This window comes from Caloenas nicobarica, chromosome 10 (assembly GCF_036013445.1).
Source record: "Caloenas nicobarica isolate bCalNic1 chromosome 10, bCalNic1.hap1, whole genome shotgun sequence".
Taxonomy (NCBI): Eukaryota; Metazoa; Chordata; class Aves; order Columbiformes; family Columbidae; genus Caloenas; species Caloenas nicobarica.
In genome coordinates, this window is record NC_088254.1 from 21554253 (window position 1) to 21836994 (window position 282742).

General features: G+C 43.9%; 7 protein-coding genes and 6 non-coding genes across 16 annotated transcripts; 3 read left to right on the forward strand and 10 right to left on the reverse strand.

Moving 5' to 3' along the window:
* The first annotated feature begins 274 nt into the window (after positions 1 to 274).
* On the forward strand, positions 275 to 16470 carry DIS3L (DIS3 like exosome 3'-5' exoribonuclease). 2 transcript variants are annotated; one of them, XM_065641980.1, is made up of 17 exons: positions 275 to 480; positions 2980 to 3133; positions 3745 to 3873; positions 4532 to 4667; positions 5686 to 5862; positions 6771 to 6849; positions 7353 to 7532; positions 8540 to 8709; positions 9486 to 9647; positions 10359 to 10606; positions 11236 to 11328; positions 12018 to 12551; positions 13376 to 13530; positions 13642 to 13820; positions 14185 to 14330; positions 15712 to 15886; positions 15962 to 16470. In XM_065641980.1, the coding sequence occupies exons 1-17, from the start codon at positions 351 to 353 to the stop codon at positions 16271 to 16273; spliced, it is 3159 nt and encodes a 1052-aa protein (XP_065498052.1). In that variant the 5' UTR covers positions 275 to 350; the 3' UTR covers positions 16274 to 16470. The 2 variants fall into 2 exon arrangements, with proteins under 2 accessions (XP_065498052.1, XP_065498053.1); XM_065641981.1 differs by having other exon boundaries at positions 7389 to 7532.
* Positions 16471 to 17171: 701 nt separating this feature from the next.
* Positions 17172 to 24197, reverse strand: TIPIN (TIMELESS interacting protein). Its single transcript, XM_065641874.1, has 8 exons — positions 23686 to 24197; positions 23185 to 23342; positions 21827 to 21920; positions 20845 to 20920; positions 20121 to 20243; positions 19509 to 19572; positions 18015 to 18212; positions 17172 to 17667 (listed from the first exon to the last, which is right to left on the reverse strand). Exons 2-8 carry the CDS (start codon positions 23315 to 23317, stop codon positions 17504 to 17506), a joined length of 852 nt encoding a protein of 283 aa, XP_065497946.1. The 5' UTR covers positions 23318 to 23342; positions 23686 to 24197; the 3' UTR covers positions 17172 to 17503.
* Positions 19008 to 19144, reverse strand: LOC135992796 (small Cajal body-specific RNA 14). The gene has a single exon (XR_010606775.1). It is a non-coding gene; the product is annotated as a small Cajal body-specific RNA 14 (non-coding RNA).
* A 6655-nt stretch (positions 24198 to 30852) lies between the features above and the next one.
* Positions 30853 to 65951, forward strand: MAP2K1 (mitogen-activated protein kinase kinase 1). 2 transcript variants are annotated; one of them, XM_065641498.1, is made up of 12 exons: positions 30853 to 31184; positions 45007 to 45217; positions 47982 to 48128; positions 52178 to 52255; positions 52792 to 52843; positions 58085 to 58209; positions 60722 to 60929; positions 61338 to 61402; positions 63060 to 63121; positions 64041 to 64086; positions 65036 to 65179; positions 65509 to 65951. In XM_065641498.1, the coding sequence occupies exons 1-11, from the start codon at positions 31105 to 31107 to the stop codon at positions 65147 to 65149; spliced, it is 1188 nt and encodes a 395-aa protein (XP_065497570.1). In that variant the 5' UTR covers positions 30853 to 31104; the 3' UTR covers positions 65150 to 65179; positions 65509 to 65951. The 2 variants fall into 2 exon arrangements, with proteins under 2 accessions (XP_065497570.1, XP_065497568.1); XM_065641496.1 differs by having other exon boundaries at positions 65036 to 65951.
* Positions 65952 to 66743: 792 nt separating this feature from the next.
* Positions 66744 to 69916, reverse strand: SNAPC5 (small nuclear RNA activating complex polypeptide 5). 2 transcript variants are annotated; one of them, XM_065641779.1, is made up of 3 exons: positions 69778 to 69916; positions 69160 to 69249; positions 66744 to 68653 (listed from the first exon to the last, which is right to left on the reverse strand). In XM_065641779.1, the coding sequence occupies exons 1-3, from the start codon at positions 69865 to 69867 to the stop codon at positions 68552 to 68554; spliced, it is 282 nt and encodes a 93-aa protein (XP_065497851.1). In that variant the 5' UTR covers positions 69868 to 69916; the 3' UTR covers positions 66744 to 68551. The 2 variants fall into 2 exon arrangements, with proteins under 2 accessions (XP_065497851.1, XP_065497850.1); XM_065641778.1 differs by having other exon boundaries at positions 66744 to 68656.
* A 270-nt stretch (positions 69917 to 70186) lies between these two features.
* Positions 70187 to 75871, reverse strand: RPL4 (ribosomal protein L4). The gene is made up of 10 exons (XM_065641889.1): positions 75773 to 75871; positions 74186 to 74357; positions 73253 to 73359; positions 72773 to 72911; positions 72114 to 72238; positions 71613 to 71742; positions 71021 to 71177; positions 70780 to 70863; positions 70450 to 70570; positions 70187 to 70362 (listed from the first exon to the last, which is right to left on the reverse strand). The coding sequence occupies exons 1-10, from the start codon at positions 75869 to 75871 to the stop codon at positions 70267 to 70269; spliced, it is 1230 nt and encodes a 409-aa protein (XP_065497961.1). The 3' UTR covers positions 70187 to 70266.
* Positions 71497 to 71567, reverse strand: LOC135992798 (small nucleolar RNA SNORD18). The gene has a single exon (XR_010606777.1). It is a non-coding gene; the product is annotated as a small nucleolar RNA SNORD18 (small nucleolar RNA).
* Positions 71813 to 71880, reverse strand: LOC135992799 (small nucleolar RNA SNORD18). The gene has a single exon (XR_010606778.1). It is a non-coding gene; the product is annotated as a small nucleolar RNA SNORD18 (small nucleolar RNA).
* Positions 72979 to 73078, reverse strand: LOC135992800 (small nucleolar RNA SNORD16). The gene has a single exon (XR_010606779.1). It is a non-coding gene; the product is annotated as a small nucleolar RNA SNORD16 (small nucleolar RNA).
* LOC135992797 (small nucleolar RNA SNORD18) lies at positions 73440 to 73511 on the reverse strand. The gene has a single exon (XR_010606776.1). It is a non-coding gene; the product is annotated as a small nucleolar RNA SNORD18 (small nucleolar RNA).
* Positions 74425 to 74525, reverse strand: LOC135992794 (small nucleolar RNA SNORD16). The gene has a single exon (XR_010606773.1). It is a non-coding gene; the product is annotated as a small nucleolar RNA SNORD16 (small nucleolar RNA).
* A 217-nt stretch (positions 75872 to 76088) lies between the features above and the next one.
* Positions 76089 to 85915, forward strand: ZWILCH (zwilch kinetochore protein). Its single transcript, XM_065641888.1, has 18 exons — positions 76089 to 76185; positions 76451 to 76499; positions 76748 to 76843; positions 76956 to 77074; positions 77757 to 77953; positions 78485 to 78564; positions 78852 to 79007; positions 79244 to 79315; positions 79644 to 79737; positions 80599 to 80654; positions 81388 to 81490; positions 82505 to 82584; positions 82803 to 82959; positions 83774 to 83802; positions 84203 to 84339; positions 84645 to 84740; positions 84830 to 84948; positions 85537 to 85915. The coding sequence occupies exons 1-18, from the start codon at positions 76133 to 76135 to the stop codon at positions 85626 to 85628; spliced, it is 1785 nt and encodes a 594-aa protein (XP_065497960.1). The 5' UTR covers positions 76089 to 76132; the 3' UTR covers positions 85629 to 85915.
* A 2382-nt stretch (positions 85916 to 88297) lies between these two features.
* On the reverse strand, positions 88298 to 217785 carry LCTL (lactase like). The gene is made up of 14 exons (XM_065641338.1): positions 217726 to 217785; positions 96842 to 97010; positions 95598 to 95758; positions 94659 to 94746; positions 94277 to 94383; positions 93860 to 93988; positions 93336 to 93431; positions 92636 to 92690; positions 92381 to 92542; positions 91418 to 91692; positions 90920 to 91046; positions 90280 to 90479; positions 89689 to 89752; positions 88298 to 88413 (listed from the first exon to the last, which is right to left on the reverse strand). Exons 1-14 carry the CDS (start codon positions 217783 to 217785, stop codon positions 88298 to 88300), a joined length of 1809 nt encoding a protein of 602 aa, XP_065497410.1.
* Positions 217786 to 282742: the final 64957 nt, after the last annotated feature.

Sequence of the window (282742 nt, forward strand, 5' to 3'; positions counted from 1 at the left end):
AGCTCACTCCCCCTGCCCCTCAGCCTACTCCCCCTGCCCCTCAGCTCACTCCCGCCTGCCCCTCAGCTCACTCCCGCCTGCTCCTCGCAGCCGCCCTTCAGCTGCCGCCTCTCTTCCCTCAGCTCCTCCCCTCAGCTGCTGCCCCTGTTCCCTCAGCTCGATCCCGCCCATCCCTCAGAGCCGCCCCTCCCCTGCCGCCCCGGCTCCCCCGCCTCCGCCGCCACCAGCACCAACCCGTTCTTTTCCCGCCCCTCCACCGAGGCCCTGCCCCGTACGCTCGCACCGCTCTCCCGCACCACACGCAAGCGCCCCGGGAGCCGCGGGCCTGGCCGCGGGGCCGCCGGTTCCCGATGCTCCGCACGGAGAAGGTGCTGCAGCTGCGGGGCCAGCACGGCCGCTCAGTGCGTGTGGTGCGGGAGCACTACCTGCGGCCCGACGTGCCGTGCCGGAGCGGCCTGTGCCCGGCCGCCTGCCCGCGCGGTGAGGGGGCTGACGGCGGGAGGCGGGAAGAGGCAGCGGGATCCGGGCTGCCAGAGCCGGCAGCGCCCGGGGGCGAGCTGGAGCGGTGCGCCAGCGCCTAGGCCGGAGCTGGGTGCAGGGCGGGGATCCCTGGGCAGGGCGATCCACACGGCCTTGGCGGCCGGAGTGCCGGGGAGGCCTGACAGGAACCGGGTGTGGGGGCAGCGAGCGGGAATAAAGCGGTGAATAAAAGAGGAGAAACAGCGGGAGGGAGCTGGGGGCCGGTGGGGGCGCGGGCTGCCGAGGCTGGGCCCGGAGCGCTCCGCAGCCCGCCCGAGCCGGCTGCGGGCGGTGCCGAACAACAGCTTGTAATAAAAGTCGTGAAGAAGCCAAACGGTTCCAAATCATGCGTATAGCAAAAGCACTTCAAAGCAAAACCGTTCGGAAATAAACGAGGTGTTAAGAAGAGAGAAAAAGGAATGGAGAAATTGATTGTCACAGGATTTAACTGTGGAGCGTTTACAGCCTGATAAAAGGATTACACAAGTTTCATACTTCCCTTTATTAAAAGATCTTTTAAAATGCGTTAATTTCTGCAGGGTAGTGGTTTATAGCATGGATTAAGTTCTATATGAACCTGTGAAGTGTTCTTACAATGGGGCAAAGCCGTTATCTTGGCGTTCTGCATCAGCAGTCATTTCTGTTCAGTAATTAAATGTATTTGCCTGTGTTATATCTGGCCATTTCGGGCATGCCAGCCTCTACGATATCTAAATTTGTTGTTGTTTTTACATCCTTTGGTGCTATTATGGGCATCAGAGACCATCATGTCACCTTTTGTTGCTATATTTCTGGTGGGGGTTTTTTGTGGTTAAATAGTGCAATTTATTTGGTGCAGGAAACTGACAACTAAGATAATATCCAACCTATTTAAATTGACGAAATTATTTGCTTGCCTAAAAGAAAAGGTTGAGAATTTTAACACTTTTTTTTTCCTTTTTCTTCTGAATGGTACTTGGTACAAATGTCGCAGTTGCTTTTAGTGCCTGTTGCAGTTGAGGGCAGAAGTAGAACAGTCTTACTGCTCTCTGGAAAGTCAGGACGCGTGCTCCTTGCTGCTCCCTAATGTATTGCATTTGGTTATGAATTCCTTAAAGATAAGTTACAGACTTGTACCATAAAAAGGTCTTACCTCTCCTGCTGTGCCCAGCTTCCCCTCTTCTGGACTTACATGTAAGTTGTGCTGTAGAGAAGTGGCAGAATATGCCCATTTTAATAATTCCAGGTAACTGAGAGGTGAGCTGAACATTTGTTTTCTGCACAGTGTGCCGGGCAAACTTATTTCATGCCCTGTGAGTGACTGTGTGCATTAATCAGATTACACATCCTTGTGATAGTGTGCTGTGCCTGCTTAGAAGCTGTTCCTATCTGGATGTGTAGGTTAGGCAAGGATAGCTTGAAATGGGCAGACTACATAAATCTTCAAGTGACATTTCACTTCCAATGCGCTTCTGAATTATTAATAAATATTAGCTTTCTTGGATGCGTTCTGCCATCATCCATTATGTGCCTCAGTGCGACATGTAGCCATGGAACTGTACACAGAATTGTGCCTATTGGATTCACACTTCTAGCGATCACAGTTAATAGACAGATTGTCCTGTGTCATCTTCTAAGAAATACATGAAAATAACCTGACTTGTCAAGATCTATATGCTTTTATTATATATAATTTGCCTGCACTATGATAGGTTCAGCAGTTCAGTATTTATAATATCATAAGGGACACATAGGCATTGAGAGAAAATACAGTGATCACCCCTGCCTGAAAGTTTATTGGGTAATCTTTGAAAGATCTAAAGCAATTAAACTCATTAATTTTGAGCTGCATTTTAAAATGCCGGCTGTGACGTGTTGTTGTGGTATTTTGACAGCGTGTTCCTGAGAGATGGAGTCTCTTTAGAGAGATGAGCAATTATGGTTGATAGTTTAGGTTCGAGAATATCTTCTCTCTGCAGTAGCTGTTCTCCACGTATACCCTTACCTGTATTCTGTTATGTAAAAATATAGAAAAAGAGCCTGCTGTAAATGGATAGTGTTGAATAGAGAGGTCTGTGGAAGCAGTGTGACAGAAGTACCCATAATTCTAGACACTTTGAAAATTCTATGAAAAGATTTTCTGTGGCAGATATATACTTTCTTTTATTCATATGGAAGTAGAGAAAAAAGGACTGTTACCTGCACTTTTTAAGTTACATCCTTTTCATAATGAAAGTGGATCTTTTTTACCCGTTTGGATAGAATTTGCAGTAAATTTTGGCGTCGGTGGATGCAAAAGTGTGCTGTCACAAATCTTACAGAATGTACCACATAATTGTAGTCATAATTCTGTTCATCAGAAAAACAGATATCTTTACCTTTGAGGATACGCAACTCTCATTTCCCGGCATGTGAAAGTATTTTTAAGGAACCAATATTGCAACTGAAGGCTAAACCTTTAAACTCTGAATTATATTTTAGATGGCAAATTGTTATCGGATGATGTTACACATTATGTTGTCCCTGACTGCAAGGTCGTTCAAGATTACCTTGAGATTCTCGAGTTTCCGGAGCTGAAAGGGATTATTTTCATGCAAACAGCATGTCAAGCTGTGCAACATCAAAAAGGACGCAGGTACTTATCCTATAAGAACTTATTTTTAATTTAGATTGAAGACACTAACTTTGTGAAATGTATATTTAAGCACGGTAACCCATAGTCAGCAAATGCACTGGGCTTAATTTGGTTTAAGGTCTTTCCTTAATCTAATTTTAGAGAAGGGAAAGAACCGTGATCTTTTGTGATCCATAGACTTCAATGCCTGTCATAGTTGTCACTTGATAGGAGCGATATTAAACCTGTAGCATTATTAACTAATTAGGTGGTTTGTGACAGGGATTAAGGGGACTTTGCAGTAATGATATATGATGTGCCACAGCCAGATTATGGACATATTTTTGGTTTGCTGTATTGAAGACTGAGCACTTGTATTAACACTGTTGTGTGGTACTTAAGTTACCAGACATTAACCTATGTATTGCCATAACTTAGGTTTAAATATCAGAAGTGTTCATTAGAAAGGCTTGCTTACAGATCATGTTTTAGGTTTTATCATCAACGGTGTAATTGTGTGAATGCATTTCTTTGTATTTTTCCTTGAGTTTTTCAGCTGTATTTTCATCTGGAGTTAAAACAGCATTATCAAAAGAAAGCACAAGATTATACGTATATTTTTTGTGTTCCAGACAATACAACAAGTTACGAAATCTAGTAAAGGATGCCCGTCATGACTGTATTGTGTTTGCTAATGAATTCCACCAGCATTCTTATTTGCCAAGAGAGAAGGGAGAATCCATGGAGAAGTGGCAGACCAGGTTTGTTTTCCCTTGCGTAGTATTATGGTGGACAACATCATGACATTGTATTTAGGAATATTAACGTGCACTGGATGTGTTAGAGTTGATACTCCTGCTCTGCGTAGCTCTGGAACAGTTCGCAATAACTGAGAGTCCAGATTGTCCTTTTGTGATTAAGAGACCATCAGCATTGTTGTCTGAGGAAAACAGACAAAAATGTACTTAATTAAAAGCAATAATGCTACCAAAAAAAAAAAGCTGGATCATTTTAAAGTTACACAGCCATTTTAAAGAATGTTTTTGCATAGTAAATAGATCACACACACCTTGCTGGAATGTTAGATGCAGATTTTGATGGCCTGCAAACACCGTAGCCTTGGTGTCCTGGCACTTCCAACTTGCATTTACAAACTTTCACTCAGAGGAACAATACGTTATGTTGCAGTAGGGCACAAGTCGATGTATTGGAGAGGAAACATTTTATTTTCCTCTGTTCTTTTGGTGCTTATGTATGGCACGTAAAAATTTTTTGAGATACCAGATTTATGTAGCTTGGTGTATATATCTCCAAACTATGTGTGTTAAACTGAAGTCTCATTTATACAAAGTCTGCAAATGTCTTGCAAGTGGCAAATGAGGTATGCCAGAAATCTTATTTCAGACTTTGCTTTCCTAGGAGTATTTACAATGCAGCAGTCTGGTATTATAATCACTGCTTGGGTCAGATGCCAGTTGTTATGGTAACAGAAGATGAAGATGCTATCGGGCAGTACGGAAATGAAACGGAAGGAGTGTTTGTGATTTCCTTCAAGGTAACGTGCCAGAAAAATAGAAGCAGCTTTCCTTTATGCGGCATAAAAATGGTGAAGCAAGTACAATAAAGCCCAATGTATAATGCATTGAAAGAAAAGAAAACTATGATGTTAACTCATGTCTTCATTTATCGAAGAAAGCAAAGATGTCAGTCATGGGAATGTCATAAAAAATGGTGGCAGTGAGCAAACTAGAGAGCTGAAAAGAAAACCAGCAGCATGAAAGATAGGGGTCATCTTTCTTATGAGGTCTTTTCATTGTTTTCCTTGTTTTTCAAGAATTTGGCATTGATGAACAATAATCAGTTACCTCAGCCAGCTGTCTAAACCTGTAGTGCAAGCAGTCCATAAAGAGCTGTAGCCTGAATATCCATCAGCATTATTCTACCCGTTTACTTCAGCCTTGACTATGTAGGGTACAGTGATGCATGAGAAGACGATTCATTTTTCATTTAGTTGTTGATCTCTGATACCACTTGTATTCAGCGGGATATGTGGATGGGATTTTTATGTTTAGCTGTGAAAGGATGTTGAGTAAAACGAGGACCAAATAGATTTACCTTAAAGCTATATAAAAATGATGGTTCTTGTTTGTTTTGTTTTTTTTTTAAATTGCTATGAGGCAATGGAAAGTGGCCCAAATGCAGCAAACAAAATCACATTAAAAGTGTAAATAATAAAAAATAATAGTGGGTTGTCAGTTTGCTTTTTCTGCTGCGGCACTTTACAAGAAGCACGTAGCCTGGATGGGGTATATTGGTAGTAAAAGTTTGTGAATCTCCAGTCTAGGATGCCGTCTTAACAGTCATGCCTCTGTTGTATTAGATTTAGCAAATTAGCTTGGTTGAATCTGGAACAAATCTGTGGTGTTTAGAGCAGAAACATCATTACCACTTGGAAATGCTGTTTGAGTGCAGCATATGAGACGGTTCGTGTCCATTATGGGCTTTCCAAAGGAAGTATTGGCAGAACTGTGTCCTCTAAATATTTTCATGTTTGTTTCTATATGCGCACACAGAATTACTTGGATAACTTTTGGCCTGACTTAAAGGCTGCCCATGAACTCTTTGACTCTATACTTCAAGCTCGGCGTGAACGGGAGAGTGAAAGCCAAGAAAACAGTGGAAAAGAGTATCCTGAGCATTTACCTGGGGAAATAGTGGAGGCTGGGATCAAATCTGGAAGATACATACAGGTAATTCGCTATATCAAGAGTATGCACAGAACAGTGCAGTCTTGTGCTTGGTCCTTTTAGTTGCCTGAATTGACTGATTAGATAAAGAAATATCGCTATAGTGGGAACAGGGAAAGAAAATAAACAAGAGTTAGAGGATGGAGGGGACTGGGATTATAAAAATACTTCCCTTCATCTTGTGAACATGTGGGGTTTTTTTCTCTCGGAAGAGTTAAGATGAGAATTGCTATTGAGGATCTTAAATTTGCTCTGGATTTGTCTTCAGGTTGATATGTGATATACCTGTAAATTGAGAAACTAGGCATGATATGAAGCAGCCAGATCTCATTCTTAAACATAAATAATGCTGCACAAGGGCAGCATTTCTTACTTCGTTTGCACCGAGATCTCTCAGTCAGTGAAATTAATTTATGGTTTTATGGCTGTTCAGGGCCTTAATATGGATTGTTGCTGGACAAGTGTCCTGCTCTTAAAAATATTTTAAAGAATCAGAGGTAGTAATTTGTTCCTTTCTTGACAATTTCAGGAGTGAGGCAGGAATAGAATATGAACAAAAAGACTGAGGGTTTTCTTTCTTGTAAGAATAACTCCAGGTTCCATATCAAGGCAGGTAGCAAAAGTAATCTTGCACTGTCTGTGCTTTGAATAAAAGGACCTTTACCGTCTTACAATTAAATTGAGCATTTAAAAGAACTTACCATTCTTTTCTAGAAGTGAGTACTTAAGGTTCTGCATTGTACATTCCTCCCCTATAGAGAGAACAGTTGTGTTTAAAATATCCTACATATCAATAAAAACTACTAATTTATGTAAAAATAATTGTAAACCCAGAAATTTTTTACTTTAAAGTTGGCTGTTTAGAGGTGTGACTGTTTCATTCTGTTCATTGGTTTGTTATTTCCTTGTAGGGAACGCTGAATGTCAATAAGCACAGAGCACAACTGGAAGCTTTTGTTCGACTTCAGGGATTTGGCAGCAAAGAAACAGGTGAAAAGACACCAGTATTGTCTTTCTGGTATGAGTTAGTAATAAATCCCTTTGAAGGAACAGCCCCTTATCCTTGCGCAGATATTTTGTCCCAGCTTTCACTCATTAGTACATTCAAATGTTCCTGTGACAAACCCTGCAGTCAAACCACTGTTCAATGTACTTATATTTTTTTTTAAACTTGTTTTCTTCTGGACCCTGCCCAGAATCCTGTGGCAGTGGTTTCTGCAGTTTAACTGTGTTGTGTGGTTTTAAAGCTGCTGCCTAAGAACAATGAACTCAGCCTATGCTGCTTTTTATCCAAGAATTTACTAAATATCTCCTTTTAAGGAAAAAAAAAAAAGAGGAAAAGGTGTAAATTTTTTTTCAGTATTAATTACTTGCCAGTAGTCCTTTTTGGAAGAAATCATACTGCAGATGTCATTTTCTGTTATTTCAGCAGAATGCTGCCAAGAGTGGAGGGATTTGGATTTTTTAGCAGTTTATAGTTCTCTTAATTTTAGAACTTCAAAGTGACATCCTCATTTACGGGGCCAAAGCTCGAAATCGTGCAATCCATGGTGATGTGGTAGCTGTTGAGTTACTGCCTGTGCAGGAATGGAAAGGACGGACCGTTGCCCTTTGTGAAAATGAGACCGAGGACAAAGCACCTGCAGACACCACTGGTGACCCAATGCCCACAGGTAAAACAGTGTGAGGCAACGGTTTGTTAACATCACCTCACTCCTGTGGTCCAGGCTCTGTTGTACATACATTACATTAATTATATTCATTACATAATCCCTACCCTCGATTTCTGTCATTGTCACATTTTTTTTCAGCACAGTAAATTTGATGTGATTATCCCAAATTAAAGCATTCTAACATATCCCAACAAGATTATTTCTCTATGCAACCCCCCCCTTTTTCTTCTCTTTAATTTTCTTTTCAATTTATTTCTCAGAAATAACTATTATTTTCGTTATCTTCCTGAAATACTGAGTTTGGAATACTTTGCTACCCAAATGCATGCTGTCATTCTTCACAACTCTATAAGACCTGAACTGCCCTGCTATTACAGACCAATTTACCAGGGTCCCCCACTATCGCTGGTGATTATACAGAAGGCTAACAGCATCCTTTTAATTCCTTGATGACAAATAATGTTCAAGATGAACATTTTTTTTGTTAGGTGAAGAAGTATCCAGCTTCCATTACAATGTGACATGCCTGTGCGCCATGGGAACTTAGAGGCTTATTTGAAAATATTACTCTGCAGATATAGCTACATCTTAATAGTTTGCTGAGGTCAGAGTTAAAAGTTTTAGGAGGTTGATTCTCTTCCTGCAAGAAAATGATGTTTGATTTTGATCTTTGCTGTTAAAAATTTTCTGTATTTTTTACTAGAATTGGCCACATTGCAGTAGTAGTAGGAATCTCTGAATAATTTACGTACCATTGATTAAAATCTATACATTGAAGATAGTTTCCGTATAAATAAAAGCTCATTGAAATCTGTCTGTGCCAACAACAATTTACAACAAACTTGTATTGTTGGCTGCATACCATATGTCGTTAGCAGTTGTTATGCACATTTCTGGACACGTTAATTCATATTACAAAGCACTGAATCTCTATACCTCCCACATATTTGCTTTCGTGTTCCTGTTTAACTCTTTAATGTACAGCCAAAAATATTCCTTATTAAAAGGTAAAGTTGTTGGAATCATTCAGAAGAACTGGAGGGATTACGTGGTCACTTTCCCCTCTAAAGAAGAGAGCCAGTCCCAGGGCAGGAACGCTCAGAAAGTCCTTGTTACACCCTGGGACTACCGAATTCCCAAAATCCGCATCAGTACTCAGCAGGCTGAAGCATTACAGGTAATTTGAAAGCCGTGTTTCTCTAGTCTATGTTCCTACAAAATTGTGCTCTAATGATGATTATTTTGGCAAAAACATGGGTAAAACTATTAATAAAGTTACGTCTGTGAGAGAAGTTCAATTTCTGCCTTGAAGGAATGTGTTCAGTTCCCGTCAAAACTGCGTCACCTTCTGGCAATAAAGCTTATTTGAGTTCTGAATTTGGGCCACAGTCCAGGTACCCTGAACATTTATATACTACTTGCCGCCTTTTTTTTTTTTCTGATAAATTAAAGGTCATATTAGGGGTATCAATTGTAACAGCCCTTGTGGCTTTGTTGGGTCTATGACTAAGTATGAGTTTGATGAAAGCAGTAAGAGCTTTTCAACAAATAATGAATTGTGATGATTAGCCTGCCATTGCTGGAGAAAGAAGAAATGTGATTTTGTTAATTTCTAGCTGTTTTTACCTGCAATGTTAAGTACTTCTTCACAGCCAGGAAGTAAATTCCAGTTGTGTTTCTTCTGGTATATTTGTGTACATCTTGGTTTAGCTTTTGTTTTTTACGCTTTAAGACAGAGATTCTCTGTATAATGACCCCGAATGGGTCTTGGATCGGGAAATAAATATTAATTCTCAGTATTTGTTTGGATGCTTCTCTTTGTGGGTTTCTTTTTCCTTTCTCTCCAGTTTTTAGAGGTGCAGTCTGGATAGCGTTGTTTGCCCCTGCAGGAGGATTTCTGCTGATGGCTGGTCGGAGGCAGGTTGCTGTTCTAACAGAGTTGTCTTGCTGCAGGATTACAGGGTTGTCGTGCGCATTGATTCTTGGGAATCAACGTCTGTATATCCCAACGGACACTTTGTAAGAGTTCTAGGAAAAATCGGAGATCTCGAGGGGGAAATTGCAGCAATTCTGGTGGAGAACAGCATTTGTGTTGCCCCTTTCTCAGAAATCCAGGTTAGTCTTTGTGATTCTTTTCTGTTGATTTCCAGGGTCTTGTTTCTCGAAGAGAGGGACCCTTTTGCAGCTGAACGTCTTGGTTACCAACAGGTTTTTAAAAGCTGAAAACTATTTATAGATTATTTTTCTGGAATTACATTTGGATCCGCGGTTCTTTACATACAACAAATTCTCAAGTCCAGAGTGTTTTTAAGGTAATCTGTCTGCTATGAGGAGATAATTACAAACTCTTAATTCTAATTTGAGGTAGATTTTTAAGATATTACTGACTTTAATGTGTGTTTATGGTACTGATCCGAAAGGCCCAGACCTACTGAAATCTTTTGATTAAATCCTTTTGTCTTCAAACAGGAGAGCAACCAGCTCTCATAGATAAGTATTTTGATTATACCTACAATTAATTGAAAGAAAAAGAATGTAAAAAAAAAAAACAACAGTGGTGATGTTTGCCAGAGCTGCATTATCACCACAATAATACCAGTTGTTAATATCGTGTGTAACATTCTTTTCAATTCTGTTTCATACTTTTTGTGAAGTAGATGTGGTAGACTGACTTGGAAAACGCAAGAAAGGAACAATTTGTCTTGGATAAAAAGCACACAAAATAATCAACAGAGTAGAAAAGGAAAAGCTAATTAAATCTAATTTGTTTACTTCTTTTTGTAGAAAAGTTATAATTGTTTGTTCATCAATAATGTTTGTGTACAGATGAGTGAAATGCCTGTGAGTTCTTCAAAGAATCCATGGAAAGTGAATCCAGAGGAGGAAAAAAAGCGTCTCGACTTGAGAGATACGCACTTGATCTTCAGCATTGACCCCAAGGGCTGCGAGGACGTGGATGACGCGCTCTCTGTTAGATCTCTGCCTAGCGGGAACCTCGAGCTGGGTGTCCACATTGCCGATGTCACCCAGTTCGTGGCAGCAAATTCCTACACTGATGTTGAGGCCAGAGCAAGGTAAATAATTTTTAAAAGACTAGAAAATCTATAGAGCTTAGAAGTTTGTAGTGCTGCCCTAAGGAAACACCACTTGTTTGCATTCCAAGGGAGCTGGATCTTCACACAGAACGTAGAACACCCACAAAATGGAATTAAATCTTACATGAATTTAATTCCAGGAGTATTTGGCAGGCTTATGCTTTAATATTCAATCTTGTGTTTTAATATGCCAAATATTCTGTTCCTTTTTTTCCATTGTTGCCACTGTTTTGAATTTGAACTGCTGAATCACTTTATGAAATGTATTCTTTGTAGATGCAAAGAAATGTAAACTGTAAAGCCAGCAGAGGTGTTTAGTACACCCATTAAATGTCCTCTTCTTAGTTGAGCATATTTTGTACTGCCCTAGTTCTGGCCTTAATGGCAGCTGGAGATCCCAATGAAGGCAAAACTGGGCTTATACTGTGCAAACAGTTACTTAAATAATTTGACTTCAGTATTGCACGTGTGGGTTCTGTAAGAATAACCTTTTAAAATCACGCTATGTGTCTTGGTTTGCTGAAGTTACGTTTATACCGCAAACTGCTTGGGAGATACACAGCAGTGAGTCCTTGCGAGAAGAACAGTAAATGTATTTTATTCCTCAGGGCAACAACTTATTATTTAGCGGATCGTCGTTATGACATGCTGCCCTCCGTCCTGAGCGCTGACATCTGTTCTCTTCTCAGTGGACTTGATAGGTAAGATTTGGTGTAGTAACTGCTTATGCATTTGCTCTTTGAATTAATTGTTACTATTTGTAAGCAAAGTAGTAGAGAGTCACAAAAACCTGAAATACATTATACAGTGACTGTTTCATCCTTCAATAATGTCTACCCATACCTTGAGCAATTTGCTTTGTATTTAAACAGCAGCCTAAAGGTGAAGGCATCTTTGTTTTTCACGCATTTTTTCAGACAGGTTTCAGTCTGCAGTGCCTGCACCCATGTGAGTGGTCACTGGTTTCACTATTGTCCTGTTCCTCAAACATGCTGTTACCCCATTTTATTACAATTTACAGAGTTAGTTGCCTGGCTGGTATTAGGATATGCAAGGTGCAGATACGTTCATAGTGGATGCATCTGACTAATAAAATAAAAAAGCATAAAAATAGCTATTGCAGTGGAGCTGTGCTTTAAAATAGATGTGGCCTTGTATAGAGTGGAAGTACTGCTGACATAGTTGGTCCTCATTTATTAGGTTGTGATAAACGAGACTGAAAGGCAACTGCCTTAATGGTATCGCTAAGCCATTGGTTTGTTTTGTGAAGAAAAAGAGGTTTCCAGTAAAAACCAGAATGAAACCTGTAAATTTGTAACAGTTGGATGTGCTTGAAATAGTAGTTTAAGTCAACCAGAACTATTTCTAGGATTGTGATCTTATCTTTAAGGTATGCTGTAAGCGTCTCGTGGGAACTAGAAAAGGAATCATACGAAGTGCTGAGAGTCTGCTACAACAAAACCATCATTCGGTCTGCGTACAAGCTGGCTTACGAAACAGCGCAGGGATTATTAGATGGAGACACAGGTGCTGTTGATGATATCCCGGAATTGAAAAACCTGGATGAAAGAACTAGAGAGAAGAAGTTGGCTGAACTGGTTTGGGCGATATCAAAACTCACCGAAATAGCACGACACATTAGAGCCAAGCGGGACAGCTGTGGGGCTCTGGAACTGGAAGGGGTAGAAATCCGAGTGCAGCTGGATGATCAACATAATATCCATGATCTCATCCCCAAGCAGCCGCTGGAGGTGCACGAGACGGTCGCGGAATGTATGATTCTTGCCAACCACTGGGTGGCAAAAAAGATTTCAGAAAATTTTCCTCATCAAGCTTTGTTGCGTCAACACCCTCCACCACGACAGGAGTTTTTTACTGAACTTCGAGAGTGTGCCAGTGCCAAAGGTTTCTCAATAGACACACGGTATCTTTTGTTACTTATCTTAAGTGCTTTAATTAAAGTTAAGCAATCAACTGTTTGGCTATGCTACTGTCACAAAACATTGCACTTCTCAGTATCAATGCTAATAGACACTGTATGGCAATTCTTAAAAAAACCCAAAGATTACCTTAACCTGTCTGTGAGCAGGAGACGATGTTCTAAACAAGAGTGCCTGCCTGCATTCTGCTGGCTGGACCGAAAATGGCAGTATCTGAATTATTTTAGACATACCCCAAAAAAATTTGTTTGGTCAGTATGTAGTGGTTAAGCTCTGTTAGTGTAAGGGAGTACTTGTTTAAATCAAGTTAATTCTGTGCAATAGAGTAATTTTAAATGACTCAAAATAATTCAGAATTACTTTGTTAAGATAGTAGGAGAAGGCTGTGAGTTTCACAACATTGGGAGGCATCATTTCTGGAAATGGAGTGTGAAGGACATCATTGGTTCCTCCTTTTATTTGGATGTCACCTTGTTCCGTCTGTTCTCTCCTGTGCAGAATGGGTTTGGGACCAGCTCACTGTCTGTTCTGGGCTGCACAGAATGGGTTTTGCTCCAGCCCTTCTTAGTTCTCCAGGTTGCAGGAGACAGGCCTGTTGGTGAAAACAGGGTTTTTTCTAAACATTTTCCTAGAGCAGAGCTGTTCTTAAACTGTGCCGAAAGTTTTAATATCGTTCTGCTTGTCATTCCTATTTTTATATTAATAACTATTCATAAATTTTTATGTGCTTTTGTGTGCTATTTTTAACTATAAGCTATTATGATCAGGGATAGCATAATGTTCTTCAGAATTAACACTTTTCTGACAGGTCTAATAAAGCATTGGCAGAGTCCCTGGATAAAGCATACGATCCACAGGATCCAATTGTCAATAAGCTGCTGCGATCCATGGCCACTCATGCCATGTCTAACGCCTTGTACTTCTCAACCGGCTCTTGTCCTGAGGAAGAGTTTCATCATTATGGTACCTTAGCACTTTATTTCTTATGCTATTCCTGTGATTATTTCTGAACTGTTGGGCAGGAGGCAGTTAATTGCTTTAATTGCTTAGCACCACTTTTTTTTTCATTGGTAGGACTTGCCTTGGAGAAGTACACTCATTTCACATCGCCAATTAGAAGATACGCTGATATTGTTGTCCACAGACTCCTGATGGCAGCGACTCTGGAGGAAACTAAAGGAGATATTAAGGAAAATATATTCAGTAATAAGGATCTTGAGGAATTGTGCAGACACATTAATAACAGAAACCGGGTAAGATGCTCAGGGTGTGTGTTTCTCTCCCTGTTTGTATCCTGCCCAATGGAATGGGATACCAGTCCTGACTGCAGCTTTTGGGTACTACAATGACATAGTATCACCTCTTTTTTATTTATAAGTGCCTTTTTTTTTTTTTAAATTTAAGTCAGTTTTCTTCTGCAAGTGGTAATAAAAGTGACTTCAAACTTCACCTGTACTACGTGTAAGATTTCCTTGTAGATGTAATTTTTCTAGGAGACGGGTAAGGGAGTAAGTAATAGGAGAAAGAAACTATGGAAATCAAAGCCAAAAAACCTTGTTGAAATATTTATTTATTTAGTTTGCTTTGTCTTCTCTTTTTTGTGGGGGGTGCTTGCAGGCAGCCCAGTGTGCTGAGAAGCAGTCTACCGAACTCTTCCAGTGCATGTACTTCAAAGACAAAACCTCAGAAACAGATGAGCGCTGCATAGCAGACGGTGTGATTTACTCAATTCGAACAAACGGCGTGCTTGTTTTTGTACCGAGGTGAGTTGATTAGAGCTTGGGCTGAGCTTAAAAATAAGACCTAAGAGTTACTAGAATGGCACCAAGACACCTCTGGTCCTTGAGAAATGTTAATGGTGGGGCCTGGTCTTGACCCATGACTGCGTTTTAAGTTTTGTTGTAAATCCTAAGCAGTGCTTTTCTACACATGGACTCTGAACAGGAGTTCCTGTGAGGGCATGATGAGACTACGCTGCACAATATGGATTTATTTCTAACCATTAAAAGGCTATTTTTTGCCCAAGCAGCAAAGGACAGGAATATTTTTGCCTTTTTTTTTAACCACAGGAAGTGATTATTTAAAGGTGGTTTTAAATTTGCAAATTGTGAAGCCACGTGTTCCTCAGTGCTTTTTTCCTTTAGTACAGACGGGTTTACGCAGGGCAGGAGCACCTTCAGAACAGCTGCTCTCACAGGCAGCAGGGCAGCGCCAAAGGAATGTTTCCATGGTGCTGTTAAGGCAGTTCGGCTTCTATAAGTACCTGTATTTCAGCTCTGCCTCTGGTTTATCCAAGTAGAAATAAACTCTTTGCCTGAAGCTAACAGTACATTTTAATTTCTGAGCTTTTAAATCTGTTTTTTAAAGTATACATAGCGCATCCTGCTTATGTTATAAATTGACTAGTGATTGATGTAAGGAGGAACTGGTCACCAGAGAACATTCCCTCTGCTAAGATTCAGCCAGCTCTTCAAGCTGGAGGGAAGAAAAATACCTTTCCCTTACTAGTTAACAACCTTTGTGGTTTTGTGTTACTGGTAGCAACACTGTCTACCCAGCTACTACAGCTACGAGAAGTATAGGTTTAAGAACTCTCCTTGAAAAAAAAGAAAGAAACAAACCCCAAAAGACGTTCTACAGGGATGATGGGTAAAGGAAACCATTCCATGAATCCGTGGACTTCACAAATACAGCCAGGGGCTGCTTGATCCCTGGATATAAAGCAGCTTGATGGAGGCCTGTGGTCTACAGCACTGCAGGTGAATTGGTTGCATGGCTCAGGAGCCAGGACCCTCCCAGTGAGCCCAGTGCCAGCACACTGCTGGTCTGGCAGTAACAGAACTGTTTCCTCACCTGGGCTGGAATAACTTGTAATGCTGCTCTGCTCTCAGCATCTGCCCATTCCAGGCTCCACCCAACACCTCAGATAATGGATCACCGACTGAATTTTACCTTTTCTGCAGAGTCACCATCTTTACGCTGTTTTCGTGTACTGCTGGGGTTTCTTTGACAATGCTACAGTGTTTGCCCCTTTATGTTGCTTTTATATAATCGTCACTCACATTGTGTTGGTCTCTAAATTAGAACTGATAAGGGTGAAAATTGTTAGAACAGCTTCTGTCTGCTCACCTGCTTTTTTTGTAGATACGGAATCAAAGCTGCTGCATATATGAAAAACAAAGAAGGCTTAGTCATCTCCTGTCAAGGTGACAGAAACTGCGAGTGGAAGCCTGGGTCACTGCATCGCTTTCAGGATAAAATTACTTCCACTACAACTACTGGAGAATCCGTTACTTTAAGCCTTTTCGATCATATTACAGTGAGTATTTCATCTGAAGGAAGTAAAAGGAAATAGCACCATCAGAAATAAAATAATTTCTGTATTGCTTTTAAGGTGAAAATACTTGTGCAGACTTCCCGCTGCCATGCCGATACGATCAAGCTTGAAATAATCAGGAACGCGCCGTACCAGGCTCCCGCCGCAGAGGTTTCCCAGAAGAATTTTCACGTGGTGAAATCCGAGTTGGTAAAAGCTGTCAGCCAGTCAGCAGAGGCAGCCCAGCGCGCCCAAGAAAACGCAAGAGCTGAAGTGATGGCCGAAGACTACCAGAAGTACTGCCAGAGCAAGGGCAGGAGCCTGTACCAGCTGCTAGAGGAGATCAGGGAGTTGGCACTCTTAGATGTTTCGGCGGACGTTAGAACCTAGAGCTCTAACCTAACGACAGCTGCTTGATGTTCTGCTCCTTTCACTTTGTATGATTGTTTTTTAAAAGCGATCTATTTAAATATTCAAGAGTCCTTTTAATAAGAAAACTAAATGTCTATTTTAAATAAGAATTATTTTTATCCGATTATGAACATGTATGAATTTTTTAAAGATTTTATACATGATAAATCTCATCTTCCAGACTAAAGACAGTGTGGTGAATTCTTTTGACTATCATTCAAAAATGTATGGACAACACAGGAAAGTAAGTACTTAAAACCTAAGTCTTTCCTACAGTTGTTGGCTGTTGTGCACTATAGCTACAAGGATATAAAGAACAAACTCCTGCACGCTGACCTAGAATACCAAATCTATGTTTACTGAAATTCCTCAGCTGCATATCCAGCCTAAAATGACACCCACTGACATTAACTTATTTCATCTGCTGTCAGTGCTGCTCTTGCCTTAACTCAGTTTCCAGAAATTCACTTTCTGTTATGAACCACAGCCGACACTGAGCTCAGGGCTTTACCACTGTGGTGCTTGTTGTTCATCCCACAAAAGGGAAGTGATTGTGCGAGTAGGAAAAAAAAGAACGAGACTGTAGCAAGTGGGTGAAACAGAGCTCTGAGAGAACAGAACCAGCCCAAGGAAGACAACTGATCCAGTCAAAGCCAGAGTGGGGCTGTCCCTGTCTGAAGAGATGTTTGACTGGCACGAGGGATGGGGAAGGTTGGAGGGTCTGTAGCTGCAACAGCCTCATACAAGAATTTCAGGTTTAACTGCTGCAATTTAATAGCTTCCATTTTATAAGAAAAAGATAAAGGTACTTGCTAAGCAAGTTAAAAAATCCAGGACAACTGTTCGGACATAGCACTAGCTGCTATTATACATACCCTCTATTAAAACAAACCCCAACTTTAATAGAAAATTCACCTGTCAATATCCCAGTTAATTCCGTTTGACATAAGCTGTAAATGAAATTCAAAGTAGGTAAAAAACTCATTAACATTTCCTAAAGAAGGCTGGGGGAGGTGGAAGAGATGTCTCAAGTGCAGATGAAGATCTTTGTTACGTTTTCCAGAGTACAGTTACTCATCTGCAGTTTCAAGACACAATACAGATATCATGGTGAAGATGTCCATGAAGCTTCTGGAGTCAGAAGAAAGAGCCAGCAGTGTGTCAATATCACGATAGTACTTAAATATTGGGGTCTTTTGGTCAAGAAAGTCACTCAAAGCTGGGGGAACAGTCACTGGCATATTCCAATTCTCTATCTTCAGCTTTTGTAACAGCTACTTTGGTTGTGGTAACTTGAGTGTCTTCAATAAGGTCAGCAGGATCCTGAGCAACTGGGGAGGTAAACTCCTCTTCTGAGTAACTAATGGGGAGCTCTGTTGAAAAACAAAACAAAACCAATTTTTGCCATGAGGAAACACTGTTGCTGTGTGTTTAACTGCAGTTTCTATCACCAGAGTCACAGTTTGCAGGAAAGCCAATGTCAGGGACAACCAGCAATTTTGAGTTTCATTTCAAAGACAAAGCAATCACAACTTGGTGTGGTAGCTAGGGAGAGTAGTTCTGACTTAGCTTTGGAGGAGTCTAACTACAAGAAGAGAGTTAAATTTGAGAGTTACACATTTTGCTACTTATTAGAAAAGCCAAAAGCCATCACTACCATTTCCTTTAACTGCTCAGGCTACTGTCCCCAGCATTAGGGCTGAAGCTCAGAGCTGATTACCGGTGTGCTGTGGCTGGCTGCCGCACTGCATCTTCGCCTGCCTGCGCTCCAGGGCCAGCTGCCTGTTCTTCTGCATTCGCTGCTGTTGCTCCTCCGTGAGGGTCGTACCAGGCAGAGAACTGAATTCTTCCATGTTTCCAGAGCTGGAATGTGCATCTTCAGTGGCTGTATCCAGCCCGTTGCTTTCCCCTCCACCATCTAGTTAAAAATGAAGAGGTAGGATGGGCGGAAATTAACACTTCGAAGCCAGAGAGAGATCTACTGCTAAATATCTGTTGCGAGAACATTTTAAAAGCATCTACATTCTACATTTTTAAGTTGTATCAACAGCTAGAGGTCATTCTGTAATTTAGTTTCAATGGGCAATTTTCTGCCTAGGTCCACATAACCTGATATTTAAAGTACACAACAAATGCTAGGCAGAGATCCCAGGCACCCAACAATAAATACCTGAATTTAGAGAGGCATAGCTCTGTGTATTAAGTGTGCAATCCTGAGCTGTGCTTGCAGGTTAAGCAGGAAGGGTAAATGCAGACGATCTTCACTGAAAGGCTGTGTAATTTTCTTCCCAGCCCTCCTAATACAACACTGCCCTTCATGAGGTGGAAGGACCAGTTATGGGAATCAGAGGGTTGAACACAGGCATTGAACAATCACTTCTGAATTTGTTGTGCTACTATTATGGACTATTTACTCATTTGGCAAAAATAAAAAATGCAAAACAGAGGCAGTCCAGCTCCGTTAGACAAATACCCACCACCAGAGAAGCAGAGCACTCTTGAAAGAGTGCCCAAGGCCAAGTATGCTTGTGCCTCTGCACCACTCTGAGCCTGTGAATAGAGAACTAGCTGATTTTCAATGCAATACCCTGGCTTCAGTTTTTATTGCAAAACTGTAAGATACTCGCTCACGTTTTTCAGCTGAAGACTGACCAGTTATAGCAGAACACTCGTTAATAGGTTTAATAACCCATTAGCACTGCATTTAAGTACAAATGTATGGAACCATCGCACAGAAAAATCTGATAGCTCGACAGACACTGTCGGCAGGAACCATTCGCTTTACTCTTTGTGGCTGCTTACAGCTGCATTCCACTTCTGGCAGATGCAGCCAGTGCTGAAGACAGCCACATGCCACAGCCTAGACACTCCTCAGAGCACAATGCAAACCAGTATGTTCACAGAATAATTGCAGTTTTGTTCTGTTTTTTTTTTTTTTAAGAATATTTCTAGCAATGTTGGTAATAATACCCATTTTCCATTTCCTTTCAGTATACCCCACACTTTTTTATTTATATATATATATATGTAGCATTTTAGCATTTTAGTCTGAGTACCACTTAAGTCTCACAGAAGCTTGGTTTTAAAACAGAGGACCACTCAACAATTTCTTCTGCATTACAAAAACATCGAAACCATTGATTTCTGAACAGTAAGAGTGGAAGCAATTTTAAGCCTTGAACAACTGAACAGACAGCATAACACACACACATACCTTCATTGCTTGCGAAGTCTTCATGTAAAATAGGAAGATCAAGTCTAATTCGCTTTAGGCAGGTCTGCAAATGAGATTAAAATACTGCTATTTCACTTGTAACAATCCTTTGTGCAACATTGCTGAATTTTTAATACTACTCCCAATTTCTCTTTACACTTAATTACTCTAAAAAACCACTATTTTCACTACATGTCTGTTTGACCCACAACTTTTATTGCTGTGGATCCCTCTCCTCATCCTTCATCTATCACCTACCCAGATGAAGCAGCGTTCTTCATAAGTCTTCTTTTGCAGGGTCAACCATTAAAAACCAAACAAACAAAACCCCCAAACCCAATCAGTTCCAGCACTCTTACACAGATTACTTTGGATAAAGATGTCCTGAAAAAGCTGAAGTACTAATTCAAAATAAGAAAGGTTGTATCTAAATGTAAACTCAAATATTTCAAACACTGAAAAGAACTTCTTTGAAAAAGAGAAAAATTTAAATAATATTATACTCCTTAGCAGCATGCACAATTTAGGTCTTCTTTTCTTGCATAATTGCCCTCCTAAACCTACCTATAACACCACTCAGTTCTGCACGAACCCAATAAAAACCATACGCACCTGAACTTCCTTCTTGTTTCCCAAAGACTCTACTCTGTCAACAAAATCCTCAAATTGCAATTTTGGAAATAGTCTATGAGCCCAGTGTTCCATATGTTGTATAAGGGTCTTCAGGTCTTCTGCCTAGATCATAAAAAAAGACATCCAGCTAGAAAAAGGTGACGAAGTCAATAGACTGCAGAGGGACACACCACAGTAACATTTCTGAAAATATTAAGCATCTGCAGCTTGAAAGTCTCTTGAAAATTTAAGTAACATGAACGTTTGGGTGGCCTTTCCTCCCACAATCAATCTGTAAGTGCAATATCAAGCTATCAGAACAGCAACATGAGTCCAGGGAAAGTATCTGCATGTACTGTAGAACATCTGGCAGGCTTCTGAGAAGTTGCCCTTCAGCAACCCAGGACTGAACCCAAACTGAAAAAAAAATCCACAGGGGCTCAGCTGGCATTTATTGTGAAGTTTACAACACAGAAAAATGTACATCTAGATAACCTTATCTAGTAAAGATTTTTGCTCAGATAAGCAGTATTGCTTAGGTCTTTTGTTTGGTGTTTTGTTTTTAATATTTGCAACTACAAACCCCATCAGGGTAAGTTCAAACACTGTTAGAAAGCTGGCTAACCAGAGTGTAATATCAATTCTCATTGTATCAGATGTGCAGTAACCTATCAAATCTAGATTAACCTCCCAGGAAACCAAACGAGAGCTCACTGTGTCTTACCTCGTGCCCCTTACCCTTGAATTTTACATTGTCAAACATGTGTCTCAGGGCTGGAAGTCCTCTTTCTGAAATTAGCCTGTTATTAGGAAATGGGTGAAGTTATTTGAACCCCACACTTTCTTTTTCAAATTAAAACCAACCAAACAACAAAACAAAAAACCCACAAACCACACAACCAACCTCACATTCCTTTAAATAGCCTAAAGCCTCAGAACTCTACTCAAAAGATGTATGGAATTAGAAGTCGTTAAGAAAACACACAAAATAGGATAAAGACTCTGTAAAACCAAAGACTTACTTAGAAAATCCACCATACATATATTCCTAGTCCAAGGAGCTTTTTTGTTTTGATTACATGGAAAGTCAGTTCTTGTATCTATCATGGCCAAGTAAAACTAGTTAGATGCATGAACAGAGCATCCACCTGTGGTATCACTAACTTCACCAGTGTATTTAAAACAGAAGAAACTGAAAGCTCAGATTCTTCCCATTGCTTATGAAGAAGTTACACCAGTTGTAGTGATAACAGCAAAGAAAATATTAAAATCCTTTATACAGAGTTTATCCAACTTGTACGTAAGTCAGGTGTAAGTGTACTTTAAGTAGTAACTTAAAGTCACCGTTATATTGAGATTTTATTTTGAAGCACGCTTTTATTAAAGAAAGAAATCTACAACACTATGCCTGAAGCAAAATAAAGAAGATTCAGCTGGAAGATTCCTATGTATGAATAAAAAATACATCTTAAATTATTAGTCATGTACTAAGTCTTAAAGAGACTTCAAGAAAGTTACAACTAGTAATAGCATTACACAGGTAAGCAAGGAATAAAAAGGTTGAGATACAGCACACAAGAGGCACTTTCATCTCCAAAACTCTCTGACGTGGCTGTGACCAAGCAGGGATCACAGTAACCTCAATCATTCCCCACAACCATATAACAAATTCATAACAGAAAGAAATATTCTGTAAAAAAAATTACCTCTGGGCATCCAGTTTAGGCATTGGTCGTTTAACTGCTCTCCGTGCAGCTACAGCAGAATCCTTCGTTTGTGACTGCTGGTTTCCATCTGGTTCTAATAAAGAAAATAACATATTTACATCTATAATGCAATTGTCATCAACTACAATTAAATGATATAAAATTTAAGTTTCTACCCTATCAAAAAGGCAACAGCGACAAGTATTCCATTGCAGGTACAGTACTGCAAACAAATGTCTGCCTATTTTACCTTGCTTCTTCCACAAGACAGACTAGAAATAAATCCGTCTCTTCAAAATATACTGAGGAATCAACTTTTCTAACTAAGTAGGTTCATTGAAAAGGAAATGTCCTAATTTTAGAACTTCTATGTTGTATTTCTGATAAGAAATGTACTGAGAGGAGATGCTGCTGCTAAGTTACAAAACCCAAACTGTCAATAAACATTATTTGATAGGTGTGTCCCAAGATTTCCACTGATAGATCTGAAGGACAGACCTAAAACGTTGGCATCACCTTCAAAAAACAGAGAAAGAAGCAATGTGTGACCACAATCAATGTGTCTTTTAAGAACCAAAATGCATATACTTTTTGATTAGGGCCAGTATGTATTATTTCACTGCAACAGCCAAGGCACCACTGCCCATCTCATCTCAGAACTAACAACCAGTTATCATGCTGCTTTCTCTGTTTACTTTTTGTTACTTCGAAGATCAGGAATTCAGAAGTTGTCCTTTTCACGTATCAAGGAATTAAACCTATCCAACACCCTATTTTCTAGTGAGCAGACAGAGCAGGGATCAATAAGAACACATTTAACATTACCTCTACTAGTATTTGCCTATAAACAATAGCTAAAATAAATTTTTTATACTTTCTATTAGTTTGTTTAGTACGCTGGATTGCAGTAAGATCTTTTCAAATACAAATAATCAAGTTTTACTGTCCTGAAGTGTCTTGGATTATCCCTAGGTCATATGCTCTACAAAATCTACCAACATCTCCCTGGAATATTACATTCAACACTCTTATCTTTTCTGAAAGCCAAGTCATAAAGTGTAACTATAGATCGCAACTGTATAATTATCTTCACTGACGTTTTGTTAGAAGAGCTTGAATTTTGTAAAAATCTATTTGTGTGCATGTTCTTGTGGTATCTACAAAATCAAACTATTCCCACAGGCTTGGAATCATAGGATCAATAACAATTTAAATTTACGAATTGCTTTCTTATCTACGCAAGACCCTTTTCATGCAGTAAACGCAAGGCAGTGAAGTACAGCGCCGATAATATCGATTTCACAGCATTTCATTGTCTATACTGTAAAATGGGATCTTTAGGGGTTGCAGGGGTTCACCTCCGTTCGTCTGAGCCCATTCGACATCGTCTCTTCCCGGAGAGGCAGGAGGTGGAAGAGGTGGGAACGTTTCATCTTCTGTATTCTCATAATCAGGAAGATCAAACAGGTTGTTCTCCAAAGGGTCCATCATTACCACAGATGAACTTGTTTCCCTCCTGCAGGAAACAGCAAATGCATTTAAAGAGGGGCAGCTAAAAATCAATTATATACAACATGTCAGCAACTTTTACAGAAAAAAGATTTGCCAGCCAGAAAAAATGATGTCACACAAATTAAGAAACAGATACCATGCAGGCAGATGACACAATCCAGCCTCAGTAGGCCAAATAAAATAAGAGTTTGTCATGTTTCAACTCACGGAAGCCACTTGGGAGTGGCGGGTACTGGTCGCAGGAACACAACAAAAGCACCTATCGATACAGCTGTTTGCCACTCACAGCCTTGAATATCAAAGACTACGGGGTGGTTGGGCGATAATTACTCGGATTTATAGCTTACCCACTTAAAAAGGCAGCCAGGAGGATTCCCCTATTCCGGCTCGTTTAGCAAAGCCAGTTCCGCAGACTCCAGCCCATCAGCACAACCGGGTTGAGGGTGACCCGGTCTCACCGCGGCTGCACCCCCGAGGCTCCAGGAACTGCTCTTTTTTAGGGGAAAGCTGTTTTTCAGACGGTTTTAGTGACACCCCCAGGCAGCTCCGTCTGCACTGGCCTTCAGAGGGGAGATCCCGGGATGCGAAACTCCCAGAGAGCCGGAGGGAGTCGAGCGGGGCCAGTGAAGGAGCTCGCTGCGTCTGCAGGGCCCGACCCCACAGCCACAACCTGCGGGCGCCACGGAGGCCCCGGCTCCCCTCACACCGCCACGGAGGCCCCGAGGCCGCCCCGCTGAGGGAACAGGGCGATGCGGGCTTCTCGCTGCCCCGTCTAGGGAGAGGGAGAGAGAGGAAGGAGCTCCCGCCGCCTCCCCGCGCACACCCGGCGAGCGGCTCCGCAGGCCCCGCCGAGCTACCGCGCTCGGGAAGCGCCGCGATAAACCCGGATCTCGCGAGAGGAGGGCGGCGCGCGGCTGCGGCGGGGTGCGCGACGCGCATGCGCGGGAGGGCGGCGGCCGCGCTTTTGGCGCCAAAAGCGGGCGGGCTGGGCTGGGCGCTGAGGCGCCTCGAAGTAGTTTTTATAAGTGACACTTCTTCAGGTAAAAGGACAAGGAATTATTGGAGGGAGTCCAGCGGAGAGTTGCAAGGATGATGAGGGGCCTGGAGCATCTTTCTTGAGAGACTGTAAGAGCTGGGGCTGTTCAGCCTGGAGAAGCTGAGAGGGATCTTATCAATGTGATCAATATCTGAAGGGTGGGTGTCAATAGGATGGACTAGACTCCTTTCAGTGGTGCCCAACGAGAGGTTGAGGGGTGACAGGCACGGACTGAAGCACAGGAGGGTCCATCTGAACGTGAGGAGAAACTTTTTTGCTGTGAGGTGCCAGAGCCTGGAGCAGGCTGCCCAGAGCGGGTGTGGAGTGTCCTCCTCTGGAGACACTCAGACCGCCTGGAGCCACCTGTGTGATCTGCTCTGGTGACCCTGCCTGAGCAGGGGCGTTGGACTGGATGGTCTCCAGAGGTCCCTTCCAACCCCAACCAGTCTGGGATTCTGTAATTCTGTGAAAGTTGCTGGGAATGAGAACTTTATTCGAAGCATCCAAGCATGCTAGGCCCCATGATGAATCACTGCCAGAAATGAGATTTAAAATAGTGTCTGTTGAGCCCTTTTCTCATTCTTCTCTGAGGAAAAGGACACCCAGGACAGGTAGCAACCCCCAGATTCTATCCATACAGGTGCTGCCTGTGAGCCTTCTGGTAGCTTAAATCTAAACAGTTTGCAGTTGTCCAGGCTGTAATAAATACATGGAGCCTTCTGAGATTGGGCAGCTGTGCACATAAAATGCCATTGAAGTACTTGGGCTTCAAGAACAATAGGACAGAAGCTCCACACTGTGATCTCCAGTGCTGTTCCATCTGAAAAATGTTGGGGTTTTTACAGGTCAGTCTTCAGAAGTGTATCTAACTAAAATGGTAGGCTTGTCATTTAAGCAAAATGGGGTAAATTAATGTCAAATACTAATACATTCAATTGATTGGTTTTCCCTTATTTCTCTATTAATTTGAATTTGACAAATAATGTTTCTGGTAATTTAATGTACTCCTTCTAACATGACAAAATCAATTGCAGTTACTTTCCAGTAAAAAAAAAAAAAAAGTATTATCCTTTAGTCAAAATTATTTCAACAGTTAATGTTTAAGCTGTATTCCCAAATGCAGCATCTTCTTTTATAGTAAAAAATACATTAGAGATAGAGAGAATGCATTAATGGATTTGTTAGCATTGAATCAATTTGTCTTAACTCTTTAGATATGGCCAATTTCTTCAATTGACTGAAGTGCATGAACTATGAAAATAAACACAAAGATGTATTAAAAATTCTAGATCAAGTGCTGCTAATTTCCAGCTCCAAACACTCTAAAGATTTGTGTCATAAAATTACTGAAAATCAAATGTCTATATGATGAGTTCTTTGCACTGAAAATAAGTCACTCATGTTAAAAAAGTGCTGGAAAAGTATAAAAAAACTATAAAAAGATTAAATCAGAAAATCATGTCTGCAGAGCAGTACAGTGTTATGAAACCTACCACATTTATGCAACATTGATTAATCGATATTTTTTGAAGAGCGTTTAATTAGAGACTGGGCTTGATGACCTATGTGGTTCTTTCCAGTCCTGTGTTCCTAATTAAATGAAAAGCATAACCTGGCAGGCATTGATTATTGTTTTTTCCTCAGGAAATGAATAACCAGCCACATGCTGATAAAATAATAAGTTAGGAAAGAAAAAAAAAAAACAACAACATAGCTTGCCTCTATTCTAGAAAACAATTCTGGTTTCTAGTTTAAGAGAAACTGAGATATTACTTGTTTCTGTATTGAATAATGTCATTTCATTAGAAAAACTGCAGAAAATTAGCACTTTATGTTATATTCCTGTCTAATTTTCTGTTTCATGTTACACGTAATATATGGCAAAGAAAATCTGTAAGATGGATAATCGACTGCCTCTACATTGGAAGGGCTTTACTCCTATGGGAGTAATACTTGTTCTGCAAAAACCTTTTAAGTGTTATGTTGGCAAAGCTGTTCATGCAATAAATCCTCGGCAAAATTGGTACCATTGCAGCTGTGTTAGTGGGAGACCACATCTTAGGGATTTAGCAAACTTCGGCTATTTATGATTTTTACCTTGCTAATCTAATCTAAATGTTACACTATATAGTCATCTTAAACATTAATTTCTAAGCTTTTAGTATGTTACTAAACAATTAAGATTGTGATCTGTTCTACAGTGTTCTATTCAATACCTGTTTCTTGCAGAAAATAAAATGTGCAAGAAAGCTTGTGATCGCTGGCTGTTTGAAAGCCAGTTTGTCTGTCAGCCCCTTCTAATGATTTTTTTATTCTGTTTTTCAATCAAATTTGAATCGGGCTTTTAAGATTCCATTGCTTATGGTACTAATTATTTCCTTAAATTGCTCCGCTAAGCACTAAAAAGATTAAGAAGCATTAGATATTACAAATAAAATTTGATGTGCACGTTTTGTCAGGAAAATATGCAGCTTTATGTGGCAATCAAGTTTTACGGGTTGGGCTAATTTAGTGCTGCAATTAATGTATCTAGTAATCATGTTTTCCTTTTCATGTAAGAAACTAGATGAAATTCAGGTTTCCATGAGGGAAGAAAGTGGTAATGAAGACAAGCCTATTGGATCCATTTCTATTTACAGGGGCGTATTTCAGTTCTGTTTTCCCAAGCAGTGGTATAATCAATAAATCAGAAAATCACACTGCTTAGAAGTCTTTCATAGAGAATACACTACCTTTTATTTTTTCTTTATCTTTTCCTCCATGATTCACCTTCAGAAACAGCCGTTTGTAAAGCAAAATGCAGTTCCTTCCACTGAGAATGTTCAAATTCTCAAAACACGTGTGGTGTTTAGCTGGGGAAAAATCCTTAATTTTCAATTGCAAATACACTGAAGTTAATTCTATTTGTTTTACAGATATTCAAACCAACCTACAACAACCTCGAAACATTTTAAGTGTGCTATATAACCGTATAAAAGAAAACTGGTCCGTACGCTTACATAGATCTGTGTGACAGCCATTATAAAAAATAAACAGCAACAAAATAAATCAGGTGCCTTTTATGTGGCTTCAAGCGAAGCCCAGAGACCACCCAGCTCTTGGGTCCCTCTGAGGTTCCAGGGGTGCGATAGTGAAAATTCAAAATACCTTTGCTTTCATGCTACAGGTCAAAGGGGCTTTAAATCAGCTGAGTGAATTCAGTGATTTTTCACATTCCCCATGTTTGCAGCCCAAGTGTGAAGTGGCCCAGAGGAGGGAGCTGTCTCTTAGTAGCTGGAACTGGGTAGAGGGAGTGTGTGTTTGAGTGGCAGAGCTGGGAAAACAATAATTGAAGCTTTTCTACTTTAGAAACGGGTAGGATGTTAGAAAAGATACAGCATTTTCACATAATATATAGGGAAGTTTGTCCTTCGTTTCAGTTTCTATAAAAGCATTGATTCCTACTTTGGTTAAAAATATTATTTTACTTTTGCAAACCACAGAAAATTAAAACATATGGAGGTGAGAGTGGTTCTTTATACAAAGTATTTACAATTTAATTTTTATTATGGACTTTACTCTGCAGTCAGTGTGATCCACGCTTCTTTATTGCTGTGTTTCAACCATTCTGCACACCAGCCCTATGGTTTTCAGCAGATATGGCCAGTCATTCCTCTGTTTTTGTAGGTTTTTTCTGATGGCAGAAACCAGTGTTACAAGGACAAAAATAAATCAAACTCTATATACAAATTCACAATTCACAACTAAAATTCTTATTTGTTCAGTCCGAATATTTACAAGAAAATAAAAACTTCCTTTCACTGATCTTTTCAGAGGAAAAGAGGCCAGACTTTGCAACATAATAGAATCCCGATAGTTGCATAACTCTTGTGGGCGATTATGGCGTAGCGCAACTGCAATTATATGGGGCATATATAGTAATTGTGCTTTCAATACCTGCCTAATATTCACATGTTTTCTGTGAAGGAGTTCAGTGTTCCAGACAACAGAGTCCTTGCGTTTCCCCACACACAGCTGTGGGAAGAGAAAAACAACCTCAGCTGCAACTCAATGACTTCTTCAAAAAAAAAGAAAATTATTTTAGCATAGAAAGACTTGATACTTCATGACTTACTGCAGATGCTAGTCGTTCAATTTTACCCAGTGCCTTAATCCTGTGGGAAAAAAAAAGAAAATAACACATAAGTAAAAATTCTCAACCAACTATAACTATATAAATCCCAATTTCTTTCTTTTCCGGAGCGAGTGAGCAGTTCCCAGCCTTGCCAAGAGACACAAACACGGTGCTGGAGCTGCCTCGCAGGGAGGAATGGCGTTTCTAGGCATTGATCTTTTTCTGCTCTTAGGCAAAAGCCATAAAGCACAGAAATATAATACCAGTTATAACGGTCAGTGCCGGAACTGCCAGAAAACCTGATTTTTCATGCTTTGACTCAGTACTGAGCCATTAACCACCACCTTAGCACCGAGTCGTTCTGTTCTGCTTCACTTCTTGGCTTACTTGTGTGTGCGAGGGATTTAATTTACCACTTAAACAAATTTATGAGTAACTGTAGAGTCTTCTAGGTGTGTCACGTGTTGAGAGATTAGAGCACTGTACAGTACAAAAACTCACAGTAGTAGTGGTAAGAGATTCTCAGCTGTGTCAGAAAGCAGAAGAAATCTGCTTAATGGATAACTTCTCAGGGTACAGGCCTTTGAGTTTCCATCTTTACCAAATTTCTTTGCAGATGTCAGCAGCAGAGGCAGGATTGCATTGTCACTCTTCAGAAAAGTCAAATACACGTAACTGCTTTCATTTCCTGAACTGTACCATACGACTGGCCTAGGAATGGCATCGGTTTAACTCCTGTGCGTGTGTAATATCCAGATTGGCTTTGTTGATCCACACCCTAATACGGCAGTACTCTAATATTGCATTTTTAAGCTCTACAACTAAATGACAGGAATCTTTAAATTTAAATTCTCCCTCTCGGAACTGGTATGGAAGAATGACTGCTACTGATGGAAGAAAAAGGATCTTTATTACTGGGGAAGCCACGTTGCCCACCTCAGAAGAGCCAACAGGAGCAAAGCCACACGGTTGTCCCCAGCGATGGGTGACACACGCAGCTGGCCAGGGAGCCGGCCCCGCGATGTCACCGGCTGTGAGTGCGTCAGGCTGACTGCTCAGCACTGGTGTACGGGCCCAGCTGAGCGGCTGTAGGACATTGTCACCCCACCTGTTTGTCACCCTGTCCCCAAGGGGGTCCCTCTGCTCCCACTGCTCCTAACGATGTGGTTCATACGTCCCCCAGTGCTGCATGGCAGACTTATTTTCTAAAAGATCAGTACTTTGAACAAGTGTGGAGGCAAGTTGATGTTAAAACAAGGCAGAGTTCAGTTTAAATCCAAATGTGGCTTTTTTTTTCAGCACTAAGGTAGCTTTTTTCTCTGAAATGTTAACCTTATATTTGTGTTTTTCTCCTTGTAACTACCCATATAAAAGAGGTGCTATGCTTTCCATGGCATGGGGTTGCAGCCTGGCTGCCTAATCGTTCAGGACTTCTACGTCTAACGCTAAAACTGCTAAATAAGGAGCGGGTTCGTAAAGTATAATCCACTTTATATAACATCGATTTTTAAAATTTATAATTTATAATTTTATTTTTATATTAATATTCTTATAATTTTATCAGTCATACTTTCTCAGCCATACATTCTTGCTTTTGAATGCCAAAACATGATGGAGAGCTCCCAGAAAATGAAATTTTCTTGGTTATGTTTTTAGGTTCACTAAAATAATGTAATTACAAAAAACTAGAGCGCCCCAAAATCATAGTGATGCAAGTCAGAACTTCACAGAAATGTGCGAACATAAAACCATCATCACATTGTATGTGACCAAATCTGGCCATTCCTGGCAGCTACGGCAAAGATTTAGCAAGAGCAGCTCGGGCATTTCATTTTCATGCTCATTTTACTATTTATAATGCGCAGTTTTGTAACCGTAACCCTCCGTTTCCATTTTTAATTCAGGCATTGACTTTGGGAAAAATTTAGCAGCCGTTAGTGCCCCAGCTGAGGCTCGTGTTTTAATTACAAACACACGAGGCTCCACATCGGGGGACGTTAATGAGGGAGGGGGATAAGCAGCTCCATAAAACATCGCTTTAACGATCGGGATTTCTCTGCGGAGAAAACGGCGTCGCTTGTCCGTAGCAGCTATTTTAATTAACCGCTAAGAGAATTCTCAGACAAAAAGCTTTAATAAGTTCGAGGCGTGTGAGCCGGTGCCGGTGCCCGGCGGGAGCGGCTCCCCCACCCCGCGACGTGCGCGCCCCGCCGCTGAGGGCAGCGCGCGCTGCGGGCAGGGCTTCAGCCGGGCTTCGCTCTCGCAACTGCGCATGCGCCCGCCCACCGCGCCTGCGCACGGGGCAGGCCGGGGCGGTGCGCGCAGGCGCAGTTCCCAAGAAGGACACATTTTGAGCCTGGGCAGTTCTCCCCGTCGGGAGCTGCTGGAGGGAGCGCGGTGCTGCTCCGCCGGGGGAGGCCGGCGCTGGGCGGGAGGGGCGGCGCGGCCCGGCCGGGGGCTGGCGGCGGTACCACCGGCACCTGCCCACAGCCCGCGGGGGCACCGGCGGCGAGAGGAGCCCCCAACTTTGCTCCGCCGCAGGAAGTCCCTCGAACCTGGCCGGAGTGGGGCCGGGGCTCCTCCGTCCCTTCCCCTCCGCGCCGTCTGGGGGCGAAAATGCCGAAGAAGAAGCCCGGGCCGATTCAGCTCAACCCCGCTCCGGATGGTTCCACCGTCAACGGGACCAGCTCTGCAGAGTGAGTGAAGCCGGTTTGGGGGTGGCCGGGGCTGCCCCGCACCCGCCGTCCCGCGTCCCTGAGGTGACGGGCGCGGCCGCCGCAGCCGCCGCCTTCCCGGGACCGGCCCCCGCCGCCGTCCGCCGGGAAAACCGCGCTGCGAGGCGGCGAACGGGCCCCGGCGCTGCCGGCTTAGTTTCTTCTTAAGCCGTCTCGTTTTCCGCCGGCACGGCCTGGTTTCCAGAAAAATCAAAGTTATTGATTCCTGGGGGGTGCGCGACCCCTTCGTGGTGGCTGCTGAGAGTCTCCTCAGCGGATTAAGTGGGTGGCATCTTCGGCAATAAATAAACTTCTGTCAGATATGAAAGGTAAATTGGAGAAAAAAAATAGAGAAAAACTTGTATGACTCTCCTCTTGTAGTCCCTAATAGTGTTTGCAGAGTTCTTAGGTTATACAATTATCTAAGTGTCAAATTATACATTTCCAACTGTATATTTTGTAAATATGTGCGTGGGAGAAATGATACTGAAAATCCCAGATTTGTAGAAAAGATGTTTTATTTTTCCTCCTCCTTGGCTTAAACCAAACTCAAGGTAGTTTCAGTAAATCTGTTTTTCAGTGATTAGCATGTAGCTCTAGGTATGTCAGCGATGTGTGTTTGGAGAAAATGCTTCTGAGCATTCCTGGGTGTAATACAAACATTACGCTGTATAAATGTGTGGAAGGGAGGTCTGAGCTAATCACGGGTGCACTTGGGAGGAGAAAAAAGGCAGAATATTGGATTGTTATGTGTTGCTTATGGAGCCTCTGAGCTTATGGATCTGGGCAATCCTGGTGGCTTCAGTCACACAGACAGTGCCAGCACCCTAAAATAATGAAGAGTTTTAAAAGGAATTTCTTTGAGGTTAACAGGTCTGTGCTCGCCACTTAATTTCTATCTTAAGGTGATGGACTAGCTCTTAACAGAGCCTCAAAACAAAGATGCGTCTTGGCAGAACGGATTCCTGTCCCTGTATGGTCAGTTCAGCGTTCTCTTGGATTTGTAAACTGAGCTTGGGTCTGCTCATGTAGCACCCTGACACACAATTGCGGGGAGACCTACAAGTCTTGGGCTTTAAAGTGCTCTGCATGTATCATTGTTGGTTGCATTTTTCAGACAGGCTCAGATCTCCTTTAACCACCCAAGCATCCTAAAAAAACCAAACAAACAAAAACTCAGCATCTAGCAGCTCCAGCTGTGACATTTCTAGCAAACTCTTTTGATGGTTAACTGAGAGATGAGCTGTTCAAAGACTATTCTTTGGCAGGAGTTACTGATTGCATCTAAGTGTTATGATCTGAATATAATGTAGTTTTTGTTCTGGATTGATGGGAGAAAATATTTTTATATTTACCTGTACAGCACCTTCCCGTTGTCTATTTATTTATTTTTTTTTCAAAGTAGTTGTGGATATGCTGATGTAGTCTTCAGGGATCCATATGGCATGCTAGTCTTGGTTTATAGAATAAATCTGATACGCTTACCACTTGCTTATTTGGCTACCTAAAGTTAACCACTGAACATGCAACGTATTAAGTATCCTATTTCTTCAATATTGGTTCGCTCAGGAAATGTCATTAATTTTAAATTACATTTACATGTCTGATGCTTGTTGGAAATATGTGGATGCTCATGGGAGTGTTGAATCTTGTTTACACTGATGAAACCATCTTGCTTCATTTTCTGTTTTGTATGTTGATTTGTTTGGTATGTGTGTCTCTTAGACTTTTGTTCTCTGTCGTATATAATACCTTATACCCAGGTTCTGCCAGGTTTAGAGATCTCAAGTATTTTAAAAAGAAGTAGCTTAGTGAAATTAAATCCAGCAACCTGTTGTTCTCTAAACAGCCAGAGTTAATTAATCGTGGAAATATCCCCTCATCCTGCTAATATTAAATCCTCATTGTGAATGATTTCAAATAGCAAAGAATAGCTGCATTAGAATTTGGAAATGTTTTTGGGATTAGATTGAAAACTTTTTTTTCTTCACCTGTAAGATTGTTTGGTGTTTTTTTTTTTTCCCTCTCTGCTTTTCTCTCCCCTTTGGTTACTGCTTGAAATCAACAATAGAGCTGTTTGTCAGCCTGTGTACATTGTTGAGCATTTCAAGTATGCTATGCATCCACGAACAACCGAATTAACACTTTCTAAAGCTCTATTCCTGGTGTAATGGAATTTTGGCTATGTGAGTCTCCAGTTTCTCATTTGCTTCCACCATATACAAACCTGTCACTTTGCAAATGATACTTCCCTGTTCTTTTTCAGAGAAGAGAACCTCTCAAAGAATGAAAAGAGCTCAAATTACTTAGCTAAGTGCAATGAAGACTCAGAGCGAGGTGGTATGATTGCTGCCTGTAAATGCATGAAGGACCTAAACATCAATAGGAGGGGAATTATTTAGGCCCGAAGGCAATATTGGCACAAAGTCAAATGGGTATAGATTGGCCAACAGTAGTTGTACGCTGGAATTCAGAAACTTTCTAGCTGTCAGAGGTGGAAGGTTCTGTAACATATTCTGATGGGTATTTGACCCCCAGAATCTCCCGCTGGTTTTAAAATACTGAAGCTTAGTACTTTTAGGAATGAGTGTATATGACATGTTGACTTCCTGGCAGAAAGGAAGGGGAGAGAGAGGAAGTGAAAGAAGAAGGGGCTGGATGATTCAGGACATCCTGCTTTCCATTCCTGTCTTGTCCTCTGTATTCATCCTTATTTGGTGATGGGACCTCATTGATGGGAGCAAGAAAAAGCTTATAGTGTGAGGTATAGGGCTTTAACAAGTGTGAGGCACACAAGGCCTGGTTCTCACTTGCATGGCTTTTTTTCTTTTTTTGGTATCCTGACAAGGTAGGATAAAGGAGAGTTGAAGTACTGGCAGTTTAATTATATGTATACTGAATATTTTAATGAAAATTTCGCAGTGTTTTTTCCCTGACAGCAGTTTTTGTTATTTGTAGCAGTTACTTTAATTACTTCTACAGGATGTTGCGGTTCTCTCTTGGGCCTTCCAAATCCCCAGTTACCCTGCTGGACAATAGAGACAACTTAATAAAAGATTTTCCTGTGCTGCGAGCTTCACTTCTGGTTTTGACACTTCCCGCTGAGAAGCAGTTGCAGAGAGGGAGTTGAACCTGCGCTGCTGTTCTTGAGCTCCGTGTTGCTTCACATCGTCAGAACAAAACCAAGATGACGTTGGCCAGCTGCGGGTTTAATTTCATCCTGGTACTTTTGGAGCTGCACGGCTAGACCCGTACAAAGGTTTTGCAGAGAAAACAGGGAAAACAACCAAACAGAAGCGAAAGGAAATTAATAAAAGGGAGACTTCTCTTATAACTGAACATGCTGGGATAGTTTACTCTCTTAACAGCCAAAAGAAACAACAAAATATCCACTTTCTGTTCCTTTCAAGCTTCTGACTCCTTGTTCTTTTGAATATCTGACAGTTGTTATCCAAATTCAGTGTTTCTCTAAATCCAAGATAGACCTAGAACATGAAGTAGCACCTCTGCAAGAAGCGGGAGGGAGGGTTTCAAGGTAATTCCCCTTTCTGTATCACAATAAGTTTTTTGTTCACATGAAAAGAAAGTTACTTCGTGTCATTCTTTAATTACATCTTTACCAAAAAAATAAGCAGAGGGAAAGGTTATATTTATAATGAGAAAGTTAATTTGATATGGAGTGCCAGTGAATATAAGATACAACTAGATTTTTAGCATGACAGATAAGCGCATGTCTGATGGTCTGTACAAACTCGCCTGAAACAAGAGTTTCACTGTCTTGTCTCAAATAAGATTTTTATATTGAGGTACATGTTTTAGGTGTGGGTGTGTGGTTGGTTGGAGTTGTGGGTGGTTTTTTTGGTCTGTTTAAAGAATTCCAAAATATACAAACTGTGTGTTTTAGTAACAAATGGTATCTCTCAAGTCAAGCTTAAACTGTGGTCTCTGCGCTGGGAAGATGGGGCCAAGCAAACCTCAGACGGGTCATAGTGAGTGTAATATCAGGTAGGATGAGCAGAGCACAATTATATTCTTGGCAAGGAGGACTAAGTACAGTATGAAAGAACACTTCTGGTTTCTGTTTAATGGGATAAAAATAAAAACAAAAAAGTAGGCAATGGAATTTGAATCTTCCTTGAATATGCTGTGAAGAGCTAGGTCTTTGAGAGAGGTTTAAGAAGATTCTGTCTATAGGTCTTTTCAGCTTAGGAACTATATTATTTTTAAGGGTACGGCCTGAAAGAAAGTCCGAAGACAAGTTGGGGTGGAAACGGGTCAGCAGGTGTGATGCTGCTGTGACTGGTGGGCCTTGCGCCCATGATGAGCAGTTCTGGGTTTTCTCTTTTTTAAAGTCTAATTATAGTACATCCGTGCCTTAGAACTGTTCAAATCAAAGAGGAGTTTTGTAGAAATGGATGACTGGCAAATTCCAGTCACAGGCTAAAAACTGCAGTATTAATTTGTAATCTCTTTTGTGTTGTTTCTTGATGTTTATTCTGTTTAAATTGCATTTAAGGAAGCCTCTGAATAGCTGGCATGACCTCTGAGTACACCTGCGTGTATTTGACAGTCAAAAGATAATTTGGGAATTGCGCAAAACTGGCTTTAACTTCAGTTTGTATTACAATTTGCAAAATAAATAGTTGCTTGCTTACCAGGCATCTTGCAGTTTTCATGTTTTTTCAAAGCCTTTCTCAAGGGAACTCACTTTGGGCTTTGTAGGAGTAGAAAGGCAGATGATCTCCCATCACCTGTAGTATGGGTTTGTGTGGTGTTTGGGTTGTTTTCTTTTTTTTTGTCCTTAAATTTGCATTGTAAAATGAAGCGGCAGGAAGGTGCAGCAGAACCACTGGGCTGTTTCCAATAGACCTTGTTCTGAGAGGATTTGTCTGTTTCCTTGGGTGCGAGTTTAGAAGAAATGGAAGGAAGATTTTCAAGACTTGTTGATTTTTAATGCTTGCTGGGTCACTTCTGCCTGTGTTCTGGGGGGACTTTTGGTTTTTTTCTCCCCTTTGTTTCTAAACCCACAAAGTCTCTGAGGAGGAGCAGCCCCTCTGTGGAATTTCTTGGACTTTAGGGGAGCTTTGTGCCTGTGTGTGGTGTTCTGGAAGATTAGGTCCTGGAATTCTATGACTGATGTGGACGAATAGCAGCTGCATTGAATATGTATGTGGAATTACTGCAAGCTTATAAATATTTTGAAGAAAAAAAACCGTCGGAAACTTTTATTTTCATCCCTTACTAATGAAGGATTAACCAAGCTTGCAAATACATGCGGTGTGAGAGAATGCATTTTAGGCAGGCAATCATAAATGCTTTATAATTCCAAGAAAACTATGAGCTTTTTGTTATTCCCTGTATCTTCCAAATTTAGATTAAAACATACTCACAGAATTTTATTTAAATGTGCATGAGCCTGGCATTGTCCTTCATTGAATAAAAAATAGCATTTTAATAATACTTAAAAAGCTAAATAGAACATGCGTTCTGTTATAATAGTGGAAATTAAGAGCCTGCATCACCTTACTAACTTCTTGTATTATTTCTGGTGTGTATGCTGAAAAAACTTAGTGTGCACTGCTAGTACAGAAGTTAATGCAAGTGGCAAATTGGCTTGTGGTGGTCTTAATAGGCAGTTTTTAGTTTACAATTACGGACATAGGAAAGATTTTAAGATGCTTAATACCGAGGTGACAGTAACTACCAAATCTTGTTATGTACTTAAACTTATATTTAAGTGTAATGACAGTAACGGAGGCATACTTTAGTTATTATAATGATGTCTTTGATCAAAATGCATAAATCAGTTTAGGAGAGTTACATAAAAACAGGCTGTAAAAACAGATGTTGCGTTCCAGTGAGAGGAAAGGTGAGGAAAGTGCGGGCTGTAAGTATGGATCCAGCCACTTGTCTGTCCTTTACAACACCAGTTCTGCAGCTGATTATGGAGGTGTGATTTCCCAGTTCAGCACGTACAAGATCCTGCTCCCTCTGAAGTCCTGTCCTTGCCATGCCCATGTTGTCCTAATCCTTCTTTTCCTGTATCGGCTCTGGTGAGTCAGATGTGCGTCGTGATCTGATGGAGAACGAACCCACCGGAGAAGCCCAGATTAGTTTTTGGAGGGCAGCACTGATGTAGTTACATGGTGAACTTAATCAGGGAAATACTCTGGCTGAAATTTTGCTGTACTTTTTAGTTAATTTTTAAATGGATCTGTTACCTGTGTTGGTTACTTAGGAATGAATGGCTGGCGGCAAAATGAGGCAGAGCCGCTGCCTCTGGCAGGAGCCCAGGCTTTGCAGGATTAAATGACTGTATACTCAGAGCCTGAGAGAAACCACTGAGATACGTTGAAATTCAGTAATTACAACAATTTCGGAGTAGCAGATTTTTTAACTGCATAGTCTCGGGTCTGTCTGGAGAGGAACAGATTACCTCTGAGACCTTCCAGTGTTACCCAGTAGCCAAGGAAGGCTTAAAAAAAATAAAAGGGACTAAGTAAACCCAATATGTAGTTGAATTATTTATTTGGCATAACAACAGTGCTACTGTTGTTAATATGGGCAAAAGGTCTTTGCTTCAGCACTAACTGGAAAAAAACCAAAACAACAAACAAACCGCACAAAAACCACCCGGCAAGATGAAAGTTGTGGGGTATTTACATGGGACAGGAAATACATCAGCCAGTTTTTGAGTGGGTATTACCTCAATGTTTCAATGTGTACAGGAGAAACGTTTGGAAATGAACTGCGAAAGTAATTTCATGTATGGTAAACCTAGATGTTCCCTTTAAATAATTAAGTTCTAAATTTTCCAGTAAAAAAGCTTCCTCTCCACCCCTCCTTGCCCGTGTTACCCTTTTTGCAGCTGCATTTGTTCTCCCATCATTGCCCTGGGGATTGACTGGGCTTTGTAAAGTGTACGGATTCCAGTGCCAAAACACAAAAATGTCTCTTTGAAGAAGCAACATTAATTGGCAACATCAGTTTCTAGCTTGTTGAATTTTGGGAGAGCAGATTCTTTCTTCCAAAGACTTTTTAATTTTTTTTTTTAAAGGAAGGAATGTTGTTTTTTCTGAACACTTACTAATGCGTTGCTAGAAATCAGTAATTAGATAATTTCTGATTTGATATGTGTTCAATATTACTTAGACAAAATCTGGATCGCACTTTGGAATGGATGCTCAAGGCTTTCTGCCAGTTAGTGCCCACAGGAATTGAACAACTGGGAAAGACAATTCACTGCTCAGTATCTGCGCAAACATCTGTTGAGAAGCTGTTGTCATCCTGAGTTTTGTCTGAAGAACAGGAGAGTGAATTTCAGCAGAACTTCTACCTTCTGGTCTTTCGCCTGGATGTGGTCACCTCCCAGGCATCCAGCAGAAGGAAGGACAAAGTGGTATCTGTGCCTGCGTGACACATGCAAAAGCAGCAAGAATGGAAGCAGATTATTTTACTTTTCTACAGCCTGAGAACCTAGGACAGAGATATTCCAGCAGTGTGGCATTCTTTGGGTGAACAAATATCATCTTAAAAATCTATTTATGGGTTTTTAAAACCATTAAAACTTCCGGGCAACAATTCTTTCTTTCAGTGTTTTTTTTACAACTCAGCGTTGTTCTGTGCTTTTCTAGAACTTTTTGCAATGTGGTGGGAAGATGAGTCAGCAGATTCAATGTAGCAAATACAACAATCACAGAATGCATTGTTTGGGGGAAAAATATTCTGTCTGGATATAGATATGTGTGTATTTATATGTGGATATTTCTATATGTATACAGTCTATACATCTATTAAGTAAAAATTACTAATTTCTCCCACTGAATGGCTATACTGCCAAATGTTCTATGTTATACACTCCATCCACTTGAAACGTAGGCAAGATCTAAACCTTCCATCCAGGGCTTTCTCTCAATCCAAGTTGTGGGGTTTTTTTGTATGTTTTCATCCGTACATTCTGGCAATTCTTCCCTGGTCCCTGACGTGTTAACTGCAGCTTTTGGTGAAGTTTGTGCTTCTCCTTGTTCAGCTCTTGCACAGAAGGCATCTCAGTTCTAATCCTGGCTTTTTCACGGGCCTTGTACACAAGTACTGTAACTTCATCTCTCTTATTATTGTAGCGTCTCTCAAAGGCTGTGTATCTACAACATAAGGGAGTTGTGAAGATACTATTACCATTACTATTTCACGTCTTTACCCCTTGCTTTTATCATTAAATTTAACTCATAGTTCAGAGGCATAAAACAATGGAAAAGCAGGACTTCTGTAAATACACATTGGCTGATGATAGGAATTTTATAACTTGTATTTATCCTCTGTATTGTGTTTTAAATACACGGTAAGTTCCTTTTTCTGTTCATAAGGCAGTGTTAATTGTGCTCTGGTTGTGTGTTGTGTTTTTTTTTTTTCTAATTGTGTGTCGTGCCTGCTAGGAAAAATCAGTGGTCGGTGCACAAATATTTATGAAAGGGAGATTGAGAACTTGGATTTCTGGCTCTGGAGATTCAGTTCTTGAATATCTTTATTTGAGAAGGCAGAATTTATTTGCGACAATCTGAATTCAATGCCACAGTAATTCCTAAGGAAGCCTTTTAACTGATGGGGGGAAGAATAAGGAAAAAACCCCGAACAACAGTTAGATTGTTTTGCCATAGAGCTAAATATGCGAGCGGGGTGTCTGAGCCTTGCTGGCAGCTGCCACCAGCGGGATGAAGGGCTGGAACTCGAGTGGGGCTGGAGCAGCTGCCAAAAAACCTGGTGGGAAGAGGCACCCAGGGCACAAATCCGGTATCTGCCCGTTTGTGCCCCTGCTCGCGTCTGTGGCTTTACTCTCTTGGAGCTCTGACTTCAATTCAAATGTGTTGCTTGGTGTGCTTCAGCTTATTTAAGAAAAAATAGTCGTGAAATGTTTAGTGGGATGTTGGTTGGGCTAAAGCAAAAGAGGGAGGAAGCTTAAAGCAAAGATTCCTGCCCACCAGCTCAACCTATAAGGAGTTTTTGAAGTTAAGTTGTCCCATTGGTAGGAGACTTGAAGTCATATCGCTTTTTTTTTTTTTAAATTTTGTGGCTTTCAGCTTTACAGAAATGAGATTTCTTACATTGAATTAGTCTAGCAGCACACTTTTCAGACAGAACAATACTTCTCTAATGGTTTAGTTTTACATACCTTTGACTAAGAAATAGATTTTCATCTGATTGTCTGCCTCATATTCTTATGGGGTAATTTTTTTCTGGCAGCATTAAACCTCAGAATATGCCCTGCGGTGTCTGTTGCATTGTGAAAGTGGAATGGTATTTTCTGACATTAAACTTCATGCTAGAAATGAGCAGGTGTATTGGGCAATCATATGTCCCACCTAAAGGGTAATTTATGATGCACCTCTAGCATGTTGCAAGAATCGAAAATAAGTAGGAATTGAAAGAGAGTGTGTCTTTCTCCAAAACAAGGCTCCTTTGCACTTACAGTGAGTTTGGATCTTTGTGAGTTGTTGGTTTAACTGCAGGTTTTATGAGGCTGCTCTGGAGTGAGCCCAGACAGACACACCTGTGCTGTGAGCTATGTGGCTACTGCGATTACTTTTATCTTCCATGTGAACTGTTCTTTGTTAAAGGAAAAGTTCAGTAAAAATTTGTCTGATTGTCCAGGTTTGGCACAGTCACGCAAAATAGTAGTCCGTGTTTTCAAAACTGCAGAATATCTGTGTTCCTAATGCTTCTTTCAGCTCGCTGGTCGAGGCTGTTGGTGGCAGTGAAGCAGTGAGCAAGCTGCCTCCTTCCTTCTCTGACACTTGTGTGGGCTTGGGGAAAGCGTCACTGTCACTGTTCTGGAAAACAACCCCTGAGCTGTGTCCTCATGTGACAGGAGATCTGAAAGTGAACGTACTTCTTTATGCTTTCACTCACGCTAATTGTTCCGCTTGCAAAGCTGATAGTAATAACTTTGAACAACTGTTTGACAAATTACTGTAAAGACTGTCAGACTCTTTTTTTTCCTCTACCTTTTTCTTTTTTTTTCCCTTCTTTCTCTCTCAGGGTTGAGTAGAGCTTTAATGCAGCTTTTAGAACTGAGTATCTGATTAACTTCTCACTAATGTGAATAAAAAAAAAATGCCATAAGATGTTAAGGCATCTCTTCCAGGAGCGCTTTCTTCAGTGCTGGGGTGGCTGCCCCTAAAAGCGTGAACTGAGGAGTCTCCTCTTGCCATCTGCCCATTTTTGTGTACAGGGTGAGAGCACTCAGCAGAATCTGTTATTCTTCCCTGCCCAGCCTGTGTGTAGGAAGTTCAAGTTTGCTCTTTATCTCCTAACTCACTAATATGTATCTACGGTGTTATAGGCACGTGTTTACAGTGGTTATAAATCATGGGGGCTCTGATCTTTAAAAAGAAAGTGTGAAGAGACCTACAACCAGACCCAAAGGGAACAGTATTATGGGCTCAAAAAGTGACCTGGGAACCTGGTGGAGTGATGGCATCTGTGACACGTCTTGTCCATCCAGGAGTTTGTGGATAAGGCCACGTGCATCCGTGGGAACAGAGAACAGAACATTTAATCCAGCAGTAATTAGAGGTGTTGCTGTGCACTTTCTTTTGTCGTTATTGCCACCCAATATTATTTTTTTGAAGCATCCATTTTTCGCCATTGTTGGGAGGTGAGAGACTGGGATACGTGAGACAATTCCGAAAGTCTGAGATGAGCTTCCGTACAGGTGAGGTGGCACTGAGTCCAAAAAGCTCCTGGTATCTCTGTGATCCTCCTTGGAAAACCTTTCTCACCCCCGTGATATTCCACAAACTGGCTGCAGAAGAGGTGGATGTGGGTTCCCCCAGGATGTCCAGTTGCTGTTGTCTTCTGGTCTCTAAAATGGGCCCGTTGCAAAGTGCGAATTGCAGTAATGGGTGAGAAGTTTCTCTGTGCACATCAGACGGTTGCTGTTTTGGGGGGAGGTGGGTGTGGTTGTGTGTATTTGGTAGGAGATCACGCTTTGAAGTTCTGTTTTGCATTCTTTTTAAACTTTTGAAGTTACAGAAGTGCTGTGTGACTAGGAGGACTCTGTACTGTCGGCATATTCCTTGAGTAAAATGGAAGAAGTAACGTTGACTTAATAAGATGGATCCTACCTGACCAAGTGTGGATGGAGAGAATTCCCCCTCTAGAGCACCTAGTACCTGGTGATGTACTTGCAGGGGCTAAGCAAACAAACAGCTCCCCCCAAACTTGCCCTGAGTGTATATATTTTTGTTTTTTAACTTTCTATTTAGTCTGGAAGAGGGAGATCTTGTAATAATTGTATCTGAAGTCAGCAGATTTTCTGCCGTGGTGTCGTCTGCTGGTTATCCAGCTTATTTATCCACATTTATCCATTTCTGCTAGCCAAGTAAAAATATATTTGATAGCCTTCTGTGAAATTACACTGTGTCGTTAACAAATGGAGAAAACAGCACTGACCTCCCTGAGGCTTCATTCAGATGATCACGTTACAAAAGCTGGATTCTTTCCCTAGTGCAGTATGTTTAGTATGTGCTTGGCTTTAAAACTGATCACAATAAATTAAATGATAACCTGTTGCTTTAGAGTAGTGCTTGGAACAGTGGAGCGCTGAGGTGGTTTGATGATTCCCCCTCTGGCAAAGGCGTAGTGCTTCGACAGTGAAAAAACAACTCCAAGACTGCAGCAGGTAATGGTGATGAATTTTAATAGGAATCTTTGTCTCTGAATAAAAGCCTTATATAAGATTAAGTAACTACTAGTGCTCCTTCTGGAGGCAGACGTGAGCACACTAGTGTGCTGCCACTTTTAGCTACCAAAGCCTCCTTAGCATTTTTGTGGTGTCCTAGTGATGAACTGACTTACAAAAAACAGAAAAGGGAATATTTATGTGTTGGTTTAGTTTCATTTATAAGACTTCATATGCAATTATTTACTTTTCCGCCCGTTTTGGTCTGTGCTTCGCACTGTGGCTTGACTGGATGCTTTTCTGTGGTGAGGGTCCAGATAACAGTCATAGTTAATCAGTCAGGGGATAGTTTTCTTACAGTAGTTCAAGTTCAAAACTGAAACTACTCAAGTCCTGCCTCTAAGAAATAGCAGGAGTAGATCATCACCAACAATTTCAATGATATAAATCGTATTTTTTTTAATTTACCTATTTACATTTGAAATTGATTAATATTTAGTGCTTCAAGCAAAGGACCAGAATGAAAAACATCAATTCTATTCTGGTTTTGAGCAGCATTGACAAATTACACTGGCCCAGGGTGAGTGTTCGGTGAAACTTGGTCCCAAGCGTTGCCTGGTAATCTCATGCTTGGACTATTAAAGTGTCAGAATAACAGACTGACCAGAACTCACCTTTCCATCAAAGGGCTTGTTCTGCTTCCTCTGTTTAGTTCTTCTAAGTATTATCACTTCCTAAGTTAGCTTAGCAATTGCATCCTGTCCAACATATTTAAACTGATAAATGAAGTAGGAGTGTGTCATTGCTTGAACTGTCGGAGTGATTCTGTAGTAAGGAAGAGCTGTGAATACTTATATTTTTATTTGCCTCAGTTAAACCTTACGTGGAGTCAGACCAAGCTTGTTATCTTGCCTGGGAGTGCATTAGGGGTTTCATCTCACAATTCCGTCATTCTCTTGAGTCTGAGGGTTATTAGTTGTTGCTGCTTGAAGAATCAACCTTATATTAATATATTCTCAACTGTCTAGCACCTTGCTGGGCATTCGGATAATGTCATTTTGTACAGCATATTTTGAAAGTGGACATTTTATGAAGTGATAAATAAAAATAGCTTTCTGAACTATTGGTGAAAACTTAGGGTTTTTTTAATGGAAAGTGGTTTAGGCTCTGAAGAAGTAGATTCTGTTCCTCAACCTTTTCATCGTAGCAACACCGTGTCCCTGGGAACATGACATTAAATTTGGCTAAGCAAAACAGGTATTTGCTGTTAAATATTTACTCTTGCAGCTACTTATTGTTGCAGTTGGAAGCTGGGAATTTTAAATGAGCCTTTAAATTGTCATATTATTGGAATGAAGCGTTTTCATGGGATCTGAAGTTATCGAAGAGTCTTACTGAGAAACAGAACTTGTTTGTAGTCCCAAATTTAACTGCTGTTTAAAGTTTTGTATTTCTATTTTGTATTGCCTAATCACATTAAACCTAGATTTCTAGTAGATGGATGCTTAAACAAAAGACAAAGTAAACTTAAAACCTTTTGGTTGTTTCTTTTCCACAGTTAAACCAAAAAAAACCCAACAAAACCAAACCGAAAACCCGACTTTTGGGTTTCCAGTGGCTGTGTTTTTAATGTATGTTTGGCTGTGCATGCTGACTTTGTACTGATATGCGAATAAAAAGCTTCTGAAGTAGGTAAAACATTTAGACAAACTCTGTAGGAAATCACAACACAATCCTTGAAAATGCAAGAGTAAAAATAGTGTGGAATGGTGTGCTGCAATTCAGGAGATCTCTGATCAGAACTGCTGAGTCATTAAGCTGCTCCTGCAGGTAGCGAAATTTAACATGCGTGAATTTGGGCAGAACATCAAAGATGGGGAAACTGGGTATCGTCTCTTTGTTTATGTCATTGTTTTATCTGGAATAAAATACTGCTTACTTAAATCAGAGTTCCAATAATATCTGTCTCTCATGGGGATGACTGTACAAGTCAGGTCCTTCTATATAATGGATAATGGTGCAAAAATGTAGTGGATTTAGTCTCTGACCTCAGTGCTTTTCCTCTTGCACCACTGCTGGGTAAGCTCCAACAGCTTAATAATCATCTGTTCTTTCTCTGCTGTGCAGGACAAATTTGGAAGCACTTCAGAAGAAGCTGGAAGAACTAGAGTTGGATGAACAGCAGCGAAAGCGCCTTGAAGCTTTCCTTACCCAGAAACAGAAAGTCGGAGAGCTGAAGGATGATGATTTTGAGAAGATCAGTGAGCTGGGAGCAGGAAACGGCGGTGTGGTCTTCAAAGTGTCTCACAAGCCTTCTGGCCTCATAATGGCAAGAAAGGTGCGTGCCTTAAAAATAGGAACTTAAGGATGATTTTTATTAAGGAGGTTGTCTGATAAAATGCAGTGGCTTCATTTGAAGGAATGTGTGGTGTTGACACACACAAAAAAGACTTTTTTTTTTTATGCCAACTTTCAGAAAAGTTTATGCGTTTCAAAAAGTAGGAAAGATGGCACTTATCCTAAACTTCCCAGGTGTGGTGTGTGTGGTGGTTTTGGGTTTTTTTTGTTGTTTGTTTGTTTTGTTTTGTGTGTGGTTTTTGTTGTTTGGTTTTTTTTTTTTTTTTTTTTAGAAATAGTGTCCCATGTGTTTATAATGAAAAGATAGGCATTAATTATTGCCCCCTGCCTTTTTTTTTCCTTTCCCATTTTGACAAATATGATCTCTTCAGCTGGATATATATCTTGCAATGAAAATGTGGTGGACTCACTCATGAGTAGAAAGTCCAAACACTACTGAAAGATATACGGTAGGGAAAAGTGACAATATCCTGTATTCTGGGCCATAAGTTTAGAGGAGTGGAAAAAATATGACCTGTCCCCAGATCTTCCTTCACAGCTGCAGATCAGAAAAGGGCCTCTGGATGATACTGGAAAAAATGAGAACTCCAAAAACTGAGAGTGAGGGAATACACTGGAACACAGTGACATCTCCTGTTTTATAGTTTCATCATGGGGTGCAGGTGGCTTCTGTGCAAAAAGGTACCAGTTCTTCTGGCAAGAGTATTTTTCAAGAATTCAGCTTTATGCTTTACAACCATTAGCAGTTGTGACCTAGTTTGTAAGACAACTGAGATTTTGTTGTTGTTGTTCATGGAACTGGCTTGATGTTTCAATTCTCATTTGGTTTATGTGAGGAGCTTTCACTTCCTCTCAGTATCCCTGGGAACCAAATACAGAAAGGGAAATGCATCTGTGATACTGCCCAGTTATTTCTGTTTGGGCACCTCATGCCTTTTCCTTCCAGGAAAAGGTTCCTTGTACCGCAGTGGGTGGGATGGCAGGATTGGGAAACAGAGCCTGGCCTTGGAGAGGGATAAAACACAGGTCACGCTCAAATCCCAGGTCCCATTATTACACTACACTGAAAAATTCCATTTCTTTAAATTGACAAGTTGCAAGACTTCAGTTTTGGTGGTTTTTGTAAGAAGAGTCCACTGTCATCTTCAGCAAACCTAAAGGAAAATGTGCGTGTACTGACTTTAATAAGAGTAACTGTGCTCAGTACACTGGCAGCTGGGAGAGAAGCAAAGAAAAATGCCTGCTGCTGAAGGAGGAGAATTACAAAATACACGAATCACTGAAGTTTCCTTCAACTAAATCAATTTAGTTGTTTGGGTTTTTTTTTTTCACCTACTGTGGATTTAACAGGAAATTTTGCTGCAATTCATTAATATTTGATGCAACTTAGATGTCTTCTGAACTGCAATTTTTCTTTCATATATTGACTAATGTGTCTTAATCTTCTCTTTCACAAAAGAAACAGACTTCTTGTTTTTTATGAGAGAAACAGTCTAGTGGAACAAAATATTTTACATAGTCTCCCCCTTGCATTTATATTCAGTTTGGGGAGTTTTTAATGTGAGGTTCAGCTTGTTTCTTCCGCTAATGCTTGACAAACACCTGTGCAGATATTTTTCAGCAGCTGCTTCTGAGTCAGTTTGGCTCTGACATGTTTCCTTTAGATGTTTGTTCGTGGCTTTTCTTCAACATAAAGAGCTTCGTTTTCTGAATGATGAATAGGAAACATACGTGAAGAAAATCTTCTGGAACAAAATGTTTCTGATGGATAAGTATTTTGTGAAGAGATGGAAATCCCACATTTTGTAGCATAAATAACTTGTCTTGAATAATCTCGTATGCTGTGATGAGTATCTCAAAACAACATTATTGCAATTGAATGTTTAGGAATTTTGGTAATTTATTTTAGTTTCTTAATCAGAATTTGAATTATCAATAAAATAATAGGGTTTTTTGTTCTTTTGAGTTGAGAGACTGTACAATCTCATCTGTTTTGTAATAGATGTCTGAAAGTTTCTTTTGGTTGAATTTTGAATTGAAGGAAGAAATTATCTACAACTCACTTGGAATGTTGCTATTGCTCCTGTAGCTTTCAAATATGAAAATGCATCCTCTTTGAAAAAGTCCCCTTGGTAAACTTGCTGCTTCCTTTTAACTTTTTGTAATCCATGAAATGCTGCTGCTGATTTGTTATTAAATTTAAAAAGTTAGTGTCCTAGATGTTGTTTACATTGTCGGTAGTTTCAAGAGATTATGCCTTAATAGCTGTCATTCATTAAGACCTTGCCAAAATAGGAATTTTTGGGGTCATTTTTAATGGGAAATAGTTAAAAGGGTTTGGCTGTTCTCTTCGAGGTGGTTTGGAGGCAGAATGCTTGGGTAACATAGAGAACCTCTCTTGGTTTATATAATAGAATTTATTTTAGGGATAACTTCCTTTTCTTTTTTTTTTTTTTTCTCTAAATCTGGTATCTTTAATGGGTGCTGATGTTTCAGCTTTCTCATGCTGTACTGTGGTGTCTTCCTTTCCCTTTGCCACTAAGAAAATAAGGATGGATTATTTTACAGTTAAGTCATGGAATAATTCTGGTTGGAAGGGGCCTTGCGAGGTCACATAGTCTGAGCTGCCCGGAGCAGTTGGATATGAGATGAGGCTGCTCAGGGCCTTATCCAGCCACCTATTGAAAACCTCTCTGAATGGCCCTCTGCCTCTAAGAAAATAATAAGAGTGGGTTATTTTACAGTTAATTCATCTAGAGATCAAGCCAGCTATTCGAAACCAGATCATCCGTGAGCTGCAAGTTCTACACGAGTGCAACTCTCCGTACATAGTGGGCTTTTACGGAGCTTTTTACAGTGATGGAGAAATCAGCATTTGCATGGAACATATGGTAAGTATGTATAAAACTGTCCTAGCCTGAAGTTATTAACAGAACATTAATGCGAAACCAGAGTGTCGACAGGACTTAAGTTAATGAAGTAGATCTTTCTGCACTAATAAAGAATCAAATACTGTGTTTCAGATTTGCTCTGCAATTCTGAGGTTGGGATTGATATGATCTGTTTTATCCCCTTCTCCAATATGTGCTCTTCTGTAGAAGTGTAAGATGCACAATTTGCTTCTCCTTTATCCATGATCTGTGTTGTTGAAAAATATTGTTCTGGTTTGGGTTTAGTTTTGTTTTTATAGAACAGACCAGGTCACTCTCATGCTACAGCTGTACAGTCCTTGGTAGCTACGATAAAGAGAATCTAGTTTAATCTTATTTAGATGAATCCATATTTTGCCTCTCCCCCGCCCCGCCCCCCCCCCCCCAATTTTACAGAAAACACAATTATAAACACTAGTGCACAGGAAGTGAACAAGACCAGAAGGATCTAATACACCTGGGGTGGGTTGATCCTGGCTGGACATCAGGGTCCTCAGCTGGACAGGGGAGAGAAAATACAATTAAATACTTGTGGGTCGAGATGAGGAGAGGGAGACCACGCAGCTGTTATTGTCCTGGGCAAACCAGACTTGAGGTGGGGAAATTAGTTTAATTTATTACTAATCAAAGTCAGAGTAGGATAATGAAAAAATAAAAACTAAATCTTAAAACGCCTTCCCCCATCCTCTTCCTCCCTTCCTGGACTTAACTGCACTCCTGATTTTCTCTGCCTCCTCTCCCCGAGTGGCACAGGGGACGGGGAATGGAGTTGTGGTCAGTTCATCACATTGTCTCTCCTGCTCCTTCCTCCTCACGTTCTTCCCCTGATTCAGTGTGGGGTCCCTCCCACAGGAGACACTTCTGCAGTAATTTCTCCAGTGTGGGTCCTTCCCACGGGTGGCAGTTCTTCATGAACTGCTCCAGCGTGTGTCCCTTCCATGGGGTCACAACCTGCTCCAGTGTGGACTTCCCATGGGGTCACAGCCTGCTCTGGTGTGGGGCTGCAGGTGGAGATCTGCTCCACCGTGGACCTCCCTGGCTGCAGGTGGAGATCTGCTCCACCGTGGACCTCCCTGGCCGCAGGGGTCAGACAGCCTTCCTCACCACGATCTTCATCACAGGCTGAGGGGAACCTCTGCTCTGGTGCCCGCAGCACCTCCTCCGTCCACTACTGGCCTTGGTGTCTGCAGAGTGGTTTCTCTCGTTGTTTTTTTTTTTTTTTTTTTCCCCTCCCTTAACTATGTTATCCCAGAGGCTCAGCCTTGGAACCAATTGAGAAGCTGTTGGAAGCTTCCACCAAAGCAAATTCCAGAGATCCCGCCCATGTAGCCCCCCCTGTTACCACAACCTTGCCATGCAAACCCAACACAACAACTTCTTTTAATGCCAAAAATATTTTAAACTGTTTCATTTTAATAGAAAAGTACACGTTCTTCTTGACATCTGTTTGCCTTTCTCTAACCATATGGAATCTAAAAGTAAATTTTCTGTAATTTTAATTACAGGTCAGTCAGATTTTTTTTTTGCCTCACTTGCTTAGTAGAGGATGCTTTTGACAGTCTGAAATGCAATAAATCTAAAGACCTTTTTATTATTTCCCTGACAAAACTTGGGAGAGAAACTTTATTTTTTTTTTCTGGAAAGTAAATGGGATTGTTTTAATGCTTCCCTGGTCTAGTCTAAGGGAATTTTTTAGAAGAAATCGATGGTTGCCTAGGAACGAGTGATCATGATGCAGTTTTTAAGCATGTGCTGGCTGAATGGAAGGTGTGCATACCTCAAAAAACAAATGACTATTGGGAATAGTAAAGTCAGTTTCTCAAAATTGAAAACAATAATGAAAAATATGAAGAAAACATATTTAAAAAATGACTGTCTGGGCATTGTCTCACAATACATCATTAAATGTCACAAATGTGCACATCTGCAGTTGCTAAGAGTGTGCGTGTTGCCACATGCTGCAGGAGAGGTGGTGGCCCTATATAATTACACTGAGAAATAAAAGGCCTAAAGAATCTCAGTTTATTTATCAGTGAGAAAATTAGCAGGAGCGATCAGGGTTTGTAAATTCCTAAACAGGGAATGACCTATCTGACAGTAGAAATCTCTTCAATTTAAGGCAAGGCAGTACAAAATCTGGTATTTCAGGGCTGAATCTGGGCTAAGTCAGCCTGGATAAAAGATTTTTACACACAGAACAATTGATCAGTAAGATATGAAATAGAAAAGGTAGATTATTGAAATTGTAGTCTTAATTAAGCCATTAAACTGTTGGCTTAATGCAGATCATTAGGTGGAAGTTTTTGGTCTCTTTTTGGATAAAAGAGTAGATGAGAATCTCCACTGTCTTTTTCTGTGCTTATCTTTCTTTCACTGATTGCCAGTCAAAATTCTTATTTTTAGCAGCGAGTTACAAAACGTAAGTATGAATATGAACAAAAAGTTGGAGGTGGAACTTGAAGATTGAAGTGGTTTATATTTTTAGGTACATAAATTCAAAATCAAATACATAACTTTGCTTAGCAGCAGGTATTTAACAGGCAAAAGGACTGGAAACTGCTCTTGAAAGACACTGGACGTTACAGCCAACACGAGGCAAGTGAATCGTGTTCAGCCTCTCCCAGGGTTGGATCTAGTCTTCAGGGAAAGGAAAAAGTGTTTTTCTATATGAAATCTTTGTTAATATACTGGTGTCTCAGCTTAGACAGCTGCCCAGAAATGCAGACTGGTTATGCAGGAGATTCATATAGACTTTGTTTTTCTGTTGGTGTATTTTTAATCGAGTGTGGTGTATGTGGGTGTGGTTTTTACAAAAAATACGTGACTAAATAAGTATTTATATACTTTCCTTCTCATAAGGGTTTTAGATTTTAGTCCTCAAATAATAAAACTTGGCATAGATTCTAGCTTTTTTCTTCACGTGTATAAATGGTGATGAAAACTTCGAAAGGATGTGTGAAGGCAGAAGGTAATTACTTTCTCAAGCTGGATTTTTGTCTTGAGTACTGGGAGGTGTCAAATGCTGATCCGGACAACAGGATATTGTTTTCTAATTCGAGAGAGAACTTTTTAATTTATTCTTTTGATTTTATGTTCACTATTCTAGAGAATCAAGAACTTATGCACAAGCATATTGTTGAATCAGTTGCTAAGTATAATTTTCGACAGTTTTCCTTCTCAGAAGCCCTTAGCAACAGAGGAATATATTTGACTTCGCTGGGGGTGTGTGTGCATGCATTCAATTTGTTTAAGCTAATCAGATTAGCAAGGCTGCTACTTACCATGAAAACTTTAAAACCATTTTTTTCCTATTTTGGTATTTTGAGGGCTGTTCCAGATCAACCTTCTGTCCTTGGAAGCTGACAGAGTCGCCCTGGATGTGCAGAACTAAGAGAACCCAACTTTCCCTGTGCAGGGTTTTTTCAGGGGGATGAGAGAACAGGGATCTGGGCTTAGTTGTTGTCATGGGGTGGCACTGGCACTTGTTATATTTAGGAATAAAACGTGGTCTTTTCCAGTATAATGAATTTTTATCCCCATAATCAGGCTCACAAAATCTTCTGCGGTGCTTCAGTCCTCCTTGCTCTGTCTTTGGAGGGGAAAGCGTCTCATGTGATGGCTGTGACAAGGAGAAAATGCACGTTATTGCTTCGGTGTGAAAGTTACAGAAATCTGTAAAACTCCTAATGCTTGGTCTACAGCTATTTGTGGACAGTACTTAACAAGAGCCAAACCATGGAAATAACTGTACGGAGCATCATTGTATGAAGTGTTTATTTGAGTGGATGTTGTTCCTGGCCAAATGTTTGTTTAAAATAAACATAAAGCTGACTGATTCCTACTGAGGAAAGATTGATTTTTTTTTTCAGATATGTACCATAACAATATTAAATCAAACATGAAAACCAGCTTTTTTTTTCCTCACCAAATTGTCTTCGGTCTATAGTCCTTTTTTAAAATGTTTCAGAGTAATTTGATTAGAGCTTGACTATTTGAATATTTATTATTAGGATGGCGGCTCGTTAGATCAAGTACTGAAAAAGGCTGGAAGAATTCCCGAGCAGATCCTGGGCAAAGTCAGCATTGCGGTAAGTGCCTCGGTCGCTCTGGGAGGCCGGCAGCGGGTACGTTTGTGGCTGTGGTAATGCCAGATCCGGGAAACCGCCACTTCGGCACCGAACGATGTGCGAAAGAGCAATATTACCAGATTTTTAAGTCTGGTGCTGTCTTTTAAAAAGCAACCTTTGTACGTGTCATTATTTGGTAGCTCAGGGCATTGCAGTGAATAGCACATTTATTGTCTTTACTTTGATTTTTCTGCTTTCCTATCAGCTGCTTCTTCTGGATGGGAACAAAATGAACATCATTTCATTAAAAAACTTTAAATAATACCTTTTCATATCTCTTGCGCAACAAGCTGTATATGCAAAACTTCCGGTAAGGGTTCAGTTGATTCTGTTTTTCTAGTCTGAGCTGGACGTACAAATGAAAACAAAATATTGATTTGCAGCGAGCACACTTTGGGTTTGTTATGTTGCATTCAGTTGGAGTTCTTGTACAGACAAAGCATGCAATTATCTTTGCTGTTTGATAAATGGAAAATTTTTCTTTTATTTGTCTTTAGGTAATAAAAGGACTCACATATCTGAGAGAAAAGCATAAAATAATGCACAGAGGTAAGATAAAAATTTTACATTGTAACTTTCCTTGAATATAATTTTTATTCAAGTTAAAATACGTTTTTTTTTTTAATATGGTTGGTTCTTTAAGGTTCAGTATGACTTTAGTTCAGAGAGCTTTTTTTGGGTAGTATAAAGCAAACTTTTTTTATCTGAATCTTTCACTATGGTTGTCATTTATCTTCAACTTCTGCTGTCTTACTGCAGTTTATCTGGGCTTATAATCCATGCTTCAACCTGGTATGTGCGTGTAGTCTGTTGGAAAGTGTCCACACAGAATTTCTGCCTGTTGGAAGCTGCTTGTTGCCAGAGTGACTTGCCTGGTGGGGAGGATGTGCTAGAGGTGGAAATGTAACTGCAGACCACAAGTATTCCCTTTGCAGTGAAGACAGGGATATGTTGAAGCACCCCAGTGATTCAGCCTCTGTTTCCTTTAAATGCCAAATGAGTCTTCCCACATTTTCTGGGAGAGAACAATGCTTTTCCGATACGAAAACAGTACGTGATAAGCTCCTAGGTGAACACAGGCACAGAAGCAGAGGCTGCAGTCAGGACTGTGCTGTGCACTAGAGATGCTCTTGCAGTTCTACCTGCAGCCGTGGCACTTGGGCTGAGTAACCATTGCCTGGTGTAGCTGCAATGAAGATAAACCCTGTGTAGCAGGGTTGTGGGCGGTATCTTTCTTAGAAATGTCAGCACTTGAAATGAGGCAACACATAGTGAGGCAAACCCTTCATGTAGTTTCCATTCCTGCACTCGCTTAAGAGGGGAAGAGAAGCAGAAGCCACTTGGATAAGACACCTATTAATGGGTTTGTGCAATGACATAATTAACTGTTTGAAGAAAACTATATTACAAAAAGCATTGTCCAACTGTGTCTTTTTCTTCCTCACAACTGCTAGTCTTCTGGTAGTAACAGATCTATGAAGTGCAACGACAAAATCTTTGGAGAGATTCACAGTCACAACCTCTGACCTAAAATTAATTTGACAATTCAGTGTTTGTTATTGCCATTAAAACTTCTGAAAGCAAGTCACTTCTTCTATCAGCTCTCTTACACATGCTATTTATAGACATCTATCATACAGAATTTCATCCCATAGGGCAAAAATTCACAGAAGTGTCTTGCAGGGTAAGGATTCTATAAAACGTTAATTTTTCTGTAATGATCAGCAGAAGCTAGCATGCAGCATTCCAAACGTGAGAGACTGTTAGACCGATAATAATGCTGACCTGAAAGAAAGGAATGAAAAATAAATAAACGAAACTTGTCAGTGCTGCATTCTGTTGGATTGATCAAGAAGTAACAACATAAATGACAGGAGGGAAAAAAAAGAAAAGGAATATGGTGGCTCCTCTATACAAGGTTCAGCTTAAGCTGCTTCTGCACACAGATCTGTCCTGGATAAGCTGTGAGCTCTGGGGAAAGGTATTCACTTGTCGTTACAGGCAGCTCAAGGAAGAAGTCATAAGGGCTTATTAAGGAAGGAATGGTAAATACAGTCTTTTTATAGACAATTAGCTCATCTGGGCCACTGTGCTTTATTTTGTTCTTCTCTGAAAAGGCATGATAGAAATTGCAAAACTTCTGAAAGACAAACTGGTGGGTACAAAGCAGGCACAGAAAAGGAAGGGGCAAGGAGTGCGACTGTGGTAGATATTTTCATTAGTATTTCCTATTTGATTAAATAAAGATATTTGTAACAGGGAATGTTACAGAAATGCTACTTTTTGTGGCTCTATTTACCTCTGTGATTATTACCAGAAGGCACTAAATGACAGTGAAAGAAATGTCTTGTAACTAATTACGAAGTATATTGCCACAGGCTATTAAGACACACAAACTTTTTTTTTGTGGTATTTTGTCTTTGGATGAATAAGTAAGTTAATCAGAACATAATTTTATGTATTTTTGAGCGTGATCTGGAGTGTAATTCACTCTGTAAGTCTCCTCTTGCATAGAAAATGCTTTGTGAGGTGCCTGAGCTGCAGTTGCATCCAGCAGCTCCAGGGCAGGAGGTACCACAGAGCACAGGGATGCTCTCAACGGTCTGTTCTGGTGTTGGTTCCTGGCGTCTTCTCACGAGATCCCACCTTGGGAAATCAGGATTGGAAGGTGCCAATAATGTGCTGCAAGACAAATACGTTCTCAAGTGTCTGGCTACTCGCTAACCTCCATGCAAAAGAAATTCTTGCCTTATGGTGTTGTGATAATGTCCAGGGCCACCTTGGTTTCAGAGAGCAGAGCTCGGGCAGAGGAGGCCCAGCTCTTACAGAGATTACAAGACATCCTGTAAGTCCTGGAAACATCATTTTATTAACTAGCTCCTTTCTCAGTGTCATGTATCCATCCCTCTGAACTGGCTAAGGACTTCTCTAGAATTGCACAGCTCTGTTTCGGGGTTGTCTGGGATGATACATGAAGTGTCCTTTCACTTTCTTTAAAACTGAAATACTTCACGGATGTAGCACACTTGGTCTTCCTCCCTAGATTTGTCGGTCTCTTTTGAGTTACTGCACGTATTGTGAAGGATGCCTTGGCATTCCTGTGCCATTTGGCGACACAAATCTCTGGTTTCCAGAGAAACTGCTGAAGTGCTCAGGCACTCTGGAGTTAAAATAGTGTAGCATGCTACATTTAGAGGGGTGGAAAGACAGCAGCTTTCCAAACGTCATGCTCTGATCACACTGGGTGCCTTGTGAGGAAAATGAGAACGCTTAGGGAAAGGCAAATTTTATATAAATCTCCAGCGAGGAACAATGACTTGCTGTGTTATTGTAAGAAAGGTAAAGTGTGGGATTATCGGCTAGAGAAACACTGAAGGTACAAGCGAAGTCTTTGAGAGACCAGGTGGATTCTAGAGTGTGGAAGATGCTTATAAGGAGAATGTCATTTTGTTCACTGACAGTGGAATGCTAATGTTGTTTTTTGCCATTTAATTATGAACATGAAGTATTCATGAGCTGTAGAGATAAGCGAGGATTTATGTCTTTGTTCTGAGTTGTACTAGTAGACATGCACAGATAAGCAGTACCAATCCAGAGGCCATATCTACAACTTGTGCAGGCTCTGCAGTCCTTCCAGCATATTTTGCAAACATTGTTTTTTCCACCTTGCATTTTTACACGGAACTTTAGGTGCAGATTCCCGTGTAGCCGGGAATCTCTGATCTCTGCTGCCTGACTCACTGCACCATCTGCTTGTTCTTTGATTTTGTTTGTTTGTTTAGTTGGTTTGATTTTGCTTTTTCCCTACTGGAATTTTAAACTGAAAGGTCAAGCTCCTATTCCTTTTAATTGCAAAGTGTACTTGTGGTGAGCTCTCTACAAGTAGTCAAAACTCATACAAAGGAGGCAGAACTTGCAGAAGGTTCAGCTGTCTGCCCAGGAGGCCTCTGAAATCTCACTTTACTGAAGCTCTGCTCAGTTAACCAGTGTCCAACATTCTCTTTCCTTCTGGTAAACAGCTCCACAAACTGCCCAGAACCTCTGCTGCTCTTGTAGGAGGAGAATCTATTGAGGAGACCAATGTTTATAAGCCAGTTACTTTGCTAGGGATGGAAAATTCCAAGTGCTACCTACAAAATAACTGCCCATATTCTTCCCCCTCCATAAGGAGGAAAACTGTACTTGGGAAAGCAGCCGGGATTTTTCTCTGTGGGAGGAGGAAGGTGTCCCCAGGCCCAGGGAGCGGTTCCTGTTGATTTCTGGGCGTTGATACTCACTCCAAGCAAACTGGACAAGCTGTAGACTCGCTGTCCTGCAGCTGAGTCTGGAAGAACCTGTGTAGACACAAATCATCACAAAACACTGTTTCCAGTGTGCCTGGAGGGCTTCAGTTTCCTAATAAGGTGATGTCGGGAACCAGAAAATGCAGCCACGATTTCCAGAAATAGATAATTTCACTCAGGCTTTGTTTTCTTCTTTAAAAGGAGGGGGTTGGGGAGAGAAACAGCTGAAATACAGTTCTGTCTTCATTTCCAGTCTCCATGGATGTTTTTCAGTGGGGCATCACCTGCATGGAGATCTCTTTCCAGTGGGGAGGAGTCACATCAGTATCATCTTTCCAGTGACATCCTCTTGACATCACAAACCAAGATCAGTTCCTCAGTCACCGAAATGAAAACTACCTGGAATTATCTGTGTCGAAAAGTGAAAAGCAAATGAAAATATGCTACAGACTCTAGACTGCTGGATGTGCTTTTGAATAGCATAGTCTAAAGTGAAATTCTGACAGGCCAAGCTGATCTCTTTCCTCAGAACCAATTTACAGTCCCCTTTGTTCTGTAGCATTACTTTGCAGCTGTGAGTTGTCATTACTTGTCTCGATAATGCGTTGGTAATGACCAGCTAAGCCACAAGATACATTAAAAAAGTCTTACAGCTATAAAAGAAATGCTAAACAATTGTTCTCTGTACCTTTGCATTCTCAAATAGCTGTTATTAGTTGCTTAGCTACCAGTGACCCTTATTAAATTTCCATTTAGAAAAAGTGATAAATACAAAATCATAAGGGGGTTCTATCACAGGTAAACAATCTCCAAGTATTTTAAATGTAGCATTTCAATAACAATTATTTTTTCAGAGCTCTTAAAAAACCCAGCAACCAACCAACCAAAAACAAGGCCACCCCCCTCCAAAAAAAATAAAGCCCAAGTAAAACCCACAAAAAGGAAAAAACAACCCCAAACAAAACCCAGAACAGCAAGAACACACTTGAGAACTGTTTTGCTATAGGATGATTTATGGTTGTGTACGTGCGAAGGCCAAGTAACAATGATGGTGTGGCTGCCATAGTTTATTGAGCTTTGTGAAATAAATATGTAGGGCTTCGTTATTGATTATTTCTGGGCAGACGAACATTGAAGAGGAGATATGCTGACACACACTTTCAAATTGATCTCAAATGTTAGTCATTGCAAGGAGGATGTAGATACTCAAACTTAATATTCGAAGGCCGGGAAACAGGGTGAAATCGAATCTTAAAACTAACAACTTTTTTGCACTTGTAATCTTAAAGTATTTTTATTTATCTATATTTAAATAGAATGCCTGTGAAATGGGCCTGGGTAGGGAACCAGGTCTCCGAGTGTTCCCAGAGAAGGAGTGGAATTGTGTCATAGTTAGAAGGGAAACAAAAGGAGACACATGGTAACTCTCACTTTTCATGTTGCTTTCATTGTCAAATTTCCCATTTGATGTATTAGAAATATAAATCGCCCTTTCACTTTTTCCCAGATGTTAAACCATCTAACATTTTGGTAAACTCCAGAGGTGAAATCAAGCTGTGTGATTTTGGTGTCAGTGGACAACTGATAGATTCTATGGCAAACTCGTTTGTTGGCACACGCTCCTACATGTCTGTAAGTACAGATTTTATAGTTTTGAGTTTACTGTACTTTATGGGAGAGTCATCACCATTCCAGTAACCAAATAAGAAACCAACTATTGCTGTTTCTACTGCTGTTCATAGTTCAGCGCTTCCTGCATTCCAGAAATATTCCAGTATCAGATCGTGTGGGGGGGAAAGAACTCTTGCAAGAAAAGCCAAGCAACTTGGAATATTTTATAACACTACAAAACAAAAGAGATGCAATTGCATCTACATTACAGAATCCAGGCTGTTAATGCATTCAAGTTTTGTATACATGGGTCTCCAAAAAAGCCCGATATTTATAGTTTGTTTTCCTTATTAAGTGTGGTTCTCTTTCCACTCCAGCGTTTTGCTGCAGTCACTCAGGTGAGCAGCTGCATCGCTCGTGATCGTGTCACTCCCGAGAACCCATCACGGCTGCAGCAGCGAGAGAAAGCACGAGCGGCTGGTGCGGGCAAGGCCAAGACTAGTGACAGGGTGTTCTTTATTTCTCTGAATGAGGAATACCTTGAAACTTGCTCTTCAGATGAGCTCCTTGCATTATGTCAAAGTCACAGCTAATGGAAATAACAGGTCTCTTATTCTAACGTACTTGCCTCGTTCAGCATACAGGCAATTAACTCCTACAATCAGAGTGCTCAGAGATCCTGCCGTAGAACTGAAACTGTGTGGGCTTAAGCTTAAAGGAGAAAAGTGTAATAATGCTGCTTTGGCTCAGCATGCGACCTGCATTTCAACATCAAAGGCAGCGTGTTTTGGGGTTTTTTTTTTTCACTTAATGTTGGTAACATACTTGAAATAAAACTGTGTCTTGTGTTCCCACACGCATCAAGAGGCTGTTGCTAATTAGCAAAACCAAAAATCACGGCTCCATCTCTTCTGAGCCCTTGATACTATTGGCTCATCCTTTTTCTTCAAGTAAAAGGAATGAGAGCAAAGTGCCATCTACTTTCAATTTTCTTCGATTTATTGTTTTTATAGACTGAGATTTAGCTCTGCTTCCTGTCATCAGCTGAGGTGGGACACTGGAGAAAGCTCAAATATAATCTCAGTAAATGTTAAAAACTAATTTAATAAATCTATCACCCATTGTGGCAGAGGGAAGAGACTTTACAGTCATACTGCTTTATTACAATATATGGTGTTTCAAATTACATATATATTTTTTCCAAAATATGCATATAGTCAGGCAAGAATGTACACTGTTCTGGTAAAATATGAGCTTGATTTTAAAAAGAGAAGAAAAAAGCAAATTGAACATTTTCTTTAAGAAGCCTTAGTAAAAATGGATCCAAGGATGATGCAGATTGATATATCAAAAATTGAAGAAACCATATTCAGCACTCAACATAGTACTGATAAAGCAAGTGGAAAAACTAAGCAAAAAGAATTAGTTAAGGACTCGTTTTATGTTGTAGCTCTTCAGGCAGAAACAGCAGATGGGTACACTGGTAAAAACTGAGGATCTTTGGAGCAATGTGACTGGAATGTCTGACAGGTTTTAATCATGATTCAACTGACCAAAGAATTCCTAACCCTAAATATCTTGCCATTCTTCGAGTCTGCTAAAGACAATACAAAATATATTTTTAGCAGAGTTTGCCTTACCTGCACATGTTTTCGTAATACTTACTTTAGCATGTGCTTTCCAGGCTTTTTTTTTTCCTGAGAAAAACTTAAGCCTATTGTATTTTTTGTTTGTCAGGTCATAACGTGTGAGTGATTAAACTGGCAGTGCAAGTCTATCTTCCTATCTTGTGTGTGTATATATATATATATATTTCAATATCTATTTCAATCATTATATCTCCAAGAAAGGTCTGTGCCCTGCATAATACTTAAACATAACATACCAATTGAATGATATTATTATAATTTCAGTGGATTATAGAGCTGAACAGTTTATTTAGAAATTGAATATCTATCTAAATCTGCCACGTGCACGTATATAACAGTCCTTGCATAAAAGCGTTTCTGCTATAGGGTCGGTTAGAATGGTGTCAGCTGAGAAGTGTCACAGACCACAGGATTATTTCTGGAGCCCCAGGGCACTTTCAGACCCTTGTAGAATCAATAAAATTACCTTTCCTCTCCTTCCCAAAGCAGCAAACCGAGAACAGCCTCTCAGGGACCCAGGTGAATCTTTAGATGCCCATGCTAGTTTTGCTTTCTTGCTCTTTAATTATCCCATCATCATTAATAGTTGTAACACTTAGATATCATGCTAAAGAAATAAAATGGCAACACAAATAGCATCATTTTTAAAAAGTCTCAAAGTTATTTGCAGTGGTGGTATGGAATGTTTGTAGAACTTCTGGAACTCCAAATGAGATTATTAAAGAAGAGGATCAATAAGTCACTCATTGGAATGTGTCATACTAATAAGTTGGGGTTTCATCCTTCATTTTTATCCAGGCCATTGCAGAATGCAATATTTTTCTTTCTTGTTACAGTGCTGTCTTTCCTCCTTTTTTTTTTTTTTTTTTTTCTCATGCGTGTAGCCGGAAAGACTACAGGGAACTCATTATTCAGTGCAATCGGATATTTGGAGTATGGGGCTGTCCCTGGTGGAAATGGCCATTGGCAGGTACCCGATTCCTCCTCCTGACTCCAAGGAGCTCGAGTTAATGTTTGGCTGCCCAGTCGAGGGGGATTCTCCAGTCACAGAGACCTCGCCCAGGCAAAGGACACCTGGGCGGCCAGTGAGCTGTAAGTTACAACAGCGCCTTAAATTCTTCTCTAATACTCTTCCCTGTGAGCTTAAAGACTTTCCTTACCTGATACTGGTCTGTATAGTGTGGCTCTGAACTTGAAAATAAACCAGGATCGCGTTGGGCACCTGTCTCAGTGTGAGGAGATACCTGAGAACCACGGACCAGAGAGGCTTTTGGTAATAACTGAGCTGTTCGCGATTCCAGCGAAGTTAATGGTTTGGGTCAGACCTGAAAACAATATCTCCTTATGTGAAAGTATTACCCTGCTGCTCTTCCACTTTTTCTTCTGTAAATCCCCGAGATGCAATGTAAGAATAAAATGTTTGACTTAGCTTTTTAAACCTCCCCCTGCCACAGAAGGAGAGTAACGCTCTGTTTTTCCACTTCTGCAATTTATTCTTAGCCTACGGACCAGACAGCAGACCCCCTATGGCCATCTTTGAACTTCTTGATTACATCGTCAATGAGGTAATCGACTGTTTGCACTTGTACTAATACAACTGTAAATTCTTAAAGCATTCCAGAATTTGAGGGCGTGTGGGGTTAGTGTTAGGATAAGCCAGGGCTTCTGATCTTTTATTGCTGCAGTGTGAGAGACCTATCCTTGATACGTGTGTTGCCTTGATTTCAAATTATTCCCAGGAAAATTCTAGTTCATTTCCCTGCATTAAGTAGGTTTATGTGTTTTCCAGCCTGCGTCATGTAACCTGTTAGGACAGTTAATAGCAAACAGTATGGTCAAGCACATATAAAACTTTTTTTTTTAATTTGATTCGTTTTAGTCTTATGAACAATCTAGTTTATAATACTCTATCTTTCAAATAGGTAACCTACAAGGCTAGCTAATAGAGTTTGGTATTTTAGAACTGATGATCTGTTTCCATTATTTTCACAAGTGCTACTGAAACTCCTGTGACTCCACTGCTTGTGACCTTCAAAAAAAAAAAAACCGAAACCAAACATGCTCGTGTTGGCTGTAATTTGTAACAGCTGGATAACATAATTGTTCCAGGTGAATGACTTATAAAAAGTGTCTGACACACGTATTTAAAAAGCACAGTTGGTGCCCAGGGCCCAGCAGAGACGAGCATTGCTTATGCTACTGTACATGTAGTGATAAATTGCTTCTGTTCCTTGTCTGCACGCATAATTCTCCTCTCACATTAAACCTATTTTGCATATTATGTAACACTTTAATGTGACAGCACTAACTTGGAATAGAGTTAGTGTTGGATTATTTAAGATGCTGTGGTCCTGCTCTTGTAGCATCCCTGAGTGGGGGTTGGTTTGAGCTGAAAAGCTGCACTAGTTGAGAATTTGGCAAATTATCTGCTGCCCCCTCTGTAGCACAAGCAATCAGCGGCAGCTGCTACATCTAACAAAGTTACACCAGGGAGTAACTGAATGCACACTTGGGTGATGTGTGTACAGGGTTAAGTGCTCACAGGACTCGTGGTGTAAGAATAAAAACTTAACTCAGATCCCATAGCAGATGTCATGGAGAACAAGACAATAATATGCAGGTTTATATGGTACCTCTTCTGTCTTTATTGGAATTATTTTTGAGTTCAGAACCTAAACAAACTCATTCCCTAGGACAGAACATTTAGAACAAAAGGATTATGGAAGTAGTGATGTGCAGGGCATATTCTCTTCCCCAAAGTGGAGATTAGTAGTGAGGAGAATAACTCTGATAATTACTGCCAGCTCTGCTGAGCCCTCGTTAATGACAACTCAAGGCTGTGATAACCCCATTTGGGTGTGTGTATAGAACAAGAAAAAAAAAAGAAACCAACGCAACAAAAACCACCCCACACCATAGAAACTCTGGTCTGATTTATGACTGAAACACCTAAAAACTAGCAGTTGTGAGGGCAATAACAAAAACTGAGTGATAAGCTCAGCATCTTTACTGTTATAAATCATAGGACAGCACATCCTTCATTGATGTGGATGGAAGCTGAAGTCTGCCTGACATTTGTTTCAGAGCGCAGCTTTAGAAGGAGGCCTGGGTAGTGCTAGGGGTTCACAGCTTTATTCAGATAGAGGACACGTAGTTGGTAGGTTTTGCGTCATCATGTATTAATTATGCTGAATGACTAATGATTTTTCTATTTATTTATAGCCACCTCCAAAACTGCCCAACGGTGTTTTTGGTTCTGAATTTCAAGATTTTGTTAACAAATGGTGAGTATTTTCTCTGTGGCTAGGTTGAGAGGGACACATTTGGGATCAGCCTGGCTGTCTTGCTGTTTCAATAACTTGGTAATCAGAGTCCCTACTTGTAGGCCATAGCAAATGTAATTTAAATCAGCATAATCCTATTTCTCTGACTGTTAATGTCTGTAAAATGAGCTTTAGGCACACCAGATGACAGCATGTGCATCCCAAGAGAACCCCAGCGCTGAGAGATGTTCCCCCTTCAGATACGATCTCTGCTGCTGGGTGCAACTTAGATTAGCGATTAGTGCTTCCTCAGCCTTGAAGATGCCACAGGACGTGGGGACTCTGATCACACAGACACTTCATTTCTCAGAGTAACCTTCCCAGCGTTCTGCACTGACTGTTCCATATGATGCCGAAGTCTTGCAGGCTCCAGATGCTTTTTTCTTTCCCAGTGCTTCACTGGAATAACAGCTTTATCCCAGCAGTCATTGTCTCATGTATTTCCTTTTCCAGTTGCACTTCAGTGACACCTGCACTGAACCAGTGTATTTAGTGCCAAGGGAGGCAGTTCATTCCAGTTTAGAAAGTTAGTTTGTTTATTAAAAGCTATGTGGGTGTATTTACTGTTTCCAAAAGGAAGAACAGGTTTTTTTAAATGAGAATTTGATTTCTCCAGCTTGGTTATAGACACTCACTCCTGCCCCCACTGAACCCAATCAGACAACACAGGATTTCATACCTAAAACCAGACCTGTGAGACCTACAGAAGGGAATTGTTTCCCGACCCGGATCTATGTTTGAGAGGCGCTTCGTTACCCAACGCTCTTATCGGGAGTGGCATCTTCTTGGGACCAAAGCAATCGACCAACATTGATATAACTTTATCTTTATTTTAAAAGATAATGGTGTGTAACTTGTGTAATGCTTTCTGTTTTCCTAGTTTAATTAAAAACCCTGCTGAGAGAGCTGATTTGAAGCAGCTGATGGTAAGTGGAAGTTCTTAACTTGAACTAAGAGCACTTTTCTGTGCAGGTTGGGTCCCTCAGCTGACCCAAGATCAGAGCACATGGCTCAGGGTGCAGTTTGTGGCCCTTGACAGAGGCAGCTCAGACAGTTTGAGGAGGGGCTGCTGGGACAGGGACTGTCAAGGAGAAGAAAACTGGTGGGTTTTGGAGCCTGCCACTTGATAATTATAAGGAGTACATGACCTAATGCTATTAAATTAATTAGCCAAAGAGCGCTCTCTTTCTTGGGTTTATTAGTCAATAACAAAGTATATAGATTATTACTTTTAAGAGGACAAAAGAACAAAATTCTGTATACCTTATGGACTAGTTAAATACACTTTTATCTTTTGTGAAACACAAAATTTGCCTTTTTTTAAAATCAGTTTTGCTTTGTAAAACCTGTAGAACTACTAGATAGAAACAAATCCCAAGAGTAGTTTTTTTGCGTGAAATGACCTTACCAGTTTCAGTGGATCTTTTAACGGCCTTAAGTGTAATGTTAGGACTTAAGTACCGCTGCAGAAGATGAAGTTTTCCCTGCCCTGATCCTGCTGTACAATAAGGGTGCAAAATGCCATCAGGCTCTTGCTGTTACAAAAAGCCTTTCTGTACACAGGCAGATATTTTCCAGAGTATTATCTCCAGTGGCTGAGTCACGTCCTTATCACATCCCGAGGTGTAAGTGTTCCGCGGTAGGCGCTGTGTAGGCAGCATTCCTCTGGAATACTTCGCAATGTCTACATTTCATCTGCCGGTTATTTCCGTAATCCTGCAGCAAAGCTCTCCTGGTCACTTCACATGGCTTGCCGAATTTTATAGATAGCTTAAATACTGAAAATAAACTGCATTTATGGTAGTTTGTGTTATTTAAAATTATTATTTCATGAGTTGAGCACTGGAATACTAATAATCTTTCCCCTGTGCTCAGATTCACGCTTTCATTAAGAGATCTGAAGCGGAGGAGGTGGATTTTGCGGGGTGGCTTTGTTCGACCATCGGCCTTAACCAGCCGAGCACACCCACACACGCCGCTGGGGTCTGAGGGGAGAGCAAACCCCGTCCTGCGCATCTGGTAACAACAATGCTATTCTGCTCCCGTTTCCTCAGCTTGTACCTGTTCAAACATGTGTTTCACCCCTTAAGGAAGAATGTCTTTATAGCATGTGCCAAATGGTTTTAAATTTCGTCATAAACTAATTGGTATTGTATTGGATTACGTTTGTTAACTGACCAAAATGTAAGATGTTTAAGTTCCAGTGCTTGCCGATTTTAAGTGATTATGGATATTCTTTCTTAATGAAAACATCCCTGGGGGTGTTTTCCCCCAGCTTGTTTGAACTTTCTTGAGATTCTTTGTAAACTGTTGGTACTCCAGTAATGCTTACCTGATCTCCCACGCAGTGAGGGGTGGGGATGCTCCCAGACTGGATCTGCCCAACGTGCTTCTGCTGCTGCCAAACCGCATCTGAAAGTCAGGCCTAGCGGTGCCGGTCTTGCTGTTGTTTAGAGATCTCTCTTTCCAGGTGAAGAAGGCAAGAGCTCTGCATTTCTTGGAATGTACAGGGCAATATTCTAATTGTAGACTTGTTCATATTTCTATATTTATTTTTAAAACATATCATCATACTTGGATTTAGTGATGTATGTCTTTCTAATTGATTTTTAAAAGTTAGTTCTTGGAAGTGTCCTACAGAATCAAGACCACGATCCAGGCAGTTTGCTTTCTTTTAACCTAAAGATTCATGACAACTGTGTTAATGTCTAAAGTGTATGAAGATTCTCTATTGTTTTATTCTCTCAGATGTTTAGCAATGGATTCTCTTAATAAATATATTATCAAGTAACTTCTTGAAGCTTTTTTTTTAAACTCAAAAACTTAACTGAGCCATTGCTGCATTACACACCCTTTTTCTATATATTTTTCCACACAACCATGCAACACCCTTAGTTCCAAGAGGTACAAGTTGTGTAAGTGAAATGACGGTGTGACACAAGGCTCGAGCCAGTTGCCGTCACAGCGTGTTGTTACCCCATTGCCCGGGTTTCTGTGCAGTGTCTGAGGGAAGTTTGGTTGCAGTTTTTGTCTGTTGTGCTCACGCCAGGTGCTGTAACCCCTGGGTGGCTGTGACGGGTGTTTTCCCAGGACAAACCAGCCCCGTGGCACAAAGCCCAGGACCGTGGTGATCCAGGAACAACCTGCTTGCTTGCGTCGGTCATTAACCACGAGTGATGGGACTACGCTGATTTCTTCAGCTTGTTTTTCTTCAGAAACAGAACAGGGAGAGGTGGGTACAGCTACATGTCCTCAGCACAACGTCCTGCTCTTGTTAACAGCCAACGCTCAGCAGCGCTCTAAGTTCAGCTCCTTGAAAGGATGTTTCAGACACGGAAATAGCTCAAGTTCTTTCCCACAAGGAATCCCACTCAGTCTAGTCATGAACTTGCACTTGGCCAACAGTATCAAGTATCAGAGAGGGACGGAAGAGCCTCAACCCATCAGCAGCAGGAAATGAGTCACTGACAGGTCCAGGGCCTCCCCCAGCGTGTGCTTACGGAATGGGACTGGCTGTGTGACAACGCTTCATTACAAACCTGTCCTGAGCTTTATATCTGAATTACACACACTTAGACACAGAAAAACTATAATAGTACTTTCTACTATTCGGTAAAATAAACATGCAGTACGTGAACAGCAAGTTTTGAGAGATTTAAGTCTCATTTTCCTTGTTTGCTCCACAGACAGCAATAAGTGAACACTGCGAGCAGAGTTACATGTATTAAGGCACCAGGAAAAGTACTTTATTACAAAATACAATTGGACCGGTCCATTCTAATCCAAAAGCGAGCAAGGGACTCATTTGCAGAAGGCAGCAGGAAGTAGATCCATGAAAACTACTCTGGACCGTGCTGGGGACAAATCACCTTTTTCAACAGCCAAAATGACTCTGGAGCTGAAGCACCCAAAGGAAGGAGAGGCCAGAGCTCCTCACAGCCTCACCCTTCGCACAGATACTCACACAATTATTTCACACTCCAACCCAGAACGTTTTCAGCTCAAACTTTTGGGATTTTCTTTTACCTGTCAGGCTGGGGAAAGCTTTGCTAAATCTTCTGCACTCATGTTCTAAGCTCCTTCATTAAGACATGAGGTTTGTCAAAAAACAATTAGTCTTTAGTAGAGGATAAAGCTGCATTTACATTCCGAAATTCAGTTTCTATTGCTACAAACGAACTAAAACAGTGGCAGGAAGGCGTTGGAGGTTGAATTGTTTGTTCTGACCCCACCCTGGACACTTTTCCAAGTTCCTTCCCTGCTCTTGAAAGCAAACTCCAGAAGAGTCTTTATTCCATTTTCTCCGATTGATGCCAGAGGCAGCAACAGCACCATTAGATACCTTTTGTGCAGCGAAAAACCCTGGATATAACAATTTTCCTGGTAAGACAGGTGCCAAAGTGGCTCAGTTGGAATATGACTTTTATTGTTTGTTTATATCAGCTTAACAGAGTTTGGGTTTCTGTCCTTTAAAACAAGTCTTTAAGAATTGATAAAATAACCAGTGTACCACACGGTGTCAGCCCTCCAGGAGGAGAAAGAACGTGTTGTCCATGGGTTAGAGCAGCACCAGCTCGTTACCGCACCATTAATGACATTGTGGAGGGGACTTCACATCACTTTCTATTTTATAACTAAGTTACTGAACTCTTCATCCCCCTCCTTGAAGGTCACTTGAAAGAAGGTGGATTTGCATTGATCTGCGAAGTTAATAACACTAATTTAAAAATATCAGTTCCTTTTTACAGGTAACATGGACCAATTCCTACCGTTCAATTTGTGGACAAATAAAAGGCCCCGCACTCAGAATTAAGCTCATACTGCAGAATCAGATTTTCCTGATGCAAAACTCCGACATCCCCGGCACACTGACAGGGAGCGTCTGTGCAACAGAGACCATGGCAGCCAAAAGACACGTCCCGGACACATCTTTTCTTGTTGCGTATCCTAAAATTTCCACTTCAAGCAAATGAGGTTAATAATATAATATTGGTTCAGTAACCAGCCTCCCAGCCTGGTTTTATTTTTCAGCATCAGGAAGTAAGAGCAGACAAATTATTGCTTTTAGTGTATGTGTTAAATTAGGCTGATTTGGTTAATGACTTCTCCCAACAACATTCAAAGCTACATTAGGTTTTAAATGCAGAACAGGTTATGCTACATATTTCTGCAGCAAATTTTCATTCTTTTAACGTTTAAGGCAAGATGTGCCAAGCTTGTGACACTCATGTGTCCAAGTGGAACCTCCCCAGACTCCATGAGTCTTGCAAATGAGCTATTTCATATCCACATACAGGGCAAAATGAAAATCAATTGGTGAATTTTATATAAATGAAGAAGAAATTCCTGAGTCTGTATTAAAACACTTCTCTGTTTGTTTTTTTTTTTCTCTCAAGAATCAGATTCTTCCTCCTCTTCTTCTTCATGGTCTTGAAGACTCAGGTGTAATTCTGTTTGATTGATGGCAGCCTCGTTGTCCATCTGCCCCAGAGTCTGCTACAATGAAAAAGTTTATCTTGCTAATTATCAAGACCAGCAGCGATACTGAATACTTCTCAAATCACTATTAAAATTGTTTCAACTAGTTCAGGCTGACCACATGTTCAGTGAGAAGTTCAGGTGGTGTCTGTGCCTCCGTCCCCCACCATCAGCTGAACCAGCTTGTCGTAGTTCCGAGTATTAGATGCAATGTTTAATAAATGGCGAACTGAAACTATGCAAATATAAACCAGGTATTTCGCACCCTCCCTGGAAAGGACACACTGCCTTCTGTGATGGGAAAAGGCAAAATCCTTGAAAACACAAACCAGATGGATTTTAGAGCTGAGCTTTTCTGTTAATGAGCAGCACAAACAAGGTCACCATGAGAACTGCAGATGAAAACCACCCTCGGAAAGCCCGGCAGCCACTGGCACCAGCTCAGTCCCCCTCTTCCCTGCCATGCGGTGACACTGGGCTGGCCGGCCCCTGTCACCGGGTGTCCCCTGGGTGCCCCTTACCTTGCGAGTCTCCTCTGCGGCCGTGGCTGAAGAGACGGTGTCGTTCCCCTCTCTGGACCTGATCATGGACTGCAGGGCCAGCTCCTCCACCTGCCAGCAGGGAACAGGGACAGCTCTGCACACTCGCTGTTCTGGGGCTCTAGTAAAGGCTTACGCAGGTTCTCAGGGACATGGGCCAGTACTGGGTTAATGGCTGGACTCCATTATCTTGAAGGTCTCGAGGTCGCTTCCAACCGAAAAAAATTCTATTGTATTTAAAATTTAGTTATTTTTGAATAATGAACAGCAAAGCTTTTAAACCTCGTTTCACGTCCCTGCGGCCCCAGCCGCGCAGACGCCGCTGTCCCCAGAGCCCTTTCCCGCCGCGGGGCCGCGCTCAGCTCAGCGAGAACTCCGCGAAGCAGCTGCCGCCCAACGACTAAAAGACACGGAGGCCGCAGGAAACAACCCGAACCCCTCCGGTTCCCGCTCGGTCGCAACTCAAGAGCACGAGAAATATTAATATAAAGAAAAGGGACGTGCTGGGCGGCGCCGGCCCCGCCGCTGCCCGGGGCCGCACGGCGGAGGGACCAGCCCGGGGGTGCCCGTTCCCCGCCTCGCCCCCTCGGCCCCGCTGACCCTGAGGCGCCGGAGCTGGTCGTGCAGCGCCGCCTTCACCCGCAGCAGCGTCTCCTCCTCCTTGCGCAGCTCCTGCAGCCGGCTCAGCATCCTCCGCGCGCGCGGGCCCGCCGGCGGGAAACGGGCGGCGGCAGCGCCCCCTGCCGCGCGGGAGGAGCCCGGGGCGCCCGCGTGACGTCACGCCGCCGCCATTCGCGTTTCCCGCCAGAGGCCGCCCCCGCGTGGCCGCTTCCGGTCACGGCCCCGCGCGCCGCCGTTTTAAGCGTGGAAAACGGGAATTCCGGCTGCCGGGTGCACTGAGCAGGACAGCGAAGCCCAGCCACGGCGGTTACTCTTCCGTAAAGAGTTCCCATCATAAACCCGCCCAAAAAAGCCCATCAGAAAAAAATGAATCGGAAAAACGACACAATTTCTCTGTTCCAATAGAATTTAATAGTTGCAGATCCACGGTACAGTTGTCCCAACTGAAGTGGATGAAGCAGATGAGATTTACGCTTCAGCCTTGGCCTTTGCAGCACCCTTGGCTGCCTTCTCCGCCTCGAGCTTGGCCTTGGCCTTCGCCTTCTTCTCCTCCTTAAGTTTATGCTAAAGAAGAAAAAAAAACACCCATTGACATATAATCTGAAACACTAAAGCAAATTTTATGGGTTCCCAGCTCAGGCGCTCACTCACGTTTTGCGCGTGGCGCAGAATGGTGTTGCGGCGCATGGTTTTGGCGTACGGGTTCAGCTTGATCATGATTCTCAGGTTCTTCAGCGGGTTCTTCTTCAGGACCCTGCGGCGAATCTTCTTCCTGAAAAGGAGAGTCATGTGTCACCGACTCTTGTCACAGTTCTGCTCAATTTTCCCTGAAATTTTCAGTTGGGGAACTGTAATTCCCAGCGTTTACACCCAAAAGCTGAAGGAATCCCAGCCCTGACATCCCAACGGATTCCTGATCTCGCTACAAAGCCTCACGCTTGGCAATTTCGAGATCGAACTCAACATTTGTTAGATAATTACTTGGGAGGACGCAGCGCCTTCTGGATCTCCTGGCTTCTCATGATTCTCCCAATGTCCGTATTGGTCATCTTGTGCATCGGCAGGCTGCGAAACAAACGTTCATCAGGTAAGCTGGATGATAAAAAAGTGGCTAATTCACTGAAAATGGGCATTTAGGAAAAAGTCCCAGTGATCACTGTCCACCTCACTCCCGGGTTGTCCTCCCCAGCCCGTTGTAACCCATTAGTAACTCTGCGCTTACTTGTAGTCACTCTTGAGCGTGGCAGGTTTGCGCCAGGTGCCGTACAGATCGTCCAGCTTGCGGAAGGCGCTTTCCGTCCAAATGCAGAACCGCCCAACGTGGCCCCCAGGAGCGAGTCTCAGCAGGTTCAGCTTGTTCACATCCAGAAGAGTAATTCCTGTAGAGACGGACAAACCCACCCCTTTAATTTGTGATTAAAATCAAGGAATACAAGACTAAGCAATAAACAATGAGAATGTAAGCAGAAACAGATGTGGGCTTAGAAGCTTCTACACTACAAAGTTACATACACCTATGTATGAAAACATATTTCTTTAAAAATACTCATATTTTTTCCATCAACCGACTTGACACCCTTATTTTTAACAGCTCAAAGTGCAGTTTAGGGTTGATAACAGCTCTAACATTCGTCATAAACATCCTCAACATCACCAGAACAGATTCGTAGAAAGAACGAACATTAAGAACTCCTTCAGCAAGTCAGAACTTCCACCAAATCATGTGTTTCAGAAACACGGACCGATGAAGTGGAATCTCATCACTCCAGGCAGTTTCCCAACCCAGCAGCAAGCACATCCCGAGCTGCAGTCACCTGGGATGTTCCGGAAAGCTCTGATGATGCCGTTGTCCTCGTTGTAGATGATGCAGGGTCCCCTCCGCTGGATGCGACGGCGATTCCTCATTTTACCCTTTCCGGCCCGCATACGCTGGGAGGCATAAACCTGGAGAAAAATTAAACTTGTGAATATTCAAAATAGTCCAAATCCCACTAAGACGACACAAAGACCAGCTTTAGTCAGAACTTCACAATCATCACTGCCGATCGGAAACACGGACCAGTGAGAAGCTCATCATTCTTAAGGGTCGAAAAAAAAGCTATTAAAAATCACCAAAATGAAGACAACTAAATACAGAGTAAAGCAGCACAGTAATACATTTACTTTGCTTCAACTCTTCTTTTTTACAGTTTCTTGTAGTTTTATTACCAAGGGATTTCTAGTGGCATCAGATCAGAACTGGAATTCCTCCTGTAACCCTGGCAGAGTCGGGTCACCCGGGTTTCGCTGTGAAGAACACGCCTGCTGGAACTCACCTTTTTGATGTCGTTCCAGGCTTTCAGCTTCTTCAGGAGGAGAACGGCTTCCTTGGTTTTCTTGTAACTCTCCACCTTGTCCTCAACAACCAGAGGAATTTCTGGAATCTCCTCGATGCGGTGGCCTAGTGAGGATTTGACAAGACACAAAGTCACCCACTGATCTTGGCTGTATGTGTTTCAAAACGTCCTGCCTTGTGTATTCAGAAATTATACAACATCAAAAACAGCGGAACTTAAATCTGTGGTCTGATATACTGACATGGTGGTGACAGTAGTGACATTGCAGGGGAGTCTCGTGGGTCTGCATCAGATGGTACCTTCTGTACCCGAGTGAATATTGAGCAAATTGTTGGCTTCCATGAATATAAATGAAACCCAACTGCCCCATGATTCAAAATTCCATCAGTTTCCATGAACCGTGTGGACAGGATTTGCGTCAGAACACACAAAAAAGCGCCTCAGCATCACCAAACTTCCAACACCGCGTAAGAGCAAAGTACCTTCCTGAGTTGGACAGAACAAGCAGGACAGTCTTGTGAACTCTTTCAAAGAGAATTTAGTTACCCACGAGAAACAGCTGGAGTAATCACATAGTAACTGGTACCACTTGGGCAATAAAAACCAGCAGCAAACATTTCCAGGGAGAAAATTCCCACCTTTCGACATCACCAGCGCGGGGAGAGCCGAGGCTGCTAGGGCGGAGCAGATGGCGTAACGCTTCTGAGTCGTGTTCACTCTGCGGTGCCAGCGCCGCCACGTCTTGGTTGGGGCAAACATGCGGCCTCCGCGACACATCTGTGCACCCGCAGTTAAGAACAACCTTTCCAAAGCTTTTTTTTGTCTAGCAGGACTTTCTAATCCTTGCTCAGTGTTAATTGTTCGTCAACCATCTGTACCAGCACACCGACAGCAGGCAACTGTCGCTGAGCACAGAGTAAGACGCAAATTACGACATCATGGCAAGACGTATACATCACCAGATTCACTATATCCACCACTTTTGCACTGAAAAAAAAATTGAAAAATGAAAGCTACCTCAAGAAGATTCCATTTCACATTTAGACACTTAAATATAATTTTTCTGCTCGATGAGTTCAGCTTCACAGCCGATGCCAGCGGCAGCAATGAAAGGATACGTTTCCAAAGGCACCCTGGCCAGAGCGGTGGGTTCCACCACCACGGACTCGAGGAATACGAGCAACAGCTCGCCCAGTGCCCCAAGATTCGGCACTGGTCTGATGACCTGCAACGGAAAGGTTTCAATTCAGATGGAGACAACATCGCAATTTTCATAAAGTCACCGACAGGCAGAGTTCAGAACCAGCGATCAGAACTTCCACTGTTATCATGTGTTTCAGAAACACGGACCAATGAAGTGGAATCTCATCATTTCAGCAAAACAAATCCTGATCAGGTAATTTAACTCTTACCATCTTAGAGACCTGCTTAGGTCAGAATCAGGTACGTTAACACGCTCATTCTTAAGCTCGATCTTTAATTTGGAGACCTGAATTGGCACTGCTGCCCTAATGGGTTAAAATGTTTATGTGAAACTATCAGAAATAAACTTGAAAATGGGTGTTCCTAGCACAGATCTCTTGGGATGCAGTAGCCGTTTGCTCCTGAAGTGACTCCAGACTCCTGTTCACACAGGTTTTGTCTTGGCAAGCGCGCAAGGCCAGCCTCCTGTGGTCAGCATGGAGCAGCGATCACAAAGCGCGGCTTTTCATCAGTTTTCTGCTTGAGACAATTCCAGACACTTTGCGTTCTTCTCGCAAAGAACGTAGATTCTACCTGACGATGTAGGTACCACAATACTTCCAGTGATGCACATTTCAGGTAAGACCCCAGAGTGCACCAAGACTTTTACAACACCTTGCTGTTCTTCAGAATAACAAAGTTGTATTTCATACGATTTTAAATCAGATTGTCAATAATCTGAACAGTTGCCCTGCCTTCTATGCAGAATCCAGCTGAGCAGCACTTCGCTCATTTCAATTCTAAATTTGTTTCAATTTTAGCCCACATGTATTAAACCCAAAGGCTAACACAAGCAGTTCTGTCCATACCTGCAAGCTCACTGACAGCGTAGGGCTGCCTGTTGTTCTTGCGCAAATTGGTGTGAACGAAGTTCACGATGTCTGGGCGAATCGGTGCCTTGAAGACAGCAGGCAAGGTGACATTTTTGCCTGATGCTTCCCCCTTCTCAGAGTAGACGGATATTAACGGTCGAGCGCAAGCCTGAAAAAGAAAAAAAACCCTTAAGCACAAGTAAAGTAAATTGCTGGCTTTCAAATCCATCGACTATTGCTCAGAGTGAAGGGGTCTTCAGCTCAGCAGTGCCAGCACGCTGACAGCAGGCAACTGTCGCTGAACACCGGATAAGACGCAAATTACTTCATCATAGCAATAATTTTCACTTGAAATAGTGCTCCACAGCACAATCCACATTCAGAGAACTACACCTGAGCTTTGAAATTCAAGACTCCCAAGTCAACCGGGTAAAACTAATCTAGAAATAAATCTCTGGGCTCTTTAGTAACACTTCCTAAACTGTTTCTCATCTACTATTAAAAAAGACTACTTAACACCCACCTGTGTTCATTCAGTTTACCAAAGGCTTGTTATTTAATGTTTAACAGTTGGAATGCTGTAACAAACTTCTCTAATACAATCTAGAGACTCACAATGACTACCAGAAAGCTAAGGTAACATCGGAGTGAAATTTTTGTAAAGTCTGAGCAGTCCCTGGTGCTTCACAATTCGTGAGGTGAAAATCCAGGTGCGAGCAGCACCAGCTTCCTTTTCAAAAACGAGAAGATGTCAAATAAGAGCTTGCTGGTCTGAACAGCATCCTTTAAAAAAACTATCTTTAAGCTTTATGCTGTATTTGTTGTTCAACTAAGAGGTCATGGCTACAACAAGAAACAAAGAATCTTCCTTCTCGTTCCTAGACGCAATTAACTTCAGAGGTATTAAAAATAGTGCAAAACCCAAACCTAATCAACTAGTAAGACCAAAAGTGCTGTGTTTCGAATGCTGGTTACTAGCGAGGCTCTGGGTTAGTGCAGAGACTCCAGCACAAGCACAGAACAAACTTGCTCAGGCTGAAGGAATCAGGTCACAACTGAAACTGTATTAGCAGTAAAAGTCGCTCATTTGCAACCTGGCTTCAGACCAAGGCCTCTTAAAGTCTGTTTCAGAGTAACAAAAATAAATTAGAAAAAAAATAGAACGGGTTTTGTAGATATCGTTCTTTCAGCTCCACATGAGCTCAAGCGCTTCCGTACAGCTTTGTTTTGCTTCAGAGAAACAGAGAAATTTGAGAAATCCAGGCCAGGCCATGTGGGCCCGACCTCCCCCGGTGCCCGAGGAAAGGGTAGAAAAGCCACAGGGTGACTTCCAGCAGCCCAGGCCGAGCTCTGGGTCCCGATCCCCCCGCCCCCGGCGCTGCCGCCCCTCTGGGCTCCACGCGGCAGCCCCGGCGCTGACGGCCCCAAAATGGCGGCCGGCGGCCCCCACGCCTCCAGCCCTCGGGCTGCCCGCCGCACGGCTCTGCCCACCGGGCCTGGCTCAAGCCACCCCCGACCCGCTGCCCGCCCCAGATCGCCCCCGACCCCTCCGGTCCCGCCGCGTTCCCGCCGCCCGCTCCTCACCATGGTGGCGGCGCCGGAGCCTCTCGTGCTCCCGTCCGCCTCCGCCGCAGCCCGACCGGAAAAGGAAGGACTCGTTACTCTCCCTTCGCTATGGACCATGTCCTTCCGCACCCTGCCCACCGCCTTCTGCCACACCGGCCGGCCAGGCCCCGACCCCAGCCCCGGCTCCAGCTCCTTCGCGTGCGCCGCGCCCCCCGGTACCGAGCACTCTCCCCCCTAGGCGGCTCCATGGCGCTCGGTCGCCTCCCAGACCAGGGGACTCTTTTCCGGCGGAGGGATTCTCCGTGACGAGTCACTCCCTCTCACAGGAACGGCTGTAGTGCCGGCGGGCGAGGCGCGCGATTCGGTCGGGCTGCGGCGATGGCGGAGCGGCTGCGCCGGGCGGCCCCGGAGCTCTACGGGCGGCTCCGCCGGTGAGTCTCCGCCGGTGAGTCTCCGCCGGTGAGGCTGCGAACGGCGGCGTCTGCGCCGGAGGCCGCTCCGCTGAGGGAGGCGGCCCGGCCGGGAGGGGCCGCGGCGTGCGGGGAGGCTGCTGAGGCGCTGGGTGTTCCTATGGTGTTTTTGCATTTCGGTTTAACTTGGTGAACTACAACAACGCAGGTCTCCCATCGGCTAATTGTTTACTGAGGAATACAGAGGACAAAACTTCATGTACCTTAACGTTTTGTTTTCTTTCAGAATATGTGAAGAAGGGGGAAATATCCCTGAGCAGCCGTATCTCTTTGAGGTAAATAGGCGTGTGAAAATACAGCTGGGAAACCCGAATATGTGTTTAAAACACGCAGCCGCTGGTAACGGCTGAGATGTGCCCCCGGCTGCAATAGGGTCGGAAAACAGTTTGTGGACTTAGTTAATTTTGCAGCTTCTAGTATTAATAAAATGCTAAAATGCGGCAGTTATATATACATACATATTGTATCAAAAAGTTGTGGTTTTGGGTTATTTTTTTTTTGTGTGGTGTTTTTTTTTTTCCAGACTGATGTAGAGATTTGTTTGATTGATGGTAGCTGCAAAAGTCCCGTTGAAAGATTTTGGAATGGAAACAATACGATATATGTTTTGCAGAAAGCAGTAAGTGCATACGTTAGTTGTTAACTTTTTAAATGTAATCAAGACTTCTGAATTCCTATAAAATATTTTCATATACCTTGCATTTTTACTTACCTGTGCATTTGTCTTAAAGCAACACCATGAAGAAAGTGACCCAGTGGAAGAATCAAACCCAGATGATGCTCTTGATGTCTCTGAGCTTGTACCAAAGGAGGGTTCTGGTCCAATGGCTCTTCCTGTCACAAGAGCAAGGTGAGTGTCAAAGATCTGCCTTCCCAATCTGATGAGGTTTTATTTTGCAGCTTCTGTCTCTCTTCCTAATATTCAGAACCTGTATTATTTTCAGTCCCCAAAAACTAAATTACTCATTAGTTTAGTGAAGAGATTTGACCATTTTTCATCCCTGGCCAAAAGTATTCCTAACAAAAAAACTAAAGTCAAGGTACTGGAAAAGCATTTGTGAGCTGTCCTGTGAGGTAAATGGAACTGGGTGTAGGTGAGCAAAGAAAGGTTATGAAGACTTCAATGCTCGTTTTTGCAAGGCTTCTATTAAAAATAAAAAAGAAAAACAAAAACCAAAATCTGGTTGAAGTCTGTGGCTGTTATTAAAATATCAAGACATGGTACCACAACATGGTGACTAGTTTGCTTAACTAATCCTTTTAACATGCTGAAAATGTAAAATTCAATTATGATTTCAGAATCTTTAGTCTAAATTAAAATATTACATATATTCTGAGTTGTTATATCTTACCTCCTCCTTTTTGACTTCGTTGTTCTACCAGTAAGAGGAGGATTGTAATACTGCATGCTTTTTGTAAAATGATTTGACGTCTGCTAGTGAAGTGTGGTAGATAGGAGTTAAGTGTTTTGCGAGAGAGATTTAGCTATACGTGCTGGCATCTTTTTTTCTTTCTCCTGCTTATGTCTTTAGGCAGTTGAATTCCTTATATGCAATGGTACAAAATCCAAACATGGCGCACTTGAAGATAAGAGAACTGGTTGTGCTTCCTCCCCTCTGGATAAGGTGTGACGGTTCTGATCCCCAGCACACTTACTGGCTTGGAGCTGAGCCTCTCAAAGTTGGGCACAAAATCACAGGGATCAGCTTGTATACGGTCACATGTGATGGTAAGGTTATAACGATACACATAAAATTGGATGAGGAAGGTTTAAAAATGTGGGAATATTGATGTAGTGAGGGCATCTTTGTCCTTTGTGTGATGTTGGTTTGGTGCTGCTCTATTCCTCACTTCAAAAGGCAAGAAAAAGCAAAAGAGAGAAGAGATGTTTTTAACCCATGCCCTGAGGGGGAAATAACTTTTTAATATACTTGCTGCAGCAGTATCTGTGCAGGCCTACCTTCACTCAGGTGCGATAACTTAGCAAATTTAAATTGCTACAATTCAACTTCTTAGATGAGCGCTGACTCTTACAAAACATTTATATGTTAGTATCAGCTCTTATTATCGATAGGACAAATGAAAGCAGGATGTCTGCTTTCTGAAGGACAACATGAGTTGTACTTGACCAAATGGAGTATTTGAGAATTAATTTCAAGTCCCAAATTTTGGTTGTGTCAAATGGTTTTTTTGGTGGGTTTTTTTGGTGGGGTTTTTGTTTGTTTGTTTGTCTTTATTTTTTGCTTTTTTCCTTTCCTAGGTCCTACAGCTGATAAAACCTGTCTTGCAAACCTGGAAGAGCTCAAAATGGAACATAAAACGAGACATCATTCATCTACTGTAGGTTTTTATGATCTGTAATGCCTCCAATCTAAGTTTAAAAACTCTGGTTTTAGGTTTGTGATACTGGTTTTGGGAAGCTTTATAGATTCAATTTAGGATCTCATCTTAGTATGAATCTATAGTATAATAGTCTCTTGAAGTAACATTTGAACTCCCTATGTTGTAATGCATTTGTCTGATATTAGAATTATTCGTGTGTGTGCAAAATGCTTTCAAAAATATGTTGCATAGGTACAAAACAATGTTGTGGTGTTCTTTATTTTCTTAAAATCTGTTTATTCTAGGTGATGACAAAAGGATTTGCTCAGTATGAGCTTCTTAGAGCTCCTTCAATAGAGGACACAATTGGAGACTCTGAAAGCAATATATACGTTGATATGACGTGGAATACTGTAGATAAGATTCTGGAGACGCCCCCGCTAACTTCAGCTGCCACGCTGGTAAGTCAAGAAGGAAAAAGCAAACAAACCTGAACTGTTTCCACAGCTCACGTCATGAGTGGTGTAAAGGAGAAAAAATAAGTTTGACTCCTGATATATGTGCTTATTATTCTTTATATGAGCAGCACAATGTGTTAATAATCTAGAAATCATGCTGATGTGTGTTTTGCTAATGAAAATTTCAGGACACTTGATGTCTAAAGTTTGAGACTGACATAAACTTCTGGAACTTTCAGAATATCATGCTGGAGTCTGGGGACCCCGGAAGTCCTGTCTATCGGGTGTACAGAGAACTGCAGTTCCTCCTTGTAAGTATGAGTGAGAAATTCCAATTTCAAATTTACACGGGATGGTGATTATTTTTTTTCTGTGTGTGTGTTAATAATTTATTTAAAACTTCATCAGATATTTCAAAGATGACTTTAACTTCTAGTTTGGAATAGACTTTGAGTTCAGTTTTAGGCATCTTGAATACAAAGAGGACAACTTGAACACCAAAGCCAGGAAACTCAAGAAGTTTCCAAATCCATGGTTAGCTCTACAGAGCCGTGTGGTTCTTGGGGAAGTCAACTACATTTGGAAATGTGGCACGTGCAGAACTGACTCGTGGTGTTTGGATTTCGCTGCTGCCTTTAGGCTTTGTCTGAAGGTTTGAAGACGGGTGTGACTGAGTGGCCTGAGCCTTTGGAGTCTGAATCGGCTGTTGAACTGGTCCAGGAATTTCTGACTGGTAATTGCTGCTTGTTACATGGAGGGAGAGAGATTTCACAGGAGCAAAAGGAAATTCCACGTGTTAATACAATTTGTAAAATACTAAAATTTGACCTGTAATTTTCTATGTTATGACCACCTGCACAAAGCGTTTAAATAGGTTGGTCTGTACATCTGTCATTTTAATATGTCCTAACATCTTGTATAAAAGTAACAATTGTTTCTTCATAAAATAACACAATTATGTTTAAAAAGCAATTGAGAGAGTTCTGGATGTGCCTTGCAAGTTATCTGACACGCATGTAAACTTCTAAATGTGTTAAGTGTCCCTTTGGTGGTGGAAAAGAATACTGTGACATCTTCAAATGAAGCACTGAAAATGACTGATTCCTTCTGAAAACTGTTGTGAAAAGTGTGTCTTGTCAGAAGCTTAAGATATTAGAAAACCAATCTAAAAAGATAATCAGATTTAGGAATGCACCAAGAGATTTTCAAATGGAACTGTAAATTTTTTTTTTTTTTAGTGTGTAGATAAAACTTGGAGAAACAGACAAAAACTCTGACACATAGATGTGGAAGAAAACCAGAGACACTTGTTAGACCACCTGTTACCCCTTAGTGCTTCCACACTGGAACTTAACAAGTTAGTGCCTAGATAACAATGTAGTAAAGGTATCTGGGGAAAATGTATAGTGTATAATAAAAAATTAATAAAGTATCCTTTCAGACTATACCCTGTAAAAATAATTTCTAAATTCATAAATTGCCTATTAGCCATCCAGTCAGTGTATTTGTCAATTTGGATGTCTGAGGATTTATATGATTGGTCTGATAATATTTTTTTCTTAAAGTAGTGAAATTTGGTTTTCTCCTCTACTAGATTTAAAGAGGAAGATGGCTGGATATTGTACATCTGGAGACGGGAATGAAACAGAGGTCTATGCAGTTTCCTACTAATTGCCTCATCTTCCTTTTTTTCCCTTGGAACTGTAGTTATTTCAAATTTTGACTACATCTTGTATATTATTTATGTATATATGTAAGTACACAGATATATAGAGAGTTCTCTTTCTGTTTCTGCTGTGTAAAAACAGTGGAAGAAAGGCCTTACAGGCAAAATTAGGAGTTCCCTAGCTTATCCTCTGATAGAAAGTCGTTTTTACCTTTAGAAAACCTCCCTGGTTTTTTATTCTAAATGGTCTACCAGCGTCCAGGGCACTGCTAGTTATACATACAGGTATTTAATCATCTGAGTCAGTGTAGCAGAGGTAATATTCTAGGTTAGTGCCTGCTGGACTGTGTTCTTGTGATTTACCAGCGATCTGGGTGAAAAGTTCCAGACCATCTTGAGCCAAACAGTTGGTTTTTATGGGACTGTCTGGTTGAGCTTTACTTGGCTACGGTCAAGAGTCTTTCTGATAGTAGGCTTCACTTCCTGGTCCAAAGCTAGCAATTATCCAGTGCAATAACTCTGGAAAGAATTAATCTCGCTTTTAAATACAAATATGCTTCCAAATTACTATGCACTAGTTGTTTCTGTGTGGTAGTTTCACCAAAAAAGGGGAAAAATTAGTGATGGACCCAATTTTCATCTCTGGAGTAAACTCAAATTCATAAGACCTTTGTATCTTAGGCATCCTCTTTGACTTAAAAAACCAAACTCTTTCAGAAAATCAAATCCGACACTGCTGCAGTGGACAGTTCAATGACATCAATTTTCAGTGAGCGAGGAGACCTGGATTTTGCTGAACAACTATGGTGCAAAATGAGAAGTAAGAGTATTGTTGTTGTTTGGTTTTTTTTTTTACCCCACCTGTTTTCCTTTAATTCTTCCATTTTATGTATGTACCAGGCTGTAAGTGAAGTGAATATAAATTTCTCTAGGTTTTAAGGACTGATCAGCTCTTCAGAAAATTGTTATCAACAGGCTTTTTCCAAAAGAGCTAATTTGATGTGTGTAAGATGAAATCCTTTCTTACAACACATAAAGGGAGACCAACATCTAGCAGGAGATCTATTTCATTTCATTTGGTTGTAAAAGGTACTAAGCAATCAGGAGTATTCACTGCTCTAAACCGGAAAATTTTATATATACATTTTTTCCCTTTCTAGGTCTAAAGGACAATTTTAAGCTGATAAAGCTGCACACAAACTTTATCACTGTAGTCATACCACTCATAGTCCTTCAGTAGAATGCATTTCTGTTTAGTTATTACTATTTTTTCTGGTTACACATGATTTTGTTAAACCGTTCCAGAGGTTATAACAACTCCTTTCTGTTTGAGGGACGGAATGTGTAACTTCTTAATCCCTTTCATTCCTATTAGTGCAACCACTGTTGTTTAAATCAAAACTCGATAGCTAAAATGTCCTGTCATGACTGCAGCTGCACAACATGTGGAGGTTTGTTCCTTGCTTAGGAAGCGGTTAGTTGGATAAATGCATGCTAATAGTTCATATTCTAGATAGATGCTGTTGAGTTACATTTATCAAACGCGTTGACCTGCAATGTGCGTAATGTAGCCAAAACGTGCGATGTGACAATCTGCCTCTGGCAGGTGCTGTTCTCTAAGAGTCACGTGCAGTTCCGTGGGCTCTCTTGATCGTTGTTCTTTACAGTCACCCTTTTTAAAGTCATGATACGACAAGCTTTAACAAAACCCAGTGTAATCTGTCATTTCTGCTGTTATTGTTCAACTGAGGGGTTTCGTTCTTGCAAATATGTGTTAACTTAACAGCTAGAGAGAAATCGATAAATAAAATATTGCATGGTTTTTTTCCTCAAGGTGTCAGTTCCTATCAGGAGGTGGTAGAGTGTTTGACGCTGATCATAAAATCCTTGGCATGTGGTGATATACAGCCATGGGTATGTATTTGTATTTGACTATAAATGATATGATTTTGAGTTGTTTGAAGTAGTTCTTTAGGTATAGTTTTTGTCACTTAACTACTCATTTGTGTGTTGTTTTTAACTTACTTTCCCATGTCACAGTTTGCCTCTATTTCTGTGGTGTTGTACTTCTAAAGGATGTTTATGATGCCTTGTACACAGTTACATCACAAGAAAACTTTTCTAATTTTTAGATTCATCAAGGCAGTAGCAGTTTGCTGAGTAAATTGGTTCAACAGTCTTATCATGGAAAGATAGAGACCGTTTCCCTCAGCGGCATCACTCCAATTCAAATGCTTTTGGAGGTTGGTTTGGATAAGATGAAGAAGGATTATGTCAGTTTTTTCACAGGTAAGCCTGATACAAATGAATTGGTTTCTAAATAACTATAGTTTGCACAACTGTGTATTTCTTTTTCACTTTGAAAAAACCTTTAGGTTGAACGTCAAGTAAAATAAATGCCAGATTAATATAACCGTGGACCGTATGGTTTTCTTGTCTGTTTACTGTAGGTGAAAAAATAAGACCTTCCTGTTGTTTCTCTTTTTTTTCTTTATGGTCTGCGTGGGCTAAAAGGAAATCAGGCAAGGGTGTTGATATGTAATAGCTGTGTTTGTACATTCTGTAGTATTTAGATTTTTTTTATTATTATTTTTCCTATATATATTATACTGGAAACAAGCTATAGTGGAAATATTTTTGAAGTACTTTTTTCTTGAAAACATCGTGCCTTTCTTTTCAATATTATAGCTGTATTTTTTTCTGAATCTGTGGGAGGGATTTGTGTTTTCCCATTGTTGCCCACTTGCTTCTCCTTCACCTCTTCATTTCTTAATTTCTTTTCTGCTTTGTCATCCTGTTTTTATTCTTTGTTTCATTTGCTCTTTTATTTTCACTATTTGCAAACCTGTACGTCCCCAGGAGGGGACTTGTCTCAAAGTATGTGATAAGTTTCTTTGCTGTGCAGCCTTTCTGGTAAATAAGATAATGCCTTGACTGTGGCACTTTACAGGGTTTTTTTTTCTTATTTTGAATGAGTAACCTTGTCAATAAAGAACATCACAGTCCTAGTGATTGTGCTTTTCTTTGGTGGAATTTCCTGTATGATTACCTGAATGTTGCTTGTATTTAGTCTTAATATATTTTTTCCCTGTTCATTTTACAGGCCAGGAACTTGCAACATTAACCTACTTGGTGAGATGCTTTATGTTTTGTGGTTTTTTTTTTTTTTTTTTAACTCTGAAAGCAGTATAAAGTAAAGCACACAGCTGATGGTGGGATTCAAGTCATATCATCCCTACAAGCTGAGAAACTGAATTGAAAATCATGAGGATGGGACAATATACTTCAGAAATGTCATTATGTTGCTTTCTTATATGTTATTTCCTAGGTATGTCATACAGGTCGCTGTCGGGCAGGACAGTGAACCTTTGTTCGTACTTTGGCAGCATGGAGCTTTGTTCTGACTCTGCTGGGCCATTCTTAAAATTTTGGGTTCTCAAAAGAAGCAGGAAAATTATTTTAGTATCTGAGGTTATGTTGTGTGTCTGTAGAAACTGAGTGTCTAATTAACAGAAGCTGTTTGCTATTCCAGGATTACTTCATTTCCACATCAGTTGATCTACAAGAACAAGTTCATCGTGTTCAAAAACTTCACCATATGTTGGAAATAATGGTCAGCTCTACAGTCTTACTGCATCTTAAACATGAGAACCTCTACCTTTTGACACAGTAATTATTTCATTTTTACTACTTGCTCTTTAAATGATGATAACAAATAGGTTCTCTTTGACAGTTGTAAAGAAACACTCCTAAAAAAAAAACCTAAAAGAAAACAAAGAAAACAACCACCAAATGAAACAAACCCTCCTTAATGTAGATGATTGAGATTGCAGAAGTAGCAGTTGGATCTTCCTGTTAAATTTTGCTTTGTGACTAAAATTGAAAACCAAAGGAAAACAAAGTCTCAGACTATAGTTAATTTTGCACAAGAATTTCCCCGAAGGAAGTTAGTAACTGGTTGATTCTCATTATAGAATTTGCATGAAGTATTATAAGGAAAACCCTCTAAATGAGAAGCACGTGTTTCAGCTGCCTATCAGACCAGCACTTGTCAAGAATTTCTATCAAAAGTAAGAGGAACTTCAATCTCTGCAGCATTACAATTCAGATGTGACTGAATACCTGACTGAATTTTGACATTTCTTGATTATTCTCTCAGTGGTCACCCAGAAATATGGAAGGTGGACATAAGTAGTGGGCACGGACCGAAGGAGGTTAAAACAACATGGCAAGTTAGTACTAATCCTCCATTTGAACATATGACGTCAAACAATACAGGTAAGGAATATGAAATAATTGAAGTACACCTTTCAAATTCAGTTTTTATACTGAATTCAGTGCATCTGAACTTTTTTTTATGTCGTCAGGTGAGATGGTATTTGTAGAATATGAAAGATTTTCAAAGTGGTCACTTTTCTGCCTTCTCACCTTTGAAGCAGGACACGATCGTTAAATATTCTACACAGTATCTTATAACTTATTTCTAAAAATCTTTGCTGATGTATCTAAGAATGGGTTTGAAGGCAAGTTAAGCTGTTGAATGCTGGCCTCTGGTCAGAGAGGTGCTAATGAGGGAAGATATACCTTGCTGCAGTCAAATTAGAACAAGAGAAAAGGCATGAGAAGGGAGAAAAATTAAGCCTATGGACTGGTATAGAAATAATTTGCCTTTTTTGGGCTGAGATCTGGAACAGGGCAATGCTTTGGTAAAGCTTTTCTGTCATTCTCAAATTTTGTCATGAGGCGCTCCTTGCACTAAAAGTGAAGGTTTGAAACTGGTTCTTGAAGCTGCTCCAGGAACTAATCTCTACAATTTCTCTTTCTAAGGATAGTGTCTAATTGCATCTTTTTCCTTTGTCTGTGCAGGTCTCTTTTCGGATTCCACAGTTAAGGGAAGCCATGAAGAAAGAATGTATTTTATTACACTGGCCCAGTGCAGTCAGGTGCATTTCGTGTAGCTGTGTTACTCTCCAGGCAGGCACTAGACAGGTACAGTAAAGGGGAAAGATCAGTTTTATCTGTGTCCCAACAGTACATCTAGAAACACTCTGTGGTTTGAAGGAACAGCACATCTTAATGAGTTATTTTCTTCAGAATGCTTGAAGTGTGACATACACAGCCATAAGTCATCTGTACGCATCTTGGTTTATAAATGTCATGCAATTATGAATGTACAGTATAATTACTTTGAAAATATTGTAGATATATTGAATGCTTGTGAATATACAAATAAAGTTCTGCACTTTGGGGTTTGAAATTTTATTTTTATTCGTTAGGAATGCAATCAGACACTTTTCAAAGTGAATATCTTAACCCAACAAAACAAGTAATTTCACTTTATTTTCCTGGTGTCAAGACACGTATCATTGAGATATATTTGGAAAACTGTTCATCCAGAACATTGTGGACTTCTGGCAGATTGATTTTCTTTGTCCTTGTATTTATATTTTGGAGTATTCTTAGTTAAACTTCTCTTCAAATATTTTTTTTTTCCCTCAATGCCAACTGAATTACTTTAGTAGTGTCATCTTATATACTTTTGTGTAACTTTTGAAAAAATATTCAGTATAATTGGCTGGGGCATTAATCATTTAAATATGTCGGGATTAATTCCTGACAGCTGCATATGTTCTTACATTGATCAGATCATGTATGCAATGTTTTGGTAGTGTAATTTGTGAACAATCACATAGTGCAGTAGATGTTGATTAATTTGAGACAAATGTTTTGCATTAAAGAAACCGTTAACTATTGATAAGAATAAGGAAAACCCCAAGATTCATTCTTTTAAAAAACTATAAATTTCTATAATTTCTAGTTTCTTCTCAGTAAATCTTATTTCTTATCCCTTTCTTAATATTACAGCTTTATAACGATCAGTTTAATAGTTAGTCTTTGAAGAGAAGGGAAGAAAAAGGCCCTTTTTTGGATTTCTGTTCGGCTACTCTGCACTCAGGATGTGCACACGCAATGCTGAAAATACAGCGCAGGCTAAACAGGAAGCTTGTTTGTTGCTTTACAGTAGAGGGATGATTTCAAACACAACAGAAGCATGTGGCCATATTTTTTAAGGTAACTGTCCAGATACTTCCCACACCCGTGGGAAATGTTCTTCTGGGAACTCTCCTGCCTTTCTTGTGATCTGGGTGATTGTGTTCTCCACAGACTTTCTTCACAGGGGGAAGCAGAGAGGAAGTTTGACTAGCAACCAAATCACTCTTCAGAGTAGAAATCTGCCTTTTGTGTAACTTAAGTCCTTACATAGTTTTGCATTTAATGAAGTCAAACCTGACAGTGTGTGATTGCCATTCTCGTTTTTAAGAAATCTGCCTGAATGCATCTGAGGGGTCAAGTGCTTTCCACTGAACCCCCGAGCGCCAGGGGTTGGCCCTTTCAGCACAAAATAACATTTGCAAAAGTATAATATAAAGCAGGGAGAAATCAGAACAGCAGCTGAATGTTTAGGTTGTGATTGGAAAGAGGAGGGTAAATTAGAATCTGATTGCATGTCATATACCTTTAAGAGATGGCTATATTCTAGAACAAAATTTTTATTGTGTATTTAACTTGTTGCTACCTGCAGTAGAACTGAATTGAGGTGGAATATGGCATTCTGGAAGTGCGTGGATTACTTATAATGCACATTTCTGTGTGTAATACATTATAAAGTTGGATGAGGTAAACTTAGTTCCCTGTAAACAAAACTAGAGAGATGAGAGTTGGGTTAAATCTGACTCAGCTGTTGTCTGTGGGAAGGGCAGGATGTGCAGTTCCAGCTAAAGGGCCTTGGACAGGTTATACAGAAGTATTTTTTTAATGAGTGTAAGGAGTGATAGCCCAGGCCAGTGAGAATGGTATCTCGGGTCAGAAAACCGCCCCTATATGTACGATGTGTGAATGAGTGGGTCGGAATGCCACCCACAAGATATGCATGGGAACGTGACTGAAAACAGTCACAGCATGAGCGTGGTGTGTTTGGAATAACATTTTTTGAAAAAACATCCAGGCCTGTGTGTCTCTGTCTGCATCTGTATGAATCGTTCCTCATCGCCACAGTTGTCATCTTTGATTAATCACTCAAATAATTATTTTCCATGCTTAATTAGTAAGGCATATGTTATCCTAACTTTTAGGCGTGAAATAATAAGTTAACATTTAAGCAGTGCTCTTGGAACATTGAAATCTTTTTCCACTTAAAAATTATGTCTGCCTCTCTTCAAGTAGCAGTTACATGCTAATTAAAAATGTATTGATGAACAGACTGAAATGAGAATTTGCAAGCAACCTTTAAGCACTTGAAATTTCTACTGTCAAGATTTGAATCACTTTAATATTAGCTAACAATTTTTTCTGGTGAACAAAATATATAGTAGTTTCCAAAATAATAAGAAACAAAATCTGCTACTTAAAACTAGTAGAAAGTAATGCAGGAAGAAAATGTTCTTTAGGTTTTGATGAAAAAAATGTTGGGAATTGAATAGCAAAAACTCTAAAAGTGCTAGGTGGATAGGTGAAGGAACAGTTCTTTGGTATCAAAAGAGGCATCTGTGGTCAACTTTAACTAATACAGTGAAACAGTTACATTTTATTTATTATGCAAAATGAAGATATCTGTAAGTATGTGACCTTAATGGTGATTTCGAAGGTAGAATGTTAGCAGGACAATACTGGTGAGGATGCAGAGTGTGAGAGCTGTAGGAAGAACAATCTCTGTCAGCATTTCCATGCGAGTGAGCAGGGAGTCTGAAATTTGGGACATGAGTAACAGGTTAGAAACTTAATCTTCTGGAGTATACTGATTGTTAGTTTAGAGTTATCATAGATTTAGAATTTTTTGAACATTTATGGCTAAAATTATTTTGTTAAATGTTGACATTAGCATAAAGAGCAAACAAAACAAAATTTCATAAGTCTGCGAAAGCTGGAGGAAATTCATGAGAGTTTTCCCTCTCTTTTTTCTTTCTAAGGTAATTTTTGGAAGATATGTCAGTGCTCAAAGGGCTGCAAAAATTGTACTTACTATGAAGTAGCTTCAGTGCGTTAGCAATATTCTACCATTCCTTTGATTTATTTTATTTTATTTTTGTTTTTTGTTTTTATTTCCCCCACCACAAGGAAAGGGTAGAAAATTGTCAAAGAGAAATCCTTGGGAAGCACTTTAGCCTTTTTATGATTGTTTTGCAGCTCTTTGAAACAGTAAATGGGTTTTGTTTTGTAGAATTTTACTCCACAGATAAGCCTCCAAGAATTCAGTAAACACAGTTAATTCCCATGGAACATCGAACTCAGCAGCTGAGGCTGAGCAGGATAAACTTAGGCTGACTGCTTTGATATTTTCTGCCATGCGGAATTTATCTCATCCTTCTTAGAAGACTTTATAATACTTGTTCATCTTTCTTGAAAGCTTCAGAAATTTGCTGCGGTAGACCATTGTCCTAGTTCTGGAATTATGAACGGTCCTGGATTACACCGGGAAGGACTTAAACGGGACAGATGAGCCCGGCACTGTGGGAACCGCAGGCAAAGTCTCTATTTCTGTGTTCTCCAGCAGCCGCTGCTGCTTGTGCTGGTTTTGGTTTTGCTACCAGGAGTGTAAAAGAGTAGAAACGTGGCTTAACGCTACCTTAGGCCAGGGCTTAGCCCATTTTATTAATTGTTTTGTTGTAGGAAGAAGACAAACACTGAGAGATTTTTCTGTCTGGTTTTGCTTTATGTTTGAAAGAGCATTTAGCACTTTTATTATTTTAAGGGTAAGGGTCATCCCTAGCCTTAATTTTAAATAGTAACTCTTACAGTTTGCGTATTCCATTAACATCTAAAGTTGATCAATTTAGCTACAGTGACTTTAGTTGGAGAGAGTAAATAAAGACGTTTTTCTTTAGAGGCTTGTTGTATTTCAAAGCCGTTTTGCTTTCAGGGAGAAAATTCCTTTTAGGACCTGCTAATAGTGTCCACAGAGAAACTGAAAATCTGAAAGTTATGCAATATGCTTTTATAAAACAGAAGACACATGGTTACCTGTAGCCAGGAGCTGGTGCGTGGCAGAGCAAGTGTCCATGGCCTCCTGACGCCAATTTTCCACCTGGGAAGGTCAACATGCAGCAGTTCTGTTAGTCTGGGACGTTCTGTCCCTGAACGTTTGTCCACTACCATTGACTTGGAACTATTTTATTCTATCAACACATGATTTTCTGAAAGTTTCTTTGTATCTTTGCGATTTTTTTAATTGCAATATATTTCTTATAGTTAATTGTTTAATAAAATTTTTTGAAGCATATGATATATATTTTCCAATAAGGTAGCATGTATGTGTAATTGTCTGCCTAGAAATCTGGCAGAGCATTGGTAACTTATGATTTAGAAGGAGTTTTTTTTTCACATCAGTAAGTTCACTTAGAGTTTGTGAAATGCTTTAGAAACAGTAATTGAGCGGATTTCCCCTCTTTCTGTCTCTGGAGGCCTGTGTATTTAACACATCCCTAACTTACAGAATCCAAGTGTCAAATTTCATGTACTGTATTCATGCAAGTGGTTTCATGAAATTCAATGTGATAGTTGCCCATATATTGAAGAAAAGAAAAAAAGAATCAAATTAGCGATTGACATCACCTCTCTTGGATTTGGGAATCCATTTGCACTGATAATATTTTTGTAATAGTCAACTGATGCTTTTGGGTATCGTGGTTTGTTCTTGTTTTTAAAATCAACGTGATAAAATCCAAATCTTTCAGAGAAGCCTTTGTTCCATTCAAATTTGTCCAGCAGTGACCAGGCAGTGTAACCTTTGACATTAACACCATCGTTTAGAGCTGTCAACAGAGTACAAATTATTCTGTTAAACTTGTTGCCTTTGTCTGTCATCCTTAAAATATGGTTCTGCAGGTGGTTTGTTTTATACCAGCGAGAGACTGAGAGTAGGACAGAAAAGGAATTTAGATTCTTTGGAAATGTTGTCTTTAGCTTAGATGTACTAGAGCTCTATCCGTAGTACGGTAACTAGGGGCAATTTCTCCTTTGTAAAAGTAGAAACTGTTGATCTGTTCCAGTACTAAATCTCCTGTAGGTTATTGTATTTATTAGCATAAGGATGTTTGGCCAGGCTGTCATTTTTGTGAAAAAATTTATTAGTCTAGCTTGCTGTCCATTTAATCTGTCAATATTTATTTATGGTGTAAATTACAGGAGTAAAAGCTAATTGTAATGTGAAAATACTCAAAAAGCTCGTGCATTAAGATGTTTTTGAAGTTACCTTTCAGTATTTCATTAATATATCCTTTCAGATACTCGATCCGCCATTCATCACACAGTTGAGCATGCTGGACCTTTTCAGAAACTCCGTTCTCTGTCACATAAATGAGAGGGTTCCCGTACTGTGTCTGCAAACAAAGAGATGTTTAGACCCGTTCATATCAACAAAATCATCTTGTTCTGACAGAACACAAGATTCTTAGTAAAATGCGTTAAAAGCAATTTTCTATATTTAGTTACTTTTAGTAAGAAAAATGTGTAACCAGGAATTTAAGTTAACTATGTGTTGGTTGGTTGTTTTTTTTTTTTTTTTAAATAATGACCTCTCCAGTTTTCTGTACTTAAATTAAGGTGGTTTTTTGGCAAAGAAACTTTCCAGTATGACAAGACAAATACAGAGGTGAAACCGTTGAAAATCTGAAATGCTGCAAGTGCAGGTCCTGAAGGTTCTGCATGTGACGAGATGTTTTGTTCACTTAAAGATTTACTCTGTAATCACCTTGATGAAGTTGAGTAATCTTCTGAATCCCCAAGGCACAGAGTATAACCATGAAGGTCCTGCAGCTGCCCATTTTGGGTCCACCAGTTCAGCGATATCCCGGTCACTGTGGTAACTGGACGCTTGTAGAAAGGGGAAACTCTTCTGTATCACATAACGAGTAGTAAAATGACCAATTCCCAGGAAATCTGATGTGCCCTTAATATAGGTTTTCTCTTGCACTGAGAAAGTTGGTAATCTTGATGTCCCCAGGCCCTGCTGAGCACTCTTCCTACCTAGCAAAAGAATGACAGGAAACGTACTTCTGAGCAGCACAGAAATTGCTTTTCTTTACCTCACCACCACTAAATACCATTCTCCTGAACTTAATGTAGAAGACCGTTTAGTTTGATTGCTTTTTTAAGATGAAATAAAATGTCATCCTTTTGGTTTGGAGAAGTAGTTTGGGTACAATACATGGAGAAGACAGTGAATTAAAGTGTTTGTTTGTTTTTCCAAAGAGGGAGATAAATGTCAGCAGAATGCTTGGAAACATAATATGACAAGAAGTGTTGCTACTGGGTACGTTGCCTGTTGTCTTCATTCTGTGAAACAGACAGTGGAACCCTGTAGACATGCAGACTTTAGTGGTGACAACCCGCTGGTTCTTTCTCCTTAGGTGGAAAATCCAGAAAAATATTTGACGACTCCCACTAGCAATGGGCTGTGACTGAAACACAAGGAAGCTGCTTCATTTCCGCTTTAGAGCGTTGAGATGTGCAACTGTTGGGCTCAACAGCTGCTCGAGCTTGCAGTTCCACGCTGCTCTAGAGCCATATCTGCCCCGGGGGCCATTTGTCACCCAGTCTTGTCTCACCTGGGACCTCGTCCTTGGCTAAACTAGGCACTGGTCAGGGGCAAATCCGGTGTAATATGCTTTAAGTATATGATTTATTCATGTTATAGGCGGTTACTGGGGCTTACCTACATAATTCTTCATGACTTCTGGGTAGTCTCCTCTGTAAATTGGATTTGCAAACCATCCCAAATGAAACTGTACGTATCTTTCTGCAGCGTCTGTGTCTGTTTGGCTGTGTGGATCAACAGGTTCACCCCAGCCACTTGTTAGGGAAATTCCAACCATACCTTAAAATGCAAAGTGACAATTCTACCATTTATGCATAATCTTTAAGCACTTAATAGAAATAGAAGCATAATTACAAAATGAACCCTTGTTACCTTGCTGCTCACTACGCCACGTGTTATTGTAGGAGTGCCATACCTTCGCATGAGTCTGTAAGTTAAAAAAATAATCATATGCATGTTTTCATCTGCTATGCCATAGTATAGAAAGCCAGTGAAGATCAAGAGCGGTTTTTGCACTAAGCTATGTCTGAAAAGATCATCTTTCTTTTATGTATATTGTGGAAGTTTTCATTTCATGTAAGAGGTTAAAAAAGCATTTATGCAAGATTCCTTCTCTAAATTCCCAGAGGTCCCCATGAAGGTAATATGCTGTATTCAGTACGTTGTTCTGTCCAGTGTCTCTAGGCTTGGAGTGTCTTTGCCTAATTTATTCAGGCAAGTGGAAGTTTATTTTCATGAGCGCAAGCATTACTGTCACTTGTAAAATTTCCATTTCAACAGGCCAGGATTTTGCCCTTTGTTTCTAGAGTAACCTGGATATTTTCTTATTCAACCAGTTTGAAATGTACTGTAAAACAGACAAATTATAAGGAAAAAGTTGTTGCAACAGCGTGACATCAAGCCCCGAGTGTCTTATGCTACATCTGAATATGAATTGGTGGTTTAAAGTCGGGCTATCGTTTTGGTGTGCTAGTTGGAAATGGCATCATTCCAAAACTCTATTTCTGTTTAAAGAGAAAAATCGAAGAGCTGCTTCATTCACACGAAATTTAAGGCAGGATTTTAATTTTACTTTAATTATGTGGTGCGCTGCTTTGTATGCTCCGCATCCACCGAGCTTCAGTCCTGGTGCATGTTCTCCTGTTTCGTAACCCTTTTCAGCGACCGCCTGCAAACGCACGCAGTTAGTTATTGTAATGAATTTATTATATAATAATATAATTAGTAATAATAATATATTTATTATTGTAATGAATTTGCTACTGTCCTATGGATTTAGATCCTGTATTTTCTGCACAGTCTGTTTCTCAATCTCTACCCTTTCTGGTCCCCTTTTTCCTTCCCATCAGTTAAAGTTGATTTCTGTGCCTCTTTTCTCTCCAGCTGATGGTTTTTTCAAAACCTCACTGGAATTTCACACCTTGAAACTCTGCTCTTGTGCAGAATCTGCCCACTGAGATTTTTGGGCACAAAGATTAATGGCAAAAGTCTCTCCCTTCCCCTCCCCAATTTTTAACCTGCTTTCCTGTAATGTTGGAATTTGGGGAGCGGAACCATGTCATGGGAGTGATTGGAAGGAAAGCATTGGCAACTTACCCAAGGATTGCTAAAAGTAATCCAATGTTTCACGCGGTCGCCAAACTTCTCAAAACACAGATTTGCATAATCATTAAAATAATTTATCATGCTGATGTTTTGCCAGCCACCGTACTTTTCTTGGAGAACCTTTGTAAATAAGAATTTCAAGAATCAATAATGTTATTTAAAGTTCAGTTGCTTATTAACAAAGACTTTTATTTCTATTTCAGTAGCTCAGGAGGAGATTTTTCTAAACTTCAATGTAGATAAACGACAATGTATATAAAATGCAAATGAATAGAAAATAACTATAATCACACCTAAAGCCATGTAGACTTCTTTAAATATTTTTCTAAAGTACACATAATCCTTAAACTTAGACATAAATTTCCTACCAGGTGCCTTTACATTTCAGTAATTTAAATATTGTCTAACCTGTGGAAGATCCCAGTGGTAGAGGCTCACGATAGGGGTAATATTGTTTTCTAGAAGGCTGTTAATTGTGTCGTTGTAGAACTGTATTCCCTTCTCGTTTAATTGCTCTGCTGATGAAATGCACAGACGAGAAATTAGCTGGATTGTTTTTCAAATAACTGAAAGAATAGAAATCTAAAAACGTTAACCATCCCTCCACAGTTAACCAAGGAGTTTTACATTGCAGCGACAGGTGTACAGTAATGGGGGTGTAATGGTTAGATTCTCTTCTGCAGACAGAGAGACAAATTTAACAGTAATGTTAAACAACTGTGCCGTACTCACAAGTAAAATTATTTGTCTACTAGTACTGGTAAGAATCTGGGGGAATTGTTACACTTACCTTTGATGCCAGTGGGCATAATCCGAGGCCATGAGATGGAGAAGAGATAGTGATTGACTTTCAGCTCCTTCAGCAACTGAATGTCAGCCTGAGAAAAGGAAATCTAATTAAAATATTGCGAGTCCAAGCAGAATAACCCTTCAGTTACTCATCTGTCTTGCACAGCACTGAATGCAGAAAATCTGTAGGTGAGTTGCACAGAAAAGGATCGCATCAGTTATTTTCTGCATTTGCCTGGAGATGGTGGCTCTGTCTACTCACAAACTTTTTAACCGTTTTTTTTGTGACACCCCAAAGAAGTCCTGTAGTGTTTTTTCCACCTAAGTGGGATATAACTTTTATGAAACTAGTTGGAATTCCAATTATGTAGTATTGGTTTATCACAGTTGTTTGGATTCCTCTTTTTGTGTCTGTCTTTTCTCCAGGATAGTAATTCTAAAACTGGTTTGGATTGTTTTAAGCTTGTAAACATATTGCTAATAGAGCTGCATTGATTATTTATTTGTTATCCATTCAAAAAAATGGAGAATATTCAGACTGAATTTTAAAGCTGGTGTTATTATTCTTAAATATACATAGAAAACCTTTAAAGGTGGTCGAACACACACAAAAAAGATGTTAATTTTATTTGAAGCTCAAATGCTGCCTTTGTTCTAACCAAGCATTTGGACGTCCCCCAAATTTAGAATATTTCTTTGAACACAAAAATCCTGAAAAACTGAGATGTATTTGACAAATACCATGGTACTACTGATTCTATGAGGCTATTAAGAAGATTTTACTGAACTAATTGAAAATATAATCTCTTGGCTTCCTAAGTTAAATGAGCCTTTAGAATAACTGAAGCTTTTCATTTTTGCTGTTATTTCAAAATGGCAAATCAGTCTCATGAAATGGCTCCAGAATGTTTCCGAAGGGATAGCTCCTCTTTAACAATACCTTCACTTTGTAGTAGCCATCACATGCGGAATCTCCTGTTTCATTTCTAAACACTTTGCCCTTCTTGTGAGTAAAAGCATCCCAGATACTTGGTCCTTTCCCATCCTTGTCCCAGGCCCCTTCGGTCTGGTAGGCAGAACTTCCAACACCCCATAAAAAACCTAAAGGGAAAAAGAGGTGAGTTACGATCGCAGCATTTTCCTGCAAAACTGCTCTTTGTGCTGAATTTTCATATGAGAAAGTAATGGATAGACCTTGGCAGCCGCGTAGCTTGCTGTGAAGTGCGTGTGATTGCACGTCCACTGAACCAGAGGCCAATGTTTCCTACGGGAAATTGGATCGGTGCATAAAAAGGAACAGTCTGAAAACGTGGTGTAGACTAAAGATATTCTTTCCTGATGCACCGGAAAAGGAATCAAAGTCTTTCGTATGTTAGATACTGTTATTTTACAGTGACGAGGTGGTGCATGGATAGTGTGGCAGAAATATTTTACTGTGAGAAAAATTTAGGTTCCCACATTGTTTCTGCTTGCTATTTTGCATGGGGTTTTTTTAGTGATTACAAGTTAGCTGTTGTTACATAAAATATATAGAGAAATGCTGGATCGTTTTCCTAGTATTATACAAAGGGAAACAATCCATTTTATAAGCCACTTAAAAACTTGCGCGTGAAAACACATCAGTGCCTAGATCTTTTTAAGTTTTGGTTGAATGAAATGTGTGAGTATATAAATATATGTTGAAGAAGGGACAAGGTTTCATAAAGCAGTGCCGAAGAGTGAATTAGATAATACTGAACAGCTTGAAACAAACCCACCACAATTATTCCACTCACATGGATTTCTTAAGTTAGCTGCATAACGAAGGACATTTTAAGTTTATAATTCTTTGTTAGTAGTAGATATTTATGGAAAAAGAGAAGAGTTCTGAGGTGTGGTTTGTTATACTGTGCATCTTATTCAATCACAGACAGGAAAGGGAGATCTGGATATGAAATATTAATCTCTTAACCTCTGACTTTACTGTTTTAGGTGACAATATGAAGTGCAGGGTTATGTGAATCCTTATATTTCCAGGGCGAGATGCAGAAGATGATATTAAGTATGTCTTCTGCAAAAACCTGACAATTTTTTTTCTGCTATTTCTCAGGAAGGCGAAGAAAAACCTTTTGGCAGCTTTCTTGTGCAAACACACGAGTAGATCCTGAGCGTTAAACCCCACAATCAACTGCAGTTCAAAAGTACCAGCTGGAAAAGTGCCGTAATAGAAGGAGCCTGGATTATTCTTTGTCCACTGGAAATCCTCAGCTGCGTTCAGCCGTATTATCGGAACAAGCACACACCATATTCTGAAAATGTGAGTCTTCATCACTGTTGATTTCATCGCTGCCAAGTGTTCTCTGCAGGTTCCCACCTGATAAAATAGAAGAGCATTGTCAAGTTTTGCCGCTCCACAAAGTAGGCTCAGGGGGATCAAAAAGAAAAGCTTATTTTTTCTGCTGAATTATGATTTTTACTGAAGGCTAAAAGTGGCATCTGGGCTAAGTGGAAATGCAGTTAAGCTTCTGGCAGAGTGATGAACATGAGAGAAGAATGAAGTACAAAATTATAAATATTAGAAGTGCTCTCTGCATCTTTTCCATAATGTTCCTTATCTTTAGTATATTCTAAAAGTCTCTTTGTCTGTAGCTGGTTTGTTCTGGGTTTCAAACTATCCCAGAAACTAAAACTCTGCCAACAGGGATTGTGAGTGGAAGCAAGAAATAAAAGTGATTATGCTGCCAGCATCTTGCCACCTGAATATGTAATGGAAACAAACCTTGTGAAAGTTGAAAAGGAAAATTAATACTTGCAATAGTTACAGTTTTAATAATTGTAGCTTTTGTCTTGATGATGTCCCTTTTATCCAGTTCCAGCATCAATTTAAAATGCTACTACGTATGCACTGTATTTTTAACTGCTAAAAAAAAAAAAAGCATTCAAATGTTTAAAAAAATCGCAGGGTCTACATACTCTATAAGTATTTTTATTTTGAATATAAAAGGTTGCAAATAGATGTGATTTTAATTTAGACATTGACAGTCAAATCTAACTCTTCAGTAAGTTAGTTTAAATTTAGCGTTACCTTTTGTATTTGTGTTAGCAATGACTGACAGTCATGTGAAAAGAAGCAAGGAGAACAGAAAGGGTTTTCCGTGAGGTTTATCACTGGTTTCTGTAGCTGTTTATTATAGTTTTAAGATATTTGTAACTGCCTGATTCATATCTTGGTTAACTCATTTGGAACTAGGAATAACAGTTGATTCAAAATATTTTTTCGCTCTCTGGTGTGATAACTGTATTATAAATAATTTCAGTACTTCAAGAATTGCTCAAGGGCAAGAAACACATTTTTAAACAAACATGATTTTCCAAGAAAATAGTCTTACTTTATGCACAGCTGATTGTGGAATATTCTATCAATTTTCGAATGAATACATACTTTTTGGAACTCTTCATTGCTCTTTTTCTGGCAAATACCTTTACTAATACAGCAGAAGAAACAGCTATTCAAATAGTGCAAAAAGGTTCATCAGGTTTAGACTGTTCTTTAGCTTCTACCCTGATTATAGATTGAGTTATTCTATTTTTTCCCCATTTCTGGCTTACCTGGTGGTCTTTGCAATGGATGTGTCCCAACAGGGAGATTCCTGTGAACTGCCAGAAATTTACCAGGGCATTCAGAATAAATTTACTTTCACGGAATAATTGCACGGCATTAATCCAACTGTCACAAAAACTCAGGGGAAACATCTAGTTGAAAACAGCATTTTGTTCACTTACAGCCAAAACAAAAAAGAACAATCCTTTTGTATTCACAGTCAATGCTGCAGGAAAAGGTTTAGCTTAACTATACAAATCTTTTAGCAACGGGGTATTTTCCTTGGTAAGCAAAATTAGCTTTGCGAGTGATCTATACATTCATAATTGCACTTTCTTGTGAATGTAGGGTATTTGTAAACATGTTTCTCTTGATGCAAATCTCTGTCCTGGATGGTGTTTGGCAGGGAGATCTCACTGGGAGATTTCGTGAGACCAAGAAGTTTGTTTTTACATGGCATAACTTTGAATCAGCTATTCAGGATGCGGTCCTGAAAAGTAATATGGCTTTTCTTTTCTCTTGTTGCCAGAGGGATTCCTTCTGGTGATGTCTTTGTGGAAGAAAACAACTCCCCCGGTCTTGGAGGTCGGCTGTCCAGCTTGAGCTGCTCGCTCTTCTAGTTCTGTGAGTTATCATTCAGTCCTCCCTCATAGACTATATACACTGAGAAGAGCAAACCCATTGCTAGGGCTTGGAACCTGCTATTCTGTTCCTTTGAAGCTATACAGTGTGTAAGCAAATTTCTATTTATTTAGCTACTTGGTTTTGGATTTTGTTTTTAGAGCAGTACTGGTGCCCTCTCGTGGTCAATGTCACGAAAGAGCATTAACATCAAAAATGCTGCCAGGTAGCGTGAAATAAGTAACCACGCTGTAGTTCATATACTGCCTCTGATCTCAGAAGTCAAAAAATGCCTTGAAACTATAGAGGGAACATCGTCAGGAGCTCCCTGTTCATCCTTGCGGTTCTCTCGGTGCTCTTGCTTGACTCATCAGGATGGACCGTTTTCAAGCACGGAGGAGGAGATCCTTGAAAATCACCCAGCTTGTGCACTTTGCAATTCATGGTGCACATAAAGGGCGGTATCGTATACATAGGTCAGGTACTGCAGATGACTTCGGTGCTTAAGGCACATTTTTAAGTACCTGCTGTACATTTGGCGTGCTTTTCTCCAGCAGCGTACGAGGATCACTGTGGTGCTGCATGATGCTACAGTTGTTGTGATGATTAAGGGTGTGCATTAGTCATTCCTTGTTAAATCGCAGTTGCACCTAAAACCACAGCAAACCACCGGCTTTGACGTGCCAGGAGAGAAACTGTGACTCCCTCTTTGCAGATGAGAAGCTGAGGCCCAGGGAGGTTGGACAGAGATGGTGAAGAGGGTTTGTATCCAGCTGGGAACCCCACTCAGATCTCCAGCTCTCTGCCCAGCACCCTGTGTACCACCCAGTCTGCTGCTTTAGCGACCGGCTCGTGTATCACTAAAGCCACTTGGTGAATTGTCACCCACTTTGGTGGTGAGGAGTAAGCCCTTGGTGTGCACAAAAACTGCATTTAACATGGGCTGCTAGAAACACGATGCTGTTCCACTCTAAGTTGTGCTTACATGGGTTTTCTTCTCTTAACACAATCTTTTCCTTTGATGTTGTTTCCCAGTTTCCAGCATAAAAGCTCGACTCTACAAAAAAATTTTAAAAATCATGAGATATTTACATTGCTACGGCTTGGTCATTTTTTCCTCTTGTTTCATCTTGGAAAAGTTTTATAAGTGGCAGTTTCTAAAATGTGCCAGAAACACATCAAGGCTATAAAATCTTTTATTTTGTTTTATTGGTAAGAAAGAATGTTAAAAAAATGTACTCAGTGGAGCCCATCCAAAATCGCCCAATGACTCCAGTAAAATAACCTGGAAAGTAGGTTATGTGACTGGCCCACTGCGGTGGGGGGAAGTCGGGGGGAAAGTCATGATTGACTCTCAGCTTACGGCTTATCTGCTCTTTACTTGTCTGCAGCCTGGAGTGGATCTTTATCCATAAACGATTTAGCTATTTTAGTATTGTCCTGCTGCAAAACTGCTCTGTGACCACATCACAGAGACTTTGGCAAAAACCCCCTGTCTTAAAGGAATTGATACTTATCCTCCCCCTTGATTTTCTATCTATGCTACGCTTCATGTTGCAAAACCTCTTATCTCCAGATAGACACCCAGAGATAGAGTCACCCCCAACAGCAGATACCGTCAAACTGGTATTTATTTGATTTTTGCTTTTAGCCCTTATGTTTTGCCTAGGCTGATGAAAAAGTAGAAGCTTCCTAATTCCCTGGCAGCTGTTCAAATGAGACCAAATCATCCTCACTCAATTCTATCTCCCCAGCTTCCTGATTCTTCATTCTTCCGAGCTGCCCTCTCTTTCCAACTCCGAATAGGCCTTTTCTGTCTCAGAAAGAAAAATCTTATTATACAGTGACCAGAAAACCACGTAATTTTTCCAGTGTGTGGTCTACTGCAGCTACCCTGAGATACTGGAGATTTTTCAAAATCAAAACAAAACCCACTTACAATTGTTCTTGGAACAAGAACACTTGTATAACTGTACTCATATTTTTCTGTGTTACAAAATGACTTTCATTGCATTATGTTAGCTGTTTTTGGAAACTTTTTGTCTAATGCTCAACTGTACTAATGGCCTGGCCTCACTTTTCAGAGAAAAACAGAAAATTGGAAGTAATTGAAATGAGGATGCCTTGCCGTACAATCAGTCAGGCTGCTTTGACTTGAAGCAGTTGGGGGAATATAGTTGTTAATGGAGATGTTCAGAAATGACCAAGTGAATTCTGAAGGCAGAAAGGAGTGTTTGGAAATGTGGGAGATGCATTTTATTGCCTATGAAAAGAGACTAAGGACACTGAAGACTCATTCTGCTCTAACAAGCCTGGTTTTGAACTTGCATACATACACCGGGGTTGCCCGGTAACTTTAGTATAGAGATTGCCAACTTTTCCATGCTTAAGAGCCATTTTTATTTCTTACATAAATGCTTTTAGCCAGACTGATGCGATCATATTTGCACAGCTCTGCCCTTGACCCAATAAACTCCGCTGGACCTGACCTTGTGATTTTCCTCTTCCCCAGCTCTTTATGCCACCACTGACCTGCTCTGCTGACAAACCTGTTGTCCCTTGGGCAACCAGGAGGCTCCTGGTGTCCTGGAAGATCTGTGGGCAGCTTCTGAGGACGGGCTCTGTCTGAAGAAAACCTCCAGATGTTTGGAAGATCTTGTGTTTGAAGTGTGATCCCTGAGATGAGATCAAAATGGGTAAATCTGAAACTTACACCATATTTATTTAGCAGTGCCTACACTATTATGAAAGCTACTGCTATCATATTTTATGGCCATTGGGCACACAGAACAGCTGTTATCACTAACTGCTGTTTTTTCTGGGGTAATTTTTGGAAAAATTATGATATTTGAGAATCCACCATTGCTGTTCCGCAAAGAGAGATAGTAAAGATGGGTGAGGATAGGGTAAATCTGCAGAATCCATTCTAGTTGTACTAAAAGCTCAAATATTAAAAGTCTCATTTTTAAGTAAGCTCCCAAATTGTATATTCTTACTAATGCTTTTTGGTGCATGTAGAGAGGTGCAGAAACTTCCCCCTTTTGTGGAACACTGTTCCCCCAAATGGTCAAAACTCATGAGACTTTGCACTGATTCAGTCAAAGGTGCATATAGGATTTTGAGCACACGAGCTCAGTGGACGGCTGAAAATCCAAACCATGATATATAATAAATGGCACATGTTATAGATACTCCTGGGTGCAATGAAGAAGGTCACAGAAGTTTGCTTCTCCAAATCAATTTAAATTTATCTTTTCCTGCTGACAGCTTCATGCTAAGAGTTGGCCTCCATGTGATGTGAACGCTGAGATGCTGCTGCAGGCTACCGCTGATTGGAATTTACTTGGGTTTGTCTAATTGCATGCTCTGCCATCATCTGTTTGCAATCACAAAGAGGAAGCTTCTGAAGCTTGGGAATGAGAGAAAATGACATGTCTTGACAACTACGAAACACCGAGAAAGCTTTTGGAGGTTTTCCTATCACTGTTTGTAAGTACGAACAAAAAGCAACAACTGTATTTTGTTTCCATGTTGGTCTTTACACCGCACCCAGAACATGAATTCATATAACAAGTAGGAATACTGCTAATTAATGGAGGTCCCCAAGAACTGTAAATCGATAATGAATAAGAATTCATGAATTGTTTTGGAAGGTGTTGAATTTGTTCATTATTGAATTAGTTGAATTAGCTCATTAGTAAAATCATACAATTGTTCTCTCTATGGATACTCAGCTTATGAAACTTTCCAGTGCTCTGGCTTTCCAGTTTAACCACCAGTTTTCCAACATGCCCCTTGGACATTTCATCTTTACTGCTACCCTCGAAGGGATGACATTTGGCCTTTTCACATGGATCAGGGAGACACAACTGGCAGGGAAGGGGACAGATAAACCACCTTGATAACTGAAGACACTGAGACCATGTTTGCTTCTGCTCAGGTGAAGAGGTTCAGGCTGGTGAGCAATTGAGCCCCTGCAGAGCCCTGAGCGGCAGCGTTGGCCAGCGCTGGAGGAGCTTGGGGACAACCAGGGGAGTTCCAGGCTGACCCCAGGCTTGTGTCCTCACTCCCCTCACCTGTGACATGGTTGCAATGCCAGTCACCACCCGCTCTGCTGACCGCTGCGAAAATGCCAGTGAAGTTGGAAACCTGTTATTTATGGATGAACTACTAACGGTAGTTCAGCCGTAGCGACCTGTTTCTTTCTGTCTGGCTAGTACAAGTGGCGAAGAGCAGCAAAGGGATATAAAAGGTACTTAGCAGCCTCAGGATAGCTGTCAATGGAACTGGAGTGTCGGGTCTGCCGGGGAAAGGACGACTTTACTCATGGGAGCACAGCCTGAGAGAGCTGCTTTCCAACCTGCCAGGCTCTGTGTTTCCTGGGGAAACTCTCAGACTTCATGGGGAAAGTGAGAAGATGAACTGGGATAATCTCAATTCTTGTACAGCTGGGGCGAACTATAGTGACTGTTGTGTGACAGCACTGCCTGGTACTTGTACTTTATGTATTCAAACAAACAAAAACCTACACACAAAAAAAGCAATGGCTTTTACTTTTGCTTTTTCAGGGATAAATTTCAGAGATGAGGCCTTAGTAGTTCTCATTAGTGACTTTTACTCCAGTAGAATACCAAGTGATGCCAATGGAGATTTAATGTATTCTTTAAGTGAAATATCCGCCCCAATCCTTTGTTGTATCACAGCCCTCTTGTTGTTTTGGGGACAGATCCAAAGCTAGGTCGTTAGAAAGTGTAGCTAATTACAGTATGGCTTGGATGAGGTTCTAAGAGCCTTTGTCACTTTTCGTGTGCAGGATTAAAATTTCAGGCACAAAACTCTTTTGATGCAGTGCAGGTTGTAGCAGTGCCAGTGTGTCAGGTAGCTGCATCCTAGGATAGTAATGGTGGTATTTTTAAAGATGCTGCTAAATGATACTTGAGATCATGTTTGTTAACTTTCTTTTTACTACAACAAATCAAAAAAGAATCTTAGTTGCAGTCATCGCTGAAGTACTTCAATTTGAAATAATCCAAGCTTATTTAACACATTTTAAAAAAGAAGAGCTACATTCTTTACAATGAATCCTCCAGTTATGCCAAAAATACAAATTCCAAAATATATTTGTAATAATAATAATAATGCTAAAGCCTCCAGACATGCAAAATTTCCAGTCTTGTGCATATACACTGTAAGCGTCGTACATTTTTCTTTCAGCCGTCAGATTCTCTCCTCTGAAGAAAGTATCGTTGAGGGACAGTTTGAGATCAGCAATATGGAACAGAAGGATATAAAGAGATCCTGATGGCTGCCAGAACAGTAAGTCTATTTCCTTTTTGTAAATATTTCTAACATAAGCATTTTTCTTTAAGACTATAACGTCAAACAATTGGTATGACATAGGGAATCATAAACTGATTTCTCTGAGAGATTGTGCAGGTGGGATTGCAGGATTGCATAAACCTGAAAATTGTATTTCTCAACTGGGTTTCATACTGGTGGAAGAACTCGAGGTAATATTTGTTTCCACAGAGACAGTGTCTCAAAAGAAGAGTTACTTGATTTGTAGCTTAGATCCAAATCAAAAGGGTGGATGTAAATTGTCTTGTTTGTGAGAAGAATGATTATGTAGTCTCTGAATTAAAGGTTATTTGAAACTTTGCTGATGGTTGATTAACTGCTGAAAAAGAACTTTTTTGGCTGTTATGTTCAAACAGAAATCCTACAAACAGAAAGTTGTGTCAGTTTTTTTGCAAGCATTTATGGCTACTTTTTTGGTTATGGGTGTATATTTACAATCACATGGAATCATAGACTCACGGAATAGTTTGGGTTGAAGGGACCTTGACAGCTCATCCAGTCCCACCCCTGCCGTGGTTGCTCGCGCACGTGTACTTCTAAATAACGATATGGAAACAGAGGTAGGGAGTATTTTTTTTCTTTTAAATTGCAAATTTCAATGGGAATTTTCCAAAATCAAGGGAGCTAGGAATGATTTCATTCTAGCCTTACTCTGCTACATTGCTTGGCTCCTTGCTTGTTGTTTGCTCAGGGCTCTTAGAAGGTGCTTTAAACCACAGAAAACAAGGTCTGCGAATGCTATGGATGGCCCTGAAAAGAAACAGATGGTTTCTCCAACACAGAACTCATGGCAGTGGAAGTTTTCGAGCTCTGTCTCAGAGAAATGGAGTTTTGTTACCATCGGTTTGCTAAAAACAAGAATGTATTATATGCTATATTGCATTCAGATGATCTCATACTAATCAAAAGAATCTTGTGGGACCTCTGGTTCTGATTAAGCACTTGAGCCGAAGGGACCTCACTACCATCCTACCTCCTTGGCAGGGGTTTTGTCATGAGACATTTGTTATGTTTTTGAAGCAAATATTTCTGTGATAAGTGTTATATTAAAACCCACAAGGATATGAATAAACCTGTTTTCACTGAAGAGTTTAAACTTCATGCTATAAATAAAACCAAGGCCACACATTGACTCAAAAAGGTAAAAAAAAGAAATACTGAATAGCTCTGTTCATCCTGCTCATTAAATGGGGTGAGGCCATGGGGAAAAAGATCTTTTAATTGTATCACGCAGGAGAAGTGGATTAGGACTGTACAAGGCAACCTCAATTCTAGAATTTCCAGCTCTTGACTACTTGACTTTTCAGCCTTAATATAGGTGGGTGGAGAGGTGGTTATTATTTTTATTTTGTCATCATGCAGCTGAATTCCACTTGAAAATACTTGATGTTTTAAAATTTATTCTGCTAGTACATTCTATCTAATTAGTCTCAGTCGCTGGTTTTTAAAATGAGATAGGAATGAGAAATTCTCCCCTAGAAGGATTATTTTACCCTTTGTGAAGTGAGGCTCTTAGCTGCCACCTTCATTTCTTTCTGCTCACAAAACTCCAGGCCTTAGAGGACGATCAGCAAGTCTCCTCAAATGAATAGGCGCCCCAAGGAAAACTGAAAAGCCTCCAAAATAATTGTATCGCAGTGACATCAGCGCTCAGATATTTTCATCTTGGCTATTCCGACAACATTCAGTCAATAACAGGCAGCGGAGCCAGTACACGCTGACTCTTTATTGCTTCCCACTGGGAATACGTCTCTTTGCAAGAGACCCGCGGAAAGCATTGGTCCAAAAAATAAACAACTTTGTTCCGTATCGAAGGACTTTCCTCTCTCATCAGGAAGTTCTCTGAGTGCTGGGCGTCAGCCTGGACATCAGCCTTTATGGATCTGAGAGACTTTTTAGGTATTGTGTGGTCAACTACCACCCCAAAACCACTCCTCATGTTGGTACTGACCCATTCTGAGAAGATGCAAAAACAGTTCATAGAATCCCAGAATCGTTTTGGTGGGAAGAGACCCCTAAGGTGGAGTCCAGCCATCTGTTGAACTCAGTTTCCCAGTGTGGGATATCATGATGGTAATGCTGATCTCCACTTCAGAGTGTCCCAAGGGCTAGAGGTTAAAAATGACCTTTAGCAGCTGGTAGTTCTCTAAGGTTTTTCATTCCTTTGACACCACCTAAAGGAACTCTAGCACTATAATCCCGACTTTACCTATGGGAAGTGGATGCACCGGGCAGGATAAGAACTTGTTATGTGCTTTCTTAGCGTGACAAATGTGATAGGAACAGAGCAATACATGTATGTTCTTGAACGGGCATGTTTTCACTCTTCTCTCCTGGGTTGTGTCTTATGGGGAGAAAGTACTTTTCCCCAACCTTCCCCCATCTCCTAACTAATGTCTTTGCATGTTGAAATAATATTTGGAATCTGAGCTTGTGCCTTCTGAAGTGTTTTCCATCTTGCTGTCCTCCTAAGAGAACTTTAACCTTTTTTTGAATTATCATGTTCAGCTACATATAATTTCAAATCCATAAAAACCCAAATCCCCTTGTATTTATGTACACGGCAGCAAAATGTACCTTTAAGGAGAAAACATTGCTTTACTGTGACTATCTGAATTTATTGGCTATTAGCAGTCTTATAGTGTGTGGCTCACATTTTAGAACTCCGATTTCAAGCTTAATGTGGTCAGGAAATATAAAAATACATTTATTTATGTCATCTACTAAAAATCTCAACCTATGTTGCTGCTAGCCTAACCAAACCTGTGTTTATGTTGGAGATGAATGATCAGTTTGTAGCTGCCTGTGTTTCTAGCCAGGCTGAATGGAATGATTCTGCAGCAAACTGTGTGTATTTTTTTTTTTAAACTTCTTTTTATTTACTCCATGTGGCAGCTATTTCCTTCCTCCCAGAACCCACTGCCCCGTTCTCCAGGGCACTGCAGCTGTCTGACTCCTATCAAGCTGCATATGTGGAGTGATGTGATTTACTGAATTGTTATAGGTCATCAAAATTTAGGCAAATATTTCATCCCTACTGATACCTGTTCCCTGTTGCAAGCTTGGATGGGATTTGCTTTTCCAAGTCTTTGGAGCCTGCACATCAGCAGCTACTTTGGCTGATATTTGCACAAGCTTTGCTTGTTATTAACCTTTAGGAAAATATCTTTAATTTCTCCTCAGACATTTGATAACCAGAAGCTCACATGAGATGTGAGATCCCGTCTATCCCTCTGGTAACAGCTGGTAACTGAAGCTGCCAGAACAGCTGCCGAAGGAGAAGCAGTATCAGACTTGAGACATTTTCATAAAAGATAACACAGGCTTTTTAGGGTGTGACATTCAGTGGTCCTCAACAGCCACAACATGTCAGAGCAATGATCCGCTGGAAGGTGTTCGCCACCTTGAAAACTAATTTATCGAGTCTTTTCACAAAGAGTCTGCCTACACCAATGTGCCTCATTGCTTTTTGTTCTCAAGCACCACGTATTATTTTCCTGCCCTGTCCAATTCAATCTGTATTAATTTCTGTCCTGATGGCAAGCTGCTTCCTACAACATTTTGTTACCTACCTGACGTGCGCTGAGCCCTACGTAACCAAACTGACAAGAAGCTGCTTCTGCCACGAAGCAGGAAAAGGCGTCTCCACCCCATTGTGTTCCACCAGCTTTCCCAAGCAGTCCAGCAATTAATATGAGGACTCTTAAGACTAAATTAACTTAACATTCATTACCAGTCATGCCTGACAGGTTCACGTGCAAGGCTAAGAAGGTGCTGTTCATCATCAGGTATTCTTCTGTAGCAAAAAAAACCAGATGAGCTTTGCACTTTCAGATTGTACTCTAAATTGAAAGATGAGGAGAAAAATGATGCAGTGAATATAAGTAAAGCTAGAGAAGGACAGTGGGAAAGGACTTGGAGGAGCTCTGGGAAGTCTCTTGGAAAGAAAATTAGGGGTTTGAGTCTTTTATCTAATATCTAATATCAGATCAAATGTTGTGGGAAGAAAAAAAAGTCATCTTGTATAAAACACTTAAACTGACTTGCAATCTTTTTATAAACTGCAGGTGCCTAAAACTTTCCAATGGAGAGGGCCACATCCCTGTAGCAAATTGTAGCCTTTTCACAATCAGCTTTTCCGTTGTGGTCCTATTTCAGAGATTCTTCAGAAGTAGCCCCAGGCTCCAGCTGATGCCGTGACCACAGGCTGGGAAGAACTGTCCTGCACGGTAAAGACCACGAATGCTTTTCTGCAACAGGCACAAAGAACTCTTGTATCATTTTTCCATTTCCCTCGATAAACACTTTGCAGGAGGACATTTCTCTGTTGATCTAAAGTGACATATTTGAGTAAACCGTGTCAGATGGGCTGCAGCAGCCTCCCTTCTGTTACCTCCTTTCACTTGAGCTCTATTTTTGTTTTCGGTACACTCGGACTCTTCCTGGGATGAAATAATCCATGCAGCGATCTCAGCTGACCTTTATGTACAGTCAGAAACAGGTCTGGCTCCCCTGAGCCATGAGCACAGAGGTTTTTGGATGCAATTTCCTGGAACAGGTACAGCTGAGACGCTTTCATTGCTGGGACCAGCTCTGCAGTGGGCAAACCCTCTTGGCATCAGCACACTTAACCTTTTTGTTCAGCAAATTTCCCATCCTGTGTAGGTGGACAATGAATACTAATATGATGCAAATGATTTCCTCTTAAATGTGAAGGCTCCCTGATTAAAAACACACTGTCCAGGAACTGTATTCCCATTAGAACGCCCTTTTTGCCTTTGACTTTAGTGATTGCAAGATCAAATGCTTAGTTTCAAATAAGTTGTGAATAGCGCTTTTTTTTCCCCTCTGAAACGGAGGGTGAGGTAACAACTCAGTAAAGGAGGTGGAAAGAATACAGAGCAAAACAAGCCAGGAGGACCTGGGGAAAGAATTCAGAGAAGGAAAAAAAAATAGTGTTAAATGTCTTGCTTGAGAGTCCAGAAGGTTGTCAGAAAATCAGAAGCCGAGGTTGGTGGAAGGGATCATGGGACTTCTTTTGATATAAACAGGAGGAGACTGATGAAAAGCTAAATTACTGTGTCTAGGAGAATGCTGGAACTTCCATGATGTCTTGGGTTTGATAGGTTCTGAAATGCAGTGTCGACCATGCAGCTCCTGTCCTTCCTACTGGGGAATTCATACCTTGGAATTGTTCACCCAGTGAGAAAATAATGGTTTAAATATCTTTCTTTGGGTTCCCATGCCTTATCTACATTTCTTCTCCCTTCATATATAAAGTCTCTTAAGACACCATTAATAGGTGCTGCAGAACTGATGTGCATGTACAGAGCTAGGTAATTCTTTCATAAGTCTATTTTTAATTCATATTAGCACTAGTTTAGTTAAAAAAAAATACATATATCTAGCAGGTATCAGAGCTCTGCTCATGCTGTAGTTTTGGTATACTGTTGCCCTAGTTTGTTTTTACTGAAAGAGATTCTAAAATTACAGGAGAGCATTGCTCATCCTCATAAATATCCTATATTTAATAAATATTTTCTATAAGATGTTCTCGTAAGTGCCATCGCCCAGCAAATAAGCCTATCGCTCTAGTGGGACTGGAGTGGAACTCCAGTTTGCTGCAGGAATTCAGCCACCTCTGGGGTAGAACATCCCATTGTTTTCACAGTATGTATCAAGATCAGCAGCCAAGCCTTGTACATCTCAGCTCCTTGTGCCAGCCCCTAAATGCATATAGTGAAAAGAAAAAAAAGGATAGGTCTCCTTTATGGGTGTGCTTGAAAGAAAAGCAGCCAGCAGTAATGCCCACCCAGCAATTCCATGTAGAGAAACATGACAGTGCTGGAACACGAGGCTTTAACACCAACAGAAAAGGAGGATCTGTTATTCATAATGGGCTGTCTCTGGAGTATCCACTTTATGAAAATTCTTTGAGTTCTGTAAGGATTTCTGTATCATTTAGCTGTAAAGTAGCCTGGGTCTCCTGGGCTCCTGTGCCTCATCCTGCCACAGCAACCTCAGCTAACAGCACTGGTTTGGGAAAGGAGCCATAAAGGGAAAAAAGAACAGGCTCCTTTTGTAGCTAATAACTTCCTTTCATTGGTAATTAAGCTGCCTGCTACTTATAAATGTCAATAAAGGTCAAAATATTTAGAAGCAGAATCATTTTAGCGGCTTCCCATTTCTCGTTGCGTAAGCTGCCTGCTCAGACCACACACGCGCACATTTGAAGATGGTTAAGATTTCAGAGACCTCGTCTTCCCACCAAACCCTTATGTAAAGCGGCCCAGAAGGGGACAGAGCAGCTTTAGTCAATAGGAGGGAGGATGTGAACCGTCAACTTGGTGAGCATTCCTCCCATTTTGGAACAGCCCCGCAGGCGCTGGGGCTGCAGCAGACGGGGGGCTGACCAGATGGTGCGCTCGTTTACTCGGAAATTCAGGGAAAGGGGCTTGTATTGCATCCACGTGCAAAATGACTCAAGAAAAAAACAGCCTGGTAACAGATTAAATGACAATTGCAGCTTGGAAATGAGAATGAGTAGAATTCCTGGTATTTCTATCAAACAGAGAAAAATACAGAGGGTTCTCTTGATTTTGTTTGCAGTCCCTGAGTTAATATGTATGGATACTTATCTCACTGCATGAATTTGCTGATTTTGTGAGCAGATTCTTCCTGCTGAAATTAATCAGTTTACACGGGGGAAAGTGAGGGGACATTTGGCTTTGAAGAGTACAGAGAATGTACTCCCAGAGGGATCTTTGATCTTTTTATGGCGTTTTGTTTTTTCAAGTATATGAGTCTTACAGAGACTTGGCATTTTGGGAACTAGAGCAATAGAGACTAGATTTTTACATTGCTCTCTTAGAATATGGCCTCGTTTTAATGCTTTCCCAAAACATCTTCAAGCAGCTCAGAGTCTAATTTACCATTCCATGAGCGTGCTGGAATGGCTTGGTGACAGAGTTGTTGTCACGGTCCTTAGGAAGATGTCAGCTTGATTACTGATCTCTGATTTCTTTTAGAAGAAAACAAGAGATCTCAAGTCCTCTTCCATATTTCAGTACAGTGACCAAGGACTCCATAAGGATTTTCCTTCGCCTCCCACTGGCCGGTGGGAGGACCATGCAAAGGTGCTGCGTTGAATCTCAAGGTGGAGATGACGTGACCAGAGTGTGTCAGGTAGAGCTGGGAATAGGAAACCAATGGTCCTCTGGTTGATCCTTCCTGCCAAAATAAATTTGGGATATTGTTGAGGGCACAAGTTGTACCCATCTCAAGTTTACTCTTGGTGGCATCACCCTGGATAGGTGGGGGACTGACCTGAAAATTGTCTGAAAGGGATGATGTCCTGTTGGCACGTCCACCCTGCCTGGGAGCTTCACGTTCAACCCACCCGCCCCAGCCAGGCACAGCTGTAATTAGAAGCAGAGATTCCACACAGCCTTGTGTGTAAATAATAATACCAGCCAAGCTGAATCTCTGTTTTCTTGGGGCACAAATGCTTACTGGTTGCACTGAGTCATCTGTGTTATTGGTTAACAAATAAAGCATTGCTGGCTTTACATACAAATGTGCTCATGCCATAAAAACAGCCAACCGGGGAAACACAAGGCGCTCATGCTCTATGTGAATCTTGCTTCCTTGTTTGCCCTTTGTGTCAGTCACACAAGTTTTCTGCAAAGATTTTAAGGAAATGGCTGTGAAGAGCAACATTATGTATCCAAGTGCTAGTTTTCAAAAGTCAAAAATACTCTCCAAAGTCACGAGATTGTCTTAAAGACCATGAGCTTAAAATGGATAAGTACACTTTCCAAATTCGTCATTCGCCTTGTGTTTTTAAGCCGTTAGACTCTTTTTACCTAATTTCTTTCAAACTTTTATTCTGTAACTGCGAGAAGCTTATTAAAAAACTTGAAAACAGCACTCTGAAAAACAATTAATGACTTCAGAAGCTGCTCATTTGCTAATAATAACATATAATTCTCCCAGAAGAGCAATATAACTGTTTGACCATCATGCCATAAAAATAATATCTATTTTGATACTAAAGACAGAAACATTAATTAAATAGTATTTTGAGACTTTTACTCAACTGACTCTTCATCTATGATTCATACAGCTTTTCCACAGCAGGTCTAGATCCCAAGATCTCATACAATGTAGAGAGAGTCCTCCAAAAATATCTTTTCTTGAGCAGTCTCCCAGCCCTTTCCAGAGGTCTGGTTTACAGTGGGGTCCCACAGACTGTTGCATTAGCACAAAGAAGGGGTGCTGAGCTTCAGCAGTGGCCTTAACGGTGCTTCCATCGCCCCAAAAATGCCCCCTGTAAGTGCTGGCAGGACCCGGAGGTCTCGGCTCTCCCTCGGTTTCAGTTCATATTGCTTCATCTTTCATAAATTCACTCATCATTCAGCTGGGGGTGGTACTGTGTATACATCCATCTTCTCAAACAGCCAAATATATACAAATGAAGACAAACACTCAAGTAATTTAAACTTTCATTTTCATCTCGCAATTTCTGTAATGCGATCAGGGTTTGGCCGCATCCTTCTGCTGAAGTTCTTGCCCAGCAGCAGGGCAGCTGTGCACCACGCAGCCGGGGAGCGCCAGACGCTGCCAGGCAGGATTTCTGTCTGCGCCTCCCTGTCTGCCCACATCCATCCCAGTGGCCCACAGCGTTTCAGCTAATAGAATTTGCAGATTATTGGAGGAGGAATAGAGGAATGGGAAGTGCCATTTATTTCTTACATCATGATCCTGTGTATCTTCAGCGGGACTGAAGGAAGAAGTAAAAAAGATGGAAAGGAAAGCAGGCAAGATTAAAAAATAAAATGAAAACCCAGAAAGAGGATAAAAGAAAAGAATTCTAAAGTGTAATTCCAGTCCTCATTCTTATCATTAAAAAAAATCTATCTATTTCCCTGGGATGTATGTAAGAAGCAGTGAATGAATGGGGAGGAAGGTATATACAAAACTCCCATACAAACCATATTTATTTCCCCTTTGTCTGGGCTTTCCCAGTTGGAAACCTGCCTTGTGTGTGCCCTTGGCACAGAGTATCCAGCCCATCATCCGCTGAGCACGTGCCGTACAACTGATCTGCATCTGACACCTGAACACAAGCTGCAGAGCTGTGAACGTCAGCGGTCAGTTGTGCAGAGCAGCTCCTGTCACTGGGCTGCTGGGTATTTGGAAGCCCCTGGCATTTGGTTAGAGCTTTCAGCTTCTGTCCAGACAAAACCTGCAGCCAAAACAGTTTATTCAAGCCCCGTGGAAGCCACACACCTGCCAAAATTACGTGAGGATCGCTGCCTAGGGACATGCCGAGATCACAGCAGCTTTTGCAGTGTTCATAAAAGTGCATTTGAAGTTGTTCTTTTTTGTACTCAGTTCATCTTCTAGCTGCACCAGGACAGTGGAGGATAACAAAAAAAATAAGTTAGAAGAGATGAAGGTGGGAATCTCCTTTAGATCATCAGTGCTGCTTAGCATCATACCTGCTATCTGCCCTACTAAATAGTTCAGATGGACACCGCAAAAAGAGCTGGGATGCTCCAGGCTGCGCTCCGGGGACCCTCAGGACCGGTGGCATGAATTCACCTCTTTCTTTGCCTCAGCCCATCTCATCTTGCTGCAAGTTTTTGTTTAGCTCAGGCTGCGGCGGGCGGTGTGGAAACGCTTGCGATCACTCATTAGGAATTCTTTCCGCAGTTCCTTTTCTCTTCTAATTCACATAAACATTAAATCACCGCTGTCAATTATGTAACCCTGCGCATCGGCAGCGCAGCTTCGCTCTCGCATAACACTGAGCAGTGACAGCTACAGTCCACCAACAAATGGTGCTGCACATTTTCCTACGCGGTTTCCCAGCACTGCGTGTATGATTTAGATTCCTCAGCCTCTAAAGTACTCCACTGGGTGTCCTTTAATATTGCACTATATCGCTCATGATGTATAGTCGATTCCATTGCTTCCATTTACTTTAGCAATGATAAATGTCAGAAACTGTACAAGAAGTTTACAAATTTTAAGTGCTTTGCAGGCAACCGTTACCCAGACAAATTTTCAAACTGTTTGTTACTGGTGAAGTGTAAGGGTCATGGAAAAACCGCTTCCAGGAGCTTGGTTAATGACTTTCAAAATAGGGTAAAATGCATGAATTCTTTATAACTAAGAAGGATATTAGTGTCAGGATTTTCTGTTCTGTAGTCATCAATTCTGCACACAGTATTTTAAAAGAGTTACAAGAATTTAGCAAAAAACCTCCAAACCCAAGAAACTTGCAACTCAGCTTTTCTCACTGTACCGTTCTCACGATGAGGTGTAAAGTCCCTAAAAACTTTCTGTCCAAGTGCAGGAGCTCCCGGTGCTGCGCCGGTGGCGTTTGAGCGGCCCGGCCCAGACCACGTGTGTGTACGGAAAATAACCTTAGAGGCAGCTGGAGTGAACCCGTGCGTTGGTCGGGCTGGCGTTAATATGGGTCTGCGTCATCCCCGTTACTTGTATTCGCAGTTTCGCAGCGTGGAGCGAGCTGGAGGCTGAGCATTGTGGTCTGGCAGCGCTTTCTTCACCGGGAATGATGTGGCCAGCCTGTGTGTTACTAGTCCCTCTGGCTATTTGTTGGCCGTGGATTAGCCATGCTATAGGATGTAAATAAGTCTCCTGGCCTGCTGTCTCTACTGCTGAAAGTGGTAAACAACAGCTAGTAAAGCAGGAGGACAAAGAAAATTGGGAAGGACTTGAGGAAGCTTTGTGGGATACTGTTCTCTCCATTTCCCACAAACAGTGAGGTAAAGCATTCCGTGAGAGGAATACAAGATGTTTGCTTTACTGCACAGAAGTGCCAAACCTTTGGGGATGGAATACGCTCTGCCCAGAGACGTTCGTTCGTATTTAACCATCGCAGGAGGGCCCATTCACGTCCTGCCAGCCTCGGAGAGCTCACAGTGTGTGAAATTAGTCCTGAGAAGTCGGGTTTGCCCAAGCCCCTGCAGTGCTTGTTGGAGGGGCTCAACTTGTACACTCAGATCTCCAACCTGGGCAGTTGTGTTCACCTTCCACAGTAGCTTTATTGCCTTTGAACTGAACTACTAGTGTAGGGTTAATTAATTTATCAGTTGCTCTGAAGTACCAGACACAGCTCCAGCTTCTCTGGAAACCGTGGAGAGCTTCTGCACGTTGCTTTCTGAAGGTCCGATAGCTACATGTTCTTTGCAGAGGTAACTTCAGCTGTCCCCCCACCATGTTGAAGCAGCCTGAATGATAGTGGTCAATCAGCAGAACAGTGCTGCAGCAGCACAGGTTCATTGAATTACTGACTGATGAGCTTTGCCAGCCACTCTCCTGGCCTGACCCTTCCTGCTCCCATCAACCAGTCGCTTTCAGGTAACAGAACCACGTAAAGCACCCCCCGAGGTGCAGAAACAGGCAGCACGGATGATAACCCAGGCACTGCCGGAGTGGAGATGATTCCGGTGAGTTTATCTCCAGAAATGCACAAGTTTGAATGGGATGGTGGGCGGCAGGGGCTTCCCCATCTGCCTTGGGAGAGAAGTCCTGGTGTTAGCCGGGGCTGCCGTTTGACACCCTTATCCCCCGAGTCGCTGCATCGTGGGTGCCTGGGGGAAGGTGTCCTTCCCCCGGGGGAAGGTGTCTCCCCCGGGAAGGTGTCCCCTTTGGGGTAAGTTGCCCGGCGCCCCCCCCCCGGTACGTTGCCCGGCGCCCCCCCCCGGTACGTTGCCGGTGCCGCGGCCGAGCGGCCGCACGGTGGCAGCGCGGGAGCGGCCGGTGCAGCCGAAGCCCCCGGGGCTGCCGGGGCGGGGCAGGGGCTGCAGGCCGGGCAGATCGCAAACCACCGCCGTGCAAGGGCGCATGCAGCTTCGCGTCCGGCGCAAGCGGTCGCTGGGGCAGGTCGGGCTGATTCGAAATGCGACTTTTTGACATTTCGCTTCCCTGTGTTCTGTGGTTTCGTGTTTCCCGCAGCTCGGCCTTTGTGGGGGTGGTGAGAGAGGTGGGAGCCCAAGCTGTAAATATGACCTAACGAGTTTGCAGAGACTCATTTGCTGCAAGGCATATTCAGGCTGCTTGCAAACTGGGAGGAATCCACAGAGAGACAGTGTGAGGCTGGAAGTAAATGTGCAGTGAATGATTCTGTGATTTGTCCCGGCCTTCCATGTGCAAGCGTGTGAAAGACGGGCAGGATGGAAGATCTTTGAAAGTCTGTATCAAAAATAACGCAGAGCTGCCAACGCCAGATCCATATGGCATCTGGTACATAGCTGCACAAAAACATTAATCTAGAATTTCTATTCATTTCAAACTATGCTTAGATTCTGTACATTGTCCCCATTGTGCATTGTAGGGGACGGCCTCTTTCATATGCCAGCGTGTGCTGGCTTTCATTTGTTCACAGACCTCCCACTAAGTGGCTGCTGATTGAAAACCTTTTTACTCTCTTGCCAGGTCTAGCAAAAAGGGCTTGGTGTGCTTAGTGCCTTTGATCTATCTAGGATGAACATTTTCATTGAAAGAGGTGGATGAGTCATTTTATATTTGACATGGAGGTATCTTGGAATACCTCTGGGTTTGCCTTTTCAAGCTCTTTCATATATATATATATATATTTTTTTTTTTTTTTTTTGCATGTGGCTATAAATATTTTGCTCTGCAAGAAGCATGAAACTTTTTTTGGAAATGAAAGAGCCCTATTCCAAATAGGAAAAACACACTTAGCTAAGGTTTGTGCAGTGCATATTTAGTGGTAGAAGGTGCTGCGTTGGCCCTGCCTTGCTTTTCGATACAATATCCTGCAGTGTGAAATGAATGGCAGTATTTAGAGGTATCTGGAAGTGATGACTGATGTTTGGAGAAGTTACAAGGCTTTTCCTTTTCCACATGGACTCTCCAACCTGGCATTTCCACAGCAGTGAAATACTTCAGGGGCTGAGATCATCTGATTATTATTTCCTGTGTCATGTGCTGAATTTATTATTTTGTTGAATATTACAAATATATTCTTAAGTTGCCTGAGTTTTGGATTTTTCTGCAAAGTTCGCTGACATAACAAGGATATTGGACTTGCAAAAATAACATTTTCTCCTTGGGGGTTATTTAGTTGTGATTAGTGAATGAAAGTCCCAAATGAAGGGGGGAAAAAAATAAAAAGAGGGAGGAGGAAATTCAGTGAAAATGCTATTCTGATATTCTCACAGCATATTATAGTCAGTTCAGGAAAAACTGCAATTTGTATTTTGTACTGAAAACTGTTGAAGCCAGGAATTTGGACATTTTTATGCTTTAGTGTACAATTTTTGAATCTTTTTTGGAAAAAGTGGACACATTTGTGCTAATCTGGGGTTATTTCTGGTCACACAGAATCACAGTGTTGTTACTGGGAATTGCACAGGCCAGTAATGGGTTCATTGCCTCAGAAATATTTTCGTGGTGATTTTTTTGATACTTCTAAAAACCAAAACAGAACAGAGACTAAACCCTAGTAAAATCTCTTTATGGAAGTATCTGTGTCCCTTTTGACATTAAAATCTGCGCGCACTACCTGCAAGACCAGAAACTATAAAATGAGGATAGCAGAAATAGTGAGAACCTTCTCATATCTAAATGTCATTGTTTAAAACTGGATATAATTGTCTACAAAACTGACTCAAATGCCACGTAGGACTCTTGAGCTCTTTGGTGTCTTGCTCAGATGAAGGCCTGTTCAGGGACCTTCTTTAGCTTAAAAATGAGGCGTGGGAGAAGAAACAAAGTTTTTAAAAAAATACTAATCTTGGCATCTGGATTCTTGTGATTTGTCTGTTTGTAACATTGACCATGTTTCTTCCTCACTTATTTTGGAAAATTTCATGGTATGCAGGTCTTCATTAAGGGATATTTTGTCCCTTGGCTTTTTCTACACAGGATTACACAGTAGCCATCCGTTCCCAACATCTGTGTTTATTAAAACCTTTCCAATAAATCTATGCAGAAGGGAACTGTCCACATTTCCTCTGAGTTTTGCAAAAGATTTTTCTTAGTGATTAACTGGTTAAAGATTATCCAGCTGAGATGTTTGGGTTTTAGCTAGATCTTCAACATTACTAATCGTTGCCCCAAAAGTTCATTAAAATGGAGACTGGGTGGACAAGCTTTTCTCGAACACGGAGTGCACCCTTCTGACTGAAATCCCATTAGAGAGGGCAGAGTTAATAATTGCGTCCTGTGTAAAATGGGGCCGTTCTCAAGCAGATTTTGGCCGTGTCATACTAGTCCTGTGAGGCTGAATGTCTCTGCGGTCTCGGAACTAAAGCCCCACTGACTGTCTCAGTGTTTTGCAGGGACCGTGTGTGAAGCTCTTCAGCAGCATATGGACCAGAGACAGCAGCTGTATGGAGCTGGATTTTCTTGGCTGGGCAACATCCCTCAACTCATACACTGAGTGTGGTCTGTGGCATATTTATTATAGACTAAATTCTCAACTCGATAGGTCACACCTATCATCAGAACCGTATGTCTTCTATGAAAGATTTGCAGAAATGGCGGCTGGTGCCCTCCAGACCACCAGATTCAGGACTTACCTACTTTTTTCTTTGAATAGCTTCTGATAACATTGACAGCAGGGCCAGCATTAATTTATGTTTGGATTAGGAATGCTGGGCAGTTGTGAAGATGCGGGGTTTCTGGGGTGGCTTTTCTTTTGCTCTCTATGTTGAGAGCGTCTTGGCCAGATGCAGGGACGTGACTCTCGGTGCTGAGGAACTGGGACTGGTTTTGGAGATGTTTCTTGGCCTGACAAGCTGCACAGAGATGCATGAATCAGGAACTGCTCACCATACTATTAAGCTCAGCGAGATGGTGTCAGATCATCAGCCGCGATTCTTTGGGGCTGAAAGCACCTGCAGTTTTTCCGGCTTGTGCTCACCAAGGAAGAAAAGAGACAAAATCTGAACTACAGACCTAAACATGTTTGTAGGTGTTTCTGTACATCCATCACATGGTGGTGTGACACCACAGGTCTGTCCCTGTGTAACCTTAAAAAATATAATCCTTTGCATTCAGAAAAATAGGAGTGTCCACTTAAAAGTGACAATTTACTGCCAGTCAGGGCAGACAATTTTATCGTTTGTGAGAACGGCATTCTGTGCTGGTCAAGTGCTACACCGATAGTTCTGTTGGTATCTTATCGTTCAACCAGTACAACTAAGGCTCCAGTAAAGCTTCAGTTCAGGTGTTCAAAGTGCAGAGGGACTGAGAGGCTTTTTGGTGGAGTCAGTAGAGAATGGACTTTGATACAGGTCTGTGAGTGAGAGAGTAGTCTTGGGGTTAACACACTGAGAGATCAAGATTTGCTTTCTGGTTCTTGGGCAAAGGATTTTTTCTCTTCTGGCAGTCACTTCTCCATCCATAAAACTCCAGTATTTTGTTTCTAATACCAGGGAGAGCTGGTTTTCATGAAGATAAGGGAATGTCTTGCTCTTTTCCATGACTGTCGAGGACAGTATGTTATAATCTTCAACTTCCTAGAGCTCTCATTTTCCTGAAATAAGCAGTCTTGAATTGAAACTTTCCTGGATATTGACAAACAAACATTTTGCTCAGTTTATCCTCCAAAGTCTAAGGAAAGTCAGTGGCAAAAAGGCTCAGGCCCTGTTTTGAGGGGGTAGGTTAGAGATGTTATCTATCGACTCTCTTGAAGCTCCATTGCTGGGATTTTTAGAACATTGTTTTTCTTCTCATTTGTGTTTTACATACAAGTCCTGGTATTTTGGTTTAGCCCACAAACAACATGAAGCTGCTTTGAATGCCTTAATTTTTCCTGCCTACTGCAAACCAGACTTTTCCCCAGCATCAATTACCCTGAAGGGAACTGCGTATGTAAAACCACACCAAAAAGTTTGCAGCCCATGTAAATGTATTTTCATTTCTTAGAAAAGACTGCGCTCCTCCCTGTGTGTTGTCTTTGGGTCACCTTGTTTTTCACAATCGCTGATGTGTAAGTTGGGGCAGAGGTACCGTCTGTTATACCATGTTTTTCCATACAGTGGGCACTCTGGCAAACAGGAGGAGATTTAGCGGTTGCCACTGAGGAGACCAGAGCTGTCTAGGGCTTGTGCAGAACTTGTCATTTTAATTCATGCCATGGATACCCAGTCTAGAACTGAGGTTATGACAAACTATTTGCACACAACCCTGTCTTCTAATGACCAGCGCGCTAACGCTTGGTTTCTAGGGAGAAAATTTTTCCAAGAACAGACTTTGTTTAGGGCGATAAAAGTGTTTGTCTGACGTGTCCGGGCAGGTTTAGCTGGATGGCTGGTGCGGACACCAGCTTCTGTCCCAATAGCAGGGACAGACACTCTCTAATTGCTCTGGTTTACAGCCCAACACTTTAACCTGAACTGCCAGCGATTTCAGTGTGTTATGACACAAGGTTGTAAAATGGGAGGAGTCCAGCCCATGGGCTGTGTCTGGCAGCGGAGCGGGAGCTGCCTCAGGTGATGGGATCTGCAACGACGAGTTAGGACTTTACAGGACAAACCTCCCTTTGCTCTCCAAAGCTCTCTCTGCAAAAAGCAACCATGACAGCATGGCAGCACACCCGTTAGGGACTGAGATGCTCAGTGGTATTTAGATCTCTCTGTTACGCCATAATGTCAATTCTAATTTCTTATTCTTCGTTTCTTACTAAGCTGCTGGCTGCAGGAAGCAGAAAAAAACATAGTCGGGAAGGAGTTCGGTGCACACATGCTCTGATGTTTGCATTTTCTCCCCCAAAGCATTTGCTACTGGGAGTCGCTGGAGACAGGATGCTGTTCTATATGGACTTCTGATCTGATGCAGGTTGACCGTTTTCCTGGTTTTAAATACTGTAGTACTGGATGTTGGCCAGATCTCCTAGGGCCTATATGAAGATAACAAATCTAAATGTCCTCCCCAAGGAGCAAACAATTTAAACGTAAGACAAGAAAGACACGGGAACAGAGATGGTCTGAGGAGCGTTAAGAATGAGTTTAAAATTTCCAGCTATTAATGAGGTCTTTCATTTTTCATCCAGCTCTGGGGAGGACATCTGAAGAGTTTGGATTTCAGTTTCACAGTCTGGGAAGTCATGCTGGCAGGGTTGTTGTTTATCTCTCCTGAGAAACAGCATGTTTCAAGTTGATTCTCTATCGAATAAAGGTTTTAAAAAAATATTTTGTTTGCTGCTTTCTCAGCTGTGCACAGTATTTGTCTTCATCCTTTGCTGGTGTAATATTATAATAGTTTCTTGTAAGTGCTGAGCCTTTACTGCTGACAGCTGCTGAGAAACGATGCTGTCATGAATCATGCTTGCAAACACAGTTCTGTGATGTGACCAGTTCTCAGCCCCCATAATTAACAGCCAATTACTTCCTCTCGGAGAAGCCAAAACTCAAAACAGATGAAAGAAATAGTGTTGTGGGAGCAGATGTGCTCTATCAGTTCCTGTGTTCTTTACAAACATACACAATCCTGCCGACCAAACTGAGCGTTCGTTTACATCGACGTGCGGCTCGGAAGAGCGGAGGTTCCTAATACCGAGCCTGGGTTTGGCCATCTGTGCTCAAAGTGCATGAGGAGAGTGAGAGGGAGGAGGGAGGGAAGGAAAGGTTTGTTACAGCTTCAAGACGATAGGGTTGCAATAACAGTAGGTCACCACTTCAGAGTTTGTTGGCTATTCCCTCAAGGTAACAGCCCAGATTAATTAATGGGTGTGCGTGCACATGCAGCAGCACATGTCTGAGAGAGCCGTGTCCTGCGCATGCCAGAAACCTGAACCAGAACATTTCCATCCCTGGGCAGCAGCCCTGCCTGCTCTTGGTTGAACCAGGAGACCCAAAGCCGAGCCCTTTCCATCTGGAGTTTGTGTGGCAGAAACCGATGTGGTTTAGGAGCTGGGAATGGGAGCCAGGAACTCCTGACCAGAGCCTGCAGTTAATAATTTACTGGTTTGGTTTGTTTTTTTTTTTCCCTCTGTAATAGATTATTTTTTTAACAGAATTACATTTTTGTTGGTTCACTCATATATACTATGCAGGAGTCATTTCCTTAGAACAGATTAGAGTCCATAAGATGTTCTTAAACTTTTTGCTTCCTTCTCTTTCATAATTTGGTATTTGCATTACTGGATTAGGCAACTAAACTGCACAGGATTCCCTGGATCCTGTTTCCTGAATGGCTGACTGGGAATTTGTAAGTAGGAAGAGTTAAATCAGGATTTCAAAAGAACTCTTTGCTTTGGATGTTTCATTATCAATCCTCCACATAGTCTCTGGTTTTGTCAGCATAACATTCATTGTCAACATTCATTAATATCATGAGATGTACACAGAAATAATGAGTATCTAAAAATAACTAGAGATTTCTCTTTTATTTGCTTTATTATAGCTAGTGTGAAGGTGCCGATGGTACCGCCACAATTATACGATAGAATTTTATTTTTAAAAAAGTAATCCCCAAACTATAAGAATAAAAATGAAGGTTCGATTCCACAAGCATGCAGGTTTTGTGAAATGTGTGTTCCCTGGTGGAAGTTGTCAGCAGAAGTACAAAAACCTGCTGACCCAGGTCAAAAAGCACGGTGAATGCTGGTGAAGTAAATCTGCATTGCCATGGCTTGAGCGTTCTTCATCTTCTGCGATATTTTTAGCTCTGGATCTCTTCAAAACTGCTACTGACTGTTTGGCTTTGGAGGGAGCTACTTTTTTTTTTGCCTCAGCTTATTCTATAAAATGTGTTCGGAAAGTTTACAGGGAGGCTGTACGAGTTACTATTTCTATAATTCTCTAAACATTTGGAAATGTAAAATATTTGCAGATGTAGTGCCATATGTAACTACCTAGTGAATTTTTATCCCTTGTCTACTAAATTTCTGAATAGGAAGAGTCTCTTGGCTGGCTGTTTCTCAGCTGTGAGGCATTTAAAGGTCTCTTTTTGGGGAATGAGTCATACAGACTGTGCTCCCAAGTCACAGCTTCCCCACCTCCCAGCCTGTCTGGCTGTTGTTTTCAGATCCATAGCGGTGCAAAGGGAGATTCTGCTCCCGTCTCCATCCCAGCGAGCGTCCGCCGTTCAGCCGGTTCTGTGATTCGTGCTCTGGGATCAACCGCAGTTCAAAACGCATCAAGGAACAGCCTCTCTTGCTTTTCAACCTGTTGTAATTTTGTGCCGATGCTTTTCTCTGCAGTTGCAAAATATCCATGTGTATCGAAAGCGTTGCACACCGGCTGACCCCATCCTGGCCAAAACTGAGTTTCATCACGTGTCATTGGAATTATTTTCCCCAATACTTTCCTTAAGCCCATTTGTTTCCTCCTTCCCTCCCCACCACCCCTCCTCCACAGGATTCTAAAAGTTTTATGGAGTTTAACGTGGCCTCTCGCCCTTTGTAGTTGCATAATGCTCATGAAATAACAACAGATCATCAAAATTATCAAAGTGGATTTATGGAGCATGTGGCATTCAAATTCAGTCTTTCTGCTGAGTAGAAATCCCCCATGTCTAATGAAAAAGTAGAATGTTTTTCAAGGGGAGAAATGTTTTGGATGAATGTGAGAGCTTGAGAAAAAAACAAAGTTTGCTTCTGCAGTTAATGTGCCTGTTCAGAGAGTAATTGCCCTGATTTCCTATCTGAGGGCTCCAGAGAAACTTCCAAGCGCCAGCCCAACCCCCTTCCTCTCTGTCTCTTATTTTGCGAGTCTGCTTCCTTCCCATTGATCTTCATCTTTCTGCCCTGGCAACCCAGAGAAGAAAATAGTTTCTGGAGGTGAGGCTGGGTGGCAGAGCTGCAGGGACAGACCTGGACGTGCATTTCTGGTTTTGGAGATGGCCTTGGCTTTGTGTTTCTGTTGGTTTTTGGTTAACCGCTTTGTCAGTCTTCGGTAAGAACTCGCTCTTTAAAACCTTTTTCTGAGAATCTTGTACCTGCAAAAGTCCCAGTGGTTGCCCTGAGGCCACTCAGAGCACTGCTAGAAAAAGGGGCTCGTAAAGCAGAGTTGCTGCTTTAAACCGTCTACATGCCTGGTCTTTTAAAAATTATTCTAATCGGTCTATTTCAGGACAAGCTGTCCAATGGTATCCTGGTCATTAAAAAAAAAATCAACAGGAAATTCTGAATGTGAGTCATGCCTTTGTCTTAATGTTTTTCAAGGATTTTGGGGGGGGAATTGATTTAAAAAAAAAAAAAAAAAAAAAAAAAGAAAAAGCAGAAATCCTTGATGTTGACAGAAACAACCACAGAAAGTCTATGTACTGAGAAGTCAGTCAGCAAAGAAAATCTGTGATCTCCAAATATTTACTTGACATAAAGTCTTTCTAATTAACAAAAACCCCACAGCTCCCCAAAACCCAAGAGTGAGACTGAGACCTGGCAGACCTGCTATTTTTCTTCTACGTGAGAAATCCGGGGTTTATCATTGGGTGGTAGAAAAGTTCTGCATTGCGGGACACTGCAAAACCCCCAGATGTTTGTGAATATCAGATGCTTTAGGAACCACATAAGTGGATTAATCCTGTGCTCCCATCTGGAGTTTACAGACTCCCAACAAATGCATTAAGAGTCGCTGCCAGCTCTTGGAGTTCCAAGGGCAGAATGAAACTGCTGTAGACCAGTATAGAAAACAGGAGCACATCAAGAGGAACTGGGACTCTGCAGAAGCTCAAGCAGTCAAGAAAATCCCCATTCTATGAGTTCAGAGTGTTCTCTGACTTTATTACAGAAATGTGAAACCTCTAGAGGGTGACTGGTCAGCCACTGTTAATCTGTTTTATCTTCATGGCTTAAGACAGGGAATTGTTCTGAATCATGCAAGAAATACCATGGCCTTTAACAAAAAAGCTTGTATTAAAATTGTGTTTAAAATTTGTAGTAGTAAACTTTATAATTTTCCTTGTCCTCTTCATGCCTGTCATTGAAAAGCAACAGAAGTTATACACTGGGATGGAGATGAAATCACAGAACCTGAAGTCCTCACCCAGGACTTTTCTGGGAAAGCCCTCGTTCTCAGGAGGGGCATCATGCATTTTCCGTGTAAGACTGGACTGCTGTGTTTTCATCCTGAAATGACGGACTTTTGGCTTGTGAAACATTTCAAATAAAAGCGGAGCTGGATTCAGACCGGTACAGAACGATGCAGCGGCACTGTTACCAACACCAGCCCCCAAAGACCAAGTCAGACTCTCTGACATTGCAGCACTGCTTGAAGAATCGCTTCAAATCTGAATGTACATGCTCTTACAGATACACCTAGAGTTCTCTTACTGTGGATGCTGCCCCGAGGAGAAGATCTGGCTTGGTCAGTTGGCTGTTCTCAGTCCAAAGCGCTGCCTGGTTGCTGTGAAGCGATGCAGAAGGTGGCAGCTCAGCAGTGGCTGGAGGGGACGGAGCCCTTGTCCTGCCTGAGACAGGAGCCTCAGGCTGCTGCAGCGCAGGTGGACGTGGCCACACAAGGTACCAGCAGATGGTGCTCCAGAACATGGAATGGCCTCCCGAGGTTTTGAAGGGCTGTGGAGCTTTTTGATGTTTCTGCACTCCAAATGGCAGCTTTGTGCAGGGCTCTCGCTCAGCAGCTTTGTCAGCCTCCCTTCCAGAGGAGTGCAGATGCAGATCGGCTATTCTGGAAGTATTCTGCATTATTTTGCATTAGGAATTTAAGAAAACAAACGAACGAACATGTGGCTTGGGCACAGGTCCAAGTCAGAGTGCTGTGACAGGACAGCCGCCTGCGATCGGTGCTTATACAGAAGAATATGAGAAGCTGGGTGGTTGAGGCTCATTCTTCTCCTGGTTGCCACCGTAAGCGGCGACACGACGGGGAATGCGGTGGAGCCTTTGCCTTGTGCTACCGACACATTTCTTCCAAAAACATGCAGATCACATTTACTTTTGTATCGTTCCTACCACTTTGTTTATGGTACAAATGACTCTGACGTGCGGTGGGGGAGTCTGTCCAACGTAATATCTTTGATCAGGTCTTGTTGCAGTTGCTTTGCAAGTGAGCGAGTTTTTTCTTTAAACCCCTACTGTATACTTGAAAAAGGAATCCTATGCCCCAAGTCAAGTGAATTAATGTTTTGTAAAGGGAGGGTGTAATCACTTATTAGCATTGTGCTGGACAAAGTTCTTTGTCTTTGGAGATTTGGCCCAGTTCCCAGATCGAGGCAGCCTCTGACTTTTGCTTTAGTCTCCGAGATAAACTCTCAATGAAACAAGGCTGGAGCTGCACCAGCTGACACGGATCCAGGGAGCAAACCCTGTCAGGAGGAACAGTTGGGAGCAATGCCAAGCCCTGCAGAGGTGGCAGAACTTCTTATAGACGTTTGGGGTATTTGTGGGATGAGGGAAAGAAGGGATCTGTTTGCAAAGCGAGTCCAGGTTCTGCTCAGATTTTACTTATTTGAAGCTGATTTGCTCATCCCTATGACCAGATCGTATTAGAAGGATCAGTTTCCTAATTTTTTTTTTTTCCTATTAAGTATTGAATTTACTCCTGTCTAAATATCAAAATGTTCCTGGCTTGTTTTCAGCATTTGGTGCCGTATTTTGTTTCCTATGGACACGTCCTTTACGGCTGATTTAGGCTTTGTTTGAAAAACACTGCCGACTTCAAGGGTAAACCCTTTCCAGGATGAATGCAGTTAATTTAGTATGAATGTCACTTGGAGTGTTTTCCCAGCGTAATCTCTTTAAAGGTTAATCATAAAGTGAAAGAATGTGCTCTGGATTCTGACACAATGCCTGACAAATATTTTCAGCAGGCCACTGCTAAAGAAACACAGGTGTGGTCTCGCTCTTAATGTCGCTGAAATAGTGTTGTATCTTTGGAGAAACAAAGATAAATTGAGAGCTTAACCCATTGGCTTCTTGGCATTTAAAAAAAAATTATTTAACTTCCACTTGTTCTGGTTTTGCTCATCCATAATTCCCTGGGGGAGATCGTGTTTCAGAGAGATGAAATACTCTTGATGTCTTTATGAAAAATGCAAACAATGTGTTATTTTTAATGATGCCTTAGACGTTCTGTTCTGTTGAATTCAGCAGGATGCTTGAAAGCCCAATATTTACACAGTAAGCTTTAAACTGTTTTGGACTTGAAAACAAACAGCTTAAGGAGATTAAATAATTTTAATGAAATACGTTAATTTCTGGAATTAATCCTGATTTTTTTTTTTTTTTTTTTTTTTAATTCAGACAAATCTGTCTTTCGGTATACTTGTTTAAAAGTAAGCTGAAGGAAAAAGGAGCAGTACTAGAATTGTTTCAGTTTTACTTCAGCACCAAAGGGGACACATGTATGTGCTTCTAGTAATTGGGGACATCTCGAGATTTTTTTTTTTTTAAATTTTTTATTTTTTAAAAATTTTTTTAAAGCGCCACTCTGTTTTTCTTAATATAACTTGTCATTTCCTTCTTTAGTCTTAAAACCCAGAATTAATAGACTTTGTTTTGTTTGTTTCCTGAGATAGGATTGTATAGAGGGAAGTGAGATGTTTTACGGAAACATAGTAAAGCTTTCCAGCTCCTGTCCTGGTTATGAACACGTCTTCTACCAAATTATGTCGCGTCACTGTCTGCTTTAGTAGTCTCTCTTGCATTCGCAGAGTAATTGCATTTCAGGAGTTGATATTTTAGTGTGGTGAAGCTGCCGGGGTAAGAGGTTTGGGTTGCTCTGATAACGCTTCTTGCACGAGTCGTTGGAGAGATGAAAGAAAGCTCAGTCCAAGGTGTAAATATGTTTTTTACACAGCAGCTGTTTTACTTGTGCAAATAATTTTTGGTTTATCCTTTTAATTATCACTTTAGGATGTTCTCCCTCCAAGTATGTTCCTACCCTTTCCCTGAACCTTCGCATCGGGAGAGAGAAGGAGGGGCAGAGGGAGGCAGAAGGGCTCCCTCCTTCCTTTGAGCCAAATGCTCGATTGGATGTGTGGCCGTGAGGCTTGGCGGGGGAAATGATAACCCTGGGCTTTTGCTGCCTTTGTTTTCCCCTCCAAGGAAATTACTGCTTGTATTTATGAAGCAAAATGCTAGTTGGAAGCCCTCGGTGTTGTGAAGTTGGGTCCCTCCGCTGCGGTTCTGAAAGCAAGTGTGTCCGACAGCACCGTCTGCAGAGCGTCAGGGTCTTCTAACCCTTTGGCAATTGCTCGTCTGTTAGAGGCCTGATTTCCCTGAACTCCTCAGTTTTTATCCCTCCTGTCTCTGTGAGGTGAGCCTGTTAGCTCCATTTTACAGGTATGAAAGTAAGCCACAAAAAGACGGAGACTTGCTCTATGTCTCACGGAAAGGCTGCAGCAGGGCAAGAAATGCAATTTAGGTTGCTAAAATCCCAGGTTCCAGCACTGACCTCCAGCCCTCCTGCCCCTAATTGCATCGGGAGGTCTCCAGCTGACGGAACATGCGCAGGAGAACTGCCCAGGAATGCAGGTTTTAATGCCATCATTTAGTCCATTGACTTTCACCGAGGAATTCCTGCACTGAGACACACAGTCTGGGTTCGACATGAAAAACTGATTAAAGTATCTGAAAAAATAGAACAGGACTGTTCCAGTTTCCTCAAATATCATTTCCATTTTCCAGTGTTTGAAATCCGGTCAAATTCAAATTTAGCCTTTTGGAAGTCTGAGGGGGGGCAAGAACCCTCCTACTGATAGATATTCCTTCAATTTGTGCTGCAAACTGGCCATTATGATATTTCATTTGTCAGCATGTACTGCAGTGACTCGTTCTGGATCCCTTGGGCAGACCGCCTTTCAAATCGATATTAATTATGTACCACTAGACAGTAGCTGATCTGAAAGAAAGACCAGGTTTCATTTAACAGGTGACTGATGGTTACTCGCTTCCCCACACGTGTGGCTTTTGGGTTTTATTCTGGTTTCTTTTTTTTTTTTTTTCTTTTCCTTTTGAACAGTCACAGTGTCCAAGCACTGATTGTTTTTTGTTTTGTTGAATTAAAACGGACAACTATCACCTTGTTTTGCATAAATCTAACATCAAATTCAGAATTACCAGTTTGCTTATAATTGGGATTCTGTAGGATCTGTAAGTGTGTAAATTCGGCTCCAGCACCTCATGCCCTCAGAGACCTCACCCCTGGGGAACATTTCTATTCTTTCTGGCAACTGCCCAGTGAACAACAGAGAGACCTGACAAAAGTGGCTTTGAAATGTTTATTTATTGCATTGTTGTCGCGCCAGAACTAACTGAAATTTGTAAAAACTGCTCCTCATAATCGTCTGAGTTTCTGGAGAGTGATCCATAATAACCGTGAGCCGGATGCTCTGCTGGGATGTCTGAGCCTCACAGGGAATTTCTGTCGGGGTCAGATGTGTCTCCGCTTGCTTTGCTGGGAGTGCGAACTGAGAGGTGTCTGGTTTGTAGATGATGTTGGTAATCAGTGAAACTGAGGATGTTAGATATGTATTTGTTATTGTAAAATTAGGGGTAGAAGTAAGATTCAAATTACTATGGCTGTTAATGTGAAAATGCTGATTGAATTGAGAGAGTCGGAAGTTTCGGGTCAAGAGAGGTTCTCCTGCCCCTCTACTCTGGTGAGACCATATCTGGGATATTGTGTCCAGTTCTGGGCCCCTCAGCTCCAGCAGGACAGGGAACTGCTGGAGAGAGTCCAGCGCAGCCACGAAGGTGCTGGAGGGAGCGGAGCATCTCCCGTGTGAGGAAAGGCTGAGGAGCTGGGGCTCTGGAGCTGGAGGAGACTGAGGGCTGACTCATTCATGGGGATCAATATATAAAGAGTGAGTGTCAGGAGAATGGAGCCAGGCTCTGCTCAGTGACAACCAATGATAGGACAAGGGGCAATGGGTTCAAACTGGAACACAGGAGGTTCCATTTAAATTTGAGAAGAAACTTCTTCCCAGTGAGGGTGCCAGAGCCTGGCCTAGGCTGCCCAGGGAGGCTGTGGAGTCTCCTTCTCTGCAGACGTTCCAACCCGCCTGGACACCTTCTGTGTAACCTCAGCTGGGTGCTCCTGCTCCGGCGGGGGGATTGGGCTGGATGAGCTTTTGAGGTCCCTTCCAATCCCTGACACTCTGTGATTCTGTGATCTCGGCCATTCCTTTGATCACCCACACCAGCATCACTCTTCCAGCTCTTCACCCAGCCCCTTCTCAAACCTCCTGCGATCGCAGCCCGTGGCATCGCCACCTGAACCACTGAAGGTTTTTACCAAATGTCTGAGGGGCTCTGGTGGCTCCTTGGCAGCTGGCAGAGCTGGAACCTGCTCACAAGAGCTTCCCTTTCTCTGGAGGAACCAAGATACACAGGTTTGGAAGTAAAATGTGCTGTGCAGACTTGCAGTGTGCTGTATCAAGAGACAGAATTTTGGGGGAGAAGTTTAGCCTTGACACTGTAGAACCAAAAAAAAAAAAAAAAAAAGGAGAAGCCTAACTAATGCTTGTGACAATGGGTTCAAGAAAAAAAAAGTGGAGCAATGAGTTATTTCCGTTCATGCTTCTGGTTGGTACCTCAAATCCACCACATGCCCTGCGGTGGGTGCAGTGTCTTGGCAGCTTTGTCTCCATGCAGCTGGACGTGCTGATATTTAGAATTTTTCTAATGTGGGTTGTTCCTGGGTTTGCAAATAACAAAGTGCTACTTGAGCTGGGCAGAGCATCACCGATACCACGTGTTGCTGCATCTCAGGTTGCTGCTTTAGCCCTGGCTTCTTGCTGTCCCTGACGGCTGGGATGGATGTGAATTTTGGACCTCCTTTCTGTAGATTACAATATCTGTTAATCAACATTCTTGGGTCTTCCTTCATCGCCGTAACTCACTTGAGCCCCTTAGCTAGAAGAAAACTCTGTCAACTCTCTGTGTAAACTGAGACATCACTGCTGGGATTTTATTTATTAAGTCAAGACTCTTGGATTTCCAGCTTTTGCTTTGGAATGGCAGCTGCGAAATACGACCCTCCCCTGCCTGTCCCTGGAGAAAGGGAGCCTGTAGCACAGCAGGCAGTTCAGGGTCAAGGTCAAGCTCATGATATAGGTGGCCCAACCACAGCTGTGTAGCGAAGAGATGCTTTTGAAAGACAGGAACATCTCCATGGGGCTCAGCACAACGTCCTCCAGGCCAGCGAGGAGCCGGGTGCTGAAGGAATCGTAAGGGAGACGCAATCCCTGCTGCTCTCCTCCTGTCATTGCCGTACGACGGACCTTCAGCCTGACTCCAGGAGGTATGCTGGAATCCTAAAAAAATCCATTTAAAAATATTCAGTATTAGGCGAAGATACAGCAGAACCTCACTTTGATATTTGGGGCTTCCATTTTAGGTGGCAAACTGTAAATACTTCGAAAAACGTAACGTTTGTGACTGAAATGTGAAAAAAGTCTTAGAGCACTGTGGTTCTTGGTTTTGTTTTTCCTTGCTGCTTTTGCCAGCCATGTCGATGGGAACGTGTTCTCAATGAGAGGGCGGCATTTTCTTTATCGTATATATTTCTTTGAAAATTGGGGGAAAACAAAACAATGCAGCAAATAGTGTGAACACCGTCAAGGAACGCTTATCTTTTAATTCTCAGTGCATTAGGAAATATCCCTGGGGAAGCTGTGGGAGGGAGACGTTAAAGTCTCCAGACATTCAGATCAGGGAATTTAAGAATTTAGGGAAGCCTGAAATGTTAAAAAAAAAATGGAATGGGCATCATGTGCTTCTTGTAAGTAAGCATATCTAAACGTGGTCTCAAATTACTCATTATTGCATATAAAAAACCCTTTAAAATTAATCTTTGCTATCATTATGTGGTCCACTTTCTCATATCTTATGGTTCTCAGTTGAAAAACACACAATTAGGAGCACAATCGACTTCCTTTTTTGAAAGGGCTCTTGCAAAAATGAAGTTATGTTCTTCCACTTGTAAAGGCACAGAAATAAGTACAATTGAAGCATAAAAGCAATAAACAAATGTTCACAGTTTGGGCTTCTATTTTTTTTTGTTGTTTAAAAAAAAGTTTAAAACAAACTAGGCAACACTCCAGGAAATGATTCTTAATGTTTCAAATATGTTGTTTTAAATTTAGGTGATCCTTCACTTTATTAAGCGGGTGGGGGGAATAAGAAACATTGTTGTATGTTACCTGTTTATAAACTCTGCCTACTATTATTCCAGAAATAACCCAACGGCACAATTCACATGACCACTATCGGAAAACAGATCATCTAAATCAAAGCTTAAAGCTGAAATTCTTGTTTACCGTTTTAACTTCACCTCATTTATTGTGTTTCTGTTCAGATAAAGATGTAAATAAGATATAAAAAAGAAATTGTTATAGGCCGGATGTGAACCGAGATGCATCGACCTTTTCCAATACAATTTTTGTGGCCTGGTTTTGACCTTTGCTTGTGCAAACAACCGCCTGTATTTGCAGGAACTCCTTCCTCAGGGTGCACACACTTTCTGCTTGGCTCTTCACGATGGTTTAACATCTTCACCGTGTCGGGAGGCTGGGCCCCTGCACCATGGATGTTCTATAGGGTGATGGTGGACCTGGTGCTTTGAGGTACCTGGCTCAACCTCCTGCTGACTCCTGGATTTGGTTGGTTTGGGATAATGAGGTTGGGTTGCCAATATTCCTCTCCTTCTGAGTTGGAAGCATTTCTCTGCCTTCTCCTGCCTCTGTATATCCATGTCTTTTCCCGTTCCAAACGCAGGCTTTGAGGCCAGCACTGTCATTTTGTACAGCACATTTGCGATGCCTGGTTAATGACCAGAGGTAATTATGTCTCATCATCATGAGTCCCAAGCCTCACGGATTTGAATGTTTGAGGATCTGGGTCTATGAGAACCCAAGGACATTATAGTCATCGTGGGTGGCAGTAACATGAAAGTCAAATGGTGCTGGGGTTTCTACACAACCTTCTGCACACCCAGTTGTTTGATTCGTGCACTTACATCTGCAGACTTTGCAGGATATTTGCATTCTTCACGTGTTAAAGCTTTGGCTTTTCCCTTGAATTCTTCCATTAGAAAAGCATTTTACATTCCTCTGACATCTGCAGTCTCATATATAAATCCGGATTTATTGGAAATGTCTTTACTGATTTTTCAACTTCTTTTGGAACATTTATTGGAGAAGATACATTTGGTGTGATAGGCTGTGATACAGCACAACTGTGTTTTATTGAGCACTATTTTTGAGAGAGTAGATTCCTCTAGAGAAGCACGGTTCTCTCCAGTGAAGGTTTACTACCTGGCACAGCTGGGTCCAAGCCTGCAAACCCTCCGAGATGGAGACACTGCGAGACCGTCACACACAAGGCCACAATTCTCTCCCTCTCTGGGAGAATTTTTAATCTGGGCCAGCACTTCATTTTGGGGTTTGGCTCAGTAGTGGACGCAGAGCTGCTCTCTAATTTCTGAACGTTAGACAGTGACCTGGTTATTGGATGTTTACTGCTTTAGTTTAATGGGAGGCTGTCAGTAAAAACAAGCAGCGAGGAAACAAATGCCTTGGGGTGAAGCACCCGGGTGCTGCGATGGGACAGCGGTGGCACCAGTGGCTTGGAGGAGTCTGGCTCAACCTCAGCCTGCGTTTGTAGAGCTGGGGTGGGTGAGCCGGAATTCAAAGAACGGAGGAGCTCTGGCTGGATTATAAGGGACACCCCTTCTCCAGAAATTTAGAACTGTTTGAGAGAGCTACGTGAACACAGGCATCAATTTGAATGTTTTGAAGAAACCAATACTGCCTCATCTACTTGTGCGTCCTACCACACCTTTGTACACAAGTAGTCTGCTGTTTAGTTTGTTTGTTTGGTTTTTCTCTGTTTAAAGCAAGGCTTTCTCATAAGCTTGTTATAACTGATTGAAAACCAAAGACTCTCTTAGAATAAAGGATTGCTCTTCTTGTCACTATGTGAAAACGGGCAGAATAGTAGGTACCAAATTCTGGTGAACCTTTGGGGGAAGCAGGGTTTGCATGTAGAGCACAGGACTCCCAAAGATGGTCTGATGCTTGGAAAGTCACATAATTTCCAAAGAAAAGATTCCAGGAAAGACTTCTGAGAGGACATATGAATGGAATAATTATGCAGCTAGTACAAAAGCAAACTGAAATCAGCCTGTGACTGAGGCCTGGTAGAAAGAGGAATGTTTTTTTTCCTAAACTCATAGTGTTGCAAGAAACTTTCTGGTTCTCCCAGTGCTGACTCTGTAACTTATTAGATCGAACATCGCAATTTACGCACTTCAGAAGTCCCACTGACTTCACTGGAATTTCTTCAGGTGCTTCTCAATCACATGCTTAAATTTTCAGACTGTGCCCTATAGTACTCAGCCTTTGATTGTTCACTAGTTTAAGTTAAAACCTCTGATTTGCTTTTAGCTGTGTCAAGGCTTTGTTGTAGCAAAGGATTTTAACAGAATGGGACAAATTGGGCACTATCTGTAGAGTACATTCTCTCGAGACAGGCTCGCGCTTCATCCTGTGGCTTTATTACCCTGCTGTGGCATGATATGTTGTCCATGTGACATCTTAATTATCGGGTCTTTGTTATACAAAGCAGCATCTTACCAGTAAGTCTTGTGTACCAGTTTCTTAAACCCTTAATTTAACACAGCAAAGAACCCGAGCTCTGAAAGAAACATGCAGATGAGGTGTCTAATATCTAATGAGATCTTAGTCAAGTAGCTCTTCCCAGACCCTTGTAGCTGTTTTTTGTAAGCACGTACTGCTGGAACCCTTTAACTTGTCCCAGAGAATGCAAATTAAAAACAATTCTTTATAGGCCACTGAATGCTGCTGGATTATTGGTTTTACAGATGAATTCCTAACAGTTCCAGCCTGGTTCCTCACACTGAGTTTGCAGGACTGAGATAGTTGATGTAACCTGATGGGAGAGAGGAATCACCTCGTTCGTGTGCAGTCCACCTCCGGGTATCTTTTCCTTCCTGGGTCACCACCATCTAAATATGTGAGTTAAAAATAGGTGCTGCAGAGCCGGTTCCAGCCGAGGAAGCCTTCTGCCATGAGTATATAGCATCTGAGCAGCCTGGCAACCCGAAAGCATTGATGAATGGTTTTCCTAAAAGCCGCCCAACAGAGCTGAAAGCTTGGTACGGTGCCCTTTGGCAACTGTTTAGGTGGGAGCATGATTTACCCCCTTGCAGTGATACTAAAGCTGTAACCTATATCTACAAATTAAAGTCAAGGATTTATGAACCTTGGAATATTTTACCCATGCCTCTGAACTGCCAAGTGTAACTATTCTGGGCTGTAACCCAAAACATAGTTTACTGAAATTCTACTGCTTTAATGATGACTTTTTTCTTTATTTTCCTACAGAAAACAATATGTAACGTTCTACCATCTAAACATAATTACATTCCGCATCTGGAATTTGTTGATGTTTCCTTTTGCTGCTCATATACATTCAGCTCAATGAAATGGTTAGCGGATGCCATCGTGTCCTAGATCTTGGTTACTGTCAGTCGTTACAGCTCTTGCGTTACAAACCAGAACTTTCGGATGGTGAATTCTGGCAGTCCCTCTGTGGAACGCTGCCCTGTCCTTTCTCTCAAGAAAATGTGAACAAGTAGGTCACTCAGGCTGAGATATGTCTTGGGAACAAAGGTGAAACCGTTTGGGTGTACGTGGCTCGCGATGGTCCGTGTCCTGTGTGCACAGGCGGCGAGCTTCCCGTGGCTCTCGGTCAACAGGGATGCTGGAATCCGAGTGGAAAAGGCACTTGGATCTGCTCTTAATGGAGGTAGGAGCGTGGATCTCTTACAAAGTGGTTGGTGGTGCTGTGGATACTGAAACAGCAGGAAGATGCTGTGGCCTCTTGCTTGTCAGTGCCCTCCGGAGAGCTCTGGGCCTTCCCTGCTCCCCTTTCTGCCTGGTACGTAAGTGGGCTTGGACTCCAGGCTAAGAAAACAGCTTGTTCTGCATAAGAATTCGCGTTCAGTCTTCAGAGGTGAGCTGCTGTTTGTTCTTTGTTTCCAGATTTAAACATATGGTAGTGTACATCGTGAGTACTTTCATCCCAGGATGATCTATGGCAACTGGAGAGGGTTAAAAGGAGGCACGGCTGTCAGGGATGGAGGCACCAAAGCCTTCAGCACGTCAGGAGCTGTACTGTGGAAGCTCTCTGGAGGCGATGGCAGGCCTGCAGGTAACCACAAAATGAGCTCTGAAGCCGCCTTTAGATGAGGGCAGAGGTGGAGAACACAGACAATCTGATTTTCTCTGGTTCCTGCTATGGTGGGCAGAGCACGTGGATGTTTTCCAGATGTTTGGAGAGATGTATTTCTGAAATCGTGTCCTAGGAAAACAAACTACCACATGAAAGGACACCAGTGCCAGGGAAGCGGAGGGGAACGGTGTGCATTAACAGTGTTTAATCCTTCCCTTTTTCTGTTCTTGTATTCTGAGAAGCGGAGGCTTGTGCAGATCAAGAGAGCTCCTCTCTACTCAACCTGGAGCTTTAGCTGTTGTCTTCTGGTGAATTTTCATCAGGTGGATTTAAGTAGATTATGCATGAACAGTCCTAATACAGCCTATGGGCATCTCCACTGTCGCAGATGCCACAGAAACAGCTGGATTTGGAACATGGATGTGTTTTATTTATTTTTTTCGTTAGCCTCATCCCCGGAGCATCTCCAGCAGAAGTCTCCCATTATGCGGATGGTACCAAAGCTGTGCAGGAAGGGGAAGGTCATTAGACGGCCACAGTTACAAGTCTGATGACTGGATCTTTGAGCACCAGTTGCGTTTAAACAGGAGGAATAACATGGGGGCAAAAGCGACGTGATGCAATTCCATGGAGACATTTTCACTGCTTGCGCAAATTTCAGCAGACCTCCAGCTCTAACTCCAGTGGAAATTAGGCTGCCCTTTAGGTCAGACTGTGCGCAGGTCCTATGTGAAGGGCATTTGCTCTGGAACACATTAGACCGATGTGCTCATCAGCTGAAAATGAGCAGTTGTGTGACAGTCAAAACCCAGACTGTTTCCTGCTTTTTGCTTGTGCAATTCAGCAGTTTCAGGAGTTTCTGTGTGTGTGTCTTTCAGCATTTTACAATGAAGATCCCTTTCAATCAAGGCTTTTCCTGAAAGTAATTTGGCAAAGTTTAGCTACGTGCTTCTTACCTGAGAGCTCGGGTTCTGAAGGTGCGTGCTTAGCTCTGTCTGTCATCAGCAACCACTTTAACCTGAGGTGAGGATATGGGCTCTGAAATGCCCCCTGGGCTATATTTGTTAAAGCAAGATGGTGAAAGGTGAGGGAGGCAGATTACAATGAGTGGAATGAAACCCAAAGGAAGAAATGCACCTTAAACTTCTGCTCTGCTTTTACAAAACCTGGAGTCGACTCCATACTCACCTGTTCAGCAACATATGTTCATACATTGGCCTTTACATCCAGTCAGTGGAAGTTTAACCAGAGCTACCTGTCCAGCATTAGTCTCTTCAAGGAAGCACAGCAGGACTCTCAGAAGCAATTCCAGAAAATACAACCTATCTCGGTAGGGCAGCGATCGTCTGTTATCCCCAGAAACTGCCTCTGCACTGGGTGAGGGTTATTAGGAATTTTTTTTTTCACAGGAAGGGCTGTGGGGCATTGGAACAGGCTGCCCAGGGCAGTGGTGGAGTCACCATCCCTGCAGGGGTTGGACAGACGGACATGAGGTTCTCAGGACATGGGGCAGTGCCAGGGCGGGGGGAACAGTTGGACTTCATGATCTTAAGGGTCTCTGCCAACCAAAATGATTCTATCACACTGTCCTTCTCACAGCTGCCATGCTTTACGGGATAGCACCTTCCCTTCGGTCCACTTGTATTGGGGCATTTGTGATTGCATCCCAGCTCAGCTCAGGACAAACCTTGGAGCACTTCTTAACCCCTGTCACTGTGACGTACAGTTAGGGCATCATTACATGGGCAGTTTTGCTTGTACGTCTGTCTGGTGGGATCTGGAAGGTGGGCAGAGGACTTATGAGCAACCCAATAGACACGGTGACGTGTTCACCTGCATCAGCAGCATCCACGGCAGAACTAACGATCAGTCCCGTGTAAACACATCCAGCTCCCTATGCGATCGCATCTTACTCTCTGAGAACACAACTACAGCGTCTTTTTAGTGACACCCTTGTAGTTCATGGGAGTTAAACAAGTGCCAGAACATGGCCCTGGCTGAAAGGAAGGGTATTTGGGGGACATGAAACACAAATCCAGGCTAAGAACTGAGAAAGTCCAGGTCCTGCAGTCACAGGTCACCATGTCCTCTCATCTTTGTGAATTTATAAACAACCGTTTTACAACACAGTAACATTTTTGTGTGGTTTGTGTTTCTCCCATCCTGTTGGAAAGCTGTGCCAGAATCTTTCTGCACCTTTTTCTAATTTCTAGCAGAAATTTATTAATAGCTGGCTTATATCCACTGCTTGTTGTGCAAATGTTTTCCTTCAGATTAGATGGCTCTTCCTGCTGTTTGCCCTTCTGATTTACTTACAGAGAGCCTTGTGTACCTCCTCCCCACCTCACTTTGGCTGCATTTTGAAAGGTGCATCTTTACGGTGCCCGAAGAGCGGTGCAGAGACCTCTGTACTACGATTCCAGGTGATGTGGAACAGGCTTAGTGTGGGGTTTTCAGCCAGGTCTAAAAAAATGTTCGTCCTGCGGTGCTTTGTAGCTTGGGTTCACGTCCGACAGGATTACAGGTGTGTTCCCATCCGTGTCAGCCACAGCCAGCTGGAGTGAGTGGAAGATGAAAATGTTGAAGTTGCATCCTGAATCTCCTCCTTCCATACGACCTCTTCGGTTTGGCCGGGGTGCCTCAAAGCTTTGAAGCAAATGGTCACCAACCCCCTGCTGCCTTGCTGAGGCTGGAAACACTCATATATGATCGTACTGAAATTGTTCATTTGGCTCTTAGACCTGCTAGTAACTACTTGGTGTGATACAAAACATGTAACTTATTAAAGTGAAATAACATCTCTTTCCATTCTGAATTTTACTAACCATATGGGAAGTTTCCAGGAATAACTGCCACATATCAATTTAGTGCTTGCCAGGAAGACTGTTTCAGAAATTCGGAGGACAGTACAGTGCTTACCCTGTCCATCCCACACGGAAAGATTTTCCTTGTGTCCTTTACAAGCACTTGACACTGAGAACAGTGCCTTCAGAGCAACAATTACACGTTCATGTAGGTTAATAGAAGTTTATGTGTCTGAGTCTTGAAATGCTTAGCTCTCCTTTTCTGGGTTGCTTGACAGGTTTATTACTGCAAGAACTAGGGGAAGCCAGTTCAATATGCTGAACACTATCAAAAGATTTTTCTTTATGGTCTTAAGAGGGCTTATCTGTAATTCCTGGCTGCACAATCCTTGAAAACTATAATATTACAGACAGTGGTTTTTCTCTTTTTTTTTTTTTTTTTTTTTTTAAACACATGGTTTATTTTTAAATAAAGGCATTCTGAGACAGAATGGGGTCATTGTTAACTCTTTCCCCTCCCCCCCACCCTGAAACTCTTTTAGGGAAACTGCAGGTTTGACACAGTTGCTTTGTTTTGCCAGTCTATGGTGATTTCACTGAATTATTTGATTTGAAAAACTGAGTTATTGTTACTTTTGTAATTTGCTAGTTCTGAGGATTTGCAGTAACAATTTGCATCGTGAAAGACTTCGTTTTAATTTATCATCCTCTTCCAGTCTGACTGTCCAACCTACTTCCATCACGCTCCTCTCTGGAGCTCCAAAGAAATGGGACACGCTGGTACTCCTGCGACGGGAGGGAGAACCCGTGTCAGGGATGTGACTGCTGTGGAAGATGCTGTCAGTCTGGCAGCAAAGGAATGATCCCGGCCCAAAGGCGTTCCCTTCCCTTAAACCACCCACTTAGGAAGGCTATGAAGTGGACTGAACCCAGTGAGATTTAAGTGTATTCCCCTATTTTACTCTGTCCTCTGAAAAACCACCAACTTGAGCATCTGCTCACCCCGCTTGTTGGGACACGGGAACGTGACCGCGCGTCGAAGTGCTCCCAGGGGACAATTTCAATTGCTACTTTGAGAACAAACTGTCTGCAGCCTTGTCGGCAATCAAAGGGATGCCTGATGCAGCGTCGAGCTGCCAGTGCTGAGTCAGGCTGTGTGTGAGCAGTAAAACCTTGTTCCCAGTGCTCGGGAGCTGTGAGGAATCCCCAGCAGCCGAGCGGAGCTGCAGGGCAGGCTGGCACCCAGAGCCGCTGCCTTTCATCCGGCCGGAGCTGGAGCAAGGACTCGACCTGCGTGTTATTTGTCTAATGCTTTCGCCTTCATCTGCAAAGCCTGAAACCTGTTTTTGAACATGATGCTGTCGTTACAAAAAGTGTTCACGTGTTGCAAAGGCTGGTTTTGATCTCTGAATTTTTTTGGAAAGTGCCCTCCCTTTTTTTTTTTTTTTTTTTCCCTTTGGAAAAGTAAAGTGCTTCGCTTTTATTGTGAATTTCTCTTTTTCTCACCCTTCTTTTTGTCCTTTTCAGTTTCACCCCTCAATCTCTAGCACGTGTGATTAGTGCACAGTGATGCTGACCAGGCAGATCTGCAGCCCCGTGTTCCCACCACGAGGTCCTGCCACAGCAGCTCCCACTCACATCAACACGTCGTGCTGAGACATTTCTCCATCCCAGCAACTTTTTCATTCACAAGACAGGGCAACTGCTCCTGAGATCAACCCACGTTAGATATAACAACTCGTATGCATGTAAGCTTTTTAAAATTTAAAGTATATTTGCCCTTGCTGCAATATTGGGACTACTTGTTCCTGTTCTATGGCTGCAGTTACATCCATATCAAAGCATAGATATTACATATATGTTATCAATTACCTGCAGCACTGTTCTGCTCTTGAACTGTATCATGAATCTCGGCATCACTTTTTTATGCTTTTACAGCTTTACTCAGATTTCATCCCTAGAAGAAGGACAGGGAGTGTATGTTATGTATAACTGCAAAAATATTGAAGTGAAACAGGAAAGTCGTTTAATTGAATACTGATACAACTGGGATGTATAAAAAAGCTTTGGCTGTAAATGTATTTATAGGTAACCAAGTTTCTGTTAACAGGCACTGGAAATGTTTGGAGATCACTGTGGGCAGCTTGGTTCTGGGCTGTCTGGAAAAAGGCGATTTGAGAGTTCTGGGTTCTCACCATCTGAAAATGTTAAAGTTCTTCAGGGTATCTAAGATGAGCACCTGGTAGCTGAAACATTTGAAATCTAGCACGTTCTGTAAAAATGTAGGGTTTGGCTTTACAAAATGGCTGCGCTGATCTCAGAGTGGCTGCTCAAAAGCGGGGGATGAGCGGGAGAAATGAAATGTTGCAAAACTGACTGTAAATTTTTCTGCCTAATCTAGTTTCAAAGAATATTTTAGATTTTCTTAACGTCAATGGGGAAAAATGCATTTCTGCTTTACGCAAAGTACATGTGGAGTCCAGCTCACAGGCAGGAACTGTTTGAGCCAGGGATTATATAGAAACTTTTTCGGAATTTCTGTTCACACACAGTTAAAACCCTCTGCAAGGCAGCGGCTCCTGCTGGGAACCTCCCGCTGCGGAGAGGGGCAGCGGGAGGAAGATGGTGGGGAGAACATTCTGTTCTCCTCGAGCTTTGCTTCTGTCGACCAAAAAAGCGCAACGTGACCTTAAGTATATGAACTAGGCAGTTTCTACGTCTTTTGCAAATTACAGAACTGAACGTATCAAATCCTTTGTGTATATTTGTCTCATTTTAGATTGGGTGAACTGAAGGGCTCTTTGCAGAGAGGTGCTGAGTGCATCGTCTCCTTCCAAACCCAGGGTCTGCATGGGGCTCAGCCAGATTCCAAATCCATCACAGCCTTGGAATACGTTGACATCTTTTAAAAATAACTCTCTGAACGTCTTGTTTTCTTCCTCATCCAAGAGCATGGGCATCAGTGCTTGCTGAGATCAGGGCTGTAGCCAAATAAATACTGTCTTTCTATACCATAACTCACTTTTGAGATATGATGTTCCAGAAATGGTAGCAGACTTTTCAAAATTAAAAACCTCTGGTCATTTTCTTTTTATTTATGCTTCTCTGTTAACAAATGCCGTTGTTGATTACTTTTAAATGTTGTGTTTCTGGAATGAAAATAGAATACCGGCTTTTAACTCTGACTTTTAATTCTGTATGCCTTATTATTTGGGCTTTTGAGAAGGCTGAGAGTTGGGGGGTTTTTGGTTTTGTTTTTTTCACGAAGAGCAGATTGTTTTAAGATCGTTGTAAAGCCAAAGGTCTAAATAGTGACCATTTTAACTTCCAGTGCTCTGCAGTAATTGGTAGAAATCTTGAATCTTTTTCTATGACTTTTAAAAAACTCCTTAGTTGATGGAAAACTTTTATGTCAAAAATCTTGGCTGACTATTAGAACAGTGTACAAGACCCTGGTGGAAATATCTTGCGTTCTGGGATTTCTCTGACTTGTGATGTTGCTTTTTAGCTAGACTGACTTTTCTGATATTGAAATGAGAAAGCAAGCTCTAGACAATTTCCTTGCCATGCAGAAATAGGAGTCAGGATTTGGATATATTTTGATTAACAGCTGTTTTACGTGGCTAATAAAAAAGGTTATGAGGAGGGAGAATAGATGTCAAGAATTTGTATAGAATGGTCTGAGATCTGAGTGCCTTAGATCTGAATATTTCTCTGAACTTAGGGAAAACGTAAATCTCCACCTGAAGTTCATGGCCGGCATTTTCTTTAACCCCAGCAGGTTCTGTCCGTGCTTTGCAGTCAGCACTTTTCGTGTTGTTGGTTCACCAGGACCCTCATCTGGCACCAAAATTTTCTCTGCATCAAAAAATCCCTCTGAACTTTTCTATGGATCTGGAGTTGTCTAAAAAGGAACTTTTATCTATCACAAGGGCCGGCTCTAACAGTTTTTTCAACTTTTTTTCAAACCGTACTAAGGAGTCAAATCAGATTTTCCATGAAGTGAAGCCTAGTTAGTAGTATATGCTACGTTCTGCTTTTGCACGCCTGCAAATATTTTTGAGGTGGAGTTTTTTCTAAGATGGGTTTTGCATGATCAGTTGTAAGAGAAACAAAGGTATTTCCGTTCCTACTCTGCTTTCAGATCTTCAGCTTGTCCTGAAAATTGAGTTTGTTTTTTTAATAAGTATTTTTACAATTATTTGAAAAGCCTGAAACAAGGAATGAATTACAAGTATACATCAGACTGGTAGTTTTTTCTGTGTGCTGAAAAGAGCTAGAAACCTTTGAAAAAATTTGACCAAAACTTTAATTGGTATTTAAATTGTTTATCACTACTGATAATTAGTGTCTAAACTGGTCAGCTCATTCTTAGGTCAGAAATACATTCTGTTTTCTATCCAGCTGGTTTCCTGTAAAGTGCTGAATTATTCTAGCTTTTATGGGTCATTGTTAAAAATGGCAGGAAGGGTCATTGTTAAAAATGTTTTCAGAACTTTGATAACCAGTTTATCAACTGATTCACATGTTTAATCAGTTAATAGGTTTTCCTTTTCAGCGCATGGGAATTTCTTTGTTTATCTTAACTGAGTAACTGTTTCTACAGTGGAAAGAACTGTAGTTGACTGATAATCTTTTCAAATACGTGGAGTTTGCTCTCGTGATGCAAGTTGGATGGCCAGATCCTGCTCTCTTACTTGTAAGTCTGTTTTTAGAGGGAATAGTCCACCGAAATAAAGTGCAAGGGTTTGCATGTGAATGAAACTCCAAATTGGTCCGGTATCCTGGGGATACAGAGCATGGAGCCATAATTATTAGGCAGTTTATGATAAGGCTTTTAAAGGCATTTGGGTATTTAAAAAAGGTGCTTTTGAGAATTTTAATGGTGGTTAAGTGCCAAACATCCGTGGTTCCTCCAATACCTTGTCAGGAATTTCTTAATATGATACTTTATCACTGAAAAGGCCAATGTGTCAAAAGGTGTGTGTTTAGCATTAAACTTCTCCAAGAACTGAGATCCTCTGTTCCAGGCCTGCACCACCTTTCTGCTGAAAAAGTTTTTCCTGACCTCTGATCTGAACCTGCCTAGACGCCTTTTTTTTTAAATTACTCCTTGTTCTGTCATCTGTCTCGAGAAGTTGGGCTCTGTTGTCACTATAATTTCCCTTCGGGTAAGGGAATGCATTGTAGGCCACTATTAATATTACACAGCCTGTTACTAAATCACCGTCTCTTCATCAGAGCAAACAGGCCAGGGCCGCGCTTGAGACCAAGCCAGCACGTTCTTTGCCTTGCCTGCTAAGAGCACATATTCACCTTGAAGACAGTTTGGTTTTTGTTTTGTTTTCTGCCATTCCCATTGTAATAAGGCCAGCCTACTCCTGTGTTTAAAACCACAAATTCAGGCCAAGCAGAGCTGTAAACTTTATTTTGCCCCCCCTTTTTTTTTTAATAAATTCAGCGACGTTTGCTTTCTATGTAAAGAGTGACTTGGCAGGAAATAATACACAATGAAGTTGCGAAATTTGAGTTTACATAACATTTTTCTGCCTTGAAATTGCAGATACTCAGAGCCCTGCAACACTCAGTTGTGTTCGTAAGAGAACCGTATTCACATAGTCACAGCAGCTTCTGGCAACTGGCATCATATTTGCACATGTGAGAAAGAGTTAGCAGCTTGTTTTGTGTGATCTGGTTTCTTTTTAGATATGTTCGTTCCAGTTGCTGCATGAAGGAAAAGTGTTTTAACGAACCCAAGCCATAAGTGAAAACCCAAGTTACGCTGGAAACCCAGACATGGGAATTTTATTAGTATGTCTGGGACTGAGGAAGACACAGATAGATCGATAGAAGGTCTGCAGGGATTTATTTTTTCCTGCAGCCACCAAAAAGCAGGAGGTGATGGGAGGGGAGCAATAGGATCTTGTGGATGTGGGTGAGAAAAAAGCAGAAGATTGGGTTAAGCCACTTGTACAACGTGTGTTGAGTCAGCCGCTGTTTCATATGGAGCACTAATTCAGTGTTCTATTTGATAAAGCAAAACTTCCTGGGACTTGAGCAGGTTCTGTCCTTTGAGGAGCATTGCTCCATATTTGACTGTGGATATTTAACAGTGGACATGGGAAAACAATGATACCGGTTCTGTTTACAGTGTTTGAATAGTTACCTGTTTTAAAAAATCTTTTATAAAAAAAGATGCTTATTGTAAAAATACTGCTCTGAAATCCAGCGAAGATAAATGGAGTCTGACATTTAAAACCTGTTGTGGGTGGGTTTTTTTTGTTTGGGATTTTTTTTGATGTTACTTTTCTGTTCCATTCTTCTAAAAAACTCCTCTTGTTGGAGAGTCAGAAGCAAAAAAGTTCTTCCAGTTTGTTGCTGAAGCTTTGTGCAATTTACAACCAATTCATTAGGTATGAGTTAAGTGTAGAGTGTAGGCAATTATGAGGATTTCAACAGCAAATAATGCAACCCATGAAACATTAGACTTACTTCCTTCTCGTTTAAAACATTATAATGCGTTTCGCCCCAGCTAAATGTGCTCTTGAGCTTTTATGTCAAAGTGAATCATGATCTAATGCTCACAAGATCAAATCTGAATGTTGCAGTGTTTCCTTTCTAATTCTGGCTCTTCCCACTATGATAATATTATTTGTCTAGTCAGTTATGTGCAAGTGTGAATGAGAAGATGTAATTTTTAGATGTATGCAAACACCCGCGGAAGCATTGCCCAAGGAAATTGTGCTCCGTTGTGCTCAGCAGAGCCTTTAACCGCCTTTTTCAGATACAGAAAGAAAAAAACCCGCCAAGTTGATAATTAGGTAAAAAGCATAATAAGATCCATGTCTATAAGGCCGGCGTGGCCCAGAAGACTTTTATTTGTGTGAATTTCTGGTACAAATGTTAAGGATCCCAGCTACTTAATTGGTTGCTAAGCTACAGACCGAGAACATTTGGGTTAATGACCGGCGGGCCCGAAGCCGCCTGCTCAGCCGAGCGCGGCCTGAGTGGAAGGGACAGGCCTGGCCGGGCGTCAGGAGCCGGCCACGCCGGCGGCCACCTGCACCGCCGGGTTATTAGAACATTTCATGTCAAAGTGTTTGTGGCGTTGGAGCAAACAGACCCAATTAACAGGCCTGAAAGCCCCTCTCCAGCCAGCCATCACTAACACTCCAGATAAAATTTGACATCTTCGCTCCCCCTCCTCCCCCTGGCCCGAACTCCAATTAATTTAAATGGTTTTACTGAGGGACCGTGGCACTGCTGAAAAGGCAGAGGACTTTGCTTGGGTAATCAGCTTAAATACCCGTCCGTTTCCTGCCCTTGCTGCTCCAAACTTCCCATTTGGGAGACGTAAATACTGTTTTTATTTTTAAAATGTTTTTATCTCCAGTTTCCTTCATTTTTTCTGATGTGCCTTGTACAAGACTCCATTTCAAAGGGCAGGATGGTAAAGCCTGTAAACTGGATGCAGACGGGAGCCTTTAAGTTCAATGTTGATTTTCTTTATTGGAAGGAAGGGGTAATGAGGGGTTTCACATGGAAAAGTTACATCTCTGACAGTCAGAAACTGGTGATAATTAGGAAGAAATCCACACTTTCATTTATTTTTATACTTCTGAAACACTCTTACCTAAACAAGCATTTTGCATCTCCTGCCGTAGTGGAAGATCAATGATTTTAGAAATTAAAAAAAGGTAACAGCTTGTTGTGTACATTTTTGTTCGCATACTCATCTGAAGACATGCCAAGGTCTGTGCCAGTTGTAAGACAAGTTTTGCAATGCCGGTATCACAAGACCATGTATGGACAGAAGTTATTAGAGAGGCATGTGTGAATTCAGTATGAATATACAGTTCAGCTTCTGCCAGTATTGAATTCTTCATTGTCATGACCCAAGGGAGTTGCCATCAAGTGGAAGAGCACTTCGCAGGGTCAGGGTCTTTCCTTAGGTGAAAAACTTGACTGTGTTGAATTTCAGGAGGGTGAATAATCTGTACGAACATTCCTATGCTTCAAGTTACGTGTGCACACAATTTTATTCCTGTATTTACCAAGAATTTTTTGTCCACCATACCCTCCTTCTTGCAGCTTGCAGGTGTGCGTGTGCACACAGGGCGTGCTTGGCGATCTCTGTCAAGATCTGACCAAAATCTCCTCAGAAATGTTCAGAAGCTATTCCGACATTAAGGAGAAGCGGTCTGGAGGAAAACCAAGCTTTTTATTCCACCATTGTAACAGATCAGTCTTTGTTTCAGAAGGAAGGGGCTGGGTGGTGCTGCTGTTAATCATATTAGTTGATTGGAAGTGGCGTCAGGTTCCACATCCAGAGATTTCCTTGGTGTTTTGCAATCACAGCGTCTGGACTCAGCTCAGCTCCTACAAGGGCACTAAAATAAACTGACAGACATTTGCAGGACTGTCGCACGCAGCACTTCCAAAACTAAGCTTAGGTAGCTAAATGGCAGTCAAGCTCTCTTAAACATTAACATGTTAACGGTAATGGTTAAAATGTGATTTTCTTGGGGGGAAGATATTGTATTCTTCACGTCATGTCAGCAAAGCCAGTATTCACTCCCATCTACCCCAACCAGAAATGGATAACACCTTTTCCTGAGTGGATTTAATGGGAAAGACATACTCTGTTCACGAGAGTTTGATAATTGAACAATCACTTTTGAAATATATTTTATTGATGTCAGTTTACACATTTGCTAGCATTTCTTTTTTTTAAATGGTATCCTACTGTGCTGCTATTTCTCCAATGCTGTTTTTCTAGCGTTGTTTAATGATGAATCATGAACATTAACTTTATATATGTGTAATGCTTTATATATATGCATATGTATTTATATAAAAATCTAGGTGGTGGCAGGGAGAGACTTACTCTGTCTGCTCCATCTTTTGTTTTGATCTAGTTGCTATAGAAATACTAAGATCAATTTTGACATAATAAAATACTACAAATTACATTGTCGGATTACCTCATTACAGAGGGCTGGCACTTTGGATTGCAACATTGCTGAAATGAAAAGCGTGAACACTACAGGAATTTCTGCTCTATGGAAAAATGTTATTTTTGGATTCTTCAGGAAGGCGTGCACATAAAACCGCTGGTTCCCTGGTGAGTGAGTGGTCCCTGAGACCAGCAGAACTTTCGTCTTAATTTTTGGTTGTGGTGGGTGATGTCATATTTGGCCATACATTTCCTCTAAGCTGCAACTGGCATCTCACTGACAAAAGCCTTCATATTTTTTCTGTTAAACACTTATGCAACTGGTTTCTTACAGCAAGACTGACAGAGTGAGTCTTTTCTTCTTTTTTTGGTGTCATCGACTACCTATGTGCCTTTGATACTGATATAACTAACGTCGTTTTAGTGATTTGCCCTCCCTGATCAAATAGGGAGTATTGCACTATGCCTTATGGTCTCAAAACTGGTTAAAGTTAGAAACAACTAAACGAAGTTTGGTTCATTAGCAGTGGCGAGCGTGCTTTTAGAACGAGCAGCTTCGGGCTGGAGTCTCCCTTGCAGGGGAGGTCTCTGTGCTGCACGGAGATGACTGCGAAATCTTGAGTTGCTGTGGGCTTCTGTTTCATGCTGATATAAATTACACAAGTTTACATGTGGATGTGGGCCTTACTTGAAGAAGTTTTGCGGTCTGAGTCAGGAAAGCATCTTGTACTCTAACTACTGGTAGAATTTTACTGCCGTGTTAGTAAAATACACGTTTAGTACTAGGTTTTATTCAGGAAGCCATTTATACGTTGGTATTATTTGTACACAGGGAGACAATCTCTGTGATTTGGCAAATGGTTTAGTCATTCTGTTTTTCTTCTAGTCAAGAATATTCCTCTTGCTATATCTAATCTAGAGCTGTAAATTGCAGCAGAGGTACAAATCCAAAACAAACATTTTCAAGTATTTGAATGGAGTAGAGCCCCAATTTCCATTTCAGTCCTCTCTCTGTTGTCCAATTTGTTAAACACAAGTGGTCCCATGTGCGAGTAGCATGACTGCCAGAAGCACTCTCCAGCCATCTGCTTTTTTGGTAAGTCTTTGATTATTTCTTTGTCCATTTTTCTGTCCAAAATTAGAACTGGCGACTCAATTGGTTGATTAATATTGTATTTTTTATAATCTAACATTTCCAGCTTATGGCTGGGAAATGGCAGCAAGGTAATAAAAAGCACAAGAAATAAACTTTCCTGTTGAAGTCCAGCTGTACTATGGTGGAGCTTTTTTACCACGTTGTGTCAGCCTTTCAAGAGTAGCGAGAGAATTAAATAGGAAAAGTTTTACCGTTTGTGGGTAATGTCAGACTGGAAGGGACATGGCAGCCTGCATTAACTTGGTGAGCTGGCTTAGAAGTGCGAAGAACTGCCAGGCACTGATAGATTCACAGTAGAGCTGAACTTAGAAGCTAAAACTGTGTTTAAATCTGAACCAAACCATGCAGTAGGGGAACAAAAGTTCGTAAAGCAGGAAGCCGGTTCAAAACCTGGTGGGAGAAGCTCTGATCTCTGTCCTACAACTGGATGGGGCATGTGCCCACGTGGCTCAGCTGAAGCTTAACTTGAGGTCCTGGGATTCTTCACCAAGAAGGGCTGAAGCCTGGTCCTGGGTTGAGATCCGGGGTGGACATGGGGAGATGCTCCAGTCCCTCGCTGGCTCTTCCTCCTGGTTCAGGGCTTCAGAAGGAACCTCTAAATCTTTCAGAGCCCATGGTACATTTGGGCCGATGTGTAGAATTTTAACACTGTGGTGGTGAAGGGAAAATTGGCTTTAAAGGGGGTGGCCGAGAGGACTCCAGAGTTTCAGTGCATGTTATGGGCAGAGTTTTCTATATTTCTCTGGCTTCATGTTTTCAGCTTCAGTTCACAAGTGGCATCAGTTGACAGAAACTCAAAGGTTTTAAACACTTAAGATATTCCCCTGGACAAACGAATGCTACAAGACAAGCAGAAGGTAAATGAGAACTACAGGTTGTTGCCCTTGTATTTGCTGCGTTTAACTACCTAATGTGTGAAGCGGTGCTTTTGGGTCTGAGCATGCTGGGTCCATTCTAGATGGAAGCCAGAGAAGACAGTAATGGACGTGCCCTGTAATGCAGAATTGGCCAGGGAGATTGCATGATAAAAAAAAAAAAAAAACACTTATTCATTTGTTTACTGGTGGATTGTTTGTGTTGATGTTTTAAAATAAATTATATCAGAATTTTGGACTGATGAGCAGCATCTTGTGAAAGTGCAACAGCTTTGCAGGATAATGATTGAAATCTCATGTGCCACAGGCAGAGGTTTGGTCCTTCCAGCAGCCACTTGGAAGTGCTGTGCTGATGGGGTGGGAAGGAAAAGGGCTCCTTCTTTGGTGCAGTCCCACGCTGTAAAACGTGCCGTATTCAGATGTTTCTGCTGGGGAGAACAGCTGGTCCCAGGACACAACCTCTCAGTCCATGCGTTCATCCTCATCATTTCTCTTACTGCGTAGACAAAGGGAAAATGTTCCTTTTGGATCATAAAGGCCTCTGGAAACTGAACTCCCCTTGCATTTCAAGAATTGTCCTCTGATTGTGTAGGAGACATTGTTTTTCATGGTATTATGCAGAAAATCAGAAGCTCACATAAATCTGGTGGTTTCGGGGATGCTGTTGAGGGTGGGCTGCTCTGCCTTGGTCTATCTGGCTGCTCTGCATGTCTTGATTTGCAGGCTGCTAATGGCTCGCGGCGCTCAGAGCTGTCAGGATGGAGAAAAGGCAGGCACCGTTTCCAAATACACAAATGCTCAACACATAAAAAATATTTTTGTTTTAAATTATAATAAAGGAGGGGGGGGATAGGGAAAGGGGAGTAATTTAGCGAGTGGGGATGTGGTGGGAGCCAGCGAGGCTGGGGTTTGCTAATATCTGAACTAGGCTGTTGAAAAATGTTCTAAATCTGTCGGAAGGCCCTGAATGCTCAACTGTGCCCAGTTGAAGTTAGTGGTGACAGGATTGGGCCCTCTATTACTTTTTTATGTGGTGTTATAAATTACTTTCCCATATTTCCAAAGACATTAACGAATCTTTTCAAAGCACATTGTGAAATCATTGTATGTGTTGCTTAAACTACTTATCCATATGTACAATAGGTTAATACAATATATGGGCTTTTTCCTTGTGTTTTGCTTTTACAAAAAACTGGCAAACTAAAAATCATTCCTCCCCACTTTGATTTTTTCCAGGTAAAATGATGGCAGATGTACTCAGCTCAGTTTCATATAACATATTGCTTACTGGAAGAACAAATTTAGCTCTCTTCCCTTTTACCGTAAGCTTGGTTTTGGCTTTTTTATGTATCTGTAGTTTCCTTTAAACTGTTTATAAACAGGTTACAAATACAGTTTTTTGCCATCTGACTCTATTAATAATCAGAGCTCTTTATATGGGTTCTTTAGGAATCTGTCAAGTAGGAACAAACTGTATGGTAAACAAACATCTCCAAACTCTTCCTGCTGCACGAATATTCACTGCATTGTTTAGTTATTCCTTAGAGCATTCTGCCTTTACTTGGAGTGTCAGGGTTTTAACCGCTAATTGTTATTTCCAGGAAGAATATCTTATTTTACTCCTTTAGGGTATAAAAAAATTCAACTCACTTCACCCACAGAAAACTAACCTGGGGGAAAAAAGTGAGGATTTTCTGTGCAGTTAACAGGTTGAGTGTGCTCACTGAAGCTCCGGTAAATGTTGAAACGAGCATAAAGGAGAGGAAGGGATGGTGTGATGGGGAGTTCTGTTGGAAAAGAGGAGGAGAGAAGGTTGTGGGAACGTTGAGCTGTTACACCAGCTCAGCTTTGTTACTGGTTTTACCCCCAAACGGGTTTGTTATATCAGTGGCAGTTCACATCTCTTACTGTTCCCACGCAGGGACGTATGGGGACAGCCCTTTTCCAGGTCGTGGTCTCTTTCTTTATTTCATTATTCAGTTTTAACCCGATGTGACCGTACCCATATATGACCTTATTATCACAACAACAAAAACCATGAGCTTTGCTAGATTGGCTTGGCCTGGCACGAGGAGGCAAGGCACCGTGCAGGGGGACGTTCTGCCGTTTCAGGGGTGAATTTGCTTTAAGAAGTTTGTGGCTACTCATTTCCATCCTGGGGAACACCACAATTTGCTGCTTCCTCAGGCTTCTCCCCTCCCTCTTCTTCGTTCCGTATCGGTAAGATTATAAGAGAGGATTTTCCTAAACTGTTGCTTACAGGCTTGACCATCCTCCAGTGGTAAAAAATGAAAAATTGCCCATAGCATCAAGAAGATGAAAATTTGATCGATGTGAGTCCTGGCTGAAAGCAGCCCCATAATGTCCTTCTGTTTTTCCAGAGATGGGTGGGTAGAATAACCTGGAGAGATTTTTGCTGCATGGGTGTTAAGAAAGGGCAAGCAGAGAAATAACTAAAACCGCGATTTTTCAGTGTGGAGGGGCAGACCTTGGGAGGATTTGTGTGTCCAAGTTACAGACCTTCAGCCCAGATCGTGAGTTACTTTTCATTTTGGTGAGCAGTTGCTCACATGAGGACTCAGTCACCTCCAGTGGGATCTCTTGTGAGGGTCAGAACTTCTCAGTCAAACCTAATTGTTCACTAGGTAGAGCACATGTTTTCTGCTTTGGTTTTGAATGTGGTAGTTTACTGGCAACTGGCAAAAAAGACTTCTCTTGTAAGGAAAAAATAGAGTTTACCTGTACAAATGTTCTACAGAAGTTCTGGTTTCTAATACTTTTTGCATGTATAGAACCACTCTGAAGTTAAATGTGAATCAGGAGGTCCCTAACATTGTTTTTGAGCTGTAGTCTTGTTGATTAGAGTCTGGTTTTGGAATTCTAGCTTTGCCCATGGAGAGGTAAGGTGGATTTTGGACAGACAGTTGGCTGTTCCCAGTCTTACACCTCGTGCTCTCTTCGCGTTGGGATGTGAACCACTGCCAGCTCTCCACCTCAGGAACGTGCCGTTATCACTTGGATATCAGGTGGTAAAAAGCACTTTGGGCTCTGGTAGGACAAGAGCTGTAGAAAAAAGAAGCAAGAAATCATTGATAAACTTATTTCTGTGATCACTGACAAACTTTGTTAATCGCCCCACAGGATAAATACACTGGGTTAAAGGTTTAAAATGTGCAGTTAAGAGCTGACTGAGAGCAAGGGATGATAGTGGGATTTGAGACCTTGATGTTTTTGTTATCTGTTTGCTTTGGATGCATAAGGAACAGATTAACTTAAGAAAAAGGAAAAAAACCCACGATATCCATCCCGAATACTCTTGCAACATTTGACTGCCTTGTGAGAACACTGTGGTGGCGGCTGGTGTCACAAAAGAAACAATCTCCAGGAAGCGAAGGGGTTCAGAAGTGATGAACATGCTTTTAATGCTTTCTTCCCTCTCAACATAAAATTCAGGCACTTTTCTTCTCGGTTATGTGCTGATCAGTGATAACCTTTTCATGAACTGTCCTGGGTGTTATGCTTTCACCTGTTAAAATAAATGGCATTTGTTAAAAAAACCAGTAACAATAACACCAAAACTATATTGTTTTAGGGCATAAATCTACCACTTCAATTGCACAAACCTGTCAGTGAATTTCTGACACCAAGTTATGTTATTTAATGAGTGCTATTAGGTAGTTCTGTCACTTAATAGGATTGAGGGTTGGAAATGCCATGTAATATCACTTCACTGGAGAAAAAATCAACAAACAGCCCTCACTAAAAAGCTCACATCCCCTTTGATGTCGGTCAGACCTGCTGTCACTTCAGAAAGGAACCCGCTGGGGCTGTTTTCACAGGGCTACAGCTGCCATTTGAGGAGAGGCAACAGTTATTCTTGGCAATTTTACATTAGGGACACCCAAAAAAAAATTTCTCCCACCATCTGACCGAGAATGAAGAAACAGAATAGTTATGGCAAAAGGCCCCGAGCAGGCTTATGTCCATAAAACATCATCTAGTTCAAAGAAATGGGAATATAGACTTTGCACATCAGAAAAATGCTCATGGCCACTATTGTCACGTCTTGTCATTTACATTCAGGTATCTCCCAGAATCCCTGGGTCAGTTCTGGGTTACTTTATCCACCATAGAACTGGAGAGAATCGGTTTTTGGTCTGAAGAATTTCTGGTGGTTGTGCAGTCGTGTGTCTCTAGGTGTCCATCTGGTTGCCCTGTACGTGAGCTGAGGCTGCATCTTCCCAGGAGCAAGTGCCAATGTGTCATGGAGGAAAAGTGGAGAAAGAAGGATGGAGACTCATAGCAGAAGTTTTATTTCAGATGTTAGTTTGCAGACTCATGTCAATGGGCAACTTAAAGCCACCAGAGTTTAATCTCTTGGTGTTTTCCCCTGTGAGAAAAACTCTTTCCTGCTGAGAAAATTCTCCACCTCACTGGGAAACGAACATCGACTACGGGAGCTACCGACGAGTGCAGAAAGAAGAAATATCCTCCACTTAACAATCCTTGATGAACCCTCGGGGACTGAGCGTGGTTGGTGACACCGTTCTGCTTTGATCCAGAAAGTCACATTCTCATTTTGATGCTGGTGTCCAAAGTGCAGCAAAGGAACTAATTTCCCTCTGCAGCAGTTGAGCAGTTTAAATGGGGTTAAAAAAGGAAAAGTTAGATCCCCTTGGAAAATTCAATGGAAAAAAGTGTTTTCCCATGAGGTTCACTTTTAAGTCCCCATGAGGGTTCTGGGGGTAATTACACCTGTAATTGGTCCAATAGTCACACGTGTGTTTAGATCTTTCCTCAGCACAAGCTGCGTTTGCTCTTGAACTGTGCAGAAGCTTTTTCTTTGAATTGCAGTTACACTTCTGTGTGATTGAGGTTACGGAGTATTTTGTCTGTATGAGATTGCTCTGGGATCCTTGTTTGAGCGTATGTAGAAGACAAACTAGCAAACCGATCTTGGAAAAGGGATGGGCAGGAGCCACGGCTGTGTTTCCAGACTGTGGATGGTGAAAAGGATGAGTCTGTGTTCTTTGACCTTTGAATTTCCTTTGGGTACAGCGCTGTGTTAAGATACGCAGGATGCAATCAGTACCTTCTGATGCCTGTGTGCAATGGGATATAAACTCCCAAATCATTTGGAATAAGGGGAGCTATATCATTATATCCAAATCAGTTGTATTGGTTTGCTTCTGCTAAACCTACCCAAGTAGTGGGCAAAATGAGCTGGATAAATGGTGAAATAGATGTAACAAAATACTAATAAAAGACATCAAAACCTTTTAAAAGCTAGGTAGACTGCATGTAACATATTGTAAGTGCCATGTGTGTGTACCTAAAGTCAAGGAAAATTCCAGAAGTGAAATACGGCTCCCCTGAAGTCCCTGACAGAAATCTCTCTCGCTTCGGAGCGGTCGGGATTTCATCACAGATCCCACTGAGCCCATTCCAGGCTTGACGCGCTACATACAGCGGGAATGAAAAAGTCATGTGCAACAGATTCAATTTTTAGAAAGAGATCTGAAAGCTCGGTAGTGGGTGTTCTTCAGTCCCAAGACGTACTTACGGGGTTAAGGTACAATCGACCTTTTCCTGCAACAAATCAGATTTGTCATTACTTGAATAAGTGCTGATAGACACCTGGAGAGAAGTTAAATCCTCAACATAACTTGGTGAGATAATAACAATGACAATGCTTAAAAAGTGAATTAGGCTGTAATATCCCTATTTCTTCCGGTATGATGACTCTTTTCCATATTCTATGGCAGATTTTGGTAATGCAACTGGATCAAGGGACTGAGGGTCTTTTTGTCCCTCTTTTTGACCCTTTTGGACTCTTTCCATTTTATTCTAGATCCTTCAGTGTTGCTGGTCTTCAGGTGCATTTTTTTATTCAAATCGTCGTCTGTGTTAATTAGTATGTGTCCAATTCACAGCGTTTCCAAGTGCGATTTGTGGCTTGAGAAGAAAGCGGGTTATGCAAAAAATGGTTTTGGCTTTGTCAAGACTGTTGAACAGTGTGTGCTCTATTGCAGCCAAAGACACTCAGGCTGCAGTAGAATTGTCCTGTGCGTCAAAATGATTTATGCATGTTGAGAAAGAAGGGCAAGTCCCAGGGTTTGAATCCTTAGTATAAAGAAGATTTGTTAGGGATTTTCTGTGGAAAGAAGTGCAATGTCTAATCTCAGGGAGAAACCGTTGTAGCATTACGCACAAATATCTCCACTTCAAGCACATCCAGATTAAACATACACCTATTTCCTTTGATTTATTTCATTTGTTTTTGTGTTCATGGGCTGCTGAAATCTTGAGGGCAAACACGTTCCCGTTGGTTAGATGCTTAGACACGGAATAAGATGCAGAAATAAGCAAAGGGTGATGTTTGCGTTTGTCTCAGAAGGCGGCTGCTTCAGCGCATCACCAAACTGTGCTTACCCAAGAACCCCCGGCACAAATATTAACGTTTTGACGCTTGTTTTGGTTCTTTCACGTGAGAAAGCATTTAGTGTGTCCAGTAAAACAAAACCACTGATACACAAGACCTCAGCTTGACCGGATCACCGTGATAAAACCACGCTTAATATTCATTCCCAAAATACATTTTAATAAGGAGATGAGATTTAAGTGCCCTTTGTTAAGCGTCATCCTTGTACATCAGAGACTTTGAGCACCATATCGGTGCCCGTACAGCGACGTGCAAGGTGAACTCCCCTCCTGGGCAGGGCTTGTCTGTGTGGGGCGGCGCGAGGGGGAGCCGGCCGGCAGCGAGCGGCACCGAACCCGCCAAGGCTTTGTTCCCTGCCTCGCTCTGGAAAAAAAACATTTATGAGATTTCAATGGGATTTTGAAAAGCAGGAGCTGATGTAGCAGAGGGGACCAATGGGAATTTGGGGGAAGGGAATGTAGGCATATTCTGTTTCTTAAGTGAATAAACAAAAGCTGTAGAACCAAGTGCTCCCGAACACTAACAGTTATTTTCTTCTGAATCCCTAAATTTCCGGCATTACGCCATTTCTCTTTGAAGTCTTCTATTTCTTAAAAAGACATATTGCTTTGGAAAAGTAGTAAAATACCCAGAGTGTAAAATATACTCCTGCTCCCTCTCTCCCACTGGTACATCCACAAAAACTCAGGGGTCACATTGCACCGAGGAGAAGGGTCCGTCTGGTGTCTTCAGACTGCTGGACACCGGGGGAACACGCTCTGCTCAGGTTCATGTGTTCAAAAACCATCTAAAGCTGCACAGGAGATGTTTTTCAGGTACAATTACACTTGGATAGTTTCACAAGCAGCGGATTTGGTGCAATTGGTGGTGTGTGTCGGGAAGGTGTTCACAAAAGCGAGCGAGGAAGCTGTTAGTAGTCGCTTCATCCTCAAGTAAGCGTCAGCAAAGAGGAAATCCCGTCCCGCTCTCTTCGTGTTTGTTCTGCTGCCTCGCTTGCTCCAGCACCAGTCTTCATGTCAACGACCTGCATGAGAAAACTGATCCAGCTATAAACTAGCCAGACTACTAATAAATAAATACAAGATCCCCAAATTAGACTTAGGCCAGGCTGAAGTGCCTCTGCACTTTGCAACTCTTAGGAGTAAAAGTCAGGGCAGGACTGTTCAAATCTGCCCATGAAGATCTAGGAGAGAGACATGCTAAGAAATGAATCACACGGAGTTCAAAAAGCCCCCAAAGAACCTTCTCTCTGCATCGGTAACTTTGCCAAGACGAATGTGTGAAGTCTGTGTGCGCGGCCATTTCCCGGTGCAGTTTCTTCCATGTGGGAGCTTCTCCCTGCTGCAATATATTAGCATTTTTTTCCATGGGCACAGGATAGGAGAGACAGGTTCCTTCACATTCTAGTGCATGTGCATGAGAACAGCCTTCAGGACGAACGCCGAGACACCACAGACTTCAGACGGAACGGCTTTGGTGTGGGAACCTCGAGCGACTGCTCCGTAAGGCTTTGGCCGCCTGCCCGGTTCTCTGGTGCTGCAGTTCTTGGGATGGCCTTGTGCAGAAATTGGTGACAATTTATAGCTCATGCGTTGGGAAACAGCATTCGCGTAAATGGTTTTTCCTAGATAACTGGGAAATTTGGAGTCTTCTGGGACTTTTGGGTGGAAACACTTCAGATATTTATTTTTCCTTTTGAAGCAACAAGGCAATGCTCCCGCTACTTGTATCCTAGGTAGGAATCATTTCTGTTTTGGAAGGCTTTTGTTTCAGACATTCTGTATAAAAGAAACAAAAAGGTGAGTTTGAACCTTCCTCTCTTCCCAAACATCCCTGAGTGAGCGTATTAATGCACCGTATTGGATTTTAGAAGATACACGGCTGATCTTTTTAGTTGTGCTGTAAGATGGAGGTTCTGGCTACTACAAATGCAGCGCTGCTTCCAGATGCTGCCGTGCGGTATTGATCCCTGGTAGTGAGAGACCCCGAGCAGAGCAGAACTTTTCGTAAGAGCGGAGCTGTTAGCGTGAGATTCCTGGCTCCGTTCCAGGCCGCCTGCGTGATATTTCCTCTGCAGTTTCGATCGGATTAGATATTCATCTTCTCTTCCTGTTCCAAGCCGTTGTTTAGTGTTGATGTGTCCTCTTAAACCGCTGCCAAGTCCCAGCGCAGTGGTGGAGAAGCCGGTCCTACATCTAGGCTGGGTTTTTTTAGACTTTTGGAGAAATTTAACCCTTTGTCTCCATTGGAATCGGTGGCATGTGCGCACCTAAATCTCTTAAATGGTTTTGAAAATCGTGGCACTGCAGCTCCAAACCCAATTCCACCCTGTTCCCCTCTGCGAGGTGCAGCCCCAGTCTTTATATATACTCTTTGGGAATGCCTGCAACTTTGGGCCCATCCGAACAGGGTATGGAGAAACTTAGCAAGTGCTAAGTAAGGCAAAAATCTAAATACTGTATTAACAAAAAGTAATATTAAATGTTATAGTGCATAAGTATTCAGCATATATGCTTTTGACAGGTTGCCATATACATGATTGGGTGTATAGTGACTAATTAAAAACCTAGGGTATATGAGCTGGGGGTTAATTTTTCTCTGGAAATGTAAGTGGCAAAAAGGTTTCATAAATGGCTATTGTTTTCTAAAAGGATCAGATTTCTTGTGCTGTTTAGGTTTTTTTTCTAAATCCTTGGAGATACAATGTATACATACACCACAGTTAGTTATCCACATAGATTTCATTTATTTCTGTTTGCTTGCTTACTGCAAACTCACTACTTGCCAGAAAAGTCCTCTGTTGACACAAAAAGACACTGGGGAAATACAGGTTTTTTTACAATAAGGTCTTGTATTCATATGAAATGTTTCTCATTGGTAAAACAAAATAAAGAACCCAGAAACACTAGCATGCAGAAGTTCACGGCTTCTTACCCAGTACATGTGCCATAGCGCAGGGGACCTTAGAGCCACATAATGAGGAACCGAATACATTTTAAAAACGTAATGACAAGACCGATAGCGTGATGACTCAGAAAAACTTTTAAAACTCATTGTCTGAGAGGGGGAGGGTGAATAACTCTAATAAGTTGTGAAATGTATTTACCTTTAGAACAACACGTTTTGTACCTTTAAGCTCAAGCCTTTGTTTCATTGAAAGGGCTCCGCTGATTTCTAAGGCAGGGAGTTAGGAGGCAAAACAGAATTCAGGCTTTAAACTTGGAAAGGGACCTGTATCTACAAATGCATGTAGCAATAAAAAACCTCTCAAAATGCAAACAAACATGCAAAACCTTCCCCCGAATCCTCAACCTTTTCCATGGAAGGGATGTCAGCTTTTGCTGTAGTTGTTTTAATGACATTTTAATTCCAAACAGCGCTGCAGCCTTCTGTTCCTGTTGCTTGGGAAGCACCAGTGTGGGTATATTCTGTAGGGGGGGAAAAAAAAAGAAATCTGTGCTGATGTAGCTCTGGTGTTGGTGTGTAAAACACTAGCTGTGGATAAAGCTGCTTTAATCCTTTTTTTCCCAGCCTCAGAAAGACCAGACTCTTCTGTTTGTTTCTGCATGGCTGTGTGAAGAAATGACAGTGGAGAGACCTATGTGAGTGAGTTTCAAACAAAAATCAAACCCAGAGTCATTTTCTTCTCTGGCAGGTCTGTGATTTGAGGCCAGCTTTGAAGAAATGCTGTCTTCTGCATGTGAGTGTAAGTCGCAAAGGGAAGCATTTCGTCAGGAGACAGAGGCATTTTTTCCACTGGAGTAAATTAAAGCCTAAATTAAAGCAGCCTCAAGGTGCAGCCGTGTGCTTAGTAACACCTCAGAAAGGCTCAGCGATCGTAAACTCGCAGAAAAACTGAGTTTGGAAAGATCTCTGTAGGCCTGGACTTGAACCATCTGCTCAGAACTAACTTCCAAGCTAGAAGAAGTTGTGCAGGGTATTACTAATTGAGTTTTGAAAAGCCAAAGCTGGAGGTTATTTTACAGCCTCCCTGGTCCCTGTTCCAATGCTGAGCCACTGTCTTTATGGGGAGCTTTCTCCTTTTGTCCAGGCAGGATTTCCTATGTCATGTCATTGCTTCTCATCCTTTCACTGAGAACTGTCTGGTTCCATCACCTCAACCTCTGGGGCAGGTGAAGAGCAGTACGGTGTCACCTCATCCTTCTCTTCCTCAGGCTGAACAAGCCCTCAGCTTCTCCTTGTCAGCCCCAACCATCTCAGTGGCCGTCAGAGAGACGATGATGCACAAATATATCACATGGTATTCCGGAGGGCCCAAATCTGGCCACAGTGTTGGAGTTTTGGCCTCATGAGTGCTGAGCAGGGGAATAACGGCAATTCTTTCTGTGTATTTTCATCCTTTCAATGTCTGTGTGCTTGCAAGCAGCACGCGATAGGATGAGAGGAGATGGCCTCAAGTTGCACCAGAGGAGGTTGAGGTTGGATCTGGGGAACAATTTCTCCCCGGAAAGGGCTGTCGGGCGTTGGAACAGGCTGCCCAGGGCAGTGCTGGAGTCACCATCCCTCGAGGGGTTGGACAGATGGAGATGAGGTTCTCAGGGACATGGGGTAGTGCCAGGGTCCGGTTGGTGGTTGGACTTGATGTCTTGAGGGTCGCTTCCAACAGAATCGATTCTGTGATTCTATGATTTTGTTTCTTTCTGCCACAACCAGTATAAAAGCCGTGTTGCTTCTGCTCAGTGGCTGCTGCAGCTTGTCTCAGCTGGGCTGTGGGATCTGTGCCTGAGGGCGCTTTAGGTCTGCAGGTCAAAGTGGTTTGTTCATGTCACATGCACGGGGTAAGTCAGGGAGCTCGGGGTGATGACCGTTTGCTGGGAGTCCCGTGGCTGTGGTGGGGTTAAGGAAACACACCGAGGTGAGAGCAGCCCCGTTGCAGGCAGAGCTGTGCAGCTCGAACGTTCGCTTCTGCAGGGACCTGAAAAAAATGCCATTCAGAAGAAAGTCCTCTCTGTCTTGGAGGATTTTTCTAGCTGTTGGACTATTGTCACTTGCATATGAGCTGTGCGTAGCCTGAAGATATAGCATTAATTCAACTGCTGCCTCAAAAGCTTTGAATCGCTCAGGAGGATTAGCAAATATAAAAGAGATTGGTCTTTTCCTCCCTCATCTTCTCCCTTGAGCCTGTGGCTGACAGGTTAAATGATTCTTCCAATCCTTGAGCATCCTTTTCCAACTCTCCTCAAAGCCAGAATAAGCACTGTACTTTTAGCATCATTTGGGAAATACACCCTTAAACCAGAGATTAGATTCTGGCAGCAAATAAACATTGTTTCAGTTCAATTCCCCCTTTTTATTTTTTGAGTGTGAACCGGGTATTCCAACTCAGCTGGGGGTACCAGAGTGCTGAGGAGGACGTGAGGAGTATTTGGTGACCGATGCCCAAGTTCGCAGCCCCTGTCTCCTAACCAAAGCTGGGTTGGGAGGATCCACATGTAATATAGTGCACGCACTGTTCTGGAGCCAAGCATGCTACTCACTGCTAAATTTACAGAGAAGAAAGGTACTGCGTGCCAAAATTACATAAATTCCACTGGTTTCCTATAGACTAAACCTCATATTCACTAGGTGTGATTACCTCATGCTCACCTCTGCACCTGGGGAGCGCACAAGGCCAACAGACAGACAGGCCGAGCCAGGAGAAAGCTTCCTGGTTCCTGCAATCGCTTTGTTCATTCGGTGAAACGGCGTGTGCACGGTGTGTGGGTTCAGGGCGGGGGCACGCGTGCTGATTTGGAGCTCCGCCTTTGTGCTTTGTGCAGGTTCGGCCCCTCCAGCACCCACCGAAATGAGCTCTGCCTGCTGAAAGGGCCCAAGATGTGCTGCACGAGGTGGGGCTGAGCGAAGGGGCGAGAGCCGTCGTGCGTGTCCCAGCTTCTCCATCACAAACACACGCGGTGGAAACCTCCTGTTTTGCTCCCATGACTCTGTTATATGCTGGTATGGCGGTGCACAAGCTCTTCTTCCTTCTCACATCTCCATCTGCACATGGGGGTCCTGTTCATGGGACGAGACATGAGGTTTTCTGCAGTGAAGGGTGGCAGGTGCTGGTAGAGAATAATGACCAAGCCAGGCAAACCTCATTAGTTACAAGAAGCGCTTTTTCAGCCCAAACAGGACTTTCCACAGGCATTTTTTGTTTGTGTTAAAATTTGTTTTTGCAAATGAAATCTTGATAGATTTCCTTTCTAAATCAAAATAACTTTTCAAGAAAAACAAGAACCCATTTACCTTCCATTAAATAAAACTTACTGTCTTCCTCAGCTTTCCTGAGAGCTTAAAGGCGTGACTGCTCTTTACGTGGAACAGAAAGATGATCTGTAATAACGACCGCTGTGTTTTCATTTCTATCTGCTCCATTTTTGCAAGGTATTTTGAGCGGAGCGATGTCCGAGGCAGCGGGAAATCAGGTCAGGCTGCAAGACTTGCTGTCTACAGGGGAAATGCTGCAAGGCTGTTCCTGAAAGCACCAAAGTCCCCTGGGTGTACCCGTAGGTCCCTAAATCCAGGTGGCACGTGTCTCCAGAGCCTGCAGCTTGCCCAGCCACGCTCTGGTGGTGACTGGAGGATGCACGGTCCCTTCGCGCTCACGACACCGGTTCTCTAATGGAAAAGTTGTTTTTTCCAGGTCTCGTTTGTCTGTGTATCCATCTCCCTCCCTCTAAAATGGTGAGGCTGTTCACCAAAAGAATGTCTCTCTCTCCAAGTTTTGCGGTACAAAGAAACTGCCCTGATGAGGGAGACGCCAGACATGTTTTGGCGATGACGTGGTCTCCCACCTTGCTAGACACACGAGAATCCACCCGTGCGTGAGGCACTGTAATGTCTCGACCGCAGGCTGTGTCATAAAGCAAAATCCATCCAAGTTTTCTTAATTCCAGTGTTCGTGAACTGTTGGGCTTACTTTTGCTCCTAAACATTTTTGCCACGCCTTCCTTCTCTATACTCTTTTCAATCCTTCGTGGAAATATAGCTGAGCCATTAATTAAATCACTTAATGGGAGCATCGAGATAGTTACAGGATATAACGAGGGATCCCATTACTGTGACCGTTGTCCTGCCTTCCCCAGTCCCCACCCACCTCTTTCATTTTCGCTCCCCTGGCCTGTTGTATCATGTCTCCATGGAAAATTACCATTTCAAGGCAAAGACTGTGCCATTGTTTCCTGAGAACCACCCAGGATAGCTAAGGGGAGCTCAAGTAATAATAACTGTTATTAATAGTCTGGTAGAGGGTGGAATTTGGCTGCCAGATCCTTTTTGTGCAGAGGGCCTTTCTGAGATATGTTGCTGTGCTTCAGCGTGTTCTTGCCCTTGGAAAACCCAGAGCAGATGGGCTTCTCCTCAGTTTTTAATGTTCCTCATCCCGAAAATATTTCTGAGCTTGAAAATCTCATTTGAAGTGAACCCCTGCTATGTCTGTGGCAAGTACGCTTGTCCGTAGCTGGATCTGCCACCAGGTTATCACACAGTCCTGGGAAGTCCTGGCCCAAGAACTGCTGGATGATGATTGTTCACAACAAGTGTATTTTCTTGCTCAGAAACTGCTTGAGGATAAGTGAGACTGAGTAGAGACACAGAAGTGCAGGGGCATGTGTATATCTACCGCTGTTCCGCAAGTCTTGCCTACCCTGGCAAGCAAGAATATTTTTACATAATTGACTTAATTAGCCCAATGGAACTAGCGATTGTGCAATAAACTGAATATACAAGCTGTCTTCTAGAAGAATGAAGCTGGATATGTTAACTTGGTTAACAGCTTTTCTTTAGTCATCTGCCAAACACTTGACTTGTTTTATATCATGATTTGATAAAGAAATGACATCATGAATACAATAAAAACAAATCATTTCTATGTAAATCAGTGGACCTTCTACCTGGATCATTTGAATGATTGCCCTCCAGCTCGCTTTTTTCTTTCAAACAGCGTCTTCGCATCCAGTAGTAACTATTCATTCCTTTGTTTAGGATTGTTTTGGACTTGATAAAGGAAACAAAAAGGACAAAACCTTTCACAAGCTTAAGAATCCAAACAAATCCATTATTGTATTGCCTTTTATCGGGTTCTTGCGGTTTTGTTTACTGTTTCTCATTTTAATTTTTATCCTGAGTTTTTGAGGTTTGGAATACAAAGTATTCTTTTATCATTGTTAACATTTTGCAATACCCCAAATATTTTATGCTTTCTATGCCTCTCACAGTTCACGTCATCTGTTCATTAGTATGTGAGGTTTGCAGTTTCATCTGAAGTCAGATGAAATTTGACTTGAGCTCCTACATCCATCGGGGAGAGTTTCCTATCGACAGAATGGAACTGAGTATTTTGACCTGTTTTCCTGACTATGCCTTTAAGTCACTGTCTGACTCTTGTAATTTAATTAACTTTTTAGCAGATGCCTGCAAAACAGGATGATTATTTTATCCTCACAAAGGAGTGTTAAAAAGTTTAATTAAACTGTGCCTTTAAAGTACTTGCCTTAATACGCTACAAAAGATTAGTGTGTTCATGTATCTCACGTGCATTACATATGAGTAGCTTTGTACCAAGAACGATAAGTGAACGCATCCTTTGGAAAAGGCCTTTGTGTGCATCTCCACTCATGGCAGTATTTTATGGCAACTCACTTCTTTGAGTCAGAAACTTAAATGTGGCAATTAGTATGTTTTTGTGCTTGAAAGCCAAAGCTCCACAATTAACAGTAATGTGCAGGGGATAATTAAGATTGTTCTATATCATGTGTCTAGCGACTGATAATATGGACAATCTGAGCTGATATTTCAGGCAAGGGCAGTGAGGGAGCTTGGATAGTTTAAAAAAAAGGTGATGTAGTCATGCAGGAATGCAGTCATCTGAAAAGTACCTATGATAGATGGGGAAAAAATGCTTCATTCTTCTGTAACTCGGTCTGTCTAATGGTTCCCTGTGATCAACATAACACATGTCAAAAACTGAGTTTATGTGGACCAAGACTTGGCAGGTTTTACTGCCAAAGCATCAGCCATCTAGTGATGTGAAGAGCCGGCAAGGTGCTCAGGCTGGCACCACACTTAGGTGATAATTTATGGCTACCTGTAATCTCCCCTAAATAGAAACCCGTCATATTCTCACTAAGGAAGCAAGAAATGACCAGACAATGTGAGTTCAGCCAAACCAAGACTTCGTATAACTTTACAAAAGACAAATGCTCTCTGGTACTGACATTAACAACGGTAGGGGCTCGGAGAAAGTGTTGGGCTTTAGGTTTTGTTTATTTTAATATTGTTTGCTTGTGTAATTTCAGAAACTGGCAGCCTGCAGGACCTGAAATAGAGTTTTAAGTCTTGGACTTTGATTCTGTTTACTGAAAGCATAGAAAAGCCTGAGGAGCAGCCCAAGCCGGCGCGGTGCCGCGGTGTCGGTGCACGGGTGAACGCTGATAACTCCCAGCGTGCGCGATACTGGGATCGTCAGTCACTGGCGCGGTCTGCGGTGGTGCTGCCCAGTTCCTGCAGACACTCTCGTGCCGCACCCTGTGGTTTAGCGTCGCCCTGCCCGTCCCCGGCTCCACTCCGGGGGGTTCGTGGGAGTTGGCAGGGTCAGGGCACGGGCCACCCTGCCCTGGGGACGCTTTTCCGTCTCCTCAGCACAGGGTCGCAGCCCGTCAGAGCAGGAGATGCTGAATCTTGTGCTGAACACTTGTGCTTTGGGAGAAATAGTCTGGTGATCTTAAGTGGGAGTAGGGGTTGATCTAAGTCCTGATACTGGGACTGTGCCCCCTTGCATGGCTGAAGTCCTCCAGGAACGGGTCTGAGGCTTTCGGTGAGATCAGATAAGGTCCCTGGGGAACAGGCTGTCAGCAAGGAGTAAGAGAGAGTTCTCTGTTCAGAGGCCCTCGGTCTCCCCGGTCAAAGATTTAATATTCCCATAGCTGGCGGTGTAAAGATTTGCAATGTTATTGCCTGCCTGTAGTCACACACTGAAGATAACAGATCCCGGCTGAGAATCTCAGTTTAGATCTACCTTTTCCTTGAACCTGACTTATTCAACTGCCGAGGTCAAGGATTCCACATGAAATTCTCTTAATTCTGCGGGTGCTGACGTCTAATTTTGGTCCGAGCTGTTCTCTGCTCTGCCTGTTGGTCTGTATGTGCTGTTTATCTTTGCACATATTCTTGGTTATACCTTATGATTTATGAATGTTCTTCGTTACCCTCTGAAGAGAGTGCAATACTGCGAGGGGACAGGGACTCTTTATTCTTTATGTATAGAAGTACAATACATACTTTAGGTGTCACTGAAACATTAATTCCATTAAGTTTAACCAGTGAGGAAATCGTGCTTCTTTCACAATTCTTTGTGTTTTATTAACTTCTCTTTTGTGGACCAGCAGCTTGAAGTCTTCTCTCTCTCTCTCCCTTTTTTTTAAAATTTTCTTGGTAACTTTTTCTTTTGGTAACTGTTAAGCAATTCCACCTGGAGATGTGAAAGCTTCACAGGCTATAAAGCTTACATCCTGCACATCTCCCTATCCAATATTAAAAACATCTAAAGGACGGGAGGCACCGTTGAAATATTTTGACTTATGTTTAGGAATGAACGCAGAGATTGGATTTCTTCAACAAAACAGTCTTTGCAGCTTTAGGAGCGGCCCAAAGAATGAATCTCAATGCAATAGAAGTGTGGAAAATACCTTTTACCAGGCAGTGGAATGAAACAACTTATTTAAAACTCTTAATAGAGTTGAAGCCACGTGAAAAAGATCTTAAAAGCAGAAGGGACAGTGGCAGCTGCCACTGAGTTTGTTAATTGCGGAAGTTCTTCTCTCCCACTGATGACCTTTGAAAAGATGCTTTTCCTTGCAAAGGGGAAAAATCTTCTTTCTCATGTAAGTTAATACTTAACCTAAGATACACAGTAGAAACACTTTATCAAAAATAGGATAGAGGCAAGGGCTAGAAAGGTTGGCTTACGCATCCGTAGTGGAAACAAGGTGATACTTTTGAATCAAGCAGAATGTTGATCTTGGGTTGAAGATATTGTATAAGAAGCACGGGATCTTTTGTGTGTGTGCATGTAAACCTATATACGTAATTAGTAACTGTTTCTAGTACATCATGGTTTTGGCAATGCTGGCCTTGGCAATATTATCCTCCTCCTCGTTTATTTAAGATGCTTGAGAGGGTAGCCGTGCTACATTGAGTTTAGTACTTGTTTCTTGTTAACTTGTGGAAAAATGCTGAAGTTACACTTCCAGACTCCTTTGTACCACACCTGCTGTCATACCAGCCCTACAGCGCAGTGCTCCTGTGGTTCTTTTTTAAGGTAAAGATGGAATGTTAAAGCAAATAACTATCTGAAGCAAACCTACAGAATAGCCTGATTGATACAGCAGGCTTACATATCTGCTTGATGAGCAATGAAAACTGAAGTCTGATGTCATGTGAGCATTGTCAGAGGAGTGAAAAGGAGCAGGTGAGTGCTTAGTTGTACTATTGAAATATCACCGTGTCTTTGCTGAAATGTAGGCAGCAGTATGCGAAGTTCTGTGGTTCTTTGTGCCTTAAAGGAAAACCTTATAACTTGTTTTCCTTCATGTTGCCATAACACTTTGTATCTTAGCAATGAATATTGGGTAAATTTAGTGTTATCACAAGAAATTTGTGCTCTGGAGATTTACTGTTCCACTCCCACAGTACCTTTAAACCCCACGTTGCTGGTAGGACAGCAACTCCTGGCCTGTGTTAGGACCAATTTACCTCATTTCCTCTGCTTCAGCAAAGTGAGATTGAAGAGGTTAGAAAAATAACAAACATCAAACCAGGAGGAAAGCTGTTGCTAACCCCTTGTGCACCGAGTTACCCTGCAGAACCAGCCCAAAGGGTTCTGCTCAGAGGACGTGAGGGGAAATCGTTCTTCTTTATAGTGCTAAGCAGGACCCTCTTAAATCCATGTTTGTCACTGTTGTCGTGTCTCATCTGGGTGTCTTGAACGTGAAATAAAACACTGCCATGTTAAGGACCAGAAGAAGCGGAAAGTGCACTCATCTGTGTCCCTGACTCGTGCCAAAGAATTTTTCGTTCCCACCTCAGCTCTAATTTGAGATGTGTTAAATAAAAATCTCCAGGAGAGTATCCAGAATAGATAGGCATGTTTAGGTCAGCGTACTACTTGGCATTGCCGTGGACCTCATCTCTAATTACTAAAGAAATAGTGAGTTAGTGAGTTAAAATACGCAGCGACTGTGACCTAAATCATTTCCATTCTGGATACTGGCCTGAAATAAAGAGGGCTTTTCATTAGCATGGCACAGATTTAGTGTCGTGGGACATAGAGTTTGTGCTTCAGAGGAAGTGCGGTCAATGGGCCATTAAGTTTTGCAACAGGAGGCCGGCATCTTCTAATCTCAGCGTTGTTGACAATAAATATTGGGGAATAGCTTAATATAGATTCATGATAGCCATGCCAAAGTCATTTGAGTAAACTCAGACTTGTAATACTAAGAATGTGCACGCACTGCATTCACATAATGGAGGGATCGTTTGCAGGTCCCAAAGGAAATCTTTCCTTTCAGCCCTGGAAGATGAGAAACCATCTGGGAACTCTAACCCAACGTATAGATTGAACGGCAATTACTTGTGTTGTGGGAATTTGCTTTTCTCCTGTTGAAAATCAAATGTTAAAATTAGAAAACAGTTCCTGAATTTTGGCAGTTCCCCATTTAAAAACAAGTAAGCAAACAAACCTCCAAACCAAGATTTGCACCTTGTGAAACCCTTCAGGGCGTGCGTGTCGGAGGAGCAGCCGGCGGGACGCGGCGAGCGAGGGGAAGGAGCAGCGGGGTCCCCGGAGCAGGGCTGCACCGTTTAACGTACCAGGGCCTATGAATCGCACTGGAGTGCTTTAGGTTGCCACTTTTGGGGCTGTCATTCGAGGTGGTTGTATATTAATAACTCCATAGGGCCGTACGGAAGCAGCCTGTAGCCTGTCGGTGCGTGTCAGGGCGGCGCTGGCCCTGCAGCCTCCTCCTGCCTGTCTGTTCGCACGTGCATCTGAGGGAAGCCACACGAAACACAAGAGAACTGCTCGTTTAACTAGACACGTGTCTTTTCCACAGGATTAGGATGCTCATATTTACAGAGGGCAGTTGCGTGTCCAGGTCTGAGGGAGAAGCTTTGAAAGCCTTCGCCCTCACTGCTAAAAAACCTTCACATTTCTTTTCATATTTTTAACCTTTCTTGGGGAAAATTTTCAGGTGTGTTCCCCCAAGGTTTGCTTGCGAACTCTTCGGCTGTCACCTCCCTGAAGCCCACAAGGCCGGCAGAGGTGTCCTTCTGCGATATTACAGCTACCGGGCTGGTTTGTGCTGCGTGAACAATCCCTGCGGTGCCAGGTACCTGACAGCAAAGCTGTCAGTGGCAGCGCTACTCACTGGTCAGCAGCTATTCAGAATATTGTTTCTTCCTTCTTATTCCTCATATGGCCGAGGCTGTACTTGCAGCGTGCTGTGAAAACCCTAATCCGGAGATGGAATGTTTAATTTGCCACGTGTTTTTGTGATTTTCATCAGATTTTGATCTGAATGCTTCACTGAGTGTTTTTCCCAATGTCTTCAATCAAAAGGGGTGTGTTTTTACTGTCAGTTAAAGGTGCAAGCTATTAGCTCAGGATTGTCTTGTAGAACAAATATATTAAAAAAATAAAGTAAATTAATAAGGATACCTGGGCTGAAACAGCTAAAATCTGAATTTTCGGAATTTGTATCATTAAACACTTTAATACAGTGGCACGTGCTTGACAGACTCTGGAGGAGCCATCTGTTCAAGGCTAAGACCAGCCTCTCTGTTTTCATGAAACTTATGGCTTTGTTCACTGTGCATTTTACCCCTTCTTCAACAAAAAAGCTTCTGTGGACAACAGTTTGCCTCACTCGGCTCCTGGAGCTAGACCATCCTATGAGCAGGTCCTATGGAAAAACAGCCTGTTATCTTGTAATTAGACTGTGTCATAACGTACACACTCCAAGAGACCAAACGGAGGTTGAGCAGGCAAAGGCAACTTTATTTCTGTAATTTCCTTGGGTTTGACTTTGCAGCCTTAAAAAATGCTCTTTTCTCTGTTTCTATACGCATTCGCATCAGGCGGGTTCCGCCTGTTCGGTGCTGCCCGAGCACCAGTGTTAGTGAGGATACGGGAGTGACCTGCGCAGGTACCGCCTGCAGTCCAGGCTGGCTGGTAATTTCTGTCTTAACTTACAATGTTAAGTGCCTTAAATGATGTTGCAAAAATCTGAAGTATTTACCAAAGCCTTATAATCTAAATATGTCTGGAAGATAAGAACAATAGTCATAGAATCCTAGAATCACTTTGGTTGGAAGAGACTCTTAAGATCATCGAGTCCAACCATAACCTAAATCTAGCACTAACCCATGTCCAAAACTGCAATTACTTTTGCACCAACCTAAGAGAGGTTGGAGAGGGTTGATAAAGTGACTGGAAAGCAGCCGGACTGGAATGGTGACCAGAATGGTCCAAGTCCTTGGTGACCGTCCTCACTGTCACCATTACAACCAGCCTGGCCTCTGCAGCAGTGGTTGTATCCAGCACCTTTGCCACGTACTCTAGATACCTTCTTCACGCTGCAAAGCACGTCAAGGTTATTTTTTATACACGTGAGCTTCTCAGATTGTGCTGCACTATTGGAGAATTCTGAAAATAGAGCTGTAAGGCATTAGCTGTGCAGCTGTTCTAACAAAGTCTCCTGGACTTTGCCCGTGTTAAAAAAAAAAAAAAAAAAATTACTCAAGAAAACACTGATGGTAACAGGAATTGAAAAACTAAAGTCAGGAGAGTTTGCCTAAGTAAGGGCTGGGTTGGAGGGAAGAGCCAAAATGTAACAGCATCATGTGAGGATGTGGCACCTGAAATCCCATCCTAAGAGAAAAATGCACAACGCAGGCTCTCCCGCCAGGCCTGCAGAATTCCTGTGATAGTGGAAGCACCACGTGGCACGTGGAGCACGGGAGCTGCTTTTGCATCTCCTGCCTTCCAAGGTGTCTGTACCCAGCACGCGACCTGGGAAAATATAAACTTGGGGACCGTCCTTGGCAGAACTGGCCAGGGAGAAAACTCACAGTGCTGGCTGAGAGCCGGAGGCTGCCTGCTGAGCCTTCAGGTTTTGGAACGACAAATTCACCTTCAAAAATTGAAAACTGAGAGTGTGTTTCAACCCAGGGTGTTTCAGTGCTTCTATGGAAAATAATTTTATGCTCACAGTATTGATATGTTTGGAGCTCTGTGCAAAGAGTTAAGTTATTGTATATTTTAGTTTTCTAATTGACTCCATATCTGTTGGCAGCAGAATAGACATTGATCTGTTTTTTTCCTTTGCTTTATTTAGGAAAATAGAGCACATAGTGTTTACTCTGCCTCCATACAGCATTACATTGTAGGGTGAAAGTGAGGGCGAGACCACAGTGAAGAATTCCCTTATTGTCAATTTTAAAGGCTTCATAATAAATGGTAGGCTATTTTGGATGGGAATCAGAAATGTTTTCGTGACAGTGTTTTGCTTAACATTTTGTATTCGGATGGGATTTTATAAACTCTTTAAAATTTGCTGGTTTGGTCATTTAAACATCTCTTTCTGGGCACCAACTACTTGATCAAATTACTGCAGTGACACTGTACCTGACATCTATTAAGAAAGAATTTGAAAGAGCAAATTGGCGAGTGTAAATTAAAATTCATCTTTAGTGGCAAGAGGCATTGTTCTCCCTGGCGATGGCATCCAGGCTGCCTTTCGGTGGGAGGGGATGAGAACTGGACCCATAATTCTGCGTGGAGAGAGCCAGAACTGTCTCTATATCAGAGTTTTGACTGAGAAAGGGTTGAGTCCAACCTCAGAAGGAGATGAAAAGGAATGAAACATTAACGAGTGGCACTTTGCTCCTTGTGACTTTCCCTTTTGAATTAAATTTCTGTGTCTGTGAAGCTGTGTTCCTCCAGGATCCTCAGCAGGAGCGCACTGGTTTCTGTAAAGGAGTGATGGTTTGTGTTGCATAGGGACTGCAAGCACAACAGGATTATGTTGATTAATTTTTATCCATATTCCCCGAGGCTTGAGACAATATCAGTTTATTGGTGTCTTCACAACTACAGATTTGCCAGCAGTCGTGTAATCCTTTTAAGGGTTACTCTTGGTTTCCTCTGAAAACTGTCCGGGCCCTTTGTTTGTTTTTCCTTTTGCCTTTTCTCATGTCAGTAGTGCTTTGTTCCTGGACATCTCCATGCCTGTTGCAGCCTTCCCTGCGAACATTGTATTCAAACAACTTGTGCAGCATTGCTCGTAGAACGTGCTTTGGCGCAGGTCTGTCTCGCTCCACGTGGTATCTCTGCTCGGTACTTGCTCGCTGAAGAATGTCCTGAGGAGTGAAAAGCTTTGAGTTCAGGAACCCCTTTGGAAGGTGTCTGTATTTTCCTCATCTCTAATAGCACAAAGCAGAAGGGTATGATCGTTGTGATTGAGCTCATGCGTCTCCTAGAATGACCACTTGCAATGCGTATTTCTTTAAATTCTTTTTAAATGGCAAAACTTTCTTTGAAAAAGAAACCTTGTTGCCCTTAATGCAATGCAAACCACCCATAGAGCCTCTTGGTGCGAGCTGAGGAGTTCTGGGGTCCGGCTGTTTATTTTCACCAGGATCACTGACACTCGCAGCACTATTTTGCTTGCACCGCTGGAAGTTGTCATGGAGACCTGTTTTATCATCTTAGCACCATAAACTGCTTTCATTCTTTCAGTCCTCTGGCAGAATAGCACGCGAGTGGCAGGACGTGTCCTGCGTAGGGGAATTTTTAATAGGCAGAACTTTACTTGGGAGGTTTAATGTGCTCCCAGTGTTACTGATCGAGTAACACTGTTGTGCTCCCAGTTCTGTGGTGGACTGAGCTCATCGCTCACTTGTCGCGTTTAATCATTAGCACAGACTACACGTTGGTGAAGACCATGTTTGCTATTTCTCCCTGTGCCTGGCGGTTTGGAAGTTCTGCTTCATCAGTGCATTTTCAGTTTAAATTGTGTGGCTTGGAGCAGGCAAATCTTTAGTTGTCAAAAAGTTACCTGGACCTACTTGAGGGCACTTTCCCTGATCACAGCATTTGTGTCAACCTGCTGATCATCATCCTCCAAATTCCTGTGATTTTGTGGCAGAAGAATCCCATGGGGTTATCCAGCTACATCAGAACCTGAAGTAGAGGTTTAATTATACAAATGCTTAAGACTCTGTTCCCCCTCTTCCCCATCCTTATGGATTTGGGGTGTCCTTTCCTTCTTAAGAAGCTTTGGGGAAGGGGGTGGTCAGCAGTAATGTAAATCACTGAAGTTTATATTGGTTTTGCTTCCTTTCCTTTTAGATAGGATTCTTTGCTTTGTATCTTTTCCTCACCCCATGAGATATGTTTTTCTCTTCTCAGTGAATGAGAGTGTTTTCCCTTCCCTGGCATAGAAATAATATACTCAAACATGCTTCGGTACAGGAAATCCTATATCCAGCGCGGGGAGGAAAGGCTTAATCAGTAAAAATTCCGTTATGTTTATATCAATCCTGACCCTCGATGTCATTTGGACAAAGCTTTTCAGTCTGGGCCCCAGGCACTGGTTGGTGCTGCCGGTTCACAGCCATGTCACTGCACGTCCACGAGGCCCAGAGGTGCCAGATTTCTGCTCTAGAAGTTATTCTTTATGGCGATTGCCTGGCCTTGCTATGGGAGAGGCTGAGATAAGGGGCAAGTACGCAGGGAGCTCCTCTTAATTGCAGGCTTTTCCCTTCTTTGGAGAAAAGGTTAATCCCCCAGTATTTCCTGAGTATGAAAGGCTTTCAGGAGAGAAAAGAGGAGAATTTGCGATCTATTTCACAATCCCCATCCCTGTTTTCTAGCCCATGCTACAAGCTGCCTGCATCATGGCATTACAGTGATGCTCTGGTCTAGAGGGAAAGAGCCTGGTGAGGTCCTGGTCCTCTCTGGGGTCTCAGAGGGGTGACAAGTGTCCCCGCGTGCCAAGAGGAAAGCTCCATGGTGTGGCGCAGAGTGTTTAAATTGGAGGAAAACTTCCAACCTGCCTGGCCCATTAGTGAGACCTTTAAATAGAGGATTGACTCTCTGAAGAAAGAGCCCTGCACAAACAAACATTCCAGCAGCACCTTTCCTTCGGCTTTCAATGTGGTTTTTATCAGGCTTTGAATTAAACCACTGTCCAATTATTTGAAGGCACGATTTTCAGGAGTCATCCAAAGTATAACTGACGGCAACTCAACACATTTTCTGGGAGTGAAAGGAGAGAGTCTTCCTGCTTTAGTGTGAAGAGGCAGCTCTGTGTAACTCGCTCGTGGGTGTCTGGGCAGGGCATCCCGGCTGGGCATGGACCTGGTCCAGTGTCTGCCCCTCTGGCTCTCTGCAAGATGGGAAGGGTGGCCGAGGAGCAGAACGAGGCTGCGCACTGTCCCCTAGTCTGATACCGGGATTGGGGTTGGCGCAAATCCCTGTGCTGTCTGTGGGCAGTGAGCAGAGGCTGCTCCCTTGTTTTCCCCTCCGCTCCCCCCCCAGCTCTCTTTCTGCAGACCAGCAGCTCCCCAGGGCTCCTTGCTGGCTGTGGGAAGAGCCAGCTCAGTCCAGCCCAGGGAAGAATAGGCTCAGCCCAGCCCCGCATGCTGGTCTTATACAGTCATAGAATCACAGGATGGTTTGGGTTGGAGGGCCCTTCCCAGCTCCCCCAGTGCCCCCCCTGCCATGAGCAGGGACATCTGCACCAGCTCAGGTTGCTCAGAGCCCCGTCCAGCCTGGCCTGGGATGTCTCCAGGGATGGTTCAGCCACCACCTCTCTGGGAACCTGGGCCAGGCTCTCACCACCCTCAGGGGCAACAATTTCTTCCCCATGTCTGGCCTGACTCTTCACTGCGCTCCCTCCTGCCCTGGCTGCGATGGACTCTACAAGCTCCTCATGTCGCTGCTTTTCTCTAGGGAGAAGACTGGGGCGGTCTCATTGGGATCGTCCTGTTGCTCATGCCAGGATCTGCCAGTGGTTTTTATTTGAGAGGCATCTGTGTCCCTTCCCTGCGCATTTCCACACATGGCATCTGTGGAGCCTCTTTCTTTGTTTAACATTTTCATCTTGTAGGTAACGAATGAAATTAAGTCATCTCAGCAGCAATTTTCTGAATGTTTAATTAAAGCTGTGCATTTATGGGAGGAAATGAGAGCCAGTATTTGACCTCAGAAATGTTTATACAATTGATATATAGCTTTTGCTTACCTCATCTCATGTTTGTGTTAAAGATACTTTGTCAGTACATTCCCAACATGATGCAATGCTTCGTTATATGATAGATATTTAAAATAACAAACTATTTTTTCAATAGTCAGGGGTATCTGCTGTAATTCTTGGACTGGGAAATGGACTGGCCGGAATCTTTTAGATGCAGATGGCAATAGTTCAGGTACTAGTATTATTGTTATTTTTTGCCAAATAACCAGATTAACATTGAGCAGTTTGGCTTGATGCTGAAAAATTCACTTTTGGAGGAGAATTATTATTTTTTTTCCTTCCAAGTGCTGGCACTAGTTGCAAGGGCCTCAGCATTGGAAGAAATAGATTTGGATGGTCTTCAAAGAACTCCGCTGTGGTTCTGCCGTTTTTAACTTTTTACCTTGCTGTTCTTTCTCCCCACCTCTTCCCTGGGGAATCGAAGGTAAATGATTGATACTCTGTCTCTCCCGCTCACTTTCTTTTTTTAAATCTCTTTTGGCTAGACTTCTCCAATGTAGAAATATTTACCAAAAGGAAAATCGCGAGGGCGGGGGAATGGAGAGAAAAAAGCCAACTGAGAAATAAAACATAAACATTCGGCGGCCTAGGATGGTGACTTTGTTGGGGAAAGAGGCTGAATTGTTTGTAGAACCTAATGAGATTTAGGATTAGATTTCCTGTATCAGTGGGCAGCCACTGGGGAAAAGTAAATTCACTGCACTTAATGGACTTTGCAAGAGAGGCATTTATCTTACCGTGTTTGCATATGGCTCTACCTAAGGGGTCTCAGCCTTGGTAGGTGCCTTCCCCCAAAGAAATTCCAGTCTAAAACAGACAAAGAAGAAAAAAGGAAATAGGAGTGTGGAAAAAAGTGGACACTTGCCCTTGAGATAGTGGCCGTTCCCTTAGTGCCGCGATCCCAGCTCTTGCCATGCTGCTTGTGCAAGGAAGGCAAAGAAAATGATGACCAGGCCACTGAAGTGGCACGATGCAAAATACGGCGAAATGCGTTTGCTGGAAGGCGTTTATAGATGGGGTGAAATTTCTGTCTGTTTTGTGCAAATTTTTCCATCAGTCTGAGGCAAATATTTATTCTGATTTACAGTTCTATGGGTCCAATGTTACGTGCCAAAGTGACTGAATGTAATGGGAATTTTTCAGTGCCTGGTAGGTGGCTTTGCAGGTACACAATTAAATTTTGCCCCTTCTTTTTTTTTTTTTTTTTTTTTTGTATTTGACAGGTGTCCATTGTTCAGTTGAGATAAAGGTTTCCAGCTGTTCTCCTAGAGCTTTGTCATAAGGACCAAAGCATTTGGGTCCAGGAACTAACATCTCATCTAGTCCAGTTTTCACCTGAATTTGTCTTGTACCACATTCTGACTCTGCATAGATTCAGTGCCCAAGAAAAAAATATTTTCCTAGCCAAAAAGTGTCAATTTGGTGTGTGCTTTGCATGAAAATTTTTGCTTTGTCTCCTGTTTTTGTGGTTTGTATTGATCGTTAGGTTCAAAGCATCTTTTAGAAATTAATTCATAGGATAGAAGCTGAGTCTATAAGAGAAGGAAATGCATCCCCAGGCAGCAGGCATGGCACCGTTGATTCTTCAGAGGCTGGGGGTCTGGGGAACCACCGAAGGCTGTGACCTGTGGTGTGGCCTCCTCGCCCTCCCAAGTCCAGCCAAGAAGCTTCTGCGCGATGCTGCTGGGACCTGCCTTGGAGGGACCTCCCAGTACGTGTCGGGGTTGCGTCTACACAAAATTCTACCTAAACTCAGGCCAAGCTGGGATTCTCTGCAAGGCTGAGCAAGGACAATACCCTACAGAGCGAAACTATAAGATTTAGTTCTTCAAAACTAGGCTGCATTTTTTTCCATCCAGGCAGATGGAACCTCACTCGAGGCAGCCTGACCTGGCAGGCTGAGCACTGCTGCAGAAACCAGGTAGCTGTTAATTCTGATTCCCTCCCTGGCTCTTTGAGAGACGGTAGACAAATCATGAGTCACTCTGACTTATTTTTCATATTTATACCAATATATGTATTTTTTCCTTTTCTTCTTCTAAGCCACACATCACATTCTTGCGTCTTGGCGTCAGTGAAGGTTCTGTTTTTCACATCAGCGTGTGAAAAAAGTCTTGCCAGATCAACTCTGGCAGCTGTCAGCAGCCTAAGGTGCAGGAAATTCTTCCTTTTGGGAGACCTGACTCAATGAAATGTCATCTCTGACGTTAAGGTAGATACGCAGAAGATTCAGTAAAAGGGGGGCAGAACTTGTAAGGCTCTGCTCATTCTTCATCGCCAGCTGAAGGTATGACCCCTTGCTAAGTGTGCAGTTGAAGTGTTTAGACCTCTGGCTGGAGAAGGAGGATGACTAATGTTTGATTTGTAGGGTGAATGTTTCTCTCTCTCTGCCTCTATCAGAGGGAGCTCCCGTGCTTTCACTTGGAAAAGTGGAGCCGCGTCTCTTTTTTCCGTATGCAACAACTGGAGTCAGATGGTTTGGAAAAGGATCTACCTCGTATCGGTCGATGAGCTGAGGAGCCACCTATTCATGCTCTTGTCCAGGAGGTAAAAAAGGCTCTGAGAGCAGGGGAATGCATCTAAAGCCCAGCTTCTTGTGGGCTCAAATGATACCCCACACTTAGCACAGAGCTTGCTAGGAACACGCACATATTTTAATCCTCAGCAAAGTTGTACCAGGCCATTGTACTAAAAATGTCCTCAATGTCTTGTTTGGTTTTTTTAAGCTAACCTCTTGTTTCGCTTTGTGATACAGATCCCTTTTCAAACAATTGTCCCCCCTCGCCAAAATATAATTCTCCCTGAGACTTAATAACCCTTTTTAATATATACGCATAAACCAAATTTCCTTCCCCGACCATTTGTGTGTTTTTTCAAATCATTAAGGGAGTTTCCCCATTCTGTGATGTCAGGAGTCACTCAGATCAAAGCCTTTACTGATAGTACAATTAAGCATTCTGCACCATTCAATTCACTGTCCACACTGTAATTTTTATAATAGGTCAGGAAGGAGCTTCATGGTTTGATTTCATTCCAGCCGTGGCGCCAGATTCTGATTTCTCATTAGCTCTTACACCATGGTTTGTGAAATACCGGAGTTAACAAGGAGTCCGAATTAATATTGGACTGGCGTTTGTCCAGCTGAATTGTGTTCAGTGGACTTGGTGCATATGACATGAGAGGGAAATGAGATGTTATAGTCAAGAGAAAGCAACAGCTTCAAGATAAGGACAAAGTAATCCCTCTGGCTTCCCCCAAAATACATTCCTGCGTAAACCGAGGTTGTATATAGCAGATTCAAGCAGTTGCTTCGGTTCTTCGTCTTTGCATTAAATGTATAATGTAGAGAAACTCAACTCGAGGGAAGAGAAAGGCCAAACTGCAAATGGATCTTGCAGCAAAGGCAAAGAAGAAAAGGTGGATTTCTTTCTTCGTTGAGCGATAATGGAATAGTTTCCCATTGCCTTCCTTGCAGGTGTCTGGAGGGAGTGCTAAGTGCTCTCAAAACGGGATCTTTTAGATAAACAATAAAAACGTAGGTGTTTGCTCCTCTTTCTATGCGGAGAGGAATGAAAGGGGAAAAGCATCCATGTGTGCATGCGTGTGATGCTTGTGCTCACCGCCGGTTCGAGAGAACTGCAGGAGTGCAAGTGTCTGGGTTCTGAGTTCACTGAGGCTGTTGCAGACCTGCGAGGACGTGGAGTTTTTGCTGACAATTGATACCAGCCTCACTGAGAATCAGCGTCCAGCCCTCCGAGAGGAGAATATATTGCCGAAGAGTTCGTAGTCTGGAATCTTAGTCTGCGTGACTTTCTCTGCATAGCACAATAACTAACGCTGGGTGGGTGTTTCTTGAAAACTATTCAAGCAAATGTCAGAAAAACGGATCCAGAGAGAGCGTTTTCAGGCAAATATTTGGAGATACATAAGCTAGACTTGTGCCTCGAGCCATAGAGCCGGAGCGCTGCAGTCCTGCCAGCGCTGAGGCGCTCGGGTGGGAGTCGTGCTGGGTAATTTGTAACAGATGATGTTTATTACCTGAGTTTCTGTGGAGAGTCCTATTTGGGAGGAAAGGGGGGAAATATTTGACCAAGTTGGGAGCCAGTGATAAATTTACACAAACTCGTCCTAAACCTGCAGCATATGCCACCACCTAATCTAATACATTCTGCTGAGCTGGGACAAGGACTTGGTTCTGCACCAACAAGATTTACTGTCTGAGCGTTTTGGGTTATAGCTGCAAACTTTGTGCTGAGCTATGAATCCTATGTATATATATATTTTTTTTTTTTAAGTGTTGTCTAACGTGTTTTTCCTGGAAGATTCCCCCAAGAACGTCCCCGTTCCAGATGCAATTTCGAACTGCAGCCAAACAGCTTTAAGGTCTGCCACTGGGTTGGGGTCATGGTGGACGATGGCTGTGACAGAGCATTGCTCCAGGACGTGTCACGTCTTTGCCCATCCCGGTTCTGACAGCCAGGGGACACAAGGGCTGTGCTGGGATGCAGATGTAGCCACAGTGACTGGAACTCGTCATCCTGGCAGCTAATGAGCACTTTGCATTGTCACAAAGGGGACAGAACAGTCATCAACCGGTTTTGCAGGTTTTTTTGGACTAGGATGCGGACTCAGGAGGCTTCATAATGAAAATACAGTGACACCCACTGAAGATGGTTCCCCAAAGTCTGAGTCTATCTCCCCCCATGGGCCAGGCCTGGCCTCTGCACACCTGGTGCATCAGACAAGGGTCCGGGGCTCAGCTCAGAGCTGAGATTTATTTCTGCACTGGGCAGAACCAGGGCCCAGCTCTGTGCACGTCTGCTTTGGCTTTGGAAATCCGGCCCCTGCTTTGAAGGAGCTGGAAGCCACCTCTGCTTCTAGGAGCTTCAGAGACTACAACTCATGATATTGCAAATAAAATTGGGTTTCTTTTTACACATCCTGAGTTCGTAAACCGAAAAAGGAGATACAGCCATACCTTAGATGAGTTACCTTTGGCAGATATAACACGAATAATAGTCTTAATTCAGTTTTGGTGATACTCTTGAAGGCTTAATAATCCAAGCCTAATTTAGCGTGAGCAGCTACCGCGCACAAGATGCAGCTTGTCGGTGAATCCGAGTCATGCTGACCGGCTGCATCAGGCGCGTAGGATCTGGTGTGAGTAAGAACTCCTGCTCTGCCCGGGGAGCCTTCGGGGGAACGTGACGTGGGGGGCGAGAGAACACGTCCCGTGGGGGACACACAGGTCTGGACACGCGGCTACATTCAGTACTTTCCTTTACAGACCTCTCCGTCTCTGCAGATAAACCTGACTTGAGAGAGGAGAAAATGCGGAGTACGTACGCGGCGTTGTGAACTCCACGGTAAACCCGCAGTGCTGCTGAGACACGTGATTGCGTGCAGCACTTTCTCAAGGGTTGCTCAGACAGGACTTCCAGCCTCCTCCCTCCTTTGCCTCGTCGCTAAAGTGTGGGGCTCCCCCAAGCACGTCCTGGGGCTCTCCCCTACTTCTGAGCAAGGAGCAAATCTTCTAAGCGGGAGCCCGGCAGTAAATTTTCCCTCTAGTGCCCAAATTTCTGTTTGGCCGGAGGCCAAATGCCAAGGTGTGGCATCGCTCCTTTTGCTCTTCAGCAGCCGCAAATTTTTCTCAAATGCTCCTGTGAAATCTCCGCAGGTTCATTCCGAGATAATCTTCCCAGGGCAGAAAGCAGAAGTGGTGGTTCCTTAAGCTGGTTAGGAAGAAGAGGTTTTTGCTGGAATACCTCTGTGTCAGATTTTGCTGCTGCTCTTTCCTTTTTTTCTTTTTTTTTCTTGAGGCTCATTTGGCATCTGGCTTAAATTAGAGGCGTCTCAGTTGCGTGGTTGAACACAGCAAATGGGGACCGGAGATGCAGCGGGCACAGGACAGAGCCCGTCATTAAGCCGCCTCTGTACCCCCGTTACTGCCCCTAGGATGGGTCCCCAGTCGCGCTTTGGGACAGGAGAGGGTGACATTAGGGGGGACGTGGCCCAATTTCCCCTGCTGAGTTTCAGGTTGAAGCCTGAGAATTTTGGAGCAGAGGAACGAGCTCAAGCAGCTGAAGCAAGGGGTGGTTGAGGCTGTTACATTTATGGTACCTATCAGTAACTGTAATACATTGCAGGCTTGATAACAACACACTAGCGTGCTCAAACAAAAAAGTCTTTTTTTCCTGTCCTTTAACAGAAATCCTCTGGAAACTGCAGAACAGCTTCTATCTTTTTTTCTACACCCCCACCCCCCGCACATTCCTGCAAAAAGTAGGATGAAACTCCCTCTGTTTTAGGCAAAATATTTTGCAATTTTCCAATGACCTTGCCAATAAGAAAATTATTACCCATATATCATGGGAAATGCCTGCTTTCTCACAAAGCTGTAATGTTAAACTATCACCAGTAAAAGACTGTGCTGGCTGCAAGTTTGGCAGGAACACGGAGATCTTCTGGTATGGTACATTACATGAACTATTGGCTTGAGAATGCCAAAAACTTCACCCTATTTTAAATGAGCTCCATTAAAAAAAAAATCAGCATATGAACTGGATGTGTTTATTCCAGCAAATAAGAATATCAGCCTCTGTACCGAGTTTACATCATTGCCATTTTTATAAGCAGAATCAATCTTGAGTTAACGGTTGAATTGCTTAATCATCTCATCAAAGAGTTTGTTGAACTCAGCGGTCCAGGGGACGGTACAGTGACCATTTTGTAACTAAGTGTTAATATTGTCTTGACTAAAAGTGTCCCTTTCCCTGGCTGGTTAATGGGATGTGCACGCCAGGAGCTATTCATTATGGATGAAGAATGGTTTTGTGGTTAAAGTACTGGACTGTGTTGTGGGAGATCTGAGTTTAATCCCAGATTCTTCTTCAATTTCCCTCTGTGACTATGAGCAAGTCGTTTTATCTTTCAGTGCTTCAATTCTCTTTTGGTAAAATGGGAATAATCCTATTTCCTTTCTTCCACCCTTCACTTTTACAGTATTTGTTTTCGCTGTTGCTGTTCATCACATCTGTGGGACACAGAAAGCAGGCCAGTAATGGGCGTGTTAAAACACTATAAAAACACCAATAAGAATTTAGAGTTTCACTATATTTTTCATATTCCTATTTTAAATTGGGGAAGATAACAAAAGCTTGCTGGCAGTGCTGTTTATGTGCAATGACCTACTTGTCCCAGAAAGCCGTATGGCCCAGAAATTGAAACAAGATCTCGTGAAGTGCCATTGCAAATAAATCTGCTCAACTTCCCTTCTGTCACGGCATCTCACGCTAGGGAAGGCCACTGGGAGTCATTAATTCTAAAATGGATATACTTGATTCTTCGAAAGGGCTGTTTTCCCAAAGATTAAAGCAATTAAGAGCAAAGTGGTTTGAAAAAAAAAATAAAAACAAAAAACCACCCTAAACCAAACAGTGTGAATGATAATTGGGAAAAGTTTAAGAAAACTGCAGCAGATGCCATAGAAGTCACAGTTCTGCAATTCTGGAAAAAGACCTTGTCACTATGACCCAAACACCCCCTTCAGCCCAGCATAGAAGGGATTTGAAAGATACTGTGCAAATATACATATGAAAACATACACTCGCATGTATATGAATGAAAATAAAAGGAAAATAGGGCTAGAAAATATTGGTATTAATGAAATAAAGATTGCTGATGAAGGAAAATAAGGAAAATCATTAATATTTTGTTGAAGACAATTTTTCCAAAAGGTGATTTCTGCAAGGTGTAAGATTTCATATAAAGCTATCTTTTATTTATGAAATCTGAATTATACAAAATCAATTAGTGCTTACTAAATATGATAAAATCTGGTTAACTGATATTTCTCAGACAAGTCCTTGAAAATGGCGAAATGTTATCCAGTACTAAGGGTTTCTGAGAGATTGTCTCAAAAAGCAGGTTTTTTACTGCTGCTGTTCCCTACACGCTTCTATTCAGTATCTTGATTTTGTCATACAGAAAAAATGTTGGTAGCATCTGGTAGTGTTAACTGCAAAAGTTTGTGGTTAACAAAATACTAATGAAAACTGAACAGTCCCACAAGATGATGAATTTTAATCTCGGATGAGTTAAATAATGTAGGTCATATGTGGTGGGCCCTTATTTAGGTAAACAGATCCAAGTGATTAACCAACCTTGTCAATAATTACCATCTGCACAGTTATTTTGGGGAGTTAATATGACTTTTGTGGGAGTACCAGTGGATATATGGAGATTAGCTTTCAACCGCTGATGTTGTAGAGACCCATGCTGAAATATTGGTTTCATCTTTGATCAGTGATTACAGAAGAATGGACAAACTGGTGTAAGTTCAGAAATGAGTTATAAGAATATTTTTTTGTTCAGGAAAACCTGTCTCAGAGTGAGGAATCAAGAAGGTCGCGGATATTTAATTTCTCGGATTCTGTGAGAGGGACCCAGCGTGGTGGATTTTAGGCACATTGTTTATTAGGAAGAAGGGGAAACAATGTGGAGACTAGAAACTGGCTATATTCCGTCTGGCAGTATGGTGCTTTTTGTTTTATTTTCTATTTCTTAATCCCTGAAGACAGGTAAGCACTGGAATGTCTGACACAGGTGATTGATCTCTGCTGAGTGCACTGCTTAAAGTTCAGAAATTCCTGTGCAGTTACAGAGCTAGAGGTTCTGGTCTTCACTTACCAATTGCTTGAGGAAATTCTAATTTTTGCGTATGTGGGAGGTCACAGTAGATTACCACAATGATTCCTTTTACCTTGCAATCTCCCAGTGAGTGTGGCAGCCTGTGCGCTGTGTCAGGAGACACCGTCAGTATTTGCAGACACGGCTGCTGTGCAGGAACAACAAAAACCACCAGTGAAGTTCCTCTGTGAACACTGATCCCTGACAGCCCCCGTGGGCTTCACCCCTGAGGTACCTGAGCAGGGCCCTGTCCTTCCCAACTGCAAAACTCCTCCTGCAGCTCAGTTGGGTGTCGCAGTCAAAATATGACGGGATTGTGAAGAAGGTGCATTTTCTTGATTTCACCGGGAAACTTTGGAGGTGACGGCATGAACACCATGAACTGATTACGCAGCATAAGACATTTCATCCAGTCCAACCCCCCTGCTCAGGCAGGGTCACCAGAGCAGATCACACAGGTGGGTCCAGGCGGTTTGAGTGTCTCCAGAGGAGGACACTCCACACCCGCTCTGGGCAGCCTGCTCCAGGCTCTGGCACCTCACAGCAAAGAAGTTTCTCCCTATGTTCAGATGGACCCTCCTGTGCTTCAGTCCGTGCCCGTCGCCCCTCAACCTCTCGTTGGGCACCACTGAAAGGAGTCTGCTCCATCCTCTTGACACCCACCCTTCAGATATTGATCACATTGATAAGATCCCTCTCAGCTTCTCCAGGCTGAACAGCCGCAGCTCTCTGAGTCTTCTCTCATAAGAAAGATGCTCCAGACCCCTCATCATCTTGGTAGCCTTCTGCTGGACACCATCTGGTGTCTTATCTCTTACTTTTTCTCACTTTCTCCTTGTCACGGGATCATCCCAGGGCTGAATGACGAGCCCGTCTTTCACTCAGTGGCTGAGCAGCGGCTTCTCCCCGCTCGGGTGTCTCAACGCTGAGCTGCAATTTAGGTGCCTGTAAGCAGGATTACTTTGCAGCAGCTCTTCCAAGTGAAGAGTGACACAGGCCAGCAATTTTCAAGCAAAAGTAGTTCAAGCTAGAAGCTTAACTTTTAATGACCAGCTCTTCTTTGCCCTTGTCCAGTTCCCAGAAATATCAGAGAATAGGGGAATTGTAACTTGTGATCTTGCGTGGTCTCCTTGCAAGTGTATTTGGCAACTTAATGAAGATACTGACACTTGAAAGATGCTCTTAACTGAGCTAAAATTGTAACTCGACAGACAGCACAGCTACACAAGAAGTACCAGCTAAGCTTCAGCTAATACTAAAGCAGATCTAGTTCTTGTCTGGAAAATGAATTAAAATCAAAATAATATCATCATCTCAATTCAGTGAAAAAATTTAGCTTGGAAGGGTAGTAACAGACAATTCCCTGTGCTTGCAATGCCTTCACTTGGACATCAGTTCAATTTGATACTCTGATTTGCATAAACAATTTCTTAATGTTCATTCATCTTTATTTCTTGTATATAAGATGTGGCTTCTGAATCCCATATTTGTGAATGGCAGAGCCTGGGTTCCTGCCTTGAATTCCTGCCATAAACAAGCGGATACTCCCTTTAGAAGAGTAATAGTGTGAAATGCATTTTCTTGAAAGCAAGATCCAGTCCCTTGATAGCGTAGGGATATAAAGCGACTCTTAACCTGAAGAACCTGTGCCTCTGCACATGATCTTATTAATTCTTTTTTGAAAGACGGCACAGAAGTTATAATTAGCTTTTGCAAAATGTTTTGAACAAGCAAAGTCTTTCATCCTGTCTGAATGCCTTTAGAGATACAGCAGCGAAACTCAGGAGCTCATGTGATGGGCCTGCAAAGCAAATCTGAGTGTACACTTATAAAGGAACTCATTACAGCAGCCTGGAGTGATTTAACAACTCCTAAATCCTATTTATATGGTGACTTTATTCTGGCATATGTCTGCTGTGTTGCTGAAAAGGGTGGTTCCATCCTCCCAGCCACTGCCTGCTGTTGCTCTCCATCCCGGTTCCTCTCTCTTGTGCTGACGTTACCATTTTATCGGTTCAGTTATTCTTCAGCTGGATCGGTTCCCTGATCTGGATCACAGCTCGGCCGCAGAGCTGCAGCGCTGGCACGGGACGGGCAGCAGGAGAAGCGGCCGTCAGGAGGACACGGTGCCAGCGGCGACTTACGCCGGATTTAGTGACCCTGTAATCGCACCGAGGAGTTTTCTACAGCTCTTTTCCACCCCTTTGTAAAAGTTGAAAGTAGGGTGGAAGACAGAAGATAGAGAGCAAAAAGGTCATTTGCAGAATTTAGTCTGGGTACTGTATTTACAAGACGCAGTGATAAATACTGTTTGATGCACAGAGATGTGTGCTAGCGTACTGTGGCTGGGTCAGGGTTGGGGCACTCCAAATCCTGCTCTTTTTTTACTTTTATTCTTGCCTGTTGAATTTGAAAAAGCAATAACTGACATGAAATTTTGAGGTTTTTTCATAACCCTCTTCTCATAACCCTCCAAACCCAAGCTGCAGCCAGCCTCTGAGAGGTGGTGACCTACCTGTCTCACCAGATCTGCCCTTACCTTTCTGTGCCGGCATCGGTTCCTCATGTCCCCTCTGCCCTTTGAGGACTCCCACAGTAGAGCACGCTCATCTTTTACACCTTTATGCGTAAGCCACCAAAAAAAAGAAAACAGTTTAAGCGTTAAATTGTACATCAATTGATAATTCACCAACCGCAGTTGCCTTCTTCCTTTTATCTGGCTTCCATGTGGAGAGCGTCCACATCTCACAGAAAAATGGTCTGTGCTTGTGTGTGCAAAAGTTGTACGTTTGCATTTTGCTGGATTTCATTTATTTTTGTATCAGTTACAGCTGGGTGTGCATGTGTGTGAATGAGTGCTCGGCACTTGGGCAGGTGCTTATTTTTTGTTACACACAAACATGAGCTCTCTTTACAGGAGATGGTTATTTTTCTGCAAAGTCAAGTGCGCGGATGTTCAGAAATGTCACAGTTAACCCACAGCCGACCCTTGGCACATGTATTGTGTTATCTGTCTTTAATGACATGTTGCTGGGGTCTTTTATTCCTTTTTTTTTTTTTTTTAAACTCTTTTCCTCTGAAGTTGCTGAACCATTTGGTTAGGAAAAAAAAATCAGTACATAACACGGAAAGCTTCAGCAGCAATGGTTAAAGTTTGGCAGGGTTACAGGCAATAGTAGGAAGGATTTCTTTTTGGCAAACTTGGACAATCTTGATAAAAACAAGGGTTGCAAACTGTGTGTGAGCTAATAGCTCCTACACAATTGTTCATATCCAAGTAAAAACAAGGCTGAGACCACTATTTATTCAATAAACAGGATACATTTGATTAACCAGAGAAACAATTTGGCAGTACTGTGATTTATGTAAAAAGTTATTGAAAGTACAAGCGAATTTAAATTTAAAAGAACACATCATCACCACGTTTAATATTTTTCTGTAGCCTCGTTTTGAAAACCATTAGTAGTAATAAACTTTCCTCCCATAAAAGTTCTGCCATTTTAATTTCCAATTAGAACTTGCAAAAGATATATACGTGGCAGTAAAAATAAAGGAATTAAGTCTCAGGCCATGCTGCAGCCTGACACAATGATGCCCCAGTGCTCATAAATCAGTTTCTGTTTGTTGTGAACCTCTTAAATCCACACTGGTAAGAGGTGTAGAGGTATTTGTCTCCCATGAAAACATTCTCCCACACCCTTTGTAATTAAAAGTAATCTTAAATTTCATCTAGTTCCATGAGAAAGAGCTTTCATACAGTAATTTGAGTTGGACTCCAGAACGATGGAATGTGAGTTGAAAGCTTAATGAATTTACTCTATAAATCTTTTTCTCTGTTTTTCTTGTCAGTTGTATCGGGGCATTACACATATTTTTCCCTACATTGCTAGCTGGGGAATTTTTTTAAGAGAACCTCAGCGCACGTTTTTCTGTGGAACCACGTCTGCCCAAGTTCATTTTATTAATACTGTAGCACGAGTGCAGCTTTTGGAGATCAGAGGCGAACGCCATTCTTCTAATGAAACAAGACTGGGAAAGCTCCTCTTGGTTAAGCGATTTCAGGAGCGTTTTTTTAGTTTATTGGCTCTCTAGCGTGATAGCACAGCAGAGCTTCGGTTCTGCTTTCAGCAGCGTTATTGAACCGGAGGGATTTACTGACCACAGCCCTTGGGTACTGCTTTTCCAGCTTCTAGAAGAAGCTTCAGAATGGGAACCTGCTAAGAAGGAGTTGCTGGATATTCTTATTTTTTGTAGTTCCTCTGCTCTTGGAAATCGTGATCCGAACTCTGTTTTGCTATAATAAAAGGTGAGAAAAGGTCTTCTGTTCAGGACAAAACGCACACCGAGCGACAAGCAAAGCTTCTTCGGTGCTCAGACTTGCCACGTGCTTTTCTTTGAGTCTCTGTTATTGTTATTTCAAGTTGCCATCACGCGCGTTTCCTTCCAGGTGCACTGAAATTAGTATTAAAATGAATAAAGGAACAAGGGGAATGACGACGGGACGGAGTGGGGACGGGGAGCAGAGGGGTGAGGACAAGGAGAAGCTGGGAAGGATTGCCAAAGGAGTTTGGCAATGAGGATGTCGGAGTGACCTCACCGTTCTCCCACGCAGAACAATTTTCTGAAACGAGACAGATTTATAAGGATTATGGGAAGGTTTATTTTGCGCTACCTGCTGCATTTTGTTACATGGCTATATCTAAACAGAACTGATGTTTCCTTAAATATTTTTACGAAATGTAGTTCAGCAGCGTCCAGAAAGATGAAAAAAAAACACCGAGGAATTTGTGTACATCTAATAAAACATTAAAAGAAAAGGAGTTTCTCGGGGACAGCTGAGGTAGGAAGAGCCCAGGGGTGTTACGGGGAACACGTGCGAGTTGAGATCCTCTCTGTGGGAGAATAGGAGGGGGAATGAAGGACAGATCAGAGATTTTCTGTTGCCAGAGCCTGTCCCTTTTCTGGTAGGATGTGCAGACGTGGGAAGTGAGGGTACAAATCCACCATTCTGAGCTGGCAGAACCATCAACTATTTGTACCAGTGCAGGTACCTCACGTTAAGTTAAAGAGAGAAGCTTAGCTTGAGCCTTCCGTAACCTCAGATGCTTTCATTTTGTGTTCATTTGGGGGTTTTTTTAGGACCAAAATATGAAACATGAAGAATACATTAAATGCCTACATGCTGCTGCGTAAAGCAAATAGAAGTGCTTCTTTTATGTTGACATCTAACCATGAGCTTTGTGGTTTTTAATAATAAAAATACAATCGTAAATGTTCAAAAAGAAACGTCAAAACGCACAATCATAAAGGGCAATTGTGTGTTTGAACGGAGAGACTCGCTGGTTTGCGTTGGCCTTTTGTGCGAGCTCTCTTGCTCCTTTTGCTTCGTTCCTCCAAAGGAGACGCGGCACGGACTGACATCATTATTTTCTTCGTTCATCTTTCAGTGTGGAAGAACGCGGTCTGTCACCTGTCAACGCTGTCTTTATTATTTCAGAGAATCTCAGGGGGGGAAAAAGTGCCTTGGGGTGTTTCCGTATCAGTGGATGTTGCAGTGTGGTCTCTTTAGCCAAAAAAAAGTTGAAATATCACAGGTTTTTCTTACCACTATTCTCCGTATCTCATCTACAGCAAACTGTCTCTCAGATGGGACACAACAAGACAGCACGTATTTTTCTTTTTTAGCAGACACCGGCCAGGATGAGCTCTCGGACAAGCGAACTTCTCCATTTTCATTCAAAAAAGGTGGCAAACCGCATTTAGGTACTGGTGACACTGGCCAATCCATTTCATAGGTTACAGTAGAGTCCACTCAGATGGCCACCCATAAATAACTTCAACAATACCGAGTCCAAACCCAGGTTTCTTTGTGGGGAAAAAAAAAAAAAAAAAGGCAAATTGTGATGATTAATGTAGACGTCACATGGAAAGCAATGGGTATAAAGGCCTCTTCATTTTTGACAGGTGGATTGTGCATTCTGGGCTTCCAGCCAAGGCACATTGTCATCAAATGTTAATAAAATCTGCAAATAATATACAAAGTATTAAATTGTGCTTATTCTTACAGCAATTTGAGATGTAAATTTATCAAACCGTGCTATACATTAAGATTTCTTAAAATGAAGAAAATCAGAAATATGCAGCAGATGAAAAGATTGTGACGACAAAGGGCGTTCAGTGAGCCATCACCCTGGGTTAGGAGAATTAAGCCTTTAAAACCTCTTAGTGTCTTTGTTCAGAAGTTGTTCTAATGTAAGCAATTAAATGCAGATGTAGAGGAAAGCAGGGATGAGAACATCAGAATTTTCCCTTTTTAAGAAAATAGTAATTTTTCACTCTTCCGTATGGGGCTGTGCCCTTATTTCTAAGGACAAAGGCCACGGGCCTCTACCTGCTGGCCATTCGCGTCTGCACCTGAGAAAAGCACGTGTGTTTTAAGAAAAACCTCAGGTTTTCAGGCAGGAGGGCTTTCTGCAGCTGCCTGCTCGGCGCGTTTGCTGAGTGCGGGATCCGTCCTGGGTGCAGCCTGTGGTGCCCTCCTGACGCTGACGCGCACGGCTAACGGAGCTCGCTAATGACTCACTCATTTTCTCTAGTGGGCTTTGGAGAATGGAGTTGTTGTCCTGTTTATATCAAGCCTGGAAAGAGGGGCTGGCAAAGAGCTGGGCCCAGATCCCACATCTTCTGGGCTGCAGCTGTTGTCCACCCTTCCAGCACCCTTGCTCCTGCCACTGCCAACAGTCTGTGCTTCTCAAGCATAGAGTTGCTTTACAGTCTGTCCCGTCAGCAAAGCAGAAATAAAGCAACCAAAACTCTTCCTCCTCAAGAATGTGCCTTGCCAATGGCCTTTGTCAGGGCCAGGTTGTTATCAGGATAATGCCTGATGTTTACTTTTCAGTGCCAGTAAATAAATCTCAGTCCTGCTTGACCCTTCGCTCTCCAGCCTCCCCCAAGTTGAAAACAAAAATGCTGTTCTGGATACAATCAACCCGTTTGGTTCAAGTCCTGCTTTTCAGGACCTGAGTCTGAAACTGGTGGTCCCTGAGTCTCTTAATGGCATTAAAGCTCAGATTTCAAAGATGTGTGCCTTGGAGCTTTTGGGTTTGATTTAAAGATAAGCCACTCAAGCTATGTTGATCAAGGGAGTGTCTTTATGTGAATTTTCCTTTTCAAATAAATCCAGGCCAGCATTTATCGGATCCTTCTAAAGGCATGTGTTACTGGAAGACATTCCTGGCTGCTTCCAGCTCTTCTTTTTTCTTCCTTTAAGGAAGGATCCTGAGCTGGCCCTTTCCTTTCTCACCATATCAGAAGCTCTAAACTGGGTTACAGGCAGTTCGTAAAACGATGACGTGCCCTCATGTGCTGGGGGCTTTGTGTGATTTGTGAAGCCTCCGTAACAGTTCCTCACTTTCCTACTTCTTTTTTTCTTCATTAAAATTTATGAGAGTCTTTCTCCATCCAGCAAAGCAGTGAAAATAGCCAGGAAAGTGAGAAGTGCTGGTAATTAAGGGCTTCTCACCTACCAGCTTAATGAGAATCAGTGGAGCTGGCTCAGCAAAATGCCACTAAAATGCTTCTCCTCCACCTGCAGATATCAAGGTGGCACCTCTGAGCATCTCCAAACTATCTCAAAAACAATTTTGCGGGAATGATCTGATTGTGTTAAATGTTCAGACTTTTTTTTTTTTTTTTGGTGACATGTACAGTTTCAACTTACTAGTTATTTTGACACTTCTCCACAAATTTCGACAAAATCAAATCCAGGCCTTTCAGAGTAGGAGCAGATTCTGTTATTTTGGTAGAGATGGTGCTTATGGTTTGGAGATTGTCATCATGTTTGTTCGTAAAAGAAAGCCCAGGTATAGGTGGTAACGGGGCAGCTCTGACTGCCAGATCCAAGGCAGAGATGTTGTTGCTGGGCTATTCTTGTACAGATAGGCCTGAATCCATTCTCTTTCCTCATTATTTACCCTGGACTTTTTTTTTTCTTTCTCTTTGTTTTTGTGCTTAGTTGGTTCTATGCTGCTGGTTTGCATTCTTTCATATTTAAAACACTTCATAAATCCATGTGAGGGTAATTTCCTTTGCAGAGAATTACGAGTGTTTTATGTATTTTGTATACATTTAATAGTTACAAATCCGAAAAACAAAACACCACCTTATGCTTTTTTCCCCTCGCTTTGGATATTGGCCGAAAGACCTGGTCCGAACCCCAGAGACGGGCGGTTTGGGCTGAATCGTGGGGGTTTGCGGGCTGGTGTCCACGCTCGTGTCCCGCGGCTCCTCTGACGGGGCAGGTCCAGGTCTCCCCGGGGGAAATCGCCGGGTCTCCGTTACTCATTTTGCAGCTGTACCAAATCACCACCGTGGTTCTCCTGGCAATTGTCCAGACATCCCGGATCTCTTCCAGTGTGTACGGGACAAATCTTACTTTAAAAAAACAGAGGAGCAAAAGCTGCAGCATCTGTCTAAGACAAAACAAGCCCTAGAGGTCTCTTTTCTCTACAGGTACCCTCTGAAGCACAAAAGCAAGTACCATCTTTCTCCCTATCTCATTATGTTTTCAGATCTGTTGATTAAGACTGTTCTGTTTGGTTTTTATCCCATCCTGACTTTAATGCTCACTTTGGTTTAGCTCTGCCCCTGCAGAAGTCCTGCCGATAGGAATCCCACCCCAAATCATTCTGTTTGCATGGCTTTAGCTGATTAAAAAAAAATCTAATTTATCATTTTAAATATTTGAAAGGTGTGCAGGGTCCTAAATCCAGCTGGAGATGTGAGGAGGGAGAGGCAGCGTCTCCGTTCAGGAGGGAAAGGCAAGAGGCCGGGTCTGGGGAGGGTGTTTGTACGTGAAGAGCCTGGAGAGATCCTGTAACCTGAGCCCAGGCCATTGATGTAGTTTAATGCAGCGGTTCTTTTCTGTAACCACTAAAATGAGTCCAACACATGGCATGTGTGTACTCTGGGGTACTGACTACCTCCATAAGAAAGTGTGTTCCCTGCTAAATAATACAAAAGCTGCAATTCCTGAGGGTCTTTTAAAAAGAATAACATGTTTCTGATCAGCAGGGACATTTTTACCCCCTTCTGTTTTGAATCCTTCCCAGCACTAACATGTGTGTGTATATATGCAGATATATGTGTGTGTGTGTACCAGTGGAAATGCTGTTTTCTGCCTCTTGCGAAGGTGCGGGAGCACGGGCTGGAGCAGCTCTGCTGTGGGACGGGCTGAGAGAGCTGGGCTGTTCAGCCCGGAGAAGAGAAGCTCCGGAGAGACCTTATTGTGGCCTTTCCGTACTTAAAACTTCTGTACTTCTGTACATAAAAAAGGTGGGGACGGACTTTTGAGCAGGGCCTGTTGCGATAGGACAAGGGGCGATGGTTTTAAACTGAAGGAGGGAGATTCAGGCCGGACACGAGGAAGAAATTGTTGCCCTGAGGGTGGTGAGAGCCTGTCCCAGGTTGGCCAGAGAGGTGGTGGCTGAACCATCCCTGGAGACATCCCAGGCCAGGCTGGACGGGGCTCTGAGCAACCTGAGCTGGTGCAGATGTCCCTGCTCATGGCAGGGGGGGCACTGGGGGAGCTGGGGAGGGCCCTCCAACCCAAACCATCCTGTGATTCTATGAGGTGGGGTTGCGGAGCACTGAGAGCAATGTGGGCAATCGTCTTCTCCTCGGGGCCATGGGGTGATACACATTTTCCCAGCCCTAATCCTCAGGTAAACATCCAGCTTGATCTCATCCCCTTTCCCTTCCATCTCCTTCCCGCCCCTAGACCTTCACCCAGGTCCAAATTATCATTTGCTAGAATGATATCTGATTTCAAAATAACATTTCTGAGCAATGGTGAGGCTACCGTTCCTGAGAAATTGTTCCAGTGTGTCATTACCCTCACAGCTACAAGATTACATCTTAATTTAAGGTTGAATATGTCTAGTTGCAAGTTCCAGTCATTAGATCTCATTAAGCAAGGTTGAAAAGTCCCTCACTATCAGATCCCTTTTTGAAGTTCCTCTGCGTAGTAATAAAATTGTCTCTAAATTTTTTGGGAGACAGTCTTTGGAGGGAGGCCTAAACGTAGCACTGAGCATAATAAAAAGTTTAAATTGGCAGAGAAACAAAAAAAAAGAAAAAAAAAAAGAAAAAAAAACCCAACCCCAAAGCCCATCCCTTCCCTCCAAGAACTTTAAGGAACTGAATTGGAAATGAAAGCTGGGAATTTCAGGTTTGTGGTTGCATCCACCCACCTCGGCTGCTTGTGCTGCAGCTGTAGGAGATACCAAGAGCTCGCCCAAGAAGTGGGGTTTAAATTTACCAAATAAAAACTGCATCATCCTTATCTCACATACAACGTGCGCTGACTTACGGTGAGGAGAGCAGCTTTGGAGTATTTCCTTGGGTTTGTGGGTTTAAGCTAGATCGCTAGTGTTAATTTAAAATAGATCTTTGTGGTTTAATAGTTCTCCATTTGCGGTGTGGTTACCTGAAGAACACAATTCTGTCTCTTTAGGAAGACAGAGAATGGGAAAACAAAGAGTGTTGTGAAAATACTGTACGGAAAAAGCTGCCGCCTTCTCAGGCGACACGCGGAGCTGGGGCCTGGCTGTGCCGTGGGTGTATCGCTCCCGTCATCCCTCACACCGGAGCGGGGCTCCTGCGATCCCGTCCTTTGGTAGGGTTCCAGCTCAGCTAATTACCCTCTGCCCACTGAAGTTTCTTCCTGCAGTTTCAACTGACTGTTATTTTCTTGCTTCCGCCTTTGAAAAGAAACCGATAGTTAGCATAATTGGCGCAGAGGTGGCAGCAGTGGTAGAGAAAGCGATCTGTGTATCTACTACAAGGTATTATTTAATATAATTAACTGCAGCATGGATTTGCTGCTTCCCTCTCTGGATTCAGCTCCCAGCTCAGACCCAGGCTCTGTGCTCCTCATTTTAAAGCTGGTTCTTCAGGTACTGTAGCAGTTTTTGGCTGTACAGGTCTGATCCTGTATTCTGCTCAACAGCCTCAACTCCCATTGAAACAAATGAGAACTGAGATAGTTCGGCATCTCCCAGGAGGAGGGATTTGAATGTGAAATGAGTTGAGGAGATGGTTTTTGGATCAGCGTTTGGTTCGTGACTCTGGGGTTAAGGGCTTAAAATAATTCTGCTATGAGCAGGCTTAGAGTTTAGCTACCTTAGAGCTAAATGTCTGAAAAGATGCCTTACAGCAGGAATCCCAGCCCTCACAAAGTCTGTCTGAGGGCTTGACCACAAGTGGAAGTTGTCTGAAATAACCTCTCGCTAACGGTTCTGGTGCAGTCCCTGCCAGCACGGTGACAACTCCGGAGCAGGTTGTGCTGGACCAGCACCAGCACTTCTGTCCACATCCTCCTTATTTCCAGAGTAAGGCCCCATCTGGCTAATTAGTCTGTTTGGTTTTCAGCTGCGATTTCTCTTTCCATTTTGCCTGATGTGCCAGTGCCACCGTGGCTGTATTTCACCTGTATGACTGGAGTGACAGAGTCCTGCTGGTATTTATAGAGATGATGTTAAATCTTCAGAAAGAAGGTTTTAGTTTTCATCATTTCCTCTTTATAACTTAAACTGTCTAAATTAGTTAAAACTCCTTGTATATCAAAAGCTGCTTCTAAATTGATTTGTCTATCTGGAGTAACATTATTGCTAAACCAGTGGAATGTTTGACCAGGCTCATGTAAGAGTCAATAAGAGTGATATGAACGATAGAATTAATATTCTGACTCAAAGAATGAGCTAAAAATACGCAGCCCAGCGTCAGCAGAATTGCTTGCAGGACCTGCAGAGAAGGATCATCGAGATGCCACCCACAGATCTGCAGAGGGTGAGCAAACCCCAGAGGGGGAGGAGGATCTGGTTTGATATACGTCCAAGAGTTGCTCTGGAAACAAGGTTAATAACAGTCTTCTGGGGATGGGCTTTTACTTGTGATGTCTTTGGTTCTCCCTGGCATTTCACGCAGAACCAGGAAATGGAGAAAGGTGCACCAAACATCAAAAAACTTTCAACTAGGCATTTTTTGCCTAATATCCTAAGGAAATGAGGCTTGTGTGATCACACTGCCTCTAGGGGACTATGTGTGTGTCTAACAGCTTTTGAATTCGCTGGCCTGTTTCAACCCAATTTAGCAAAAGGGTGAAGATCTCAGAGGGGGATGTGTTCCTACAAGTCTGGGGAAAACAGGTGGCAGGGGGATGAATGGGAGAGCCCCCGTTAGCACCATGCTGAGGGACGAGGCCAAGCAGCTCACCTTCCATTAAACAGCAGAGATTCACATGGGGAGAAGGGAGTGAGGAAAGATGGGGAGTCAGACAAGTGGAAAATGAGCCTTTCTTAATTCTGCTTATCACAGATGCACTTGCTGAAACCCCAGAATTGACGAGTTACTTGTATTTGCTGCACCATGCTCTTTACAAACGATAGGAGCCCAGAGTTGCTCTTTTCTTCTGCTGTTCCAAGTGGTGGTTGTATCCCACCTCTCATCCCAACCTGAAAACTTATATTTATTGTTGTGTTGTGCTAAAGAACTGCTGCTCTCCTGGAGATTTGGCACCTGTTCAGTACCGTCTAGTCCCTTCTCTGCAGAGCTTCACAGAAGGATAGCAAGGGTTAAATAATGATTGAAAATGCATTACGGTATCAGTCCATACCAGTATTGTTATTGTTCAAAGCAGTCTCCTCCATCCCTCAGCTGGGCAAGAATTAATCTCATATGAGATTCCCCAAATAACCTTCTGGGACGGCAAAGTTGGTTGTCAAAGGCTTTAAGTAGCAAGATCAATTTTTAGTTCTTGCTCTGCTGCCTCTGGGGAGATGCAGCCCTTTAATGGCAGGAGAACATATGGAATTTCAAAGGGCCCAATGGCTTTCTGAATGATATTTCTAGTGACTGAACTCTTTGAGCACAAATATCTGATTCTATTGATCCCTCTGGCTGTATTGCTAACAGAGCTTTATACGCAGAATTTAGCAGAGACACCTAAACTGATGCTTTTCCTGCAGAGAAAATACTTGGGAACATTCATGGACCCTCGCAAGTCCACTTGGTCTCCCAGCTTCAGGAACGCTTGCTGGACTAAAACTGAGGGGTACTTGCTGCTGGGATTTACCCTCTGGCAGAAGGTGGTCATGGAAACTCTTTATTACTGTCTGGGTGACTGTCTGCTCCCCAGCTGCCTCTGCTCAGTCTAGAGAGAATTTATTTTGTAGATGGAGCCCCTCACCAGGTTCAGGTATGTCCCTTGGTGAGGAGGGAAGGCAGGCAGGCAGGCAGGCAGGCTACAGCAACACTTGTCATCACAGCAAGAACTTTATTTCACACTGAGCCTGTAGAAGGGCTGGGTGAGCCTATTCCTGGGGACATTTTCTTCTTTTTCACATGTGCTTTATAGAACCCCCTGTTGCCCGTTGGGCCGTTCAGGTGCCGGTGGCTGCGGTGACCTGGGTCCGGGGGAAGTTCTGCCACTTCTGTGCGGCAAACCTGGGGACAGCCGGGATGAGAACCATGCACCCAAACAAACACCTGCCCGGTGTGGAGCTGCAAAATGACTTGGTTCGAGTGGCTGGTTTTTTTTAATTTGGGTTTTTGCAAGCTGGGGTGGCTTGGTTGGTTTTACATACCCAGGTTTCTTCACAGGCCCAGTTAGTGTGAGGCCACGTGGAAGCTGGATCACCCAGAAAGAGTCTGAGAGCAGAGGGCTCACTCAAGCCAGCTCTGCCCAGTACCAAACTGGCTTGGAGGTATATTTGCAATGGGGAGGAATGGGTAGGAAATCCCGCTGTTAGTTGTACCTGTTCTTGGAAGTATTCCGGTATTTCCTGGTTGGCTCTGCATCCTCATAGAGCAGAGGTCTTTCACACAGGCTCAGCATGAAATAAAACCTTATAATTATAACATATATGAATTCCCAGCCTGCTTGGTTGCGTTGGGCAGAGCAGTTTCAGCCCGTAGTCGAGCAGTGCAATACTTTGGTTAAAGGGCTTTGGACACCAAAGTGTAAAGCCCTGGGTTAAAAATATAATAGTGTTGGCAAAGTGACTGGCAAATGTAGTTTGCATTTTACTGGCTTGACTAATCCAGCCACTCTCCTGAGAATGGCTTTAATGAGCCTCCCTGACTTACTGCTGCAATGGAGGGATTTCAGAACCTGCCATTTCCTTAGAGGAAAAAATATTTGTCACAGAATATTAGACTGGCCCATTTTGATTCAACTTTCGCTGAATTCTGTGCTGAGATTGCAGATGTGCTTCAGCTGTAGAGCTCACTTCCCCATGGTTCTGCGGATTTACGCGGGGACACATTGGGCTCCATTCATTTCTGTGGCAGGCACCTTTTTTTTTTTTTAATGAGAAGTTAAATACTGAAAATGATGGTTGTGACATAGTGGGTGGGATTCCCTCAGGGAAAATGTAGTAGGCAGGTTGGATTTCTCCTCTGAGTCCTAACAGATATGGCATTCACACTTGTTAGTGTTTGAAAATTAGTAATGAATAATGTTAATGTGGCTGAACAATCCACTGTCAGTGTTGTTGGCCACATGCAAGGAAGGAGTTTTGAAAAGCGCGGGTGGCTCAGAGCCTGCGATCTCAAACCTTCAAGCTGCAAAGCAGTTTGGCCTTGATATGCAAAGCACTTAGGTGCATAATTAATGCTGATTATCGTGTATAGTCACATTGATATCAATGAAACTGCTTGCCAGCCTAAAGTTAAGTGTATACTTAAATTCTTCCCTGGATTAAGCAGCGATGTGCAAGACCCTGGCGCTGATGCCTCGTTGCCTCTAGTAGCTCATGCCGTCAAATTCGTCAGCTTTATAATTACTGAGCCCGAGCAGCGTTAATCCATACCGGTGGGATGAAGTTCTTGTTCTACTCAAGTCAACATCCAGGATTTTACTTCACTCTAAAAAAAGCTAAGCAGGGAAACAGTATTATAGTTCCTTTTCTCAAGGATACCTGCAGTTAGCTGAGAAATAAAATAGCAAGCCTCAAAGGAAAAGTAAATGCAAAGTTGTCTCTGTTCTGCTCTCTATATTTGTGAAAACATTTCACAGCTGTTTTCTGTTGAAAGTAGTGAACAACTCTGGAAAGGATTGTGGGCAATTTCCATCTAGTGGCCTTTTTTTTTTCTGTTTTCAGCAATCAAATAATTCTAATAAGGTAGATGATTACAACAAAAAGCAATAAAAAAAGAAAAATAGTCATAGGAAGTGATGAAGTTGGCATTTGAGTGGAACAGAAACAATGTCACGTATTTTTCTTAAATGCCTTTTCAATAAGAAAACTGTTTTTGAGGGTGTTTCAGCTATCTGTAATAGGCCAGAGTAATCTCTCACCATACAGACTCATTTGAAAAAAATTTGTACCTCTGTATAAACTAATTTATTCCCTCTCATCCAGGAAACAAGGGTGGAGCGTACAGAAAAAAAAGAACATCTATAAATCACGTCTTTGATGCCAGATTAATGAGAGACAAGTTATGAATCATGTATTAGGCTGAGAAGGCAGTGATTTCCATTATCACAACTGACCAATATCTTTGTTTGCATTAACTATTCTCATTCCATTAACACATTTTAAATTAAAAAGTTGTACACCTGAAAATATCACACTTTGAGGTTTCTTTGAAATGCCTGTTACAACAGGCACTTGAGGAAGAACCGAAAGGCTTAAAAAGCTTCACGTGCGTCACCTTTTGTGTTAAGGGGTTGATGTTCGTAACACTGAGTCCATTGGGGTCTCAAGTATTTCTTGCTTGAGAATGAGTGGTTGAGGGAAGGGTAAAGTAAGTAAATATTTCATTTCTTTCATTTTTCGTACAGGCATGCTTGGAATCCCTCCTCATCAATAGAGGTTTTGCTGGATGTTGGCAACGTCCCTCAGGCAATGCACAAGATTAATACTGCTCCCTATCTAATTACAGGTTTACTGACGGATATTACTAAGGCCCCAGCAATGCAAGTTCCTTATGTTGCACTTTTCCCCTTATGTGGAGCTTACAGAAGGAAAAGAGGAAAAAAAAGTAACCTTAGTAAGGTAGAAAGGCATGACTCAAATTCTATTTCTGCAGCGATACGTAGAAGTGAATATTATGCTCTTACAGCAGGAGAAGTCTAGAGGTAACTTGTTTTTAAACAAACCATCTAAGGTTTATGTGAGAACTAGATGGTTTGTAGCCTGGAGACAACCGTAGTGAGCAACAAGAGGAGTTTTCTTTGGCAGTTTGTGCTCAGTGGCAAGTAGCTTTGATCAGATAATGTCTAGTCAGGAATGTGTATAGGCAGAATTTTACCCCTTGCTCTAGCTGGAGCTTTTCTTATTTTTCTTAAGAATCGGGTAAAGAATTCAGGAATTAAACTTACCCATAAACAAAAACAAACATCCCATTCCATCATTTAGATATCAAAATTAGGGGTAGGGAAATACCCTCTCTGTTCAGATTTGTAGCTATAGCAGATTCTAGTGATTAAAGCAGGAGTTTTACTATGATTTTGAGCCATGGGACTCCCTGAATCCAAAGGGTGTCAGACCACAGCAAATAACCAGAGGAAAACAGAATGCAAAGGTTTATTATGATTTGACTTTTCCATCCTTAATTATTGTGATCACACTGTCTTTCTGATCTATTATCTCCTTTATTTCAAACATTCTGTACAGTCCCACGTACAGGCAGTTTTTATTCTGCCATTGTGGTGGCTTGTGAGTATTTCCCTTCTAGGTGCATGTTGGTTGGAAATTTAAATACTTTCATTCAACTATCAAGTCTTTGTCGGTGGTTTTCTTTCTAGGAAACAGCTTTTTCTGACAACGTGACATGAAACAGTGACTTAAGACTCCTTCCCACATTAAAAGGGTCCTAGAGGAACTTGTAATTGTTGTGGAAATGCTGATTTAAGGTTCCAGGGTAATTTCCGTGGACTGGCTTCATGGCGTTAATTTTCATTTTACGTATTTTCTTGCATAATTAATTGGGTTGAGGCAATTAGTGGAATACACCACTGTCTTTTATAAGTAATAGTATAGTAACAGAAATTTCAGCTTAGGACTGTGTTTTATTGGACAGGGCTGTGCTTTGCACAGGGCTGCATGAAGAGCCGGTGTTTGTACGTTCAGGACAGAGTGTCACGCTGGAGGAATTCCCTGTCCCCGAGAGCTTTCACTGCAAATAGACGCAACAGAAGGCGGAAGACGTGTATCGTAAGGCAGTGTCACCGATTAAAGCTTAGCAGATCCATCCTTCACATCCCCAGCTCCTTTCCTGCACCGGTCTCCGAGGAGGGCTGGGAGCCCAGCACGGCCCTGCCGCGCTGGCCCGCTCACTGCTTTCCCCCCCTTCACGCGTGTTGTCTTCTAATAATACCGTCTCTATGAATTCATCGCCTACAGCACAGGCCTTAGATAAATAAAGCTAGAGCGGGCCCAGCGCCAGGCTGGGTTGCATAAATACACTGAAATGTTGAGTAGTTAGGCTTTGCTTGCTGAGATAGTTTAAGTGCTGCTCGTTACTGGTGCGGGGTTTCCTCACGACTGGAGGAGACTGAAGCGGGCGGGCAGGAGGACGGAAGGGGTGGCGGACGGTGCCTGGTTGACCCTGTGTCCATCTTTCCAACAGCGAAGCAGCACGTTTCCTTCTCCCCACTTAAATCCGTGCTTCCCTGAGATGGATGCAGTGACGTTGAACATTCAGTCTCTAAAAAAATAAAGAGGGAAGGGAACAGGTAATCCACAGCCAGAGAGCTGTGCCCTCTCCTTTCCACGGGTAGTCGTGCCACTTCTTTTAGAGGCGCGTCAAGAGCTGTAGGATTTAAACAGGGGGCAGGGATGAAAGAGTGTGAAGGAAAGAATTAAAGTGCCCGTAGCTGTCTGGGCTGAAGATGGGGAAACCTGTTTGTCTGGCTTTGGCTGTGTGAGGAGGAAGGTAAGGAGGTTCAGAGATGCCTCTTCTTTCAGTAAAACCCACACACGTCACGGGTCCCCACGGCACAGCTCGGGGCGAGGGGAGAGCTCTGCTCCCTGCAGTGCACGTTGCCACCGCTTCTTCTTCTCCTTTCCCTTCCTTTCCCCTTTCCTTTCCTTTCCTTTCCCTTCCTTTCCCCTTTCCTTTCCTTTCCTTTCCTTTCCCTTCCTTTCCCCTTTCCTTTCCTTTCCTTTCCTTTCCTTTCCTTTCCTTTCCTTTCCCTTCCCTTCCCTTCCCTTCCCTTCCTTTCCCCTTTCCTTTCCTTTGCTTTCCTTTCCTTTCCTTTCCTTTCCTTTCCCTCCCCTTCCCTTCCCTTCCCTCTTCCCTTCCCACCAAGGACAGCAGGTGAATTATCTTTCCATTTTTTCTACTCACTTAGCCAGCTCGTGCATGATTGGGAAACACAAAAGATGTCGCTCCAGATTTTCCTGGGTTTTCCCTGAGTTAGTGCCCTGAGTATTTTTTTCAGTTCAGATGTCTGCCGTCATTGAAGTTACCGTGTTCTCGGACGTTATTACATTCATACATCATCCAGGCCCCAAGGCTTTTAATGATACACGATACGTTTGTGTCTGACTTCAGAAACGCTGCTGCTCCAGAGACACACCAGTCAACAAGACGGCACCAGTTCAGAGCAGATACTGGTGTGCTCGGTTGCTGTGAGTCAGCCCTTCTTTTGGGGTAAGCCGGCAAAGCTCCTTTGCCAGGCGATGTGGTGATTTACACCAGGTGAGGACGCGGCTCTCACGGTCCTTCGTGTTCTTAAACGTGAGAAACCGATTCAAAAGAAAATAAACAAACCTCGTTATCTTGCAGCACGGGGCAGCCTGAAACCATTAGCTTGGCAGGCAGGGTTAACTGGGACCAGTGCCGTTCTGGGCAGCTCAGCTGTGTAACCCGCAGCTGAAACGCACGTCAAGGAACTCAGATACGACCAGGCTCACTTGGCTTTGGGCTCCTTTTCTGCCGGTTTCCAGCTCCTATATATTTGGGCAGAAAGCACAGTTGTTTGGAAACACTTGAATTGTGCTGAACACAAGTTTCCTCCCCAAAAAGGGTATCGATGAACTGGCACCTTTATAACAAGCTTTCTGCTGTGTTACTTTGCTCTCTGCTGACTCCTGCATTTCTGTACCGAGGCTCTGTGCTGCCAGTGGACCGCGGTTCTGTAAAGCGTTTTGAAATGCCAATAAATTCAGAGACACGGTTTGGAAGCTGTCAGATGGAATTTGGTAGTTGTGTTTAAAAAAGCTGGGCATATCTGCTTACTCCTATTTTATTTGCCTAGGTGTAGCGAGAGCAGTGCAAGTAGCACGGCTGCAGGTTTTATAGGAAACGTTTGAGAAAGGTGAATCTCTAAGGAGCCGAGCTAAGGTTGTGTCCCTATCCTCACTGCTAACACATTTGGGTCACTTTATGTCATGTTGTGAGTAGATTGTAGGTGACCCTAAGGACATGTGCATGTTGCTCGTTGGAAATATTCTTCAGAGTCACACAAAAGTGGCCGTTTCACCCATTTTAGTTGTTGACCAGTTCCCAGCTGAAACACAAACCCGAGCTTGTGAGCTCTGGAGGGCACTGAGGACGTCAGACAGCTTTTTGCAAATGTAAGGGTATTGAACCCAAAGGCTTGGCTACACTCCACATGAAGGAGTCTTATTCTGAAACCCTTCGCTTTCTCCTACACCCAAGGGAGTTTAAGATATTTTGCACTTCTCTTAGATCTCACATGATCACAAGTGACTTGCCCAGGCCACACCAGAAATCTGCTGGGGAAAGTGATTTACATCTCAGTTTTCCCACTTCCCGGAGAGCTTCTGACCGGATGACGGGATGTGCTGCGTGGAGATGGGCTGAGGTTCGGAACAAGTAATTCCCAGGGCGCCCCTGAGCTCTGGGCTCCTGGGGAGCACCCGCGGGGCTCTGCGGTGCTGGGAGAGGCGTGAGCCCGTGCTCGGCCTCCGCTTCCGCCAAACGGGAAGCAAAGAAACCCTGCCTTCTTTACCTGGCAGTCTGTTTTCATGGAACTTGAAGGATTTAATACCTCTGAAGCTGCTGTTAATGTCACTGAGATGGGCCACTACAGAGTGTGACCCTGGGGACGCAGCCAGGTTAGATGGAAACCACGGTGCAGCGGGCACAGTGACGTGGTGGCCTGTGCTCCCTCCACCAAAACCACGGTGATTCCCAGCAAGGTTTGTGGTAAACCAGGCCTGAAGAGCCGATACAGCTCGTTCTGTGGGGACACAGGCAGCACATCTCTCTTCCTGGGGGCATGTCACCCACTCACAGATATTGGGAGACACCAGTGGGACCTTCTTAAAAGCCCTGATGGTACTTGAGAACCTCTGGTTATGGTGCTGTGATGTGCTGTTGATTTTCACACTGGCACCTGGCTTGTCTCGTGTAAAGAAATGCGTGGTTTGGCTAAGGACAAAATCCATAGAGGCACAAAATCACGCAGTGCTGCCTCTGACACCGCTGTTCAGCGGATCCAGGTCCTGCTGCCCTGGAATCTGCAAGATTTCATCAGCGGGAGCCCAGCACAGCTCTTGGCCTTAGAGTGGGGAAGCAGATACGTTGAAGGAAGATTTGCCAGAAAGCTTCCTGTTGTGTGGGACTTTGCATGTAGTCAGAGAGCATCCGTGGGTACGGTGCTGTCTGCATCCTACCTTTGCATGTAGTCAGAGAGCATCCGTGGGTACGGTGCTGTCTGCATCCTACCTTTGCATGTAGTCAGAAAGCATCCGTGGGTACGGTGCTGTCTGCATCCTACCTCTGCAAGCTTTGTTAGCAGCCCTGCTAATTGCTGTGATTTGTAAAGTGAGGGGCTCAGCAAAGCACCTACAGGAGAAGAAATGTAGATGAAATACAGACCTTGATGAAGTGTGTCATTAACAAAAAAAGCAGCAATTTCTAGCATTAACCCACGTGTATAAGGCTGGTTATAATGTCTTGGCAAATCCGCAATAAACAGACGATCAGAGCGCACCTTGGAGCGGGTTCAGGTTTGTGCTACTCGTGTTTTGTGGGGCTGTAACATCTGCTCTGACATCATAGCTCTGACATCAAGCTAGGGCAGCGCAGCAGAGGATCACAAATCTGGCTCTTCTCCCCAGCTTCTCCGAGCTTCGTGCCTTTTTCTTCCTGTGCACTGAGCTCACTGTGAAGAACATAGATATAGGATCAACTTGAACCCGTGCAAGAAAGTCGCCGTCTCTAAAGGTAGCAGAGCTCAGGGAGGCCGGATGGATTATCACGCAGGCAGCGAGTGTTGCCACATAAATCTTTGCTTTGAGCATGACTTCAGTCATTTGGTAGAACAGATTCAACCTGGTTAAAACTGACCTGTTTGAGTTTTGCAGTGGGGAGGGTGGCTGGAGCTGACACCTAATGAAAGGCACTGGGATTCTCTTTGGTTTTGCTAACAGAAAGGAAAACAGAACAGCCGCATTTCATCTCTCTGAAAAAGACTGTAATTACCACTCCTAGAAATTATTTCTTATTTAATGAAATGTCTCTTTAGGCTGAACAAAGGAATTTCCAGAGAGGAGAGCACTGAAGGGCGGGACGGATAACACAGGCAAGAACACAGTTCAATTACAGGGAATAAAATCCTCTTGACATTATGACGCAGTTTGTGGGAGATCTTATTAGAAACCTTGCCAGGCCAGAGCAATGTGTGCTTTTTTATGCAGATATTCTGTATCTATTTATACTGACCTTACCCACTATCGATAGTTCACCAAGAGGCGTGAGGGACACAAAGCTCATTCCTGCCTGCAAGCTTTGAAAGGGATCTGCTTGCTTTTCTACCAGCAAAGTGCCAGACTTACTGAAAAAAGAAAAAAATAAATAAAATTCCTTGGGTTTTTAAATTTTTTTTTTGTTTAAGTTCCTCTTTTGGATAACAGTGCTGCTGGTATATCTCTTTATTGCTTGGATTAAATGAATACTATGCACTGTAACATACGGTAAAGTCAGGCCATGTAGGAAATAACAGTGGATTTAGACTCTAGCGCTGCCATAAAAGCAGCCTTAGTAAAATCTGAGGTAAATAATGCAGCTGTGGAAATTACCTTTCTCCAGTTTATGCTGGTGGAAAAAAAAAAATCTCCTGTAATTAGGTAAGACCCTTAGTCTTTGGTGTTAAGTTTCACAGGCAGGTTCAGAGATGGCACGTGGGATCATTCTAGAATAAACGCCTAATGAAAGGGGTTTATGACCTGAAAACAAGAACACATCAGTTCTGAGTCTGACCGTCAGATTGGGTCGTAACCAGCTGAGTGAGGAAAAAGCAAGGAAAGGGACAAATCTGGAACCCAATTACAACCCTCAGTAAGGTATTAGAGACCTGGTGAGCCGGGTGTGTGCACGTCCCATCCTTTGGCGGGGTGAATGCCGTGGAAATGTGGTGTTTGGTGGAGACAGAACATCTCCAGGTGTTCCTGCAGCACCGGGTGCTCCTCGAGTGCTCCTTTTCCAGTCGGCTCGCTCCTCCCAGAGCCTCGGCCTCGGCTTGGGCTCCACATCTCGTTGAAGTAGGACAATTTGGTGGCCCTAGGTCTTGGGCCAGTATCCTGGGGATTGTTGCTAATTCCAAGAGATGGGTTTTGAGGAAAAAGAGACACTGCGCTAAACCCTGACAGTCAAGAGCCCTTTCAAGCTCTCACAGCAGAACCGGCAGCTCTCGGCCCATCTTGTCAAAGCTCATCAATGTGGGCAGGGAAACAGGCAGCTCGTTGGGATACCAGATACTTAATGAGGTTCAGGAAACGGCTGAAATGTCTGGTTAAAACTGCAAATGCTAAACTGCCACTACCCTCGGGCCCATTTGAGAAGCTCTTTGCTGTTAGGATTGTTGCATGCTGGCAATCACCCCAACATAATTAAGTAGTTTATTCTATCGTGTTTTGAAAAATCCCAACCTTCACCCGCTGGCTTACCCTGTGAAGGCTTTGGTCCGTATCCTGTCTCATGTTCGTGGTATACAGGGATTTGTTTCTGCTGTTCATTAATTCTTTCAAATTAAATGTACTGGGAAGGAAAAATACTGATGGAAAAGTAAAGAGCAACTTTCTCACAGAGGGCTGCAGCGTGTTCTGCCTTGAATCCTGATTCACGCTAAGCCAAGTTTTTCCAGTTTTGTGAAATCATAAGTTTTCCTGCCACAAATTGATAAAACATTTAAAAACTGATATGCAGGTGCAGCACATTGCTGTGAAAAAAGCATAATATGTACCTCAGCAGGATTCGGCTTTGGGTTTGCTGGTGTCTCTTTGACATTCGTTAGCCAAAGCAAATGCAAATAACATGCTGGAATGATTGAAAGTATTCAGTCTTTGCCTTAGCTGATGTTTTGACTCTGCAAAGTGGGTATAACTTGCACTTGATTCTCAGTCAAAAACAGTTTCTAGCAGCAATTCTGGCCAGAAGAGCCAAAAGTGAGTGGGAACCGAATATCCCAGTGCTGCCAGGCTGCAGAGTTAGTGGGAGCCAGGCCTGGGGTGCAGTCCTGGACATGGCCAAGGGGGATATTTACTCAACTGTAATTAACTTAATCAGCCACTGGGTATCAGTATTGTCTCACATCAATCTATAAAAAAGGATATTTTTATGGAATGTCAAAGAGGCATTGCTGAGGACCAAGGCTTCACAGGAGTGTGAGCATGATGGTCAAAGGGTAAATTGCCTTCAGCTTTTAGATACCTCTAAAATAAACCTGCCCCAAAGCACCACTCCCCAAAACCTCGTGTCCGTGCAGCTGCAGGGGAGTGAGTGGCAGCGCAGGAACAGGGGAGGATATTTGCCCCCCGGGGAAATGCTCCCGTGACGCTCCTGTCCCACGGCAGACCCTGGAACGCCGGGCACGCTGCGGGTTGGGATGGGCTTTACCTTGCAGGAAAAGAGCTGTGACGTGTTTACGTACACGGACTCTGTCATCTGTGTCAGGTGGGGTTTGGAGACATTAAGCCAAGGCACCACCTGTCCCTGAGCGTGGGGGCAGCGCGGCTGCTTATATAGGCGCTGTGCGATGTTGCAATGACCTTAGTGCTCCCTCCTGGCACCAGCGGATGGAGGAACAGACAGATGTGACCGTTTGCCCAGCCGAATTCCTTTGTGTGGTGCTGCTCTCCTTGCCTGCCTGCCAAAACAGGCGGTCGGGTTGGTGTTTAATGGGGTGCTCCAACCAGGATGCACAAAAGGTGCTGCCCGTTGCTCCATGAACATCCCTGGGACCCCCTGTGTGCAGGTTTAGCTCTCACACCTCTATGGAGTGCACTCGGAGGCCACCAGCTTTCTGTGTGATGGACACAGGAGGGAAGACCTTGTTGTGGCCTTTCCGTGCTTAAAAGGGGACTGTAAGAAAGACGGGGACAGACTTTTTAGCAGGGCCTGTTGTGACAGGGCAAGGGGTAACAGTTTTAAACTGAAAGAGAGGAGATTCAGGCCAGATATGAGGAAGAAATTCTTCCCACTGAGGGTGGTGAGAGCCTGGCCCAGGTTGCCCAGAGAGGTGGTGGCTGAACCATCCCTGGAGACATCCCAGGCCAGGCTGGACGGGGCTCTGAGCAACCTGAGCTGGTGCAGATGTCCCTGCTCATGGCAGGGGGGGCACTGGGGGAGCTGGGAAGGGCCCTACAACCTAAACCCTTCTGTGATTCTATGAAGAGCTGCTGCCCCATGAAGGAGGAGCCCACCCAAGCGAGGTGCAGAGCCCTGGGTGCAAGGACAGTCCCACCACCTGTGCTCCGTCAGGAGGGGACGCTGGCAAAGGCTCGTGCAGGGTTTTCTCTTGGGGCCCTTGTCTTCTTCAGGAGGGATGGGACTCCAGCACTGGTGGGATTTCTGCCTGAGCTTCCATTCAGTTTTGGCTCCAGGTAACAGTTGCTTCCCTTACTGCTGCCTTACAGGCTCACTTCCCTTGCCAAAATGCCAATTTAGCCCTTCAGCGATGTTTAAAAATAATAATAATAAAAAAATCCTGTACATCTCAGGGTAATAAAAGGCCAAAAGGAATATAAAAAGTTCACCAGACTGGTCAGTTCGCTTCCCGCTGTGTCTTCCCGGGACGTTGCAGCATAAACACCGGCACAAAATCCAAAGCCAACAGGTTCCCTGGCTCTCCCCTGGAGCCCCTGCCCGAGTGCCCAGCTCCCCCTCCACCCCGGCTTCCCCTCTCTGCCTTGGCCAACACCAGCATCTTCCCGGGCATCTTCTCTACCTTTTCAGCCAGACTTGGAGGCTGCTTTTGCAACAGCTGAATCATTTCTATTCTTGCTTTCTCCTGGCCTGAAATTTCCCCACCAACTTCAGGGCTGTTTGAGCACAGACCCACCAAAGAGCCCCCACAATAGGGATTTTTCCCCCTCTAGTCCCTTCTGGAGTGAGATAATATATCCACGTCCTCCCTGCTGTTCCTGCCATTCCCAGGCTACCCCACAAAGAGACCCTGCCAGGCAGCAGGACTGAAATCCTCTGCTTGGCTTTATTTCTGGTTTGGTTCCAGATGTGGCATCATTGGAAACTGTAGAGGGATTTATTTAAAAATACAAACAGGATTATGGCAATGCATTGGATTTCATAGAAGCTCTGTGAGGTCAGTAAAACCAGTAGGATCACAAGATTTGTATTTATTCCTACTTAGTTAAGGTCTTATGTTGTAATACAGGAAACTCAGATAACTAGAGCACAAAAAATGGTTATTTGAGTGGCTGAAAGTTTCGGTGTTTGTTGATCTGGAGTGAGGTTAAGGTCTCATTTCAAGCCCAACTAAGAAAAATAACAAGTGCTCACCACACAACTTGCCAGTTGTGATTTCTTTCAGTCTGTGCTGAGAACAGCTGGCAAGGGATACAGATCTCCCCTCCGCATCGCTCTCTCTTTTGTCGTGCCTTATGAGAATAGGGAAAAATGCCTCCTAACGCACTAGGAATGAAAGAGCGTCCTGCGTGATCGTCTTGCAGTCTGAGAAACCTCCCAGGAACACATCACTTAAGGCCTCTGAAACGTTAAATAAGAGCAGGTGAACTTTTGGAACCGTAACTGTCTCTGCAGTCACTGGGTTCTGAAAAGCTTTTCTTCTTTTATTGCAATAATGTCTGTGGGCTTGTTTCCTGTCTTCAATACTGGTTGTGACGGGGATGCTCTGCTTTAAATTATGCTATGGGTAGGAATTGGAGTTCCTGGATTAGATCCTTTTCTTCCTCAAGTTTTTCATTTTTCACTAAGTACAGCAATTTCTCTCTTTAAAATGTGAAGAGGCGCCACTTTGAAGCAGCCACGGAGAAAGAGAGGTCTTGTTTGCGTTGCTTTCTGTGTTTGGGGCAGTGCCTGCTTAATTTTAGAGCTGTTCACTGTACGGAGAGAGCCGTAATTTGTTTTCTTCCAGATTAAATGTCGTTTCACAGAACCGATTAATCACTAAGCGACACAAGCTGTGCCTCGTGTCTCTGGATGTGGAGCTTCAAAAGGCTGAGTCAGCAAAACACGGTGCACAGACCCCGGCCCGTTCCTGGGATTAACCCCCGCCTCAGCTTTAAGCACACGCTGCTGTTCTTACTGTCAGCCCATTATAGGCCATAGGAGTTCAGCAAAAGCCGTTTTTATGGAATCAGGACAAGGAAGGATCAAAAGCAGAGCACCACACCGATGCCGAGGAGCGCGCCAGCTGGTGCTGTTTGCTGCTTCGGCACCATGAACCCAACAACAGGGTAGGAAAATAAAACTGGAAAGGAATAAAATGCAGTGGGGACACGGAAACAAGAAAGGGGCAAAGTGACTTCAACACTTGAGCAAAAAGTGTTTGACTAAGTTAAGTAAAACCCCAAAATAACATGCCTAATGACCGTTATTCTGCAAAGGCATATTTTAAAATAAAACAAATATTGAGGCATTGAGTTCAACCATTTTTCACAGCAACACATGCCTTTTTTCCTTAATGTTTATCTTGTTCACATCAGTTTTGCCTTTTTTTTTCCCCCGTCAAATATCATTTTTTCCTGAACAAGAAAGACCCTAATCATTTCAGGGTGCCTGCCACCTACTATCAGTGGTTATTTTGGGGATAGCTCAGCAAAGCTTTAAAATGTCTGAACTGCATTAAAATGAATTGTTGGCATTCCAGCCCAAACCTCAGGAGGCAGGAATCTGCCATGAGAGCGTGGAGGGAAGCACTGTTATAATAAAGCCGACGTGTAATGAGGTTTGATGTGCTTGAAATTCAAAGTCTGGTCCACATTATGAAACATTCACTGGTTTAACTAAATCAGTTTCAAATTGATCTAATTAAACTCCTAGACAGCCCCAGTGTAGACATCTTCATAGCGGTTTTATCCATTCTTAAACCAGTTTAGCTAAGATGCGTTAGGAAAATATGTCCAGGAAATCCTCAGAGGGGGTTGCCGTTTCAGATTTGTTCTCACATATCTCGCTTCTTCAGCTTCTTGCAAATCTCATGTTTGTTCTTCTCTGACTCTGAACCCTCGTTGACTTTGGACACCATTAACTGGCTCTGAATCGGAGCAAATTTAGCAAAAGCCAATTCATCTGTGGAGGAAGAGGAGGATGGCCATCCCCTTAACGTCACGTGCAATTACCAGCAAACCAGGAGCGCAAGTGGCATGCTGTGAAATCTCTTTGATCTCCTTTTATGAATATGGGACTTGAAATTGCCCTCAAGGCTGGACATTCAATGTCCTCAGTTCCTGTACGTGGTTCTTGTGGGGTTTCCAGTCTGGGATCCACAACAGGATCAGGCCGGACATGAGCAAGAAATTGTTGCCCCTGAGGGCGGTGAGAGCCTGGCCCAGGCTGCCCAGAGAGGTGGTGGCTGAACCGTCCCTGGAGACATCCCAGGCCAGGCTGGACGGGGCTCTGAGCAACCTGAGCTGGTGCAGATGTCCCTGCTCATGGCAGGGGGGCACTGGGGGAGCTGGGAAGGTCCTTCAACACAAACTATTCTGTGATCCTATGACAGAATCAGATCCACGACAGATTCGCAACATGTGAAGAACTGCAGATCCACGAGCAGCACGGGACTGGGAGAATGTACAAACAGAAGCAGTTGTTTTCTGTGTTGTTTTGCTCTGCAGAAAAAAATACGGGTCCATCCAGGGAGATTTTGTGCTCCCCAAATGAAGTGCAACAGTTCACGTCTCAGTCCCCGGAGTCGCCGGTGGCCTTTGGAGAGGCCGCCCTCCCACTTGGAATAACGCGGTGGCAGCCTTCAAATTGCCACTGTGTTACAGGACGGTACCGAGGGATGCGACTGAAAGAATCCCTTCTAGTGGGAAAGAGAGGCTCACTGTTGAGCTCGCTTGGGTTTTCTTTGCAGGAGAAGCAGCGATGATGCCAATTCTGAACTGAAGCATGGACTTTTGCAGAGGTTAATGTACCCCTGGAGATCGGGGAACAAAACTGTCTGTCAAACAAAACTATTTTTTAGGGCAGGGTGGCAGAGTGCATAAAAGTACATTATAGTCTGTTGGTCATTAATTGTATAAATAAAACACCACTAAGAATGTTTTTATATGCCACTCTGTTTTCTTATAAAATATAGGGATTCCTGAAGCTGTGTAGAAATTCCATAGTAAACAGAAAATCTGGCAAATTATATCCATCCCATGGAACGTGGACAGATATTGGCAGCTCTCTGCGGGGTAACAGCATCACGCGAGCAGGAGAGGCTGCAGGACTTTCCCCAAATGACAGGGACAGAACAGCAGAAAACTCCTGCAACTCCCACGTGCCCTTCCTGCGAAAAGGAGCTGTTATTCCCCAGAGGCTGGGGAATCCCTCCTCCTGGGAGCAGCGCGGGTGATACTTTGTGAGGATTAGTGATTTGAACATGATGTTCTGGTTTTAAAACCTTTCCAGAGGGCAGGAGGGGTGGCAATTTTTCCTGCCTGTTTAGTCTGGAGAAATCAGTGCTTTGTTCACACTCATGGTCTCCTGTATTGTGTGGTGCCCAGCAACTAGGAGGCATCGATATGTTTTTTGGAGAACTTTTAGGGCACGTCTGAGTGATTCTGACAGCAGCTGCCTGCCTGTGGCTAATGAAAGGTTTTCACATTCCTTTCCATACGCTTTGAAATGCCAGAGGAAATGTCCTGGTGACTCAAATTATAGGTGTTGCTTGGGAGTAACTGCTGCATTATTGTTGAACACCTGGAATTGGCAGCAGGCAGGCTGCAGGCTGGAAAAAGAAGGAATTGGACACTCTTTGCTGCCCCTTCCTACCTCCAAGAACAAGTGGTTAGGTGGCCCTGGGCTTTGTTCAGCTGAAGTAGGTACGAGGGGCTGCAAACGGTCACTCAACTGAACCTCCTCCCATTGCCACCCTCTGGTCTGGTTCTGTCTCTCAAATCTTCCTGTTCCCCTCTCAGACAAAAGAGAATTTAATTTCAAGGTCAGATCATTCATTCCACAAAGTGAAGCCATGGATGGATTTGGGTCGGTATCTTCGCAGATATTACTGGATGTTCGCAGAGGATAAAGCATATCTGCGTTCCACGGAAAAAGGCAGCTGGGGATGTTCTGCAGTCCCCCTGCTATTTATTTAATTTATTTAACATCTTGACAGTAAAACTGTTGGCACCATGTTTGCCAAAGATTCTGCTTTTTCTTCCAACTTATCATCTCCACTCAACCTGTCTAAGAAGAGCATTCTTGGCATGGCAGAGGCAGCTCTTTATCCCACTGCTTCGCCTTTGAAGTTGGGTTCTCCAACACGATTGGTACATGGCCAGGAAAGAAAAAACAAAGTCTGGTACTGCCAGTTGGCTGCACATTCATTGCGCAAAGGTGGTATTGAAGGAAAACCCTCCATTTCACTGAAGAAATAGTGGGAGGAGAGTATTGTTGTTTCTATTTACATTACCCGATGCAACACGGAAGCTGCGTTCAAGATGAAGGCCCAGGTGTGCTCTGTGCAAGCTCGTGTTGGCAGCTGGCTCCGGCACTGACGGATTTAATACCACAAACAAGTCCTTACCACAGCCAGGGTTCTGCATTTCTTAGCCCAAGGTGAGATCTACTATGAGTGTACCCTGGCAGTGTTGGCTTCATCACGGAAACTACCTGCATCTTGTTTCCTCTCTTAGCCAACCTGCTGAAAAAAATCCCCTGACAGAGATAACATAGTTTGTACATGTCAACTTGCAAAGTACATGTTGTCACGAGCTGTTTGCTAATATTTATATACCTATAATTGCCTTATCTACATTGGTTTATACTGTTGGTGAATTGACATCTGGTAAAAATAGTGGTTGAAATTGGACTTCAGAAGTACCGGTGTGGTCATTCTGAAGTATGAGAAAGAAAAAGTACTTGTGAACTGGGACCCAGAACCACTTACCCTGGCGAGAGCTTTGAAACCCCCTCTGTGGTACCAGCATTGATCCATCTCGACCATGGGACAGACAGACCATGGGACAGTCCCCCTGGCAGAGGGACTTGAGGAGACCTGCAGGCAAGAAACAGCCAAGGGAATGGCTGAAAAATGGCAATTACAATAAGGCAGGTGTTTCAGATACAACCTCTTTGAGATATCGATGGCTCCAGCTTAGCCTTGTCCCTGCAGGGGAATTGTGGGGATTCGACTGGTGTTGGTTTGACTGGTGTCCTGCTCTCTGGGTGCGTTGAGAGGGGCTGGGGTGTGTTCTCTTTCCACGAGGTGCAGCAGGAAGGATCTTTTCTAAGTGCCTTATAATGAGCAAAGTCACATCTGCTGCTTGGACACCACTCTTGTAGTGATCTAGTTAGACTGGTACAAATCTGTTTTCTAGATAAGGCTCAAAAATTCCCGATGTTCAGCAGATACAATCGTAAACAACCCCTCTGTATTTGGTCTAAATCAAATTTGGTGAGGATATTTTCATCCACAGGGCTCAAATACTAAAAAGATCAAATGGCATTTTTCTGTAATGGTGGCAACCTTATTGTTCCTTCTCCTGATTTATGGCAAGGATTCCGATGTCCTTCCACAGTCTGATCCAGAGGAGTCTGAAGCAGTATTTGAGCCCGCGTGTGGTTAAACGCTGCTCAGTTCTTGACCAGAAGCAGCAAGGTTTTACTCAAACTTTGTCTTCTAAACATTACCTTTGCTAGCTGCTGTGCCAAAGCGGTTTGGTTGCAATATTAAGAGGCTGCAAATCCCTGGTGTCCTAAACCTACCACTGAAAATCTGTGTTTTGGGACTTATGATAGACTTCCAGCATTTTTTGGTCTTGATGGTCTTTTTTGTTTCTCTCTGGTTTGAGTAGGAGGCTCCAAAGTGATTAATCGTAGCACCTTTATTAAGGTACCTCTGCCACGTGAGATGCCATAGCTGCCTATTCCATGCAAAGACACTACGTGGGTAAGTCAGCGGAAATATTATATCTAAACCACAGGCCTTGGGGTCCTGTGTGCTGTCCGCAGTGTTTAGGAAATGTATTAGTGATGAGCTGAATGTCAAGCTGGCCCTTCAATTGGTGCAGCCCAAGTCTGGAGGAAGAACTTTTCTGCAAGCGAAAAGAACTGTACCCATTCACACTGAGCTTGCAAAATATACAGATCTTTTTCTGTGAGCACTCGAAAAGTAGGGAAGAACTTGTCAAAAGTAGTTATTTGGGTTTGCCAGCCATAGAAATCTGGAGCTGGGATGGGCTCCAGCCTGCCAGAGCTCTTAGAAGGTGGGATCTGTGGATAGATCCATCTGCCCGTTGTGTTTCAGAGTTGGTTGTTGAGCTGGGCTGCTGAACTCCTCCTTCCAGCTGGGATTTGTCACCAGGCTCCTGAGAATGGGGAACCCGAGCAGCGCTGTCCTCAAACATTTTGCAATCTCCTCGTTGCCCGTGTCACAACCCACCCCATCAGGAAGCCGGTAACCCCTGCTGCCGAGGTTTATTCTCATCTCCTGACACGGAGATCTGGTCCTATGGTGGTGGAGCCCTGTGGAAGCATCCACCCTGCTCTGTATGGGGAGCGTGCTGCCAGCATCTCGAGTTTTTTGGTTTTTTATTGCTTTGTTGCACCATTACTGCTGTGCTCTGTGGAAATCAGAGATCTGTGCTTGAGAGAAATAGGTCTGCCCGTGTGTGGTGTTATTTCGCACGCTGAAGGAGGTTCACAGGCACAGCAGCGTTGTGGTGCTTGAAAACCCAGCTGGGATAAATGCTGCTTTGGATCTGTTGTGAATTCCGACTTCCAGCCCAAAATGAAAAATAAGGCACTGGGGAGAAGTGTCTGGGTGACATTTTGGATTGAGCTCGTGAAGCAGTGGGAGTAGAAAATCTGTTAAAGACCCAAGAGGCTTTAATGGCTTGGATGATGATTTACAGCTGTTTTATTCAGTGACTTATCGACTGCTTCTTATCACAGAGGCAGGATACAAATACTGAATTTAATAAAAGCACACAGTTCTCGTTTCTTTCTCAGAAACTTATAGATGGAAGGGACATTCCACAGTAAACAGCAGTCTCTTTCCCTCATCTAACCATCCGCTCACACAAAGATTTGAGACTACAGAGCACAGCCAGCCTTGCCTGGGCATATCTCTTCCCATATAATTTCCATAATACACCCTTCCCTCCGACCGTAATGCAGAATCCCTAAATATACAGCCTGTTACCATAATGCTACATTCCTGCTGCCTCGGTCTGCAACAGGCACTTCAAAATAACATACAAAGATTTAACTTTCCAGACTCCCAAAGGAAAAGATTGGGTTTTTTTCTGGCAGCGGGCGCTCCAGATCTTCGCGCACGCTCCAGCCGGCTGGATCAGACCAAGATGGGGTTGTCCTCACGTGGGCTCCAAGGGCACCGAGGAGCTGATGTCCCACCGGGGCTGCCCGGGTGCTGCGCTGATTCAGAGTCCGTATCCCAGACCATTAGCAATTGCATCAATGAACTTAGAGATGGGTGAGGAAAGTGAGCTGTAGATGAGGGGAAGGACACAGCCGAGGCCACCCTGACCTCATGCTCTGCCTGCTCGGCCATTCTGCTTCCTCGCCGCTGACCAAACCCCTCCTTAGAAACCTCCCTCCCTGCACTACAAACTATACGAGAAAATCTGAAATCTCCCAGTGGTGGTGACCGATGCTACATCCAAGCACGGTTTCTGTGTGCAGGTCCCTCACCGGATCTCCGCTGGCGTTGGTGATCAGCTCAAGCGCAAGTCGTGCCAGCACCAGCACCATCCGCTAACAGAAAAAAAAAAGCGTTTCCACGTGCTATCTCTCTGCTGGGAAGCCTAAAACACTGTGTAAACAGGAATTAAGCGTGGATCATCCCAGTGTAGTGACTCATTTCTATTAACCCTGTTTTCAAACTGATATGTTTAGGTTCAGAGATGTTAGATGACTTCTCCAAACAAATTCATGAGAGGGCCAGGATGAGACGCCCGGTGCTTCCATCCCTGCTAGAAGGTGTCTCTGCCTTGGCCCCTGCTCCTGCTAGGATAAAATAGCCAAGAGGAGGTGGAGGGGTAATGCCCTTCCTTTCCTAAATATCACTGTTGCTAAGTATTTCCCAAGTGCTCTAATCTTTCCAGCTATATTGTGATTCTTTGATTTCTCCTCCTTGTCCTCAGTAATTGTTTTTTGCAAGTAGAAATAGCCCGAGGCGGAACTGGAAAGCAAACAGGATCACACCGAATAAATCCATCTTCACGGTTCTTTTTTTTGTATACGCCTTTGTATCAATTAGGTTCAAAGAAAGTATCTCCTTACTCCGCCTGGACTGTTTAGCATTTTTTATTAACAAAGTCCTCTTTTAGGCTGTGGGCCCGTTGAGGTTCATTAATCAACAATTGCCATGAAGTGAAAAATTCTCAAACTTCCAAAAATCTTTTTCTTGGAGTGAGTTAATACTAACAATGAAGTTTTCCTTGGCTAACTGTCCCCCGCTTTGATGTGTCTGGGTGAGAAACTAAAAGCCACAAAGGTGTTATAAACTGGGCACCGATCACAGATTTAGACAGGCTGGTATGTGCTTTTAGCCAGTAAATATACATATAGTATTGCAAGAATTAGTATTTGTTTTGTGTGAGAGAGAACTTTTGGCATTTCCAAGATTTTCTTATCGGTTTTTCATTAGTTGAACTATTTTATTTTTTTATTTTTTTTAAAAAGAACAGCAAGTTCTCCTCAATGTCCTGAAAATGGCACCGAAACGACTCACCCAAACCCCATTCCTAGAGTAACTTTCGTTTACGTTATTTCTGGCAGCAGCGATAATGCAGCTCTTCTTAATTTTGGGAGCAGGCTGTTATTGAAACATAAGCCTCGGCAGGTTTGAAAGCTTTGGAGAACCTCTGGAAGCCCTGGGGCGGGAGCTCTCTTGGCAACCAGGAGACGTGACCCTGTTCAAAGGTCCATTCCTGGGGCCAGACCTGGCAGGAGAATGTGCCGCTGCCCTTCAGACGGGTGCAGAGCTGATGCGCGGGGCTTTTTCACAGTTATGACTTGAGGAGGTTATTTTTCTTATAAAAACACAGGCAGCGAAAAGCTTGGGGGTTAGTTTTGAGAGTGTAAAGTCCCTAAACCTACTCGAGGTCACCTCTCCAAATAAAGCTTTGCTCCTGAGGGCAGTTAAATAAATAGGAAGACTCTCAGAGCGTTCTACGGGCCGGTGAATGGGGACGAAGGACCAAATAGCTTCTGAGAACAGTCAAGCTGCTGCGGTGCCGTTTCAGGCTGGCCGGATCATAGAATCATTTAGGTTGGAAGAGACCCTCAGGATCATCGAGTCCAACCGTAAGGTCAGGGGGAGGCAGAGCATTCCGCAAAACCAAGATTGCAGAAGTGCGAGCGCTGCCCTTCCAGCGCCCGCAAACCACAGACTCCAGCCGTCTTCTCCCTCCACCCCAGCACAGCGACAAGACTTGTACTTCGCCGACATGTTCCTCGGTTTTGCCTTGACTGCTGCAACTGTTCTGACGGCGTGAAGTTATTGCTTGCGTCATCTTTCCAGAGCAATATTGGTATTTTTTAACCTCCTATAAAAAGCGAGCAGAAATAAGCGGCGCTGCTCTGTCCTGCATAAATAAGATGTCGTGTTTATTATTGATAATAGTTACCAGGGTGCTTCTTCCTCTAGTGAGTCTGAAGCGGACAAAATCATCCCTCTTTGTTTCTGTTTCTGTGTGCATCTATTTCTGTTGCTTACATTTCAAATTACTGTATTTTCCTAACAGTTAAAGACTGAGTTTTGCACGCATAGCACATTCTATAAAACCCTCGGAAAAAAAAAGAAAAATTGGCAGTGTGAATTCTCTCTCTAGTGGGGTTGGAAGGATTTTGAAGTCTCACAAAGGAACAGCCATGCCAGCTTTCTGCATACAAATTCTGAAATAAGGAGTGGTGATCAAATAGCTGATGTACAAGTTTCATATGCACACGCACACACAGAGGGAGTACCAGCTGTCGGAGAAAAGCAAAGCTCATGAACAAGAGCTTGTTTCTTATCTCACACCAGCTCGTGTTCAAACAGGGTCAGTATTTCCCTGCAGAGAGGGCTAAAATTTGTGGGGTTACATGAGCGCGTCCCACACGTTCAGCGTTCAACAGGGAGGTGGGACGGGGGTTCATCCGCCAGCTCTGCTGATTCTTTATTGCATGGAAGTTGCCGAATCTCCATGGGCCTCATGGTGACCCCTTGGAGATCCACGGGAATCCGTTGGGGAAACAAGATGCTCGTTCCTACTAGTTTTGTGTGCTCTGGTAGGGCCCGTTTGGGGAAAGACAAGTAAAAATGAACAGGAGTGCCTCTAAGTACTGTCCCGTCACTTGAAAACTTATTGCTGAGATATAAGCAGCAGTCGGCTAGTGATTTGTACCGATTTAATAGTTTCAGTTCAGTAATATTTAAAATACACGTCATAAAAAATGGGTGGGAAATCTTCCATAGCTGGCAGAGTAGCTCTAGCTTTGTCCTTATGTTTATATCGTTTTAATGAGGCTGTTTTTCCACCCTGTTTCCACTCTGTTGCTTTGCTCTCCCTGAAGAGAGTAACCAGCTCTATGCAGGAAGGTGATCAAAGTTCCACTGTTAATAATTTGGGGCTTGAATAAGTGAGAAGTGCTGTTTGCAAAGAAAAAAAACCAAGATAAATACAAAACTCAGAAGCTCTGTTTGGCTTTGCAGACAAAAGTAGCCCCAAAATAAACAGGCCGACCCAGCAGAAAAGGGACTCTGAGGGGAAGTGGATGCCAACTGAAGAGGCAGATGTAAAGAGCATTTCCTATTTGGTTTAGCAACTGCAGACTTTTGTCTCCAGTCTGCGTGCATTTCCTCCAATGATTCATCATAAATGCGTATTTATAAATAAACTCCACCTTGGCTTGGTACATTGATTGCAGGCTGGTTACTTAGGGGGAAAAAAAAAAAGTCGTACTCCCCATTTTTGAATGATACCTGTGTGGCAATATGTTTTTATAGAACTGTTTCCAGGCTGTTTATTTTATTTATGTTGAGGGATTGTGACTCTGAGAGATGGGACCTGTGGTTTTCTCATTTCATCTGAGTAACGATTCATTAAAGAGCTTATTTAAGCCAGGCCGGTGTTGTACACATCCAGGGATTTGGGTTTGGAAGCCGCTCCCAAGCCTCGGGCTGAGATGTCGGGAGGCTGAGGGCGGCCGGGCCGGGTGTCTTTGGGGGCTGGAGAAAGGTGTCATTTAGAAGTCTGTCTCTTCAGTGGCTTCCCCAGGGACGTGGGGCAGGACAGTGGCTGGCAGGACGGCCGAGAGCAAGAGCTCAGCAAACCCACAGTGTTTATCCCTACGCGTTTTTTATGTTTCTTCAAAATAGCAACCCGGGAAGATTCCCATGGCGGTGTCCAAGAGGGACCCCAGTGCAAGGCTTCTTGTAGCAAAGCCAAGTTGCAAGTTGTTTCTCCTTCCTTTGAACTCTGACCTTCAGCGTGGCCTTGCAGCCTCACCCCCATGGGAACCTGTCCCAGAATCACCTAGAAAAGTTCTAAGAACAGGGTGAGTGGCGTTCAGGAACCAGGGATCCCTAAAATTCTTCTGACGGCAGTTCCAGTATGGGCATCGTTCACACAAAGCTACGGCTTTGCCATTTGGCTATTTAAATATCTCTCATTTGGAGTGAAGATGGAGAAGTAGTTAAATAAATGTAAATATTTTTTAAGAACAAGACCTAGGCAATAGTAAATATTCTTAGCTTTGTTTTTAATGTGTCTAATTGGCAGTGTTTTCAGAGCGCTCCTGAACTCTTACTGACTCGTGGAGCCGCAGCAAAATCTGCAAACCAAAGGGCTGCTTTCTCGGCAGACAGTGTAAAGGTGCAACGTGGAGAAAACAAAGGCGAAGCAGCCTCTGACTCTGCACAGCACATGATTCTCTAATAAAAAATGTTTGGCCTCTTCTCAGGAATAACATGGCCATGCTTGCAGCTCCAAAAGAAGACCTGAATGATATTAATACATTCATTAGAACAAGTTCAAAGAAAATCATGTTAATTAGCTTGCCTGGCTGAAACTGAGGTTCATTAATCTAAAGTAGATTAACCTGATGGTAATGCCATTAAAGCTGGCTGGGATATTAATGAAATATATGCAGTTGCAGAGAGCCCAAATGTCCTCCTGCCAGTCGCGGACTGATAAAACTGCCGGCGTTTTCTGCAGTTCAGGCTGTTTTAAGGAAGACCAGCCTATTTTACAGCCACCACCCTCATTCTGTAATGCAGCTGTGGCTTTGCTTTTGGGGCGCGTTGAAAGAGGGAGAAGCGTCCCACTGAGAAACTTGGGGAAACAACTCACTTTAGCCTTTTGTGCGAAAAACTCGCTAGAGCAGAGCATGCATGTGCACGTTTGGAGCAGGTAGGGATTTGTCCACACGGGCTTTTTATACGGCAAACCGTGGTGCAGGACTTTGAAAATTCGACCTGCTGTTCAGATATATGTTGGTTCACAGTCCGCAGGAAGGATCTAAAAGCTTCCAGAAACCCAGCGAAGACCCAGAGGGCTTAAAACGTCCTTCTCCTCCCCAGGCTCCAGTATTCTTAATCGCAACTCTTTTTAGTCTTTGACACGTCATTAAAGTGACAGTTCAAGAACAGCTCTGAGATCAAAGGCCTGCAGAGCTTCTATCATGTTGCAACGCTTTCGGCAACTCTTTCTCCAGCCCTTCTTCCTCCCAACTCCCTCCCTGCAGCCAGGAGGTGGAATGTCTCTTGCCGAGGGCCGGCAGGAGCCGGCGGTGCTGCCCGCGTCCCTTCCCTGGGCCTGCTCGGGGCTCTGTCCCTCCGCCGGGTCACCCGGGTGTCGCCGGACCCAGGCTCAGCCCAGCCGTTAAATACGGTGTGTTCGCTAATTGAGGCGTACGCGCGCTACCGAAACAACTTCAGGTTTGGGCACGGCCGTATACAAATATATACAAATCTGAAACGCAAATAAGGATTTGCAAAATCAGCTCTGATCCAGAGTGCCAAGGGGAGTCACGGGATGGAGCGCGAGGTGGGAAGTGGGGAGATGGGGGCTCCTCTCCCAACTCTTCCCTTGGCGTGTGGGTTGACTCCAGGGAAACCTGCTCATCTCCTGGAGAGGCTCCTGGGTTTTGCCATACGTACCTTGCGGTACCTATACATTTCGTGCTGTGAGCGCCTAGCGTGGGGTGCCGTCAGCGCTGAGCAAAGGAAGCCCAGGCATCCCTAATTTCCGATTTACATACCCCCCGCTTACCTAAGTGTCGAATAAGTTTTGCAGCTTCATTGATATGTATTTGTAGAAAGCTTTGTGATCCAGAAGTAAAAGGAAATATATATGCATACGCTATTGTTCTTAGGGCTAGATCTAAAGACCTTTCCTCTGCCGCGGCTCAGACGTGGATTTTCAGACAGGGAGGACGGGGCTCGGCCAACCTCTCTGTATTACCTCTCCCTAATGCTGAATATTTGGTGACTAAGTGTCTTTCTCTTGTTGCACCGTAAAATGCTGGGTTGGCGCACAGCTATTTACAAGGTAACACGGTGTGATGTATCATAAAGACACTTTTGAAGAATTTCTGTTATTAAGAACTGCCCATGGAAAGAATTAGGTCAGGTGTTTACAAGTCAAAGCTTTGGGGATAATTAGGTGGAAGGCAGCTACTTTAGAAAAGAGGGTTATTTTCCAGCCCTCCGAGAAGCGTGCAGCAATGCGTGCGTTAGCAGGAACCTCTCGTCAGTGAGCTCCCCACCTCCTTACTGCAGGATCTGGTACAGCCATTGCTTTGGGGATGGGGCAGAAAGCGGGGCTTAGAACAGTCTCCAAAAACGCCAGATCCCTTGAGCAAACCCGTTGATGTCGGGGCGTTCTAAAAACAGCCGTCAAAGTCCTCTTAAGGGGGCTTCTTGTAAATACAAGCTTTAGCTTGCTACTGCTGTGCAGCGAGGGGGAATTCTATACTACCTTTGAGGGAAGAAAGTTGTTTTCTTTTTTTTTTTTTCCCTAAAAAAAAAAAGGCCACTTGTTCCTGGTGTGTGTGGAGAGGAGGGACGGGACAGGGCGCTGGCTGTTTGTGCACTTCAAGCAGAGCGACCTCCTTGAACCCCACCATGCACAGTGATGCTTTCCATGGAAAGTCTGGCCGTATTACCTTTGGCAAGGGCTGAGGGAATATTTTTGGAAGCTTTAAAATCCTCTGTGGAACATGCTTCATTTTTGTTCATATACAGTATCTTTATATTTATGCAATAAAACAAGGTTTCTGTTTTGCTGCAACCGGCTGCCTGAGCCTTCCCCTTCAGCTCTTCTCCAGCAGTGCCCAGGGTGGCGGCAAGGCTGGTTCTCCTGGGACGGAAAAATAAGATCAGGCCTAAAACATCAACCCCTGCCATATTGTCCTGGTTAAAACTCAGTTGCCTCCCTTTTCTAAAAGTTTGTTTAAAGTGGTAAGAATATAACCTGTTCAAAGTGAGACCTCCAAGGGCCTGGTTCCCATTTGCATTTAAGCCTTTATGCGGTGCTGGAGCTGGGTGAAGGGGCCCTCTGGCCTAAATGGGAATCAGGCCCCACATCTGTGGTTTTCGGTGCCCTTCCTTTCTGCAAGCAAAGCCAGGAAATGTCTCTTGAATGAGAAAGGGACAATTAAAAAGAAGAAAAAATTGCAAATCAAGGTTTGCAGGGCCAGATGGCACCTGCAGCCTTACCTGGCGCTGGATCCGGGCTGGGTCCATGGGATCTCCCTGCAGAGAGGCTGAGGTATAAGTACAGCAGGCGTTAAACCCATTTTAGCTTTGGGGTTGCATTTGGTAGCTGGAAGGAACAGGGTAGGAGCAAGAATGCGGGAAGGTGAATGAGTATTAGGGCATCCTACAAGGAGTTTTCATAACACCTTATTTTACTAGATTTAGGAAACAGATGCCATCAGCTGGCTCTTCCTCCCTTGGATCAGCTGCGATGGCTACACCAGAGTGGTGCCAGGAGAGGATGGTACCCGGGTGCCACCAGCCTGAGCATCCCGAAGCAGGACGGGGACAGGGTGAGGCCAAACTCCGGCCGGGATCCAACCTGCCTCGCCCTGCTCTGACCTGGGGATTTTTTTCCATATGTTTTGGTGACAGCAGATGCAGGCAAAGACAGGACTTCTAGCAGCTCCTTTAGAAGTAGCTATTCTTTTATGTTTAAAGTCCATTTGGCAGTGCTTTAGGAAGCAAGGGAAGCGTTTATATCCCCGTGATGCAGACAGCAAGAGCGGGACAGGATCGCAGAGGCGGCTGGATCACCATCGGGGCAGATGCACAATCTGCTGTTCCTGGCTCCCGGGCCGGCAGGTTGCATGTACCTGCACGGTTCCCTTCCCCCGAGGGGTGGGAATTGAGCAAATTGTCCCCTGTGTGACAGCCACAATCCCCGAGAGGGGACAGGAGGAGGGTCCTGCCTGCTGAGCCTGTGACCCTTGTGCTTTCCAGCCCCGGTCCTGGCTGAGCCGGGCTGGGGCCGCCTCTCTCCGAGCCGCAGGACGCTTCATGTTGCTCTGCCTCACTCGTCTAGACTGAGCAAGAACTTGGCCTCATGCAGAGAGTTTATAACCTGGATGATGGGCGAGTCTGGGCTTGACTGTGGCTCGTAGCCCTGCAGACTGGATGTCTCTTGTGCAGAGGCCTCTAATCTGCAGCGGGCTGGTAATGGCCCTTTGCAGGCGATAGCACGGACTGATTTGTGAGGGCGATGGCCAGCGTGCCAGTGACGTGGCTCCGCTGCTGTCCTCGGGGCAGCGGCACGGCGCGTGTGGGCTAAATGTGCCTTGGAAAGGCACTTGGCCATCTCGTCCACTTGTCCATCCCCACCGCAGGACACAACTGCCGTCTGGCACCTGTGGGTCTGATACATTCTCACAAACATCCTGTGATGGAAATTGTATCTGCCCCTTATCATCCTTTTTATAATTGTCCTCATATCTATAGTGGATCTTCCTTGCTGTAGTTTTCCTTGTCCTACCTATCCTGGACATGGAGGAGGGAGTACCCAAATATCATGAGCACGGGCATCTCCTCTGTGCCTATGCCAGTTTTGACTTTGCAGGTTGAAAACACCAGAGCTATGTCTTCATAACATTTGGTTATGGCAGAAACCTCTTTGGCTTCACCAAATTTCAGCCCCAAAAGAATGTGTGAGGATGAGTTAAACCCCAGAGAATTGGGATCTCTAGTAAAAACAAACACAAACAGCCTCTTCGCTATTGCAACTCCACTATCAAAACCCCTTTTCAGAAAATGTTTAGTTAAAGATTTAGTTTGGAACAAACATTGTTAAAGCATGACCATTGGGCTGCTTATTGGAGCCAGATGTTGATTATAAAGACATTTGGGCCCATTCAGTAATTTTGCATGCCCTGAGAGGCTGGGGTGAGCAGAGGGATTTGGAAAGCGGTGACTCAGATCCTCAACTTGCCCAAAAATGCACGACCCCACTGAAAGTGCCTCACCCTGTGCCATTACTGGGAGATATTCCATAATGGCCAGCATCCTTTTCGTCTTTCTTTTAAGATTTATATATATTTTTTAGGAATGACTGGCTTCTCTCAAGTTTTCCCTCTTGGTTTTTCTGTTAATCCTGCTTACTTGAACAGTCTTTCAGGAATACTTCTCCCTGAGGGCTGACTTTCTTAACAATTAAAAACTGAGTATCTGCTGACCTAATCCTGCAAGCCGGCTGGGTGTGACCAGCCCACGTTAGCGAGTGGAACGGTGCCCTCAGAAGACGTGCAGAAATCTGAACCCTGTTTCTAAACCCAAGGCCAGCAAAGCCCAGCGCCCTGTGAGCCGCGTGCAGGTTTGGCCAAACCCATGTGCCGAAAAAAAAAAAGCTTTGCAAAGCTGATTTTATTGCATCTTTTTAGAACTGCTTCTTCCTTTTTTACCGCTTGAACGTTGATTACTGTCTGCTCTGTGGGTGGGAAGCTGGATGGAGGAACTCAGTGGGAAAAAAATAAAGGTGCCAATGGATCAAACTATCCTTTCTTTCCTCCGGACCAGGTTTTCCTGTGCTTTGGGGACCTGATCCCTGATGGAAATGTTGTTTGGAGCATGTCAGGGTGCTGTGGGCTTGGCTGAGGTCTGGGCTGGGGTGTAGCCACTAGGTAGCCATGTGGCTTGTCCCTCCCTGTCCCCTCTGCTCCTGCGCAGGGCAGGGATGTGCCAGCATCCAGCCTCTCGAGGGGCTGCAAAGAGCCTGAAGGCTCCCAGGGGTGTTGGACCTTCCCCAGGATCAGATATTGTCAGGATGAGTGCTGAAGGATTTGCATCCCTGGCCTGACATCCCAAGCTCCGTCGGTGCTCTGCAGGAGAGGAGGTACGTGCCAGCAGGCAGTGGAGGTAGGACCAGGCTTTGCTAAAGCTGGGTGACAGGACTCAGCTGGGATTTATTGCAGGAAGGGTTCTGATGCGCAAAACCACATTTTTTTTTTCCATCTGGACTTCCTTGAAATTAGAAGGGAGTAGAACAGGAGGAAGAAAGCAGAGGATAGCAGGGCAGATCCTCACAGCCTCTTCTCCTACCCAAGTGATGTAACGTTTGGGACTTGCACTCGTTCACACTTGGAACACATCTTCTGCAGTCTGCTCTGAGTGGCAGACCAAATGTTGCAATGGGGAAGAACTGGGGGATTTGCTTCGCAAGTGCACTCTGTAAGTAAAACGCCATTGCAGGAGACCCTTGTTCTCTCTCCTATCCTGCCTCGGGGGGCACGGGATGGATCCCGCTGTGTCCCCAGAGCCAAGAGCTCCATGCTGCAAGCAGGTCTTGGCCTCAGTGTTGCCGAAGACACAATAACCTTTGTAGAAAACGTCACAGAATGAACAAGGTGAAAAACTAACTCTGTGATGTGAAAAGGGGGTTGACATTGTCAGAAAAACATGAGTTTCCTTCTAGTAGCACATCAGCTGTTGAAATGTTCCTTTCCCTCTTTTACACGTCCTCTTTGCCCGTGGTCAGGAGTGTTTTACAGAGATGTGTAGCTCCAACTCATCCCGTGGAAAGACACCAACGTCCACCCAATGGGTGAAAGATTGATGCTGTTTACTGGGTGGATTGGTTCCTTAGAGCTAGGCCTAGGCAACACGGCAAACTTTGCTCAGTAGGACAATTGTCCAAAGCTCATAAGACTTTCCATTGCCTTGAGATTCTGTGACGTGACTCAGAGTTGTAAACATTGGCACCAGCTGCTCTTCTCACTGAAACCATAAACCCATTAAGGGAAATTTGTTTTCTAAAAATAATCTGATCAATGAAAGGACTCTCTCAGCGTCCCCAGCCCCTCTTCCCCGCCTTCCTCGTAACGACTTCCTCGTAAATACGTTCGCTTAGAGCAGTATGATGCCTCTTACCAGTCTCCCCATTGACCCAGCTTCAGTCCTCCAAGTGAAGATATTTAAGGGATAGTGCAGGACCTTAATAAGAGCTATTTAGCTCTTTGGGGTGTAACAGGGAGAAAGGAAATGAAAGGAAAGGCATGACTGCAGCACAGTTCTTATGAGGAGAGGTGAACATGGCCCTGGTGCATGGGACGATTTGTCATTGCTGTGTCATATTTATAATATTGATGCCTACAGATGGTCAGCACTGTGCAGCTGGTGAAGCCAGGCTGGAGGTTTGGCAGGTGCTTTTACATGAATCCCATGGCATTACACGCCCTGGATCAACTCTGCTTTTCTTTTGCTGCGTCACAAAAGGGAGTCTCGAGTCATCCTTCATGGTTTAAGGGAATCAAAGGAGCGTCTCCATGTTGTTTCAGATGTCAGGGCAATCTGGATGACGGCGTGTTGAACTGGGAGTCAGGCGGCTCTGTTTGCTAATCCAGGCTCTTCACTTTGTACTCGGGTCCTCTGTCTGCTCTCGAGCCGTCAAGTGAGGATCAGGCTAATGCGAGGCCATCTGGCAGGCAAAGGCGGATTGGTTGGCTAATACTGTGGAATGCTGAATATTGCTGCGTGCATGCTAGTAATTTGGGAAAGCCAGCAGCAGTCAATCTATAATTTGCTCTTTGCTTAAGTAATACTCCACTCTATTCATGCAGCATTGCAGGAGGCTCTGTTCAGATACTACCGTGACTGGGTTGTGCAAGAACCTGCTAGAAAAGGTTAACGCTGGATTCTGCACCAAGGCGCGTGGCAGGAACAGCTACTATAGAAGCTGGATGTGATTCTGAACCTCCCTCTGCATGGGTGCTGGTCTCAGATGCCTCCACCTTCATGAGAGCTGATGGGATGATGGTTTGGAAGGGGAGAGCTTTTCTGCTCTAGAAAGTCTGTGACTTTGTATGTCTGGTGTGAGCAGAAGTGGACTAGAGCCCTCAATGTCCATGAGGACTCATGGACCACCCAACTCCACAGCCCTTCCCAGACTTGCAGCTGTACTCTTCCCAAAAAACAGTATTACCAGTTCAATGACTGTCCTTACTTCTGGAGTTCTGGGCCACAAATCTTATCTCTTACCTTTCGAATGCACTGATATAGTTTCAGAGTCACACATTTATGGTCCAATCCGCTGTAGATAGAAGGGCAAGGTGCATCGGGCAGCAGCAGGGCTGGTTACGGCAGCATGGTTGGTGCTCACCCATGTAAAGGTGACCTGCTCTGCTGACCCAACACCTGCCCCGAGGGGTGACACTCAGAGATCCCACTGTCCCCTGGGTGTCCCCTGGACATGCCCATGCTGCTACTTGTGCGGCCCCGACCTGTCTCAACAGCATCCTCTGAGTCTCTCACAGAGAAAAGAAAAAACGTGAAGACAAGCTGGTCTAAGCCATCTTTGTTTTCCGCCTTGCTCCTCCTAATACCATTTCCTCTCTCTGAATCTGCCCCTGACTTCTGCTGAAGGATCAATATCCTTTTAAATAAATGGAAGGTGGTCGCCCGGAGCCAGAATCCATGCAGTCACCTGTTGCTGGCTGCAAAGCAGTGCCATGCCGTCGTTTCTTCCATCAAATACCATCCCACGAAGGTCACTTGGTGCTTTCATTCAGAAAGTACTGAATTTCATGGCGTCTGCTGCTGACCATACTATTTGTAAACTGCAGGTATGAACCTGCTTAATCTGACTATTAAACAGCGATTTTGAAATAAGACAGAACAAAACTGCCGGCTGAGAGGAGAGATGCCAGCGATGTATTTGTGACCACAATGGAAATTCCTGGTGCCATGGGCTGACCTTTTCACAGGGAGGCTTGCAAGATGGCTCTCAGACTTCGTTTTTGGCTTGGCACAGACGCTTAGTAACTGGACAGATCTTCTCACCTTTTATCTGATCACGCTGCCCTGTGCTTTGCTACTCGACACACTGGGGGTTTATTATTTTAATAAACCTAGTTGGTTTTGCCTGGGGCCAGCTTTGAAGCAAGCCCTGCCCCTGTAATTGGGGTCTGTGGTGGTTTGGGAGTTTTTTGTGCTCTGCTCTTGTTTGACAGATGCCTGCAGCTCGCTCACGTTGTCCTGAAGACCTCACTTGAACCGAGGTGCAGTTTTTCTCCTCCTACCTCCAGGCCAGGGAGTTGCCCACACCTGGGGTGTCAATGCATGTTCCTGTGGGTGCCATCAGCGACCCGCGGGTGCCATCTCCCAGCCAAGCACCCTCGGGCAGGCAGGAACTGCCACATGGGTGCTGTTGGCGTTGAAGCACGTCCCAGTGTAACTGGGAGAGGTGGGAGGCTGGTGGGCAAGCGAGGGAGGTTGTCCAGGCTGGGATGGGATGGGGAGGGCAGGAGAGCATCAATATTGCCACACGAAGGCTTGTGCTCCCCCCGTATCCTGCCCCACAGATAAAGGACTGATGCTTTGGGGAAGGGGAAGAGCGTCTGCAGCCAAGCAGGAAGGAAGGAAGAGGGAATATGGAAAAAAAAGTGGAGTTTCCAAGAGACAGATGGGAAAGGAAGGGATGTCTTGAGCAGGGGAGAGGAGGAGCTGGAAGATATGAGTGTTCGGAGCAAGGTGGCCTTGGAGCACTGGAGATAAGCCAGCCTCGGGCACGAAGGGGTGACGGGAGGAGGACAGGACCCCTGAAGTGGGCGGCTGGGTGGAGAGGCCCCAAAGCAGCATCAATGAGGTGCCCTCAAATCCCTGTTTATCTTCCTGGAAGTTTCCATTGAAAATCCTGGCCAGGTCCCTCCATTCCATCCATTTGCATCATGCGGGGGTGACCTTTGTCTTCCGCAAACCCGTCTCTTGGGTGCACAGTCAAAACCAGGCACCCCCAGCCAGGAACGCGGGTGCCGTCCTGACGCGTAAGGAGAGCATTTCCGTATGAGTTTTACCACCACCGTGGCACTGTCGCTGTCCTGATCCCAAGTCTCGCCAGAGATAATTAGTTTATTTTTAATGAGTGCTGAGATTCTTGCACAATCAAATCAAAGGGACTTTAAGATAAAGTTTGAAAGTTACTAAATTAAGAAACAAGGGCTTGTGGTCAGTGGAGACCTTTGGAAAGCTGACATAAACGCATGCTGGGTGGGGTTAAAAACAAAAGAGAAATAAAAAATAACTATTATTTTTATTTTTTACTCTGCTGCTGCTGTTAGTAATAGTAGAAATCACAGTATGAGCATTTTAACTCAGGCCGGGACCGGCGTGGGTGCAGCTCCCAGACCGTGCCCCGGCCTCTCGGTTGGTGCTGCTGCGAGATTTGAGTCGTGCTTTACCACGGACAGCCGCAGCCTTTTCTTTTCTAAACATGTGTGCTTTGAAAGGGAAAAGGTTGTTGCCAGCATGTCTGACTCCTTCGTCCTGACAACATCCGACCATCCATGTTATCAAGCCTTACTGGGACCTATCAAGAGACATAGTTAAACAAGCTCATGTTTATCTGAGGGAAGCTGTATTAATTGTGCAGCGGGATAAAGAACTGGCCGGCACCAGGCAAATCTCTCGCTGGCATGGGAAAGGGACAGCAGGCCCCCGCTTAACAATGGGCTGCCGCGAAAGAAAGTCGCTTAGTGCTGGCGGCTTTTTTTTCTTTGCAGACTTCAGTATTTTTTTTTAACTGCTCTTATTCCTGTGTTTTCTTTGCCCATTTTTAAAGTAAGAAAACAGTAATGGCTCTGCTGGTTTTGGGCTGAGCGGCTCCCTTAGAAGCGGCGTTGTAAGAAATGCTGTCTCTCCAGAGCGTGGATGTGGAGTCAGGCTGGGGCTCAGGTTCTGCGACCCCCCAAATCCTGTCCCCACGCCTGCTGTCACCCCTTTGCCATCTCTGTTGCCTTTACTGGCGACGGCCACGTCTCACCGTAACCCATCCTGGCGTCACTTTGGGCAGAGAGCTGCCGAGTTCCCAGCCAGGCGCTTGCAAAGGCTGTGGGATGGTTCTGCTCGGCGAGACCCTTAGAAAATATGTTTGGGGCTTGATCCATGCTGGGGGGGCTCGAGGACAGTGCTGGGTGTTGGATTTCCGTGGGGAACGTGCAGGACGGGCTGGGGAGCCGTGGGGAAGGCTCAGTGGTCCAAAGGGACCTTCTCAGCGGGGAGTCCTTGCAGAAGATGCTGGGTTTTCCCAAGGGATCCAGCCCTGTTACCCCTGTCTCGGGGCAAATATAAAAGGCTTTGCAGCTAAAGCCCATCAAACTGCCCAACAGCAAGGAGGGAATAAGAGCGCTGCGTTCGGCGTGGTTTGGGGGCTCATGCTGTTCAGCAGGTACCTGGAAAACTAGGATGGAAATATTCCCAAATCCCCTTGCTTCACAGGTTTAAACTTGAAAATTGGTACTCAAGATATGCGGCTTGCTTAAAAAGAAACAAACAAACAAACAAACAAGCCCTCAGCCAGTTGGAGAAGCGCAGCCGCGTGCCGGCCATACCGCACGCTCCTGCCTGTTGATTAAATTCTCACAAGAAGCCTTTTGCAAACAGCCAAGAGCCATGGAAATGACCCGCCTCACCCTGCCAAAAGGAGAATTTCTCCCTGATGGCAGAAACTGGTTCAGTTTGGGCGTGATTTGCCTATCAGCTCAGGGGAGCTGGCTTAGCTGGGCTGGCCGGAGGGCAAGCTCAGCCTTGCTGTGCCACCGAGGCAGGACGGTGACCGACCGCACCGGCAAGCGGGACAGACCCCGGATCGTGTCCTCCCGTGAAGAACCAGGCTGGCATCAGTCGCCAGCTTTTGTCTGACCATGCTTCACTCAAAGCAAGATGTCAGAAAAGGGGAAACTACCAAATGAATCACATCCCTTTTCTAATCTCATTTTCTCTCGGGGGTGGGTTTGGGCATGCTCCAAAGCCACAGCCTATTTTGAATCAGGAGAAATGTGGCTGTGAAGAGCGGAGAAGCAAGAAAGCTGGGAAAAATGGACAGAAATATTTGTCCTTCCATGGATGAATATCTGTCCTGATGGGAAACGGCCACATCTGGTGATAGAAAACAGAGGTTTCTTCTAGACGCTAATCACTTGCTCTTTATCTGGGATTCACGAGCCATTTTAAATACTGTCTTGTGATGTGACTGGAGGCTTAAGAGGGGGAATGGTTCCTGGCTTCCCCGCGTCTGCTGCCCTTCCTCGGGGATGCTGACAAATGTCTTGGGGAGATAGCGAGCAGCTTGCAGGAAGGAGCCTCTTCGAAGTCTTCTCTCCCTTATCTCCCCACTGGAGTTGTTTTGACAGTGGCTAGTTAGAGACAGGAGCCCTAGCTGGGATGAAGTCAAGACTGCGAGAAAGAAAAAACAAAACCAAAAACAAACCCAAGAGACGGCATCGGCAGCACACGCTATAACTCTCGCTGGGAGCGGGCAGATGGAGACGGTGTGGTTGCTGCTGGGCCAGGGAAGCTCAGCCAGTCTAAATAGTACGAGAGGTAATGGGAAAGGTCACGCCTGGTATAGTTCAGCGGGTTTATGCTGCTAGAGCTCAAATTCGTGTTTCAGCTCTGAACGGGCTCCCAGGTTCGTGGTGGTTTTTGTGACAGGGACAACAGCAGCTCCACGGTTTCTCATGCCCTGCCAGCTTGCTGAACGGCTCAGGGACATCCCGGGGTACGTGGCATGGAGGTGACCCCCGCTTGGCTGTGCGAAGGGCGTGCAGCCATGTAAACATGCCTCCAAATTCTTATTTTGGCTTCCAAATCACATTTTCTGACCAAAGCCATGCTTGCAAGCAAAGCCAATGCATGCCAAGCCTAAAGAAATCCAGTTCTGATAAAGCTCTGATGGCTCTGCTGCTTCTCCCACCACCGTCTGTCCCAGGTCTTCAACACGTGGGCGAAAGGCACCTTGGCAAAAAGGACCCATGTCAGGCAGGAATGGGGTTTCATCCAGATTTGCTGTCACCAGCTGGGTCCTACCCCGACACCTATCTGTCCGGTCATTTCCATTTGTCAGTGCAGTGGGAAAAAAAAAAAAAAAAAAAAAGTGCCTCTCTTTTTAAAGCTTTTGGCAATATTTTTAGCCCCTCGAGCTATGTAGTCACAGCTCCATGACACAGAGAGATAAGCTGAGTATTTAGGAACACAGCCGGGATCCGGGATGTGGCCCAGCTAGTCCCGTACCCTCTCTCTGACAGTAGCCAGCAGGAAATGAATCAGAAATTTTTGCAAAAATGGCTGGAAAGATGATAAGCCTCTATTCCCAGATGCTGTCCCGTGGATTATTTCGCTGCACGTCCCAGTGTGGCTCCCACCCCTTGTCTCTGCGTATGGCGGTCCTGGCTCCTATGGAGCTCTGAAAATCAAGAAGTTTTGCCTTTTTATGGTGGCTTCTGGAGGCAGCCAGTCCCTCCACCTTGAGGAGGAGCCCAGGGGGTTGGTGGGTGTGCAAGTCTCAGCTGTTTGCAGCTGGCCGGCTCCCACGGCTCTCACGATGCTCTTGCTCACTCACCTCCCTCCTGAGAGGTTCAAGTGCAAAACTATCAGGCGAAGTTCTGCAGAGGTGGTTGAAGGCCCTTTGTAATGGATAAAGATCTCACTGTTTCCAAAATCCCTGTGATTTTTTACTTAGGCCCAAAATGTCAGCTGATGGCGCTGAATTTGTCATTCCTGCTAGAATATTTCATATATATTCGTACTTACATGCAAAAAACCCCTGTCAGATGCAATTACAGACGGAGCTCTCCCTCACGCCTCCTTTGGTCCAAGTGACTCTGCCTATGAAATTCTCCAGATAATAGAATTTCTACATTCTTCACTAGGGTCTGCACCCTGGGGGGGCCTCTGGAACCCCCATTCCAGAGCCCCCGTCACCCTCTGCCAGGCAAACCCCTTCCCTGTGCTCGCCGCTTTGCTAGGGGGGCGGTGGGATTGGGCAAATCTGCTGAGAGCCAAGGGGCTTTGGCGGTTTTCTGAAAGCCCGAACCTTGGGGTTCAACACCTCCAGAGTGACTTTCAGCAACGAACGTGCATCAGAAAGCCCAGCGTGCAAACACAAAGTTTGCGTTCAAAAAGGAAAAGGCTCTGCAGTTTTTTGGCTGGTTTAAAGTAGCATTGGAGCATCCTTGATGTGTCTATAAATAAGGTATTATTATTTAAGGGAACCTTTGCATTAGCGGTTGCTATGGCAATGAATCATCTGGTCTCTGCTGGTGCCAGATTGAGCGTTACTGTCTAACGTTCATCCAAACAATATTCAGTCATGGTGCAGTTAGTTAAAGACTTAGCAGATGTCGTAAAGTAAATTCCGTTCAGAGCTGTGCGCCCTGGCAAAGTGCCATTTTCTAATATCTATGCTGCATATGTAAAGACTACTGAATTTCTCTATGAAAAAAAAAAAAGCTTGTTAATTGTCTGTACCAAGCCTGTCTAATTAATTGCACATGGATCCACCCCAATGCGCAGGGAGAAATGTAAGTGAATCCATTCTGCCACTATTTCCAAAAGTATAATAAGCGCATGTAAAAGCTGTAATCACTGGCTGTAATGGCTTCCTAGTTGCAGGCTGTTTCGTAGACTATGAAAATATGCTGTGTGGAAATAAACCATTTGTGCATTGGACTGAATTAAAACCAAATGCTTGAACTTCTAATTAACATTTTTCTTCAAGTCGGGGAAAGGAAAGGCTTAATTATCACCAAAATGCTCTCCTTTTCTTTCTTTTTTCTTTCCTTTTTTTTTTTTCCCCATGTTGTTGTTCATAGTTTAACTGTGTCCAACAGTTTTGGGTCCATCTTGCGTGACTGCCCAAGCAGACCCTGAAAGGCAGGTTCGCTTTCCAGAATACCTGCCCATGTGGTCCTTGTTGGCTCTGCTTTCAAAGTTTACTGCAAACACATGGATTGCTGCCTCCACATTCCAGATGCTAAGTAAGTTTTAGGAAAATGAAAAAAAAAAAAAAAAAGAAAAAAGAGGGAGAAGTGTGCATGGGGTGAAGGGAGGAATAAACAGAGTTAGAGAGATACCGTTCCTGGCAGAGACAGAGATGCTAAATTCCATCTTGCATAAACGGCGGCGCTGGAGTCAGTCGGTTTTGTTATTTCTCCCTATCTTCTACACTGTATAATAGAGGGCATTTTTTTTTGAACTTTAACATTTGGACTTCTTAACAGACTGTTCTTTAGTGTGGTTTGGGAAGGACAAAAGAAGACTTTTGTTGATTTGGCATAAATTATACAGTGGGTATTTTTGGCAGAAACGTTGGAGTTTGATGCTTTTTTGTTGGTTTGGCAAAATATACCTTGAAAACACAAAAATATGCTTCTAATTACAGAATGTATGTTGCAGTGATGTGGGACAGTGAAGTAAGGAACCTTTCAGTATTTATATTAACCATATCTAAAAATTAACCTCTTCCTGTTGAATGTTTACAGCTGGAACCCAGTCAAAGAATCTGAGGCTGGAGCTAGTAATGCCTAATACGTTTCTGCCTCAACAGCAAAGATAAGTAATTCATTATTCAGATGCTGAGCCTTCAGCAGCCCAGTCCCAGCAATTAGTGTTTAGACTTGCGAGGAGAACTGGCAGGTACCGTGGGCCCCACATTTAAGCTGGGCAGTAATGTTTTATGAAACCTTACATGAGTAGGAATCTTGCAGGGAAATAAAAGGGTGAAAATGTTTAGACCGAAACCTCCTTCTGTCGCGTTTGCCTGCGAGAGCACGACGGGCAGAGAGCAAAACTCTTTTCACTGCCCAGGTAGGGCGGAAAGCAAACAAACAGCTTGCACAGCTCGAGCTGGTTTGGTCGAAGATCTCAGTGTCCGCAGCCCTTCGGCAATAAAAAAGCAGGAAAAAAATGTTTTATGAACTCTGCAAACTGTCCCGCGCGTCCGGCCAGCGGAGCGGGTGGCAGAGCGCTGACTCTGCCGCCGTCCTCGATAAGGATCGTTCCGCAGAGTCAATGACCCTAATTAACAGCGTATGTAATGTTTTGCCTGAAGAGCTTCCTGTGAGTGGCTCTCCCAACATGCCTGTCTTGTTCAGAGATGCTCTTTCTGGAATTGCCATTAATTTGCAGCGCTGCGTAATTGCTCCGAACGGTTGTAAATCTCATTTAACCCTTCTCGCCGCACAGGTTGTGGAATGCGAATGCTGCGGAGCATTTCCAAGGCATTGGGTTTGAGTGCGCTCTTTATGTAGCAAGAAAGACTTTTCTGTGGGCGTTTTTTTTTTTTTTTAATGTATATATATATTTCTCCTGAAGGGCTTTTTATGAAGCCAGGCAGAAAGTACCGAGCAGAAGTGCGAGAACAACTAATTTAGTGCACCCTAGACAACTCTGAAGGAGGTTGCAAAGGTTTACTTGACAAAACAGGCACCAAACATGTCAACATTTGGGAATGTTACAGAGAGACTATTATGGTTTCAGGCTCTTCAAACACCAGCAGTAGGAAACTACCTCGCCCTGCAGCGTAGAGGCAGCAAAATGCGAAAACAATGAGTGTGAAACCCACTCTGGCCGTATATGTGCAACCTCGACTTGGGCAAATCATATCAGCTCTCACGTCATAAAATATAGAAAGGAATAAATGCTTTCCCCTTCCCGTTGCTTTAGGAATGGTTATACAATTCCTGTGGTAAAATCTGCTTTGCTGTGCTGGTTGCTAAGATAATATGATCGTGTTTTGAACAGGGGGAAGCAGTCTTTTTATTACTGTATATAATGGCTTTTCCTGTTTCTTGGTCATTATAGTTATTCCTTTTCTTTTCTTTCTTTCTTTTGTTTTTGGGGTTTTTTTCCGCATGTTTCTCAGTCCTTCTGAGAGATGTCAAGGAAAGACTGAAGTTTTCTAAGGTACTTGATGGTTGTAAGAACAGGACTCTGTGGAAAATCAGTGGGATGCATGGAGGTAAATTATTGCCACTCTGGAAAATCCGTCCCCTCAAAACACCTGAGAAGGTGGTAGGGGTAATTTTTCTGTTCTTAGTGTCCTTTTCTTAAAAAGAAGCGCCATCAGGAGCCATCATATGTGGGCCAAAAAGGCCAGTTTTACCCCTGATATTCACTGGTGATGGTTCAGTCGGGGAGAGGTTGGGTTCTCCCAAAAATACCGATTCCCCATTCTCAGGCAGTTTTCTGTATGACAGTGGGCAGGGGGTGGCATCTCTCTGGGCCTCTCTTTCCCTCCCTACAACATGGAGATAAGGAAATGATAGGATGCCGAAAGGACTCGATGAGCTGGTGTTTTGTAGTGCTGTATATGGGCCAGGGACTATTTATTCCTAATAACCAACCAGCACCTTTTAAAAGTCTCAGTTCATTTTCCCCTTCTGGTTCTTCCTGTATATTCTTAATTTTTTCTCAAATGAAAATGAGGAACAGTCTTCCAGGGAAGTCTTTGGCCACACGTAATTGCCATCAGCATGGGCAACCGATGGCAACTCTCTGAGCTCCTGGTACCCAGTTGCGGGACCTCAGCTTTCCACTGATTTCTCTACTTGGGATGATTTCTCACAGAGATCTGAAGAGAAAAGAAGTGATACGTTTCCCATTCTTTGAAGAGAGACCTTTAACTTCCGTGGATAAAATAATGTGTAAAACAATGTTTGGGAAAACTTCCAGGGGGCTCGTTTGGGCTTTACAAAGGAACCCTCCACGTTTGAATCCTGATGGGAAGATAATTCTCCAGCACCGTTTAGTTATCGCGTGCGGTATAAACAGCCATCCTCTCTTCATCTGCTGAGAATGCGTTGCTCTTTGGGAAAACAGTGTTAAGAACAATCAGAATAACTGGAATAAACTCCGTGTTCCCCAGGAGATCATGGACTCTGTCCTCATCTCCGCTTGGTGGCTGTCAGTAGGGCTGGGGATGTGGAGGTCGCTCTTCTTACCTCTTCAGGGCGATTTGTTGAGGTCTCTAGATTATTTTCAAGTAACCCAAACTTTCATTGTATGAGCAGTCATTGCCATCAGATCTTTTATGGGATTCTGTTGGCCATCGCACACCAGGATGGGGGAGAAGGAGCAGGAAGGGGAGACGGACCCCACGCCTGCTCCCGACTTCACAGCGGTGGCAGAGCTGGGACAGGGCTGCGACGGAGCCAGGACAGCTGGGACAGGGCTGCGACAGAGCTGGGACAGGGCTGCAACAGAGCTGGGACAGCTGGGACAGGGCTGCGACAGAGCTGGGACAGAGCTGGGACAGAGCTGGGACAGAGCTGGGACAGGGCTGCGACAGAGCTGGGACAGGGCTGCGACAGAGCTGGGACAGAGCTGGGACAGGGCTGCGACAGAGCTGGGACAGAGCTGGGACAGGGCTGCGACGGAGCTGGGACAGAGCTGGGACAGGGCTGCGACGGAGCTGGGACAGCTGGGACAGAGCTGCGACGGAGCTGGGACAGAGCTGGGACAGGGCTGCGACGGAGCTGGGACAGAGCTGGGACAGGGCTGCGACGGAGCTGGGACAGCTGGGACAGGGCTGCGACGGAGCTGGGACAGAGCTGTGACAGCCATCTCAGCAAAAGCAGTTTAAGCCTGTGCCTGGCTCGACATTTCCAGCATCTCAGAAGATGCTGCTGGTAGGGCAGCATGGCATGGAGAATGGGAGGGGCAGGGACACGGCTGCGGTGGTTTCTTCTTCATGGGGTGCGGTTTTGCAGCGTTGGGCTGGGAGGGAGCTGTGCTGGGCTTTTTGCTTTCCTGTAGCACCAAGCCTGGGAGGCATCAGTCATTTCATTTGTTTGCATCACATTTTGGACGTGATTTTAAAGGGAAAACCTTGCTCCGTGGACCAGGCGCAGTCAGCGGTACAAGCAATATGTCCTACCCCTTATCTAGAACTTTTCACTAATGAGTTTTAAAGTACTTTGCGGAGAGGTCAGAGGTATTATCCTCATTTAACGAGAGGGGAACTATTACTCATTTTGCTCTTGACATTTCTCTCTCTTTGCTCTTTTGTTACCAAGCCCCTGTAACAGCAACGAGATCCCTTCCACTCAGATTTATCTGCGGGGAAGGATGCTGGAGCAGTGACAAAACGACAGTGCTGGCTGGAGACCTGTGACTGGAGCAGAGCAGCGGTTAAGTCAGCCAGAGGAATGTTTTGCCAGTTTGTCTCTGTTATTTTTTGTTTGTTTGTGTGTTCAGCAGAGCACTCTGTTATCTTCCGTCCGTCCTGACGCCATGCTTTTCCTGTTTAAAATTCCTACTTCTGATTTTCCCTTTGGGTTTTGTTTTGGCTTTTTTTTTTTCTTTTTTACTTCCCCAATTGTTCTAGTTTTATATTCCCAGCACCAATGGCCAAACGATATCTAATGAAAGCATTTGAGGACGTAAGCGTTCGGCGCCTCTGCCTCCTTCTAACGTCTGTTCCCTGTGCAATTCTTGTTTCATGTCTCTCACTTGCAAGACCAGCTGAACATTCCTCCGTCTCATTAACTGAATTTTACCTGATAATCCCTCCTTGCAAAGGGAGATTGCAACGCAAATACACAGAGGGGAAGTCAGTGTCACAAATGATATCTTGCACTGAACTATAAAACTGGGGGTAGAAATTCAGTGCTTTGTGTGACAGACGCTTGTCCCACCGCGGGTGCGGTGCGAGCTGCTGGTGCTTCCAGCAGCCTTGGCTCGGGTCGCGTGTCAGACCGCGCACGGACGTGGGGATGGACAAACATCCAGAAGTGGTCAGGGAGCTTTTCTGATACAGGCTCACTCTAAATTAGGAAAACCCATTTTTTTCTGGTACATCCCTGCATGACTCTTGTTGCTGTTGAGTGCATCGAATAGTCATGAAGGTGCTTTCAAACTTCGCGAGTGAAACTCTGGAGGCACCAAGAATTGGTCTATGCAGCTGTGAATTTGCATGGTTGGTGCTTTTCAGGGCTAATCTTTGTGCCCATTGTTGCACAAAAAGGTGGAAACTCCGTAAAGGGCCAAACCATCCAAAAATGTCCAGCGCTGAAGGCTTTGCAGAACCCTGAGGCCAGGAGGACATCACGGAGAAGGCACATGAGAGACACGGGCAGGACCGAGAGATTCTGGGTTGGTGTCCCACGTTTCTCTGGGGTAACTCACAAAAGTTGTTTACCAAAATATCAAGTCCTCCCTCCATCGGTGTTCGGAGACTGCAGATTGCAGAGATTGGGCAAAAAAAGAGCCGGTACCTGAGTTTCGAGCTTGCCCTTCAGCACAGAAGATAGAGAAGGACTTTAGAGAAGCTGCTGTGATGATGGCCCAGCACGGGAAGGGCATTATTGCGTACGGGGTCTGCACAGATCTTGCAGAGGGAAAGGACAGTATTTTCCTAGTTGATAAATCTTAAATTTTTCATAATCAGCTCATGATACATTTTACACATCATTTTTGTTTTGTATAGAATAAGGTTTCAAAGAAGAAATGTTCAGTAAATGTATTTTTTAGTCCAGAGAGTGTAAATTTAGAGGGTTACTCAGAATGTGCAATCATAACTGTGGCTGCGAAGTTATAGTACTCAAAGGTTTCGTAGAAATGCCTGGCTGTCAGAGGCAGTAATGATGCACCTTTATGTAGATTTGATGATCCCTGTGACAAATTCAGGATAATTTGTTGCGAATAGGGTGACAGAATTACAAGATAGTGTGAAAGAATTGAAAAATCGACTGTCTGCAAATGACGCAAAGTAGAAGCAATATTGCTTTGTTGAGGACTGAAGTAATGTAGGTTCTTAAAAAAGACAAGTTACCGTGGTTTGGATCTCTGTGCTATGAATACCAGCAGGAATGTGAAGGGAGCAGTTCTGTGCCTCTCTCTCACACGCACACAAATACACTCAGTATTTTGTAAAGATGTTCTTTTGTCCCTCTCTGCATGGGAAAATGTGCTTTCCACCCAAACATAAATTATTGTGCAAACTGCAGCTTACAGTTCAGAAGTCTACATTTTTAGTGGCACACTGTGCGGATCGTTTTGGCAACGGCTCTGAGCAAACACACCAGAAAAAAAAGCACTTTGGATGAGTGGCGAAGAAGCAAACAACCTGAATTCACTGTAATGAACTTTTTTGGAAGTCCTGAAGAACATTATCGTGGCAGGGACTATTTTAAAATACATTCTGGGAATACAGAGCTTGAAGAAACAAAAAACCTCCCAGCAAAAACCAAACCAAACTCCCTAGACAACAGCAGAAATCCAGAAGCTACTCATGCCTGTCCCCAGATCATGAGTTAATGTCGGGGAGTAACAACCCAAAGGAATCGTGATCCCCTCACCCAGACAATCCTGGATTTTTCAGGCTCCTTTAAAGGCTCCTGTTCCAGTCTAGTCCCTGATTTGTGGCGTTAAGCTTTTTATAGTTTTGCTTATCCTAGCATTTAAGGTATTTTCAAACTTTCATACACTTTAATTTGTTACATTTGGAATGAGACGCTGGGTTTAGCATGTAAAAAGGGTATTTTCCTTGGAGATGTGATGAACGGTTCAGTGAGGAGGAACTTCTGACCGTGGCGACCTGCCATCCCACAGGTAGAGCAAAGCACAGCGATGCCCGTGGTGCCGCCGTCCCACCAAAAGGCTCATGTGGACGGGGGGCACCTGGGACCATTGGCAGAGCTGACCCTTCGCTGCCGAAAAGCCCCAGTCTGCCCAGTCGCTGGGAGCCAGCAGACTGGGAAGGGTTTGCAGCTGGGTTCAGGAGAGCTTACGGCTCAGTGGGATCTGAATATCGCACCTCGAATCCTGGGGTCAGTTGTGGCCCCTCGCGCCAAGAAAGGCCTTGAGGTGCTGGAGCGAGTTGAGAGAAGGGAACGGAGCTGGTGAGGGGCTGGAGCACAAGGGTGATGGGAGCGGCTGAGGGAGCTGGGGGTTCAGCTGGAGAACAGGAGCTGAGGGGAGACCTTCTGATCTCTGACCTGCCTGAAAGGAGCTTGGAGCCAGGGGGGGTCGGGCTCTGCTCCCCAGGAACAAGCGCCAGGACCAGAGGAAACGGCCTCAAGTTGCGCCAGGGGAGGTTGAGGTTGGATCTGGGGAACAATTTCTTCCCCAAAGGGCTGTGGGGCATTGGAACAGGCTGCCCAGGGCAGTGCTGGAGTCACCATCCCTGGAGGGGTTGGACAGACGGACATGAGGTTCTTGGTTTAGTGACAGAGTTAGGTTAACGGTTGGACTCGATGATCTTGAGGGTGTCCTGCAACCAAAAAGATCCTATGGTTCTGTGATTCTGTGATCTCATCCACTCCTCGCTGAGCTGCACAGAACAGAGGAGGAAGCTCAAAGATCTTCTTGCAGGATAGATCTAGTAAAAGATCAAGTTCAGAGCACATTTCCTTAGGTGAATAGCTGACCAGGGTATGGACTGAACCAGCAGTGGTTGGTAACAAGGGTGAGTGTGGCTGAAATGGTGCAAAGAAAGGTGGGGATGGTGCTTGGTGTCCCGCACCCATCACTGGAGGATCTGGCACCCATGGGCACTGGAACATGGACTCTGCAGAAAACTTAATAATCTTATTTTTAAATGTTTGACTTTCTCCTGTTTCTAAATGATTCTGTGGCAGCTCAGGCCCTGGGCTAGGGAATTGTGTTTGAATGTCCCTCTCTGTTTGTATCATCCCTTTACACCTAATATTGTCTCTGATAGAAGAATTCAACCTGCTGTTTTGGAACAACAGAACTATTTCAGAGGGACAAATCCCAAGTGAATTTGGAAGGTGTTGTGAAGGAGCTCCATTTTACCCACCCTGTCATGTCAAATGCTTCAGTGCTACGCTTCTCCCGAGAGAAGTGCCGTAGAAGGTTCAACAACAAGAAGACAATTCACTGCAAGGAAAGAGGCCAAACTTGGGCAATAAACAAAGTTCATTGCACAGTTTTGCACTGCTGTGGGCTCATCCCGCACTGATTTGGGCATTTCATTGCATGGGATGCCTGGAGTAGAAGTGTAGTTGCTCTTGGCTCCCTCTGGAGTGGAGGAATGCAGGTGAACACCTCCAGGGATTAATTAAGATCTTAGGGCGTAATTAAGGTCTTAGGCAGTGCCCACTGGAGATGCATACAGCTCTGCACTTGCTGTGGAGGGAGCCTGAGGTGACCAGGCTCATAAGCTCATTAAATGTCTGTGTAAGGTGGGTCGGATCTTGGCATGGGACTCACTCACATACCCCTTCTGGGTTGCGCATCATCATAAAAAAGAAAATGCAAGTTTGTGTATTTCTCTCACTTTACAGGTTACTGTGTAATTCTCCTATTCAGGTGGTTCACAGCAAACAAATATCCAAATAAATCCCTATGTTAGAGAACAAGACCTGTTAATGCTCTCTCAAGGGTTATTCTACAATGACCAGTTTTTTCTCCTACGCTGAAGAAAAACTGCGTGTTCAGGTGTAAAAGCCAACTTTGAGGAGGCACTTCACATGTGACTCCTCAGCCCCTGCGGTGATGCCACAGGGATTTGCCACCAGCAGAGAAGACAACCCAGGGCTTCCTGGACAGGCTCCTGGATCTGCTGCAAGGTGACAAGGGGACAGCTTCAGCCTGACCCGGAATCAAAGTTGAGCTGCCTGCGGGAGGGGGTGGATGAGAGCTGCGAGGTGCTGGCGTGGTCCTGAGCTCCAGGACGCCTCCAGCACCCCACACCAAGTCACAATAAGTGGCTGAATCCTCTGGGGGACAATTCCTGGAAATGATCTAGTGCATGAAAGCAAAGAGAAGGCAAACCTTCCTGCAGAAGGCTGAACCTGCCGCGCTTAGGTGCGTCTTGTCCATTTAGCCGAGTGTATTTGCTTGGAGACTCAAGACTGCACAAGTCAGCAAGATGTGGTTTGGAAAACCCTCTGCTGTACCACATTGCTCCTTGTCACCGACAGGGCAAACATCTGGCAAATAAAATGACAGGTTACACGTGGAAAATGATGCAGCGGGACCCTCGCTGCCTGGAAAGGGACAGTCTCGCCAGCATCGTGCCAACTTACCGCTCCTACAAATTCTTGATATAGTGCAAATTTCACATTGCACAGCTGTTGCAATACTCTAAAAAGAGATTGACAGAGTGTCAATATAGACAATATTTGTTGGATAAAACATCCTGCCAAGATCCAGCGTCAGTCAGTGTTTTGCTTCTTGCCTCATGGCTCTCTAAAATTCATTTATTGGGAGCTCTTTCCAGGAGAGATCCTGCCATATCTGCATCAGGACAGCTTGCACAGAAAGCCATCGCACCTTTCCAGTAAAACACTCATTATCATGTTTGGTGAACACAATGACAGAGATTGCAAAAACAAGCAAACAAGAAAGCGAGCCTTTAAAGTGGGACAGGGAGTGGTGGCTCTTGAGAAATGATCTTTCATGAGATTAGGAGGTTGCTGCATAAAAATGAAGCCTTCCCTATAACATCATTAAAATGCAATGCACCTCAGGCCAAAAAAACCAACCTGCGCAGCTATTTTTAGGAAGCGTGTTGGTTTGGGAAAGTCGCAGAGGAATTCCCTTGCTCTCTGTCCCATCTTAAAAAAAAAAAAAAAAAAAAAAAAGTGGGTCCAAATTCCAGTTCTGCACAAGTGTAGCGTTGGGGATGAGGTCAAAAGAAGTCATTTCCCATTTCTTGATTTGCATTTTCTAGCTAGAAAACAAGTAAATAAATAGAAATATGTATGAGATTACCTATATTCATGAGAATTCCTTCTGAAGATTTTGTGGAAGATCAGCCCCTGAGGTGCACAAAAACTTTAGGTGAGGATTTGGAGGAGGATCGTGCTGAATGGGCACAGAGCAAGGGGCCACTTATACCTCTGGGGGGACTTGTTCACTCTCAGTGACAAGGTTTTGGGGACAGGACTGGGAGCAGTTCAGCCCTGTTCGTGTTAGTGAAAGTTTTGCCATACGTTAGACATAACATAATCTTGAACTTTGGTCTTTAAAAAGAATTTTCACTCGAGGCAGAGCTGGCTCCCAAGTAGTACCAGGGACCATATCTTTTATCCAGGCACTTCAGGATCCAATTCTGGATCCTTTGGCAAGTGCAAAACCAGGAAACGTTACACACGGGTGAACTTCCGCACACTTTGTTCCATCTATCTGCAAAATGTTAGCTAGTGCTTATGGTATCATTTTGAATGAAAAGATCTCCTTGACATTTAATTATTATCAGAATTAGTCATTGGTGCTGTCGTCATCACAAGGAGTTTTGCCGCTGCTGTAGGGCCGGACCTTGGAGCCGGGGTCGGCTCAGCACTTCGCACAGGATTGCAGGAAGGTGTTTGAGTTTGGGATGTAGCAGGTGAAAAATATTGCCTGGGGGACACTTTAACTGAGGAAATGTATCAACGCCCAAACTTCTCTTAGGTTCCTTTCAGAGAATTTGTTGGCCTTTCAGGAGTGTCCAGGAGCCCATCTTTAGTGAAGGATGCTCAACCCGGGATGTAGCCTGTATGCTTACTGAGCTATTAGGATGGGAATTTGTTGCCCAACTCTTTGTTGGGAAACATGAAATCAAGAAAAAACTCTCACTTTCCAAGGAATGCTGGAGCACAGGAGCATCTCAGCCCCTGGCTGTGCTCAGCTGCTGGTCGCAGCAGCGTCCTGTGCCGATGGGTCTGATGCTGAGCACCGTAGAACCTCTTTTTTTTGCAGCGATGGCTGTTTGGCACAGCAACCCGGGGCCAGCAGCTCCTGCTCAGCTTGCAGAGGACCTCGCACAGGGACACGATGCTCTCCCAGTTCAACCAGCCCTCTGCCATGCTGGTGGGTCCCAGCAGCCTCCCCAGCCCTGGGGCTCGGGAGCAGCCGATGCCCCACGCCAGGGCGAGGGTCCAGCATGGCCATGTGGGAATCGGGGGCTCCCAGTTCCCCCGGATCTCTTTCCCCTGCCCCAGGCGCTGACTTTCCCGACTGAGATACCAGAGATTGGACAGATTATCTACTGGCCGTTTCCAGACTGCTGTTTGTTTGGAGAAATCATATTGGAGATAAGATGTTAAAATGCACATAATTAAGTTTCCTTGATATGAGTGTAATTCTGAATTGAGATTTAAATAGGCTGCTTTGAATTATGCCTTACATGCCTCTCCATGACTTTGCTCTGGGTCTGTGCTGAAGGAGACGAGGGGGAGAGTCCTGCATTGTTGACTTTTGCTCTACAAAAACATTTCCAGCTCTTCTTAGGGCCTTTTTCAGAGAAAGAAACCAGTTTAACCACTTCCCCATGAACATTACGTTCTTTACCCAGCCAAAGAGCAGACTGTGCTGCTGAGCTGGCTGTGATTCATTCCTTCGCGTTTCTCTCATTAACACCTCTTCGTCTCGCACCGGGAAAATGTGGAAGTTTCATCTCGAACGGAGGGTAAATTGAACAGCGAGGAGACCCTCCCTGACAATGCGCAAAGCCCTTACACACAAACGTAAAAGCAAATAGAAGAGCTTTCCAAACCTGAGGGTCCTGCTGTCAATTATGGCAGCCGTGAAATGTCATAAACTTTTTAAACAGCGCTGATTGATGTGGGATTCTGTTTACTCTGTTGCTCCAGCAATAAACGCTTTGTCACGCCGGCCCCTCCATCGTGTGGTCAGGATAATGCCAAGATGCGGAGTTTGTGAGCTGAGGGACGTGCTGGCAATTCAGGACCTGCTCCTGCCCTGGTCAAAATGCTCCATGTTGTAAGCAGGAGACGCAATTTGGGGGAAATGAATAAGCAACTGAAAAGTGAGTTCAAAGCAGAAAAGTTTGGGCGATCAACCAGTAGCAATTATCCCCAATCTGCCGGAAACTGAGCTGTCTCAGACTAATTTGAGCTTTCCAAAGATTATTAGTCTTCTGGTTTGAATCATATTTCTGAAGCTGGGTCAGAGGCAGCTAAATACTGGGTGACTTTTAAACCCCGGGCAAATGAACACTGCAGCATCCTGATCAGCTCTGCATGGCGATGGCCTGACCTTCGTTCACCACAGCCGGAGATCGGGGCAAGGGACTTGCCATCTTCCGAACCTTGTTGCCCGCGTGTGGTCGGCATCAGTGCCGAGCTCTGGGTCTGCCCTGAGCCTTTGAACACGCCGGGTCGATGCTGACAGCCAGCAAATGTCTTCGTGTGCTTAGGGCATCGGGTCAGGGAAATTTTTCATAGGGGAAGACGTCGCCCCATGCTCTGTTTTCCGCCTCCGTTTCAGGCTGTCGGGCTGATTACAGAGAGATGACTTGGAGAAGAGGCAGAACAGCACTTATGGACTCTGGTTTATTGTTAGGCAGAAGCTTTCTTTTCATTGTCATTAAAAAAGCATGTGTGTGTATGTGTGCAAAATACTGAGAGGCTGGTGGACTGTGCCGTGTAGCTTTGAAATTCGAGTGGGCTCCTCTAGGCTATGTTTACACTGCAGCATAATTTGTGTGTGTGAAAGAGCCTCTACTTCTATTTCAGCAACATTACAAGGATGGAAGTAATACCGTGTGACAGCCTCTCCCCGGACACGTTTCTGGAGTGTTTGTTCTAGAGAGAGCCCTGGCTAAACATCACGGCACGAGCGTGTCCTGAGCGGATGGGGAAACCACCCGAGAAAGCAGCTCTTGCCCCAAACTCACACACAAACCCCGTTTTGTGGTCATTGCCCTGGGCAGAGCCTTGGGCTGCTGAGGGCTCCAAATCCCTTCCTGCTTATTTCTGTCCCCAAAGTGTCATTGTGTCACTTGGCCACTCAAGCCTTGGTCACACGAAACCATCCCAGACATCGGGGGGTCTCGGCGCAGGAATGTCACCCGCCGGCTTCCCCGAAATATCTTAATACAGGAAAGATATAAATATCATTGATAAAAATGACTTATTATCTCAAGCAGAGCTTTATAGTGCTATAAAGCAATTTCTACACGTTCAAAACCGATGTGTCGGTTGTGAAATGGAACTACTGTCATAGTGTAAGAGAGACCTAAAAACATAGGTAGAACCATCCCGACGCCACCGACAATTTTGCTAATGGTCAGTTGTGCAAGAGACAAAACTGCGTCTGTCCCCAAATGGGAGCTATCAGAAAATCTCTGTCTCCCCACCTCCCTGAAAGCGTATGCAGTGGGACATGGTTAAACATATGTTTAAATACATTTAAAATTAATTAATGAGAATTATTTGAGCTCATTTGAAAAAAAATACTATGTGAAAGCTCCAGATTCCATTGAAATGTTATCCGTAAGAGGGAAAAAGAAGAGAAATTCCATGAATGCCAATAAAGTTCTGGCTTTTGCGCGTGATTTGATGGAGAAGGGATTTCGGCACCACAGTGACGGGCAATGGTGTAAACACCTAAGATGGGTGGAAAGCTTGAAATCCTTTTAAATTTGGGAGCAGCCACAGAAGTCCGTTCCCATTCAGCACTGACCACTTTCCAATTCTTCTTCCCTTTACAGCAATGGATTTGAGGGCTTCCAAGTGTGCTGCACTATTGATCGGAGATTTTAATGAGCTTTAAATTACCAAAGGGATTTATGGGTCAGGTAGAGGAACCATTCATTGATACTGGGACTGGGGTTCAAGCGCTGCTCCCGAAGCCACACAAGCAGGACGCCGGAGTCTCCGGCTGCCAAGCGCCTGAGTGCCCTTGCCTTGCCCTACTTATCTGAAGAGGCTGTCAGCATGTTCTATAACTAGTGGAAACCACTTTAGAGCTGGAGCCAGACACCGAGGTGCCGGGGTCCACATTTCATTTCTGTGCCTGGGAAAGTTCGGAAGCAGATACGGCCAGATCCTTCTCCCAACCCCTTTTTTTTTTCTGCCTATCTAGTTCTCAGCCCCAAGCTGGCATGTCTGCAGATTGACATAGACCCTGCTGTTTGTAGATTTTTTTTTTTTTCCTAGGAAAGAGAAGACTAAAAAATCGTTGCAAAAGGTTAAGCTGTAGCAGTTTCTAGTGCAATCTGAGAATTTTAATTGTACGTTTGCAAAGAATTCAAGCTCTACTGTGGGAAATGTGTCCCAGCACACTCTGTAACCCAAAATCCAGTTGCAGGGTGCTTGAAATTCATCCCGTTAACAGACCTATTTGGTTTAATGACATCCAAGAAACATATTGGAGAGTTGTTCTAAACTGGTTCATTTTCAACTGTGTAGTTAAACAAGATGTTAATCAAGAAATGGCACTAATGAAGTGTTCCTTTCAGTTATTGGAAACGGGGCTCAGGAGATGTGCGAGGAGGGACCGAGAGCCTTGCAAATGGCTGTGCAAGGTGATGGTGTGTTTAGCAGGCAAGACAAAAGCTTGCTCATCCCTAGGGATGCCCGGCGACGCCGTGGGCTCGGTGGGAAGAGTTTTCGCATCTCAAAGCCAACCTCCTCCTGCAGACAGGTGGAGGTGCCAGCGTTACGGCAGGGACACGTTCCCAGCCCGAGCGCTGCGCAATTTCTCACATCCTCAGAGCGCTCTCATCTCGGCACCCCGAGGTTCCCATGGAAGCCAAGGGCAGTTTGTCATTGACAACACAACAAACAACCCTCGGTCCGTGGGCTCCAGGCGACAGGTTGTGCTGTCACTTGAAGTAACCAAGATGTATGTTCAAAACGGCTGGTGACTGCCCACCCTCCATTAAAGATTCAGAAATGTAGCAGTATTATCATCCTAACTTCTCTTTCTGGATTCATGCATCAAATAAACCCACCCCTAGGTCTTACTCCTGGGATGCTGATGCTCAGTTTCATCCTCCGTTTCCTTAAAACTTTGGACAAGTCAATTGTATTTGCTTTGTTTTCCCAAATGTAAGCAGGACCGGCAGCACTTCCCCGCTTTGCAAAGATGCTGCGGAGGTGGGTACAGCAGGGCTTTGGGGGTACGCGGGTGCAACGTGATCACAAGATTTCACCTAAAGATGGAATAAAAGAGCTTTGAGCCATGAACACTTTGCCAGTGCAGACATTTGGAGTTCCTTTGTCAGGCGAGGCAATATTATTTTAAGGGAAGGAGAATGTTTTCCTAGGGACAGGTTATGCTCCTTAAGAAACACTTCAGATATTATTACTTTACACAGATTCCTGGTCGGGGAAAAACGGAGTTTAAAACCAGCCAGAACTGTTAAAATTTATGGTACCAAAATATATTCTGTCAAAATATTTATACCATGAACTAGCGTCGTTAACTGTCCCCTCATACTGCTCTTGGGAAAGGAGAGAGAGGAATCTGAGATGTCTGATGTGTAAATTCCTTCATTTATCGCTGGTTTATTGCCTGGCATAGCAACAAAAAGAGGCTTTAGAGTTTGAATGAATACGGATCTGAAGGAATTCCTGTTGTTGAACGGTGCTTCTGTGGGCTAAAGGGGTGTTTTCTAAGCGACGTATTTCCAGAGGCACCTACACACATACTTAGCGTCCCAGCCCACATGCCAGCACACGTTATTAGCCTACAATTACCCTTCGGGAGTTGAGCAAGCAGATTCTGCTCCCACCAAATTGTGTGGCAGCAGAAAAGGGACCTGGGGCTTTTGTGTGAAAATACGAGGCCAAAATCTGCCTGTGCTGGGACCCTGATCTTCATGGCTTTGCCTTTGATGTAAAGCCGTGTGAAGTTTGTGTAAATCCAGATACCGATCCTCGATACCAGCATCCAGCACACCCCTGTAAAATGTCCTCTCCACCTTTTCTGTCCTACGCGGTTGGATTAGAAGGTCCCAGGGGTATGCCCATTATTTTAGAGGTTTGCCCAATGTGAACGGATTTGTACTGATGGAGGGAGAGGCACCCTGGGGGTGCAGGATAATATTTCTATTCCCCGGGGCTGCAACAGGTCTGTAGCAAAGCGACCACCGACCCCAGTTCCCACCACCACCCAGCAGCAGCAATGAACTTTTTGCTACCAGATCGCTCTAGGGAAAGCAAACAGTACCGCAGTCCTTCATAAAAATGAATTGTTCTGCTTCCTGGAATTATTACTTTCTGTCTTATCACCGATCTATTAATTACCAGTGCTTTTGGATGGAAAGCAGCAGATAGACAGGAGTGCATTACACACATGATTGAAGACGCAGGGTTATAGTGTCGCCTCCTTTTATTATTTCACAGAAGTTTGGGTCTAACGTAGTGGTTGTTAATATTTGCGTTCGTTTGACTGTGAGTGCCTGCAGAAAAAAAGGCTTCTACGAGTTTATTTATCTTGGCAAAAGCAGTCCGATACATACAATGCATCTTTAGTTTTCGTAACAAGTTGAAAAACAGCCTGGAAATGGTGATGTGTGGAGGCCGTGGTGAAGTTCTTCCCAGGGTAGGAAGCCCAGCGGGATCTGGGTGTCGCACTGGACCCCATTTCCAAGGCAGGTGCTGGAGCGGGGTCCTGGGCCGCCTTCCCAACCCTCTGCCAACCCCAGCTCACGAGATCCCCTTAAAAATCCAGCAAATGCATATTCTTTTAAATCAGGACAATGCCGTTATTTTTCTGTGCCTTCTCCCTTTTTGCATTGTTTGGGTTCCTGGCTTTTATGCTTTTCTCTGTAACCGTGAAGGCTAGAAAAATGATTTCTGAAAAGGCAAGTCGAGATTCTGGTATATTCACAGGTCTCCCAGGACCAAGGCCTTACAAAACCCGTCAGCTATGAGGATACGATTGTAAGAGTTGGCAATGACAAGGTTTTTATGTCCAAGTGTTTGTGCAAGTGAAAGCCCAGATTTCCATTTGTCCGAAAATTATGTGGTGTGATAAGGAATCAAAGCGCATGAAAAATATGGCCAAGAAAAAGCAGCCTGCAGTTCCAAAGGTGGGGTGAAGGCTCTGTAAAAATGTGTTCCATTAAGTCAATGAAGCCATGGTCTTCCGTGTAATGCAGGGGGTGGTTTGGACCTTTCTGTTTTCTGGAATAGAAGCATGTGAGGAGACACCTTTTCTAGCATGGGGATGTATAGTAAGGGTGTGCAAGAGGCACCTGTCGAAGTGAAAAAAACCCTTTTCTAAATATCTCAGATCAATGCCTGCACAAGGGGGTGATCTGGGCAAGTTCGTCCATGTTATTAAATGAAAGGAAAAAAAAAGTCTGAGGTTTCTTTGAAGGCCAGATGAAATCCTGCAGATTTTAAGGGATTATTGGGCATTTAGGGTTGCAATCTGGCAACCGCGCGGCAGCATCGCTGTGTTCCTGTGGGTCTGAACAGACCTGTGGCTCATCAGAGGTGACAACAGCGACTACGTGTCCCATCAGAAAATGCTATCACTGGGGTGATTAACCTCAGAAATACTCGAAGATGGGCTTTTTGTCAAAGGCCAAAGGTAGTTCCAGCACTGGGGAGAGACAACTCATAAACAGAGCTGATGGAAAAAGGCGCAGGCCGTGATCGCTGCTCTCCGGGCTCCGGGCCAAGAGGCGGTGGGCCTGGCTCTCCGCTATCTTGTTTGACCATTTACACCAGTCCTGTGGGGACAAATGAAGCCACTGAGGTTTGATAGCATGCTGCAAACATTCTGTTCTTATTTTGCAACGTGTCGGCCTTTAAAGACACCAGTCTGCGGGGTGCAGGGCGGTGGAAGTGAAACAGCCCTGCCATGAATAGCCCCCAGTCCAAGACCGAGCAGCGGAAATGCTCAGAGGAGTCTCTTCCAGCTCTGCCTCTCCTTTTCTAGCACCTTTATTCACCCCTTGCTTTATAAAAAAAAAACAACCCCAGCTTAATCCCTGGATCAGTGTTATACTATTAGCATGAAGTCCCTATTAGTCTCCTTTCTTTTAATTTCTTTAATTCCAACTTGAACGTGGATAAATGTAGTCGTTTCATCTATGCTGAAGTTCATATTAATGAATATCCTTGCTTCTAAATGTTCTCTGCATCATGAAGTTAAAAGCAATTTAAATATTCTGCGTAACAGGGGCTCTAAAAGGTCATACTAGTGGACATGGTAGCATTGAACTTAAATTTTTGTGGAATGTTATTAAAAGCTTTCCAGACAAAAGCCACCATTTTCTGTTGAGATCAGGCATCATCCTTCTAGCAGCTGGATATTAAGATTGTTAAAAGTTGGACCTGATCTTAAAGTTTTTTTCCAACCAAAATGATTCTATGATTCCTTCACACCGGGATGGCCCTGCCTACTCCTTTAGGATTAGAATAAGCCTGGGGCACGCTAGGGACAAGCCTAAGGATGAGCCTAGGATAAGCCTTTGCTGTGACAGCACATGGGACTGGGAGTCACCAAGCCGCTGCCTGTGCCCGTATCCCCCTTCCCGCTGGGCTCCCATCGCTCCATCCCTGCGATACTGGGAGAGAAAATCCCAGTGTTTGCTGGGACAGGACCAAGAGAGGCTCCAAACCCCAAGTCATCACCTTGCCCCTCTGCAGAAGTGTGAGGGAGCAGGTTTGGCAGGCGCAGAGGAAAGGAGAGGCGTGCCGGGATTTGCTGTTACTGATACACAAGGCCAAAGTCTTCCTTTTTTTCGCTCAAAAATGTGTATAATGGTTTACGCAGGCAGGGTTTGAATGTCCTCAGGCAGCAGATGTGTCAGTAGTTAGTGATCGCTTGTTACTTTCTGGCACCGACACAGGAGCGGTGCCAAGGCTTTGGTTGTGAAATCTAAACCCACGTGAGCCAAGTGTCACCGATGTGCGAAAGAGGTCAGGTTCAGGGAACCTGCAGAGCACGGGGGCTCAAACCCAAGGACGCCTTGGCCAGCCCCGAGCTGTTCAACACCAGGTCTCAACTTGCCCACGTTTCTGAACTGTTTCTGCTTTCAGTGACTGATATAAACCTGTGGGTTTTTTAAGCTGGGACTATGGCTGGGTTTTGAGAGGAACTGTAAAAAAATGCTGAGCGTGTGTAAAACAGGGGATCCCGGAGAAGTTGTCTGGGATCACAGGAGCACTCCGGGCACACTGGCAGGAGACAAGCCGAGCTTGCAGAGCATGGCTAGGGCCGTGCTGGGGGTGCAGCATCACCTCGCCGTGACCATCCACAGCACCCAACCCTCAGAGACAGCATGCTGGGACGCCCAAAATGTGTGGGCAGGTTCCTTTCATAGAATCACACAATAGTTTGAGTTGGAAGGACCCTTCCCAGCTCCCCCAGTGTCCCCCCTGCCATGAGCAGGGACATCTGCACCAGCTCAGGTTGCTCAGAGCCCCGTCCAGCCTGGCCTGGGGTGTCTCCAGGGATGGGGCATCCACCAGCTCTCTGGGCAACCAGGTTGGACACAGGTCGTAAGAAGCTTCTCCTGCAACTAGGACGTTTGTCCCTCTGTGCTTGTAGGATGTTGGTGGTAAGAGGAAAGCAAATCTCTTTGAAAAGGTCTGGTCGTGGGCTGAGCTCCCATTTTTCTAATGAAGAGGCTTAGTGGTACCAGGACAGCCCTTTGCAGCCTGAGATATTTTCTGAAAGGATGTTTAAGCATAGATAAGAGTTTCCAAAGCTATTTGTGTCCCAGCCAAAGGGCCCTGGAATGGGAGCAGACCTGAATTTTATCTCTCAGTGGGAAATGAGTAAAATTAGTTTTCTGGAGGGACAGGGTGACACTGGGTGTTTAATAGCCCAACCCTCAGAGTTACAGATTGAGCTAGCTTAAAGATGGACCCCGCTGGCCCAGCTTCTCCTAAACTGTGCCAAAGAAAGTTTCAAACACAGCTGGGCTAGGCACAGATCACAGATGAAGGTTTGAACAGCTCATTGTGGTATTGGGATCAGCAGGTGTGAACTATAGCATAAAAAAATCCTCTGAACATTCACGTAGAGTTTTCAGTGGATTTAAATCAGATGTTTGTGGAAGGTTCATCTCATTTTTCTGTTATTATTTTCCCTTCTCAGCACCAGAAAGAGGAATTGGGAAACCATGTGGCAGTGCACGACACCGGCAGGGTTTCTAGCTCACCCGCAGAAGCAGAGGGAGTACGGGAGGAACCAAAACCTTTATATATAAGCAGGATGACCCAACCGACCTCCAAATAAAACCTTTTATTATAAAACCTTTTGTTTTCAGAAGCACTTGAGGCAGTTGTGTGTCCAGATCTCCAGCCGGAGGGATTGGAACATCTGATTCCAGCTTGGAGAGCTGAGTCACGTGAAGGCTGCAAATCCGATTCTCCATCTGTGACCAGACTTCTTGGCTTTAGTGGCAGGCGGGATTTGGCTTTATCCAGTCATCCCAAATACATCTTCTTGTCTCAAGTGAAATCTGATTTGGCACTTTTTTGAGATTTGGCCATCATTAATTATGTGTGCAATTAATGGCATAATGTAGGCTCCGAGAGCTGATGAACTTGAGTCTGCTGCAGAGTCAGGGCTTGGCTTTAAAAAATGTTTTGTGATGCCCTTCTTACATAAGATGTTTTACCAGGCTCTTTATTTAGGATGAGTCTTAATGGGCATTTGGCTCAAGAAAGAACTAATAGTTACACAGGCTATTTAAACACGACCTGAGAGATTATAGGTTGGCAGTGTGTGTTAAACAAAACTATGTACTTCTGCAAAATTGAAACGAAATTTAATCGCGCAGCCAAACCAATGCCCCAAGAAGCAGTGAAGCATCAAGTTAGCAGAAAGCTGGTAGCTGTTGTTTGCTGTCCTGTTGTTAACTCTGGTTTGTTACTTTAAAAGGCTGCCTCTTACTTCCTTGATTTTTCTAGTGTGATCTTACAAAGCATGGCCCTCCTACTCCTCTTGGAAAAGCAGGAAAGCATATTAAGAGCACTGATAAAAGGTAAACAAACCAGGAGACACAAAGTTTCTTGATATGCTCTAATTGAGCTAGTTTCCTTACTTCGGCTTTGAAAAGGAACAGCCATAAGGCATTCTTGAGAGAGCCAAGTGAACTGTTGTTATCTCAAAAAGGTCTCCTTAATGTCTCGCTCATGGGGGCTCCAAGTCTGCTCCGGCCATTGCCTGGAAGTCTAAGAAAAGAAGTCTACTGGCCGCTGTGATAAAGCACCCATTTTTAGGCCTTGGGAAGGATGGGGTTGTTGACAGTTCATTCCTGTGAAAATTCAGTGCGGTCCAGTCTCCTGATTGTAAAATGGAAGGAGTATATGGCAGCACTAATGCAAAAGGTATGTGATTAGATAGTCCCGTCTGCTATCTGCCCCGGCGTTCTGCTGATAGGCAGCCCGCGCTGGTGCGAAATGGGAGCCATCGGAGTTGCCAGACTGACGCCAGGCCCTTCATCAACTGCCTCGCAGATAAGGGGAGAAGGCTGCAATCTTCACGTAACACAACGTTTCCCCAGTGGGTGAACTTGAGTATTCATGGCTGCATCTTTTACAGACATCTCGCGGAGCCAGCGAGGGGATAATACATAGTTTCGTACTGCAAGGAGTCCAAAAGTTCAGTGTGAGAGATCCTGTCGCAGCCACGCGCGGCTCACGGTTATCTGCCCAGGCTTTAACCTTCTCTTGAGCAAGACTAGATATGATGCCGGCAGAAGACGACAAATCCCCTTGCATGGTGCCGGCGCTGCGGGCTCCGAGCTGCCCGGCATTCCTGCAGCACACCCCGCACGATAACTCACCTCGAACCTCGTGCTCATGGTAGAGGCAAAAATAGAAAAAAATTATGTGCCCTAAAGGACCCACTTAAGCTCCACGGGGTTTCTCTGAGAAAGTGTTGACAGGGTCCCCATGGGCTCTGCCCTGGCAGGTGAGCAGCCTCAGTCACTGGTGGTCTGAGCCCTGAAAGGCCATTGCGGGGCAGAATGAAGATGTCTTCATCACGTACACGATGGTGTCTCCAGGTTGCACGTTGCTCCAGTTTGCTCTCTGAACTTTGTGTATCAACAAAAGGTGGGAGCGGAGCAGTTCCTTGCTTACCTGAGACTTTGTGTAGCATTGGTAGGGTTTGATCGACAAACCTATCGTGCAGACCCAAAGAGATGCTCTTCCACAGGCCTCCCATCCACATAACACCCAAGTCTTTGGAGATGTGCAGAATCAGCTCTCTCAACCTGTGCGGCCGCTTCTGGTTTCTGCTACTTTCTGGGAGCTGGAATGAGGGTCACAGCCCGTCTCTGCCCTCTGCTCGGGGCACGGAGCAAGTGGAGGTCGATGCTTCTGGTGCCACAGCTGTCCGCACATCTCCAGGGATCTAGGTAGGCCCAGCAAAAAGTTTTCCACCATTAGCTCCAGTGAATAACCCTTCTAAAGGCTTTTCCATGTGGTTGTTAGGACTTAGGCAGTACATGAAGACCTTCATAAAACCTGTAAACCCTCCACAACGAGGTGTCTTGCAATGAGGATCTCAGGTTCACTAGTTCCAGTTCATCCAGAAAATTATTTGAAGGCACCTATACATTATACCATCAAATTCCAGCTGTTTCTAGAAATGTGCTGGAAGCACTAGGTAGACCTGGAAGCTACAGAGACAATCGCATTTCCTCCTTAAGCCTTATCTTCTTTCCACACCCTAGAAAAATCTTAAAGCTTATTCATTCATTGAAACAGAAAGGAACTTTCCTCTAATCTTTTCCTGGTGACTCATAGGCTGGGACAGAGCTGCCATCAGCGGCACAACCGGAGTGTGTGTGTGTTGACCCAAGTTTTCTCTGGTCCTTTCAGCTTGGGTGTCTTAAGCAAGTGTTTTCATGGCAGGATGGATTTCCACACCGGCTGCCTGCCCATGTGCGTGCCAAGCATCGGGGTAACGCTTGCAGCCAGTCCTGTGGCTGTGTATGAGTTCCTCAGAATATGAGTTCCTTAGAATCATGGAATAGTTTGGGTTGATGGCACCTACAAAGCTCATCCAGTGCCCCCCCTGCCATGAGCAGGGACATCTGCACCAGCTCAGGTTGCTCAGAGCCCAGTCCAGCCTGGCCTGGGATGTCTCCAGGGATGGTTCAGCCACCACCTCTCTGGCCAACCTGGGACAGGCTCTCACCACCCTCAGAGGCAAAAATTTCCTCCTCTTGTCTAGTCTGAATCTCTCCTCCTTTAGTTTAAAGGTTTAAAGCAAGCATGTACATGCCTCCCTCTGGTACAAATCGTCCCTTGACCATGAGGCAACCATCCCCATGGCCAAACGTGGTGGGACACAGCCAGCCGGGCAGCTCGCGAGGGATGGTGAGCACCCTGGTGTGCTTGATCAGAGCTACGTGTGGGCTCCTGTTAGTCATTGTTTGCAAGTATTTGAGCGATGGCCAGGACTGATAGAAATGTCTACAGAGCCTTGAAGCTTCATAACTGTCGGCACAGAAGAGCCTCCTACTGAAAAGCCTTAACCTTAAATCCTTAAATTCAGGACTCAGGACTTTATTGGCAGCTGTTTGCTGCAGGCAGTGGGGCTGGGAGGTCCGGCTGCAGCCCAGCGTCTCGGCTGGGAGTTCAGACAAGCCACACAGTCAGACGTTACAAGTAGTAGGTGTGAAACTCAATTGAACTGAACTGGTCCGCAAACAGGAAAAAAAAATATAGGGGTGATATTTGCAGCAAAAATCGCACGCAATTAATCACATGCCGAGACTCTTTGTGCTGCAGTTATTTGGTGCGTGTGTTGTTCTCCTCTTGCTACGTGCTTTTCTCCCTCTCTTTTTAAAACTGTCTTGTACTTGTATTTATTGTATTTTCCATGGAGTAACTGTACACCGGTAAGTTTGCAGTGAGATTACTGTGAGATTTCACATTAAGTTTGTTTCTGATTTCTTTTGGCTTGCCATTTAACAAGCTACGTGAACCTGGAGATAATTCTGAGTGGTTTCTTAACATGCACAACTCAGGCGCAATGCATTGCTTAGTATAAAAAAGAAACGAGCATCGTTTAGGGGACGGCTGGATGGCACCAGCTCTAAGATCCAACAAATAGTCATCTGGGTCTGGTGCATCACCTCCTCCAGCCAGAGGAGAAAAGCCAAAAGAGTGTCCAGAAAGGAAAAAGAAATCAAAATGCACTCCTTGCATGCCTGCTGGGAGCCTCTATTCCTGCATGTGTTAGGTCAGGTTCTAGAAGCAACTTTAGAATTTCAGCTTTCATTTTCACACCTGAGAGAAGCAGAGACACACATGCTTGCCAGAGGAAGCTGTCTGATCAGATGTTCCAGCCACCTCTATGTTATGGAGTGTGGGCCATTCATTTCTGGGAGCAAATTTGAAAGCCAAGTTTAAACACGCAGACCACTGTTTATTTCAGTGAATCATGCATGCTTAGGACCTGATCCTGCTAGCTCCAGAACATCTCCTGGGAGATCTTGAGAAGTCTCACTGATAATGCAATTATCTCTTTTCAATTGGAATACTAAGGCAGCAGCTCTGTTGCTTGGAGAATTGCAAGACAGGGCTCAGTGGTTTGAGTTCTGCTTATGAAAACCCATTAGGGGCAAGCTTACCCTGTTAATTGCCCAAGTGGCATCTTGCAGCGTGCGTAGATGTGCACAAACAAGTGGTTACATGAACAACAGATGCAGTTAAACACAGACATAGGTGCAGAGCCGTGGGTTGTTTCTGCTTGTTTGCTTGCTGCTTATATCACAGAAAGAGGTGGTAAAATACTGGCACAGGTCACCCAGAGAGGTGGTGGATGCCCCATCCCTGGAGCCATCCCAGGCCAGGCTGGACGGGGCTCTGAGCAACCTGAGCTGGTGCAGATGTCCCTGCTCATGGCAGGGGGGGCACTGGGGGAGCTATTCTGTGATTCTGAGAGTTCAAGAAGTTGACTTCCAGACCATCACCATTTCAAGCAGCAGAACCCATCCACGTGGGAGACAGCCACAGCCACCACCTTACATTTTCTGCCATCACGTTCCAGCCTGGTGGAAAGCTCAGAGCTGCCCATGGCAGAACTCTCAGGGATTTCTATGGGGTTTGAATCCAGCCCTGATTCACTGTAAATCATTCATCACCTCATTTCTCTTCATTCAGAAGAGCAGATCACAGTGCTAACCGTTGGGCAAGATCTGATAAACCCAGCACAAGCAGAGTCCATGATGAAGCAGATGAAGTGCGTACCCGTATTTAGGAGGCTTTATCTCTTTCTTTCACTGTACCTCCTGTTAGTTGCTTGGCAACTAGAATAACATTATTGCACACACATGTTATATTAGATATTACCTGCAGTTAGAATTTATTTATCATTTTCCTTTAGCAGATTCAAACCCTGCCATTTTGAAGACTGCACAAGTTGCCATATGCAGCAGCTGCCAAAAAGGAGGTGGTTCACAGCGTTAAAGGAGTGAGTCACATTCTTACACGCTCAACAGGATTAGACATTTCACTCCTTAATGCTTAAATGTAAGGTCATTAAAACAACCCTGTGGTTTGGGGAGGATAGCAATTCCATAATATGCTTATTTTGGTGGCAAGCGAAAAGCTTGGTTTGCATCTAAATCGGTTTGCACTATATTATCGCAGAACGGAGCAGCACTGGCTCTGTTTTGTACTGGAGGGTGCAGACAGTCTTTGCTGACTCTGTTCTTGCTTCGTGGTGGCCAACCACGTCTCAGGAGAGCAGGGATTTCATTGAGACTATTTGTGATTTACACCGTGGTCCTGGCAGGGTCCTCCTGGAGCTTGGAAGCTGGTGGTGCCACAGGCAGGCACACGAGAGCCGCTGCTCCAAAAGCATGTAGTCCATGGGTCAGACAAAATAGGAGAAGTGGGAAACACCCGGGAGAGATCCAGGCTCGAGGGAAGCTGTGATGTTTTACAGAGGATCAGTGGTCACTATATTTTCCAGAGAGAGATTTTAGAAAGCCATTGGTAGTCCTCCACACCTCTGGAGATAGAGTCTTTTTTTGTTTATTATGATAATAAAAATAGTTTACTCCATGAGCAGTAGAAATCACGAAGCTCTAGTTCCCTCTGTATTTTTGCCTTGTGTTGGATTTCTGGTAACAAAGAAAGTGCAGCCTCCAATTCAAGCTTTTCCTGACGTAGTATTTCCATCCTGCCAGTGAATTCTTTGGTGTCGCATCTTCCGAGCTGGCGGTTTGGTCTTTCCCTGCAGCGCTGCTCGGAGTCTGTCCTGCTCCCGGCTGCGATGTTCACCAGGCCCGGTACGTGTGGTGCAGCTCAGCCTGCCACGCTGCTGCGAAATTAGATGGTGATTGAGCCCCGATTTTAAAAAGTTCCTGCCGTGGTTGTGGGGAGCATGTCCCTGTGCACATCCACTGATAAAAACTACATAAGATTTTGTTTTCTTCGAAGATTAGGTTAAAGTATGAGAGTCGTATAGTGGATAAGGCCATGTAAAATGTTGTCTTCCCAAGTGAGGATGATGGAGAAGGGCTCGGAGGAGGCTGGAGCGGCAGCCGTGGGGCTCGGTGCTCTTACAGGGTACAAAACATCTGCAGCAGCTTGAAGAAAAGCACCATGAAAATCGCTTTCACACTTAAAAATCCCCACATATGTGAAATATGTCAGTCTGTGTCTCTGTCACAGACACTGACGGTTGCTTCAGTCTGATGCAGCAATGAGCAATTCGTAAAGCCAAACGCCTTTCGCCAGGGAACCAGCCTTCTAATGGGGTGGTTGAAGCTGGGGGATGGATGATGAAACGTGTTTCTCTTTAATCTACCTGGATTAGGTACGTTTCATTGCTCACTGGGAAGAAACTTCAACGGGATAAGTGATGTTAACAGCAACTAATCTGATGGTGCCAAAGCAAGTTCCTACAGATCAGTCACATGAAGCTGGTGGAAGAGGCAAAGCCTTGCTCTGCGGTGAGCAAGAGGAACGCTTTCCCAGTCTGCCGGCTGAAATACATGAACAATATGTTCCGAAGGCCAAGGGCAAATACAAACGATGGTGGTAAAGGTACCGGCCCTGATCCCTGGGCAAACAACTATTTCATTTTAGAACAGGGAAGAGAATCGAGGTGACCTACTACAGCGTCAGTTCTGGGGGGTTTTAATGCCAGGGAGAGGCATATCAAAATGAAGCTGCTGTGCATTCTTGATGGTGGAGATACTAGAAGAAAGTGAAACCTGTAGTTATTTGGGAATTTTGAGTGAAAAATGTGTTGGTTTAAAAATTACTGATTTTTAGGCTCAGGTCTGTTTTGGGAAGTGGAGAGAAGGGCAGGTGCTGTTTTGTGTTTTGTGAGTGCTTGGAGTTGAACACTTGGCTTGCGCCCTTTCTTGTTTCACCAAGATTATTAATTTTGTGAATTTTAAAAAGGAAAACAACTAAATCCCTCTGTTCTTTCAGAGATCCATACCAGAAAGGTATGTGTACTTGATGTTCAACCTTTTCTGTTGTTCTTACAACTGGGTGTCATTTTTGCATGCATCCCATTCCAAAATCGGTGCTAGATTCAGGTTTTGGCTTCTCTAGCTCAGATCCAGAGCAACTCCATTGGCTTCAGGTATCACTTGGAGCAATGTCTGGCACACGGTCATCTTTTCTGTTTTCTTGGTCCTGTCCGTAGGTTGGATGTTGTAGTTGCCTTTATACATTCTAAATATCTTCTCACCCGCTACCAAAGTAGCTCTCGGCCTCTTCCTGTGATCCCAGTATTTTGCCTGCTGCTGGACACTCTTGGTTTTATCACAAGTGGCTTCAGCCTGAGAGTCTGCTCCTGTGCCTGGAGTGAGATTTAAAGGCAAATGGGCAGCACAGGGTACAACTGTCCTTTCATCCACGTTGGCTGCTTGAATTGGACCGTAGGCTCCCAAATAATTGAATTGTTTTTCTCTTTAAAACCTAAAGCTTATGTTCTGCAGAATGCGATGGGGCCAAGAGAGAAAATGTTGATACCAAACGACTGTCTCAACCTCCTGCCAGGACTCCAGACTTCCAGGTCTGTGCCCTAACCACAGGGCCACCCTTTGTCCCCTTCCACCATTTATTCGTAGACCAAAAGGAAGCTGATGAAAGCCACCAAACAGCATCCAACTTAGAGAAAGCATCTGCTGTACATACAGACCCCCATTCAACCAAGCGTCAGGACGGGCAGACTGGCCCGTTGTGTTGAACAGCCCCCCTGTGCCACTGCAGGGATGGTGGCATTTCAGCAGTGAATAATCACTGCGTGTGCTTCGGAAAGCTCCGAGGATGAAAAGTCTCTATGCAACTGTAGGTTTTTTTCCCTCTCTAAGGCCAGCATTTGGCTCGGACTATCCAAAGCAGTTAAGTTTATTAATAGTCTGTTTCTGGAGCTGAAGTGACTCCGTAGAGGGGAGTTATTCCGTGCAAAACAAAACAGGAAAAGAAAACAATGTCCAACTCCTCCATTCTGGAGGGTCGCTCAGAAAGCAGCATTGTTCCACCTTCTCCCACGGAGCAGAGGAGGCCGGAGACAGCGCGGCCGTTGCGGGAGGAGGGCGATGCGGTCCAGCACGGAGACGCTCTGCGGCGGGAGGGACATACAGAGAGCGTTCAGGGATGAAACGTGGCTGCTGCTTTTGAAAATGAGTCTGTTCTTGGCCAGGTCACTGGCTTAAGCATTCAGCAAGAGAATCAAAGGGGGAAGATTCACCGGCAGCAGCACAGGCTGTTATTTGATGGGATCCAGGCTCTCGGACCCTTGGAAGGCAGCGAGATGCGCCTCCCAGCATCGTTAGCGAGGTGTGTGCTGGACAGTGAGACTTGCTCCATCTACAGAAGTCCAGTGCAGCTTCTAAGTGTCTCTCAGACCTAAGGGTTTGCATGGCTTCTCTATTTGGGAACCAAGTTGGCTCTTTTTTCAGCCCACTGCCGTTAGTTTCCATCATTAATCAGCACCGCTGGTTTCTCACCCTACACACAGCCACCGGCCAGGTGTTCAAGACACAGGGACAAAGTGCGGCGGGACATCCGAGGAGATACAGGAGACCCAGGTGAAGCCAACCATGGAGGAACAGGCGGACAGACGGCTGTTCTTCCAGAGACAGGGAATTACAGAGAGCCTCTCAGCTCAGGAGAGCCAGGGAAGACGAGGTCATTTCTTTTTGCGACTGATGTTGTGGGGTTTTTTTATTATGAATTCCATGTCTTCCCCTCTTGGCTAATAAAGCTAATTAGGCTGAAAAGGACATGGGGAGAGAAAATAGGTTTGCTCCAGCTCTCCATAGTGAGCAACCTGGCATTGTGAAACACTGGAGACAGTCGTTCGTTAGGAAAATAAATCGTAAAACTTTTCCCATGGCAGGGAGTTCTCCCTAGAAATGTTCTTCATCACAAAAACCCCAACATCATCCGGCTCTTGCCTTTCCCCTCCTCTGACTAAATATAAAATATTCTTCACATGTCTCGTTCCACTGGGATTCTGCAGTGGTTTGAGCGTTACTGGCTTTTTTCACTGCCATATTTCAACATATGCCCCCCATGACAGACAGCAATGTGCCTTTCATCAGTTTTAGCTCTTGGGTTAATTTTGCCTATAGAGGAAGAATAAGCTGTAAACATCCCCTGGGCAGGGGCACTGAAGTCTGAGATGAGTTTGGGGAATTACAGGATTACAAAATGGCAGAGATTTTAGTGACAGTGCAAGGTATCCACTTAATGGCAACTTCAAGTTCCAGCAGTTCCAGTAAGGAAGTTTTATAACAACATTAAATCTGGGATAAAAATGGATTATTGGCAATTGCAAAGTTTTGGGGAAAAGGTTTGCTCTAGTTCTGAATAAAACAAATGGTTTGCAACTTTTCTGGGAAATGAGGATTTGAACAAAAATGCTGGTTTGGTTCAATGCATGGTTGGATTCGCTCTCAAAACTTGGTAGCATTTTAAAAATAGAAAGAAATGTCATTTGGAAATGGAGAGGATTTCAACTTGACGTGTCAAAGTGCTTCATTCTGAGATGCTTTGAATTCCCTTCTAATGGAAATTCAGCATCTATATTATAAGTAAGTGACCAGCCTTGGGCTGGCGCACGTCCGAGACAGCTAATTTTGAATCTTTAACTTAAAATCACTCATCTGGGTGGAGAAGCGCATGACCCATCACTGGCGACGTCTGAGGGAGGGTGAGCTGGGCACCAGGTAGGCTGCAAGGCAAATTAACTCGTTAGACCACAGGCTCGTCAGCTTATTTTGCTCCCTTTGAACACCACAAAATTCCTACTTGTTAGTCACTATTTATACAGTTGCACACGGATTCTTTCTTAAGCATTCACATATTCACAAAAGACTTTTAAGAGGCAAAACCCCTGATGTTTTAAATGAGTTTAACAATAAACAGGCAGAGACTAAAGCGTGCGTAGTCCTCAGGTCAAACCCGCACCGAATTTCCACTGGCCTCAGCGCAGAGCAGCTTCAAGCCTGAGCTTTCACTTCCAAGTCACGCTGGGCTGGTGAAAACAGAGTTTTGACTGATGCTTCACCATAAATGAAGAATTTTGGAGTACGGGAGTCACTCGGAGCTTTCTAACGGCTCATCGGCGTGTGTTGGGTGCTGCTTTGGTTTATTTTCTGCAGAGGAACTCTTTTGTTTGGTGTGTCCTGCTGGAGTCAAGCACAGCGCAGTGCAGAATTGGCAGCAGAAAACCTTCCTCACATCCCTTTACATTTAACTAAAGCAGCTTAATTGTTGCTCAACGGAAGCAAATCCGCAGCAGAAGCATCGCAGCCACTCCAAGGAGAGGAGCTCAGATTAAAGAGCTGGCCGGGAAAGACCCTTATGCAAGGGCAGAAAGATCATTCAGAAATATTCATAAAACACGAGCCGAATCTTTAAATATTTATTAAAAACAAAGTTTGAATGTTAATTCCCCCTCACACATCACCCCTGAACGAGATTCTAGAGATGAGGAAATGAAACCACAAAGCCAGTAAGTGATTTGCCCGAGGCCTCGGCCGTAAATCGGGCTCTGAACTTGAGCTCAGCTCTTCCCGCTCCCTCCGTCACCTCTCCTGACTCCGTGACAAGGTGACAGGCCGAGCTGGTGTCCACGTTCCCCTGAGTGCCACCCAAGAGCGATGCTCGTCGGGCTTTCAGACCTGGGTTCTGCGGCGAGGGATGGACCCTGCAGCTACTGTGATCCCCTCGCTTCTCCCAAACGTTATCACCCCGTTTATCACAACTTGCCCTCCCCAGCTTGGGAGTGTTTCAATGAAAACACACCGGAATTTAGTTTGGTAGGGTATTCTGTGTAATTAGTAGGAAAAATTATTGGTGTTGGCGGTTTTGCGCTAAAAAAGAGTTTTTAAGTCTCTTTTTAGAGTCTTTCTGCTTTTGCCCAGCTTCTTGGTGATTTCTGACTTGCGTGGCCCAAGTCCCACGTGTGCAACCATGAGGCCACCGACAGAGCGGGAGCTGCGGTCCTCCTCCCAGAGACAACCCCGACCACCTCGATTCCGTTTTGCAAGTTGGTGAGGCCTTAGCCCTGAGCACCCGTGAGCAGCCGGGCTCCCCAAAAGCACCGGGGCGGTACCACCGTCCCCAGAGGCACCGTGGCTGGGTCACCGTCCCATGCCGTGCACAGCGCGGATGTTCCTGCGGAGCCTCGCACCAGATGCGCTTCCTCCCGTGGGTCTCTCCAGATAACTCGCTTGTGTCTTGTAAGTTGTTTACTCCATTTTTTAAAGCAGGATGCTTTCCTTATCTGTAAGCAGAGTAAATTCCCCCCAGTGCCTCATTCCTGGCCCTGTCCTGACTCCGGAGCTCGCTCAGCGCTGGTGGTGGCTCTGCCTTATCTCCCGTCTGCAGCGCAGACAGACCCAGCCTGGAGCAGCCTCCGGGCTCTGCAATACCAACACCGATGTCTTCAAAGACTGAAAATTACTCTGTAATTTGAATCTTTAACAACACATGGAAAAACCTACAGGAACTGGCCTTTATCATGTCTCCGAATGGCTTCATAAATATAACACTGAGGAATTCGGACACTCTCGTGTGTGTCCGTGATGGATGTTTGTATTCTAAGAAATGCACTTTCTGCCTTTCCCTATCTCTCTGAAGCAGCTCAAATCCACTGTGCAGCACTTTTTCCTGTCCCTTCCTTACCTTCAACCCTTGTCCCATGGCACCGGCGGTTGCACCACAGCAGAGGACAGGGTTTAGCTTGTGTCACCGATTCCCAAGCCAGCGGGCTCCAGTGGCTCCTCCTGGGCCACCACTATTGTTGTCAATCCCCATTCCCATCTGCCTGAGACACAGAAGCCACATGTAGAAAGTTCAAATACAAAAAAGCTCGATGGAACATATTTATCTGAAAACAATAGTGTGTCTGGATGGAAAAATCAGTGTTTTACACCAATCATGTGGTTGTTATTAATGCTTTCCAAAACACCCAGAGGTACCTTGAGCATTAACTAGGAGCAGCCTGTACTATTGTGCTTAAAAATCAAAATGTGCATCTCTGCACCTAAAACTGCTCTTGTATTTCAGCCCTGTATCGATGCCCAGATGGCTGCCAGAGGAATTTCCCCTTCCCCCAAATCTGCAGTCACGGGGCTTGATTTCAGCCCAAGATGCTGCAGCAAATATTTATGGTTGCGTTTCAGTGCTTCATTTCCATTCCCTTCCTCGAAGCAGGACGGTGTCCTGTGAGCATGGATTGAGCCTGACCTGTATCCCCTGCGTAGAATCACAGGATGGTTTGAGTTGAAGGACCTCCCCAGCTCCCCCAGTGCCCCCCCTGCCATGAGCAGGGACATCTGCACCAGCTCAGGTTGCTCAGAGCCCCATCCAGCCTGGCCTGGGATGTCTCCTGCCCTGCTCTGCTTTCCGCTGCCCTGCGTGGGCTGAGATGCCGTCCCCGGTGCCAGCGAGTGCCGTGGCCATGCCGGGGAAACACCGGGGATACACCGGGGGTACAGCAGGTGTACCCCAGCAGGGATGATGCTCGCAGGCAGCACATGCTGGTATCATGGGCTCCTGCCAGGTTTTCCACCCCATGCTTTAACCACACAAAGAAGCAAACCCAGCGCAGAGCTGCAAGCAGGAATTGTTTAAAGCGTCTCCGGCAGCAAAGGCCGAGCTGGAGGGTTCATTTCCTCGGCTGCTGCAGCCCCAGAAACCCAAGATCCACTGATAGCCATTGAGCAAGGATTTCCATTTTTGGTGCGAGTTCAGACTTAAAATAGACAAGTCTTGAGCGAGGAAGAAACTCTTGTTGACAGAACATAGGGAACATTCCTCCAGTGTACTTTTGCAAGGACTATCTCTGTCTTTAATCTCCGCGCCGTTTCCTGCAGGTCTCCCGGGCTCAGCTTCCCTCTCATTGTTCCTGGCGCTTTTGGAAATGACCTCAGGCGGTTTGCAGTGACTGGCGACCCACGGTCAGAATGACTAACCCAGTCTGTCTCCATCCCTTGGACATGTCCCATTGACTAAATAAATGACAGGCACTGACATGTGAATAGAAACAAAAACAGCCTGACAAGTGAAATCTTAACTCTTTGGAGCAAAGAAACGTCTGGACGTGTGTTCTGCCTGCGGAGGGGAATCGCTGCAGACAGCCCTGTCGATGGTGAAAATACAGCGAGCCTGCCCGAGCTGCTTGGGACACATGCAGATTGGGTAGACAAATACCTCTAATATTATTTTTAATTGTTTAAAATTGTTTTCTGAAGCTTTTTATCTCAGCACATCTTTAATTAAAAGTGCGGCTGGGTGTTTATATGCCATTTGTGTGTCTGGGTTCGGCGCGAATAATTCCACTGAACATTACAAGCAAGGGTTAATGACATGAGTGGCTGTTGAAGGATCTCAGCCCTATATTGTGTCCATATCAGCAGCTGTATAACCTGCCATAGGTGAACCTATAGGTGCTTCCTGATGTTCATGGTCACACCTACTGCACATAAACACCGGTCGGACAGGTGATCCTAAAATCAGCCTTAAGGGGGATGTAAGCTGTAAGAGGGATGTATATATTTGTGCCTCTCCTAAATGGCACCGGTGCTGGGTGCCGTCAGGTTTCAAGGACTGAATTCCCCATCCGAGTCCCCACTAACACTTTTTACCAAGCCCCCTCCAGCCCCCAGCCTGGGTAAGCCACACCAGAGCCTGAGAACAAGCCACGCCATCCCAGCGTGATAGATTTTTTTAGGGCCCAGACTAGCTGCCTTTGAAATCTAACAATAGTTTTACCAATAAGAATAGAATTAGCGTTAATAAGCTACATTTGTGGATTTTTTTTGGTTGGAAAAGTAGGAAAGTATTCTCTTTAATATAATCAAAATATATTTTAAATGCTGTAATTACAATAATTAATAATGCTGCTTAGCAGTTATTAGCACTCGGTGCATTGTTAGGATGTCTGCATTAGCTAAGGCTTAATAATGAGGTTCATATTAATCCAGAATAAGAAAATAATGATACGGGGAGTGGTTACAGTGCTGTGGTCTGATGGCTTCTTGCTTTAATGTAAGTAACAAATAATTCCCTCTGGCTTTTGGCATTTGTGGATAAGGCCATAAAAAAGGAGGAAAAAAAAAAAAAAAAAAGAAGGAAACCTCAGCTAATAAAAATGCCACCCTTGCTTTACAACTCAGAGAGAAACATTTGTTGTTTGGCTAAAGACGATATTAATAACTTGTGTTGGGATGGCTGATGTCACTCTTTGGTCCTGCACATTTAACGTTTGCATTGAGAGTCCAGGGCCCATGAGCCGGCGTTTGGCAGCGTGCTGGTCTTCGGTGCGCGGCACAGGCGATCCGGTGGGTCATTGTCGCAACCGCTGACCGGTGTCACGGTGAGGAGATGCAGGAGCAGCCCCCAGTTGGAGGTGGCATCAGGAGATGTTGGCAGGTCTTGCAGCCAAGACAGGAAAATGATGTTCTAACCTGGCTTTTGGGGTTATTTTAAATGCAACACAATTTATTGTCTCTCCTCCCACATGACTCTTGCCCTTAGGTTTTGAGGACCAGCTGCTGTCCCCTACCACAGGGCTGGATGGAGCTCAGTGAAGAGAGGACCAGTTCCATGAAAGGTGGGACAAGAATTGCTGGGACTCATTCCCTCAGATGCTTCAGCCAAGCTCTTCTGCACTCGCTCGCACTCCTCCTCTCTCTCTCGTTGCTTTTTTGGTCTCGGTTCACCACCACACATTAATCATTATTTACTCACTAGCTGAATAAAAAGAGGCTGAGAGCTAAAAGTCACTCACCTTATAGAAAATTTGTTTTCTATCTCATACTGTCACCATGTATCTGCTCTGGTCAGTGCTCCATCCTTTCGTTCTCATCCCAGATTACTCCAGCGTAGCCTGACAGGCCGTGGGAAGCTGTTTCCAGACAGCCAGATGGTTTTGCGTCCCCGTGCTGGGTTGGGCTGGACTTCGGGTAGGTGGGTGAGAGCCAGCGTGTGGGGTCAGGCTGTGCGGTCACAGAATCACAGAATCACACAGAATCACAGAATGTCAGGGATTGGAAGGGACCTCGAAAGATCATCCAGTCCAATCCCCCTGCCAGGGCAGGAACACCCAGATGAGGTTACACAGGAAGGCGTCCAGGCGGGTTTTGAATGTCTCCAGAGAAGGAGAATCCACAACCTCCCTGGGCAGCCTGTTCCAGTGTTCCGTCACCCTCACTGAGAAGAAGTTTCTTCTCAAATTTAAGTGGAACCTCTTGTGTTCCAGCTTGAACCCATTACCCCTTGTCTTACTGTTGGTTGTCACCGAGAAGAGCCTGGCTCCATCCTCATGACACCCACCCTTTATACATTTATAAACATTGATGAGGTCACCCCTCAGTCTCCTCTTCTCCAAGCTAAAGAGACCCAGCTCCCTCAGCCTTTCCTCATAAGGGAGATGCTCCACTCCCTTCATCATCTTTGTGGCCCTGCGCTGGACTCTCTCCAGCAGTTCCCTGTCCTTCTGGAACTGAGGGGCCCAGAACTGGACACAATATTCCAGATGAGGTCTCACCAGGGCAGAGTAGAGGGGAAGGAGAACCTCTCTCGACCTACTAACCACCCCCCTTCTAATACACCCCAGGATGCCATTGGCCTTGTTGGCCACAAGGGCCAGTGCTGGCTCATGGTCACCCTGCCGTCCACCAGGACCCCCAGGTCTCTTTCCCCTACACTGCTCTCTAATAGGTCATTCCCCAACCTGTACTGGAACCTGGGGTTGTTCCTGCCCAGATGTAAGACTCTACATTTTCCCTTGTTATATTTCATTAAATTTTTCCCCGCCCAACTCTCCAGCCTGTCCAGATCTCGCTGGATGGCAGCACAGCCCTCTGGCGTGTCAGCCACTCCTCCCAGCTTGGTGTCATCAGCAAACTTGCTGATAGTACACTCAATTCCCTCATCCAAGTCATTGATGAATATATTGAACAGTATTGGTCCCAGAACTGACCCTTGAGGCACTCCACTAGATACAGGCCTCCAACCAGACTCTGCCCCATTGATCACAACTCTCTGGCTTCTCTCCTTCAGCCAGTTTGCGGTCCACCTCACTACCCGATCATCCAGTCCACACTTCCTCCGTTTTGCCGTGAGGATGCTGTGGGAGACGGTGTCAAATGCTTTGCTGAAGTCAAGGTAGACCACATCCACTGCTCTGCCATCGTCAGGCTCGGTCCCAGGCGATCGCCCACCTGAGAAGGTAAATAAATGGTCAGATTTTGGCTAGGACCTGTCCCCTGATAAGAGCTATGCCAGTTCACACCTTCCGAGGGCCTGGCTGCTAGAGACGGCTGGCACCAAAACACCAGTGCAAGGGTTTAGTGTCAGAAAAGCAGGATGAACTGTGGAAAACCCCAGTAGTGGCTCTGAAAGGAGATCAAGGGTCTCCAGAGGAGATGGCTGGTGTTTCATCCAGGCCCAAACCAACGGGTCTGTGGCCATGTGGCCATACCGGTGGCCAGGACGGTTGCCCGGCGGGGAGACACGCTGGTGGCACCCCGGGTGCCTCAGGGAAGGAGATGCTGCTTCTGATCATCTCGCAAGAGCCTGAGATGTTGGAGCCAGCGGTTCCCTGGGCAGAAATGCCTTCTCAGCACAAGTTCACGGCACAGTGGGACCGACCCCTCGGGATCCCTGCTCAGAGAGGGGTTTTCTCACTCCATGGTGTGGCAACAGGGCAGAGAAGATGCCCTGGAGACCTGACTGGCTTCCAGCCAGCATCTCCTTTCTGAGCAAAGCCACTGTGCTTCTGCTGGGTCAAACCGTGTCCTTCTGTGTCCTGCTGTGTATTTTAAGGATGATTTGCTCTCAGTAACACCCAGCAGTGCCAATGACTTCAGGATCAGCTCCTTTCCTCCTTAATCCTGCTTTCTATTTTCACATCCTCCTGCATGAGCAAGCGCTGGAGATCCTGCAGCTGGCTGCCAGCAGAGATACTCAAAATATAGTTTCAACACAGTAAGAGATGTAGTTTGGGTACTTTAGCAATGATTGCCTCTGGCTACCTTTGGTCCTAACTCAAACCAGAGAAGACAATATTCTCTTTTTCCCTAATGATTTTCATATCCCCGTTTTGAGGTTGCAAGAAATTTGGGGAAGCATCAGACCAGTGCATGCTGGTCCCACAAACGTGTCCTGGAACCAGCTTTTGAAGCCTGCTCTTGCTTTTTTTTTTTTTGTCCTTGCTGTGTTCAGCCTCTCCAGCCAATGACTCAGTCACTATTTCTGTTCTCTTCCCACTTCTGTTCTTGCTTCTCTCAAGTTTTGGTCAGTGGCAGCAGCTTTTGCTAATGTTTTGTGGCTGCTTCTCTCGGAGTTATTATTGGAGATGAGGACGAAATAACAGTGCTGCTCTTCAAGACGCTACTGCACCACTGCAGAAAATATTTACCAAAGATGTGGTAAGCAGCTCTTTACTGGAGTGACTGGCGTCTGCGCTGGAGCGGACCAGACGCCAGTCGGTTCAGCAAAGAGCTGCTGCAACAGAACAAATTGCCCAGGGCAGCAGATCTGGGGAAGGGAGAAAAGCCAGCAGCCCAGTCTGTCTGTCTTTGTGTTTTCTAAGGGAGAAAAATTATCTTTTTACAAGCCTGCCCTAGTTGGCTCTCACCAGCTCTTCCCAGAAAATACCATCGTAAATAGAAGAGCAAACTATTGCATAAACGGACAGGTTGCCATTTATATCTGACCTTTCTCAGATCTGCTTTGATGTCTTCGTCAGTCTGTGCTTCCTTCTCATCCAGCCCCACTGTGTTTTTAGCTCCGGCTTCTAGGGGAGCACCACTGGACACCACAGACCTCAATTAAAATCCATTTTTGACACATATGTATACTCCCTCTGCTTTCTGGCTCAGCTCCAAATAGAATAATCCTTTTTTTTAATCCTGCTGTTCCAGAGAACTTCTAGTTTTGTGTTTGCAAATTCTATGAGTAAATATGGATAGGGTGGTTTGGGTTTTTTTTTTGAATAAACTGGGCTTGGTGTATTATGCATTTTGCTGCCAGCTCAGCGTGGTGGCAGCACGCAGTGCTGGACTGTTTTTCTTACTCTGATAGACCTTTTCCAGCTCAAAAATGACAATTCACCAAAGCCAAGCCAAAAAAAAAGTAGAGGGCAGTTTCAGAACTGGGTGTTATCTGCCTGGAAAAGGCTCCAGAAAGGCAGACTGTCTCCACAGGCTGCTGAACAAATGCTGATAAAAAGGACAAACTCCTGTGTGTTCGTTAGGGGCGGTGTGGTTTTTCGATGTATCCTCTGGTGGACGCGGACGGTTGTAATTCCCTTCCTATTCGAACAGAGCATCTGTTTTATGTGATATTACATGACTCCTATAGCCAGAGCAGGAGAGGAGGAGTTTCATGGCCAGTCCTACTGCTCTGCCTGCAACTGGGGGAGTAAAGAATGAGGCTGAAGTAGATGCTACAAGTTTCTCTGGGCCTAGAAATCCCCAGCCTGCTCTGGTGCAGACGGACTCCTGGGCTCAGCATGTCCATCTCTCCCCCATTGGAGCCTCGGAGGCCGCAGCATCCTTGGACTGGCCGAAGGTGACTTCTCCTCCCCATCCGCTTCTCCATCTTGCACCGGTACCTCCTCGTGCAAGTCCTGGGAGCCCATCACTGAGCTCGTGCTGCCGTGGGATCCGTTGGAGGGTGGTCGCTCATAATTCACCACGCGGTAGGATGTCCTCCTGGATAAAGCACTAAATGAAGGCTCAGGAGTCGATGTCTTCATCCTCTCCATCCACATGCCTCATTTTATTAGATCGTCAGTTCAAAAGAACATAGAAAATCTCTGTCCGTGGCATCAGGGAAGACACCGAAAGGCTTGATGGCAGGCAGATCTCCCCCCGGCTCAGCAGCTTGATTCCAGAGCACAGAGGAATCGTGATGCCTGTTGTCCGCTCCTGTGCCACACGGTGGTCAGGAGATCCACATCCTGCAGCTGCCCAGTGAATCTGTAAAGCGGAGGTAGGGCCACAAGACCCTGTTGCTTTGAGGAATTGTAGCTTTGCTTTCCAACCCCAAGAAGTCCCCAGAAACCCATGTTTGGAGGAACAGTGGCCTAAACCCCTCCATCTTCTTTGGAACACTTGTTGGGTGCGTACAGCGCTTCGGGACCTTCTGCCCTTGCTCATCCTGGGCAGAAGCGCAGGGTCAGAGCAGTTTTGGGACACGGCAGCTGGGGAACCTCCTCAGAGGACAGTCGTGTCCCCATGGGCCATTTGAACTCTCCGAGATGCCGACACCAGGGCCCAAACTGGAACTCTCAGCTCTATTTCACGGAGCATCCAACGAACAAAACCAGCTCGTAGCTACTGCGCACAGGACTGGCAAGGCCGTGGGAAGCTGGTGGTCACTTGGCTGCCACCAGCCTCTTGAATGAGCAGCAGTTCGTAGCAGTTGTCGATCTGAATCCAGTGCACTCCGCTGGGGAAAAATGGAAAAGAAGGGGCTGGTTTTGGGCAGAGGTTCCCTGGCTGGTGGGTGCACGCGGGTGTGTGCAGGACCCGGCGCAGCTCCTGTGTCCCAGCACAGTCCCCTTCAGGCGGAGAAGGTTTTTCATCCTAGATTTTCACATGAGCTCTGTTCCCTCCTCTGGCACAGACTGCCCGTTACCTCAGGCAAATCACTTTCTCCCAGACAGCAAAGGTAATTAGATCTCTGCATCCCACCGGGCTCCACAGGAGCCGATGTGCCTCCAAGGATGCGTTCTGCTGCAAGCCCTCCAGATGGATACAAGAGGAATTCAACAAGAAAAAATACGGTGCAGGGAAATTAATGATGCTTCCATGGGATCAAGAGGGAGAGTGTAAGGGGTGGTACAGGGAAACTGTGGAGGTTTGAGAGTTGGGTTTGACGAGGCAGCAGGAATTGGCTGATAAATCAGATTTTGGCCAATTTGAGACTCTGCCCTGCTGTCCCGAGGACGGGCTCACATGGGAGGTGGCGGCGGATGCTGCCGGTGCTGCCCGCGCTCAGGAAACGTGTTGTTTGCTGGAGGAGGAATAAAAGTTATTGACGTGAAATTTGCTGAACCTCAGCAGAAGTTTGGCTTGGGTTCGGTTCAGATCCAACGGCTTCTCCTTTTTCCCTGCGGGTCTGCGCCTGCCCCGTCGGACCTGCCGGAGACGCAGCTGGACGATGGGCCGGCAAGCCTGGGATGCCCAGCGGCACAAACACACCGATCAGCTTCCCCATAATGCCAGCGAAGGGAAGCCTGGGCACACTTTGTGGAGCTCTTCGTCCTTCTCTGCTTTGCTGGATTTTTTGAAGGTGTCTGCTTGAGGATGCTGGGAGAGAAGTGATGTTCTCAGCCTGAATTTTCAACACCAGTGGGAAAAACAGGGGATGCCTCTCCTCCTTCATGTTTCACCATGCACCCTATGACTGACACGAGAGCCAAGGTGTCCCTTTGCCTTGCTGTCCCATCGCAAAAATTGCACTTTAGCCCAGAGGAAAGAGCAGATGCAAATGGTTTGGAAATTGTGAGAGGTCTGTGCTCATTGCTGGGATATCTGGATATCTGCTGCCGTTTCTTCTCCGTGGTTGGATCCCGTGGGAAGCTGCGACCTGCAGCTCTTTCAGCCTCAGCATCCTTTGCCCTCCGTGACGTTGGCAGCGAGTGACCTCAGGCTGTGAAGCCACCGCTGGTCCAGCCCAGGCAGCTTCTCCTGGGAGCGAGATGCAGCTTCTGCCATATCCCCAAACCTTCTCTTTTCACTTCGCACTGCCTGGAATATTTAATAACGAAAATTTGTGACGAGGATGTGTTTCTTCTGTATTTTTCAAACAAAGAAAGTGTGTGAATATTCATCTCTGGCTGGCTTGTGAAATTGTAATGATGAAATTGTGAATGGTCCCACAGGGTAGTGGACCTAAGCAAGGTCCCTCCATCTGTGTTCGGGGAGAGGAACATCCTGAGAGAGATGCAACTAGAGCTTTTATTAAAAGGAAAAAATCACCTTTCTCTGCTGGGTGGCTGGCATTAGGTCTGGATCAAGGCAAACGTTGTGTCCTACAAAACCTGAGACACCAGTGCTTTCCTTGGTTTGCAGCAGGACCTTACTGGGATGGCTCGAGTTCGTTTGCCTACAAAATGAAGGCAGCAGCACGGGGGATAATCCTGAACTCAGGGTATTGGCCTGACTTGTGCTTCAGTCCCCTTTTGTCCTGACCCAAACCGGGGAATGGTACCGTATTTCCCCGTATCTCAGATGGGTGCTCTCATCTCCATCATTAAAGTCAGACTTTTTCTCGCTGAATAACTGCTGAATTATTTATATGAATTGGTCCAGCTGCAGCCAGAAGAGGTTTAAAGAAATGGGGCTGCAATTGCCTGTAGAGCTGCATCTTCTCCTGGGATGGGAGAGTCCATGTCCCTGCCCCAAGGCAGGGTCTTCTCCTGGGCGTGGGACCACCAGGGGGGGACCTGTTGGGAGATGATTTTACTAGAAACGCAGATTCGAGCCCAGGCAACCTCTTCAAGCAGCACTTCATGGAAACTGGTAGTTTACTACCAAACAAAAAAAGGTTTGGTTCTGCCGAACTGACACAAGAAAACATGTTGTCAAAAAAACTTCCCAAGCACTCTGCTGGGAATGTGCTCTTTGCCATCAGTCCCCAAGGCTGGAGCGCCGGGGTGTTGAAATGTTACTACAGCCCTGGAAATTGTGAGTCAGCTTCTCCCCACCCACAGCAGATACTCGTGGGAAGGGCCTTGAAAAGCCTGGAAACTCCACAGCTCTTGCCTTGTGGAGTTTCCATTAACCCATTAACATTAATTTCAGGTCTGGTGAAATGCAGAATTTGGCGGATTTCTATCCGATTTTGTTCTTTTTAAAAAATTTTTTTCCCCGTCACTTTCCTGATTCTGATAATTTTGCAGGATATTTAATTTCACCTCGTCCCTAAGCAATTTGGCTGCTGTGGCCCCAGTTCACCCCCCCGAGCCCCGTGGGACAGGCTGGACCTGGACCTGGATCTGGTGGGGATTTGGACGCTGCGTGGTCACACATGTCCGTGGGTCACACACATCAGTGGGTCACACACTTGAGCTGATCGGGGTCGGAGTGCGATGCTGTGATGTGTGTTAAGGCTCTGGGAGCAACCCCTGCGGCAATGGGATGTGCGAACCGCTTTTGGGATGTGCAAACCCACTTTTGGGACCTGCAAACCCACCTTTGGGATGTGCAAACCACTTTTGGGATGTGCAAACCCACTGTTGGGATGTGAAAACCCATTTTTGAGACATGCAACCCCACCTTTGGTACCTGCAAACCCACTTTTGGGATGTGCAAACCGACTTTGGGACATGCAAATCCACTTTTGGGATGTACAAACCCACCTTTGGGACGTGCAAATCCACCTTTGGGACATGCAAACCCACTTTTGGGACATGCAACCCCACCTTTGGGATGTGCGAACCCACTTCTGGGATGTGCAAACCCACTTTTGGGATGTGCAAACCCACTTTTGGGATGTGCAAACCCTCTTTTTGCCACAGCCGCAGCGCGTTGGGGATGGGGACACACGCCGAGGTGGGGGTGAGATCACACCGCTGCATGAAGGGTTTCACGGTGCCGAGGTCTGGGAGCCAGAGTCCAGCAGTTGTGAAATTCTCCATACAGGAAAACCCTTCAAACTTTTTTTTTTTTTTCATTTTTTATTTATCAAAATGCCTTGTTCTGATTTTAGCTTTTTCCATTTTGAAGATGGTCCAAAGTCCTATCACAGTGCATTACCGTGCAGAATGTAACATTTGCAAGAGTAAAACGAAAAGTCGGATTGAACTGGAAAATCACGGCAATGTCATTAAAACAAATGAAACGGGACATTCTGATGTTGTCAAAACTTTTCTTCTCTGGTTCCTTTCAAAATCAGCTTCCAGCAAAACCAGCCTGATTTTATGAGGCGTTTTAGTTTTTGGCAGGGCCCCTCGCTCTGGCCCAAGCAGTTTTGTCGTGATTTCTCAGGCCGGGTTCATACGCTCTTTGCGATGTGCGCCCAACCTTCGCTGCCCCCCCTGGCATCAAGCGGCGTCCCCGTCTCAACCCCATTTTCAAGGCATTAAAATAATCTCCAAACTGAGCAATGGCAATTATTAATTTTGTGTTTTAGCCTCTGCATCCTCCTCTTTGACCGGAAATGTATAAAATGCTAGAGATAAAAAGAGCAGAAAATGATGAGATTATTTTGGTTTGTTGCTTCCAACCGTGCTGGTGCAGATGCAATAGCAGCTCTGGCCCCTCTCCCATGTCCCCCCACCCCGGCTGCAGTTTGGGAAGAGGTTGGTGCCGGTGCCCCCCCGGCCACCCACGGTCCTCCTGGGCCCGAGAGGATTTATTTGGCTTTATATAGTACCTGGGAGATCCACGTCTGATAAGACTGGCAGGCTTTCAAATGCTTCTCTCCAGCTTTCGTGCCAAGACCTATAGGATGTGTTCCAGAGCATCTCCCAGGAATGTTTGTTACTATGACACGCCAAAAAAAAAAAAGTGTGTGGGGGGGAAAGGCAGTGAAAGAGCACATTGCTGTTAATTACTAGAAAACCTTTAATAACCAACATTACTATAAATTATATGTGCATTATGACAAGTACAATTGAGGGCTCTGTTTTTCTTGCCCCACGTTAGGGTGTGGAACAATGTGCTTTTGTTGTGAGAGCTGAGATGGCACTTTGGGGGAAATAGGGATTTTTCCATCGCGTACCTGTGCCCGCAGAGATGGTCGGCAGCGCCGGGCCCTGGGAAGGCTCCGTTGTTCTTCACACCATATTGCACACACCATGATTAGATGGTGTCGGACAAGCAGTAATACGTCGCTTGCTGAAATAATAACCTATCCTTAGCTTAAACAGTGCTATGTTTAAGATTTATATATATTTAAATGTTGGTAATTGCACATTCGTGACATATTATAATACGGATGACCGTTTGTAAATAAGATATTGGGAAGAAAAGCATCAGATGTACTTAGGGAGGTAAATTTTGGGGTCATGCTGGACAGGTCGATTGATGTGGATTTTAAACAAGCGTTGGAGCCTCTCTGGGGATGGGCAGGGATCTGCCTGGCTCCGACATCCAGAAAGTCCCCATTTTTGCGTCCACATCTGACGCTGAATCTTTTTTGCAGCCCTTCCATGCGTTTAACTTGTCTTTATTCCCTAATGCGAAAAACGCTCATAGCATTTTCCTGCCCCAGTTGGATGTTGGCTGCCTTTTGCAAACAGCTCTAAACCGATATAGGTGTAAAATGTTGCTGCTCCGCGGGTTGGTGACAGCGCCGGGTTCCAGCGTGGCCATCATGGGATGGTATTTCCATGAAAAGTGAGTCAGTTCTCAAATAACATCGTCTGGTTTTGCTCCCAGTTTGGTTTCTCCGCAGGGAGGGAGCCGCTCACCGCTGCACGGGGCCATCAATCCCGTCAGGAAACCCAGCGGCAGAGGCAGCAGGTCCCTTACGGGATTTATATATTTTTTTTTTTTTTTACATTGCATTTTTAACAAGGCAAACTGCACATTTCCTAAAATCCACCCAAAAAAGGGCCAGGGAAAAGGAGCTTTGCCCCCGATCCCACAGGTCAGTAGAGGCAGAAGTAACCCCAAAGTCAAAAGAGCTATTTACATATTGTAATTATATCTGATTTTAAATGGAACGTTTTGGAATGTCTTAAGCTGATACACACAGATCGAGTCTGCTATTAAAAGCTGTACTACAGCAAGGGTATTTAAATCACGTTCTTAGGTGTGTAACTGCAGGTTTGGGGAAACGTAGACATAAACCTTCAGTTATTGCAAGAGCTACTCAAAAATGTGAAGAGGAAAATTCTGAGCATTCAGGTTGCCTCCAAATTGTTGGATGAAATATATTTATTGGTTTGGGTTTTTTTGGGGGGGGGGGCGTTGCTCAACTGCTGGGAAATAAATGGCCAAGATTTCTTTTTGCTCCTAAGTGAAGTTCCCCGGTCGGGTCTCAGGCTGATCTCTGTTCCTGTTGGGCTCAGCAGCAGGTTCCCACGCAGAACGGCCCCGCTCCCACCCGCGGCGTGGGGGCTCCGGACCCCCCGGGAGCTGCCGGAGCCGCTTGGTCCGGAGTGCGTCCCGGCCCCGGGCAGCGGCTGATGCGCCCGGGGAAATCCCACGCGGGGGAGCGAGACCGCCTGAACTCCCGCTGCAAGAAGAATCCCCATTTTACGGGGTTTTCTTAATTTTTTAGGGCTTTTTTTGGGGAGGGGGTCCCAACCCCACGCGCACATTCCCTCTGCCGCCGTTCCCCCGCGTGGGGCGGGACGCGGCGCCGCGCCTCCCCCACGGGGCCGCCGCTCCCCCCCTCCGCTGCCGGCGCCCACCCGAGTCCCCGGCACACGCCGCCCCCCGCCGGCGGCCGCTCCCCGCCGACCTGAGCCCCCGCGGCGGCGGCGGGCGCTAGGACCCGGGGCGGCGCGGCTCGCGGAATGTCTTTCATTCACGGGCACGCCGCGCCGCTCGAGGAGGTGGGGGGGAGTGGGCGGTGCCGGCGCGGCTTCCGGGCCAATGGGCGGCGGCGGAGCCGCACGTCACGCGGCGGCGGGCCAATGGGCGAGCGCCGGGCCTGAACTTTTGCCACGGCGGACAAGTTGATACATCGCGGGGGTGTGTCCCGCCGCGGCGGCTCCGGCGCGGGGGGAGCGGCCTTAACCCCTGAGCCGCCGCCGCGCCGCCATGACCCACTTTTCCCCGGGGGGTGGCCGCGGCGGGACGGCCCCACACCCCGTTTCTCAAGGGGCCGGGAGCGCGGGGGAGAGGGAAGGCGCCTCGTAGCGGCGGGGAGCCCGGGGGCTCCCCGCGTTGCCGTAAGGGGCCACCGGGGGTGCGTGTCCCTTTAAGAGCTCGGAAACTCGAGCCGGTGTTTGCGCAACGCCCGGTGCCGCGCGGAGCCGCCAAAGTGTCTAGACTGGCACATGATGGGCGGCAGCCAATCGCGCCGCCGCTCGCGAGGGGCCCTGCGCGCGCGCCCCGGCCACACAAAAGCCGGCGAGGGCGGGCGGGCGCGAGGCGGCGAGCGCGGCGGCGGCGGGAGCGGAGCGGGGCCCGGCGGGAGCGGAGCGGGACCTGCGGCCGCGTCCTGGGATACGTACAACTCACGTGCTGACACCGGCTCCGCTCTGGCTGCTGCTCTTGGGTTTTTGACTTTCTGATTTTTTTTTTTCCGTATTTTTTTATATATTTTTTTTATTTATTTTTTTTTTTTACTATTTTTGGCCGAAGGGAATCGATACCTCCGAGCGCGGACCCGGCGC

Excerpts from the sequence above, each read along its gene's own strand:
- SNAPC5 (XM_065641778.1), bottom strand. The coding sequence starts at position 69,867 with ATGCTGAGCCGGCTGCAGGAGCTGCGCAAGGAGGAGGAGACGCTGCTG. Across the intron at positions 69,250-69,777 it reads ACCAGCTCCGGCGCCTCAGG|GTGGAGGAGCTGGCCCTGCA; the intron begins GTCAGCGGGGCC and ends CCCTGCTGGCAG. Across the intron at positions 68,657-69,159 it reads CCGCAGAGGAGACTCGCAAG|CAGACTCTGGGGCAGATGGA; the intron begins GTAAGGGGCACC and ends TTTTCATTGTAG.
- LCTL (XM_065641338.1), bottom strand. The coding sequence starts at position 217,785 with ATGGTGCTGGTGCTGGCACGACTTGCGCTTGAGCTGATCACCAACGCC. Across the intron at positions 91,047-91,417 it reads GATTACTCAACTTCATCAAG|ACACAGTACGGGAACCCTCT; the intron begins GTGATTACAGAG and ends CTTTGTTTGCAG. Across the intron at positions 88,414-89,688 it reads GCACCAGCTCCTGGCTACAG|ACTCCCTGCTCACTCGCATG; the intron begins GTAACCATGTGT and ends CCCAAATTTCAG.
- TIPIN (XM_065641874.1), bottom strand. The coding sequence starts at position 23,317 with ATGATGGACCCTTTGGAGAACAACCTGTTTGATCTTCCTGATTATGAG. Across the intron at positions 20,921-21,826 it reads CCTAAACTGGATGCCCAGAG|GCTAATTTCAGAAAGAGGAC; the intron begins GTAATTTTTTTT and ends TCCTAATAACAG. Across the intron at positions 19,573-20,120 it reads GAAACAAGAAGGAAGTTCAG|ACCTGCCTAAAGCGAATTAG; the intron begins GTGCGTATGGTT and ends TCTCATTTGCAG.
- DIS3L (XM_065641980.1), top strand. The coding sequence starts at position 351 with ATGCTCCGCACGGAGAAGGTGCTGCAGCTGCGGGGCCAGCACGGCCGC. Across the intron at positions 5,863-6,770 it reads AATCTGGAAGATACATACAG|GGAACGCTGAATGTCAATAA; the intron begins GTAATTCGCTAT and ends ATTTCCTTGTAG. Across the intron at positions 14,331-15,711 it reads GTGCTTGTTTTTGTACCGAG|ATACGGAATCAAAGCTGCTG; the intron begins GTGAGTTGATTA and ends CTTTTTTTGTAG.
- RPL4 (XM_065641889.1), bottom strand. The coding sequence starts at position 75,871 with ATGGTCCATAGCGAAGGGAGAGTAACGAGTCCTTCCTTTTCCGGTCGG. Across the intron at positions 73,360-74,185 it reads CGCTGTCAGTGAGCTTGCAG|GTCATCAGACCAGTGCCGAA; the intron begins GTATGGACAGAA and ends TTTCCGTTGCAG. Across the intron at positions 71,178-71,612 it reads AGCTTTCCGGAACATCCCAG|GAATTACTCTTCTGGATGTG; the intron begins GTGACTGCAGCT and ends CCGTCTCTACAG.
- MAP2K1 (XM_065641496.1), top strand. The coding sequence starts at position 31,105 with ATGCCGAAGAAGAAGCCCGGGCCGATTCAGCTCAACCCCGCTCCGGAT. Across the intron at positions 52,844-58,084 it reads GCATAAAATAATGCACAGAG|ATGTTAAACCATCTAACATT; the intron begins GTAAGATAAAAA and ends ACTTTTTCCCAG. Across the intron at positions 64,087-65,035 it reads CTGATTTGAAGCAGCTGATG|ATTCACGCTTTCATTAAGAG; the intron begins GTAAGTGGAAGT and ends CCCTGTGCTCAG.
- ZWILCH (XM_065641888.1), top strand. The coding sequence starts at position 76,133 with ATGGCGGAGCGGCTGCGCCGGGCGGCCCCGGAGCTCTACGGGCGGCTC. Across the intron at positions 76,186-76,450 it reads CTCTACGGGCGGCTCCGCCG|AATATGTGAAGAAGGGGGAA; the intron begins GTGAGTCTCCGC and ends GTTTTCTTTCAG. Across the intron at positions 79,008-79,243 it reads TAACTTCAGCTGCCACGCTG|AATATCATGCTGGAGTCTGG; the intron begins GTAAGTCAAGAA and ends TGGAACTTTCAG.